This window comes from Podarcis raffonei, chromosome 6 (assembly GCF_027172205.1).
Source record: "Podarcis raffonei isolate rPodRaf1 chromosome 6, rPodRaf1.pri, whole genome shotgun sequence".
NCBI classification, from domain to species: Eukaryota; Metazoa; Chordata; class Lepidosauria; order Squamata; family Lacertidae; genus Podarcis; species Podarcis raffonei.
The window spans coordinates 30,010,757-30,296,804 of NC_070607.1; the positions used below are offsets into that span (position 1 = coordinate 30,010,757).

General features: G+C 42.1%; 2 protein-coding genes and 1 long non-coding RNA gene across 6 annotated transcripts; 2 read left to right on the forward strand and 1 right to left on the reverse strand.

The window, feature by feature from the left end:
• Positions 1-62,116: 62,116 nt before the first annotated feature.
• On the reverse strand, positions 62,117-62,635 carry LOC128415551 (uncharacterized). Its single transcript, XR_008330987.1, has 2 exons — positions 62,539-62,635; positions 62,117-62,154 (listed from the first exon to the last, which is right to left on the reverse strand). It is a non-coding gene; the product is annotated as an uncharacterized LOC128415551 (long non-coding RNA).
• On the forward strand, positions 62,616-227,315 carry COL24A1 (collagen type XXIV alpha 1 chain). Of its 4 annotated transcripts, none has more exons than XM_053391866.1 (60): positions 62,616-62,713; positions 78,545-78,609; positions 86,238-87,532; positions 91,175-91,228; positions 95,725-95,778; positions 100,050-100,103; positions 100,935-100,988; positions 105,329-105,373; positions 107,615-107,668; positions 111,796-111,840; positions 113,731-113,784; positions 116,746-116,790; positions 120,676-120,729; positions 124,492-124,536; positions 128,539-128,592; positions 128,699-128,743; positions 129,226-129,279; positions 130,417-130,470; positions 131,793-131,846; positions 136,363-136,416; positions 145,326-145,379; positions 146,168-146,212; positions 147,842-147,895; positions 149,541-149,585; positions 165,667-165,720; positions 168,588-168,641; positions 169,412-169,465; positions 171,950-172,003; positions 176,817-176,870; positions 177,549-177,593; positions 177,709-177,753; positions 180,256-180,309; positions 185,375-185,428; positions 186,220-186,273; positions 187,183-187,236; positions 190,235-190,288; positions 190,935-191,042; positions 194,737-194,790; positions 194,996-195,103; positions 196,099-196,152; positions 197,022-197,075; positions 200,021-200,077; positions 201,206-201,259; positions 202,631-202,684; positions 202,839-202,892; positions 206,113-206,166; positions 207,380-207,487; positions 209,529-209,636; positions 212,038-212,145; positions 212,234-212,287; positions 212,749-212,811; positions 213,722-213,775; positions 214,290-214,325; positions 218,536-218,571; positions 218,663-218,689; positions 220,445-220,510; positions 221,364-221,532; positions 222,291-222,400; positions 223,746-223,961; positions 226,186-227,315. In XM_053391866.1, exons 1-60 carry the CDS (start codon positions 62,658-62,660, stop codon positions 226,330-226,332), a joined length of 5,070 nt encoding a protein of 1,689 aa, XP_053247841.1. In that variant the 5' UTR covers positions 62,616-62,657; the 3' UTR covers positions 226,333-227,315. The 4 variants fall into 4 exon arrangements, with proteins under 4 accessions (XP_053247841.1, XP_053247839.1, XP_053247840.1 ...); XM_053391864.1 differs by lacking the exon at positions 62,616-62,713 and adding an exon at positions 73,780-74,036; XM_053391865.1 differs by lacking the exons at positions 62,616-62,713; positions 194,996-195,103 and adding an exon at positions 73,780-74,036.
• A 4,291-nt stretch (positions 227,316-231,606) lies between these two features.
• Positions 231,607-269,469, forward strand: ZNHIT6 (zinc finger HIT-type containing 6). Its single transcript, XM_053391868.1, has 10 exons — positions 231,607-231,735; positions 233,851-233,916; positions 234,012-234,118; positions 235,722-235,807; positions 239,609-239,712; positions 245,775-245,843; positions 246,623-246,703; positions 246,897-246,977; positions 264,151-264,275; positions 269,062-269,469. The coding sequence occupies exons 1-10, from the start codon at positions 231,668-231,670 to the stop codon at positions 269,124-269,126; spliced, it is 852 nt and encodes a 283-aa protein (XP_053247843.1). The 5' UTR covers positions 231,607-231,667; the 3' UTR covers positions 269,127-269,469.
• Positions 269,470-286,048: the final 16,579 nt, after the last annotated feature.

The following is a 286,048-nucleotide window of genomic DNA, read 5'->3' on the forward strand; positions in this document are numbered from 1 at the left end:
TGTTTTATACTTCTAGAGCTGGGATGAGGGACCTGTGATCTCTCCAGCTGTTGCTGGACTTCTGCTCTCATCAACGCCAGCCAACATGGCCAATGGTATAAGCTGGGCCAGTATTTTGCCCATCTTGTTCTAACTGATGATTTCAGGGACCTTTTGTATATGTAACATGTTCTGCCATCCAACTATGGCAAACCCTTTAAGTGTTCCTATTTTCCAGGGACAGTCCCAGATTTACAGATTCTCTCCCAGTTTCTGATCTGATCCCAGAATGTCCTGCTTTTTCTTAGGACGTCCCTATTTCCACTGGAGAAATGCTGGAGGGTATGGAATTATGTGACCCTCGAGCCAAGGAGATAACTGTACAACCCTTAGAAGACATCTGAAGGCAGCCCTGCACAGTTTCATTATGTTTTTATGTATGTTGGAAGCTGCCCAGAGTGACTGGGGCAATGCAGTCAGATGGGAGGGGTATAAATAATAATGATAATGTTGTTGAATAGGACGTCCCTATTTTCATAGGAGACATGGAGTGTATTCTGTGGCCCCTCCACTAAATTTGTAGCTGAAAGAATATATTTCAGTGTGTTCATCTGCCACCATGAGGGCTACAACTTTTTTCAAAATATGTACAGTGGACACTCTGGTTGCAAACGTAATCCGTGCGGGAGGCGTGTTCGCAACCTGCAGCGCTGTGTCTGCGCACACACGGGTTGTGATTCAGCGCATGTGCAATTTAGCACTTCTGCGCATGTGTGACCGCCAAAACCCGAAGTAACCAGTTCCGGTACTTCTGGGTTTTGGCAGGTCCGTAACCCAAAAAAAACGCAACCTGAAGTGTCTGTAACCCGAGGTATGACTGTACTAAGATTGGGATTATGGGGTTGCTAACATTCTGCAAAGCGATGACAGTCTGTTGTCCACCAATTGGTTGCAAATACCCTTCTACAAAAGGATTTGCTTAGATGCATAGTAATAGAGTTTCCAAAGGCAAATTTCAGATTTTCTATAAAATTATGGAGTTCTGTCTCTATAGTCTAGCAAACAAAAACAAAAAAAGGAAAGAAAGATAGTGATTGAAATATTTTGATTGGAAGAAGAGAAGTCAGCTCATTATCACATTGCTTCACCCTCTGCTTGGGAAGAAGGGAGTTTGAAGCTGAAGAATGCTCATATGATCATATGCTTTTGATTTGTTCAGTGTCTGGGAAAACGGAATTTAAAGCAGAAGCCCAAGTCTCTTACGGCAACTGGGGGCCCCTGTCCTCTTTAATCCTGCCTGCCAAATAGACTATTACTAGTGTTTCAGGATTGATACGGAACTTTTATCTCTATTTCCTATCCATGGCATGAAGCTGCTATAAATCTTATTGTAAGAGTGACTCCAGCCAGATAATAGAAACTTAATGGCTTCTCTCTGTAAATGTGCTGCCTCAAGGAATTTCTTACAAGGCATACTAATCCACACTTGAGTTCCTTGCATTGAGATCATCTTGCGTAGACGATTAGCTCAAGGCTGCCAGGTTTTCCTTGAATAATCCGCTAAAGATTCTGAACATTGTCTGGAACAAAGCTCTGGATATTCAGTCAGATTTAAAGAGGACCTGTCCTAGGAGTAATTCTGTTACAGACTACTGCAATGCATCGTATGCGGGACTGTGTGTATATGATCCAGAAACTTCAGTTGGTACAAAATGTGGTTTCTAGATTAGTAACTTGGGCAAGGCAGTATGAACACATTGTAATAATCCTTTATCACCTCTGCAGCTTCTTGGTCTGTTTCCAGGAGTAATTCAAAGTTACGGTCCTATTCACTGCAGTTTTTCTAGAAAAAGAGGTGCCAGAACTCACCACGAACCCCTCCCTTGTTCTCTTATAACGGCAATGGTGCCTATCTGAGAGGTGCCAGAACTGAAAAAAGGCCTAGTTTTGACCTTAAAAGTCTTTCACAGTTTGGGTCCTTGATATCCGAAGGTTTCCATCGCCCCATATTTTATTTGTTCGTTTGTTTTCTTGCATTTATATCTGTCAGGGAACTGCCATCGCAGCCAGGAGTGGAGGAAAGGCTCCCAAGCGATGCCGGAGAAGGGCCCAGCAGGGAGAGAGGGGACTCATCGGCCGGGGAAGGAAATCAGCGTTACACCAGGGAGAAAGGCGGGCAGAGGCGGGCTTCGGAGAGATGGCTCCAGGACTCTTCGCCAGAGACCAGAATAAATATTTGAATGAACGGGTGCTTTTTAAAAAGGAAAACGGCTTCTTGAAGTACAAGGGAAGAGAAAATAAAGCATGCAGTTCATTGATATATACATGTCATTGTTTTTGAAACAGGAGGAAACAATTTGTCCCGTTGGAGAAAACTCTTGGTTTTAATTTTGCATCTAAATGTACCCTGCGTTGAAGCCACAACTTCATGAGGTTTTGGATCATTTGTTTTCAGGGCACAATGATGCAGAAAAGAGATTGAACTATAGCAAAGGAGGCTAGCTATTCTCTGTTATCTTAGTTATCTTAGTTGAAAACAAGAGCTCCTAGCCATCTCCCAAAGACATGTTTCTTAGCTTATTTGTGCCCTGTATTGTTTTACGTGTGGCTTTTCACTCCCAAATGATTACTGCTGCCTTCTGTTATCGGGCGACTTTTTCTGTTGTATGGAGTGTTTGTTTCTTCACTGATGTCCTGAGTGACTGGGGCTGTGAGGATACTCTCTAGGTAGGGAAGAGACATATGGTTAACAGAGCTAAAATTTTCACCAGGAGGCTGGAAAGTCACTGAGTACAGATAACATAATAGCCCCACTACTGAGTTCCACCTCATAAGCCATACTGACTTTTGGAAATATCTGGCTGTGATTGATGCCTTTCTCCTACATCAAGATTAATTTAGTGACGTTAACTTGACATCACTTGAAACTTATTTATTATGGGCTAGGAGATCAAAGCCCATTAATCTAAGTTTAAAACATCCCATTCTTGTCCTAGAAACCAGAGCCTTTTGTATGGTCTAGAGGCAAATCCACATATAAGCTTCTAGTTATCCCTGTGACACGGGTGGCACTGTGGTCTAAACCACTAAGCCTCTTGGGCTTGCCGATCAGAAGGTCGGCCATTCGAATCCTCCCAACGGGGTGAGCTCCCGTTGCTCTGTCCCAGCTCCTGCCAACCTAGCAGTTCGAAAGCAGACCAGTACAAGTAGATAAATAGATACTGCTGTGGCAGGAAGGTAAACGGTGTTTCTGTACACTGGCACTCGTCACGGTGTTCTGTTGCACCAGAAGCTGTTTAGTCATGCTGGCCACATGACCCTAAACGTGGGCAAACACCAGCTCCCTCGGTTTGAAAGCCTTTGACTGGACTTAACCATCCAGGGGTCATTTACCTTTACCTTTTTTTATCTCTGTGTATGTATGTATGTATGTATGTTTGTATGTATGTATATATCATGCTTTTCCCTGGTAGAGGTTGGCTGTAATGTATGGAAGGAACTAAGAGGGCTTCCCTTCTAGGTTCTAACTAGGCCTAAATATATTTTAGCTTCAGAAATGAAATTGCATCAGGTGTCATTTTCTGGACCCCAAACTGGAGGTAGCCAACAAATACTGCTGACCCTTTGATTCCAAGTCTGCCATATAGAACATCAAGGACAATATGTGTTCTACATGGACTTTGAATTGCAGAGTTCAGTTATACTAAATCTGAACACTGAAATCCCATGAGAAGCTGTTGGACGTACCTTTAGTGCAACATGTGGAGTACAAGCAACTGGTTCCATGTATTGATTTAGAAGGCCTTGAGGAACCTTCTGGTAAGAATAATATAATTCTATCTTCTCAAGGTGAAGGACAAAAGCAAGTCTCATTTTTTAAAAAAGGATGTGTGTATGTAATTTTAATAGCTCGGGGGGGGGGGGAAACCTAGAAACTCATGTGGAACTACATTTAGTGCACACTCTTAGTTTTTAAGGAAATCTCTGGAATCCTTCATGGCTCATCCATACCATCTAATTTATGAGTAGTTTTTAGACACCCAGCAGCCACCTGCATGACTTAAGGCCTTCTCCACCAAAACAGTCATGCCAATTCCCCTTTTTAATTATCACCGCGACCGCATGATTATTCTTGGTCAAGGCACTTCCTTACAGACTTGGAGTATGCTTATCTGTGGTAACAATCCACTCACCAATTTACCAACCCCACCCTGAAAAGCGGGGTGGGGGTGGGGAGGAAGCCATTGTGAATTATAAACTACAAAAAGTAAACATGTATTTTTAGCAGCTTTAATTTACAGTCCTGGTTTTAAAGGAGGGGAATGTGTGTGTTTTTTCGACAGAAGCTAAATGCTAGGTTGGCAACTTTTAGGTTATTCTGAGAAGGCCGAATGTGGTTGCAGGATATTTTGTAAAGATCCAAACACAAGGGTATGCTGGGAAATGGTGCACTATTTCTTCCCTCTTGAAAATAGGTGTAAATAAACTGTAGAAGTCAAGAGAAAAACTAGGCAGGGGTACCTATGTATGTGTGTATGAGAAAGAGAGAGAGAGAGAGATCAAAGTCGGTAATACTGTAATAATAATGCACTTTCTGCAGACTATTATTTGCAGTGCACATAAATCTAGGGTTAAAATTGGGTAAATATTAGGCATTCATGTAGAGGCATTTGACACCTGCGCAGTCCACTGTTTCTATTGATAAGAAGTACTTTTTGCACCTGCCCTCTCTGTGGCGTAAAGAGGGTTTACTGTTTTGCATACCAGTGGAAATCTTTTCTAAGTAGGACACAGCCCTAAGACTTAGAAGAGCTATGTGCGTCATTACCTGTCCCGATGGACATGAGTGATGGATGCAGGCACACCTTAATACCGGCCTGCTTACCTGAAGAGAAACAGCAGGGATGCAAGAGCTTGCGTGGTGCAGTAGCTATTAAGTCATCTTTCCTCCCACTGCAATAGCTGAGCAAATAATTAGAGTAAGGAGAGAAACAGTAGGCTATAATATTTCATTTCATTTCACTTTTAATTTGTATACCGCCTTCCTATCTTACAAAACACAAGGCGGTTTACCGCAACAACATGCACACGCATTATAATCCAAAACAAAGTCATAATAGAACATAACTTTAAAATGGAACGACTTAGATCAATTAAAGTAATGTTCGATAATCTAGTATATAATAAAATCTAGTGCAGTGGTACCTTGGGTTAAGTACTTAATTTGTTCCAGACGTCCATTCTTAACCTGAAACTGTTCTTAACCGGAAGCACCACTTTAGCTAATGGGGCCTTCTGCCGCGCCGCTGCCGCACGATTTCTGTTATCATCCTGAAGCAAAGTTCTTAACCTGAAGCACTATTTCTAGGTTAGCGGAGTCTGTAACCTGAAGCGTCTGTAACCTGAAGCACCTGTAACCCGAAGTACCACTGTACAATCTAGAACACAATAAAATGAACTCTCAAACCATCAGAGAATAATAAACTAAAATTCACTCTTAAGAATTACAATAAATAATTACTAAACTATTATCAATAAAAGTTAACTGCAAGTCACAAATGCATAAAATACCACAATAGATACAAAACCATGTAAAAGGATCAAATTAATATGTAGCCTGTTGGACTATTTCTGTGAAAGCTTGCTGAACATGGGCTAGTCACACACCCTCACCCACATGTCCCTCACAAGGTGGCTGGGAGGATAAAAGGGGGAAACTCCTCTGAAGTTTTTGAAAGCAGGGTGATATAAAAACCTAGTTGTGTACTTGAAAGACAGGGATTTTACCAGTTTGGAAATCTGTTACAGTCCAGGTCAGTAACTTATTTTTTATTTTTGGAGCTGACTAAAGGCCAAAGGGCTAGCCCATTGACTCTTCATCAGGAATCAAGACACAGGAAAAGGTCTTTTTTATTTTATGGTGCTCCTTTCCTGTGAATAAAAACAGAAGCATTGGGCAAGTTCTCCATTTACACACCTCCAGGGTTCATTCAGAGGCACCTGTGTCTTGGCACATGGCTGTGAGTGTCACAAACTGGTGGGAAGAAGGAAGAGGATCCCAGCAAGGAGGACTTCCGGAGGCAGCGCCATCGGCAATGGCGGAATCCCTCTGAATAGGAGGGAGAAGCTCCGCAGAAATCGGGTCTTCCTGCTACAGCGAAGCGGGGACCCTTTCGAAAACCGCAGGCGAATGAAGCTTGCAACCGTGGGACTCGGCGGGCACCTTTTGCGCCCCCCCGTCTTGTAAAGGAACTTGGCAAAGAGCTCCAGAAGCGCCTGAGTCGTGGAAAGAAGCTTATATCACACTTATACCGAAAACTGAGTCTGAAAAGACACAACTCAAGAATTACCGCCCCATATCCCTACTTAACGTGGATTACAAAATTTTTGCAGATATTTTGGCTAGAAGATTGAAAAAGGTATTGGCAGAGGTGATACATAAAGACCAAGCTGGCTTTCTCCCTGGAAGACATCTATCGGACAATATGAGGAATATAATTAATATTTTAGAAAAGCTGCAGGTGAACATCAATACAAAAGCAGTTTTGATATTTGTAGATGCGGAGAAAGCCTTTGACAATATTTCTTGGAGTTTTATGAAGAAAAATCTTCAGGGGGTGGGGGTTGGACAAAACTTTGAAAACGGTATAGGTGCGATTTACTCTGAACAAAAGGCCAAACTGATAGTTAATAATGTGGTGACAGAAGAATTTAAAATAGAGAAAGGGACACGACAAGGCTGCCCAATTTCCCCATTGCTATTTATTTCGGTTCTGGAGGTTTTATTAAACATGATTAGAAGGGACCACTTGATCCAAGGTATTCAGGTCGGAGTTAAACAATACAAACTTAAGGCATTTGCAGATGACCTAGTTTTGACATTACAGGAGCCAGTATCTAGTACCAAGAGGGCCATAGAAGTAATCCAGGAATTTGGTCAAGAGGCAGGTTTTAAACTGAATAAGTTAAAAACCAAGGTTTTGGAGATAAATTTGACGCCGATAGAGAGGGAGAGGTTTCAGAAAGAGACAGACTTAACATTAGCAAAGAAGGTAAAATACCTAGGGGTGAATATGACTTCTAAGAATGTGAATTTATTTAAAGATAACTATGAGAAATGTTGGTCAGAAGTGAAAAAAGATTTAGAAATTTGGTCAAACTTGAAGCTTTCCTTGCTAGGCCGAATTGCTGTTATTAAGATGAATGTATTGCCGAGAATGCTATTTCTATTTTAATCACTGCAAATTATTGATAAGATGGATTGCTTCAAGAAGTGGCAAAAGACATATCCAGATTTGTCTGGCAGGGCAAAAAGCCCAGAATAAAATTTAAGATACTTACTGATGTTAAAGATGGGGGGGGGTTGCCCTGCCAGATTTTAAACTCAATTATGAATCAGCAGCTTTTTGCTGGCTGAAGGAATGGCTGCTTCTTGAAAATACAGATGTTTTAGATCTTGAAGGTTATGACAATGTATTCGGGTGGCATGCATATTTGTGGTATGGCAAGGTAAAAGCACATAAGGCATTTAAAAACCATATTGTCAGGAAAGCTTTGTTTAATGTCTGGATAAGATACAAAGACTTTCTGGAGAGTAAAACCCCAAGGTGGCTATCACCTATGGAAGCGAAAGCTTTTGTCAGGGAACTGCCATCGGAGAAACAGGAGGTGAAAGGGCTCACAGAGGCTGAGAGAGACTTATCAGCTGAGGAGGGAACCAGCAGGGGGAGAGGAGGAGCTCCAAGGGAAAGTGAGTCGGAGGGAGGGCTCAGAGACACTTCAAGCGAAAACAGTGGGGAGGTTTCAGGACCTCCCATAGGGACACCCATTCCTCGCCGGAAACTGTCACGCCGAGAGTCCAGAAGACGCGTTTCCGTTAAGGAACTTTTATGCTGGAAGAAGTTCCGTAAACGCCCACTGTCTGATTCTACAAGCAACTGACGGAGCCATGCTTAAGGAGCTCCGTCACAGACAGAGGTTTGTGGACTTAGCCAAACTCTGAGGGACTAGGAATTTTACGCACAAGCAGCTCATCATCCCATCACAGCTTTGAAAAAACTTAACATGGAGGCCAAATGGCCAAAATACTGGGAAATTTTAGAACAGGAAGGTGACAAATTGAAATTACAGAGCTATGAGAAGCTTAAAGAGAAGGTGCGAGACTGGTTATATTATTTTCAAATAAGAGAGGTTTACAACTTGGATAAAAAAATTGGTTTCCAGGTGGAAAAATCAAAGTTAGAAACAGAACTGTTAGAACCCAATGCTAAGATATTATCAAGAATGTACAATCTGCTGTTGAAATGGAATACAGAGGAAGAAACGGTTAATTCTGCAATGATAAAATGGGCACAAGATATAGGATATAATATTATGTTTGCGGACTGGGAGAAGTTGTGGACCACCGGGATTAAGTTCACGGCATGTAATGCCCTAAGAGAGAATATTATGAAAATGATGTACAGGTGGTACATGACCCCAGTCAAACTTGCAAAAATATATCACTTGCCCGATAATAAATGTTGGAAATGTAAAGAAATTGAAGGCACATTCTTTCATCTTTGGTGGACGTGCCCAAGAATTAAGACCTTCTGGGAGATGATCTATAATGAAATGATAAAAGTATTTAAATACACTTTTTTGAAGAAACCAGAGGCTTTTCTCCTGGGCATAGTTGGCCAAACGGTGTCAAAGAAGGACAGAACTTTTTTTATGTATGCTACAGCAGCAGCGAGAATCCTCATCGCAAAGCATTGGAAGACACAAGATCTACCCACTCTGTAAGAATGGCAGATGCAACTAATAGATTATATGGAAATGGCGGAAATGACTGGCAGAATCCGAGACCAGGGAGAAGAGTCGGTGAAAGAAGATTGGAGGAAATTTAAAATTTATTTACAGAAACATTGTAAAATTCTTGAATGTTGATGGCATCGAATTGAATTGAAGGGGTTCTAGCAACAAGGTTAAGATTGGATTGATAATAGACAATAGATAAGCTAAATAGGATTGATGAATTTGCTGAATTAAATCTTAAAAGGGATACAAAAAAGGGAGGCGTGAGGAAGTCAGGAAAATTAGTTAACCAAAGATGAGAAATTAAAAAAGAGGGTTTTTTGTTTTCTTCTGTATGTGTTCTTTTTCTCTTTTTCTCTTTTTCTTTTTTTATGTTTAATGTCTGTATTTTTGTATTTTGTAATTTTGTATTTTTGTGACTTTATATTTTTCTTAATTTCTTTATTGTTAAAACCTAATAAAATATTATTTTTTTTAAAAAAGAGGATCCCAGCAAGGAGTGTAGACAGGACTGGGGCACACTGGGGCAAGCAGCAGATGGGGAAGGAAGTACTCGCAGGGTGATGGGGGATGGCGAGGGCATGGAGGTCAGTGCACATGAACTACAGCAGCAGGAATCATCACCAGAGCCAGAGGGGTCTCCACAAACACTGAGGCTCTGAGGCAGGCATAGGCAAACTCGGCCCTCCAGATATTTTGGGACTAGAACTCCCATGATCCCTAGCTAACAGGACTAGTGGTCAGGGATGATGGGAGTTGTCCCAAAACAGCTGGAGGGCCGAGTTTGCCTATGCCTGCTCTGAGGCATAAAAGAGCAGCAGGAGTGGTGCTCTAGGAGGCTGAGGCAGGCAAGGGCCCACAGCTCAGGCCAGGTGGGACTCGCTAGCTCTGGGAGGAAGTGTGTGATTCTTCAGCTGGAGTAGGCTCAGCACAGGTGAGGGTCACCTGCCTCGTCAAGCCCAGATGCTGCAGTCAGCAGGCAAAGTACAAAGGGGAAGCAGAGATGAAGTGCTGTGTCTGCTCAACTGGTCATGTTGATGGACCTTGGCTTGGATGTTCTTGAACCTCTACGGGACTGTGCTCTGGGTTTGACTCTGGACTGTGTTTCCTGACCTTTGGACTTACCCCGAACTGTGTTTCCTGTCAGTGGAACTTGGAACTTGACATACTGCCTTGCTGACAGGTAAGCCCCAGGGGTTCAGGACATTGGGAGTAACCAAGAGGGTAATTTGGTTGTGATTTGAGGAGGAAGGGGTGGGGTTAATGGGAGGCATTGAGGCACAGAATGGATGGGCAGAGTGCCAACCCACTGCCCTGACGTCCCTACATGCCACTAGCTGCACCAGATACCCGAAGCCAGCCTAATCCTCTGTTCTCAAAGCACTTTGCTGCTCTGTGCACTGTGCTATCTAGGACACTGCTTGAATTGGTGCCCACTCCAGTTTCCCCAAGCCAAAACTGTGGAGAGGGAGGAAAATCCCTATGACTCCTCCACCCAAATCCACATTAAAGACTCCTAGCACAAAAGCCTCTTGTCCAGGGGCACCTCTCTCATGTCTTACTTAGTTGCCAACACAAAAGGATGTAAATTGATGCTTGTTTTACCAACCTCCTTGCCCTTGCTACAGAACCACCATGGCTATCATTCTGAAATTTGGCAGTGTTCACCGTCTGCAAATGTTAACCAGTTTTGCTCCAAATAAAATAAAAGTAATTGACATTTCCTTGGGGGGGGGGTGTCAAAATGTAAAACTGTCTAACACAACTTTCACTCGGTGTTTGTCTGCAATTTGGCTGGCTTCATCCAATCTGAAGGGGCAGTATGCATGAGATTATATCAATTTCCGTCAAAAGTGGGAGGAGGGGAGTTAGTTTGCTTTGACTCCCCACTTTAATGGTTTCATTTTTCATGAAGTGAATTTGAATCCTGCCCTTGACTTGACTCAAACATATTACAGTGCGCTTCAAATTAAGGTGGGCAGCTTCCTAAATCTGGATTCAAACAATATTGTGACTAGTGTACAGAAGGGTAGAGTTTTGCCAGCTTCCTGCTGCTGTGGTCGGCAGTTCAAATCTGCACAACGGGGTGAGCTCCCGTTGCTCTGCCCCAGCTTCTGCCAACCTAGCTGTTCAAAAGAACACTAGTGCAAGTCAGGAAAAAGGTATCGCTGTGGGAGGAAGGTAAACAGGGTTTCTGTGCACTCTGGTTTCCGTCACGGTGTCCCGTTGTACCATAAGCGGATTAGTCATGCTGGCCGCATGACCCAGAAAGCTGTCTGTGGACAAACGCCAGCTCCCTCGGCCTACAAAGTGAGATGAGCTCCACACCTCATAGTCGCCTTTGACTGGACTTAACCGTCCAGGGGTCTTACCTTTTTTTTTTACCTGTGCACGTAAGCACAGGATTGTTTTGTTCAGGCATAACACATTGTCGTTTTTCAGCCTTTTTTGCGATAGCTGAATCTTCTTTAACTGTTGGGTGGGGATTCTACTCAGTCAGTAGAGTAGACTCTTTTTATCTCGGGGTCGTGGGTTCAAGCGCCACATTGGGCAAAACATTTCTGCTTTGCAGGAGGCTGGACCACATGCTCCTCGTGGTCCCTTCCAACTCCACAATTTGATGATTCTCTGGTTATGCAGAAAATTGTAATGTGGTCTGTGAGAGCATATAGATGGCAGAGATGCTTAAAATTAGACAAAAGGCAGCTTTAAAAAAATACACGGACTCACATTCTTCATTTGCTAACTGGAGTAAGTGGAACTGCAGTTAATACATTTAATGATGCTGTCAAGCTGTTATCCAAATGGTAAGATTCCTTGCTGCGCAGTTGAGGCCTATGACATCTTATTGTGAGCAGTGAACCCTATTGTACTAGCATGAATTTCCTGAGTTTTCCCTGTACAGTATGTAGTTTGTTAGCCTTGCAGAAGCGCAAGGCTTTGGTTTCGGGATCCAGAAGTCTGGAATACATCATTTTTGTTTAGCATTTCTTGCACTGGAGCTGATTAATCATTCTTTGAACTAGATTGTTCCCATAGCCACACGCTGCTTATAATTAATTTTCACATAACTGATCGAAATGCTGTTTAATGCAAACTTGTGCGCTACTTAGCAAGCCTTTGGGTGGAATTTTGCTATACAAACCATTTCTCTTCTGGAATGCTTCAAACACTAGGAAATATTTATATATGTAAATGTTTTATTGCGAAGGGTGTCTGACATGGGAAGATGGATTTAGAAAAAATTCCTCTATATGCATAGATTTTTTGTTTATTGGTGAATATCCATGTACAGTTGTTGATTCTCTTGTAACTGTGCAAGATTTTCTTTTAACCATTGTAGTGGTGGTTTTGTGGTCATTCCTCTGGCAAATATTTATGGTTGAGATAACTGGCAGTGCAATTTGCTACCATTTGCCACACACTGTTGCTCCTACAAGTGCTCCACTTGTGTGCTATGAAACACTACTGCTTTGGGGACGATAACAGTATATCTTAATCAGAAATGTTCATATTCTAGAAGCAAACTCGAATTCTTTAAATGTCGCATATTTAAAAAGCTTTTAAAAAAATATTAGGTGAAACAAATCAGTGCTACAGCTGAGCTGATGATGCTTCTGGCAATTTAGTATTAAGTTATCCCATCAGTGTTGAGAATTTTCTACGAACTTTAGAAGGGGATGTGGCTGCTGATGCATACTGGAGAGAACATAGTCCCTTGGACTTCACATCCATCAAAAGATATTACACCATGATGGTCATCCTAACAGGACTCATGTCATCAGAATCTCCAGTAACACATAATAATAATAATAATAATAATAATAATAATAATAATAATAATTTATTTATACCCCGCCCATCTGGCTGGGCCTCCCCAGCCACTCTGGGCGGCTTCCATAAAAACCAAAAATACAGTAAAATATCACACGTTAAAAACTTCCCTGAACAGGGCTGCCTTAAGATGTCTTCTGAATGTCAGGTAGTTGTTTATCTCTTTGACATCTGCTGGAAGGGCATTCCAGATGTCTTCTGAATGTCAGGTAGTTGTTTATCTCTTTGACATCTGCTGGAAGGGCATTCCACAGGGCGGGCGCCACTACCGAGAAGGCCCTCTGCCTGGTTCCCTGTAGCTTTGCTTCTCGCAATGAGGGAACCGCCAGAAGGCCCTCGGCGCTGGACCTCAGCGTCCGGGCAGAATGATGGGGGTGGAGACGCTCCTTCAGGTATACTGGATACTATTTAAAAGATTATTTGGTCAAAGCACATTGTGACCATCTGGAAGAAGACCTCTTGTGATTTCCCTCTTGCGCAAGGTGACCAGATAATGAACATACATAGTGGCACGTCCAAAATTAGGTTTGAACTACACACCTGCCCTTGCCCCAACTACCAATTATGGCCATACTTTTGAAATTAGGAACAACATATGTACAGTGTTAGGTGAATCCCTTTGAGAAGAACATATGGCTGGCAGCTTTGTTATTACTGAGGCACGGAAACATTAAAAGCTACTATATTTGGATCACTCCTTTTTTAAAAAAAGTATGCATGGTTTTTTTTTAATCTTAAGGCAATTTTTAATCCATATGAGGTAAAATTGATATCTCCTCAGCATCTGTAGTTGGGCGTACAGTGGCCTTTTTTGTTCACACAAGGGAGGTTGTGTGTGGCTTATTTTCCCCACAGAGGAATTTGAATTTGATATCCCGCTTTATCACTACCCTAAGGAGTCTCGAAGCAGTTCACAATCTCCTTTCCCTTCCTCCCCCACAATAAACACTCTGTGAGGTGAATGAGGCTGAGAGACTTCAGAGATGTGTGACTGGCCCAAGGTCACCCAGCAGCTGCAGGTGGAGGAGCGGGGATGCGAACCCAGTTCACCAGATTACAAGTCCACCGCTCTTAACTGCTACACCACACTCTCTCTCTTGGAGAGAGCTTGGAGACATGACCGTGTGAAGAAACTAGTGTGAGCTAGCCCCTTACAGGGACAGCAGCAGTCCTTTCCACGATAGCAAGTGCCCTTTTAAAAAAAAATTCTCCACAGAAATGGAAACTAAGCAGCAGGACAAAACTGATTATTGCATGGTTGGGCAGAGTGGCTGCAGTGAAGATGACTGAGTGAATATGGACTGAGAAGAAAACTCTTCAGCGTCAGCAAAAAAACCAAAACCAACCCTGGTGAATGGTTTTATCAAGTCTCAGTTGAGGAAATCAACCCGCTATAGCAGGTATGGCCAAACTCGGCCCTCCAGATGTTTTTGGCCTACAACTCCCATGATCCCTAGCTAGCAGGACCAGTGGTCAGGGATGATAGGAACTGTAGTCTCAAAACATCTGGAGGGCCAAGTTTGAGGAAGCCTGGTTTAGGAATGCTGACTCTCTCATGCCAACTTCAACAGCTAATACCATCATAACCCAGATGTGGATTGGGTGTCCATTGAATTAGGTAAAGAGGGACAACCTTACAGAACGTTTCCTTTTTGTAAAAGTAACACTGGGGGAGATAGGAAACACATTTATGCAGGCAGCCTTAAAAATTGGGAGGAAATGCGTGCACATTTTGGCACCACAAAAGTTGCTGCTTTGACCCTTTCTGGACCACCTGCAATTTAAGGTATACTGACAAATATGCTCAGTGGAGAGATTGGGAGGCCAGGGGCTTACTTACACAGCATTTTGGATTTATTTTAAAATGGTTGCTTGCTTGACAGGGAGCAAATGAAGGCGAGGTGTGAACTAACTGGCTACAGCTGGTGCAGATACAGACATTTAGCCAGGCAAGGAAGAAGCCCTACAATGTCTAACACTCTTTGAATGCCTTTCACAGGATAGGCCATCAAGGCTATCATGGCATAATAACATGATTCACTTGTCTTAATATAAAATAGATTCAACATTTCTTCCCTTAAAAAATACCCAAAGGGCTTCATTTTTCATAATTTGGAGCATCTCTGGAGCTAAAATGAGAGGAATTAAAGGAACATTTTGTATTTTATGCAATCAGCAAGTATATATCTTAATGCATCAACCAACAGTCTGAGAGGCAATACTAAGAAGCACCGTGCTATTTTATTGATATAGATATAGTGTAATACTTTACGGAACACCATCTTATTGCTTATCTACACCTTTTTATCAGCGTTCCTAACTACAGATGATGCAGGATTTGGTTGGATTCACATTTTAATATGAACCTCATCTGCACTTCCCAAAATACTGTACGACCTGAAACTTGGCTATCCTCCTTTGGATTTTGCTGCACTTTGAATTTTGCAGTGCAGTCCAGCAACAGCAAAGTGTGCAGAAAGGTGTATATTAGGGGGAAGTGTATATAAGAATGCATATGATAATGAATATAGCATACAAACATGCATTGTACCATTAAAAATTTTCACTAAAATTTTGATAAATTTTCATGAGGGCTAAGGAAAAAAATCACAAATTGATGCAGAAATGTGGAAAATTTAAGACGGGGGAACGGGGACTAGAAACCAAAATAAACCAAAACTGACAGATTGTCTATCATTATTCCTAACCCTACACTTGCATTCTACATACATGAAAAGAATGACCTTTCCAAATGCATGCAATTTCCAGGGAAAGAAAGTGAAAGGAGGGGCATTTTTATGTGGTCTCTATTCTGCAAATAAATAAACAAACACACAACATATTTCCATAGTGTGCTGCTTATTGCCTAGCTGCAATTTGCATGGTCTTCATTGGGACCAGATGCCTTTAAAGAAATTCCTCGTTTGATTATTATCAACACCCAATTCCTCCAGACTTCAGGCAGCCATTATGCACAATTAGAAACACTGATTTGTGTCTTGTCCTGAAACTCATTTATGTGCTTCCCAAACTTGAACAATGGTTGCGGTGATTGCCAGAAGGCAAGCCTGAAGTGATCCGTAATATCTAAACATACTCATCAGCACAGGATGAAATTGCAGACTCTCCCTATACATCTGTTTTTGAAAATAAGTGATCTCACACATGTTATTTTGGAGAGTCTAAAATGGGCTGACAATTTCACATTAGGATTTTTTTAAAAGTACAAAATAGGAGACCAGCTCCTAAGAATTAGATTCTGCCTCAACACACAAACGGCTATTTCTCCAACATGAGCAAAGTTTTTCCCTACCATCAAGACTAGTCCCTCCCCTCCTTATCATGTGGGGGCCAGGGATACAGTTGCATCCATGGGTTTGTCCACACTTCCGCTGATCTCTATCTAGAAAATACGGGGCCGAGCAGCAAACCTAATTGCTGTTTGTTCCGATTCAGCACTAAAGATTAGCTTTTATTGAAGAGTGTGCTCTCTCTATGTGTAGATGAATGGACATACCTAGTCTTAGATGCTGAAACTTCATTCATGTAAATCTTCACGATGCCAGTTGAGCCATATTTTAAGGAAGCGCTCTCAGGACCCAGGTTTCATAGCTCTCCAGGAACTACTGTACCCAATAATAGCAGCATTTTAATCTGGTGGCTAGTGCCAATTTCTGCCTTCTCTGAGCTTTCAACTTCTTCCAGTCAATAAAGCATAATGAAGAGGTTGTGATCTCATACTACTGGGAAGAACTCCAGATCAAAGAAAGCCTTTTCATGTTCCCTTCATTTTGTTATCCAAGCTTTTCATTCTATGTTCTGGGAGCCATAGACTGAAAAGCTTAAATTAACAGTTAAGTGAGTTACTTTGACAGCACCAAAATCCTTACGGCGCTTGCTTCAAAGGGATGAGCTGTCCGATGGGCTGTGTTTAAAAGTAAGCCTAGCATCCTCATCAACCTTTTAAGTGAGGTGCATTAAAATGTATATTATATACACAATGTGCTTTAGGAAGTTAGAGATATTCCTCTTGGAAATTACACTCTTGTTACAGAGTGTAACAAGTTACAGGGTTGGGGAAAATAAAATCTCGCATCCTGCTCAAAGCTGCAGCCACCTGTATATTATTCATACTAATTTATGTTTACTGAATTGAAACTTATTGACTTTTTGTTAACCTGCTGTAGCAGTAAATAAATGTCTACTGGAAATATATTTCCCTCTTCAAGGGCCTTAATTGACAAGTGGCAAGGCATAGGGCACACCCTGGGTTGATCTTTCCTGTGTAGAGGAGTCAGGCCAATGAGGAACTGCTGCTGTTAAAAACACATGGCTTGCTTAGTTACAGATTTGATAATCATTTACCACCTTCTGCTCTATAGTATAATACTACTGGACCTCTCTCTCAGACCTTCCAAGTGTCCCTATTTTCCAGGGGTGCCCCTGATTTAGAGAAGTCCCGGTTCCTGATTTGATCCTGGAATGTCCCACTTTCCCTTAGGATGTCTCTATTTTCATTGGTGACATGTTGGAGGGTATGGAGTTATCTGAGCCATCTGAAGGCAATCCCGTATGTGGAAGTTTTTAAAAATGTTTAATGTTTTATTATGTTTCTAAATATGTTGGAAGCCACACAGAGAGGCTGGGACAACCTAGTAAGACGTGTGGGGTATAAATAGTAAAATGATCATTATGGAATGGGAAATTTTGGAGGGTATTCTTTTTTCTCTCGGATTTTGCACCTGTAACCATATTGTTCCCTCCATTTCTGGTGGTCAGGATTAGGGTGCTGCTGCTAACATCACCCATTTTCAAAACAGAAGTATCATAAAGTTTGGGGGACGCCTAAAGGTTGCAGAACTGCAATTATTTAGAAGGAAGAAGTAGAAGAGGAGTTTGGATTTGATATCCCGCCTTTCACTCCCTTTAAGGAGTCTCAAAGCAGCTAACATTCTCCTTTCCCTTCCTCCCCCACAACAAACACTCTGTGAGGTGAGTGGGGCTGAGAGACTTCAAAGAAGTGTGACTAGCCCAAGGTCACCCAGCAGCTGCATGTGGAGGAGCGGAGACGCAAACCCGGTTCCCCAGGTTACGAGACTACTGCTCTTAACCACTACACCACACTGGAAGGAAAAGACAACCTTAAATGGGGAAGAACTGCAACAGCCCAATGAGGACTGTGCATGTTCAGAGGCCACAGCTACCTGACTCCGGTTGGTGGCAGGACAAAACCAGGAAAATGAGGGGGAAAGGAATGAAGTGGCTGGAATCCTAGGCAGAAAATCCCTCAGCACTGCAGCATTTTGTTTCAGATCCAGGTTGTATTGTCTCGTCTTTCCCAGGATCGTAGATGCATATTTTTGTGTGTTAAGTTCACTCTTATTGGTGAACTTAACTCGGTTTCTATAGTGGAGTAGTTTTTTTCTGAGCAAAATTGTGCACTTAAAAATGTTGCATTGTTCTAAATTGAAACAATTCAGTTTTGAATTTCCATAGATCTTTAAATGTATTGTTCCAACTTTGGAAAGCAAGACTTGGAGGAAAAGAGAACTTGCAAAGCCCCAAATGAATATTTCTTCCCTTCACATTTAAGCTGAAAATCATGCTGGTAGATAAAGGGTACACACACACACACGCACACACACACACACACACAAACAAACAAACAAACCGACGATGCAGCAGCAGTATATGCAAGATATAAACATCAGTGTAGCTCCTGCAGCTGGAGATAATTTTCTCAGTTTGGCAAAGTACCCATTTTCAAACTAAAGCTCTTCATTCGTGATCTTCCTTTATTACTCAGTGGAAAGTCCCCAAGGATGGATGGAGCTATGAAGAACATCAGGTGAATTATAAAACACTGAGCATACTTGGTCACCCGAGCGAACAATATTTGGTTGTTGTGTGTCAACAACTAAAAACATCTGGAGAACCACCAAGGATGGGTATTACAGGACTAGGGCAGGCCCTTACCTTAGGTAGAATGAGGCAACTGCCTCAGGCAGCAGATGCTGCTGGGTAGTAAGCAGCAGTAAGGAACTGGAGAGCAGACTTGCGTGTGGCATGTGGCTTGCCCTGTACCACCAAACTAGCCTGCTTCCCTCAGGTGCAATCCAGGATGCTGTCCTGTTTGCAGTACTGAAGAAATATTCTATCATTTTTGCTGAAGCACAACCACCACAGCTTTTGCGAGTGTGAGCCCTGTCTCACTAACCTGTGAAGGTTGTTTAAGGGTAGGGTCATAGCTCAGTGGCTAGAGCACCTTTGGCATGTGGAAGGTCACAGGTTCAGTCCTTGGTATCTCCAGATAGCCTCCCCGCCGACTCACATGGGGGCCGGGAATGGAACTTGTTCTTCATTTCTGTGGTGTATTACTTCCTTATCTTCACTATTTTTACTGGGGGGTGGGGTGTTCTCCTTGCTGTTCCTCAACAGTACATTTTAAAGGGAGTGGTACAAAAAGCAGAGCAAGCAATACATGACCCTCTTGCCTCGGAGTAGTGGCTGCTGGCCTAAAATGGCTTTTGTGTGGTTCTGATTCTCTTCAGTTTCCACCTGATTATTATTTTTTAATTGTTTATGCATGTTTATGCCACATACATCATGCAATATTCATCATTTACCCCTTATCCTCAGACTTCCCAGTCCAGCTCTCCTTGGCATTCTAGGTAGTCTTTTGAGGGCTGCATATTCTATTCTTCCACACATTTTGGTCTCAAATCTTACTTTATTCAGTGCTCATATGTTCATGCCTACTTGTAGGTTAAATTGACTTATTCCACCCTCTAAGATACTCTCCAAAACACTTCCACTCATCTCTTATCCGTGACTGATCTTTATTTCTTAATTCTGTGGTTGTTGTTACTAATTCTGTGTATTCTATCAATTTCTACAGAATATAGTTTCCACCTGATTTTATCCCCCTAACAACAACCCTGTGAGATAAGTTAGGTTGTGACTGATCTAGTGTAATCCTTTCTGCTTACCCAGGTCCAAGGCTGAGGGAAAATATGGGCCCTGGTCTCCCCAGTCCTGAATATGAAAAACTAATTTTGAATGGAAGACGAACAATTTAGCTTTGTAAATATATGAGTTTAGGAGTTTCCTTCTCTTGGCCCTATCCCTTAAAATGATGTGTGCCTTTGTGAGTCTATATAACTTTTTCCACACATAGCAAGGTGGAATAATTATAGCCCAAAGACTGACATATGAAATTGGAATTGGAACTGTTCCATATTTATTACATTTGAGTGAATAAAGGAGGACTGCCATGTTTGAGGTTGCAATCCCATTTCCCATCAATCTTGGGAAAATACCTTTCCTTTTAGAAATAAATTTGAATGTCACAAGCAATGCCTCTGTTTGAAGAAATGTGCATAACAGAAAATGAATTCTAACAACTTACTCGCCTTTCAAACCTGGAGTTGCATGCTGCGTTATCCTTTCTACTCCCTGCCTCTTAGCTGGATAATTCCAAGCTATGGGTTCTCCAGTTATTAATCAAATCCCAGATGCAATAAAAGGGCATGTCTTACTGAAGGAGAGGGCAGGCCTGCTGCACTAGTGGATTGTTCCTGTGCAAAAGGTCTAATCACAGAAATTGTTTGGTCTGAAAATGGTACATTAGAGAACATATGGTATAAATTATACCACAAGCCCGAAACCACTCTTACATTTTAAAATCTACTGGGGTCAGACCTTCACTTTAGAGATGCTCTGATGTTTCTGCCTTAGTCTGATGTCTCCACTAAACACATTACTTTACAACGAGAGGAGCTATGCCTTCAAAAAGGTTTCTGTAAGAAGTGGCATTTTTACTAGCTCTGCGGAGACAAGGTTATGTTGCATAAATCATTGCACCTGTGACATGGATAAGATTCACTTGAAGTATTACATATTTCTAATCACTTATCTGTTGGTGGGGGTGGGGGGGAGGGATCACTCCATGTGCATTGTAACATGTGAAGACTGCATGCATATTAAGGTAAAGGTAAAGGGACCCCTGACCATTAGGTCCAGTCGCGGCCGACTCTGGGGTTGCGGCGCTCATCTCGCTTTCTTGGCTGTGGGAGCTGGTGTACAGCTTCCGGGTCACGTGGCCAGCATGACTAAGCCGCTTCTGGCGAACCAGAGCAGCGCACGGACACACCGTTTACCTTCCCACTGGAGTGGTGCCTATTTATCTACTTACACTTTGACGTGCTTTCGAACTGCTAGGTTGGCAGGAGCAGGGACCGAGCAACGGGAGCTCACCCTGTTGCGGGGATTCGAACCGCTGACCTTCTGATAGGCAAGTCCTAGGCTCTGTGGTTTAACCCACAGCGCCACCCGTGTCAAGCATGCATATTAGGGATGAGTGAAATGGTCAGTTTTGTTTTGTCTCAGTTTCTTACTTTTTCCGCTCGACTTCAGTTGTCTATATTTCCAAGGGCTTTTTAAGGCCTCATGATAATTTAGCACGATTTTGGTTCAAATTTATCCTCATATATATTTTGCCCAATATACACATTTTTGCAAAGCCATTAGCCTTATAGGTTACATTTTGTATGCTGTTTTCACCAATATATGCTTTTTTATGCACACTTTATGCTAGTATATGCACTTTTGTACCCATTACCTGCCTGGAGAACTGCATTGCAACATTTGGAGAAGTGTGGAAATATTGTGCTTTTGTTTGCATATTGTTTTGTAAAGTGTGATGTGATATTGATGTGTATGCATTAATGAAATGCTGTAATTGACTGAGGGGGAAATCCTGTGGCACTTAGAAGGGTAACAAATTTATAGTAGCATGAGCTTTCACATGCAAGACTCTCATTGATTGGATTCATGCATCCCCAATTGATGTATGTGTGAACCTACATGGAAAATGCAACCTAATCCGATTTTACCTTACTGTAAACTTGTGGTCTATAGCCTTACTCATCACTGTTCAGGAACTATCTGCAACAGAGCCCAGAATGAGCTGAAATATCTGTGAGTTCTGCTGTGTTTGCTTCACAAAGTATATTTTGCATTAGACAAAAAGCATTTACAAATCAGGTTTCACAACCTGGATATTTTCATTAGGCTTCTGTAAACAGAAAGTTGATATGTCCTATTGATCACTTCACCAGGTGGTAAAATGGCACATTTGAATGCTTTTGCAACATAAAAACTCCATGCACGAGAAAGCGTCTTGAGGAGAAAGCTCTTAGTATTGTTCACCTCAGTTTCACAGATCTACCTAGAAGCAAACCATTCACCAGTTATAATCTGTACATCCCAGTTTAAGAACTAGCGGTTTAGATAAATAGGTAGAATAACAGAAGCATCAAATATAAACCCAATTTCCCTAGTTTACATCTGTTCTACAGCCACAGCCTGAGGACCTACTTTTACAGAAATAATGGCATAAAATTATCAATTGAGAGAGAGTGTGTGTAAATATATAGAACAGCTCATTAATTCAGCAAGATGAATGTGCTGTTCTGGATAAAGGGCTGTTACTAGCTGATCCGAAAGTATGTCCCTGGGTTCTCTCCTATTTTTTCCGCCACAGTAGCAGCAGCAACAACAAAGGAATTAAGTAATTGCATCAATGTTCCCCAAGCAGAAGCAAAAAGAGAAAGCATCTGAAAAACCCAGGTCAAAACGAAATGTCATTTCCCCCCTATTCTGTTCAACAGCTTAAGTAAATCCACTTGTCCCTCACATCTGGTATATACAAATTCATAATATCTATATACACACACGTACATCCTATGGGACTTCCACATGTTACTTTGAAGATGTGAAAAGTGGGTGTTGGAGCATTTTCGGCTCTGCGACTGGCTTTTAATATTTACCACGTGTAAAGCAAGTAGATAACCTGATGGAGGGCTCTGTTGTCTGGGAGTTGGTTGGGTCAGGTGACAGTAAATGTAATCTATTCCTTCCCCAGCATTAGAAATCCACAGTGCTGAAGAAGAAGAAATGATATCTAGGGGTTGTTGTCCCTCCCGGAAGAAGCCCTAAAGACAAGCAAAAGTACATCTAGTTCCCATGGTGAAATAGGTTAATGACTTCTGAATGTGTAAGAAAGGAATGGAAAAAGAGTTAAGGAACAGCTGCTGGCAAGTTACTGTTTTAGAGTTCAGCCACTTTTAGCCAGATAACCACCAGCAAACGAAACTATGATAGTATTTCAGAAGGGGAAAGGGGCAATTAATCTACCAGTGACCGGAGCTCCCTTCACATCCACATGGGCTCTGGAGCAGCAACTACAGTGACTTTTGACTGTTTGTCAGAACCTGAAACTCAGTTCTAACAGGGCCAAACTACATGTTGACATTCAACACAATCCTCAATTTATCTGGTCTGCTTTAGTGTTTTTTTTAAAAAATAGTAGCTGGCTGCTTCCCTCCTGGAAAAATTAGCGGCTTTGAGGGGGGGGGGCAGTTTTAATTGGAACTGTAGCTTAGGAAAGGCTAAATCTTCCCTCCCCATTTGGCATTGTCCCAATTCTCATTCTATCCCCGCCCCTCTGCAACTTTTGTTAACACACCCGAACAAATACCGTATTTTTCTGGCTATAAGACGCCCCCATGTGTAAGATTTTTGGGGGACTCCAATTTAAGAAAATGGTGGGAGATTTATCCGTGTATAAGACATCCCCAAATTTTGGACATTATTTTTTAGGGAAGAAACCTAGTCTTATACACAGGAAAATACAGTACGTTACATGCGATCATACATTTAATGTTATGTTAAGTTTGGCCCTTGGTCAGATATGTGATCCAAGATGTAGATTTGTGGGGCCTAAATTAACTGCATCTCTTAAACGTCGGAATTAGAAGTTATATAATATACCACCATTAGTGAAAATTAGATCTTATGAACACATGCCAATGAAAATGTAGTTCTTTTAACTTATATCTAGATGGAGAACAGGCTAATGTCTCAGGTTATAATTATAAAGGTAAAGGTATCCCTGCCTGTCCGGGCCAATCTTGACCGACTCTAGGGTTGTGCGCTCATCTCACTCAAGAGGCTGGGAGCCGGCGCTGTCTGAAGACACTTCCGGGTCACGTGGCCAGCGTGATGAAGCTGCATCTGGCAAGCCAGCACCAGCACCGCACACGGAAACGCCGTTTACCTTCCCGCTAGAAAGCGGTCCCTATTTATCTACTTGCACTTAAGGGTGCTTTCGAACTGCTAGGTGGGCAGGAGCTGGGGCTGAACGACGGGAGCTCACCCCGCCGCAGGGATTCGAACCGCCGACCTTTCGTTCAGCAAGTCCTAGGCTCTGTGGTTTAACCCACAGCGCCACCCGCGTCCCTGTTATAATTATAGATGAAGCTAATTTGGTGGGGAAATATTTGGCTGATTCATGCACGCATTCAAAAAAATCATCTGAATTTCCCTCTTGCCCTCAGTTATGGATGGTGTTGGATTTAGGGCTTTTTGTGGGAAGCAGCTATAGTTTTATTGTACTTGGCTGTAATCTATCAGGCCGGTAAACACCTTCATTAATACTTTTCCTGGTGGCATCTTTTATCAGTTTATTATGAGCATTGAATTGGGGTAAAGAACCAAAACATTTGCAAAACAGTGCATAATAAAAGCAAATTAAATAGATTTCAAATGGTTTTAAAATGGGATATGAAGATAAATTGGCAGTGTGTCAAGTTCGTGGTCCTGAATCACCAGTGTTTTTCAGAAAGTGTGTAGCTATTCTGAAACAGCAGAAGCTTCTGAGAATCCTTCCACTCTATTTACTGCAGAATAGCCGCAGTTTCCTCACTCAGTTTTTACAGGGCATCTGCATGATGTCATAAGCAAGCCATTCATCTTTTGTGTCAGTGTTGTTGCGGAATCTGTCCTACTTGTAGGCCACAGTGGGATCCAATGGAATGAAGGACGGGGCTTTAGAAACACAATAAGTGATCATATTTTCTCTGTTCAGCTTCTTTTTCTCTTGCACACAACTTAAAAAAACAACCCAACTGGAATAGCTGCATGATTCCTCCAGGTGGACATAAGTTTAAACCAGCCATGTCCTCCCACATAGGGTACAAGTCTATCTTCACATAAATTTGGTGCTTGAATAAGCAAACGCCCAGTGTGGGATTCTAACTCTTCAGATGACTGTCTGGGGATGGAGTTGGAAAAGTAGGTATTTCTCAGTGTTCTTTCTCAAACGCTTCCTGTGCTACAAGGCTGCCATTGTGGATGGTGGGCTTTGGGAAACAGCTTTCCCGTTTTCAGAACCACAACAAAAATGTCCACCATAAACTTTGCAGTAGGAAAAAAAACAGGAGAGAGAAAACAGGAAAATGCTGGAGCTAGTTGTGTTTAGAAAAGAAATAAAGGATCTAGGCATTACTTTTGGTACCGTGGGTCCATATGGAATTTTCAGAAATGCCATAAGTGCCGGTCACAAAATGGCTGCCATTGGAGCATGGCATAATGCAAAATGGCTGCCATATGAGAGGCAGGACAACAGACAGGTGTGGCAACACAGCCCTCCCACACCAGCCACCCATTCATAAGGGGGGAAATGGACTTGCGTCAGCCACTGCTGTGCTCACTTACTGAGAGAAGCTCTTTGAACCGCCCCATTGCTCCCAACAGATGGGAGGGTGGGTGTCAAATCTTGGCACCCAGTGAAACGTGGGGGAAGTAAAAGGGGTGTATTCAATATACAGGAGGCTGAGGCAATCCAAGCGGGAACTGAGCAGGAAGAGCAAACAGCTGCTTGTGCATTGTTGATTTTTGAAGGGAATATTTACTGAGATGGTTATTTTGCGGGCATCACTGGAGCCACCAATGGGGAAACAGCTGACCTCTGGGGTATTGCCTTCATGCCTTGCTTGTAAGTTGCCCTGGACTGTCTGGCTGGGCACTGATGGCCCTTTGCTTTTGATGCAATAAGGCTCTGCATAATTTGGCTTTAAGGTAAAACTAAGAGAACAGATCTCCTCTGAAGGTCAAAGGTGCCCTTAGGGCAGATCCCTAAGTAAATGATCAGCAAGCAGTAGTCCTCTGTTAGCTTCAGAGGCCACTCATTTTTACCCAGACTAGGGCATTTATTGTTGAGCTATGGGGCAATAGATCGCACCTAGCTATAGTATGCTCAGTTGTTCAGGTGCTACATATTTCTCTGCTTTTGATTTTTATGCACCGGCACCTATGCCAACACACCACATTTGGACTCTTCACAAAATATCCAGAAATGGTACGTGGTGCTATCTATGTTAGCTAATGCTTGGACAGGGGCCAGGATAAAGATAAATGGGAGTATTATTTTCATAAATATGCCTTTAGCCTACTCAGGGAGCTAAAATGAACTGGGATAACCCCGCTCCATAACAGTCAGCAGCATTTTTTTATGATGGATGAATCCTATTCTGATTTATTGTTATGAGGTGCGTATGCCAGTAAAAGACACTGTAGGACATTCATATCAAATACGCTCAGATTAAGTGAAGTCCAATAAATCAACGCCACGCTACAACCCATGAGAGATTTATGCTCGGATTCTCCATTTCAGCCATGAATAGACTTCATTCATTGAAAAGATGATTAGATTGGGCTATTGGATTTATAGCCAAGGATGCCATAGACCTAGTATATCAGATGCATTAAAATATTCATTTATGGGGATTTTAGTTGGCTAATATTTACTTTCCTTGTCATTGACTGCTGCCAGTCATTCATAACCGCCCGTTCCTGAGCTCGCTCAGTCGCTAATAAAAACGCGCCCTGCTTGCCAGTAGAGAATCTTCTTACATCTGCAGAAAGTTAGCTGCTGTGAAATGGAGAATTGTCATAAGTGAGTAAGTTGTTAAGAAAATTGTGGGACAGATAAATTGGCAAGGCTCACACATTTCATATGGATGAGGCATTGCAAATCTATTTTGATGCTCTTCTGTTGTCAGCTTTTCAAGGCAAGGATACAAACCCCCTTCTGAATTCATATTCTGACTGTGTGGAGGAAGAGCAGGAGCCCTGCCCCCAGCTCCCACGTGTTCAGCCAGATGTGAGAAGGGGCTCTACGCATCTCCAGCTGTACACAGGAGGGGCTCTAAGCACAGAGTAAGCACACAGTAGGGCATGCCCCAAACAGCCACCCAGCTCAGCCACTCCGTTGACAAATGGCAGAGGGAACATGCCAATGGTTTGAGGTGGTGGTGGTGGAGGAGTATTGGAGCAAAACAGTATCTCATTTCAGGGTGGCAGAGGGAGGGAGGGGGGCAATTAAGGGGGCTTACTTAACATAGCATCTGCAGATCTTCTTATAATAACACCACTTTCAGAGTGGTAGTAGTAGCCAGAGCAGAACTTCAGCCACTATTCCCCACACCACATTTAGGGGAGAGCGACCGGTTCAGTCCCATTAGGCGTGGAGCCTTGGGGGCACTGTAACTATTATTTAGAATGGAGCATGAGAGGCAGGGGTGCTGAATTTTGAGACTTCAAGGTCCGCCGCTCCACAAGAACGCCTCAGTCCTCTGCAGAATGATGGTAAGGTAAAGGTAAAGGGACCCCTGACCATTATGTCCAGTCGTGACCGACTCTGGGGTTGCGGCGCTCATCTCGCTTTACTGGCCGAGGGAGCCGGTGTACAGCTTCCGGGTCATGTGGCCAGCATGACTAAGCCGCTTTGAGCAGCACACGGAAATGCTGTTTACCTTCCTGCCAGAGTGGTACCTATTTATCTACTTGCACTTTGATGTGCTTTCGAACTGCTAGGTTGGCAGGAGCAACGGGAGCTCACCCCGTCGTGGGGATTCAAACCGCCAACCTTCTGATCAGCAAGTCCTAGGCTCTGTGGTTTAACCCACAGTGCCACCCGCGTCCCAGAATGATGGTAGCATCGGCAAAATGAGACGGCCTGTTTCCCTCCAGCCTCTGCCACTGAAAATTGCACCTGTTTTAGGCAAGACAGTGGTTTGGAATGGACTTACCCCAGCCCTAATACAGATCCTTTGTGTGTACAGTTGTATGCATATAGAGTTTGGGCTCACCTGCAGCTGAATGTGAATTGGGGGGGGGGGATAGCGAGCAAGTGCAATCTCCACTCATTATGTGCACACATGGAAATGACAGCAAGAAATAGACTTGTATCTGATCAATATTGAACTGTGCTTAATAAGAGCTATATTTATGAATCCCCCCCTGAATAGGTTATAATTGACTTTTATTACATGGAGACGTTGGCTGTATTGCAATTTTATTAGAAAAGTTAATGATGTTTCCCACTTGCTGCTTATGGTGCAGTAGTTTTCACACTTTATTCCCAGGATGGCCTGGGATTCCTTGGAAGCTTATCTCAAGATCTTCAATTAAGAGATCAACCACAACAGTGGGGAAGCATCCCTGAAAGACGACTTGCACACCACTATGGGGCTTCTCATACAAACATGCATTGATGGGTAGTTGCTGGGTGTGTTCTAGGCCAGGTGTGGGAAACCTTTGGCCCTGAACTACAACTCCCATCAGCTCCAGCAAGCATGGCCAGTGGTGATGGGATTTGTAGTTCAGCAGCATCTGGAGGTTTCCTACTCCTGTTCTAGGCACAATTTCAGCTCAGTAGAATTTCAGACAATGCAGAAAAGGTTCTCTGTAGGTGCAACATTTGAAAACCTTAAAAATAAAACCAAACATCTAGTAGGACACAGAAGTAGCATGAATATCATACCTCTTTTGAATCCAAAGTACTGTCTTATTTCAGCCATGAAAAATAAAACAAAGGCTTGTTTATACGTTATAATCAACCAACCCCCAGACTCGGTAACATATTGTATTACCAAGGTCTGTTTATATATTATAATCAACCAACACAATACACAGCAAGATATTTTATTTCGTGAGCCAATCTCCACAGTTTTGGCATACAAATTTGGCATGACCACCCACAACGAGGCAGGAAAGGAGTTTGATTGTTTTGAAAGAGAGACTGAAAAGTATATAGAATATACTCATACCTGCATGATGCTCTGCTTTATGTAAAGTCTTATGGTCACCTTCTTAGTGGCAGACCCGTACCCAGTAACTAACTGTTCATGTTTTCAAGCTGTGATTCCACTTTCTGTTTATTGGAAATGTGTTCTACTTCAGTCACTGAGATCTACTTTGAAGTTTGCCTATCTATGGGTGTTCAAAGTGTGCCGTATCATTTTCATCAATAGCACACATAAGGCATTACTCTGCTGAAGTGAAAACACTGAAGGCTGCTTATTTGTGAATATGTTATATTGAACTCAGTGAAATTCATGAATGTCAGAATGACCGCATTGTTCTGTGTTTGTGGGAGTGCTGACGCTACTGATAATTTTTTAAAAATGTATATATAGTACTTGGCTAGATTGTGTGCATATTCCTCCCCCCCCCCAGGGTAAATGCTTTAGCTCAAGTTATTAATTAGTTTTATAGTATTTAACCCGATTCAATGCAAAAAAAAATTCCACACTTTCATGGTCCCTTCCAACGCTACAGTTCCATGAATCTATGTTATGTATTTTTTGTTTCTTTGTTTCTATATTGTAAATTGCCCTGTGATCCTCGCATAAAGGGTGCTATAGAAATTTAATAAATAACCACTGCCACCGCCACCAGAATCTAGTCTCTCCCAGCTGTCTTTCCTTCTTATTTGGGGCTTATTTCAGGCAAGGCCTTCCATTGGGCAGAGAGGTGACCACTAAAAACAGCAGGTGCTGAAGGTTGGGGAATAGTGTGGAGGAGAGAGCCTTGCGCATTTAAGAGCTTGTCCTGCTAGCCTGCTGTTGTCAGGTATGGCAGACACTCTGTACATGGAATTGCAGGCGGGTGTTGCCATCCTGTCCACCTCAAGGAGCCAGGCCGGTCCACTCACGAGGCAAGGTGAGGCAACTGCCTTGAGCAGCGGCATCCTTAGGGGCAGTGGGTCCAGCCACTGAGGAATGCATCACCCACAGCTACTGCAGCAGTGGCAGCTGTGCACTCCCAATGCTGCCTCTACTGCGGCCTCTTGGCGGATAGGAGGAGCTGCTGGTCTCCTTCCACCCCTAAGGCGGAAATTGCCAGGGGCTGCCCTATGGGGACTTCTGGGATCTGCACCCACCCTGCATGATTCAGAGTGGGGGCCCCCGCCCTTGATGGCCTTTGATTCTCACTTCAGCTCAACTGGTAAATTTGATTTCCCACCTTTTTCCTGATGTAGATCTTCACACACCACACCGCTTTTTCCCTGGCAGGGGGTGCGCACCATTTTGTGGTTTGCTTCAGGTGCCCAAATGTCTTGGGTTGGCCCTGCAAGCAGCAAAACATCAAGAAAGTCGGCTTACCATTATCCCCATCACTGTGCTTTGAGGCAGCCGGACTACTAGATTTATTATGTAGTATGAGAAACTATCATGGGACGCGGGTGGCGCTGTGGGTTAAACCACAGAGCCTAGGACTTGCTGATCAGAAGGTCTGCGGTTTGAATCCCTGCAACAGGGTGAGCTCCTGTTGCTCGGTCCCTGCTCCTGCCAACCTAGCAGCTCAAAGTACGTCAAAGTGCCAGTAGATAAATAGGTACCTCTCCGGCAGGAAGGTAAATGGCGTTTCCATGCTGCTCTGGTTCGCCAGAAGCGGCTTAGTTATGCTGGCCACATGACCCGGAAGCTGTACGCCAGCTCCCTCGGCCAGTAAAGCGAGATAAGAGCCACAACCCCAGAGTCGGTCACAACTGGACCTAATGGTCAGGGGTCCCTTTACCTTTATGAGAAACTATCATAGTCTGCTGCATTTATCTACAGCAGAGGTAGGAATCTTTTTTTCAAACCCAAATCTGCATTCTCATTTGGGCTGGTTTCTAGACACACTCCTGCACCGTCCTCTGCCCAGGTAATCGAAAGACATTATCAGAATTATGGACATATTCCAGCCAGGCAAAAACACTCAAGGAGGACATAAAAGTAAGTCTGGTGAAGGGTGTAGTCTGAGTAAAGTCCCAACAGCTGGATAGTGAGGCCTGCGGGATGTATTTGCCACATGCTGAGCCTGAGGTTCCCCACCAATGAGCTACATTCATGACTTTGCTTCTCTTTGAGGCAAAAGTCACGGATGCCACCTGTTGCTTCAGTTTGTTTGGCCTGGGAACTGACCAGTACCCTGGAGAAGGGAACATATGGTATATGCCTCCTGAGCTGTTCCAGGTCAAAATGCAGGTTGAGGAGTCATCTGTATGTCCAAATGCTCACTCACATGTTTAAAAAATCAACCCTCTCTACACAGAAATCTTGATGTCAAAGAGAAAGCGATGTCAGAGAACCCTTCTCTTTGAGCTGCTAGCTTTCCCACAGTTTTTGACATGGAGATTTCTCCCACCTTGCGGTCTTCAACCCGTGTTCTGTCATGGTGCGTTCCTGAGAAGTGTGTATGACATGCTTCTTCTTCCCACCCCACTCCACGTGCCAAACGACAAAAACACGAGGGACGGAAGTCAAGGATTTCTGCATTTTGAAATGTACGAGAGATAAAAGTTGGTCACCACTTTAACACTGAAGTCTGTGTTGTAGTGTTCCAAAAGAATCAATTGGCCCAAATTATTTGTTTCATGGTGTGTGTGTGTGTGTGTGTGTGTGTGTGTGTGTGTAAATGTTCACCTTTTGGACGGTGGTAGAAAAATTCTTCCCCAAAGAGCTGCCTGGCAAGAGGCAGAGTTTACTTGGACAGCATTTTAAAAAAATATATGTGAGAGAAAAACAGAAGCTGCCTTGTTGTTTCTTTTGTTTCAATGGACGAACCGCAGTCTTTTCCATTTCCTCTTTTAAGCGAAAGCTGGAAAATACATCAGGAAGATAAATTCATTCGTTTTAGAAGTGTTGTTCAAGCGGGGAAATAAGATGGAAAAGTAATTTTGCCGAGTGTATGAAAGACGTTGTGCGGGCAGTTCTGCAGTTGAACATTCCAGTGGACTATTGTTTTGTATGTTTTATTGGTTTTGCAGCCTTGTTTCACTTGTGAAACTCCAGCAAGCGTATATAGTTGGAAATGTTTTGTGCTGCATTGGTAATTTGCTGTTACAAATACAGTAGGTCAGTTTTGGGTTGAAGTTCCAGGTGTATATAAGTTCCATATGCAGGAGCCTCAAGGTCAGCCAGTTGAGTTCCTGGCATTTGGGAAAGATACGGCATTTTAGACCTTGGTTATGCACATCATAATGCATTAGGTACACTATGCCAGATATGTTTTTAGGTTGAATTACACATATGGAGAAGCAAAATGGGATGCTTCAAGTAAGTGAGCTATATTTGCATTTTATAAAACAGCCTACCCCATCTTTGGAGTACAACTCCCATCTTCCCTGATCATTGGCCAGGTTGACCAAGGCATATGGGAGTTTGAGACAAATCCCCTGTCCCATGATGTTGCCAGCCAGCCTAATCTGGAGAAAAGAAATCCCTTCTTAACACTGGATGCTTTCCTTAGCAAAATCAGTTGTGAAAGCATGATTTGTCCATCAAATACTAATAGAGAATTTTCACAGTGTGTAAGCACACCCTTTCTGCTGTTTGTTCTCTCTCTCTGTGTATCTCTCTTTCTCTGTGTGTGTCAAATAATAAATAAATAACATATTGAATACAAATGTAGCATTTCAGTTTCAGCAAGGCTTTTCAGACACCAGATTTAGTGACATGTGTATTAAATGTTTTAAAATCAGGTGCCTGAATAGGCTTGCTGAAACAAACGTTTCCAAGCAGGCATGTAAAACAGTATTGTTTATATGTATCACTAGTGCTTAGGAAGAAAACAGAAGCAGGTTTTATGTGGCATCCATTATCCACATGGATTACAATACAAGCCACTGTAAAATGCATTAAGTAAGAACTACAATTTGGAAATGTAATCCCAACCCACTGAAGAAAGATTTGTGCATCGCTGGAAAGGGAACATTGCATTTTATTTTATTTTTACTGATAGTGTCTGTCAAAATAATTGTTGGGGAAATGTTCTGAATACCTGTAAAGTTACGCACAAAATGCTATATCTGTATATTTTCTAACTATGTTATATTATACATATATGTGAAATTAACTAGAATATCAAATAACATGTTTTAAAATTAAGGACGATATTTTCTTCTTGGGACTTTTCTAGAGAAGGGTATTCTAGGCTTTGATTTCAAACTCCTGATTTAACAACTATGCTTACTGTTGGAGAGGAGGCCAGCCCCTGCTTTCTTATCTCCATGTTTATACTTAACCCACGAAACTCTCTTTTTATTTAACAGTCCTCACTTGTAAATCTATAAGGTCAACAACACCTTTAATGTAGGGCCAAGCAGGCTTTTCTTAAGAGACCACCCCTCCATTTTGTTACTGTGTTTGAGATAGTGTGAATATGTGCATTTTGAATGTGTGTTCCAAATGAATTTTAGTAAATATTTGTGGCATAGGACTGAATCAGACCTTGTGCTAATAGTGTAATCCTATGCCAGACCCTCCAAGTGTCCCTGTTTTCCATGGACAGTCCTGGATTTACAGAATCCGCCTGGTTTCTGATTTGATCCTAATGTTGGAGGGTATGTTACTCACATTTAATTTGAAGTAAATCTTGTACATATTATCAGCTTGCATGAAACTCCTTTAAAAGAAACAGCTATGACTCAGGAGGCCAGGCTTTGGAGAACCAAATCAGAGGTGTGGCCTGGCTGGAGGAGTTAATTACGACTCTGAGCAGCCTCCCAGGTCTCATCAAGATCAAGAATAACATTTGATTTACCCTTAACTCAGCTGCTTGTGAGTTCATGCATAAACTGCAGAAGACAATACAGTGGTACCTCGGGTTAAGTACTTAATTCGTTCCAGAGGTCCGTTCTTAACCTGAAACTGTTCTTAACCTGAAGCACCACTTTAGCTAATGGGGCCTCCTGCTGCCACCGCGCTGCCCAAGCACGATTTCTGTTCTCATCCTGAAGCAAAGTTATTAACCCGAGGTACTATTTCTGGGTTAGCGGAGTCTGTAACCTAAAGTGTCTGTAACCTGAAGCGTATGTAACCCGAGATACCACTGTACAAGCCTCATTAATTTCATTGAGTTTACTCCCAAGTAAGTGTGTACGGGACTGCAGCATAAGGACATTGTAGAGTACATTCCTGTCACTGCATCCTTTGTCATTTAATTATGGTTCTCTCATACTCATATAGTTTTATTTAACTGAATGTCTTGCTTGTACATAAAGGCCTGCTATATTTTGTCTTGGTTGTAAGTAAATTACTCAGTTATTTTCCATTCGCAAGGGCTTTCAAAAAGAAAAAGGATGCTCAGTGAAGAAAACCTAGCGCTAGAACCTGCTCTGAGTCCAGAAGAAGGTGTCAAAAACAACAAGGAAGTATGTGCGTGTCAGCATACATATACTAATTTTTCTCACCACCTGCATAAGGCAGATTTGCTGCTCCTGTCAACTTTGAAACCAACAAGTAGGAAAACCATGTGCAAGTGTTATGCTTTCCCTAGGATTCTCATGACAATAGGGCTCAGCCCAGCAATGAGTTAATGTCCTATTGAAATGCAGTTGAAGCTAATAAAATGAGAAATGTACAAGATGTGCACAACCCATCCTTTCCCCATTTACTCATCCCTCCTTTGTTTCCAGCGACTTAAGGCAACAACCCCCAGGAGACATGTAGAGCAAAATTAGCCTTTGAAAAGAAGGCTCTGAACTCTGTACTGTGGTACCTCGGGTTAAGTACTTAATTCATTCCGGAGGTCCGTTCTTAACCTGAAACTGTTCTTAACCTGAGGTACCACTTTAGCTAATGGGGCCTCCCGCTGCTGCCGCGCTACCGCCACACAATTTCTGTTCTCATCCTGAAGCAAAGTTCTTAACCCGAGGTACTATTTCTGGGTTAGCGGAGTCTGTAACCTGAAGCGTCTGTAACCTGAAGCATATGTAACCTGAGGCACCACTGTATTTGCTTTCACCTCCTTCTTTTCAAGTACGAAAGAAACCCCAGTTCCTTTCTAGAAGATCAGCTGGTTTGGGGTGATGGCCAACAAAACATACTCAAAGTAGAGCCAATGAAATCAACATGCTAGTCAATGGGTCTACTCTGAGTACATGGAGACACACAAGTCAATGCACACATGTACCCAGAGCACTAGTTCAACTGTCCCAAGGGGAAAGCACATCCAGATGTTGGCTGAGAAGGTCTGGAACGTGATGCTCCTGAGGTCTTGCTGGATGTTGAAGAGGAGCCAGCACTGCACCAAGGTCCAGAATCTGTGTGGCATCATGGTCCAGAAATGTATCAGCAGGGATCTCTCTCTCCTGGAGAAGCAAACTGGTTCCCGTCCTGTGCCAGTTAGGGATCCATGCCAGAGGCAGGGGTCAAGACATTTGCAGACAGGGGCCACACTGGAGACATCTCCAAGACATCACGGGGCGAGTTCTTGTTGTGAAACGACTGGCTGTACTGAAAATGGCAGCCCATGAAAACCTGCCACACTGCAATGCTCGGGGCATGGCAACAGCTACCACATACCTCCAGATAGTCTAAGAGGGCATGGTCAAGCGCACTATTCTGGGTGTACCCTGATTATGTCATCGCCCAAGATGGCCTCAGGATGTGATTGGAGATGGCTGTAGCCAGAGGACATTGCCGGTGGTTTTCTGACATGTCTCTGATGGCAAAAGTGTACCTGATATTCTGCTGGCATAACAGCAGAAGAATCCTAATGTTTAATGTTTTACATTTTATTATTTGTTATATTTTGCTGGAATCTGCCCAGAGTGGCTGGGGAAACCCAGCCAGATTCTTCTCCTCCTCCTCCTCCTCCTCCTCCTCCTCCTCCTCCTCCTTTTCAGGAAGCAGATCTCAAGTATAGGGCTACATACTTAACCATCTTGTAATAAAGTGTTGTTTAAACTGTGTTTATATTGTTACCGTTGTGGACTTAAAAAAAACCCAAACTTGTAGCAAACCTGGGAGGAAACATTATTTTTGATGGGTTGGATCATTTCAAATAAATAACTTAAGGGCTGCAGTAGGATAGAATCTGGACCCAGTAGGGCATAAAATGGGGCCACAGGGTTTTGGGGGTCAACTTCCTTTTCTGCCATTTGGCTAGAATTCTCCAGGCAATCTGGTGAAGCTCTGTGTGATTCCTCATTGGTTCTTTCTTTTGAAGGAGGAATCCGAAACCAAACTGTATGCAAAATCAGCTACTGATTTTGAACTATGCAAAAATATATCACAACGGAAAACAAGATTTCAGCAACCCATGAGTCTTTGTAGTCTCCGGACCTACAAAAAATTGTTATGCTGTGACCCATTCACTTCCCACTGTAGGAGTCCATCAGTTTTTAGTTTAGTTTAGTTTAGTTTGTGAACGCTGAGCAGTCCAGATGCAAACAGATATGACACGCCTGTGCAGAAAATCTTGAAACGTCAGCCTCTTTTAAAATATACATATAAATAAATGCCGTAGGCTTTGAAAGATCTTCTATGCATCAAAGCACAGGACAGGTTATTGCAGGTTGAAATACCTGCGGAAAGTGGATGTGCTTATTCAGTTCACTTAGATTTAGCTTCAAGTATGATGGAAGAGTGAAAGGGAAGAAAAGTGAACTCCAAAAGCACTTTATAACGTCAAGGGGAAATTATTTCAAATTCGGTAATAATTTGGGCTATTACAATAATTCATTCTGCCTTTGTTTATTGCTGCAATATATTATTTCTCAATTATTCAGCCAGCTTAGCCATTTGTTTATATCGTCTGTAACTATATATGTGTGTGTACCTTGCTAAGCAACTTTGATATCAGTACCTGGGTTCTGAATGTTTGTCCTCTGTGACACAGTTCTAAAACATGGCCAAACTCATTAACTCATGGTTTTGGATGATCTTCACCAGCTTTGTAAACCATGGTTTATGAAGCCAGGACTGAGCGAGGGCTCCTTCCCTCACATGTCAACTTTGGGACTTCTTTCCTGGCAAGTGTAAAACCAGTCCCCCATCATGTCTGAATTGGGCTACTTCAGCTTAATGTCACTTAACCATGTGTGAAGCCCTAAGCTTCGGCTCTCTCCTTCATCACTGCAGTTAGAAGTGCAGGTCAGCAGGGCTGGGAGAAACTCCTGCCTAAGAGCAGGAGAGGTACGAAACTTACCGTATTTTTTGCTGTATAGGACGCACCCGACCATAGGACACACCTTGTTATAGAGGCGGAGAACAAGAAAAAAAATTATCCCCTTCTCTGCTCAGCGCCCCTTCAGCGAAGCCGCAAGAGAAATGGAGCCCCTTCCATTTCTCCTCCCGCTTCGCTGAAGGGGCGCTGCGCAGCTCTCCCTCTCTGCTGAAGCCAGGAGAGTCTTGCTCTCCTGGCTTCAGCAAAAGGAACTCAAAGCCTCCGGAGCACAGCAGGACCTCCTGCTGCACTCTGGAGGCTTCAGGCGGCTATCCCTGAAGCCTGGAGAGCGAGAGGGGTCGGTGCGCACTGACCCCTCTCGCTCTCCAGGCTTCAGCGAAAGCAACGCAAAGCCTCCGGATCGCGGAGGGAGTGCTCCCTCTGCGCTTTGGAGGCTTCGCTTTGCTATCGCTGAAGCCAAGGAGCCTGCATTCGCTCCATAGGACACACACACATTTCCCCTTAATGTTTGGAGGGGGAAAAGTGTGTCCTATAGAGCGAAAATACGGTAGTTCACTCTGGTTCAACACTTTTGGAACCAGATATACAAATCAATGGTCTAAAATCATCTTGTGCATCTTGTGGACTTCTTTAGACAAGCTTATCCTTGGGAAATGATCATGAAAATTAGTGGCATGCTTTCCATTTATAACTGAATCCTGGAGATATGCAGCCCAATCATATCATCGGGCATATTATTCAGAGGTAAAACCAACTCTGTCCAATAGGTCTTATTTCAGTAGCTGTGCCTAGGTAGGATTTTTGCCTTTGTTTCACCAGTGCACATTATTGAGACATTATAAGATGTTAACATTACTTCCTAATTATTTGTAGTCCTGTACTATGGGGGCATTCAACATTAATAATCCTTTCTCACCTTAATTTTATATTTCAGGGCTTATTTATTAAGACCATTTTTATACCACTTGATAAATAGAATGATGTCTAAAGCGGTGTGCAGAAACATTAAAAAGCTGTGTGGAACAAAACCCGCAAATATTACAGACGCATACAGCAAAACAATCAATGCAAACTACTAAGAACAGCAGTGAAAATTAAAGTGGTGGTGAATACAGCACATGACATCATGGGCTGTCCCCTGAGTTCGCTAGATGACATTGAGGGAGACCGCTGCCTCAGGAGAGTGAGGGAAATTCTTAGGGACGACTCATACCCCGGCCAGCACCTCTTTTCACAGTATAGTCAGCCGCACCAACAGGTTAAAGAACAGTTTTTATCCATGGGCTGTTGGGCTGCTGAATGAAAAAAAAAATAGTGGTGCAATTGACTTCCGACAAGCACACAGAGTGCAAACAAGACTGAGTGTATGGGAGGGGGGCTTGTTTAATTTCGTTTAATTTCACTGCACGCAGGTGCTGTAGTGACAATAAAGGTTTGTTTGTTTGTTTGTTTGTTTGTTTGTTTGTTTGTTTAAAGAAATGCAGTAAAGCATTGTAACATACAGAAAGCAGTGCCCAGTTCTAAGGACCGTCTTGGCTGTGAGTCCTGGAAGACCTGCTCCCTGCCTTGTAGGCCGTTTTCCACCTGGCCTCGAAGGTGGGTGGCTGACTGACTCCAGCTATAAAAGGTGAGGCTGCTGAAGAGGCCAGAGACCACCTTGGCTGTCTCTTAGCGCAGACCCAGGTTATCCAGCCTGAGCTTCCACAACCACCAGCCACCATGAACCACCATTGGCAGAACTGGCAGCAACAGCAGCAGGTGTGTTCATTGTGTATGGTAATATCTTTTCCGCTTGTTACTTGTGCTGTTTTAAATGTGTATTCTGTAGTTGACCTCAAGTGTAATGTTTTATACTGAAATCTTTAAGATAAAAATTTAGTTTCCTGTTAAATATGTTGCTTTGAATGTTTACTTTGACTTTCTTCTGTAAAGTTGTATGCTAGATTGTTTTATTTGATGTTTTAGTGTGTTACAAACTGCTTTTGAGATTTTTTTCTTAAAACAAAGCGGTATAGAAATGAAATTAATAATAATAATCGGGTAACCTCACAAGATTAAAGTTCTTGTAGCTCCGCAATTCTAATAAGCACATTTTGGGTTGAAATGCCAAAGGACCAGTGCTTCATAACACAGGCATGGAAAAAATGATTTTGGTTTCGGAGCTAAGTGGCAAAGTTAGCTCCTCATATTTTTGGGAGAAGAACATGATGCAGTATTCTCGTTGGCTGCAGCATAACCAGAGTTTCTCATTCAAAGTTCAACTTTGTAAATCAGTTAATCAGTATATAAGAAGCAGAATATGAACCATTAATTTCAAGTCAAAAACTTCCCACATCAGTTGTGTTTCGCTTCAAATACAGCAATGGCATGGAAAATATGTAAAGAGAAAACAGCTTTTGGGAAAGCCAAAAAATACATCACTTGCAAGAAAGCCAGCCTGTCCATTCTGCTATGTTCACAAACTAATTTTTAAATTGTGAAGTGAAGAATATTGATTCTGAACACTGCAAGGTAATTGTTACTGTAAACTCTTTTTTTGGCTTTAAATAGAGGAAACCAGAATGCCACTAAGTTCCACATGACAAAAGGAAACCCTTATATCAGGTATAACCTGTGGCCCTCAGGATATTGTTAGACTACAGATGCTGTTACCTCGTGGGCTGTGCTTGATGGGAGTTCAACCTTGCCTGATATTGACAACCTTCAGTCTATGCTTGTGCATTTCAAAGTATATCCCAGCGAGTTTAATGAGAGTAAGTTCTATCTGAGCATACTTGGCTTCACAGCCAGAGCGTGCCAAACGGAACACTCTGAAAGAGCTTCCTGTTTGATGCAAAGACCCGCCATAGCTTAAGAGCAAAGTAAGATTGCCAACTGACAAGAAAAAAATTAATAAATTGGTTTGGTCCTTTATTAGCACCTTGATCTACAGCCACCAACCACTGGTGCTTCGTACAGCAGGGTGATGAAAAGGATTGCCCGATAATGACTCCAGAAGAAGCTGCTGTTTTAAAGACATAGGCGGGGGAGCCAGCTAAAAAGTTGGCAGCCTTGGAGCAGAGGCAGTTCCAAGTGTCAAGGAACATGGAATGGGTATAAGATGCCTGAATGAATGTAGAAGAATTGCCTCTTAAAAACTGCTGCTTAGCTCAGCTGTTAAGACATTCAGTAGCAACGTCCTAATATGCTTCAAGAGCCGCTTGCTTACCAAAAGCTTCCAGATGAGTTCATAACGAAGAGATATACCACCCACAATTCACAAGTGGCCCCTTTGTTGTAGCTTCCTTTGATAGATCGGTCCAGCCACATCAGCATTCCGAACGCTTGCGCTGTACTAATGACCAAGTTGAAAAACACAGTAGTGGGAGCCAAGAAAATAACTTGAACAAAACAGTAAGGCAAGCAAAGGCCAAGAAACCTAAGACGGGCTCTGTGAAAAGAATATGGCACACCTAGTCAGGCATTGCTAGGGTTGCCTCTTCCAAAGCCCATAATCTATCTTGTACGCTCTACAGCAGCTATTTGCAGAGGTACTTTTAATGGAGCAAACCAAAGAGACGCGGAAATGAGGACATGTGCGGCAAGCTTGTGGTTAAAATATCTGCCTGTGTCATAAATGTGAAAGCGATCTTAAGAGACCAGCCCACATATGATGGGAAAGTGGGCATTTTAACAAGCAAACACCCTATCTTCAGAATATTATGAACACTTAATAACAGAAGTACTGTAGGCAAGACTGTGGTATACGGTATTCTGCGCAGAAATCTGAAGACTGTGGTATTGGGGGGAACTTCAGCTTCATGAGAATCTTGATTTCCAGTTTGTTTGTTTTCAAAAGTCTGTTTCAAGTCTTTTGGTTGTAAAGAGGGGTTTAAAAATGTGTGCATGGCAGTGCCTAGCGAAAGCTTAGAAACAAGAGATTCAGCTTGCCAGTGTCAGCATGGAACTGCTCTCCACAGCTTACGAGTATTATCTCTCCCGCAATGCTATGGAGCTAAAGAAGCCAATGAGAGCAGAAACGTGAAAAACAAATGCTTGATTGACATCGGACATTCACGTCTCAAAAACGAGCATTTCAAGGGCAGCACTTCCGCTATTTGGTGCAAAGTTTTGTGTAGCAAACACAGCCTTGGATTATAGAAAAAGTATATGAATGCCCAGGCAGGAGGCACTAGGCGCATGAAACTTTCAGATCACCTTTCCGGATTGAGTCTTGGTGCTGAGCAAGAAACCAAGCAACTGATAGATAGATGTGGGTGGGGTTTTCCTGTTCCATACTGTGGCTCGTAAGAATATAAGGGGGGGGGGGACAGCATCTAAACTCGATCCTTGTAATTTTCACCCAAGGCATTCCCCCTAAACACCAGCTATTTCCCATCTTTTGGCCAGAAGTTCTTGGGTTTTTTTTATGCTGAATGATTACTTGAAGCCATATTTATCCATTCTTATGAACCCGCCATATGGAATTCATTTGAAGCCGTGGCTGTATTTTGCACTGGCGAATGAAAGCTCTTTTGCTTAAATTATGGCATTTTATCTGCAAAGTAAATGTTAGGAGCGAACGCTGTGCTATTTTGGGGCTCTTCCTTGATAACAGGTTCTCCGTCTTACAGCGATGGTGGTAAGCAGATGTGGCAACCCAAGGGCTCAGCAGCAGCCTGATCCTATATGTGTTTATTCCCAAGGAAGTCCTGAGCACAATGGACTGAATCTCCCATGTAAGTGTGCATAGGACTGAATGATAAATGTTTGGGAGTAGGACTATATTGTGTTGAGAACAAGTGCAATGAAAGTATTTGCATTTCTTGGTAACGATGCCTCTTACCTTCTTAAAGGTAAAGGGACCCCTGACCATTAGGTCCAGTCATGACCGACTCTGGGGTTGCGGCACTCATCTCGCTTTATTGGCCAAGGGAGCTGGCGTACAGCTTCTGGGTCATGTGGCCACCACGACTAAGCCGCTTCTGGCGAACCAGAGCAGCGCACGGAAACGCCGTTTACCTTCCCAGCAGAGCAGTACCTATTTATCTACTTGCACTTTGAGGTGCTTTCGAACTGCTAAGTTGGCAGGAGCAGGGACCGAGCAACGGGAGTTCACCCCGTCATGGGGATTCGAACTGCCAACCTTCTGATCGGCAAGTCCTAGGCTCTGTGGTTTAACTCACAGCGCCACCCGCGTCCCTTCCCTTCTTACCCCGTCCTATTTTGTAAATCAGCTAATAAAGGTCCAGACCATTACTCCACATCAGCTACAAGCCCAGATGTCCCCTGATCTTAGATGCTGGAGTTACCATGGTGAGGGAGCAAGTTTATCCCCCATCTCAGCTGTGTTCCTCAGGGTATCACCCTTTACTTTCTTCCATATAAGTGAATGGTTTCTATATTTCTAGAAAAAGAGGTGCTGCAAACCACACACACCCCTTATAATAGAGGTGCCGGAACTGAGTTCTGGTGAGTTCCCAATGGAAAAAAAAGCCCTGGTTGCTTTCTGTTCTGCAAGGGAAAGTAATGGGGGGAAGGTGGGGAACTGCTACCGTAAGGACAAAATCTGCCTCCCCTCTCCTCGAACCAGATGTTCCTTTACTGATAGAAATCCCACAGAGGCATACACTCAATGTGCCACTCTTCAAATGCCTGCCACAGATGAGAAGCCAATAAGTTTCTCTCTGCTGTTCCAGAGGGCAGGACTAGATCTAATGGGAATGATTGACAGGGCACGAGACTTTGGTTGAGGATTAGGATAAATGCCTTGATGGTCAGAACAATTTGATGACAGAACCAGTTGTCTAGAGGGGGTGGTTGTGGTCTTTTCTGTCTCTCACTGGAGATCTTCAAGCAGAGCCTGGGCAGCCGTCTCTTGGGAGGAATGGTCTAGCTCTGGATTTCCTGCATGAAGCTGAGGGGGCAGGGTCAGACTAGCTGGCCCATAAGGTCCTCCAGCTCTATGGTTCTAGGATACCATCCATAACGTCTGAGGGACCTCACGCTATTCGGGCCCTCCTCTCGCACACTTTCTGTCTATCACAATGAAAACCCAATGCTGTTGCTGGTGATGTTGAAAGCTACAGAAAGTTCTGTAGCTGTGCATCCTGATGCTGATTTCTGGGTTTACTCTGCATGCCAGCTTGTGCTACATGACCTTGCCTTAAATGAGCAGTTATAATAACTTTGACTTACGACAGCAATTTAAAAACAAAAAACCAAGATGATGCCAAAGGACCATTTTTCTGCGCAGCTGCTTCGTTCTTAGCATTTATTTAAATCTCATGAATACAACCGGGATTTTTAAAGATAGTGCAAGTTTAGAACAAAAGCATTCTAACTAATAATATAAGAGAGGTAAAAATAGCAATCATCTGTTGGAGCTGTCTGCGGTCTGCTGCCTTCAAATCTAATAGTGAGTTGCCTGGGTTGTCAGCTTTAAAACAACAACAACAAAGCCTGCTTGTGCTCCTGTGTCCTTAACAGTAGCTGGACAAGAAGAAAGAAAACAGCCTAATCTTTTCCCATCCCTTACATCTAGGTGTCAGGGACTTCTTCGACTACAGTATTAGATTTCTGTGCCACACGGCTATTTTTAAGGCCCGTAAAAGGGCAAGAAGTTAGTTACATGCAGGATAGCTGCATTAGAAAGCCTGAAAACTATCCTGACCTGTTGCATATGCCCAGAACCACAATAGAGATGGTTGGGTCTATGTGGGCTTATCCGCATTCCTCTTATGCCTCTGCTTTCCCCCAGAGAAAACAGCTCTTTAGCACTCAGTTGGAACAAACAGCAATTTGGGTTTTCTCCAGATTGATGTTTTCTCTGATTAAGCACTAAAGAGTGGGTTTTCCCTGGGAAAGGAGCAGGGAAGGGGGAAACTACCTGGACCTGTGCTGAGAAAACAGGGGCAAGTGGAAAACTGCACAAACTCATGTTTTCTAGGCACAGGGAAAATGGAAGTGTAAACCAATCCTCAGTTTCAGTTTTGGCTCACCCACACTTCCACAATCCCGCTCCTAGAAAACATGGGTCTGAGCAGTTTTCTGCTTGTCCCACCACTTCCTGATTTAATGCTAAATTTGAGCAAACATCAGTCTATGGAAAACCCAGTTGACATTTGGTTCATTTCAGCAGGAAAGAGACAGTTTTCCCAGAGGAAAGTGGCAGGACGTGTGGACGTTTGGATGAGCCCTTTCTCCATTTCTCATTTCCTAGTCTTCAGTTCTCCACATTTCCACATCAAGTTTGCAATTTTTATTTTTTATTTCAAAAGTCGCATGAAAATTCATCAGTAGATTACTCATAGTATGCATATATGTGTGCAATTTTGCCCAATACACACATTTTTGCAAATAGGTTCCTCCTACTATGATGCATTTTTAAATGCTATTTCACCCAACTACGTATTTTAATTGCACACTTTACTTTTGTATATGCATTTTTTGTACATGTTACTTGGCTGGAGCACTATGTTGCAAAATTCGGAAAAGTGTGGCTTTTGAAAGGTGGCTGTGTTACTGATCACACACATTGTTTCAGAAAGCATGAATTAAGTAGATATTCCTTTAAATGCAAACAGAATTGAATTTTATTCCCCATCCCAAATGCATTTGTAAGTTATATGGGCTAATAGTGAGCATGTGGGCTATATGATCCCAGAATCAGGGCCATTGTATGGAACAGAAATTGCTGCTTCTGCTAAATCTAGGGGGCGCATCGGAAGATGGCTGACAATAACATCTCTCCGACCCACACGAGGTAATTTGGAGGCTATGATGGGGGTAATTAGCTAAATCTAGGGGGCGCATCGGAAGATGGCTGACAATAACATCTCTCTGACCCACACAAGGTAATTTGGAGGCTCATGGGGTAATTAGCCTCCTTAACCCCCCTAGGATTGTGGGGGGGGACGGCCCTTGCCTGCTGTGCCCTATACCACCCCCGAATTTGTGGGGATGGGGCACTAGGCACAAAGCCCTCCTGTGGGATTTCGGCACTCCTGGACGCCGTCTCTGATTCGCGCCACTAGCTGCAAGAACTTCAAAAGAAACAATTTGGACGAGATGAATTGCACATACTTCAAGGAAGGAGGGGGAGTAAAGACTGCTGACAGAAGAGATCTCTGATAAAACAAGACAAGAATAAAACATGAGAAGATACGTCAAGATACGGTACGGCAAATGACTGAGGGGGGAGGGGGGGAAAAGCTTTCCTTTCTTTTTATGTGATTAAACAAGAATCCCCTCCCCGAATGAGTCAGAAATGTCGTTTTAAGGACTTAAGCTGTGGATTTAAGGCTGTGTGGAGATAAACTTTCGAACCAAAGCAATGTTTCAAGACGAATCTGGAAGGCATAAGAGTTTTGGAATGACGCAGTTAAAAATGCCGTCGCCATTTTGGGAAGCTCTGTCGGAGGTCTTGAGTCTGGGAGGAGAAAGAGAAACAAAGCTGTTTATATATCATGGATTAAACTCCTCAGTGGGACTTAAGAGCGACAACTTCATAAAATTATGATGGAAAGAGTGATGTTATCTATGAAGGAGATGATATATGGAAACCATCTGGACTTGGATTGGAAGAACGGGAAATTCACACAGGATTATTATATTTGTGTTTATTGGCTTAAGGAGACTATCAGAAGAGATCATAAAGAAAAAAGAGAAATTATATGAACAAGATATGATGTGGAAACAGCAAGATAAGATTGGATAGAATTATGAACTTTGTTTGGACTGATTGGGACTGATTTGGACATTAACGCAGTAGCAAGAAGATGATTAGAATCCCCCTTTGGATCTTGAAGTATGGGTCCCCCCAACAAAATTCAAAATTTGGCTTTGTAATTCGGAATTTATGTGATGTGATTTAATTTGATGTGATTGGCCAGTTAATAAAAAATATTTAATTAAAAAAAGAATTTTATTCCCCATCCCAAATGCATTTGTAAGTGATATGGGCTAATAGTGAGCATGTGGGCTATATGATCCCAGAATCAGGGCCATTGTATGTTGTTAACTGCATATAGGAATGGATGGAGTTCATCTGCCTGTGAGTCCTCAAAATGTAGTCTTATATCTGGCCCATTTCCACCTGGCTTGGGGAAGATGGAGTCCTGGCCGACCAAATTTTTGTTATTTTGCTAATGTTAATATAACTACTATATTTACGAAGCGTAATACATTGCATTTAGATGGCTTTTGGTCCAACTCAGTAGAGATCTTCTTACATTTTTGGTATTCACTGAAGATTACTTCCACGTAAACTTGAATATTTACTAGGGAGTAAATCCTACTGAAGACTATGGCATTTGCTTTGAAGGAAACACACATGGGATTGTGGTGTTGCACTGTGAGTCTTTTTGGAACAGAAATTGCTGCTTCTGCTAAATCTGAAGAATGGATTCTATTAGCAACATACTTCCAACAATTTGCAGGAATCCTGTTGGGAATGACATCAGCCAGTGACTGTAAACACCACGAGGACATGAGCCCTCTTCAGGCGGAGTGTCCGTATTAATTTAACTCACAAACAGATTGCTGGAGGTGGGGGTTGAGCACACCAGCTCTGCTCCCTGTTGCTATTCTTGACTTTCTGGAATAGGCAGCCTCTGATGCACATGAAGGCTGCCAATGTGTTTAGAATCCTGTTTTGCCTATGTTCTCAAATGCATAGGGGTCCTTTGTGAATACAAGGTGCTCCCCATTTAAAGATTATTGTCTCACACCAAGCCATGAAGAGCCATTGGGATGACAATGGTGGGCAGAGCTAGCATGCTCATTCCTGTGGTTCCTTTTACTTGTTAAGTTAATTTGAAGACTGAATCCCTGAAGAGATCTGTGGGGTGGGGGAACCTGAGCCACAGCACATGTTTATTCTTCCATGTGAAAAAAAAGCATGCTCCGCGAATAGTTTTGAATAGTAGGGAAGGGCATATCTCGGTGGAAAAGGACAAGCTTGGCATGCAAATGGTTTGAGGAACAACCCCTGACATCTCCAAGTGGGGTTCAGGAGACTCCTGCTAAAGCTATGGTGAGCTGCGAATGGCCAGGATAGATGATAGTGAGCTAGATGGACTTCGGTACATGGTATCTTCCTACGTGCTGCAAGTGTTTGTTTTTGCTGTTAAGAGCACAGACTGGAAAAACCCAATGCTTGCAATGTCTTTGTAAGCTGCTCTAGTGCTGGAGGCATAATTTCTATAAATTACGGTGAACTTAGGAAGAAATCATATTACAAGACAGAAGATAAATTGACTAATGGATAGTAGTAGCATCTAGGAAAATTATGTGATGATTTACAGATTGTTATGATTAAACATTTCCCCCTCGGCATGCCTTACATTACATATTTACCTAAAGAGCACTGAAGTGCAAACTCTTTGCTTGCTTTCGACTATAGGAGTGAGAAGCCCTCTCCTTATCTCCTTGGTATCTCAAAAGCTTCCTAGTTTTCTAAATATAAGGTTTAAAACATTTTCCTTTTGCTTCCTGGCAGCAACAAGCTTTGTAAAAGATGGAAAACTCATTAAGCATTACAATGTGTGGCTAGAGTTTCCTCTCCTTTGAGGTCAGTGAATGGGCAAATCCTCTATTGGAGTTTATGAATATACCTACCTGAAATGCATAATGCAGAAACTTGTTTTCGGGATCAGTTCCACCAGCCTTAAAACTAAGAGGCTCTGCAATGCTTAGAATTGAAGATAATTGTTCAGTGGCTTTAAATACAGCCAATGTTAAAACCATGCTTAATTGGAAGTGCATGTCATTGGTGTTCTAAGCCACTTATTGCCAAGTAAACATGCTTAGAAATGCTGTGCCTTATCCCCATATTTGTTAGCGCTCTCTTTCTCTCTCTGAGCTGCTTCAGTTGGCTTTTCTGCAGAAAGAAGTGAGGCAGACCTAAGACCCATCTCCTCTGTTCTCTCAGTGGCCAACCGGATACCAATGGGAAGAAGCACACAACCAGCACAGAAGTCCATTCCCTAACATCTGTTGTCTAGAGGCACATTGCCTGTGATACTGGAAGAAACACAGCCATCACGACTAGTATCCACAGGTAGCCTTATGCTCTATGAAAGTGGTGCATTTAATGGCCTTATGTTCTCAACCAACGAATAAATTACTTTTGCTAAAAGCAAGACAAGCCATGTCCAAGTGTAGGGCTTCCCTCAGGAATTTCCAGAGTACAATCGTACTAAGTGTTATGTACTGAAGTTCTCACCCTGGGACAGCAGGGGGATACTGTAGATAGTTATGCAAATGAAGGATTGAAAGTGAAGTTCAGTGATTGGATGGATACTGTAGATAGTTATGCAAATGAAGGATCGAAAGTGACGTTCAGTGATTGGATAGTTTTAGAAAGTTGTTACAGTAACGTGGTACTGGAGCTCTATATAAGCAGGCTGACTGAGCCCTTCAGTTCAGTACTGTTCTGACCTCTGAATAAAGAAGAGCTGTTTGAAGAATCGCTGTGTCGTCTGATATGTTCACCCACAACTTAACGCTAAGTCTCAGTCGCATGGCCTTCTGAAAAGGTTGGTTCCTTTTCCTCTGCTCAGCAAACTGACTCACAAAGACAGAAATTCAGCAAATTGTCTGTGATAATGCAAACTAACTCAACTCCATACAGTAAGCCAGTGGAGTCATTTGTCTGTTGTAGACATCATACTGAACAGTTGTTTCGGGACAACTCCCAGATCCTCTTCACATGTCTGCAAGAAGTTCGGCTTCCCCTTCTGTTTTAGATTAACCACAGCTGGCTGTGTGATCTGAACCTGGAGGAACAGTGGTTAATCTCAGCTATGGTTTGTTGGAAAAAGCCAACTTCAAACCATAGTTTAAGAACCTGAGTGGCTTTTAACAAAACCACTATTTGTCCGTGCTTTGATGAAACAGCAGACTGAGGGTAATCTAAAACAGAAAGGAAAGCTTCTGAATATTTCCATGTGGCTGCACCAAAAAAGGGGAGGGGGAGTGTGGGAGTCTAAAGCTCAGCTTGCCCATGTAATGCTAAACCATGGTTTAGTGATAAGTGTAAATGGGACCATTGTGTAGCAACTGACTCTGAGCCCTAGTTTTCAATCTGCCAAATGGAAATAACAGAGGCAAACCCTGTGGAGCTGATATTTGAGCATGGCTAATCAACTGTAACAACTTTACAGCCTATATTGTTGTCCTGTTGTTTTGCAATTTTAAAAAGTTATGCAAAATTTAAATTTGCAAGTTCCTCAGGGCAAGGACACAATTTTATTTTATTTTTGCTTACTATCTGTCATACACTCTATAGGGTCATGGTGCTAAAGCAGAATGCTCTTAAAATTATAGTACTGGAGTTGGCCACCCATATTTTCACAGTATGATTTCATTCTTTGTGTGAGCCGGGAATTGTTTCTGGATTTCCTAGTATGGCTACCACGACAACACCCTGGCACAAAAAGTGAATGCCACGCAGTCACAGCCAGGAAGAAATTCAGACCCACTAATAGAACATACTTGCCTTGCCTAAATTTGGCATCACACCTACGCAAAGACTTTGTTTCAACAATGCCACACTTTGCTTGAACCTATAGTTTGTGACTATTAAAAGGTCACATTTTTTGAAAAGGGGGGTTTTAAAATTTCAGTCCCTCAGTTTGTGTATGTGCTCCAAAGTTACTTAACACTTGCTTACTCCTATTTGCTTAGCATGAAAATGCTCATCAAAACTTTTTGAAGTGTACTTTTGGACAGAATCGGTATCACTGGTGCAGACGAGTAGGGCTTGCAGCAAAATGTTCCAGTGTATCCTACGCTAAAAGGAGTGTTTCTGTTCGCAGTTCCAGCCAACTATTCCACTGAAAATCCCCTTGTTTCCCCAATTTTTGTTTTCTTACTCACAGTCAACATTCCATGAGTACTCAGCAAGCTCAGTTTGCCCCTTGGGTTTCTTAAAAAAAGTTTTATTATTATCATTATTCATGTAAACCTCAAAGTTACTATTGAACATGCCAATATGTCTATTTTGTTTCTCGGTGGCCCTGTTTTGATCCATTTCTGCTGCCACTCACCATCTGAGCTTGCTGTTAGGGGGTGTGATGCAAAGGCAGAATGTCAACATATTTGGCTTCCACCTTGAGGCTTCAAAGGCTGGTTAGAGCTTTTCCTTTGCAAAGTGAGGCTGGAATAGCATGATTTCCAACAAAGAGGGGGAAGGCCAATTTTCCTCTATAGCTCCCCACAGCTGGAGTTCCAGAACCACCCTTCTGTTGCAAACATGGCTTGGGATATGAGCTAGGAACAACCCAGTTGACAGTTGTTGGGGGGGGCAAGTGCCCTCCTCCCACTTACGCCTTTTCAACTGGCAGTTGTGCCCCCCTCAGCCCCACTTTTTAAATGTCTGGACTGTCACTGAGGACACAGAGTGAAGTGGAATGTGTATTTCTGCCCTTAGAAATGTGTTGGCTTTTCAGACTTTTTATTAAAAGAGCTGCCTAGGAAGTCTAGGATTTGAGATGATTATTATTATTCACAAACTTCCAATTGTCTGTCTGGTATTATGCTTAAAAAAAGGGGGGAGGGGAGGACCTTTGTCCCAGAAAAATCCCAAAAGCAATTAATTGATAATGGGAAACACATGGAAAGGGAACTTAAAAATAAAACATGACATCCATAAAAACAGAATGTTTGCTGTATTTACTCACTGCAGTTGTAATGTGGGTTGTTGTTATTATTATTATTATTATTACTATTACTATTATTATTATTTGCATTATTAGCAACTGTAATCAGGCCTAATTGTCCTAAATGGTGAGACTAAGGCACAGAGAAACACTGGCTAAAAAAAAAAAAGATTTTGATTTTTTTAAAAAAGCATGTGCACCACATTAGTTCCTTAATTATCTTTTCACAGTACCCCTCTTCACAACCTGCTCCAATGTGGCAACCACGAGCGCCCCTCATAGTGAGCTGCCAGTTGAGCAAGCAAATGTGGTTACATGATGGATGCCTTCATTTGTGGTACCCAGCCTTGTCGTAAAAAGGTCTGTCACTTCAATTAGTTGTGGTTCCCAAACCTGCCTCCATCCATGTGTCTCCTCAGGAACCTTGCGAGATATCTTGACAGTAATCTTTGTGCTGTAGGTGATTTGTGAGGCCCTAATCAGGCCTGTTAGACTTTACCACTGTCCCCAGCACTCTTTGCTGGCTCCGTAAGAGAAGGGATATCGAACGCTGGTCAGGATGTCTTTCGGAGTAGCTGGCCTGCCATTGCTGATTTGATTGAGGAACCCTCAGCAGGTTTGCAAAGAATGGCCAGAGCTCCTAGGTGCATTCTCATATATGTTCTTTGAATTTTTACCATGTATGCTCTTTGAACAGAGTCTGCAAACTTGTTTCTTGATAGTAATATTTTTTTGGATGGAAAATCTACAGTGGCATATAATGGAGTCACAGTCATCTTAAGGATGAGTTGGCATTATAAATGAAAAACCGGGGAGTAGCCTCTATGGCTTATAGCTGGGAAATGGTTTAGCAGACTAATTTGAAACTTGGCAGTGTATGTGAGGTAAGTTCACACCAAACTGGGGGTAGAAAAGATAACAAATGACTTGTTTTGAATGAGTAAAATGTTTCATGAAAGACTTTGGTATATGGAAAAGCAGTGTCTCTTTCAACTCTCTGTGGATGAGCCCTAAGTCTAACATAACCACACAATGTTTGTTGTAAGGATAATAGGGAAAAACAATACCTTGGGTTCACTGAAGAGAAGGCAGGATATAAATCTAATAGGCTGGTTATTCAGTTCTTTCTAGAAATCTATATTTGGGTGGTGTTGGTGTTTTGCCAGCTGCATTCCCTCTCCATTAGATGTTAACTTGATATCATGCTGTTGCCTCTGAAAAATTCAATGGGTATTTCTATGAAAGGACTGAAATGTGATTGGGATATGAATTGGCTAGATAAATCCTTGCTCTCCTGCCTCATCAGCATTCATCAGTTTATCATCTGGCAAATACCCTTGACCGACTTTCTTCTTCTGCGTAACTTGTTGGGTGTTTGCCTAGGTTTCTCATGGTTCCTCGTAAGGCACATACTATGTCATCTCTCTAATGAGATCTGACAGGTTTCCCACTCAAGCGCAGAGCTGCTTCCATGGGATGGTTTGCATTAAGGGCACCTCAGTCTTCCAGCAAAGATTTTGCTTGTAGCTTTGTCATGGACTTCTCCTCCTTCAGGAGCAGCTTTCTGAATGCGTTTTGTGGGCAGCACATTCTGGCTTCCTGAAACACAGCACTTCTTCTTTCTCAGCCTGAGAAGCCTTGTGGCATAAAGCCTTCATTCCACCTCATGGTTTACTTACCCATCTCCCCCCTACGCTTTCCCATTTCGCTCCCTGTCTACATTCCTTCGCTTTCTGTAGCTGCTCATCTTACAACATTTCAAGACTGCATAGTTATTTGTGGCTTGGCCTTTTTCTTGCGAGCTATACGCCACCTCAAGTTCAGGCCTATAGACGACTTCTATATTTGGGTTTTCAAGATGTTCTACTGCCCTGGCGGGTTGGCCATGCAAGTTATCGGGCAACTAGGTGATTGGTTGAATGGTTGGAGCTTAATTGAGGCAACAGCTTTTTGCCTTACTGCAGCCACTTACGGTATGTTCCCCCAGGGGCTGGCTGCTCTCCAAATTGAAGCCAAGGCTCACTTGATCTCTAAATTAGAGCCACACCCACATGCCACTTGATCCCTAAATAATAACCATACACACAGAGACCAGCAAAGGCAGGTCAGAGGGAGAAGTTGTTGGAAGTCTTGAGATGCCGCTGTAGGCTGCTATAGCTGCAAGGGAAGCATAGCTAGTGAGGAACCACCAACCTTCCTAGATGCTGCTTCTTTTGCCAAGCTATTGGTCTTCTTTCAGTATTAGACTGATAACGTTCAATTTATCTGACCTCATTTCCTACTTCCTTCATCTTACCTGGGGAAAACTGACATCTTTGTGTGTGCCTCCTGCTGAGATGAAAGATGGCTCTTTGTATCTTCTCCTTAGTTATATAGAACTAGGATATTTCCTATGAAGGATGTGCTGCTGTAATAAACATAGTTTTCTTATTTCCCTAAATTCAAGAGCCACAGTGCAATTATATAGAGAGCAAAGTGGACTTCTTCCACTGGGATCTGGTATTCTGTTCGGCTTCTGTAAGCATGTTAACAAGTCAACACCAACAGAAGTAGCTATGGCTGTCAATGCATTAAGTGTTAAAATATCTACTGATTGTTTTTCATCTGAACTGATAATGGTGCAAAAGTCTGCTTAAAAAACGGTAAGGCAGAAAGCTAAGAAGGCTGATAAAATCAGTGATCACTTGCAGCATTAAACCTAGCACCCCAGAAAGGAGTTAGGAGTGCAAAAAATAGGATAAAATATGAGACCAATTTGTACATGTTAGCTGATCTTTAAAGATGGGAATCTAGAAATAACCACTATACATTAAATAGAAATACAGTATGTCTGCACCATTGTTGGGAAGACTGTGACTGCTCAGTCTGCTCTATAGATGGTCACTGTTGCTAGGCAACACCACATCCTCTGCTCTCCTCTTCTGATGGTTCTCCATCTTATTGGACTTGGACCAGACAGCCTTTTAAATAAAACAGCTATTTCAAACTGAGAACTGTCCTTTGTAAAGTAGGATATGCAGTCACCCTAACTTGCAACCTTTCTGGATTTAGGAATAATAGGAAATGCAACTGTTTGAAAGCACTGCATTTCCCTTCATTCTATGAAATACTAATACTAATATGAGCTAATGTAATCCATCAGAGCTGGTCTAACCCATTTGGACTGATACAGTGCAGTCATGTTAGGGCTGCACTACAGCAGAATCAAATGATGGATTCTGTGGCTCTTGCAAAACATCCATCCTGCAGTTCATAACTAGCAAACCAGAGAGAATTGGTCTAGCTCAAGCACTCTCCCTGATGTATTGGTTTCCTGTGTTTTGTTTATGCACCCCAGAGGAAGTCTCAACCGTGGCAGTGTAAGGAACACTGGAACAGCTGCCATGACAGGATGAAGTGGAAGTTCTGCGAAATTTGGGTTGGGTGGGGGGAGAGATAAATGCATAGCTGTGCGACGTATATGAAAATTTAGCTGAAAGAGGCCAAAGGCAAGTTGATAGGGTTTTTTTTTAATGCCGATAGGCCTTTGCAACTGTTTAATTAGCCAGTCACTTTTAAAATTCTATTTTTATTGGGGAGGGTTTGTACACTGCCCTTATATTTTACGATATGGTAGTATAGAAATACTTTCATAAATAAATGAATAAAATAAATCTGTCCCAATGGCACTTCCTTGACTGTAGGGAAAACATTATCTTCCTCCAGCTAAGGTTTTGCTAATCATTTCCTTTTGCAGTTGGCTCAATTCAACCCCCAATATAAAGTTTTTTTTGTTTTTTTGGTAAAAGTGAAAACATTCAGATCCATTAAACAGCAGCCTGACATGGTACAGTCCCACTAAAGGTGTCCGGCCAGATTATTCTGAATGTGCAGACCACTTTGTTGCAGTTTTCTTATTTCCACAAAGCAATAAGTATGAGAAATATTTTAGGAACCCATATAAGCTTAGCGAGTTGTCATAAAAGACATGGTGTAAAGCTTTCCATTTCTTGGATTTCCTCAATCCATATTTGATAGACTGGTAATATTTTCTTTAACCAAAGCAATCAAATATAATTTCTGGCTTTCCCTTACATAACTTAAAATAAATATTGTGCTGCGTTACATTCCATAAATCTTGGTATATGGCCTAGCCCTGTATATTGCGGTATTCAGAGGAAATACTTTTTTTGAAGTAGCCTCAGTTTCCTTAGGATTCTTCTGCCAGACACAGGAACTACAGCAAAAAGAACCCCCATACATGTCTTTATAGAAGTCAAATATTTATTACATGCTTCTTGGACTGATGGGCTCTACCATTCCATTCCCAAAGGCGTGCTATATTTTTGCCTTATTTTAGGAACTTGCAATGATTCTGACTATAATTTCTTACTGTAGTTTCTCATCTCAGTGATAATACCGGTACTTTTCCACGAACCATCGCACCTTAAAAATCTAATTACAATGCTGCTTGTTTGTTCATTTGAAGAGAATATTGGTACTGCCTTGGCTGCTTTGCAATCCCAGGTAGATAGCTCGTGTTTCCACAACTCTTCAAAAACATATGATATATGTATATCCAAATTCAGCATTCTTTCTTTTCCATTGAAAGAAAAAATTGCAATCCCAAGAAAAGGGATCATTTCTCATAAAGAAGAAGTACTAAGAATGGCACAATGATACTGGTGGCAGAAAGGAAATCAACCAAACAAATGAAACTAAAATATACGAGACACAAGATGCTTGTAGAGGCATATCTTAAATTCCTTTATGTGGAAATGGGCAATAATATTGAATATTATTATTGAATTTCTGACTTGGTTGTTGCTCTTTTCTACGGGAACATCCACAGCAAATTTCACCAGGGCAAGCCACAATGGAACTTCTGGGTGCTACCATGCTTTCAGTGGCAGCTAGCAAGGTAAGTGGTAGTGCCCGGAACTGTTAAATGGCTGCCCTAGTTGTGGGGCCTCTAGACCCTTTTTTCTGTGCTTTTTTCCTGGGGGAGACGCAGGGGTACATATACCCCTAAATTCTGTGAATCTAAAATATTTTTTCTCTAGCACGGTGAATCGTCAGTTCCGTTGCTACCCCCAATGGCAGCCTCATTTCCTGCCATGGTGTTTCCTGAGTTTCAGACGGAAGCGAGCGTTTAATGTGTGAAGTAGGAGTTGAAATCTAGCACGATGATTGGTCAGTTTTGTTGTTACCACCCCTGATGGCGGCTTAATTTTCTTTCCCGGTGTTTCCTGAGTCCCAGACGGAAGCGAGCATTTAATATGTGAAGCAATGTGGAATGTGGATGTGTGGAGTTTTACTGATGAAAGTTTGGCCTCATTGAGAGGCAGTATTTCAGTATGAGTAGGAAAATTACTAACTGTTTTTCATCATCACAGCCAGCAAAGAAGTATAAAGTTAATGATGACTCCGTAAAAACAAAAGATGGGATAACGGTGTTATGCATGTTCTCTCTACTTTTGTCCATTTACTGTATTTATTTCCCCCAATTTGAACTATAAAATGGTGATTTTCTTGAGTCAAAATGAGAGTACCCCTAAACGTTTTATTGTTTTAGAAAAAAAAGCACGGCTGATAGTCACTGCAAATCAGGGTGTGCTTGGAACTAGTACAGTGCAGATGCACACCTAAACTAAATCCTGTAAGTACTTGTGTTTTTACAGCATGCCGACTCAGTAATGTCCACCAGCAAGGGCTTCATGGGGCTTCCTTAGCTGCTTTTTTACATCCTCATTGTCACTGCTGCTGTTGCATATAACTAGGGTGCGTATAGGAGGTCTTCCTAGTAGACCTTGCTCTAAACCATGACCTGCCATGCTAAGCACTTTTAAACCATACTGATTTCAAGATGTACAGCTCAATCCTATGCCCATTCAGCAGGAAGCATGTCAAACCAGGAAGTATATTTATGATTTCAACCTTCAGGATGTATTTAATTCTCTCCCATAAAAACTAGTGGGGATTAAACTTGGGTGCACCAAATCCATTTTTTTCTTTTCCTTCCTGTGTTTCAACGGCTTTGAGAAATAGCTGTTCTCATAACTCCTGTAACGTTATTAGTATTGGAGGTTCTGTTTACATAGATAAAGAATTTAGTATGTATGTGGTAGAAATATTTCGCAGTGGGAAAAATAACTGCGTTGCATGCAGAGGACATTTTTTAATGTTCACCATGCACATAAAATCCCTCATGCAGGAAAATATGCTGAAGTCAGTGGGAGTATTGTATTAATAAGGGTTTGTTATTAATATAATGTCTGTGGATTTGGCAATCTTTTTGTCACTACTCCTTTTATAATGTACACAGGGCCCTCGCTTGTATTGTTTAACTTTTTCCTGTGCATGTTTCAGGGGACAGCTTGGATGAAGCCTCTGAGACAGAATTATACAGAGCTTCACAGTAAAGATAGAAGCACTGGAAAAATCAATTGAAGTTAAAGCAGCAGAAAGGGAGAGAAGAGTATTGTGTTTCTTTTGGCACAGTGTTACTCCCAAATTACATCTGTTCTTCGAACATTTTCCAGAAGGAAGGTTCTTAGATCGTGCCCTAATTGTATTCAGTAAAAAACCTCCATTCCATCATCTTTTAAATTCTTCTCTACATTTTAGCACCAAGCTTTGCTGGCATACCCCAGAAAGAATAGAAGCTGCCAGTCCTTTGGAATCACACTAAATAAAGAAGCCCACATTTTTAGGCCTCTTGTCTCTGTTTCTTGGCTGAGTACAGCATCACTGATCGAGATCAGCAACTTACAAACAGAATGTTCTATTTATGGAGAGCGGAAAATGCTGCTGGTGCTGGTACACTGAAAACTGAAAAAAGGAATAAGGGTAAAATAACAAATATTAAAACACTGATTTAAAATGCAGAAAGGTGAAACCTGCATAGCCGTCAAGTGTCCCTTATTTGAAGGGACAGTCCCTTATTCCAGCACCATGTCCCGCTGGTGTCCCTTATTGATGGATGTCCCTTAAATGTCCCTTAAATTTCAAAGGAAGCAGCTCCTCTCCCTCCCTCCCTGTTGGCCAACTGTGTTGCTTGGCTGTGTTGCTCACCCAATAAGAAGTCTAAGAACAACTGGGGGTGGAGCTTGCATGCCTTGTGTGTAGCTAGTTAATGCAAGCTGAGGGGGGTTTTGAATGCTGGACGCCATTTTGTTGCACGTGCTGCTGCAAACTTTGCAGTGCAAAGCCAGGCCGGGGAGCCATCTTAAGTTGAGGCTGCATAGGCTTTGTGGTGCATGTGATTCAGATTCTATTCAGTTGAACCTCTGGTTACAAAGTTGGTTGGACAGTGTTCTCGAAGCTACCAGCATGAGTTTGACCAGACTGCAGGAGGACAGGAAGACTGGAGTGCCTGGAACAGGCGAGGCTGCAGGTCCCTTATTTTGGCTGCTGGTCCCTTATTTTCAAGGCTGCCAGTCCCTTATTTTCAAATCTGTAGGTTGACAGCTATGAACCTGCAAAAAATAAATAATTTTTGGGCCAATCCTGGGAAGTGAGCACATAGAGATACTAAGTGACTGTAGAGCAGGGATGGATAACTTGTGGCCTTCAAGACTCCAATTCCTATCAACCCCTGCCCATATGGCCAATGGTTAGGGATAATGTAGTTATAGCCTGACAACATCCGAAAGGCCACAGGTTCCCTGCTCCGGCTATAGAGATTTTAAGTACCTATTTTGCTCCTTCCAGTTCCCTTGGGATCTCAAATTTCAGCAACACCCTGTGCAAGGCCAAAAGTTGGTCGTCCCCATCCCCCGCCTTTTGTCTTCCATTCTACATCATAGTTGAGTCACCCCTGAGACTCCGCACCCAGTGCGAACGAACTGGTTGCGCTCCCCTAAATCTGCCTCAGCAGTTCCTTGGAGGAAAAGGGCTCCCTTTCAGATTTGCAAAACTTGGGAGCAAGAGCAGTGCTATTTCTTGTCCTTTAATGCTGGCAGTATCAGGGTATGTTCGAACCCATGTGAATATGGTAAGGGGCTGGCAGATGTTTGGGAATGGATGAGGTGTATGTTTCTCTTTAAATTTCTGTGGTAAAGCATTCTGACAGCACTCACGCCTTGGTCATTATCTTCATGAATGTCTGAAAGTGTTGCGAATGCAAGCAAGGTGGAAGGAACTTGTCATGTTTAGCTTTGGGGGAAAGATGGACCTGTGTGGACATTGACAACCCAGACTTTCCGCAAGGGGTGATCTAGCTACGTTGATGTATGATCTACTGATCTGTGATGCATTTTGTACTTGTTTTATGAGTATGAACTTGTTGTTGAACTTACGCTGCTCACTGCTGTGGTATTTTGTTTTCTTCGTGTTGGTGGGACAATACGTTTTGCACATAAACTGTTTTCGAAAATCTAAAAACTATCAGAGGCTGAGCCAAGTACCAATGGGTCACAACAAAACATAGGTTGGATATACATTTTCTAATTTTAGCAAAAGCTGAACTGTATAGTAGGAGCCTGTCCATATGATTCTTTTAGTGTGTTACATGAGCAAGTTGAAGAGGTCTTGGTTGCCACTTTGCTTGAAGTGAGGTAGTCATGATTGTAATTTGTTGGTCTGAATGCCAGTTAAAAACTTCTGAAAGTATCTTGAATGATGCTATGTTGACATGTGATATAGTTTTATGGCGAATTGCTCAAACCAAAATTACCCCTGCAATAATGTCAGTCCACTTCTTGGCATACCAGAAAATTGGCTCCGAATTATGTCAAGAGCAACTGAATCTCCCGTTCTGCAGCTTTTAAAGAGGCAACAAAATGATTACCTGTCAAAAAAAGGGGTTTAAATCTGGGAAACCTTCACAGAGACCATCAAGCTTCACCCCAAAGTGCCAATTCTGTGAAGTTCGCTTCTGTGACTATTTTTCAACTCTAGTTTTATTTTTGGACTTCTGAGAATATTTTAATAGGCAAAGAAAGAAAGAAAGAAAGAAAGAAAGAAAGAAAGAGCAATAAACTACTTTCAGGAACTTTTTGCCCCTCTAAAAACCTTTCTGGTAATTCTGTACAAATGGGCAACACTAGACAGGAAAAAAAAATGCTCCGTGAGTTTCAAAAAATTAACTATTTGCTTTTAACAACTCTATAAACAGGTAAAGGTAAAGTACCCCCTGACAGTTAAGTCCAGTTGCGAATGACTCTAGGGTTGCGGCGCTCATCTTGCTTTACTGGCTGAGGGAGCCAACATTTGTCCGCAGACAGTTTTTCCAGGTCATGTGGCCAACATGACTAAGCTGCTTCTGTCAAAACCAGAGCAGCACATAGAAACGCCGTTTACCTTCCCGCCGAAACGGTACCCTATTCATCTACTTGCACTGGTGCGTTTTCGAACTGCTAGGTTGGCAGGAGCTGGGACCGAGCAACGGGAGCTCACCCTGTCATGGGAATTGGAACTGCCAACCTTCCAATCAGCAAACCCAAGGCTCAGTGGTTTAGACCACAGCACCACCCCCGCCCCTAACAACTCTATATGTGGGTTCAAATAAGAATTAAGGAATATGACCTTCAGACTTCTTTTTTTACAACACTGAAAAAAGGCCTAGTTTGCATATTGTACAAGTTATGCTTGTAAATTAACCAGAACATAAAGTTGGTTCCCTAGGCTTACAACAGCATGTCCTGGCCACTGATGAGGGCCAGAGGACCCTGAGAGTGTATTAGGCTGCTTTTTACCTAAAGCCGCTACTAGGCTACTAGGGTGCTGAAATGGGATTGTAATGCCCAGAGTGGACAGAATGTGCAAACCGCTTCTTGTATGGGAGCCATTTTTGGATTTGGCCAAAGATTATCATTAGTCCCAGAACATCATCAGCATCATCAATCCCTATGTGCTTGCTTATCCATCTCTGCAATGCTTGCTCAAACTTCTAGATTTGCAAGTAAAAAGATTGGTACAGAGCTATCATTAATTTCTAGCACTGTCTTCTTCAAAAGGAGATTGCATTTGTAAAGGCTGCCTTGAATTTCTCAGGAGTGGTAGAAAGCAGGGATATTTCATTAGCTCTGTGGGAATACCTCTTCTATGTGGTTCCTTCTATCCCTAAATGACTTCAGTTCAAGATGGTCATTTTAAGAACTGTATAATTTTAAAACCAATGCCTCAGTTTGCATGTTGTCCTCTTTCTCGCTCTTCCCTCTTTCCTTTTGTGCCCTGCTTTTAGATCATAGATCTGAAGGCAAGCACTGTAAGTAAACCACTCTGGGGGGCTTTTCAGCTTCAGAGTGGGGTAAAAACAATGGAAACAAAAATGTTGAACCTTATTGCGAGCTCCTTCACAATATTTCGTTTATTCATTGCAGATGACGCAGAAATCCAAGAAGTTTCTTCTACAACATTTAATGATAAATTTTACAACCCAGTATATAGCTCATATTTTTAACCATCCCACTTTTGCGTGAATCGGAACGTTTCAGAGGTGTTGCAGTGAGTGCACTGAACCTTTTAAAATCTCTGACTCAAAACACATCAAGAAGAACCATCTTCTCATCTCCCTCTCTGCTGGAGATCCAACAGCTGCAATGCAAATTCTTGTTAGATTTGCTGACACCTTTATAGTATTGTGGCATTTTGCAAACACCACACTCTAAGGTAGAAGTACCCCTTGTATACATTGAAAGTGAATACAGTACAGTATACCGTAATTTTTGTCTTTGTCTTTTAGAGATGAAAAATCTTAACATGCTGAGTCTGACTTGAAATATGGATGGTTTATGTGCATATTTACCTCAACCACCCAAGCTGGGGGGGGGGGGGGACGCTGTGTTGACACACAGTGCTGTGAGGAGAGCCCTCAAATGGACATTTTTCCTTAAAGAGGGTGGCCTTTAAAAAGTCCTTTTCAGTAAAAAACAAACAAACGTGAGGTACAAAATGTAAGGTGGAAGGGAGGCTAGAAAGAGAACAAACTAATTAATGGTAATTGCACCCAGGCAATAAAAGTGCAACCATGGTCATACATATTCAGGGCTGTATTTAGGTTTGATGAGGCCCTAAGCTACTGAAGGTAATGGGGCTTTTTATGTGTCCAGCTGTCCTTTGTCAACAACAAATTGTCACTGTTTTTTGGGTTGAATATATGCTATATGGTGATTTATGGACCTAATGGGTATCTAAAGCCATTTGCACATGTTTCTGTATGTAGATTTTAATTTGTTTTTCATCTTATATTTTGGAAATGTACATCCACGGGTTTTTCCCCTTTAATTTGTTTGGGGGGCCCCCAAAAGAGTGGGGCCCTAAGCTACAGCTTGTTTAGCTTATAGGAAAATCAGGCACTGGATTCCTTAGTTAAGAACCACTGACTGAACTCGGTGAAAAAGCGCTTTGGGGGATTGCGGCCTTAATAAGGGGGCGCGAGCCATATCAAGGCAGCAGAAGCAGCAGCAGGCCTGGGCTGCTTCGCTTGCAAAAGCGCTTTCCCTCCAAAGCGGGACACAAAACCGCCGCCTTGAGAGCGCGCGCGTCCAACCCTCTTCGGGCGCTGCAATGGGGGAGCCCAAAGTAAGCAGCAGCAGCAGCAGCTCCCGGGCTCCCCTCAGCGGCGGCGGCGGGCCGCCCACCCAAGCCATCCCGAGTCCGGCTCTTGTCTCTCGCTCTGCCTCCTCTGCTTGGCGGCTGCCGGGAGGCCGGGGGAAGAAAAGAGAGATGCGTTTGATGATGTAATCGCCAGTCAGTGAGCGGTGAAATTTAACACCGAGCGGCGGTGGGGAGGATTCGCTTTGCTTTGGGGTTGGCTGCTCGCTCTGCTCTGCTCCGCAGCCAGAGGCAGAGTCTCCTTTTCAGCTCCGGATGCCTGCGCTGTTGCCACTAGAAGCTGCAGAGAGAGCAATTTAAAAAGTTTGGTGGGGGGTTTTTTGCCTGCGCGTTGCAGAGCTCCCCCCTCCTTTTTTTCTTTGCCAGTCTGGACCTTTGCTGCAGCTGTTCCCCCCCTTCCGTTGGCCCAGAACTCGTGCAAAAACCCACCCCGCCGAAGCCCCTCACGCCAACCACCACGCGACACCCAAACAACAGCGCCCGGGCGGCCGCCGGCGAGGCACGCGCGAGGCGCCCCCTCTCGCGCCTTTGCCGAGCTGGCGCTTCCCCGCCATGCGGAGCGAGACCCGCTAGGGCGACCTTCGCGCAAGCAGCAGCAGCAGCAGCAGCTCCTCTCTGGGCGGAGCGGAACCGAGGAGCGGCGTCGGCGTTTCATGGACAGTACCTGAAGCCCCTGGCTGTGAGGAAGCGCTTGAGGAGGAGAGGGGGCGCCCCGAGGAGAAGAAGAAGACAGCCGCCTTCTGTTTTCGGTTAGAACTTCGCTGCCCGGACAAATGCATACAAATGCCTTTAGGAGCTCAAAGGACAAGGAGTGGAAGCATCTCTCCCACCGCGAAAACGTGAGTTTCAGGCAGGGGGGAGCGGGGGGGGCGGCCGGGGAGGCGAGAGCGCGGGATGGAGGAGCCCGCTTGTCAACGCGGTGGCCGAGCGGCGGGTCCCGGCTGTTGCAGCGACGAGGGGGTGGGGGGGTGCCTGCTTATGATGCTGGGGGACACACACAGAGGAACCAAGTTCCCCCAATGAAATATTTTGAGGGCCCTCCCCCCAAATGTTGATGGCTATTGGCATGGCCATTCACACGGTGTGCGTGCGCCCTGACTTGCGATGATTGTGTGGGGCGGGGCTTTCTTTTATTTAAGTTGGCACGAATGAGTTGACAATGGTCAACAGCAAAGATGCTCGTTTGTTGGAAGATCTCCGTTCTCCTTGCCCGGCGAGGCTGTTTCTGGACTTGATGTTTGAAAGCCCTCGCGGGGGAAGGCTGTTGGCGCGTTCCCCATTCCTGGGAGGAACAGGATGCCGGGACTCCCAGGTTTCCCCCAGCTGTCCCTGGGAGTTACCAGGTCCGCTCATCTACAAGGAGACTCTAGCTTTCTCGGTTGACCTTTTCCCTCGTTAAACCAGAAGGAAACATGGGTCCTTTTTTTGCATTTTATTTTTTAAAAAATATTAATTCTGTTTTATTTCCAGCACCAGATGACAAGTTTGAGTGGGTTGGCCTGAGTTGGGAAGCAGTTGATTGATTAATGATGAACTGGCAAGTTTGTTTGGGTTTGCTGAGAGCAGACTTAGGGAGGAAGCATCTCTTTTAACCAGAGATGTCTCTGGTTGCCCTAACCACAGCATTCTTCTCCACAGTTTGCCAGCTCTCCTGGATAGTCTGCAAGGACATGCCAGCTCTGCAGAGCAGCAGCTCCCAGAATTAATATTATTCCTATTGGAACTGGGGACGGACTTCTGTGTGTGGATTCCAGCTCCACAACCAAGATTGAAACGCCACCTCCCCCCCCCCCTCAACATCTACCACTCTGGCAAGAACTTGCTTACATTGATCCTGTGAACCATTAGATTAGCAGATCTGTCCCAGTCACTACAATGGAGCATAATGATTGTCCCCTGATTTCTGAACATTGATGCTCCCTAGAGCCAACACATGGTTTTTTTTAAATAAAAAATATTTTTATCTTTGGACTTCCTACTTTTACCTAGGAGCAAAATTGCCCTTTCTTGCCCAGTCTGATGAGGAAGGGCATATCAGGGTATAAGGACAACATGCAACCCATGTGGGGAGGCCTCACATCCCTGTGCATGTGTGAGATGTTCATGGTATGAGACATAATGAGGGTGAAGTTGTGCCTTTCCGTCCATCCTCCCTGGAAGGGCACAGTTCATGTGTGTTATTTTTAGAGAAGGAACCATTTGGGTTCCAAGCAGATTTGGCTGCATTCTAGAGGAGGGAGCTGCTGCAATGACTTAGCTGCCTGCAGACACCCGTCTTTCTTTCTTTTAAGAAAGAAACAAAACCCTTGTTTTAAACCAATCATTATTTTTATTTTTTTACTGGTGATCTGGGGCTATTTAAAGTTCCTGCGTTCATGAAGCATGACAGAAAAGCACTTGCTTTCCCATCTGTGCAGCCCGGTTTTGGGAAGGAAGCAAAAGGGCACCCAAGATGACTGTTATTGGGAGAGGAAGGAGAGGTTTGGAGAAGGGTTGCTTGTTTGTACATGTGTGTGAGAGAGAGGGGAAGAGAGGAGGGGGTAGGGAGGCAGCTGACTGGAAAACCTCTCTCCCACCCTCTTTTGCTCAATTCACAGGCAAGTGCTGCATTGAGAGGTCAGGTTGCCAAAACGTAGCTTCATTCCGCTTCCCTCTAGTTCATCTTTAGTAATAATCTTTCTCTTTCCCTGAAGGCAACCAGGAGCAAAGAGGCATTTGTTGTTACTTGTGATGGATAGGACTACTTAGTTAGGTTTGACTTACAGGCATGAGAAATCAAGGTGATCTTCCTGGATGCAGTTTGATTTGCCCTGGGCTTTTGCTCATTTTCTGCTTAGAAAATCAACAGGCTCTGCCAAGCAGCCAATTCTTTTAATTTAATACAGCAGAGTCTCTTGGGGCAGCTCTCTGTAAACAAATCCCTTGGCGTGCGAGGTAGTCTTTCCACAGAAGAGCTGGAGAGCAATTTGCTTTGTTGAGATTTGCAAGGCTGACTCCTTTTGTTTTATGCTTCGCTGGTCTGAATTTATTCTTCGTCAGATGTGTCTGTTCTTTAAGGCCCAGTTCTCATTGAGGTAGTTAAACATGGATCTGGAGAGGAGCACTTCAAATGATTGAATGTCCTTTCAACCAGAAAAATAAAAAATTATGGGAGCAATAATTTTAGCAGAGAGCTCTGGCAATCATTCCATAAGCATAAGCATTTCAGCCCAAATAAGTACCTGCCCCTTAGGGACGCAGGTGGCGCTGTGGGTTAAACCATAGAGCCTAGGACTTGCCGATCAGAAGGTTGGTGGTTCGAATCCCCGCAACGGGGTGAGCTCTGGTTGCTCGGTCCCTGCTCCTGCCAACCTAGCAGTTCGAAAGCATGTCAAAGTGCAAGTAGATAAATAGGTACCGCTCTGACGGGAAGGTAAACTGCATTTCCGTGCGCTGCTCTGGTTTGCCAGAAGCGGCTTAGTCATGCTGGCCACATGACCCAGAAGCTGTCTGCGGACAAATGCTGGCTCCCTCGGCCAATAAAGCGAGATGAGCGCCGCAACCCCAGTGTCGGTCATGACTGGACCTAATGGTCAGGTGTACCTTTACCTTTACCTTTAGACTTACGTGGGGCTTAGTCATGCGGCCACATGACCTGGAAGCTGTACGCTGACTCCCTTGGCCAATAAAGCGAGATGAGCGCCACAACCCCAGGGTTGGTCATGACTGGACCTAATGGTCAGGGGTCCCTTTACCTTTACCTGAGTACCTTCCCCTTAGGAGCTAGATGTCTAATTTTCTACGAGCCAGTCTTCCAAAATGAACTTTAGATTGAATACTTGACTAGCCTAACCCGGTGTTAGGCTAAGAGATGGTGACTGGCCCATGGTCACCCGATGAGCTTCATGGCTGAGTGCAGAATCAAATCTTGGTCTCCCAAGTCATAGTCCCACACTCTAACCATTATGCCACACTGGCTCATTGCCTGCAGATAGTGCATGGGCCCAGCAGATGATGGTTATGATAGGATTTGGATGCAGTGTTATCCCACAAAGGCTAGTGACAGCAGGGCAGGGATTTCAGATGATGAGTAAATGCGAGGGGATCGTGTTAGCCCCAGCTGATGCACGTGCAGGGCGCAGGTTCAGCTGCCATGAGAGGGAGTCATACATGTGTATGCATGTATGTATGTATGTATGCATGCACGTAGGGCTCCTCTGCCTGAGAGAGGGGTTCCCTGGTTGGTCAGTATCCTGCATGCATGGGGCAACATCAGTATGCACTTAGATCTTGTTCTCATGGCCATGTGGTGGTCTGTCTGAACCCTCCCAAGGGTTCAGCTATACAGCTGCAAATATAATGTTTTAAGTATGTTATAAGTGCATTATACAAATGGGACACCAGATGGCGCTGATGAGCTAACGACAAATTCCACAGGTTTTTAAGAATGGTTATTTAAAAAAACATTTGCACAGTGTTTTTTATATGTGTGTTGTTTCAGCCCTTGTGAATTTCACCAATGATGGTAAAATTTACCCCCACTTAAAAAAACCTGTATGTATCCACACAATACAGGAGGGATAGCTAACATGGTGCCCTCCAGATGTTTTGGTCTACAACTGCCATTATCCCTGACCTTTGACCTTGCTGCCTGAGGCTGATGGGAATTGTAGCCCAAAACACCTAGAGGGCACAACGTCGGCTAACCCTCTATAAGTGCTTGTCAGGGCCGGCCTTACCATTAGGGAGTTGGACAGCCATCCGGGGCAGCAACAGTCCTTGGCAGATCCTTCTGCACCTCCAGCTGTTCTGCTACATGGCTTTGTCTGGGCTCCCTAAGCTGGTCTGCTGCCCCAGATGTGGTGGTGGAGCTGTCCTGTCACTAGTGTTGAAGTAAGATTCAGCTGCTAATTTATTTGGCTTCTGCATGTGGAACTAGGAGGAGTTGCTATCTTGTCCTTTGCCTCAGGTCACAAAATGTGTCTGTCCTGATGGTTGTGATTAATGGATGCTTCCAGATAGGTCTTTATTATGGGATGGGAGCTCATCATGCTTACCTTTTTTCTATAACATCAACATAATGTCATTGGCATCAAAATGCCAACCCCTACTTTGCCTTTAAGGGACGCGGGTGGCGCTGAGGGTTAAACCACAGAGCCTAGGACTTGCCGATCAGAAGGTCGGCGGTTCGAATCCCCGCAACAGGGTGAGCTCCCGTTGTTCGGTCCCAGCTCCTGCCAACCTAGCAGTTCGAAAGCACGTGAAAGAGCAAGTAGATAAATAGGTACCACTCCGGCGGGAAGGTAAATGGCGTTTCTGTGCGCTGCTCTGGTTCGCCAGAAGCGGCTTAGTCATGCTGGCCACATGACCTGGAAGCTGTACGCTGGCTCCCTCGGCCAATAAAGCGAGATGAGCACCGCAACCCCAGAGTCGGCCATGACTGGACCTAATGGTCAGGGGTCCCTTTACCTTTACTTTACATCCCCAGAGTTGGTCAAGACTGGACCTAATGGTCAGGGGTCCCTTTACCTTTACCTCACTTTGCCCTTATTTAATCTGGATTTAACATTTCTGGGGGAAAGCTGATTGGTTAACAAAAAAGCTTTTGCCATTGACCTGCTTGTGATATCTGTCCAACTTTTTGCAGTATTAAGCTTCCATCTGGAAACACCCCCAAATCTATGGGGCAGGGTGTATTGTCAGCAGATACCAAGAAAATCTGTTTCTCACGCTTTCTGCAGTATATATTGCCAGCCCTGAGAATTACTGAAGGATTTGGTCATGTAAATGACTGTTTACGTTTTTGGCAGTGGCTAAAAATATTGGCACTGCTATAAAAATAGTAAAATACTGTTTATGTTATAACTTTCTATATGCAGGATGTTGTTTAGACAGTAACAGTCCTAAAACCTAGGAGCCATTGTGGACTGAAGACTGAATATATGAATGCGATGGCTGGAGCAAAAAAAAATGGCAATGCAGTAAGCCCCTGCAATCTGCGTGCATTTAACTTGTGCACATTCAGCTTTAGGCACTTGGCCCCCCAAAATGGGGGGGGGGGAATTAAAAGGTGGCAAGGTATTAGGGAAAATGAATGTGGCAATCCATGCCCCCCCCCCAAGAACCCAGTGAGTTTTGACTATACAGTGGTACCTCAGGTTACAGACTCGGCTAACCCAGAAATAGTACCTCGGGTTAAGAACTTTGCTTCAGGATGAGAAAAGAAATTGCGAGGCGGTGGCAGCGGGAGGTCCCGTTAGCTAAAGTGGTACCTCAGGTTAAGAACAGTTTCAGGTTAAGAACGGACCTCCAGAACAAATTAAGTTCTTAACCCAAGGTACCACTGTACATGCTTTTGGCTTTAGGTGCAATCCCTGGAACGTAACCCCAACATAAGTTGCTGGCCTTCTGTACTGTTTTGGGTTACATTAACAAATGCATTATTTAAAAAACAAAACAAGAGCTAACAGAAACTTGGGTAATTGGTGGCTTGGGAGCTCTCAAAGTTTTCCATCACACTGCCAATACTGGACCCACCCCACTGCAGTGCAAGCTGACAGCTTTACAACAAAACAAAAGAAGCAATCTCCTTGCCTTGTGAATAACATAGCCCTATGTGAGGAGTGAGGGTGTTAAAAAATCATTGACTTACTGCTTAGCTTGTGCAGGAGTGAGTCAATGAGTAAAACCATCTCAGCAAGCACTAGCTCAGTTTCTACTTTTTGTTCCCATGTCATCCTCTTAGGACGTGGGTGGCGCTGTGGGTTAAACCACAGAGCCTAGGACTTGCTGATCAGAAGGTCAGTGGTTGGAAACCCTGCAACGGGGTGAGCTCCTGTTGCTCCGTCCCAGCTCCTGCCCACCTAGCAGTTTGAAAGCACGTCCAAGTGCAAGTAGATAAATAGGTACCGCTCCGGCGGGAAGGTAAACAGCGTTTCTGTGAGCTGCTCTGATTCACCAGAAGTGGCTTAGTCATGCTGGCCACATGACCTGGAAGCTGTACGCTGGCTCCCTCGGCAAATAAAGCGAGATGAGCGCCGCAACCCCAGAGTCAGCCCCGACTGGACCTAATGGTCAGGGGTCCCTTTTACCCTTTACATCCTCTTAGTAAGGTGCACATATGATAAGCCCCTGGCTTAGGGTCATAATAGGGAGCATGCAGTCACAGCCTGCAGTCATTAAAGGCATCAGGGTCTGGACAGTCTGCTTCAGACACCTGCTTATCCTTTCCTGTCCCATGTCCTATGTAGGGTTTCCACATGCAACACATGCTGCTAGCCTTCTGCTAAATGCTCACTGCAGAAGCTCTTCATTACTCCTTCTGACTTGCTACCTGTCCTCTGAGCACCCTGTTCCTGCCAGAATGAGCACTGTTTCATGATGGCAGGAGATCACAGAGGTGCAGCAATGGAAGGTAGAGATTTTTATTTATTTTTTACCAGGAGCATGGAGAAAGCCAGGAGTAGGCAAGTGCTGAAGCAGGCTCTCTTGTCTGCAATATTTATTAGGGGGAGGGGGCCTCCTCCCTTATAGAGTCACAAAGAGGCAAAATATACGCAGTTCTCATCCAGGGGATTTTTCATATGTACATCTATCATCTAAGTTGACACCATGCAGTTCAGTATCTCATAACTTGCAGCTGAAATGTGCACACTACCTCCATTATTAAAAAAAAAAAGAGGTGGCTTTTTGAAATTTGCTATCTCTCTATGGTCTTTGATCCATGATTATTGTTTCGTACATACAGCTTGTGATTTGATGTTGCAGTGATGACTGTGCATACACTTATCAGAACGAGTATGTTCATCCAGTGGCATAGCCTGGGAGTGCCCACAGGTTGGCCCAGGCATAAAATTTGTTAGGGGCGCAAAATTTCAAACACCCGTTGCTGCCTCCATACAGCTACACACTTCCATCGCTGGGCTCTGTTGAAAACAGCTTCTCCATTTAAACCAGGAAGTGACCTCTCCAAACAACGGAACAACTCTTCTTAGCTCTGCGGCTGCGATCTCCTGGGTGACGTGGATGCCGTAGGCAGTTGAATGTGCGTACGTACTCTGTCTGTTTCCCTCCCCCCTCTTTCCACGGCCCCGGACACTGGCAACCCACGCTACGCCCCTGTCCATCTGAGGGTTGAATAAACACCTCAGAGTCACCTCAGAGTCATATCGTAAGTCCAAACAAAGAGTGAAAGCATATAAAGCTTGGTTCGATAACGTTTCCGTATAGCTTCATGAACATGGCATATGACCAGCTACCGTTTGTGGCAGTGTTGCTTTTAAGCTTTTCATTGAGAAATAATGTGGCTAGATGCACAAGAGGACAGGGCTTCTAAACTCCTAGCAGCTGAATTCCGTTTTTCTGCATGACTATTAATGGCACAGGAGCCTTACCTACTTTCACAAAGAGAAAGCATTTGGAAATCACAGTGAATTGGCAGCACAGTACTAGAAAAGGTTGGGTTTGATATCCCGCTTTATCACTACCCTAAGGAGTCTCAAAGCGGCTAACAATCTCCTTTTCCCTTCCTCCCCCACAACAAACACTCTGTGAGGTGAGTGAGGCTGAGAGACTTCAGAGAAGTGTGACTAGCCCAAGATCACCCAGCAGCTGCATGTGGAGGAGCGGGGATGCGAACCCGGTTCACCAGATTACGAGTCCACCGCTCTTAACCACTACACCATATTACTATGCATGTTTGCTCCTAAGCAAGTTGTGCTGTATTCATTCGGGCTTGTTTCCAAATGTCATTGCAGCCATTCTGTGCCAGCTTGTTCGTGCTTACTCAGAAATAGATTTCATCCACTGTGTTCACTGGAGCTTTCTCTCAAGTAACTGAGAACATACAGTGGTACCTCGCAAGACGAAATTAATTCGTTCCGCGAGTTTTTTCTTCTTGCGAGTTTTTTGTCTTGCGAAGCACGGTTTCCCATAGGAATGCATTGAAAATCAATTAATGCGTTCCTATGGAAACCGCTTGCCGGGCTGGCGGTGCGGAGAAGGGCTTTTCTCCCCACCGCAAGCCTTCAGGACAGGTCCGGGAACAGAGGGGAAGGCGCGCTGTGCTTCTCCTCTGTTCCCGGAGCTTGCGGGGCTTGCGGTGAGGAGAAGGGCTTTCCTCCCCACCGCCAACATTCAGAACAGCATTCTGAATGTTGGCGGTGGGAAGGAAAACCCTCCTCCCACCGCAAGTCTTCAGGACAGGTCTGGGAACAGAGGGGAAGGCATGCAGCGCTTCTCCTCTGTTCCCGGGGCTTGCGGTGGGAGGAGGGTTTTTCCTCCCCACCGCCAACATTAAGAACAGCATTCTGAATGTTGGCGGTGGGAAGGAAAACCCTCCTCCCACCGCAAGTCTTCAGGACAGGTCCAGGAACAGAGGCGAAGGCGCGTTGCGCTTCTCCTCTGTCCCCAGACCTGTTCTGAAGGCTGGCGGTCCACCGCCAGCCTTCAGAACAGCCATCCAAAGGCTGGCGCGGGGAGAAGGGCTCTCCGCCCCACCGCCAGCCTTCGGAGCAGCCTTCCGAAGGCTGGCGGCGGGAGGAGGTCTCTCCGCCCCACCGCCAGCCTTCGGAGGAGGTCCGAGGACAGTGGGGAAGACACGCTGCGCTTCCCCGCTGTCCCTGGAGATTTCCCTATGGGCTTTCGTCTTGCAAAGGAAGCCCGTAGGGAAATTCGTCTGGCGAAGCACCTCGAAAAACGGAAAATTCTTTCTTCTTGCGAGTTTTCCGTCTTGCGAGGCATTCGTCTTGCGAGGTACCACTGTAGGAAGAGCCCTGCTGAATCAGAGCATCCCGTTATCACAGTGGCCAACCAAGTACCTAAGGGAAGCCAAAAAGCAGGACACGAGTGCAACATCACTCCTCCTACTTCTGCTTCCTAGTGACTGCGTTGTAGCCTTGTTTTACCTGCATTCTTGTTTTCTAGTTTTGGCATTTAGGCTAAAGCATTTTAAAGCGCATATCTGCAGCAATAACCGATTAAAACCAAAACCCAGACTCTTAGGTTGCTACCAAAAAACTATGCGCTGCACAGGAGGGTTTCTAGGGCTGCATACTACCCACCTGTGTTTTGCACACGAATGTTGACAGCTAACCATGTGGGGGGAAATAAGAGCCTGTATGGAATATTAGGGAAATGCTCTCTACAACTTTTCCAGCCCATTCCGGGGGGAAATATTAAGAGTTTATCACTTTAAGCAAAAACGCAAAGAGGCTAAACTGCAAATGCATATGAAGTGAAAGATGAAGTGAGGATCCTTTCCTATACAATCTTGCTTCAAATTGCATTCCCCTCCCCCTGTGCTTTAGAGCCCGATGGAAAAAAATGTTCTGTAGGTAGTGGGGTTTGAGCAACTGCTCACTACTTGAGTAGCTGTGATGGGATTTGCTCGTCATTTGTCTTTCTGCGTACATCTTTCTCCAGAGACCCTCTGATAGTTTCCTGGCTGGTTTTGGGGCCTTGCAAATTGGGTCCAGATGAGGAAAAGATTTTGAATTTGGTGAGCAAAAGGATGTGTGTGTGTTTGTGTGTGTGTGGTGCTGGTGCTGGTGGTGGGAGAGGAATAAGCACAAGCGTGTTTATCGGAACTGTGAAAGAAATGGCCAGGATGAAGTTTGGCTTTCGGGTAAGCGGGTGAGGTGGGCTTCTGAGAGGCTGCAAACAATTTGCAGATTCCAGGCAGGGAAACCATGAAGCCGAGTTTGTGAAAGGTTAATCTGGACCACCCTAAGCATATTATCCCATTGTTGATGTGTGGTCGTCATCCCCTGCTTCCCAGTTTTTTTCTGGGCTCAGTTCAAAGTGCTTGTCTTGACCTTGAAGATTTAAAGATCCTGAGACCTTAGTGTCGAAGTCTGATCTAAACTAGGACCACTTTCCACACATGGATATGGCCATCAGCTGAAATTATCTCTGAAATTACCCTCTGAAATCAGGTGGCAGGCCATCAGACAAATCTGCACAGATACAAGACTATAGAAAATGAAGGAACTGTTTTGCAATGTGTCACAGCAATTGCGTTCAAGTTTCATTCAAGCTATCAACATGAAAGGGACTTGGACTTATTTTTTCCTTCTCTTCATTCCCAACTTACAACTGTGGAAAAAGAAATAATACATGTATTCATGGGAAGAGATCAGTTTTCTAAATTGATTCACCTTCTGTAGCTTAAGGAATGGATTGCCAATCTTTAGAAATCCCTGAACTGGCTACCTTTTGTTTGTGGTTTCTTGTAAGTTCTACCTCTGTTCTTTATATTAGGCAGAAAGAACTGCAGACCTCGAACAGCCATTTCCCTATCTTCTTTTAGGCTAGAGTTGAATAACTCATGGCCAAGTGAATTTTCAGAAACCTTACGAGGGATAGATAGATAGATAGATAGATAGATAGATAGATATAGATATAGAAAATCATTTTTTTCTGAAAAAGATAACCCTGACAACAGGAAACAGATCAATATATCAGTTGCAATAGGACATTAGGATTTTGTGGGGTTTTGTTTATCAGATCTCTTTGATTGGTTTATTTTGTAATGCAAAATGTAGCATTACTAATATTCAATCATTCTTAAATCTGGCATGGGCTTTTGGGATTGTTTGATTTAGACTGCCAAGCAAAGTATGAGTTATTAACCAGGACTGAATCTTAATTATAGGGTAATCAGTATTATGCTTGTTTGTTTTTAAGAGGCACATTTTAGCGGGTGCCGTTGCCAATTTTGAAGTACTGTACCAGATTTCATAATTTCCTTACTGTAGTCTTGTTCTTTAGAAGTTCTGATGTTACGGTCTATCATTATACAAGGATAATAAATTTTTCCTTCCCTGCCATATCTTGATAACTTATTTTTTAATAGCTGCTTCTCCACTGGCCCACCTTCTTTATTTCCGGAAAAATACGTTGATTACAGTAGCTTCTGACCCTGGGCTTTATTCTAAATCACATGCCATTTATTAATATTTCACCTAGTAAGGACAAGCAAAGTTCATACAACAGTTTGCAAGAGAGAAGCAAAGGATTCTGGGAGTTGAGTCAAGCATCCTGTCAGGCTAATGCATCCTTCTCTAGCCAGGGCCCCACAGATTGGCCAACAGACACCAGTTGCCATTTGAGAAGGAAGAAAAGAGTGAGGGAGGGAGGCAGGCAAAAACAACATCAGTCTGCTCCCGTCAGACTGGTTTTCAGGTATAAAACATTCTTATTATATTCAGTTTTGGAAGGCTCAGAAATATATCTATCTAGTGCCATTTTTAGCATAAAATGAACAGTTCCTTTTCTTCCTGTTTTCTGAATTGAGAATTGGCCGCTGAGCATAAAATATAATTATCAGTGTTGCTTTCTCTCCTGGATTTTAGTAGGACGACTTTTGCAGCCAAAAGAGGAGCTACACACTTGGTGCTGCACAGTTTCTTTCTTTTCTTTTTTAAAAAAAACCTTTTAATGTTGACTAGAGACAAAACAATGTCGAAGGAAACATTATTCAGAGCCTATGCCTTGGTGATTTGTAAAAAGTTCCCTCTGAAGTATAACATCTGCAGCAGGTGTGTTTTCTCATATCAGATGTCGAAGGGAAACCAGACAGAATGAAGTCAGCAGGAGCAGCCTCTCAGGAAGAACTTGTATAGTAAAAGTGAATTATTTACAGTACAAGAATGGTTTTTTTATATTTCAAGTTGCCAACAGTTTTTCGGAAAGTTTTTTTTTTTAAAAAGCTGTGTGAGAAATAGAAAGGTGAACTTGCATTAACAGGGATAACTAGCAGAGCCCTCAACTTGAAAAATTTGCTAATACTTCTTGTATTTAGACAGAGGTGGTGGTGGTGAATATTGTGTAGAAGCAAACAACAAAACTTTTTCTGGGGAAGCCTCAAATTGTTATTTGTTTGGGGTAAACACTTGTAAAATTATGTTGGCAAAAGATTAGAAGGTGAATCTTGCCTTGGCATGGACCCTGTTTGAATGGAATGCTAAACTATGGTTTATTGCAGAGTGGCTAACCTGTGGCCCTCCAGGTTGCTGCCGGACTCCCAACTGCAATCAGCCCAAGCTGTGAATAGGAATGATGGGAGTTGTAGTTCAGCAACATCTGTGGGGCCACAGCTTAGCCACTTGTCATTCAGAATTACGTGCACAAGTCAGCAGGAGCTTCACTCATAGACTGCTCCTCTTTTCAGGATTGGGCACTTTTGCTTTTGCTTGTTGTTACTTTAAAATGTGATTTCTTCAAGCCAGCCGCTAACAAGTTGTTGTTTATGATCCCGACTTGTTCTCAAACTGAAGTTTCAAGTAACCAGAGTTTCCCAGGTTTGGCTGTAACGAGGAACTGTTGTTAGCTTCACAGTGGAAGCGGATACTTCCTGTCTCCCCACCTTCTTGGGAGTGGGGAGGGAAAGCTGTCATGCAAGCCCATGCCTCGTGCATTTAATGCATTTGAACCGAACCATCTGCATTCTTGCTGCTGTTAAAGATGTAGGGGCAGAGCCAGTTTAAAAGTTGTTTTTATTCAGAATGGAAGCAAAGATAAATACAAAATGCAATATATGTGCAGCCTGATTTCATGCAGAGTTAGGTAGGTAAGTCTATAGTTTTCAGTTAACTATTTTTCTCTTCACTCAGGGCTGATTCATGTATTACATTTCACCTTCCTTGACTATTAACACTAGTATAAGATGTGGAATAGCCTCTCTCTTGTGAACAGCTGGATGCATTTTTGTTTGATGTCAATTTCACTCCCCCTCACAGGTGTTCATTTTTGGAGAGTGCGTTTCTTTCACTCGAGTCAATCTGAAAGACAAATAATACGAAATTAATAGTGACTTGGTCATGCAAAAATAACGTAGATACATATCTTAGGACAAGGGGATTAGAATCCGCACTGATTGAAAAATAACAGGATAGATAAATTCAGAGCCTGTTCACTATTCAGGTAACCATATGCGCAGGCAATAGCTACAGGAATTTTTTTACTCTGTAGACCTTTTGTTCATGGATTTTTATGGGACATAAACCCTCTTCTGAAATGCCCCCCCCCACTCCCTGCTTCACTCCCAACATTATAATCCTTGCTGGCTCCACCCCTTGACTTCTATATGATTGGTGTGAGGTGTGAACAAGGAGCTTATTTACATTATACCTGAAGGTCCTGTATACCTGAAGGATTATTCGGTTCAGGTCCTATATACCTGAAGGAGCGTCTCCACCCCCATCATCCAGCCCAGACACTGAGGTCCAGCGCCGAGGGCCTTCTGGCGGTTCCCTCACTGCGAGAAGTGAGGTTACTGGGAACCAGGTAGAGGGCCTTTTCGGTAGTGGTGCCTGCCCTGTGGAATGGCCTCCCAGCAGATGTCAAGGCAATAAACAACTATTTTACTTTTAAAAGACAACTGGAGGCGGCCGTGTTTAGGGACGTTTTTAATTTCTGATGCTGTATTGTTTTTAATAGTCAGTTGGAAGCCGCCCATCTGGCTGGGGAATAAATTATTATTATTATTATTATTATTATTATTATTATTATTATTATACAGCTGTTGTTATTTATTAATTTGATTTATATACTGCCTTTCATCCAAAGATCCTAGGGCGGTGTACAACATTAAGAACACGTTTTACAGAGCATCAAGAATAAAAACCTAATAAAAAAGCATAGCAGACAATGTAAATAACAAATTAATCATAACAGTACCCCCCCATTTTTATTTGTCTTCTGCAAGACCCAGAACAAACGGGGCAGGGGGGCTGGATTCTGCCTTGGAGCAGCCTACTTGGGCTGTGGGCACATTGCTGTCTTAAAAACGCAGGTCGTTGTTCTTCTTCTCCATTTGGATCAAAATCAGTTTGACGGGGGCGGGTGGTGGTGGTGGAGACAGTTGAAAAGGCAGCATTCCCAGGGATAGCGCCAGACTGTGGTTGGCAGCCAGTGGGTGCAGAGTAAAGGGGCTCTTGGGAAGGGTCCACAGCAACATGGAGCAAATGGGTCAGTGCATCTGGCTGTTAACTGGTAGGTTGGTGCTTCAAGCCCACCCATGGATGGCTGTAGGCAAAAGGTTGCATTGCAGGGGGTTGGACTAGTTCAACCTGTGGTTCCCCAGATGTATGTTGGACTACAGCTCCCATCATGCCTAGTCAGCATGACCAGTGGTCAGGGATGATGGGAGTTGTAGTCCAACAACATCTGGGGACCCACAGGTTGAGAACCGAACCTTGGGTACCTTCCAACTCTGCAATCCTATGATTCTATGAAATGCTTTGTGCAAATTCTTTCTCACAGATCTCCATGCTGTGTGTGTGGCAGACCATGTGTGTTCATTATAGTTTGCTTTACACTTTCCATGGTATCAGTTGCCTTGGGTGATGTTAATCGACCAGGCTGGAAAATGCTCAGGGTATTTTGCCTTGCTGATGCTCATCTACACGGAACATACCACAAGCAAGTGCTGGTCTCTTTCTTCTCCTTCTTGGCTCATTATATGAAAGTGTTTGCACATCTAGCTGCCACCATCTCCTTCTTCCTTATAGGCACATTAAAAGAATAGTAATCCTATGAAGGGACAGGGTAAATTAAGGTTTTGAAATGAAATAATAATAATAATAATAATAATAATAATAATAATAATAATAATAATAATAATTTGTTGACTGAAAGGCTGCCACACAGAAGAGGAGGGCAAAGACTTGTTCTCTGCAGCTACAGGGGTCAGGGATAAACCTGATGGCATCAAGTGACTGGAGGATAGATTTCAGTTGAACATTAGAGGAAACCTGTTTCCAATCCAGTGGAACCAATTAACGTCAATGGGTAGTGGTCTCTCCCTCCCTGGAGGCCTTCAGTCAGAGGCCAGACACCCATCTGTTGGGGATACTCTAATATTGGATTTCTAGAAGGTGGAATAATGGCCTTTTTGACCCCTTCTACCTCTGACTCTTTGGCTAAACGTTAACATTTTGTGTAACACAAACATTAATGCATATCACAGCTGGGGTCCCCAATGTGCTCTGCCTCAGACAAACACCTTCTTTGGCATCCACTAAGGCCTCTGTCCCTGACAATTTTATGCTGTATATCTCTTTAAAGAGATTGAAGGTTTGGGGGCTTATTTGTTTGTGGTGCGTACTGCTTTATCATTATGGTTCGTCTTGCGGCGCCACCTAGGTCTTTTGCCTGTTATCTGAGTGGACTTCTGAGCTTCGCCCATGTTTCTTCTATGAAATGGGCATTGTGTGACACTCAGAACTGTTTCTTAGATTTCCAAATGTGTCCCGGGCCCAGAAAGATTGGGGGCCCTTGTATTGAACAGTATGATGGCTGCGGGATTGAAAAAAGCCCTGACACAGTGTGTAACTATATATATAGCACACAACCTCACAATTCTACTGTTCACTGTGCTTGTGCCAAATAAGGAATTCCAAAGAGAAGAAATATAAGAATAAGAGATGCAGGTGGTGACGGATAAAATGACACCTGTGAGAGTGGGGACAGCCAGGAATGGTGGTGGAGACTTAACATGTTTACCCATCACTAAACCAACATGTAGTCTTCTGGCAAAACTGGATACTGACCTGGAAAAGCCTAACAGAATCTGAGAATTGGGTGGTGAATAAATTGTTTCATACCTGAGGATTGTGCATCACTTATTAGGGATAAAACATATATTTTTCTGTGTATTTAACTTGATATTATTTTCTTTTTTCTTTTAGGAAAACCCTCCTCCTTTTTTTTGCAACATGTATAGCTGTGGGTGCTACACAAATACAAGAAGAAGGTGAGACATGTTCCTAATTTTATTACAGAATATTTGAATGATCTTCCTTTAAAAAAGAGAGAGAGAAATTATATGAAGAATTCTGGTAGTAATGACGTGAAATTCAGTTTTTCAAAGGCCTCTAATGCCAGATAGTTACAATAGGAGCAAAAGTTTAAAGAAACCAGTTTAGGAAGGCTGACCTTTTCAAAATTACTCAGATTTTCTGTCTGTGAAATTGCTTACATATTTAGGCAGACTCCTTGCAAAAAGGAAGTTTTGTACATTGTAAAGGCTTTGATTGTGACTTCATTGCACGTGGGTGTTTTTGGGGGTGGCAAACCGAAGCTAGATTACCTTTGCACTTCTTGGGACTCTCCAAAACAAACTAGTTCACATAATAAGTACTTAGTCTGAACTTGCATTTTTAAGGCCAAAAAAGTAAACTTGCTTTTTTGGCTTATTCCCTCCACCCACAAATTTTCAGACGCAGATGTTGGCTAAAAAGCAACTGATTGTGCTTTTGTTGTTGTTTGTGTTTATTCAGAGGACAGATGGCTGGGCACTTGTTCTGAGATGCTAACATCTGAAGTTAGCATCTGTATCTATTTTAGCAGCAGTTAAAACCTGTGCTGGGGTTGTCATCTTTGAAACAAATGAGCTGGTTTGCATGGAACACTAAGCCAAGGATGAGGAACCTGTGACCATCCAGATGTTCATGAATTCCAACTTGCATCAGCCCTAGTCAGCAGGGACAATGGGTTGGAATTATGGGACTTGTAATCTAGCAACCTCTGGAGGACCACAGGTTCCCCAAATCTATACTAAGCCAAGCTGTAATTTAGTTTGAATGTTTGAGTGTGAGACTTCTAGGAATGAGGATTGTGGCTGCTGCATTCCTCCTCTAGTCTAGCTGCAGCTGCCCTGCCATGGTTTGTCTTATCATGTTGTCTAAACCCAGACTCGTGGTTTGTCTCATTCCAGATAAACCACAAGAAGTAATTCATGTTTATCTGGAGGAAACAAACCATAAGCCCAGATTCTGACACTGTAAAGCCAAACCATGGCTTCATTCAACAGCAGGACCCAGAGGAGGAGAAAAGTGGCTGCAATCTCCTCTCTCTCAGAGCTTACAAATTTGCAATATCCTAGTTTGACTTAGTGTTTCATCCAAACCAGCTCACTATGAGACTTCTGCTATTTTGTGGTATCTACTCAGGTTATAGTTGCATGAAGAAATATGAAGAATTTTAGAGGTGATTGAGAAAGACTACAGTTCACATGATAAAACTGTTCCTGGCCTTTACCACATTGGTCTTCTAGTACAGTGGTACCTTGGGTTAAGAACTTAATTCGTTCTGGAGGTCCGTTCTTAATCTGAAACTGTTCTTAACCTGAAGCACCACTTTAGCTAATGGGGCCTCCTGCTGCTGCCGCATCGCTGTTGCGCGATTTCTGTTCTCATCCTGAAGCAAAGTTCTTAACCCGAGGTACTATTTCTGGGTTAGTGGAGTCTGTAACCTGAAGCGTCTGTAACCTGAAGCATCTGTAACCCGAGGTACCACTGTAGTTTTGTTGTATGGAGGACAAACATCCTGCTCACTGAAAAGTTTCATGTCAGGGAGACACAACAACTAAGCTAGAAGCTTTCTCCCTGACGGTTAGCTTTCTACGTTTAGGAAGTTCCTTTCCCCCAACCATCCCTACTAATCTCATTTCCTTTTGTGTCATAGCTTCTGGATTTTAAACTTGAGGACAGGGACTGTCTTGTTGATACCTTGAAGCTGCTCTGGGAGACCATTCAACTGCAAATTTTGTCATCACTTTTTGCAGCTTGGCAGCTCCAGGTTTTTTAAGTCAGGGCACCTAAGAAAGGTAGTTGTTTTGGATATTCACACTCCAGCAAGCATTACAGATTTAAAAGTTTTAAGTATTGGGAAGTGTGTGTGCGTTCGTGTTTATATCTATGTCTATAGCTCAGAGTGACAGAGAATTGGCTCAAGGTGCCATCTTAGGGCGATGATGTCACCACCTTCCCATCTCTTGCTTCTTCTCAAGACTTACAAAAAGTTTGTGAAACTTTCTGCTCCTGGGAATCTGACCCCTATCAAGATTGATCATTCATTGGCAATATTAGCCAATGAGATCCTGAGCTAGTTTACAGTCATCTGACACACACTGCAAGTAGTTTTCTGACATAACCCGTGCCTCTTGTCTTTCATTTTTCCGATGTTTTCATGGGAAACACTTAAATTCTTTGTTTTTGTCATATGACAAAGATATTATGTCATATCTTTTCATCATGCCCTTCCTCCAATGCCCCCTTCCATTTTATCCTCACAATAACCCTGTTGAGGTAGACCAACCTGAGAAATTGTGAGTGGTTCAGGCTCACCTGGTGGGCTTCATGACCTAATAGGTATTTCAACTCACTAACTCTTAAGTTACGTTCTTCTGAAGATTTTACCCATCATATCTGCTGGCAATGGCTGTAGTTCTTATTTGGCCAAGATGCAAAAAGCTGGTTTAGGAACACCAAGGATTTGGGATTATGCAATTTGTTGTTTTTCTAAAATTGAGCAGTAGACTTCTTTGTGTTTCAAAAGTGACTTCCATTGTGGTGATGGTAGGGATGCCATTTAAGAAGCCTAAAGAAACAGCGAAGTAGCTTCATAGTTCTTTGTATTCCTTCCTTCGTGTTCTGCTGCTCTTGAATTTATCACACGCACCTGTGTTGTTCAAAGCATTATTCCTTACCTCAAGCCCTTTAGATGTGATGGGCTGAAAACCTGTTCTGTCATTTGGCATCTGGATTTCTTAGGTTATTTAGAATAGAAAACTTTCAAAATACAGGAAAAACTGGAGATATGTGGCACATATAGGGAGAAAAAGAGTTTGATGGCTTCCCTGACTGTGCTTCCTTGACAATGCACGGGGTGTTTGAGGGATAAGATGCAGTCCTGTTACCCTTATCCCCCTATGATTTAGGGGAATGATTAATGGGAGTCTGCAGGCAAGCATAGAAGAAAGTCTCTCCTGGACTTGAAACACGCCATTTTCAAGATGACAAATCATAAATATATGTTGCAAGGAGATTGCCTATCCTTTGATTTCTTTCTTCTTTTTTTTAATTTAGAGAGTAAATGAAATCAGATGCCGACATCTGTGTGCGGGAAGGAATAACTGATCATTAATGGGGGGCGGGAATGGCCGCTGGAATGAGGAGAAAGCAAGTGGATTACATGTGCTCCAAAAGAATGCATTCTGTTAAGTGTCTTTGAACACTGTTATATTTAGAAAGAGCTTTTGAGCAGTGCGGATGACGTGGTTATAGCTTTCCGCACATTTGCCTCAGGCTCAAAGGTCTGCCTGAAGCGGTGTGGGTCGTTGCTTTGAGGTGATTGCCCTCACATCCCAAAGCTTGCTTGCACATTCATAGCTGGCCATGTGGAGGAATACTCTGCTTTCTGCATTTGGGGGATCGACGCATTGTGCTCTTAATCAGAAATATATACCTGTAGTGGGATGTATGGGGTGTTAGGGGAGGGGTAGTACCTCTGGTGGGGGGCACATCATGCTCCGCCAGCATTTTAAAATCTCCCCGGGACAGCGGAGAAGTCTCCGCTGTCCTGGGGGCTTTTAAAATGCTGGCAGTCGGGAGGAAAGCCCTCCTGTCCCCGGAGCTTGCGGGGTGGGAGGTGGGGAGAAGGGCTTTTCTTCCCACCACCAGCCTTCAGAACAGCCTTCTGAAGGCTGGCGGTGGGAAGAAAAGCCCTTGTCCCCCCCCCCAGCCTTCAGAAGAGGTCGGGGGACAGATTGTCCCCGGACCTGGTCTGAAGGCGGTTTCCATAGGAACGCATTGATTGATTTTCAATGCATTCCTATGGGAAACCGTGCTTCGCAAGACGAAAAACTCACAAGAAGAAAAAACTTGCGGAACGAATTAATTTCGTCTTGCGAGGCACCACTGTATTCCTGACTCTTTTGAAAATCACACTTTGAGTTTAAAAGTTAAATTTAACCATATGTAATTGTTTACATAATAATTTTAATTATTTTGTTTATTATGTTTTTGGTTTACCTTATTATTATTTTTTGTAAACTGTCCTCTGACTAGTTGTGGTACAGAGTAGTATGAAAAGATCTTAGTAAGTATCTAGTCAATATCTTTATTGGATTTAAAATTGGTTTTTATGTATGTAATTGGGTTTTTATTAAATAGATAAAAGGAAAATGCAGTTGTTTAATATCATGTTGTGAAATCACTTTGAATGTCATAATAAGTGATTCAAAAATGAAATACATAATAAATAAAAATATATGAGGGGGACCTGCAACAAAATGTGGGACACTCTCATGATGCCAGCCAGCTACTAACCAGCGATGTCCCTTTTTTGTACTTATTTTTGCAAAGTTTGGTCCCCTCATCCCAACACATTTCTCATTCTGTTTGGTCTTGAATCCTGTCAGCACTTACTAGTACAATTTGCTATTTGGAAGAGGGAGAGATTGATATGTTAAACTTAGCATTTATTAGGGTTACCCACACCCCACAGAGCGGAAAATACCATATTAGACTTGGAACAAAACTTCTACTGTGCCCCAGAAAAACCCAATCTATGCTTGATTTGGCCTCTGTAAAACAAAACGAAAACAATTTTTTTAAAAAAAGTATCAAAAAAATAAATAAATTTGCAGCTAAGCCATGATCATGCATGGAAGATTTTGGCCTTCAACTTATAACATTGATTTCTCACTGTACCATAACCAAGCCTACAATTACTGCAGATTAGACTATAGCTTAAATAAATGAATTGTTTTGCAGCTGGACATCCAAAAGCGTTGACAGATGTGTAACCCCCCCACCCCCACCCCAAATGATAGGACTTCCTGTGCCTCAGGCCATGCTGGCTGCTTGCCATTTGTAAACTTGGCACCATTGTGCACTCCCTAACATGACTAGAACCACTGCAAGGTGTGTAACTAATTTTCAAGATGTATAGCACAGTCAAACGTATGCATTCTATGCCAATTTTTAAAAACCTTTCCAGAAATGTCTTCGATATTTGTGTGCATATGTGCACATTTTTGCTGGAACTGGAGCCAAGATGTGTCTGCTCTTAACATTTGCTAGTAATATCTTTGGTAAACAGAGGGAAGGCAGGTTGGGAAATGAAACCAAATTTCTTGGTAAAGTCTGTGGAAATCCTTATGTTTCAAGGACTCTCTTGACTTAGCTTTGGCTTCGACTTGCTTTCATGCTGACAGAGACTTGACCGTTCATCAGCACTTTAATCCTGAGGTAACATCCTGCTGTTCTCAGAACTCAAAGAGGAATTGATCATGTAAATACCCTTCCTGCTTTGATACTATGAGATGGCCTAGCAGCTTTTAGGATTAGGCACCAGGTGTATGAGGATGTGATGCCATTTTTGGGACTTAAACACAGAGTTGCTACTCTGCTAACATTAGTCCAAGCAACATTTAATATGTCAGGTCCAATCTAGTTGTGAGAATGGCAGATCCATGTGTCAGAAGCAGGTGGCCATTTCTTTCCTATGAACTAGGTTGGAGATAGAAGATGTCAAGCACAAGATCAGTGAGCAAGAGGTGAGGGAGCTGGATTAGTGTTGGAAGCAACCCCCCCCCCGGGCCATCTAGTCCAACCCCCTGCAATGCAGGAATCTCAACTAAAGCATGACAGATGGTCATTCAACCTCTGCCTAAAAACCTCCAGTGGAGACTCCCCAACCTCCCAAGGGCATGTTCCGCTGTCCAGCAGCTCTTATCTGTCAGAAAGTTCTTCCTGATGTTTAGTCAGAATCTCTTTTCTCCAGAGCAGAAGCAATCAAGTTTGCTCCACCTTCCATGTGACAGCTCTTCAGATATTTGAAGACGGCTATCGTATCACCTCTTAGTTTCCTCTTTGCCAGGCTGTACACCCCAAGATCCTTCAACCATTCTTCCTAAGTCTTGGTTTCCAGACCCTTGATCATCTTGGTTGCCCTCCTCTGTACACGTTCCCCAACCTATGCTTTCTCCCCAAAAATAATTTCTCCCCAGCCATGAAGTGGCTCTGTGTCCAGAAGGACCTGCTGGTAGAAAAACAACTGGGGGAAGAAAAGTGTAGATAGGAATGAGTTCAGCAGGTTTTTCTCTCATAACCATAGAACTCATGGGAATCTAAGGAAGCGCAAGGTTGGAAGATTCAGGACAGTCAAAAGCAGGGGGTCAGCAAACTTTTTCAGCAGGGGGCCGGTCCACTGTCCCTCAGACCTTGTGGGGGGCCGGACTATATTTTGGAGGGGGGGGGAATGAACAAATTCCTATGCCCCACAAATAACCCAGAGATGGGTTTTAAATAAAAGCACACATTCTACTCATGTAAAAACACCAGGCAGGCCCCACAAATAACCCAGAGGTGCATTTAAAATAAAAGGACACATTGTACTCATGTAAAAACACGCTGATTCCTGGACCATCTGCGGGCCAGATTTAGAAGGCGACTGGGCGGGATCCGGCCCCCGGGCCTTAGTTTGTCTACCCATGGTCAAAAGGAAGTACTTATTCACACAGTGCTTAGTTGTAGTAAGAAATGGGCTCCTGCTGGGGGCAGTTATGACCACCAACTTAGATGGGTTTAAAAGAGGAAAAGACAAATTCTCGGAGGACAAGATTATCAATAGTTACCCAGACACAATGGCTATACTCGGAGACGGTATGCTTCTTAATAGTAGTTGCTGGAAACCACAGGAGGGGGGAGTGCAGTTGTGCTGACATCCTGCTTGTGAGCTCTCCATGGGCATCTGGTTGGCTGCTGTGAGCCCAAGATGCTGGACTAGGTGGGCTACCAGCCTGATCCAGCAAAGCCAGGCATCCCCAAACTCGGCTCTCCAGCTGTTTTTGGACTACAGTTCCCATCATCCCTCATCACTGGTCCTGTTAGCTAGGGATGATGGGAGCTGTTGTCCTATAACAGCTGGAGGGCCGAATTTGGGGATGCCTGGTCAAAGCTATTCTTACGTTTGTTTGTTTTTTTCTCTAGGGTTTAGAATCCAAAATTGCACCTCAGTTTAATATTCACCAAATGCAGGCCTTTCTAGTTATGAAGTCAGATGAAAAATGTTGTCGAAAGACCAGCAGAATTCTGACATTTTGAGGGCGGGTTGCCCCGTTTAAAACAAAAACAAAATTGACTTAGATGAAATTTTAATGTATGAAACTAGTTGGGAAGTAGAATTGTTAGCCTTGTGTAAGGGTCAAGGTTATGGTCAACCATGTGGAAATAACATATTGTGGTGGCATCCACAGAACCAGGAGAGATGCCTTCGTTATATGTATGAAATATTGTTATGAAATACTGTTAGGCATACATTATTCATATGAATTCATACCATACCTTCTGCCATTCTCCTATCCTGTGTTTGAGCTGGAAAACCCTCTCTTTGCTACTCACTTGGAACAAATGGTAATTCTGTTTGCTCCAATTCAGCTTTAAAGAGTGGGTTTTTGTGGCGCTTCAGGTGTGGACCATGCCTGGAAAGTGTGGAGGAAAAGAAGGTGTGGATAAGCGCAGAGTTAATATAAAGCATTTGAATAAAATTAAGAATGAAGTTGTCTCACCCCTTCCTTTCTCTTTCCTCCCCTAGGCATAGATATTCTTCATCATTTAGGCCTAAGTGGGCAAGCTCTTCATCAACCATCAACAGGGACTGCACAGCCTTTGTCACGTACTTCATTACCTCAGGGGGTTCACCTAAGTGCCTCAGGAGTTGTTTTGTCCACAAATGCAGCCATTGAGGTGCCTGTCTCTCAAGTGATAGCATCACACATAGGCTCCCAGTTCACCCTTTTGGTTAGCTTACGTTCTTACGCAGTAAACAATGCCTTTCTTTTCAGTGTTAGAAATAAAAATAGACTGCAGTTTGGTGTCCAGTTGCTCCCAAGGAAGATAATGGTGCATACTGGAGGGAAGCAGTCTGTATATTTTGATTACACTGTTCATGATGAGCAGTGGCACACATTTGCTATTGACGTTACGGAAAAAGCCGTGTCCCTGTATACTCAATGTGGAAGAAAGCACTTCAGCAGGGAGACTATTTCTAAAGTACAGGCGTTCGATTCGCAGAGTTTGTTTACTTTAGGAAGGATGAACTCCCATTCAGTCAACTTTGAAGGAATAATTTGTCAGCTGGACATTATCCCCTCTGCACAAGCCTTGGCAAACTATTGTAAATATGTGAAACAACAGTGTCGTCAAGCTGACACATACCGGTCTCAAACGATTCCTCCAGACACATCCCTTGGGGTGCCGCCAAGCAAACAGTTGGATGAAGAAACCCAACCAGTTTCCATGCCATTGAGTACAAGGAAAGGAGAATCAAACCTTCGTAGCAGCAACGGTGCATCAGTCCACATGCCACCAGAACCCCTAGAGACAACCTCTCCCCTGACACCTCGTTTATTAGGAAATGGTACTGCATTGGAAATTATACTGGAACCAGATGACCAGGGAATTGTGAAAGCATCGAAAATTCCTCAGCAAGATGCCAGCAAAAAGAAAGATGGCTTCCAGGCTCTCACAAAATTGCCTCCAAACCTTACAGATAATGCCACGGGTGATATAAGCAGGAAAACCTACCCCGATCTGCTGTTTTCCATAAAGCAGACTAAAACCAAAACTGGCACATCAAAGCAGTATCCGTATGAACCCGTGGAGCTGCAGCAAGTCTTAAATACAACATCATATAGAGCTTCTGATTCCACATCTTTCGATAACCAGCTTGGTTCAAGGGACGAAGGGACATTTCCGATTGATGACACTTACAACGCAGAAACCAGTTATGAACTTGATATTGACGGTTACGATTACGACTATGAAGAATTGGAAAGGATGTTTGAACTCGAGAATCTGAGAGGGCCTAAAGGAGACCCCGGGCCACCGGTAAGTTGTCTTGTTTATGTTCCTTAATAAAATGCAGCGGGAGTTCACAGGTTATACACCATAGTGACTCAACAAATTGACGCATAGCGACTCAACAAATTGACGCAGGAATTTCCTGTGGTTTCAGTTTGGTACTTTAAGCTGGAGGTATGAGAAATAACCTTGAACTTGTGGTTCCTGATAAAAGTAGGGTTTGTTGCTGTGGATGCAGAAAAAACATGTTGAGGCAGAGAACTAAACCGAAGGTTAGAGGAAGAGGCTAGAACCTTTTCTCATTTATGACATTCTACTGTTTGAATGCTAGAAGCCTTACGGTCAATGCCAAATAAGACACTTACTTGGCACTGGGAATCTGCCAACTTAATCTTGATAATGTTGTTAAATCTATAACATGGTTTAATACGTGGAGGGTACCTGCTCTAAGGGCTGGTTCATTACATTCTTAATGAAGTAACACCTATAATGAGGTTACTCCACTCTTCTTTGAGTAGTCTTTTCTTCTTCCAACTGATGAAGTTGCTTCATCCTAATGAAGTTGTCCCATGCAAGGAGGTGCAAGGAGCTATCACTACAGGGAACAAGGGAGGAAAATAAGCAGGGAACCCATTTTTGTTATTTTCTGTGGAAGATGAAAGTGCTGCTGTAAAGGTGAGTTTATAGTGGCAGCAGAATGTGCTTGCCCAAAGTTAGACGCAAGGTGAGAGCCGAAACAGGGCACAGAGACATGGTTGTCTAATTTGCCTGTAGTTGGTGTCGGGAATGAAAATAATTTTAGGCATAGGGACAATTCAGTACACATGATCCCTCTTTATTGGATCATTTCTGAGATAGATATGTAACTTCCAGGCGTCTGCTAGATCATGTATAGGGAGTCTTTGCCCCCCCCCATGTTGAACTACAGATCTCAACATCCCTATCACATTGGCAATGCTGGCTGGGGCTGGGAGTTGTAGTTTGGTGAAGGCCAAGATACCCCACACGTATTCTAGGTTTCTGATTCTCTAGTTTTGAGTTCAGGTACTTTGTGCGGCTTTTGAGCCACTTGTCAGAAGTCTGCATTGTTTGATATCAGGACAGTTGCTAAATATATTTAGTTCCATGGCCTACTGGCCTACAATAAATTGCTTCCCATTCTACAATTGCCAATAAATGAGTCCTTCTGTTTTCACTCCTTTTTGCTGATTCATGTGGTTTCTAGACTGCTAACAGTGTATCAACCTTTGACAAACTGGACTCTAGTTCTTGAAAGCTTATGCCAAAATACATTTGTTAGGCTTTAAGTGTTACACAATACACTTTTTGTTATTGTCAGCAATGTAGTCCATCTCTGTCTTACGAAAATACAACTCTGTCGCTCCCAAGTCACTGAGTGCTCCTTCCTGTGTACCAGTTTCCTATTAATACCTGTGTCAGAAGAGCACACCTTATAATGTGCAGTGCAAGATGATGTGTGCGTTTATGGTACTGGGAAAAGTACAGAAAGTGGATATCCCCAATGGTTTCCCTGTGTTTTTATGCATGCAGACTGAATAAATTTAAGGGACAGAAGCTGCTTTTCAGTTAAGTCTTTTTAGCATCATATCACTTTACAACCACAGGATGAAATCTCTAATTTGATCCACAGGCAACCAGAAAAGTGACTATTTAAAAGTCAATGTTAAATTAACAGCAGCTATTTAAATAATAATTTTCAGAATGCTTTTGTGATATATTCTACATGTAATTATGTTTTTGTGTTGTTTGAATTTCTCGACAGAATCATTTTAAAGTGTAGCAATGTATCTCTAAATATGAAGAGAGAGAGATGTGAAGAATGTTTCAGCTCTAGGGCTTTAGTTTATTCAGGAACACTGAAAACAGAAACATTTTAAGGCAGCTTGCAACTATAGCTTTTGTTTTGTATGTGATGTGCATTTGCTAGAAATCCAGACTGCGGAATTCTGCATAGCAGTGTTACTTCTTGCAGCCACGTGCAGAAAGCATCATCAGAGATGTTCGAAAAATTAAAAGCAAACAAACTAATGGAGAAACCAGATGCTTCACTGAGATTTATAGTGTACATAGCAATAGTACGTGATTGCTGATGGCCAAAAATGAATTTCAGCTCCCTTGCTGTTCCGCTATTGAGTTAAAGTAGCATAGCTAATTCAGTTCACCTTCCTCCTACTCTGTCAACATATTTACCAAACGTTTGCAACACTAGTCTTTGCCTAAAATCTGTTGCCTGGGCATCCCACTGAGGAAGATTCAAGCTGGCTTTGTAGAGAGGCCTGTTACTGGTACATGCATTCTAGCAGAAACCACCAAGGCTGCCCTAGTACCTGAAGCTAGTTGTGCAGACATGTAGCCATGCCAGGAGCAGCAATTGGGGGTGGGGGTGGGAGTGGGAGAAAGAAGCAGTTTGCCTGGTATTGTTATAGGCTCTTGTCCTCTGCTCTAAACCAAATCACACATGTACTAGAATGCAAGGGATGGAGCTGGAGAGTGGAAGCCCACTCTCTGCTTCTGCAGGGTAGATTCCTGCAGGATCAAGCAGGTGTTTCAACTAGGAGGAAGCTGCCCTAGAGCAAGTCAAACCATTTGGTCCATCTAACCCACTACTGATGGGCTTGTTTTGCTGCTGAAACCCTGAACCACCAGGGACCTTGCAGACACCCCTCCCTGGCAATTCATAAGACCTTCTGAGAAGACTTTGTGGTCATTTGATGACCACTGGATTGTCACTTGATGACAGCACAGAAACGCATCTTCTTGATGGAGTGCCCTCCCTTGGGTAGTTCCAGCTACCTAATCCTTTTTGTTGAAGATGTCAGTACACCGCTGTACTGTTGAGTTGCCACTTGCTCCTCATTCCCAGCTGGGGCCCTCAATCTCTGCTTCATCTTGCAGAGAGCTGCTGCTGCTGCTGCTCAGGGATAGATCTCCACAAGAGTAAGAGGTGACCAAGAGTCCTGGGCAGAAAATGGCAATATCCCTCTTAAAGAAGGGACACAAAGACTGATAATGCAGATGTATATGCACGGTTGTTCTTGGGCAGCTTCCAGTCATAGGTCCTTGTTTTGCAAGAGTGGAATTTGGGTCGGGATGAGAGTGGAATGTGATCTTCATTCTGTGGTTCTGTATTAACTTTCACAATTCAGAAATTTGATTTTTCTTATCCCTGTGGCATCTTTAAAAGGGGGGTAGATGTTCACAGATTTAAAACCTGCAAATGGACCTTTTAAGCAGAGGTTGAATAGCCACCTGCCATGTATAATCTAGTTGAGTTTCCTGCATTGCAGGGGTTGGACTAGATGACACTCGGGATCCCTTCCAACTCAGTTCTGTGATTCTATGATTAAACATTTCACAATCTTAATCTCCATATGGTGGCCTCCAGATGTTTTGGGCTACAACTCTCATTAGTCCCAGCCAGCATGGCCAATAGTTAGGGATGGTGAGAATCACTGCAGTGGTTATTTCCAGCAATGCCGTTTCCTCTTTCAAAGAACACACAGTAAAAATAATCTCATGCAATTCAATGTGTCTAAATGTTGTCGAAATAGGATGTGTTGAGTTACACTTGTCGCCAGAGTTCATTCATTTGTTTGATGTTAGCTTTAACCTGTTTGTTTGTTTGTTTGTTTGTTTGTTTACCTCTAGGGACCCCAAGGTTCTCCAGGATTACCTGGTCCAGCAGGGAAAAGAGGTCCAAGGGTAAGTAAAGGCTGATCTGTTGTTCCTAAAACATGATCATTAATGATCAAATGGGACGCTATAACTCTGACTCTTCTCATACGCTCAAAACAAATTAAGTGCAGAAAGCTTTGTTGTTAATTATCATGATATGGCATGTGTTGAAATAAGAAATAGACAAAGCAGTACTTTTTGCTTTGCACTTCCACTGAACGTTGGTTTGCTGCTACACTAATCCTTATTTTTTTCAGTCTTCTCATCATCTGTGACTCTGCAACCTAAAGGTCATGTTCATTTGGTTGTTGGAATGAAGGGGAGTGGGCTTCCTAGATCACTGCATTCCAGAGCTAGAGAGTAAAAAACAATGAAGGAGGAATTATCCACAGCTGGAGAGAGGAAAAGCAGCCTTAGGAATATATAGTGTACCTTCTTAGCAGGATAATGCAGTCATACTTTGAACGACTGCAAGGAAATTCTACACCTTCTAAATACCCCTTTAAATACCCAGGATTGCACCCTTTCGAAAGAAAAGCCTAAATTTTGTTTCAACGCAGCTCGTTTTGCAATTATAGAAATTAAGCAAAGTTGCATTAAAGCACATAATGTGGCTTATCTGACTTAATGCAATATTTGGTAGATTTTGTCTCTGAGAGCTTTGAATATTTGGGCAACTCTTGGGGCAGTGGTCAAATTATTAGAGGAAGTAGGCTCTTAATGAAATACACTTTCCACGGGCATCTGGTTTGCTACTTTGAGAAAAGGATACTGGATTGGAAGCGCCCTCTTATAAACTTATGCTCTTAAGTGGAGAAGGAGGGAATGAGCGCCTAAAATTTGGGGAAAGGAGATCCATTAAATAAGTATCCTGCTTATCCATTAAACATTAATCTTTGATTTGTATCCTTTGCCCAGTTGGGTCAATATGCAGCCACTTTAGTAGTCCAGTCAATGTGGAGATGCCTTTAGTTAAAGTTACATATTTCTGTCCATTTCTAACCTAAAATAAAACCTCACCGGTTTATGGAATTTCTCACATGAAAATGAAGTTAAAGGACACTTTGATGATTTCACACAAAACAAGACAAGTAAAAAAATTCTGAAGCATTTGACAGCTGTTTACTTGATCTTGTTTTTTGCCTATTCAAGCGTGGCTGTTTTTAACAGTGCAATTCTGAGTATGTTACAAACTCCAAGCTTATTTTATTTTAGAGTAACACTTCCCACTTCTGAAACTGCAAGTTATAGCACTTTATGAATTTTTTTATAGCACTTTATGAAGTGCTTTTTCTCTTGTACATCCCTGGGTTATTCCTGAAATTTCCTTTAAAAATCCCTAAAATTTACCTGAATATGTCACAAGTGGTGTAACCAACATTTCGACGTTCCAATGGCAAGACCGTTAGTTGCAAATGAGTTGACATATTTAAGAAGTACCTTTCAGCATGTTATAATTATCAAAAACTAACTCATCAAGTAAACAATGGCACTGATGCAGAGATTCCCACGTGTATTGGCAAGCTGCATGTGAAGATCTCCTTGCCAAATGACTGAAGGTGTCAATTTTGGCAGCCCTTATTAACTGCTGTAAGGAGAGGGAAGAGAAAAAAGATTCCAACAATGATCAGCAGTATCAGAGTTGGCTGCACTGACTGATTATTTGGGCTGAGCATATGTGGTGCAGAAACGCACATGGCGCAGAGCTCCACAGCACTCTCATTGCATTTGGACCCATTCCTAACAGGTGGCCTCTACTATACAAAGGAGCATGTTTCTGCACATGGATTAATTAATCTTTCTGGATTAGCATAATGATCTGGAATTTGGTGTTGCTGAAATCACTGGGACTTGATTATTTCATCTCATTTTCATCAGTCAAGACTTGCATGAGTTTGTGGAAAGTTACTTGAACTAGCATACGTGAAACATACCCAGAAATTGAACTGAATATGTTTGAATAGCATCTCTGTTCAAACATATACTTATATTTATATACATCACAAATAGAACTATGGGGTTCTACTTTTCATCCACGCACTTCTATTTGGGTAGGAGCAGAACACTTCCTGCTGACCCCTCTCTCTATATTTATATTTTATTTTTACTGGGGGGAAATACACACATCTTACATTTGGCTTCCCTTAGTATGGTTTTCTCTGAAATGTTAAAAGATATTTTTTGTTAACTTGTGTTGCTTTGTGTTTGACTTTCTTCATTGATGTTTTATTCTGGCTTCTTTCATTTGATATTTTAATGTAGATTGTAAGCCCCTTTGAGGTTTTTCCCCCCTTAAAAAATATAAAGCGGTATGATAATGATAATATATTACTATTACAGTGGTACCTCAGGTTAAGTATTTAATTGGTTCCGGAAGTCTGTACTTAACCTGAAGCGGACTTTCCCATTGAAAGTAATGGAAAGGGGATTGATCCGTTCCAAACGATGAAAAAACACCCCCTAAAACAGCAATTTAACACGAATTTTACTGTTTCACGAGACCATTGATCCATAAAATGAAGGCAATAATCAATGTACTGTACTATAAAATAAATAAGACAGTATTTTAGATGAAAAAAATTAAAATTTATTTCCAAACTGACTGTTTGGAGGGGGCTCAGGGTCCTCTTCCATAATCACAATTGGCTTGGCTCCCTGAATTCGTGGAGGCCTCAGAGAGCTCCTGTGGCTGGACCCCGGTCGCAGAGCCTCTGCAGGCGCCATGGATGCCAGGGCTTGGCTCCCAACACCCGCGGAGCCCTGCAGCCACCGTTGATGCCGGGGCTTGGCTCCCAACATCCACAGAGCCGCTCTAGGCACCGCAGATGCCGGGGCTTGGCTCCCAGCATTCGCGGAGCCCTGCAGGCACCGCGGGTGTTGGGGCTAAGCTCCCGGCATTTGCGGAGCCGCTCTAGGCACTGCGGATGTCGGGGCTTGGTTCCTGGCATTTGCGGAGGCCTCAGAGAGCTCTGTAGGCCCCGCCGATGTCCAGGTTTGCCTCCAGACAGCGTGGAGGCCTCTGAGCGCTTGGACAACTTACTTCCGGGTTACAATTGTTCATAACCCAAAAAAAGTAAGTTGAAGCGTTCGTAACGCGAGGTACCACTGTACTCAGTCCCGGGCAGTGTGGTGGGGCTGTGCCATTCATCTGACCTCTCTCTGACTGACTTGGTACTACTTGGGCAGAGAAGGGGAGGGGGTGTCTCAGTGCCACCGTGCCAGTAGGAATGCTAGGTTGGCTCCTCAGGCACTTTTGCACTTCACTGTTGCCCCCTTTTCTATCCAGCTTTCAGCGGCGACTTAGCAATCCTACCCTCCCACCCATTACTGCTGCTTCTTCATTATCTATTACTTAACGTGGTGGGGGCCAATTTGAAAGTTAAATAAATCACTAGGATCTTGCTGAGCAGGGTGATGATACAGGGCCACATAAACCAGCCACTTGTGTATTGGAAGAGAATATGTAGAAATAGCCGAGGGTAGACTGAGAGACTGAAACAAGGGCTGAGCAAGAGGTTGGCCCCTCTACTGACTTGACAGTTGAGGGTGCCATAAACATGGCGGCCTCACTTAGGCCCTACTTTGTTAGTCAAGGAGGGCCAATTGTGTGAATGGAATAACCCTGCGTTGCCTGTTTTTCTTTTATTTATTGTACAACTCTATTTACCAGTTAAACAAAGAATAGCTAAACAGTGGAAAGCAACAATCTAAAACAAACAAACAAAGTTCATTGTATAAAAATCCAACCCAATCAGGCAGCGGTAAAGAAATCATATATTCTTGAATCATACTCCAGAGAAGAGCTCTGTGGATATGCTGCTATATATTTCTTTATTCTCTTCATCTATTTGTATTACTTTAATACATGAAATATTGCAAATATTGAGCGTGTCCATTTTACTATGCTTATCAACCGAGGCCCTGAACCAGTTGCTCGTGCTGTAAGAGGCTCTGTGAATGGTGTGTAGGAACAACTATTTCTCAGTGGTAGCTCTCAGGCTTCCGTCTCCAGAGACATTTGCTAGATGTCCTATGTTCTTTCAACGCTTAACTAGTTTTGAGTTGGCATTCAGTCTGAGAGGGGAGAAGGGAGAAACTTTTGATAACTATTCTTTTGCTGCAGTTCACCCGATGTGTTTTATTAGGATTTTTCTTTTTAAATTTTTTATTATTACTGCATTTTTATTTGGGTACGTTTCATTGGCTGGCTTGGGTATTTCAGGTAGAAAGGTAAAGCAGAGATAGTTGAAATGAACTTTTTTTTATTGAGAACTGTTTTATTGTTCAATCGAGAAAGGGAGGATAATCATAACCATAATAATCACAGTAATAGCAACTAAATAATATAGGGAATAAGGCAGTTAGCGGGTTATTAACTTGTTTGGGGCTTTTTTTGGAGAAACCCCCCATACACTATTGACTATTGAACTAATGATCTTTCAGAACGGCTGTTTGTTATTTTTTACACAAAGCACTCCTTTACTCTTACTATTTTGTGTAACCTTTCCTCTCGCTTTCTGTAGGGTATTCCAGGTCCACACGGGAACCCAGGGCTACCGGGGCTGCCTGGTCCCAAGGTATGCTAACACATAAACAAAACTACTGTGTGAATCCAATGCTCTTCTGATATGTCCATGTTTGGAATGGTTAAAACCTGCTTGCACAGAAATTAATGAGAGTCATGTATTTGGTTTATAAATGAAGTCCTGACTATAAATGGTTCTCAGCAAATATAGCTAGTAAACAGAAGTGCAATAATAATAATAATAATAATAATAATAATAATAATAATAATAATAATAATAATTTAGTATTTATACCCCGACCATCTGGCTGAGTTACCCCAGCCACTCTGGGCGGCTCCCAATCAAGTGTTAAAAACAATACAGCGTTAAATATTAAAAACTTCCCTGAACAAGTGCAAGACTGAGCGCAAACAGACAGTACTGTAGAATTCAAAAAAATGCCCAAAGAATTAAATATTGATATGGATTTTGCTCCTTTAAGTCATCATTAATTTTTGTAAGAGGGAACCGTTTCAGATGGAAAACGTCACCAAACTGCGCCAAAAGTTCAGTGGTGGTTAAACTGGAAAGACAGTGTTAAGCTTTGATAGATTAAGGCCTAGTAAGCGACTCCGAACTCAAACCAGAGGAGCGCAAGCTATGTAAATAGTTTTGGACAGATTTGTGCCGTTGTGGAATGCCTTCAGCTCATATTTAGTTATAACAGTTTGATAGATACGTTGGAGGGGGTGGGGTGGGGGGAAACGCAGCCCCAACCATGATTTGTTTTAGTGTGATTCCTCATGGCAGGAATCTGACCTGTAGTGACAGGTGTTAAAAATTGCCCCGGGCCAAGAAAATATATCAAATAAGGCTCTCACAGTTTGACATTGTAAAACAAAGTAGCCCATGATTGTTGGGGCGCCCTCTTATTAGCATCTGGTGTTTTAAGAGCAGGTAAGTGGAATATGCAAAGTTCACTAGTTCTATCTGTGTGGGTTTTACGGTGAGTTAAAATATAGACAGACCAATCGGAAGCCGTTGCAAGCTGCTTGTTGGACATATTCTATGACGTTCTTCTTCAGTGACCAGGTCGCTCGTATTTTGAGGTGAAATGTTGCCTTCACCAAAACCAGTGTTTCTAACATTACTGGTTCTAACATTACCGGGTGTTTGTTTGTTTTTTTGTACTTAATTAGTTCAGAAAGCAAGAATTGCTTTGTACTTGCTCCATGGTTTTTTTTTGTCTTTTGTAATCCCAATTCCTGCTGAATTCTTAGTCGAAGAGTAGTTATTTATTAATCAGCCACACATCAATTATTTAACACATCAATATTCAGTGGCTATATATTTTATATGCATGGCAAATCTTTCGATAAGGGTCAGTATACAAATCTAATAAATAAATAAATAATGGCAAAATAGCAGCTGGGTGGTAGATTACATGGATGATACATTAGCAAAGTATTGGAAGAAGAACCTACATACTGGGCCTTTCTGCACTTACCAATAATAAATATTATAATAATTTATAATGGTATAGTTGCTGGTTGTTGATTTTGGGGAGTTTATTGGCATGGTGCCACACAACATCATCATCATTCAGCTTCTATTAATGTGCTAAAAAAAACCAACCACCCCTGTTTTTTCTTCTACTGCAAAAAACCCAACATTTGTGAAAGCTCAATATTTTCATTTAATTTGTACAAGCATCGCCCCCCCCCCCCGTGTGAAGGCTATGAGAGGTGATAGCTATTGTTTTAGAGACATCTGTTTAATGCCACTTCCTTTTGACTGGAGCAAGCTGTCAGTTTGCAAGCTATTTAGTTCAGAGAAGAGATACAGCAAATCGTGAATGGAGTTCAGAGACTAGCTGTTGCTCAGGCAGACACACATAGTTCCTCTCATCTGAACAAACCATTCTAGGGCAAACTAAATGCACAAAGAGCCAAGTCCCACTACCTTCCACTTCATTGCTGCCCCCTGTTTATTGACAGCTGACTGAGGTTAAAACTTTCAGGGGTTATTTAGGTCATTTGCTATCATGCGTGTAAGATTATGGTGCATTGTATAGTTTTATTTTTGGTCTTATTTCTGGTCTGTTGCCTAAAATAAATAAACTGGTTAATGTGAGGTTGAAACCTGGATGTTGGCACTTTGCCTGCTGTAGGAGGGAGCAGGAAGCAAGTTGTGATGTTCCTTCTCATCCTTTACTGTTTTTTTGATTGACATTATTACTATATCCTTCAGGGGTTTTTGTTCCTCTTTAGTACTGACAAAATCCATCAGCTGCCTTTTTTCAGGATTTGGACGTATACAAAATGGAACATGTCATGGCATATATATATTATTAGAATGCAAAACAAAGCAACATATACTCCTCCTTCTATGACCCAAACCCAGGAAATAACAGAAAAGTGAAGAATGGTGATTGAGTTAGTGAATGAGAGAAGGAATTGGGGGGGAAACCACCAGAGACATCCAGAATAGGCAGTAGTCACTGTCAGCACCTCTAATTTGGTTGCCCCATGGCAGCCATTTTGGACTGGTACCCACAGCAGTTTTATCAATATATGAGTAGTGGCATCTTTAAAAAAAAAAAAAAATCCCCGATGAGAATTAGAATTTGGACCAAACACCATTGAATGTAGTGCAGGCATTGTGCCTGTTGTTTATCAGATGTTGCTTCTGCCTGGCAACTGGTGACTGTATCACCAAAACTCACATTGAGGAAGTTGCTGCTCAAATTACTACTAAGAATTTGTAGGTCTCGACATACTGATTCAGAGTGCCGAACACTTTTTAATCACCCCTGTTCTTCCAATTGTAATAATATGTAGAGACTTAATGGTGTAGTCTTATTCAGATTTACTTATTGTGTTCAATGGAGCCTACCTTCTTGCAACTGTGTTTGGGATTGCAGCCACAGAACCATTTTGCATGTTCATTTTCCATGTTGCCTCTTCAACAACTATGACGAAATGTGTGTTTCAGATAATTTCTGGTACTATATTGGTTAAGTTTAAACTAGTTTGCAGAGGCCAGAAATATACAGTGGTGCCTCGCAAGACAAAATTAATTCGTTCCGCGAGTTTTGTCGTCTTGCGATTTTTTTCGTCTTGCGAAGCACGGTGTCGGGAAAGTTTTGGAAAAGCTTCAAAAATCACCAAAGTCTTTAAAAACCTCAAAAAAGGCTACCACACCGCGTTCTATGAGTTGCTCCTCGAAGTCAAGTCGCAACTGTATTAACTGTATTAACGTTTCCGTCTTGCGAAGCAAGCCCATAGGGAAAATCGTCTTGCGAAGCAGCTCAAAAAACAAAAAACCCTTTCATCTAGCGAGTTTTTTGTCTTGCGAGGCATTCGTCTTGCGAGGTACCACTGTATACCGTATTTTTCGCTCTATAAGACGCACCAGACCACAAGACGCACCTAGTTTTTGGAGGAGGAAAACAAGAAAAAAAAATATTCTGAATCTCAGAAGCCAGAACAGCAAGAGGGATCGCTGCGCAGTGAAAGCAGCAATCCCTCTTGCTGTTCTGGCTTCTGGGATAGCTGCGCAACCTGCATTTGCTCCATAAGACGCACACACATTTTCCCTTACTTTTTAGGAGGGAAAAAGTGAGTCTTATAGAGCAAAAAATACGGTACTTTGCTGCATTCTTGTAGATGTGAAACCCAAGTCATCCATTTTAAAAAAAACTCCAGAGGTTCTGACATGGTAAATGCAGGTATTTTGGGACACAATGGCCTACTTAATTAGTTGATTTCCATTATACCATTTTTTTAAAAAAATCGTAATTTTATTAATCTAGATTTTCAAGGTATCTTACAAAAGAGAACATGAAACAAATATAAAACAGATCAAAAACATCAGAAACAAAAACAATTATCGTAGCAACAGTAAACATACAAAAAAAGTAGATATAAATTCAGTTAAAATCCTGGGCACGTTTTAGACATTATACCATGTTGAAGCAAATTATCTGTATCTCCTAAGTAATGATAGCAATCATATGTTGTTGTGGTGATGTAGTGGTTAAGAGCGGTAGTCTCGTAATCTGGGGAACCGGGTTCACGTCTCCGCTCCTCCACATGCAGCTGCTGGGTGACCTTGGGCTAGTCACACTTCTCTGAAGTCTCTCAGCCCCACTCACCTCACAAAGTGTTTGTTGTGGGGCAGGAAGGGAAAGGAGAATGTTAGCCGCTTTGAGACTCCTTAAAGGGAGTGAAAGGCAGGATATCAAATCCAAACTCTTCTTCTTCTTCTTCTTCTTCTTCTTCTTCTTCTTCTTCTTCTTCTTCTTCTTGTTTTTAACTCTTTATTTAATCTCTCAACCACAGGGTCCCAAAGGTGATCCAGGATTCTCCCCAGGACAAGCAAAACGTGGGGAAAAGGTAACTAGTTTAATTTTTTGAGAGCCATCTCCACAAACATTTGAAATCTTGCCGATATTCTTGTACTCATGACATAAAATTTAAGTCTCTCCTGAATGTTTTCAGTAATAAACTACAGGTAGCTTGTTTATACTGGGGGATTTGCAGATTGGAGGAAAACATTTATATTTTATTGTTAGATACAAATCAGAACTAGTGCCAAAGTCAGAGTTGTGTTAAAGCAGACATCAAAAGCAAGTGTGGAAATACCCTTTCTTGCCTTGAAGCTCCATCTGAATCTGTATCTGGAAAACCTAATGACCCTAGCTACATTGTTCAGAAAATGGTGCTAGATCAACACAAATCTCGTTTCAATATGTTCAACGGTGCTCGTGTAAATCAGAGTTCTGGGAAAATAAGATGGGATGGTGGGCAACCTAGCTAAGTCATAGAATGCTCCAGGTTCAATTGGTAGTCTCTTGCTTGAAAAAGTATCCAGGTGGCAATAGAAAAGAATTTTTCCTCACTGGGAATGCCAAGGATTGAACCCTGAACCTTCTGCATGCAAGGCATGTACTGTGCCATGGAGATATGGCTCCTGTATTTTTGTCTTTTGGAGATATTGCTGATGATTTACTCCGGTTCTGTGCATTCTGAATGGTGTTGTGTGGGTTTGCTTGTGTTGAACAGGCTGGAGAGGTGGGAGGCTCCTGTGATGACTCATTGGCTCTATCTTTAGGGAGGGGAACATAGTGGCCTTTATCATGTCTTCCAGCCTTAGACATGCTATGATTTCATCCCTCCCCAATATTGTGACAGGTTACAACAATTGTTTGAATTCTGAAATTACAGGGCGATACAGGACTAATAGGCTTGCCAGGCCTTGTAGGCATCAAAGGTGAAAAGGTAAGGTGTTTTGTTGTTGTTGTTGTTGTTGTTGTTATTATTATTATTATTATTATTATTATTATTATTATTATTATTAACTTTCAGTGCTATTACTGGAAGTCTGCAAACAGAATGCTTGAGGCTTATGTACACACAGAGTTTCAGTGTGTGGAAGGGTTTCCTTACAGACCGGTGCAAAGCTGCCCGTGAATAAGATTGCTAGTGAGCAAACAGAGCTTTGGATCAGAGCTCTAGTTACAGGTAGGTCTGCCATAGCTGAAGCAAAATTTAAAAATTCCTTCCAGTAGCACCTTAGAGACCAACTAAGTTTGTTATTAGTGTGTATCTGAAGAAGTGTGCATGCACACGAAAGCTCATACCAATAACAAACTTAGTTGGTCTCTAAGGTGCTACTGGAAGGAATTTTTTTATTTTTATTTTTTTGGATCAGAGCGTAATTGTTCAGTGACGATTGTGGCTCTCAAGTCTTGATCGATATCTTTTTCCAGAAGCCTTTAAAAAAATAATTTTCCACAAAACCCAATCTACAGAAATGTCAATTTTTTGAATGCGCCAACTTCGGAAATCATAAGATTGTGGGAATTCAGCAAGTGGAATTTTGTTCTAATATTTGATTTTGCAGGGATCTAATGTCCCTTCTGTGACTGATTGCCATGGGAAACTCAAGCTTGTTCTGTTTTAGCTCTTGTCACAGAGGTTAGCTAAATGAACGCTTATGAAAGGCAGTTTCTCCACTGTACGCGGCAGCAAACAAGAAATGGAATCGCAGTTGTTTTAATTTCTCGGCGCTGAAATTTAGTGCTATGGTCATTCGCTTTGTGCCACAGTTGACATGCTTTCTAGGCTGGCAGCATAGAGATCTTTGCCACATCTGTGTGCTAATTTAGCAAATGATATCTACTAACCTTGCTATCAGGAGCTGCTTGTAAAAAGTGAAGCATTTTGAACTGAACAAACTACAGATCTGTCCTTTCCCATTTCCTCTACCATCTGAGTAGAAAATAGCAGGGCCGCCTGTAGATTTACTGGAAGTACGTGCTGCAGTGGTCCTTTAAAAGTTCCAATGTAAGTTATGTTCTAAAACCACAGGGGTGATGCATGTTTATCCATCGAAATAGCTTTCATACATCACAAGAACCAAAATCTTTTAAATGTGCTTTTATTCACTTTACCATAGAGTTTGAGCAGTAATTTCTGTAGTAAATTTTTTTCATGGTGCCTTGGCTACTGTAGAAAAAAAATTTATGAAGTTCAAATATGAGGGGTGATGGGAAGATGAGGGAAAAGTTATTGGCTAAACCAAGCATGTCCAAAGTCCATTTCAGGGGCGTAATCTGACTGGTTTTATCCGGGTCTTGTGGCAGTTTATTTATTGGTGTCAAATCCTAAAAAAGCTCACAAACTTTGGTCAGCCCTCACACATGTTCACTTCTGGCCCTCTTTGAAAAAAGTTTGGGCACCCCTGGGCTAAACAAAAATAACGTGCCGTACAAGGAAATATGTTCTTATTGTTAGGCTTAATGAATCCAATTAAAACATGTTGGTGACCATGTTTTTGTCTCAAGATCTGTTAGTCTGCTATTTATTTTGAGACATAATTTCAAAACTTCCTCACTTCCAAAAACGACGCATGTAGATTATCCCAAAATGGTGTGCGCTGACCAAGACTCTTTAAGTGATCTTAAAGCGAAATTTCATATCATCTCTGCCAGATTGAGGTACAGACTGCAATAGTCACAAATGTGATTTTATGTGAACACTTCTCTATAGTGTCGTCCTATCCTTCAGTCAGTTTCAGAACCTAAAAATGTACTCCACATGGACAGATTTTTTCCCCCTCCAAAATCCTAACATGCCCATTTCTAGTTGCAAATGGAAAATGTGGATGAGCTGTTGATGACATGTTGATGAAGTGTATATACATAAATAGAGTTCATTTTCCATTCAGAGTAATGCAAGAAAACACACACAGACAAAAGTACCCTTCAATGCTTCTTTATATTGCTTAAGCCAATACATCTGGTCTATATTTTGGCAAAAACCGACCTACTTTTTCATGATTACAGCTGCAGTAAACTGTGAAATTAATTAACCATGTTGCAATTAGTTTGTTTTAAAGGTTGCAGACATAATGCAAATTGATATGATCATATTTGTCAGCACGTGCTCCTTTCTTTGCTGACCAAAATAGTTCTCTTAAAGAACCTAAAGTAAATTTAAAATCTGCCTCCTCAAAGCAGCTTTCCCTTGCCTCTCCAAAAGCTAGCTGTGAGAGTCATAGAGGAGACGTTCCCAGAGAGGAATTCAATGCTGCGTTAAGGGCTGCAGCTGAAGTTCTACAGTATATGTGGAAGGCATGCATTTGGGGTTCTTTGGATGTAATTTGGGTGCACTTTTCCTCATGCTGGATGTGAAGTCTGGACTCTATAGACAAAGTTGGGCTGGTTTGACTGTAAAAAGCACCTGAATCAATTTTTTGGAAGCAGCAATTCAAACGTACTGCTCCTCACTGTTGCTTCTAGAATCTATTCCAGACACAGAACAAATATAATATGCTTAATTAAGCAGAACTGTAAGCAAGAGATGAGTTAGCAACTTGAAATATTACAAGACGGAAGCTTAATGTGCAATTGTTACATGGTGGGGGAAATGTTCAATTTGTACATTATCTTGTAAGTAAAACGTTTTAATGTAATTTAGATTTTTTTACATAAAATAATCATGAAATAGAAATAAAATGTTCACTATCAGTTGCATGCGTAGAGGTGTTTTGTTGTGTGTGTGTTTTTAAAGTCCAGAAAATTACAGCCCAGATTATCGAGTTTCAGGGACACTTCTGTGCCTGAATAGAATAGAAAAGTTCAGCGGATGTGCAAAATATACCTCATTTTACGTAATTCGCTTTGCAGTTCACACTTATTTGCATGTGTTTCCTGGTTTTGTTTCCTTGGGGGGGACTCCAATGAGAAGGAGCTGAAACCTAGACCACTCACATTTTTATTTTTTATTTTTACCTATTGCGCTAAAAAAGAAACTAGCCTTTTTTATATTGTGGCTGGCTTCATGTGTGTATGTAAGAACTGGTTGTCAGCACCTGGAATCCTTGGGTGTCTGTCAGGGCACCAGTACCCTGGCAGGTCCCACTCCTGATGCCTGCCCTGGGCCCCTTGCTACATTTTTTCAAGGAGCACTGGGCAGCTGCCATTTTGATTTTCCACAGTGTCTCCCAATGTAGCATGTAGCTCCAGGGTATCATGAGACATGAAAGTGGCCCAGCCCCAGTGAGATGGTGCTGTTTCTGCTGCCTACCAGTGCTGCCAGGTATGCTTGCTAGGGTCACCAGTAGAGGGGAGAGGGGTACATCCAACAGCCATTTTGCCCACCATCCCAAAGCTACCCGTGTGTGTGCGTGCACATGTGTGCGCGCATAACACAAGGTCATTTTTCTACCCACGGTTTGAAAGGTGCTTACAAACAGAATGCCAAGGATTTTGTGCTTTTTGGGGTACAACTGCCGCAACATACCTTGGGCTCTTTTGTATGGAAGAAGAGGGAAATTGGTGAGATGAGCAGGTGGACCCTACAATGGACTGAATTCCTCGCCTCTTATAAGAATAGAAATAGCAAAGTATTGATCAGAGTGTAATTTTGGTTTTTGGGTGATCATAAACTTTCTCAACTCGCATTATTTTCCCAAAGCCAGACAGTAAAATTTGCAGGTTTAGTTCACTTTCTTAAACAGCAGTAATTCTCTATAATACAGTTTAGGACAATGCTGTTTAAGTAGTGAGACAACAGCTTGCATAAGCTGGCTTGTTGAATATTCCAAATTTATTGGAATATTGATGTTTTCTTTTATGTGTGTAAAATTATCTTAATTAATCTTTTTTCCTAGATAGCTTCTTGGAGCTGTCTGTGAAAAACTTCTTTATAGCTACCTCACAGTATTACTCAGAGTGTTGCGAAAAGGATTTGGAATGGGGGGGAAACTGCCTGGACCGGATCCAGCATTCAGTACTTACAAGCAGATTGCTCCTGGAGGTCTTTTTCATCTACATGCTACTTAATGCAAACCTCTGCTTGATTTCAGGTTGGCATATCAAGAAGTTGATAAAGAGTATGGAGATACAAGTCTCTCCCCATTTCTCACCAGTAGACTTGTCTTTTCAGATGCCAGCTGTTAAAACTAAGCTATATTGATATCAGATGAAAATAGGCTTGGCAAAATTTTCTTTGCTTAAGGGTGCGGAGGGGAGGAGGAAGCAGAGTGCCGATACCTGATGTGTGTGTATGATCATTTCAGCATTCATTGAAACATTTATCTTTCATACCTGTAGGGTCCCATGGGGTATCCAGGACCACCGGGGCCACGTGGGGAGCAAGTAAGTAGTCCAGTCGCAATCTGATGCATCTCTTATAATGCATCTCTCATTTAATAAGCACTTTGTGCCAGAGTTTGGGAAAGTGAGGCTGATACCTTAGACAATTTTTGGAGGAACCAAAGTTCAGTGGTAGAGCATCCTTTGCATGAGTAAGGGACTAGTTTCAATCTCTGACAATGCCAGCTAGAAGGATTTCAGAAAAATGGGACTGGGGAAGATTCTGGCATCTGAGCACCACTGCTAGTCACAGTAGATAATTTTGAGCTAGTTGGACCAACCTTCAGATACTTCAGAGACATTTTAGGAATACATGATGTAGCATAGTGGTGGCCAAACTTGGCCCTCCAGCTCTTTTTGGACTACAACTCCCATCATCCCTAGCTAACAGGACCAGTGGTCAGGGATGATGGGAACTGTAGTCCCAAAACAGCTGGAGGGCCAAGTTTGGCCACCATTGATGTAGCAGATGATGTATTGTTGGGTGGTAACTGGAATACCATGAAATGCCACTCAGTGTGAAAGGCTGTACCAGTGAAAAGTAAGGCCTTACTTGGATTGGAGACAGGGATTAGTTATGGTGTTGTTTATTTGTTGCTGTTTTGTCCTCAATTGGGGGGTGGGGAACATTTTTTTTGGCCGTCAGGCCAAATAGGACAGTTGGGCAGGGCTGCCCACCTGTCACATATCTGATGTGACTGGGTGCTTTGAAATCCCAAATTTGGGATATGCACTCAGTCCATCAGGTTTTGTCTCTGCTGCCCATCAGATGGTTTTCCTAGCCACTGCTCCATTGGGAGCACACTTTAAGCCTCCCAAGTTTGCCTTGTCAGACATGCCTCTTCCTGTGCCAGATCTGATGTCATGTACGATGGCAAGTGTGGTTAGTTGGGGAAAAGCCGCCTAGTGGGCCAAGTTTGCCTGCGGACCAGAGATTAATTAGCCCTGCCCTGGATGGAGGTGGTGAATGAGCTGGTTGTAAATTATGCTTAATTCTGCCAGGGTGGGCTATTATTATTATTATTATTTGCAGACCAGGCATTCTTTTTGCAACAAATGGTTGCCTGAGAATCAGCTGTGTTATCTGTATGAGAATAAGGTTCATATGTGGAAAATTGGTAAGGATGTATCTGGGAGACGTCACTGTGTGTGAAACAGGCGAGATCACCTGCAACTATTACATATTACCTAGGTTCCCTTCGCAGTGCTAGACTGGATGCAGGGAGCATCTATCTAGCAGGCAGCTTCTATCCCCAGTTAGTCAAGTTAGAATATTTTCCTGTCTTTAAGCATTTTACAATCTTCTGAAACAGCATTTTCATCAGCGGCAGACAGTGTGATGTGGCTGCATCACTCACATGATCTCTGTTCAGCTGAGTCACTGCAGTATAGCAGGACAGAGGAAAGGGCCTCAGCAAAGTCAGCAAACTATTATGGTGTAACCGCTGTGTCTCTCCCGCTCTTGGTCCCAGGATGCTGCAGTGACTCACTTGGATGCAGGCCAGGTGAATGGTGCAGCCAAGCCATGTTCCCCCCCCCGGCCGATTTTCATTTATTCCAAATTTACATAATCTGCACTCTGTGTATTTTAGAATGATTTGAAAAAATGCAGACTGTGAACTGTGACAGGCGGTGGTGGTACTTTTGCCAGAATTTATTGCAGGTTCAATTCCCTACTTCCCTGACATCCTTGTCCGCTTAGCTGCTCCCATGCAGAAATCTTCTCAGATCACCTCAAATCCTACCACCTAGTGGGGTTTTGAGCCGCAAAAAAGCCATTTAACTTGGCTTCTGAACTATTGCACCGGGGTACCTGACAGCAGACAGCGTTGAGTAAATACTTATGTAGATATTGAAAACCTTCTCACATGGTTCCCCCCACCCCAGTGTAAATAGCAATCGTATGACCAAGCTCAGGCTCATTTTCTGTAATCTGCATTATAAATCACTGTCCCCCGAGGGAATCTTCCATGTTTCACTTTTTCCGAAAAGTGGTCTAACAGTTTCCCTCATGAATCAGCCTGTGTCTCGCATTTCACCACTGAATGTCACGGCCCTCCTCTCTCGCCCACTAACTGTTGAGATACATGTTCCATTGCTTGGTTGAGTTATCATGTTGATGCACAGGATTGACATTTTCTGTAAGTTACGTGAAAGGCAGTCTTGAATTGAACGTTTAGGCCTTACCTACAAGTGAGAAAATGCATTAATTCTTCTTTCCCCCACCCCTTTTCTTCAATTCAGGGAATTCTAGGAATGGCTGGCAACCCTGGGGCTCCAGGTTACCCTGGCAGGCAGGTGCAGTAACTATACTTCAAACCTAAATTATCACATTATTTTTTTACTACATACCCAAATAATCAGATTTTCTTCTTTTGTTAAAAAAATAATAATACAGTCGTGAATACAATCCCACAATAATTTGTCTATTGCTCTATTCTGTTTAAGTTTGTTGGTTTCTTTGCACAGTTTATTCACAGAGCAGTTATAAAAGAATGGACGGTGGTTGCGGCCCATCACCCCCTAGCTCCCTGGGGTGAAAAACTCCCAACATGGCGGCCAGCTGTTGGGGAATTTTCCTGGCTGTCTGCAAGGGATTGTGGGAAATCCTGCCCCTCTCGAATTTAAACTGCCCAATTATGGGCAGGTATGTGTGTGTGTGGAGTCTGGGCGGTAGACTCGACTGGAGAAGTCTTTGTTCTGGTTTGCCACCTAGAGATATAAGCCGTCTGCACCTGAGTATGGTCTAAGTTTGTTCCATAAGTGGAGATTAAAGGCAACATGCAATATAGGAATTAAGACTCCACCAAAGTATGACTGGTGTGTCATTTGTTCACTATGATGGCAGGGACACGTCATGGTAAAATCACAGTTAATGGTTTAATCATGCACAAGGTGATTGCACTCGCTTTCACTTAGTCCAGCTTGCCCCTGGTAGAAACAAACCATGATCCTTGGATTAGCAATATGCCCAAACCAGGGATCACAAGACAAATCTTGGCATATCACCATGTTTTGTAAGTAGCAAAGCAAAGTATGATTCTGGCTTTGGTGTATTGCAAAGATCCTTGAAAGAGATATTATACTAGGTAAAGTGCATATTGAAGAGATGTGGTGTTTTGTGTCAGGATATAGTGTGTGCATTTGTCCTTACACATCTAGAAGTTTTGTGTTCTGGTAAAGTTTATTGATATAAATTAGGCTGGTCACTCTGTTTTTTGTTTTAATTTTTTGGTTTGTCCTATGCAACATTTGTCTTAAACTTCTATGCATAAAGAGATACGTAGATGATAGGCTTTGGTATATTTCCCCCATTGGAGCAACAACCATGTTAATATTTCTTTCCTGCTCTCCTTTTCTTTTGTTTACAGCTCTTTCTCATGCTCCTTTTATGTTTTTGTTTCTCTATGATTCTGAGACACACCTGCCTTCCATCAGAAATGTTAGAAACCAAATAACCAGCTCAGTAGACACTCAGAAGTTACAAAAACTCCTTCTCCCCCACTTTCCCCAACATCTGTCTTGATTCTTGTGGAGGAATAATTATGTGATAAGCCACTTTAGGACAGTAAGAAGCACCTGCTGGTTTTCAACCCCAGTTCTGATGGGAGTATATTTATCAGTACCAGAGTCTATCCAGAATCTGAATCTGGGAGTATGATATTAACAGCTGCCACTAGCGTAGTTTTATTTATATAAAAGCAAAGAGGCAAAACTTGAGTCAGATTCTCAATTCTGGCCAAGCTGAAAGCCTGAAACAAGCATGAACCAAAAACTTTTTTGTTAGGTTCTGTGCCACCCCTGTCAACTTCTTCCCCCAGGCTCTGTGGGTTTAATTCCAAGAAAGCATAAAAGCCTATTTTTAAACTGTAAGGGAGTCTTGGTTCTCACTGACTGAATCTTCTCTCAAAAAGGAGTTTCATGATTAAAAGAGAGCAAAAGACATTACATGGCAAGAACATCTGGCAAAATAACGGCTTACTTTTTTAAGCTGGCCTGTTGCGCTGCCGACTTAAAATCGGCTCCAGGCCTTCTTTGGCAAATCCAGTTATTGTGTGTACACTGAAGGTGTACCAAATATGTAACATGTGCAGAAAATAAGTGCCCTGTGGATGACATACCCAAATCCTTAAGCACATCTGAGAATACTGACGTCCAAGCCCATGAACACCCTTTGTAAAACACGAAATTAAGGCATCGACAGTGTCGGTGTTTCCTGTGGGAAACATCAGTTGTGTTTGTCATGCGAAGTGCCCAGATTGGAGAAAATAAGCAAAGTAGTTACAGCATACAGTTATGTTATCTGTCTTCAGTTCAAGCCATGGTCCAAAATATCCAAGATGGATGCTTCTGCATTACACTTTCCACAACTCTTTGCTTGGGGCCAGTTCCTATAAAAGACAAACAGGTCCTGCTGATTCTTAAAACCTAAACCACCTCAACAACCAGCTCAGTCCTCCACACGCCACTGCTATTGGCCAGCTGAAATCCAGTGACTCGTTATCAGGTGTTAGAGCCAGCTAACCATGCATCCTCCATGTTGTTAACATCTTAATTACAGGTGTCAACAGGAAGAACCAAGATTGGGGCTGTACTTTTCAGAAGCACAGTCATTAACTGCAAAGGAAGCTGAATTAAATGAATAATATGATAGAGCATATCAGTTGCAACTGTCTTTGCAGGCTCATGGGGTGTGTCCAGGAAATAGATCTGGATCCACTTGTAGATCTCTGGGTAGTTTTCAATGAATCCACAAGGCTCTCTGACTTCCAATAAGAAAAAGGCTTTCCTTGCCACAAAAATAATAATGAATAAGAGACTGCTGAGATGAAGAAAGCTTTGGGGGATGGTGTGGTTCAGGACTGGGTTTTTGTGCGAACTTTGTTCTGGTATCGAAAACAAATTCCTAGGCTGAGGGTATAAAAGTTAAAGGGACCCCTGACCATTAGGTCCAGTTGTGGCCGACTCTGGGGTTGCGGCGCTCATCTCGCTTTATTGGCCGAGGGAGCTGGCGTACAGCTTCCGGGTCATGTGGCCAGCATGACTAAGCCGCTTCTGGTGAATCAGAGCAGCGCACGGAAACGCTGTTTACCTTCCCACCGGAGCGGTACCTATTTATCTACTTGCACTTTGACATGCTTTTGAACTGCTAGTTTGGCAGGAGCAGGGACCGAGCAACGGGAGCTCACCCCATCGCGGGGATTCAAACCGCCGACCTTCTGATCGGCAAGTCCTAGGCTCTGTGGTTTAACCCACAGCGCCACCCGCGTCCTACCAGGCTGAGGGTATGTGCCCACCCTCTTGAGTCGCTACTTTGCTCCTGGTTTCTTTTGGTGAATCTCAGAATTCGATCAGAAAACAAAAGTTCACCCAACGAGCTTGAATTCTGTCCACCTAAGAAGGTGGTACAGTATGTACTTTTTCAAGTGTTGGTCATTCAGGTCAAGGAGGTTAAATATTAATCACCATGAATAGCACAGACTGAGGTCCCTCACGGTGGTCCTCAGAGTTTAGGAGAGAGGCACAAAGTGGCTCGCCAACAAGATATGAAGAGTTATGGTTGGTGATGGTTGGTATCCTCACAGTTGGGCTACTGCCAAAAGTTAGCAGTAGGGAACAAAGGGTTATAAATATGGAACAAGTCAAGAACTGAAGAGCCTGCTGAGAACCAGCCCTGGAACAAGAAGAAAAAATACTACTTCAAATGCACTGTACTTTCCCTTCAATATTTGTGTTGGTTTCTTAATTGTTTTTAACCACTGGAACTTTCATAAGCTCGTTAATATGTTAAACGACTCTTTCCATTAAGTCAGTACATACAGAGAGAGACCCAACTAAAACATCCATCGTCATAGACACAGGATTTCCTTAAGACACTTAATATCAGGAACAAAGTTCAATTCCAATGTACACATACAAAGGGGTCAGTTTTATCCCTTAATTTTGGCTTTTGCAGTGATTCTGTGTCTGCTAATTTGTTTCTAATAACTCACAGTCATGAATAGGGGTTATAGCAACAGGATAATAGCCTGCCAGCTCTTCCCAACTATCAAGCACTTTGAATGACTGAAATCAGCATGTTGTTCTGGGAAATGTCTGGAATTGCATCCGAGCTTAAAAGTTTATTAAAAAATGGTTGTGAAGTCATATTAAGCCAAGTCTCTAATTGAAAGGGGGTGAGGTGCAATCCCTGCAAATAATTAACTGAAAGAAAAAGAAAGAAAGTTGCACCCATACCAAGGGAACTATATGTTGTTGTTTTAAAAAAACCCTTTGCAAATTTGATCACATATAGAGAGTTCTGACACAGTCATAATTATTGAAAAAGCATTTTGCCAGTTTTGCAAATGGATAGCTATGGCATTTTAAAATATAGTTTCTCTGTGTATTAAAAATGAAGTAAAAGGCATTTCTTCTTGTGCTAGGGTTTAGCAGGACCAGAAGGTAACCCAGGCCCTAAAGGTGTAAGAGTAAGTAAGCATTTTTAAAGGATTATGACATGCATGACTTTATTTTATTTTTTGCCCATTCACAATGTAGCATGGAACTGCAGATACTTCATCCAGATTTACTATTTTTTCCGCTCACGGGGTCACTCTGTGAGTTATTCACAAACTGTGTTTCATTGACGTTCATGGAAGGGTTTGTTTCATTGTGCTCACAGTCTATCCATGCAAGTGCTCCATCTTTGATTGGAATACAAAGAGAAAGAGACAGACCCTGGAGGGAAATAGCATTGTGTGGATGTGCATGTATGGATGCTGGGCATTTTGTGCCTGAAACAATAGATTTTGTGTTGTTAAGAAGACAGAATGGAAGAATAAAACAGACTTTCCCCACAGTTATCAGGTTTGCAAAACTAAAGGTGTGTTTGGACGATACTTTCCTGATTCCTCCTCTGAACGCAGTAAGGTTGTGAGGAGGTCTTGGGCTTGTGTGCTTCCACCCAGTCCCTCAGTAACTGACCCAGAAGAATGTGAAATCTCCTTTGACCTTGGGTATTAAACTTGCTAAGCAGAAAAGGTCTAAAAGAGTTACGTGTGTGCCATCGAAAAGCGAAGCAATCCATTGTTCTATTTAGAATAGCAATTTTAGCAGAAAGGTGTAACAGTGCAGGGACATGATCAGCGTCCAGTCTCTTACCATAAGGCAATGGTGGCTAATCTGTGTCCCTCAAGCATTGCTGAACCACAACTCCCATTGGGCTCAGCCAGCATGGCTGGTGATGAGGGATGATGGGAGCTGTAGTTCAGTATCTTAAGGGCCATGGGTTAGCTACGCCTGCCACTTGATCTAGGAACTAGTTTGCTCATTTCTTTTACATGGAAGAGGTTACTTCAGATTCTAACGAGTCACTACTGAACTAGTTGAACAGCTAGTCAAGCCAGGACAACAAGCTCTGTAAAGTTAAAGGACTTAAGTGCTGTTTTACACTAAATTTAAGTCAGTGGCCCAACTTACTCAGCATTATCCATCCTGTATTTTGGGTTCCCAGCATCGTTTTCTGGTGTGCATGAAGTTTATTTTTAACTGGAGATGCTGGGAATAGAACGTGGGATCCTTCTACCACTAAGTCTATTCATTTTAATTGCCGATTAGTGGAATATTTTGTGGCAACATCTGAGAAATACGACTCTTTTTCTCAATAAACATTTGCTTGTCACCTTGGTTACTACTGCACAGATTTTGTTTTCCTTTGTGGGTTTTCTTTGTGTGTGTATGTATCATGTGCACAATTGAGAACAGTTGTCTTTAGTTAGAGTTTTCTGTACTGTATTTTGACACTATAAGTATAGACTACTTGGACATACAGATTCAGTTCCTGTTCTGATGCCCTGTTTGAAAAATGCATCAGAATTGATACAATTGGCTGTTAAATTGGTGGGGGAAATTTGGTTATCTTTAAAAGACAATAGGCTGATTGGAAAAAAATAGTTTGGAAGAACAATTCACAAAGTTAAAATTATGCAATTAAAGCTAGGTGTTTCTTCAATATTTGAATTAAAATAACTTTATTCGATCATTCAGCCTTGGAAATAAGTATACAAAAGTTACTAGCCAATGGCAGATTTTAAGATCAATCTCTCCTCATATTAGTCACTCAGTTGTGTCTTAATTTTCTTTTTTAAACAACCCCAGTTCTTGAATCTTTCTTGCCATGGGTAACCAGACAAGTGACTGTTTATTCTTTTGATCAGTTCATTTAATTGCAACAATAGGGTTTTCTCTGCAACATGTTTTCCTCCTTAGTTAAATTGCATGTAGCATTTGGTGCTGGTCATCTATGAGCGTAGCAAATCGTAAGTGACTTTGTGCTGGAAAAACAATTTCTGACCTGCTTATTTCTTTTGTTTATCAAGGGTTTCATTGGGCCCCCTGGTGTAGCAGGACTGCCTGGACCCGAGGGAGAAAGAGTAGGTTTTATGGAATTTTCGCGCATTTATGATAAGAAAGTGCCATGAAATCTAAATGTGACATGCATTTCATAGGACTCTGCCTCACATACACCAAACAGAGGGCCAAACTAGACATGGCATTAAATGGGTCATTTCTCTTAATGTGCACATTTCATAAAATGTAAACAGCTGCTGCAAGGGAGCTCAGTTCTCCAGGAAGTGTAATTTGCCATGCCCTCTCCTTCCTTAATTTAACAACAACAACAACAACAAAATCAATGTGTTTATTCTTATGGCTTTTGGGGTCTATTCTAACCCTATTGACCGAAACAACTGAGAAATGAATGTGAGGTGCTTTGGTTCAAGTAATCCCTTTGGATGCTGTTTAAATTTATTACTGCCTGCCCACTGCCCACGCTTGTGCCCCAGAAAGGTCACTTCAGTGCTGCTAATGCAGCAAAAACAACGACACAGGAGGCAGCACTTATGAGTTACCAGTCTCTGTAGCCATAGTGGGTGCTGTGATTCTCCAGCAGTTTGACTCCACCTCTGGAGGCGAACTCCATCGTCTTTCGGGACAGACAGATGCCAACATTTCTACATATACTTAGATATCTGGTCTTTCATTGTCCCTTGAGCACAGAGGCAAGAATTTGTCTATTTTTGCAATAGACAAATTACTCAAATTTTTTTTGACGTCAATACAAATGGAGCCAATTAGGAGCCAATAGTACCCACAGGTGTATATCTCCACCCCTACGCCACCCCACCCCCCAAAAGATAGCTATTATTTTGTGCACAGTTTACTAATTTGGCTTTTGGGATCAGTATTTGCCAGCAGCCTCATGTTCTAAATCTGTGTGGAGTCATTCTTTCAGTGAGTCAGCACCTATGCTTTGAAACTGCTTGCCTATTAGGTAGGCCCCTTTTAATATAATGTTTTAGATGTCTACTAAAAAAACTTTATTTCAGCAGGACGTATAGTTTAGTTACTCATACTTGTTTTTAAATTTTGCTAATTTTAGCTGCATATTATTGAAAATTATTATGCTGTTTCATATACCGTATTTTTCCCTCTATTACACGCAGATTTTTTCTCCTAAAAAGTAAGGGAAAATGTCTGTGCGTGTTATTGAGCGAATGTGTGGTCCCTGGAGCTGACAAGCGCGAGTGAAGGCATAAATCAGGCAAATATCAAATTGTCCGGAGAAGGGAGGAAAGGAGGAAGTTGCTGCTTTCCTGCATTCTGCCTCAGGGTCTTACTGCCCACCCGCTTCTGTTTCCTTACTGTGTTTGCTCAAACGGAACAAAGAGCAGAGAAAACCCCTCCCCTCCAGGCAATTCCTTTCCGTGCGTCTGGGACTCGAAGGCAACATGCAGGTTGGGGGGGGGAGAGAGAGAGAGCTGGCTGGCTTGTGGGGGGGGGACTTTTGCCTTCCTTTCCTCCCTCCGGTAAAACCCCTCTCCTGCATTCTTAGCCAGCTGCTTCTCTGCACACCCTTCTCCTTGTCGCTTCTATGTTTTTCCTTCCCTCCCTACTTAAAACGTGGTTCCAATCACGGATCCACATGGATCCTCAGGATCTTTGCATTGAGTCACCCCAAATTCACCATCAGATCACATAGCAATGATCTGATGCAAAAACAGGGCTGCAATGGTGCAAAAACATGGTTACAAAGCACGGATCCACATGGATCCTCAGGATCTTTGCATTGGGTCACCCCAAATTCACCATCAGATCACATAGCATGTCCATGGCTACAGCCTGCACCAAAAAAATCACGCACCCACTGTTGCCTGGGGCTGCAATGGTACAAAAACGTGGTTACAAAGCATGGATCCACATGGATCCTCAGGATCTTTGCATTGGGTCACCCCAAATTCACCATCAGATCACATAGCATGTCCATGGCTACAGCCTGCACCAAGAAAATCACGCACCCACTGTTGCCTGGGGCTGCAATGGTACAAAAACGTGGTTACAAAACATGGATCCACATGGATCCTCAGGATCTTTGCATTGGGTCACCCCAAATTCACCATCAGATCACATAGCATGTCCATGGCTACAGCCTGCACCAAAAAAATCACGCACCCACTGTTGCCTGGGGCTGCAATGGTGCAAAAACGTGGTTACAAAGCACAGATCCACATGGATCCTCAGGATCTTTGCATTGGGTCACCCCAAATTCACCATCAGATCACATAGCATGTCCATGGCTACAGCCTGCACCAAAAAAATCACGCACCCACTGTTGCCTGGGGCTGCAATGGTGCAAAAACGTGGTTACAAAGCACAGATCCACATGGATCCTCAGGATCTTTGCATTGGGTCACCCCAAATTCACCATCAGATCACATAGCATGTCCATGGCTACAGCCTGCACCAAGAAAATCACGCACCCACTGTTGCCTGGGGCTGCAATGGTACAAAAACGTGGTTACAAAGCATGGATCCACATGGATCCTCAGGATCTTTGCATTGGGTCACCCCAAATTCACCATCAGATCACATAGCATGTCCATGGCTACAGCCTGCACCAAAAAAATCACGCACCCACTGTTGCCTGGGGCTGCAATGGTGCAAAAACGTGGTTACAAAGCATGGATCCACATGGATCCTCAGGATCTTTGCATTGGGCTACCCCAAACTCACCGTCAAATCACATGTCTGTGGCCGCAGCATGAAGCACAAAAATGATACATCCACTGTTTCATTCAGAATTTTTTTTTCTTGTTTTCCTCCTCTAAAAACTATGTGCGTGTTATGGTCAGGTGCGTGTTATCGAGCGAAAAATACGGTATGCCACTTAGATTTTGTTAAAAAATAAATAAGCAGGCTATAAACGTTATGGAATTAATTGATTTATTAATTAAAGATTGTAAACAAATAACAAGAACAGTAATAGAAACAAACTGCATTAACAAGAGCCTGCAACTTTAATTCAAGGATTCTATTCTGTGACTTTTTTGTTTCAGGGCACCCCTGGTTTACCTGGAAAAAGAGGTCCTAAAGGGAGACAGGTAAAGTGCCTCAATGTTTCATTAATTAATTAATTCAGTCTTTATTGGCATAACGGGCCAATGTTTTATTCACTTAGTTTGCTGCTTGTTTAGTTTGATTGGTTGTTCCCTTTTATATTCTGTCTTAAGAATGTTAAAATGCTGCTTTCCTCAGCTTTTTTTTTAAAAAAAAATTAGTTTTGTCCTGGAGGAAAGGTTTCTTATTAAAAGGATGTTCTGTACAAAGGCCAGAAAAAGAAAAATAAAGGGGGGGGGAGTAGAGGACTGTAACAAAGAGCAGAAGGGTGCAGACAGAATGGAGGAGACCTCAGGATTTTGGAAAGAGCAAATAACATTTTAACCTCCCCACTTTAGTTGTAAAACCTTGCTTCGAGAACAACTTAGCTTTATCAAAGTAGTGCTTCTTGCTGTCTCAAAGACCTATGCAGTGAGAGACAGCACGAGAGGTAGCGCTCTGTGAAATAACAATAATAATAATAATAATAATAATAATAATAATAGTAGTAGTAGTAGTAGTAGTAGTAGTAATAGTAATTTTTTTATACCCCAGCCACTCTGGGCGGCTTCCAACAAAATATTAAAATACAGTAATGCATCAAACATTAAAAGCTTCCCTAAACAGGACTGCCTTTAGATGTCTTCTAAAACTCTGGTAGTTGTTGTTCTCTTTGACATCTGGTGGGAGGGCGTTCCACAGGGTGGGTGCCACTACCGAGAAGGCCCTCTGCCTGGTTTCCTGTAACTTGGCTTCTCGCAGTGAGGGAACTGCCAGAAGGCCCTCGGCACTGGACCGAGGCCGTAGGGTTGCTCCTAAAGAAAGATTCGGCATTTGAAATGCATCAGGCTAGTTTAAATGATGAGGAGAGCCATTCCCATGCACCTTTCTCCATGTGTGAATTACACTCCTTGAAATCCAAAAAGCAGCTGTAGTAGTTTTGTGGTGCCTGGCTTGCCCACCTGGGCCGTAATAGCTCCTGAGATAGATCTGATTTCCACTCCCCGCCATTATACAGGTTGATGTACTGCTTTCAAAATCGTCTTGGCTCCATCTTGGTTACTCTTTTGCTACCGTTTCATAGGCAGTAGCATTAGAACGTCAGACTTTAGGAGTGAAAAAGGGGATTCTGCTAAGAGAGCAGTTGTGATTAGTACTTCAAATATTCTTGGCATACGTGAAGTGGAACAAAATATTAAACTGGTTAGCTTTATTATTAAGAAAATTATAGGGTCTGAGCTACAAGCGTTTTTAATATTCTGAATGTATAGTATGTTTAAATAAGAAACACTCTGTTATTCAAAACATATGTATCAAGTTTCTTTTCCACATTATGTATATTATATGAAAACTGGCATGTTTTACTGTATTTGAAAGTTATTGCCAATCGTATTATATTTGATACACAGAATTTTTGCAAACGTTATATTTGGTCGGGAGAATAAATTATATGAGGGCTTTCTTATATGTGGAATTATTCTATACAGCTAGAAGTCAATCTGATGTAGGACACTTCATAAATTGAATTTATAGTTTTCCAGTTTAACTCACTGTAGCTGCAAGAACAATCAATCATAGTTCCTAGTAAAATATTAATAGACTTCCTCCTAGGGATGTTCTACAGAAGCCCAGCAACTGGTACTATTTAATGCTAAAGAACAGTGTACCACCTGAATTGTTACAGGGATGTTTAAAATGTAATGGGAGATAACACTTTTAAAAAAGACAAATCCTGACAGTGGCTCATGGGAGATTTAGGCTGGCATCTGAAGAGTTATTTTTGTATCTCCAAAAGTTTTTGGACTGTTATTGTAATAATTTTTTAGCAGAGGACTGTCTCTTTGCTGCCATGCCTTATCAGATACTGCTTTTGAAAGCAGCCTCAGGTGTCAAAAGAGAATGGCTATAGTAGAGTATCGTTCAAGGAACACAACTTGAAAGCACCCCTGGGAACGCAGAGCTAGCAATGTAATTCTTTGGATCCTGATTTTTAGGACTTCTCAGTTTTCTGAACAGTGTTGGATTTAAAACAACACCGACCGATATTTGAGAATTAAAGAATTGCCTTGCTGTAGCAGTTCATAGCAGTATGAATAGAATCGTGCTCTGTTCTGGTCTTAGCTTTGTTTTGTCTTGCTTTTTTATATATAATGCTGACTTGTTTTAAATTGGCATGGCGTGGAGTTGCAGTGGTTGACTGATTGCTGTCACGGTAAAAGTTGATTCCCAGGGGGTCATTAACACAATAAGGATACAGATATTTATCCAGAGAAACACTCAAAAAGGAGTTCCTACTTCCCCACTTGCTTCCAGTAGCAAATGCTGTGGTTTGGCAGTCACCTGACCTCTAGTTGGTTGTGTCACTACTGGTTACCAGGAGGTAGAGGGGAAGGGGTGAGGCAGTGGTGAGGTCAGTGTGGCACAAATGGATATAATATGCATGGGTTGCTTGTTCATGCATGTGTGTGGGTTGTTTGATTACTCTTGAAGACTATACACTTGAGGAGGATTCATGCAACCCCCTCAATGCACCGAAATAAGGTTTGTGCATTCAAGTTACATCAGAAGGAGAACCACTCATGTAGTGCTCCTCCACATGAGGAGGAACCCCATTCCAATTTTGAACATGTGGATGTGGGGGCACTGGCGGAGGAAGAGGGGTGCAGGGGGAGCGCACCGCCCCCGGCAGCATGATCCTGGTAGGGTGCCATCGGGGCTGCCCCCCGCCCACGCTGGGTGCCACGCCCTTGCGGGCAGTGCACCACACCCCCAGGACACGCGCCATGCCTCTGCGGGCGGTGCGCCATGCCCCCAGAATGCGTGTCACACCCCTGCAGGTGGCACGCCACACCCCCAGGACTCGTGCCAGCCCCGTCCCCACCTGCTCTCCACACCCCCAGTGCCGGAGCATGAAGCTCCACCACTGTGAGGCAGAAAATGTGGTAGCAGTCCATGCAAGTCATCACTGGAAGCTGCCAGCCTGATGTTGTTGACTCAGTGTGCAGCAGCTGTGAAAAAAGATTAATTCGACATTGGGGGTCGTTAGGAAAAGGTTTTTTGTGGGGGGAAATGCCTATATCATAATGCTGTTGTTCAAATCTGTGGTGCAACCCTACTTGCGTATAGTTCTTGTTTTCCTCACCTCAAAAATGATACGGCAGAGCTGAAAAAAGTTTGTCAAAGGGCAACCCAAACGATCAAACAGTTGTAGAACTCCCCTGTGAGGAAAGGTGGCAATGTTTAGGGGTTTAAAGTCTAGAAAAACGGTGAGCACGAGGGAGCAGAGGGATATAAAATTATGCTTCATGTGTAAGAAGTGGCTAGGGAGAAACTTCTCTGTCTTGAAATGCTAACATCAAGCTGAATGTTGAAAGGTTCAAGCCAGATGGCAGAAAGTACTTATTCACATAGTGCATAGTTAAAACTATGGCATTTACTCTCACAAAAAGTGGTGGTAGCCACAAATCTGTACAGCTTTAGAAGAGTGTTAGCCAAACTCATGGGGGATAAGGCAATCAGAGGCGTCGTAGGCTGCATGCTTCTGAATAGCAGTGGCTGGAAACTACAGGAGAGAAGAGTCCTGTTGTGTTCAGGTCTTGCTCGCAGGTCTACCACAGGCATCTGATTGGCTACTGTGAGAACAGGATTTAGACAAGATGGCCTGATATGCTGGGGCTCTTACGTTCTTTATGTGGGAATCAGGCTGTTAGAGCTGGAAAGCCGATAAGAGACTAAATTAGTAAATCAATAAATAACCCCCAAACACTATTTGGTTTGAAGATTCCTAAGAGCAAGTCCCCCCCCCCAAGCTTACTCTCAACATATAATGTTAAATATGCACTCATATATGCTGTGACTCCTAACAAAACTATTGGTGATGTTTTAACCAGGGATTACCAGGTGATATTGGAAATAGAGGCCCCCCTGGTCCTGATGGAAGTCCTGTAAGTATGATATCATGCGACAGAAAACAATAATGGAATTTTCGAGGTTATTCAGTCTCTGACAACCTGTAAGAGGCGTTGCTCCAGGATTATAACACATTCCTATCTATAAGAGGTTCCATTTACCTAATATGAGGTTAACCTCTCTCAGTATCTGGGTTGGAGAGATTGAGCATCCTAGGTCCTTATGTTTTCAGAGCGACATTTTAAGGTCAAGCTAAATGCCAAGTTGAATGCATGATTGTGTTTCTGTATCTTTAACCTAATAACAGCCTTGGAGCGATTGGCATGCAATATGGGAGGAGAAAGGGAACTTCACCTCACTCCTCATGCTATTCTTATTCTTTTTTTTCTTTTTTTTTGCCTTGTGCCTTGTGACAGGGACACGGGTGAGCTACTGGGGATGCAAATAGCAGAATCCCCCCCCCCAAATGCCAGGGGCATTGTTCAGGAATGGTCCAGAAGGCCCAAGGTGTTTTGTTTTGTGCCCCACATCTCATGTCTTTCCCCCTGCTCAATAACAACAACAACAACAACAACAACAACAACAACAACAACTTTGCATACATGCACACTGCAAAGAGCAGTGCTAGTGTGATCCCAGCCACCCATCATCTTAATTTACCCAGAGGCACTTATTTCCGCTTTAATATGTACGTGAGCAGCAGTTCTTAGGGGTCCAGAAATTACTAGGAAGGTCCAATTCACAAACAGTGTACCAGGCTTAGAAAATCCTGCTAGCATTGCATAGCTCGGAGATAGCCCTGGTAGCCAGAGTTCATCCTAAATTTCCACATATGTGCATATATATATATATATATATATATATATATATATGTATGCAAATTTGTGTCATGAGTCTGTGTGCAGAGTGTTTTAAGCATCTGAAAGCTACACAACTGCTGAAGGTGAATGGCAGTGTTTTTCTTCAGGAGAAGAATATTATGTGGATGTATTCGTCCCTTTTCTCTTATGTTGCAGTCCCACTCCAAATCAGGGCCTCCCATGACTGTTGCATTATTATTATTATTATTATTATTATTATTATTATTATTATTAATACAGATAGACAGATTAGGTCAAACATTTTACTTCTTAGGGATGTCATCAGAAAGAAGGCAAGTGATTCCTTGGTTGTATTCATGATAGACCCTTATAACAGTAGCTGCTGTTGTGGAGCTGTGGACCCACGCTCCTGATCGCGGCATCATTGCAGAGCCAATCCACCACTCCTGCCACTGCCTGACCTCAGTGTTGCCCCACTTCGGTCCCACCCAGGGAAGGTGCAGCAGTGCTGATATTGGGAGGGCATCTCTGTCACTCAGCTCCACCAAGCCAGCCACTGCAGCTCTGTAGCAGCTGAACACTTGAACTAGGACTTATGAAGAATGTCGTCCTGGATGGCTAGGAATTCACAGCAATCTGAGTTTGTAGTCTGGGATGCTGCAAGCACTGGACACCGTCAGAGCATTTTATGGGGGCTTCTTAATAATTGCTTATATCAGAATTAGTTTGTTGTGGGGTTCGTTTTGATAAGTAAAGAAAATACCTTGGACCTTTGGCCCTGTAAGAAGCCTGAGCTAACTGCTAGCAGCTGCTTCTTTATAAATGCTCAGATAAAATATTTTGCAAATGCTGCTGCAGAATAAACAGTTTAATTAAAGAATCAAACTTGGCAGAACCTGGATTCCAAGAAAGAGAGAGAGACACACAAAAACTATTCAGTGCAACTGAGAACGTTTATATAGAAGAAGAAGAAGAAAAGTCAATAAATCCGTTTGCAAAGGAGTTCCTTCTAATTGTCTGTGACAGCTGCTGCTATCGAACAACCAGTCAAGCCTGCCCCGCAGGGTTGGTTCAGGCAAGCTGCCAAACCTGCAGCTGCTGCGGTGGGGAGGGTTGCAGATGCTATTGCACCTACTGTAGGAAAAATGTGGGATGGCTCAGAAGCTAATGCAGGCTTCCTCCAAACTCTGACATTAGAACTTGAGCAGCTGGTAATGAAGAGAAACCTATGTTTAAAACATACCTAGATGTCATAGGTATAACCAGCACTTTGGATAAGACACAGATAAAGGCAACTACAGATCTCTCCTTGTACAGTGGTACCTCGGGTTACAGACGCTTCAGGTTATGGACTCTGTTAACCCAGAAATAGTGCCTCAGGTTAAGAACTTTGCTTCAGGATGTGAACAGAAATCGTGCTCTGGCAGCGCGGCGGCAGCAGGAGGCCCCATTAGCGAAAGTGGTGCTTCAGGTTAAGAACAGTTTCAGGTTAAGAATGGACCTCCAGAACGAATTAAGTACTTAACCCAAGGTACCACTGTACCATTTGCAAATGTGCCCACAGGCCCCAAACATTGGCAACCCTTGCCATATGCTCTCCTCTGCCCCACGTGTTCTGCTATAATAGAGCAAATGCTTGTCTAAAGAATAGTTTTAGGTATAGTTGCCTTTCTACATCACCATTTTAAAAATAGGAACTGGAAAGAGGGTATACCAACTCCATGATACAGATTTGGCCACCTGAGTAGTTGTTTAAAGTGCCAATGAATGGAGGAAACAAACAAAACAAAACAAAAACCCTCTCTGTGGTTCTTTGTGGCTTAATAGCACATGAGACTGCAAATCAAGAAGTCCCTGGTTCGAATCACGCTTCAACTTTTGATGTCACTTAATCCTTTTGGATCTTATTAAGTCCCCCTCTAAAACACGCCCCCACGTCAATCATCTGCCATATGGGAATAATACTATTGGTTTTTCCTGCAGGGTGGTGGAAGGGTGTGTGTGGAATGCTTTGAACACTTACAGTGAATGTGAACTATCATCATTATTTGAAAAATAATGTTGATTGTGAGGTAGAAATTATTGTAACTGTGCAGCAGAATTGTCAGCCCCCCTACAGGTAAACCTCCACCACCATCACAGATCCTTGAGTGCAGCAGTGTGGTCTGCATGACAATAAATAGAAAAAAATGTATATTTCACACATTGAGGGGTGTTGCAATCAACAGCGAATCCTCAGAGCTGCAAAATGGAAATGTGTGAATCAATAACCTCGATTCCGTTGCATACTGAACAGATAAAGCAGCATATAAATGGAAAGACCGAGCAAAGCACCTTTTTGCGCAGAGTGTGGAATTTGCTGCCACAAAAATCACATGCCCAGATCCATGAAAGGTGGGGTGTCAGAGCAAGAAATGGCACAGAGACAAGGCCACAATTTTTATTTTGGGTTACAGCAACCTGGGTGGCTGTATGGTACAAGGCAGGTCCCATTCATGCAGCTCACTTGTAGTCCAAGGCCCTTGCCCATGTGCTGGGGTCTGTCCACAGGGTGTTGGAGCCTACTTACAAGCATGGATAAGTCCCAGTGGGCTCCTTAGGAAACCTATGAGCGTTGCCAAGCAGCAGCCCCCCGAAGTTGGGTCGGCTGTTAGAAGACAGACTCTCTTATTATGGGAGATCCCCATTGGGGGCTGGGAGCCAACCCTCTGCTTTGCATGGTAATTACACAGATTCATGGAGAATCAGCTGCTTGTGATCATGAGTGCTCTCTGTCACCTGCAGGAACAGAGGCAACATGTCTCTGGATGTTGTGAGCATCTTGTAGCCATCTGGCCACAGTTCTGATCCAATGGGGCTCTTTTTCCCTATGCCGATCTCATATCCTGCAACCTGTGCCCTGTATTTGTCACCATCTGAACTTTTGCTTGGAAACATGCAATTCTAATTGTTTTACGCCCATTTTTCCCCCCAAAGGGAATTGTTGGTGGTGTTGGTCCTCCTGGATTTCCTGGACTTCGAGTGAGTAGATATGCTTCATCCCATAGACCTTTTTTCAAAAGTTCAATTAATTACTCATGGGTGCTGTGTCGTGCATTCACAGAAGTTTCTGCTAAATATTGAGGGGATTTTAGGGATAGTGATTTGCACAAACCTTCTGTAGTTCACTAATGTACATGCAATTTGTACATGGCTGCCCTGATCTGTGGTCATTTTAACTTGGTTGTGATCTTAGGACTGTTGTGATTGAATTGTGGCAACCTGTGCTGTAACACCAGGGCTTGTGCTTGAGTGTTAGTGCTTCCTGCTGAAACCGTACACAATGGCAGATTTGGCTGAATGGGAGCTGGGGCAAGACGGAAATGGAACAGAAAGCAAAAGGTTGTGGGGTGGGGGAGGTTTGCAGCCAGGATGAATGAACTTGAAATAAAGAGCAAAGTAGGTCATGCTGCAACACAAACTCTGCATGTTTATTAGAGAAGCTTTATTTATTTTTTAATTCCGGGGGGAAAGTGCTTAAATGGGTTGGAATAGAGAAAACACGGCTTGGAGATATATGCCCATATGCTATTTACTGAATAGGAAGACGTGAGCTGCAGTCTTTTAGCATGTAACTGAAAACATGAACCACCTACACAGATGCATGGCAACGCTAATTTTCTCCAGAGGAAACATGCATCAAGGAATCATTAAGGAGGGAGGGGATTGTGTTGGCATTTTGTGGCCAACCACCCCGTCCTCTGTGCCACAACCACCCAGGCAGATGCATGATAGGAGTATGTGCTTATCAGAGTGCAAAGCTATAGCACATGTGTAGCATCTGGCAGTGCTGGTTCACTGCCAAACTTATGTGCTCTGTCTCTGGCCCCCGGACAAAATTAACTGCTCTCCCATTAGAAGCAGCTTTTAAAATTTGATTCTTGATCGCAAAAGTCTTTGTGCATCTAAATGCATTTGAGAAAGACAGTGGAAAGCTCCACTGCATGTTTAGTTATGTGAAAAGATGCTCTCTCAGCCAGAAACTCTTTTGTGCACGAGATCCGTAGCCATTTCACATCAGTGGCAAAAGTAGCTGCACATTTGTTGCAAATTTGTTCATGTATGCTATTTGGTCATCCATCCTGAAACATACGCGGCGACACAAAAATGATAGGATTCAAGTATATTGTTTACGTTTGAGTTCGTAAAGCCTGCTCAGACTTTTGACAAAGCTCCTTACAAATTAAAAGTAGTCTCTTTTCTTACTTTCTAGGTAGCAAAATGATTTCTTATGCACAGCCATGCTTGTATTCTTTAGTCATCATGTTACATGATCTGCCTTTCAGTGCCATAATTTTGATTCTTCACAGCATTCTTTTATTTTGCTTCCTAAAACAGATTTTTTAAAATGTGTTTTTCTTGGATGTTGCTAAGGAGCAAGTAGCACAAGTATTTCTTCCCTTCATTGGAAACATATTCCCATTCTGTGCTTGTAGAAAGCCTTCGTTTCCATCCAAGCTCACATGTGAGTCTACTCTAGATCAACACACCGGGCCTAAGTTATTTTCTCTTTCTTATAGCTGGAATAGTTTCAGCTGGCTTTCAAGTCGGCGCAAGACTTTGCCATATGGATATTTCCATAACATCAACATTGGCTTGGCTGTTTCTAGACAAAAGTACATTTAGCCATTGCCAGATCAAGGCTTCCAGTTTATGGCTGAGATCCTAAGCACACTTGCTTGGAAGCAAGTCCCAGTGAAATCAGTGATGAAATCAGTTCCAAGTTGTGGTTAAAATAAGGTCCCAATATTCTACTGTTTAAAAAAAGACCCAAACAAACTCCAAAAAAAAAAAAAAAAAAAACTATAACTGGAAACGAAACCAAGGTGGACTTTGCCAGAAAATACTAAGACTAATGGTATGGTGGCTGCTTTTGATTTCTAGGAATAAATGATGTGACAGAACATGTATGCACATTTAAATGAAAGGGTCAATTACACATCAGAGCAATCTAGTCCAAATGTCTGCTTCAAAACCTGAAGTAAAAAAGGCTTTTAAAAAAAGTTATCTACATTCATTTTCAGGGGAATATTTACTTACTTTACTGTTAGTTTACTTAGTCCATTTCTATTTTGAAAAATACACAATCCATTTAAGTGGCATTCTTCCCTTTGCCTGTGCTGAGACACAACCCACTCTTAAGAGGAGTTTTGGCCCGGGTGATTACTCAGAGTTGATCTACACCCTCATAATAATCACGAGGTATGAGTTATTCAGAAGTGACCCGCTTTAAATTGTTCTAAAAGTTCTATATGTTCCCAGTGTTCCCTATGAATGCCTTGTGTTTAGAAAGCTAGCCCTCCAAAACATCCAGATCCTGAACTGATGTATGAAATCAGATGTAGGAGAGCAAGCTGAGTCTGAGACAAGACAGAAATGCTCTTGTTGGTAGGATGGTTGATGTAGCATAGAGATATAGCCTATTTTGGACAGGGTTGCAGTGCCATTGAAGAATCAGGTTCATAACCTATGAGTACCTCTGGAAAAACCGTATTTTGGCTGTGCTAGGAGAGCTTTGTATAACATAAGCTTGTGTCCCAGCGGCCACTGCAGAAAGAGGACACGGCCCGGGTCACTCATACTTTAATTTTATCAAGGCTAGTTTGCTGTTACAGGCTGTACTTGGGGCTCTCTTTGAAGTGTGTTCAGAAATTTCAGCTAGTACATTTAAAAAAAAAAGAAACGAAATGAAAACATTCAACTGTGGGGTTTTTTTTACCAACTTCACTAACTCCATGTCATATTTTGAGCTTAGTTCAAAGTGTTGGTCATTATTTATTTATTTTGTAATTGTTTTCACTTTCTGATACACAAAAAGCAAAAATAACAACAATAAAGAGAAACTTCCAAACAAGATGAGGGAAAGAAAGGAAGGCTGAGAGAAAAGAGGAGGGAGTGGTACTATTCTAAAAAGCAGCGTTATAGTTCCAGACAATTGTCCTTTATTGGCATATTATCCCAGAATGTTTTTTTTTTCATGAGAAGAAGGCTTTCCCTTTACTTTAATACATTCAATAAATGGATGCCAAACTTTAGAAAAGTTGTCTTTCGTTTTCGGATGCCGTACCAATAGTCTTACATGTCCCCTGTAGCTGACTTCCATTGTCTGGCCACTATAAGCCCGGCAGCTACGAACCAAAGGAATCAAAGTAGTTCTTTATTGGAAAACTCTGCTTCTGAATTATCAAATAAGGGGGGGGGAAGGACCATCACTGGGTCCATAGATTATGTTTGGAATGTAAGATAGGCTTATTTAATAAAGCCTTGAAAGACTGAATAACAGGGCAAGGCCACTGCATATGGTTGTATGTACCCATCCCCTCCCACTCCTCCAGCAAACTGAGCTGCTTGTTTTAGTAATTCTTCTCAGGGCATGGGGGGGGATAGGTACCACCTGCAGATAACCTTATGTGCATTCTCCCAAATGCACCCTAATAGGGTGTGAAATCGGTTAACATGACCTTCCACACTTGCGAGCAAATGAGTGGCGCTTCCTGATACTTCATTTTTCATCCCGTCATTCAGCATAGACATTTCCCCATCTGGAAAGAGCAGGAAAGTTCTACCTGGCTGTATTGTTCAGCCCTTTCCCAGTCTATCAGGCAGGCAGGATATCCTTGCAATGTATTTTCCAGCTGAGGAAAGAGAACGGTAATATCGTGATTACACGCACATCTTGGATGTTTTATTGTTGTTTAATTAGCTCTCAGACAGGTTAGCTTGGATGGGTCAGAAGAAAACCAGCACTCAAGCAGCAAATACACTATATTGTCTTATGACAGGGGTGGCCAACATGTTGTTTTCCAGGTGCTGTTGGACTACAACCCACATCTTCCCTGGTTATTAGCCGTGCTGACTGGGGCTGACAGGATTTGTAGGCCAAATGCATATGTTGGATACTCCTATTATACAGGCTCTCTGTATGACTTAGTTCCCTTTTAAGAGTAAACACACAGAGCAGTCATGTTCTTTATTGTCTTTTAGGGTGTTGTAGGACCAGCCGGACCATCTGGCGCACCTGGGATTCCTGGACCTCTGGTACAGTGTTTCATAGCTCATACCCAAGTGTTTTGCTGAAAGCCCTTTTCTGCCAGACAGTTGAACAATTGTGTTTTGTAATTTCTTTTATCTTTCTTCTGCATAGGGTCTTCCGGGGAGTATGGGGCAACCTGGATTGAAAGGTGATAAGGTGATCTAAATAGTTTCATTATCGGTGCTCTTTTAACTTTGAACCTTATCTACACCTCCTAATGTGATTCTACAAAGAACCCTTTCTTACTTTTCTTTTTTTGGGGGGGAAAAGCACCTGCAATAAGGTTCTACATTTTACCCGCCGCTTTGTTTTGTACAAGCTACTCGGGGCTAAGAATCTCTGCCAACACACACTTCCTGCTGCTGTAGCTATTACTACTGTGAATAATCTCATCAAATGCTGAGACCTGTTTTAGCCATTAGAGGCTCTGAAATCATACTCATTTGTGCAGCAGTGCAATGCACTTGGGCTGTGAATAACAAGCCATACTGACACATTTCTATGTCTGTTGGACTTCATAAAACTTTCTATTAAAGTGTCCCTTCTCTCTCTCTCTCTCTCTCTCTCTCTCTCTCTCTCTCTCTCTCTCTCTTTCTCCCCCCCCCCAATGTTTCTGAATATACTAATACATTGTTTAGGGCGAACAAGGCATTTCAGGAGAGATGGGGGAGCTGGGATACCCAGGAGACAAGGTAACTCATAACAGCTCTGTTTTGACCAACTTCTATAAGTCTTAGTCTTCTTGGAAATGTGCTACACTTTATACAGAGTGGTCTTATGTTCTGCACTGTTGTGTTTATCAGTCATGGGTGGTATCCAAATAACTCATTCTCAGCTCTGCTGATGTCACTTCCTCTTCCTCTGGCTCCTCTGGCTGCACTGACTGCTGGGGCTCGCTCATGGTTTCATTCAATCGTAGGCGAGCTTGGGGGCATGACCTGGGGGGCAGACCAGAGGGAAGACTTCATCTCTGACTTCCCTCTGATCCTCTCCCTGGCTGTATAAGCCACCCACGCCCAGGCACTGGTCTAAATTGGTGTTTGGTATCCCCACCCACTCGGCACTCTGTGTTCAGGACTGCCCGTGGACATGCCATGCATAAGACCTCGCTACGGATGCCTTCAATCACTGTATTCAGGACCAGGGAGAATTTTGCCTGTGATATTTTTTGAGGCAGATTGATTCCAAAGGGTATATTGCTGCCTTCCGGAAAACAACATCCTCAGCGGAATTCAACATAGTGCTAAGGCTAACATTGCATTAGTGCAAGGATTTTTCCTTGCTCAACAGAACGTTCTCCCCTTTCCCTATGTCCTCTAGATAAGCACCCTGTAAACTTTGTGCAAACGAATCAGGATGGTTGCTCAATTAACAGGTTGTCTGGAAGCAACCTATGTTTCTCTGACAGAATGGGGAAGGATAAGCACAGGAGGGAAGCAAGAGGTTTTGTTTTGCTTTAAAAGCCATCTAGGTGGATTGGTTTTCAAAGATAAATGTTTCGTAGCAGTGGCAAAAAGAAAGAAAGAAAAAGAATTAAATGTAAATGTCTGTCTTTTATTCTTGTCAGCCCCCACGTAGCTTTGTAATGCAAAATATCTATGGGCGCAGGCAAAATAATCATTATTTTAGCTGAGCTGCAGAGTTAAGCTGTATATGGATAGGATTTTTCTATATTTCTATTGGAATGCTTTATCCCCAAAATGGAAGCATAACAAGTCCTGTGACAGATAATTTATAAAACCATCTCCTCCCTCCTTCTATTTTTAATGGGAATGTGCTGCCATAATTTTCACTTAAATTCTAGCCACTCTTAACTGTATTTCTCAAAGGGTACAGCTGGTTTGCCGGGACCACCAGGAATCAGAGGAAAACCAGGACCCCCGGTATGCCTTAACATTTAACTTCATTTGCACTTCGACAGTAGCAGCATTTATTTGAGTTTGGTATCCAATAATATCTAAAAGGGTTGCTGACCAAATCTTATCCGGCACATTGCCATACAATGCATGTTATTTATAAGAAGTAAGGAACTAAATCATTGGGCAATATATCTGGGGTGTGTATGTGGTTGGGGAGCATTTTCAGATGTTCAGCTTTCATAATCTAAAGTCCTGATACTGGTTATGCGTGTTTCTTATTTCAAGCAAACAAGGATTGTTTATAAATTTGAAGAATGTAAATGGGTCAAAAAATTCTTTCCGACCAAATTAATAACAACAAGAAACCAGGGAGAAAGAGAAACACCTACAGAATCTGATTATTTGAGCAAAATAAGAACCCATTGGATATGAAACCATTAACCTATTTGATTCATATAAGAGAAAGGACAGTCCAAAAGTGGGGTGGTGGTGGTGGTCATGTGACAGGAACTGAACTGTTTTTCGAATTGCAGGGATACAATGCATCCTAGTTGTATTTTCCAATATGCATGCATTGACATTATTTTAAACACAAAAAATAAATTAATAACCAGTACAGAGTGAACATTGGTAATATCCAAATTGATAATAGGAAACTTTATATTCCTTGGACTGTCTGTTGGTGAAAATATAACAAATGGTGTATTAAAAATCACTCCAGATAGATAATAGATAAAGGGGTTGTATCCAAGACTAGTCATACGTGGAGTAGAACCTTTAGGTAAAGGTAAAGGGACCCCTGACCGTTGGGTCCAGTCGCAAACGACTCTGGGGTTGCAGCGCTCATCTCGCTTTATTGGCCAAGGGAGCTGGCGTACAGCTTCCAGGTCATGTGGCCAGCATGACTAAGCCGCTTCTGCCAAACCAGAGCAGCGCATGGAAACGCCATTTACCTTCCCTCCGGAGCAGTACCTATTTATCTACTTGTACTTTGACGCGCTTTCGAACTGCTAGGTTGGCAGGAGCAGGGACCGAGCAACGGGAGCTCACCCCGTTGTGGGGATTCGAACCGCCGACGTTCTGATCGGCAAGTCCTAGGCTCTGTGGTTTAACCCACTGCGCCACCCACGTCCCTCAGTAGAGCCTTTAATACACCCCTATTTTGGAATTAAAAATTTACCAAAAACGGGAGCCATTTCACCATGAAACCCTTAAAATCAAGATAGATAGAAATAAACTTTTCTTTTGGTAATTGTTCAGATGTACGTTTTTGTGAAGGAATAGGAAACGTCTTATGCAGAACTAATCAGAAAAACCTGAATTTATAATGGATGCTCTAATTTTAGGGTAAAACAGGAGATCCAGGACCCCGGGGACCACTGGGACCTCTTGGACCTGAGGTAAGGAACTATTTAAAGAAGTAAATAATGCATCCTACTTTGCACTGAAAACAGCACAATTAGGCCAAGCTTTCGCTGCTCATGCATGAAGGGTGGCTGATTTGGCTCATGATGCAGTAACCGTACTGAATTTGGTCAGTGCCTGAATGGGAGACCACTTGGGAACTTTGGATGCCCCAGAAGAAAGGAGGTGTATACATGTAATAAATAAATAGCCATTTCTGATTCTTCGTTTAATGCAGATGTTATTCAGTACTTGCTTGGAAAGCAGGATATACAGTTTGCACTGATCCGGTTAGCTGGGATCCTTTTAAGATCCTCAATAAGAATCTACATTCATGTTTTGCAATACATAAATATATTTAAGTTAGGAACGTAATTGCTTAAGAGCCAATAAGTTGTTTAGAAGAAGAAAACCCTTTAAAACTGGTTTATTTGCCTTAACCAGGTGTCATATTTGGTTAATACATTGCTGCATTACAACCTCAGTTCTCAAACGTCTCTGTTGACGAATGATTCGGAACCCAAACGCCAAAAACCCAGAAGTACCGTTTTTCCCCGTGTATAAGACTATATATTTTTCCTAAATTTTTGAACTTTAAAATAAGGGGTCATCTTATACACGTATAGTGTATAGTGCATTTTCTTAGTTTTGAGTCCCCCAAAATAGGGGGCGTCTTATACATGAGGGTGTCTTATACACAGAAAAAGACGGTAATTGCTTCCATTTTTGAACAAGCCTCAAAAGTTGAATGGCTTCCACTGCATGTTTTTCCATTTTTTCAATGGATTTTGCCGACTGCCCATTGCTCCTTGGTTTTTGAACGTTTCAGAAGTCGAACCGTCTTCCAGAACGGATTACATTTGAAAACTGAGCTTCCACTGTATTGCAGAAATACGTTCAAAAGTTCATAACTATAATCTAAGGCTCATAAATATAATCTAAGGCTTGTGTTGCATGGCAAACTGCAGTGTGCTTCAACAAGCATTTTCTCATGTAGCTTGTGTTTGGTGGTGGGTAATGAGGGTCAGCAGGGAGAGGGAGAAGTAAAAATAATAATCCCAACAGGCGCACCCATTCTCTTGGGCCTAGCTACAGTATATTTTTGAATCTGAGTTTAAAGACTTTATTCTTATTTCTGCTGTGAAAATGGAATTTCATGAGAACAGGAACATTGTTACTATTATCTGCATTGGAAAGCCATCTGATTAAAACCACTATCCTGTGTATGGAAAAAGGATTCCTTGCCAACTCCGGCAGACTGAACTTCTCTGTGTCTTCGTGGGGTTCTTCCCCCTTTGGTGGGGAAGTCCCTGCATTGCATCCCACAAACTTCTTTCAAAGCAGAATTTATTGTTTCCTCAAGGGGCTTTACTCCAGACTGCATCTGGAGTAAAGAAAACATAAGTCATTTCTTTCAATAGATACTTCATTGTATCCATAAATTGTTTTGATCTGAAATTGCGCACTTAATTTTTTTCAGGACGGTCAGCCATATGGGAGTCGACTGCCATATGTTTTGTGCACAGAGCTTGGGAATTACAAAGGAAAAGGGGCACGTTTGATTTGAATCATGCTTTGGTGGCAGCAAAATGCAAGTTTCTTAACGCACGAATCCCTGATCGTGCTCCCAAAAGTCTACTTTCAAGCCATGTTTCATCTCAAACTGTGACGTTTTGAGGTTCTGCAGACAATGCTGTAAGCACTGGGGTATCCAATAACTTCTGTTTACTATTACTTATATTTTTAAAAAACCCAACCTCATAACAGCTGGTAGTTAGCTATCAGTGCTTCTGCATAATTTCCTGCAACATGAGAGTGCTTTGAATCTCTTGATTCTCAAGTGCCTTTGGCCAAGAGTAATTTAATTAATTAAGGTGCTTCGACCTATATTTCCAAAGCAAGGCTTGTTATTTCAGGGTTGCCAGGTGGAAATTCCAATCACAAGAGACACCAAGGGAACTATGGAGCAATTATCTGAAATTAGACACATACTCTTAAAATAAGAGACATCTGGCCACTATACAGTCATACCTCAGGTTGCGAACTCTGCGGGTTGCGCATTTTCAGGCTGTGGACTGCGCCGAACCCGGAAGTACCGGAACGGGTTACTTCCGGTTTTCAGCGCATGCGCAGAAGCGCAAAATGATATCACGCACATGCGCAGAAGCACAAAATCGCGTCATGTGCAGATGCAGTGCTGCGGGTTGCGAACGCTGCGGGTTGAGAATGTGTGTGATAATATACCACTGTATATTATTTCCTCCATGCAGCTACAGTGACAGAACTGCACAGTATGGGGGATTTTAAATATATGAACCATTATTGGATATACAGTGGTACCTCGGGTTACATACGCTTCAAGTTACATATGCTTCAGGTTACAGACTCCGCTAACCCAGAAATAGTACCTCGGGTTAAGAAGTTTGCTTCAGGATGAGAACAGAAATCATGCTCCGGCGGCTTGGCAGCAGTGGGAGGCCCCATTAGCTAAAGTGGTACTTCAGGTTAAGAACAGCCCTCCGGAACGAATTAAGTTCTTAACCCGAGGTACCAGACCTGGTCACAAGAAACACGACGTGTTCCGGGGCTTTCATATTTCCAACAGAAATGTGCTAGCTTCGCTTAACTTTTGTGTTTGACATTCAGAACACCTGAAGATTTTCTTTTGCAGAGCAGCTCTAGTAAAATTAATGACATGTACGTTAATGGAATATTTTAATGTTGACTTGCAGAAGTGAAAATAAAGACTTGCAGAAAAGCAGTGACTGAAGTGTGAAATTAGGATTATAACAATTATACACATATACTTGGAGGCTTTAGATTTGTTTTTCCTCAAACAGTACCTTCCTCTGTCCTTTTAAATGCCACAGTACGAACCACTTTTAAAACTGAGGGAAGTTTTTAAAGCATCTTGTTATGACATAAGAGGCCTGCTGTTCAAAGAAAAGCAAACACTCAGCTAGGCTAACATGTGAGCCTAAACAGCTCTTTGGATTATTTCAAATAATGGTTTTTAGGCTGTGTGTGTGTGAAGCTTTATTTAGTTAATGGGGAAATTAGCTGATGTTTGTTTAGACACAAAGCAGTTGCGTTACCATTCTGAAATTTCACGGATTCTTCTGTGGTTTGGAACTCCTAGAATGTTGAGATATTTTGTATTTATACAAAATGGCCATAGCACTGTATTAGAGCACATCCTCTTGGTTTTGCTTCAGAATGTATAAATCTGTCACCTTTTACTAAAGTAACAGGGCACGTGATTTGCCTGCAGAAGTTCCTAGGTTCAATCCAAGTAGAACGAAGAAAAATATCCATCTGAAACGTTTGTTGCCAGTCACTGCTGCTGACCTATAGAACACCAGTGGTCTCACCCAAGGTCGAAGGAGGCATCCCATGTTTTCTATAACAGAGCTGTTGATTCTGCAGAGGAAGATAGTTGATGATGAACTTGAGGTAGCTTGTGAACAAAAAAGGAAAGGGTGGAGATAACCAGGGCCTTTTTTTCAGTCGGAACTCGCCAGAACTCAGTTCCGGCACCTCTCAGGTGGGCGTCATTGCCATTTTCAGAGAACAAGAGGGGTGTTCATGGTGAGTTCTGGCACCTCTTTTTCTAGAAAAATAGCATTGGAGATAACTTTGTTCCTCAAAGTAGTTCCTTCCTTATACTTGTGCCTAACCTCCACAGGGGACGTGGGTGGCGCTGTGGGTTAAACCACAGAGTCTAGGACTTGCTGAAGGTTGGTGGTTTGAATCCCCGCGACAGGGTGAGCTCCTGTTGTTCGGTCCCTGCTCCTACCAACTTAGCAGTTCGAAAGCACGTCAAAGTGCAAGTAGATAAATAGGTACCGCTCCGGCAGGAAGGTAAATGGCGTTTCCGTGCACTGCTCTGGTTTGCCAGAAGCGGCTTAGTCATGCTGGCCACATGACCTGGAAGCTGTACGCCGGCTCCCTCGGCCAATAAAGCGAGATGAGCGCCGCAACCCCAGAGTCGGCCACGACTGGACCTAATGGTCAGGGGTCCCTTTACCTTTAACCTGCCACAGAAATTTACAAACTACTAAAAATGCAAAATCTACAAATTCTTTGAAGGAATATTTTCATTTCTGAAATTGTTATTTTCAATAGCTTTTCACATGGCTCGCATAATGTGGCAGAGCAGTTAAGTGTTTAACATCATTTTGAGTCTTTTGAGGTAGGTTGGTTTCTCTCTTGTAGCAAAATAGAAGAAACCATTACAATATGGGCTGGGGAACAGAATGTGAAAAGATTTGCAGGGTGACTTTTACATTTCTTAGGTATTTATGTCCAAGAGTGAATGGTTTGATATAAATTAAGTTATCATCAGATAAATAAATAATATAATAAATTATTGTATTAACTTGATCTAGAAAATGTGAAATTAGTAAAGTCTTTCTCAAATGCATCACCCACACCAACATTTTCTCCATACACCTGTTGGATTTTATAACTGAATAAGCAGAATAAAAGCGTTATTTATTTCTTGATTTCTAGGGTTTTCCAGGGGATATTGGTGTTCCTGGTTTGAATGGCCCTGAAGGCCCAAAGGTAAGCATATGTGAAGTTCTGTTGTAAGCTCTTTCAGAGTGAAGGATAATATCAGTATTCCTTGCTTAGAAAAAGTGTAACTTTTTTTTTTTTACTTTGAAGTCACTATCCATTTGCTTCAAATAACTTTTATTCAGAGCTCGGTCTGTGAAAAATCTTTTAGATCTTGACGTAGGTAAACTTGCTGCTCTTTAAAATTCAATTGACTAGTTCTCTCTCAAAAGCACAGTAGGAGAAGAAAATGGAAGAAAAATAGGCACAGCTGTTGGATCCTTCCAGTTGGATATATGAAGGAAGCAAGGGTAAAAAAAATAGGCAGGAGTTTGTAGGAACAGATCCTGCCTCATTTGTTTTCACACTTCCCTTACCAAGGGATCCCTGAAGCCAGAAGGGAGACTCCGTAGACTTCGTGATGCTGTTCTAGTCATTGTCAATGTTCAGCTTACAACTGAGACTGTGAGTCTTTGGCTACCTAGTCATAGGCAGGGCTAGATCTCTTCATCATTCATGGATGATGAAGACAGCAGTAAGATGATTGTGCAAGGGAGCTATAAGCCTGAATCCTAAATTCTCTGATGCAGCTATTAGCATTTCCTAATCCACTGTTACCAATAATTTTGGACTCTAATTAAAACAGGCTGTCTAGAACAAGGGCAAGAATTTGGTTTCCCCAGCCATGATCTAGTATCCTTGCTTTGTGGCTGAATGACTTAACACATTGAATCATAAACAGCGCTATCAGAACTGTGACAGAGTTGGGTTCAGGTGACAAAATGCCTTGTTCTCAGCAGCTTCTTCCTATTTCTTCTTGGATAGGCTTTTGAAACACTGGATCCAGTGGGATAGGGAAACCAAGGTAATGATAGTTGTAACTTGATAAAGGTCAGTTGGGGGGTGACCCTGGCACAGAATCCACTGTATTTTGAGGGTACTCTCTGAAGCTGCCTCAAAGGGACTTTGAATTTTCAAGTGGTTGCAATCAAATGCCCAAAGACGAACTGAATGTATGGTGTCAGCATGCATGTGACCACCTAGGCTATGGTGAAGAACAAGCTTTGCTGAAACAGAGTCAGCATGGATTATACAAGGGCAAGTCCTGTCTCACGAACTCATGAGAGTTCTTCAAGAGCGTCAGCAAGCATATAGAGAAAGCTGATCCGGTTGACATAGTGTACTTGGAGTTTCAGGTACTTCACCAAAGACACCTGAGTAAGCTTAGCAGTCATGTAGTAAGAGGACAGGTCCTCTTGTGGATCGGGAATTGCTTAAGTAGCAGGAAGCAAACCGTAGAAATACTGTAAATGGACAGTTCTCTGAATGGAAGGATGTAGAAAGTGGAGTCCCCAAAGACCAGTGCTGTGGCCTGTATTTTTTAACGAACTAGAGTTAGGGATGAGCAGTGACATGGCTACCTTTGTTCATCATACTAAATTGTTGAGGGTCATTCAGACAAAAAGAGATTGTGAAGAGGTCCAAAAAGACCACTCCAAACTGAGTGGGCGGTCAAATAGCAAATGCAGTTCAGTATAAACAAGTGTGTAGTGATGTATGTTGGAGCAAAAATTTATTAACTTCACATATATGCTAATAGGGTCTGAACTGGTGGTGACTTACCAGGAACAAGACTTTGGGGTCAAAGTGGACAGCTCAATGAAGATGTCGACTTAGTGTGCAGCAGCTGTGAAAAATGCAAATTTCATGCTGGGGATCATTAGGAAAGGAATCAAAAATAAAACTGCCAATATCATAATGCTGTTAGGCAAAGCTATTGGTGTGACTGCATTTGGAATACTGTGTAGAGTTCTTCTCACTTCACGTCCAAACTGATACTGTAGAGCTGGAGAATATTCAGAAAAGGGCAACCCAAATGATTAAGAGGTTGGAGTGACTCAATCCATGAGGAAAGGTTGCAGCATTTGGGACTTTTTTTACTTTTCACTAAAGCTCATTGATATCCAATAAAGCTGAATGTTGGAAGATTTCATGACAGATTTTAAAAAAGGGACTTCTTCATGCAGTGCATAGTTAAACTATGGAGCTTGCTCCGACAGAAGGCAGTGATGTCCATCAACTTGGATGGCTTTAAAAGAGGTTTAGACAAAATCCATGGAGGAGAAGACTATCAGTGGCTATTACTTATGACAGCTATGGTCTGCCTCCATGATTTGCAGCTGTATGCTTCTGAATACCATTTGCTGGAGAGAAGAGTGCTGCTCTTGTGCTGAGGTCTTGCTTGCAGGTTTCCCACAGGCATCTAGTTGGCCACTGTGAGAACAAGATGCTGGACTAGATGGGTCATTGGCCTGTTCCAACAGGCTGGTCCTTATGACTTGTTTAGAAGTTGGCAGATGCTGCTTTAAAACATGGTCGCCATTGGTTGAAATTTTTGTATGACTACGTCCCAAGATTCTGCTAGAACGGCTATCAACTCTAAATACACCTTGTGTGGACTATGACTTTCTCCCAAGCCTGAGACCTAGAAAAAGCACCTCTCCTGCAGCAACAACTTTGATTGCAATCATTGTCCAAGTCCAATGACACATGTTGATATTAATGTTGATGTTATGTCAACATTTCAGCCATTTATTTGGGTACAAATATCTGCGATCGGGAAGTATGTTCACATTTCTCCCTAGTAAAATATACTGTCACAACCCTCACTGCTCTAGTTTATTGCTATTCACTCAGATCCCTGCCAAAATGCTGATTAGTTAGTTGGAAACTTCAAATGTTGTTTGCTATAATAATAACTTTTACGAAGAGACTTTATGGTCTCCATAGATTTTTTTGGCTCTCGTGCATGGAGAGCTCAAACAGCCATCTCTAATCAGAGAAAATTGGTGTCTTACATTTGAGATGAGCGTTAGACAAAATGGAAAAGCTTTTACACAGTCTATAAGACCAAGAGTCGAGGCCTACATGACACTGGAAATGTTCAGCTTTAGCACTCCCAGCTGCTTTGTGCTGACTGCGGTTTTGAGGAGTTCCCTCTCTCTCTTATTTTTGGAAGAAAGCTTTGCTAAGCCTCTCTTTTCCTCATTCTTCTGTTTTTATGCTTCCACAGAAGTTAAATGTATGCTAGCTGCCAAGAAAGCATTACAGAACTTTTGTGTTAACACTAGTTTAAGATATCCGCGTTTCATACTGTCTGCAAACACTAGACTGGCTGGTTCGTTATTATTTTTTCTATTTCTTTTTCCAAATCCCTACAGTAATCAACAAATGTATTTCCCTGGTATATTTTAATTGTATTATTATGGACCATGATCTGAACATACAGTTCAGCTTGTAAACAACATTTTTCTTTTGACCTTTGGATGTGATCAACATCCAAACATCGTTGGAAGTATTTTCATTTCATTAGTTTTAGAAGAACCTATCGGTGGTTGCTTTTGGTATGTGTGCTGTCCCTTGAGTTGTGTTTGCTGATGATAACTCTGGCCTCTCCATCACAAGAGCAGCTGACGTAAGGATCCTAATTGGTTAGATGAATCAATTAAAAACATTTTGAATATAAAGGTGCCTCCACAATTAACAGATTTAAGCAGATTTTATCTCAAGTGATTTTTTCGATAATTAATATTAATTACCATACTTAAAAAAACCTGCAGGTAGCAAATGCTATCTTCGAAGAGGCATTTCGCCCTATGTGTAGTAAAAGTGGCAATGTGTCGTCTAAGGATCAAAGTATGTGCAACTTTAGCTGCATCCTCATCACAGCTAGTTTGGCCTTGGATGATGCAACCCTCAGAACAAAGAGAGAATGTTTTTCCCCCTGGCTGAAGATTTATGCAAATTTGATAGACTGATAAATCAATTACAGTGGTGCCTCGCAAGACGAAAAGAATCCGTTCCGCGAGTCTCTTCGTCTTGCGGTTTTTTCATCTTGCGAAGCAAGCCTATTAGCGGATTAGCGGATCAGCTGATAAGCGGCTTAGCGGATCAGCTGATAAGCGGCTTAGCGATTAGCTGTTAAACGGCTTAGCAGATCAGCTGTTAAGCGGTTTAGCGGATCAGCTGTTAAGCGGCTTAGCGGATCAGATGTTAAGCGGCTTAGCGGATCAGATGTTAAGCGGCTTAGCGGATCAGCTGATAAGCGGCTTAGCGGCTTGGGAAAAAGGGGGAGGAGGAAAAAAAACCTGCAGGAACTCGCAAGACATTTTCGTCTTGCGAAGCAAGCCCATAGGAAATTCGTTTTGCGAAGCTCCTCCAAAACGGAAAACCCTTTCGTCTAGCGGGTTTTCCGTCTTGCAAGGCATTCGTCTTGTGGGGTACCACTGTAATCGGCTCATATTGATATGATTAATGGACTACAAATTGTCTATTCCCATATGAACCTGCACAATAACTTGGCTCAGGTTCTGAAGCCCTTCCATACACCCAAAATCAGAGTTTGTGATGGGGCAGAGCACCAGAGCACCCTTTCTGATGTTGGCATCTCTGTCGCCAACCTGGACCAAAATGGGCAAGGCCATGGTGAGCTTGGGGCCACGTAGCTGTGCCAACAGCAGTAGCAGATCGTTAGTCCTACTGGTGCAATTGTATGCCCCTGACCTTGCTGCCATCCTACTCCTGTCCCGTAAAGCAGTGTTGGGAGGGCAACTCCATGGCTGTGCCCACTGCATGCATTGCCACTGCGCTTTGCACAAGCTGCTGAAAGGCAAGGCTGTCTTATTTCCAATGTAAACCTGGAAAGATGCTTTTCTTTTCCACCCGAAAAGTGTATTGTAAGAGTAAGAACCGCCTGTCCTCAGAGGAGGCTGCCACTCAGGTTTCTACATGTCAGCAATCTGGACATAATAATAATATTATTATAATTTATTATTTATACCCCGCCCATCTGGCTGGGTTTCCCCAGCCACTCGGGGCGGCTTCCAACAGAATATTAAAATACAGTAATGCATCAAACATTAGAAGCTTCCCTAAACAGGGCTGCCTTCAGATGTCTTCTAAAAGATTGGTAGTTGCTTTTCTCTTTGACATCTGGTGGGAGGGCATTCTACAGGGCAGGTGCCACTACTTAGAAGGCCCTCTGCCTGGTTCCCTGTAACATGGCTTCTCAAAGCGAGGGAACTGCCAGGAGGCCCTTGGCACTGGACCTCAGCGTCCAGGCAGAACGATGGGGTTGGAGACGCTCCTTCAGGTATACTGGACCGAGGCCGTTTAGGACATGGCTCCTGAATGAAAATGGTCAGGCCCAGAGCACTGACTCAGGCCAATGATGCAACATGCAGCCCCCTCTGGAGATATGTTATTTTATGATTGAATGATCCAGGTATGCCCAATGCAGTGGTATCTACCTTCTAGCAGAGTTGGATTTAGAAGGGAGCAAGCCTATATCAAGTATACATTCAGATAATCAGAGCAGGGCCTTTCATCCGTGGCTCATGGGAACCTTTAATTATTTAATTCATTTATGTCTTTCAGCGCACTTATTTGAGAATTAACTGCCACGCATGCTGTAAAATGGAAATAGCTGGTAGCTTCTTTCCATTACTTTCTGGTGTTTTGTTTGGACTGCTTACATGATAGTAAGAACTTCACTAATCCTGTAAGAGAAAGCTAATGGGGAAGTTACATAGCAATGTGAAGTATATATGACTCTTTGTAGACTCTCTAGATTCTTTCCTGGCATGTTTGATAAATCTCTGAAAGACCTTCACTTTCTCTTTTTTAGTTGAAACTCCTGTAAGGAATGGAAACTTCAGTTAATTATCCTGATAGTGTCTGGAAACACTTTTTGCAAACTGGACAAGTCATGTCTAAAGATCCGCAGTAGCAAAGAAAGTTGCTGCCCATCTGCATCACATTAATTAATTAATAGTGAAAAGTATATCGTGTTCGTTGACAGGCATGCGGGAAAGAAAACCAACAGCCGTTTAGTAATATTTATATTTCCCCGGTACAACGTCAATGTTTGAATGTGTTCTTTGGCCCTTTCCAAGAATTTTGGATCCGGTATGTGCCATTTCTGGCCCTCTTCAAGCCATTCAGAAATTATTTTAAAATTATGCTGAATGTAGAAGCAGAGGCTGCATTGTACAAACCACAGTCTAGCAGATCTCATTGGCAATGCCATTCATTAACTCAAAGGGTCATGTAGGACCTGAGGATCTGTTTATCCTATGCATGATTGGGTTTAATGTATGTTTGCAGGATCAATTTGTCCAAGAGGAATAAACTGGTAATCCACTAGACGGGTGGTTTAGCTGGGTCAGCAGGATAAAACATAGTCCAAGACCAGGAAGTGTGGAAGCTTGGCTTGAGAGTGGTTCCAAGGAGAAAGGATGAAGTGGCAACAGAGGCAGGGTAGCCAAACTCCACTAGGCTGGAAACTGGAGATGTGTTCAATTAGTAAAAGAAGAAGTACCGGTATATGCTGGCACCCATCTGTCTCAACAGACAGTTGAGGGCGCCTCCGGGAGAGAAGTTCACACTGCTGTAGAAGCACAGCACTGTGGGCTGCAGAGACTGGTAACTTGTGACTGCTGCATCCCCTGTTGTTTTGGCTGCGTTAGCAACACTGAATAGACCTCTCTGGGGCGCAAGCCTGGGTGTGTCTGGAAGTCTTGTGCTGCCCAGACAATAAGCCCTCCCTCTGGGCCTAGCTGATGTGATCCAAAGGAAAGTAGAGCAATACATTTTGCACCAAATTGGCTGCAGGAGTTGCCAGAAGGAGACGCCATCCAGCTGTCTTAGGGACTCGACTCGGGATTCATGTAGGGTTTACTCCTTAGCCTTTTCTCTGCAAGGGAGTGAGTATGGATTCCTCAGGGTTTACTCCTGAAGCCTTTCTTATGATTGAGTATAGGTGCAAGGCAGTTTAGGATCAGAATTTTCACAGCTGTTATAACAGTGGTTGTTGATCCTAGATAATAGCCCTGCCTATGAAGAGAAGGACTGTGTCTCAGTGGCAGAGCAGCTGCTTTGCATGCAGAAGGACTCTGGTTCTATCTGTGGCATCTCCATGTAGGGATGGGGATGTTCTCTGTCTGAAACTCTGGAGAGCCTCTGCCAATCAAGGTAGACAATACAGAACTAGACGGGCCAGCTCATGCCATCGTTGTGTTTCTCAGTGAACATTCCTGGGTTTTGGGTGGTTCACACAACCTACTTTGCACAAGGGAGCAAGCAACGTGGCGAGCTAATGATTGGTTGAATTCAGTTCTAGCCTCATAAACGCTTCTTGAAATCACACGATTTCCTATTGTGAGAAATTTTTGGAAATGTAGCTTGATGAAGGAGGTTGTAAGCCAGTTACCATACTGAAAAATCACATAAAAAACTGGTTGTAGTAATTACTGTTAGTGGTTTTAAAGTAGACTTCTCCTGTGGTGAATGCAGTCGACCACTTACTGAGTAGTAACTTAGTACAGTTATAGTTGTGCGTGTAATTATTTGAGCAGTTTTGTAGCACCTGAACCCAATCAGAAATGTGTGAGGGTGGGACTTACCTCTGAATATATCCCTGAATATTAGGGTAGCCCTGCAGAACAGTGGTGAAAGTGGCCAAGCTAAACATCTGGCCTCCATCTACAGCTTGGTCATGGTGTAATATGAAATGGCAAAGCTGTTGCCATTTACTGTACAAGCAGTAGTGCTTCACTAGATCCAAACATCCTCACAGCGCTGAACTTGTTCCTCAACCCTTGTTTTCTACCCTGAAGTATCCCAGAACAATATAACAATTTCCCCTTAAGTAGTCACATTATTGGCTATGCTATATTGCAGTGCTGGATTATATAAAATAGCAGTTTCCAAATTGTACACAGGGGCACACTGGTCTACTCTGAGAGAACTGATATGTTATAAGAAGAACATTAATTAAGTAAGGCACCTGCAAGTACCCATCCCTGGAGGAGGAGGAGATTTGCATTTTTGCACAATTCAGTGCTCAGGGCTTTCCTGCTTCCTGTCAGCCAAAGCTGGGGCTGGCAGACGTGCCACATATCTACGTTTGGTGAGATCAGGCATCTAACTCAGTTATTTCTAATGCATCAAAAGAGGTTTCTCCTTGTGTCTGTGTATGATTAACTGCTCCAGCCTTGCCTCATCCCTATACGTTTCTGCTGTAGCAGTACTTCTATGTCTCCAGCAAGTATTACTGGATCATTCAGCAGTTTGCAATGCACAAATGCAGCGTAATTATCCAGCTCTAGAGGTAGCTGTCTCTTGCATCTCTGCATCTCTGGACTTGTCTCCTTTTGATCAGGACTTATGCTCAGAGCAGTTGCTTGGAGAAAACAACATGGAACAGGGTTTCTCTGGTGGTGGGTAACCCTAGAGGGTGGGTTGTTTGTGTATTATTTAAGTAGCGTTTTAATAACTGAATGCATACAGAATATATAGCAAAGGCTATTTTATGATTCTTAAATCAGACACACAACTGGATAGTTTATGGATGAGTTATGGTTGAGTAAGGCCAACTTTAAATAAATTGTGCAATGTACTCCTCTCATTCCAGTCTGTTAGTGAATTGATACTGCAGTCTTGCGGAGTTATCAATTTGATTGTTACAGCAAAACTGTTGGAGACCCTTACCATGGAGCTATGTTTGTGTCCGAAACTCCTTTCCCTAGTTTCTTTCTCACCTAAAATAGGAAAATATGGATTCATTCAGATCAGTGCCATTAGCAGGAAATGGTTATCAGCTTTCCCTCGCTATAACCAGTTAGTTTCCCATTGTAAGCTTCCTTGTTCTGCGCAACTGAAATGCATATGCAGATAATTGTATACATATTGTAGTTTTACTAAGAAATTCAAATGGTCACAAGTGTGCTTCCTAAGGAAACACTTAAAAGAATAAAATAGAGTGAAGTGTCTTAACTTTTATAGCATCACTCTTTCTAGGTTGTCTAGACTAACATGCTCATTCATTAATCTAAATATTTTGTGTGTGTGTTACTTAGGGATTTCTAGGTGACAGAGGACCTCCAGGACCACCAGGCCCCAAAGGTGTTGAGGTAAGAAAGCTACATTGTTCCCTTAATTTCACACCATTTTTTCCTTGAAATTTGACTCCATTTTCACTAACGTGGTTGCTTTTGTTTGCAAAGATATCGACCTTCTGTTTTGGCAGGTGTTGAATAGAAATGGTTACACATCGCTGTGCTATTTATTTCTTTTGATTCCTATGCACTGTTTAAATGAGCTGAATCTGGCAGCTTGCAGATATACTGAAGAATTAAGTTTCACATTCTGAAGAAGAATGATCTGAATGCCTAAATAAATTGAATGAAGTTGTTGAGCGCATATATTTTTTTCCTTTGTAAGGTTAGTTTTAAGAGGTATTAACGTTAAAAGATATTTCACTTGCTGTGGAGACAGTGGAGATATCTTAACATTGTGACCATCAGAAACATAAGTAGCATCAACATAGGGTTTAATGAATATCTGTTTACCTGGGGAATTTCAGTAAATACAGCCAATCAAATACTTGGTATGTGAATTCTAGATGGTGGGTGAGATAGAGATGGAGAACCTATTGCCTTCTAAATGTTGTTTGACTACAACTTCCATCAACCCTAACAATCGGCCACTCTGGCTGGGAATAATGGGAGTTGTAGTCCAACAACAATTGGAAGGCCACAGGCTTCCATCCATTCTGTTTCTAGATCTCTGACTACTGGTTATTAATTATTATTTTTAACTCTTTCATGTTTAACTGCACACAGACCATAGTACACCATGTGCTTAAAATAAACACAGCATTCAAGAATGGAGAAGAATGGCTAACCTGTTTTTATTTCAGGGAGAAGAAGGACCTGCTGGACCTATTGGGGGAGCTGGACCAAGGGTAAGTAACTTCATATTTTAGAACTGCAGTAGAAGACCTGTTGAAAGTGAAATTCTCCAACTGTTTGCCATTGTGGACATGGACACGAGTTGGGTTTGTATTTCTGTCACTGACTTTTTAGAGAGTTCACCCTGTGGCTAAGTGAATCAGTAGGGCATAGGAAAGCCGCCTTCAGATCCCTGTTTGGTAGTCTTGGGCATGAAACTATCTCTTGACGTCCCTGCCTCCTAGGGCTCTGAGAGGTTCAGATGAAAGCTGGGATGGAAACGTAGTCAGTGTTGTCCAGTTTTCTGCTTCCATCAGTGACCTGCCAGGTGCCTCAGGGTCAAACTGCGTGATGCACTTACTGCACCACATGCAGCTGTCTCTTTGTCTTTCTTAGATTAGTTACAGCCATGTCCCCCATTGTTACTGGATTGCAGTGTGCAGGGAGGTGAGGGTTATCCCTTTGCTGCTCAGCTGCGATCCTTCTGAAAACTACCCCGTCACACACCCTGTTTTATTTATCTACTTCCATCTCATGAAACATCAGGGTGCCGTTCAACAACAGGCAAACAGTAAAACATGAAAAAGCTTTTAAAACAATATTACGCCAAGAGGCCTAGAGAAGAGAAGAGGAAAAGAAAAGAAAGAGAAGAGAAGCTCTTATTGGCATCAAAGGTTACTTCCTTTTCTTCTTTTTTATAAAGACTCATCACCACTTTGGAGAGGCAATTTTAGGAGGTTGCAGTTGGGAAGAAGGGATAATCGTACCTTCTCTGTGTGTTTTGATCCCAACACATCAAGCATGACATGTAGTTTGACCCTCAGAGAAGCTCAGAGAAGTTGGGGATAATGGAAGCAGCCATCACTTGATGTTTGTTGCCACCATCTGGTCATCAAAGGTGTACTGCATCTGGATATGAAATCTGCACTGAAATGGGAATGGTTATTATTGCAAGCAGCAGTGGTTCATGTTTTCTGCTGTTCGCTTTCATGCCTCTTATCTGAGGGCCAAAGTTGACAGGACAGTGTTCACATAACTTATCAATTGGTAGGTCTGCGACATGGGTAGGGCTTTATTCCTTTTCACCTCTCTGTTCACCTTCTCTTAAAATTTGTCTGTGCACTTTTGATGGCAACAGATTTCCCATATTCCATTTCTTGTCTTTCACTGTAAGAACATCCCAAAATTCAGTATGATTTTAAGAAATAAATTCAATGAATTTTAAGGAATAAATTCAAGTTTTTATTATGTTTATTAATTTTTAATCCATTAAAATACTCTGCTAATACGACCTTTTTGTAAAAGTAATATTTGAGGTCCTTCTGCACATTATTTGTTCTGTTCCCAAACCTGGCACACATCAAATTGCCCAGGTTGTTACTGTGTGTAATACAGCATATTCTGTGTTAGTTTAAGCTTCTTTTGTTCATATAAATACAACAGCCTCTATATGTTCAATTTTCAATTCTAGCTAATCAGCAGTGGCAAAGTTTAGCTAAGCATTGCTTTTGCTGTGTCAGCGTAACTCAGCTCAGTCTATTGAAGCATGGACAGGTATTTTGTGTCAGGCATGATGCAACTCTGGTGCATTTCATGATTCCAAAGCCATTCAAAAGCAGAGGTTTTTCTTTATTTGAATGCAGGGAAAGCCTGGTCGAAAAGGTTATGCAGGTGAACCAGGACCAGAAGGCCTGAAGGTAGGGTTGACTTTTTCTGAATTTACTGTTGTAAATATATATATGTATATAAAGTATTTATTGTATAGCTAATACTAGGTTCACAGATGAAAACTGAAAGCTAGTAAAAATATATCAATTTTTATTTTAATTTATTGTTCCTTTTTTCAAAAAAAGCGACTTACAAAAATGAGCATTCAGAACACAAGGATAAATCAACCAAAAATTATTTCTCTCTCTTCCCGCTCTCTCTGATTCAACTTCACCCCAACATACCCAAGGATGAGCAGAAGATCCCCACCTTCTCTTCTCCAGCAGCCTTTCCTATTTCCACCAACATTTTCAGTATGTCCCTTGATCCACCCGAGAGGCTTTTTGGAATGTTATGGGCACCTGAGGGAGAAGGTGATAGGAAATTTCCCTTCTGTGGCTCCAAGCCATAATCTCCAAGTGTGTAGGACTTTGTGCACATGTTGGCCACCCCTTCCCTGCCCATAAAACACACAGCAGTGTCCACTCTTATAAAGAAAGTCCAAATGGTGAAGCCACCCATAATTAAGAGACCATAGTCAGCAGGAACAAATCATATAATGGTAGAATTGTTGAGCTGGAAGGGACCCCAAGGGTCATCACCCATGGCAATGCAGGAATCCTGCCCACGGGTGTCCTTTTGTGTCACTCTAGCCCAGCCCAGGAAGCTTTGGGTTGAGGGTTAATATGATGAAATGTTTAAGGCAGGGGATTGCTTGTATTGCTTTGGCTGTCCCCAACCCAGGACTTCAAGGCAGGCAACCATTTGCCAATTATTCTACCCTATCCAGACCAGCAAACCACTATCTAGACCACTTTGAGTAAAAAGAACTTACACTGCTTCTCAAAAATATACAGGCTTGGGCTGTGACAGGTGTCTAGGAGAAGAACATATCGATGCCCACAAGAGATGCCATTGTAAAAGGTGTCCCTAGACATGGTGGAACATAGGAGTAGGGGAAAATCTGCCCAATACGCTTGTTTTTTTAGTGGTTTATGGGTCATCAAAATTACCTCTGCTTGAACCTGGAATGTCGTCGGGAGTCAGGTTGGGAACGATGGTGCAGTCTGCTCCTTATGACCCACTCCTTCAGGAGGCAAGTCATTTTGCACCAGCTGAAGCCTCTGAATGTCTCTGAAAGCTCCCCCACCTTACAGTTTTACCTGGAATAGGTATATTGAAAGTGCACATAGGCCTGTTTGTGAGTAGCATCTGGTGTGGTGCAGTGTGCATTCGTTCACCTGTGGGCCATGGAAGATGGAGTGAAAAGGCCTCCTGCCTCCTGCCAAGTGCACAATTGCATCAGTTTATGAGTAACGCGTATGCATTACTTCTTCCTGAACTAATCAGCCTCATCCAACAAATAATCAATGCATATATTGTGCTTTTAAAAAGGGGCTCTGGCCAAGTAACATTATTACAAAATGCAAAATATAGCCAATTTATTTTAGCATGGCAAACTTGTAAAGATGAGTAGTACTGGAAAAGCAAAAAAAAAATTATTCTGTGCATTGATAAACTGCCTTAAGGAGAGGAAATGCACTAAGCTGTTTGAGGTAAGTAAGGATTGAAAACTTCCTCTCTGTTAAAATGAAATTGTGTGCTAAATTACTAAATCAATTTTTAAATTCACAGGGAGAAACAGGAGATCAAGGAATTATTGGGAAAACTGGTGAAACAGTAAGGATAAATTTATGTTTTATTCACAGTATGGTACATTTTGTAATGATAGCCAGTGATTTGGAATGGGAAAACTTACAACTTATGGTAAATAGTGGTGCTGGGGGCGGGGGAAGAACTTGGCATGGGTCTGCAGTTTTCAGTGGCATCCCATGCCAAGTATATTGTTCCACCCTCAGAAAAAATTAAACTTTATCCATAGATTAATATTAATAATTTTATTATTTATACCCCGCCCATCTAGCTGGATTTCCCCAGCCACTCTGGGCAGCTTACAGCCTATATAATAATGTAATAAAACATCAAACATTAAAAACTTCCTGATACAGGGCTGCCTTCAGATGTCTTCTAAATAATAAATTCAACCTTCAGCACAACTGCTTCTGTTGAGATCCTCATTTATCTTTGGGCTGCTCCAAAGTTTGAGCAGGCTGGGTTCCAAATGAAGAAGAAAAAAGGAATTAACTTGTGTCTAGATTTTAGCATATAATATCTAATTAACTATCTCAAATAGGTTTGCATATAGCCTATCAGATAAGCATTCACTTACATTGGTTGCTTTGATTGTAATGCAAATAGCAGCTTGGGAAGAGCAATTTTCTTCTGTTTTCTTCAGAAGTGTTACACTCCTGCTCCCAATCTGCTGTAGTCTCAGTAGTTATCTGTCCCACTCAGGAGCTGCTATTTGCGTTTTTAAAAACCTGCATGTTACATGCAAAGATGCATGCAATATCACATTAATTTGGTTTGTATAAAATGCTACAAAGGTGCTCACTGTTGTTATTAAGACCCCCTTGACATCTTTTCACAGAATCTATAGGATCACTTTCTTTCAATAGTTGACCTACAAACCTAACTTTGTTGTAGGCATGCTTTAATTCTCCTTTATGGTGTCCATAAACAGTATCAGTTTTCTTGTTCCCAACAACTCCTACTAAGGGCCCTCAGATCCCCGTAACGGTTTCTTACTTCAGATTCTTCCTGGTTCAGCCAAGGGCTGAAGTTTGAAAGGAACCAGGGACGTCTTAGCCATAGGCACTAGGGGTGCGGGGCGCCTGGCTCTCAGGGACACCAGGCTGAGAGTTGATTCCGGGGAAGAGCCTGCCCATCGGTTGGAGAGCCCCAACAGGCTCTTCTGCTGCGGGCGGCTGCACCGCTAGTTCAGGGGCGGCCAAGCCAGTGAGACGTTGAGGCAGCCGGCTGGCTCCGCCCTTCATGCCTGTGACTGGGTAACCGAGGGGGGGCGCAGGGCGGATCTTTGCACCCCTGTGCCGCATATTCCCTGGAAGGAACACAAAACAGCATAATTAGTACTGACTATGTGTAATGTGCCTCTGCTCCACTGAGGGGGAAGGAGCTTGTATTTCTCTGGGGACACAAAAAGAAAACAAAAGAAAGAAAGAAAGTCTTGATTAATTTAAGATTGGGTGGGTATGCTGATTATAGATGCTATTCTGCATTAGCTTTGGTATGGGGGTTTGGAAATAATTAGATCATATTGCATCTTGCTACTCAAGATGAATATCATTATTTGCTCACATTCACTCTATTTCTTCCTTTGTCCACCATGGTGGGCTCTACTGCTATAACTCAGAGAAAAGCAAAATCAAATACATGGATGCTAGACATGCACAGAGTTTCAGCTAAACCAAGCTTCTCGATAACAGTGTGGAAATGTAGCTTCAAGTGTGGCACAAAGGAATTCCATATATATATATATATATATATATATATATATATATATATATATAACAATAGGGATGCGGGTGGCGCTGTGGGTTAAAGCCTCAGCGCCTAGGACTTGCCGATCGAAAGGTCGGCGGTTCGAATCCCCGCGGCGGGGTGCGCTCCTGTCGCTCGGTCCCAATGCCTGCCAACCTAGCAGTTCAAAAGCACCCCCGGGTGCAAGTAGATAAATAGGGACCGCTTACTAGCGGGAAGGTAAACGGCGTTCCATGTGCTGCGCTGGCTCACCAGATGCAGCTTGTCACGCTGGCCACGTGACCCGGAAGTGTCTGCGGACAGCGCTGGCCCCCGGCCTATAGAGTGAGATGGGCGCACAACCCTAGAGTCTGTCAAGACTGGCCCGTATGGGCAGGGGTACCTTTACCTTTATAAAACAAAAACTTAAGCTCATGGCCATGTGCACACAATGAAGTTTACTGGAATTTGGATTTTTTTTCAAGTTGCTGTTGGTGCTTATGTTTTTCCATAAATAATTTTTAGGGCAATGCCTACCGGTATATTTCATATGCAATAAAGAGGAGATCTAGTTATAAACTCCAAAAATATTAACACAAGACACTACTAAACATGTTCATCTGCTGGGGCACAAATTCTGCATTGGAGCTAATAAAATATGGAGAAAAGTATTTTAGATGGCATTCCTTGCAATACTTTGAAACAGATGTTGGAGAATATCACCACAAGTGAAATAAATTTTGGAATAGTGGTTACACACACACACACACACACACACACACACACACTTACTTTATCATTTCATTCTTCAAAATATTGGCATACATCCCTGCTTCTTGTAAAGACATAGGTAAATATTATTGCCCCTCATTTTACAAATCAAGAATCTGAGGTAGACATTAACCAAGATGAACAGGGGAGGTCCAATCCAAAATACCAGTGTGGCATACTATCTGGAAAGAATTAGGGAGAAATGTTCATGGATTCATTGGTATTCTTTTGTAAGAAACTGTATGCCTTGCAATATAAAGCAAAACGGGGTTAAAGTTTAGCATCTGGTCTGAGCCTTTTTATTGAATCCACTGTAATTAAATTTTACGGATATTTTGTATAGGTAATCCCAGAGTTGTCTCTTGGCCTAGTGGAACTACTGAGCATTTTTTAAAAAAACAGCTGTCTCTGTGTTGCATCTCACTCAGTTTGTGGCATTTCGGTGTTTCCTTGAACTATGTTGTGTAGCCTCTGTCGGTGACTGCAGTTTCCTGGAGCTTTAAAAATAATTCTATGGTGGTTGTTCACAAGGTTCTTAAACTGTGATTCCATATATGACTCAGGGACAATCTGCGACCCCGTCTTCCGGGGCTGAACTCCCATGTGAGTCACATGACCCATGCGAGATTGTGACCCTCCAAAAACACTTGGGGGGCCACAGTGGCCAAAAGCATTTGTTTTGGGGCACCGTGTGAGATCACAGCCCTGAAAAAGTGCGGGGGGGGGGGGGAGATTGTGGCCAGAAATTGTGTGAGAGCACAGTGCCCAAAATGGCTGCCATGCTCTCACAATAAAAAATGGAATCAGGACAGCTGAGGCATATGATTCATGTGCATGAACTGATTGACAGCTATCTCTCAGGTGCTGGTGACAAGATTAATCTTGCTAAAATTTGAGAATTTTTCAACAGAATTGAATGTGAAATTATAACTAAATGAATTGTTTGTTGTTGTTTAGTCGTTTAGTTGTGTCCGACTCTTTGTGACCCCATGGACCAGAGCATGCCAGGCACTTCTGTCTTCCACTGCCTCCCGCAGTTTTGTCAATCTCATGCTGGTAGCTTTGAGAACACTATCCAACCATCTCGTCCTCTGTCGTCCCCTTCTCCTTGTGCCCTCCATCTTTCCCAACATCAGGGTCTTTTCCAGGGAGTCTTCTCTTCTCATGAGGTGGCCAAAGTATTGGAGCCTCAGCTTCAGGATCTGTCCTTCCAGTGAGCACTCAGGGCTGATTTTCTTCAGAATGGATGCGTTTGATCTTCTTGCAGTCCATGGGACTCTCAAGAGTCTCCTCCAGCACCATAATTCAAAAGCATCAATTCTTCGGCGATCAGCCTTCTTTATGGTCCAGCTTTTACTTCCATACATCACTACTGGGAAAACCATAGCTTTTACTATACGGACTTTTGTTGGCAAGGTGATGTCTCTACTTTTGAATTGCTTAGTTGAGTCTTAAATGTTTGTGCTCTCCTACTAGAGACAAAATAATAGTCATCCCCTTAGGAACACATAGACACTAATACAGAATATTGGAACAGTGGTCCGAAGGATGAAATACAAGAGAGAGGGATAACTCACTTTAAAATAGAATCCCTGGTTATTTGGTTCCAAACCACAGATATATTTGTGTAACCTTTGGCCCTACTTGCAAATAAGTATTATGTACAGAAGCGGCCTTAATTACCTCTAAAAATATTATCGATATTGTATACACTGTATGTCAAATGTATTGTTTGTTTGGTTTCTTTTCATGAAACAAAGCTGTATTTACACAATATATAACCAGACGTATATTTATTGTAAAAACTCATCTTGCAACTTTACTTCATTAGAAATGATCAAATAAATAAACAGCACATTTGGCCTATATGGTGCAGTAGCCAAAAAAGAAAAATGCTTTTAAAAAATAAAAGTAGGAGTAGTGGACTATGGTGAGTTGTGTACATAGCACTTAATTGTAAATTTGGACCAAATGTTGCAATTACTGAATTTAAGGAATATTTTTTGAGGTAGATGATAACATAGAATAGTAATGGAAAGAACTTTTTGGCTTTGGTTCAGTATTATCATAAGTGCATAAACTTGACAAATCCATGGACCTGAACAACTGAGCCTCCTCATTCTGTTTACAGCCCTCCTGGCCAAAATCTGTACCAGGTGCAGCTTCCAGACCAAGGGTAGACTGAAATAGTATATTTGGATTTTGAAATACTTTCTTGGCTTTTATAAGTGATGCATGCATAAATGTGGATGGTATCTATAGTCCCATTGATAATTAGAGATTATTAGGTTATAATTTTTCACAGTCTGAACATTTTTATCCTACATTCATGTATTGTTGGAAACACAGAGTTCCAAACTGCCCTCCTCTTTATGCAGAAAATACCACTGCTGGTGGTACCCTAAATAATAATAATAATAATAATAATAATAATAAATCATTATTATTATTTCTATCCCGCCCATCTGGCTGGATTTCCCCAGCCACTCCGGGCTGGGTTAAAAATACATTAAAACATCAGTCATTAGAAACTTCCCTAAACAGGGATGCAGATGTCTTCTAAATGTCATATAGTTGTTTATTTCTTTGAGATTTGATGGGAGGGTGTTCCACAGGGTGGGTGCCACTACCCCAAGAAGGGCCTCTGCCTGGTTCCCTGTAACTTCGCTTCTTGCAGTGATGGACCCGCCAGAAGGCCCTCGGCGCTGGACCTCAGAGTCCAGGTTGGACGATGGGGTGGAGACGCTCCTTCAGGTATACAGAAATAGTTATACATTTAATTAGAAGATAAATGTATTTAATGCTCCTTATTTGGATTTATGAGTATGGGCAATACTCACAAAAGTGATAAAAACTTGATAACAATCTCAATCAGTTTATTACGGTCATAGACCAGTTTAAATCTGATAAGAGTTTCGCCTGTTAAATTATATCTGAGTTCTAGATGGTCCATTGTTGATGACACTTTTTAAACAAGCTATATCCATCTCCCTGGACTTGTTTAGAAGTTCTAGCAGGGATGTGTAGAAACACACATATATGGTAATAAAAATTCCTGAAGCAATCTAGACAATATGCTCTAAAGCTGTCCAACAATGTCCTCATTACAGGTGAGGAGAATGATTAGATTGATAGCTCCTAATGTCTGGGGTTTTCCCCCTGTTACTTGTACAATTCTTTGTTATGCAAGATCTCCATGTGCCCTTGGCAAACATCAGTTTATTTATACTCTACATTTCCACAATGGTGGCTTACAACATACCAAATGAACAATAATGAACAAAAAAAATACACACATTAAGAACAATTAGAAATAATCATAATGTCAATGAATACAGAAAATCCACACAGAAACAATGGAAACAAGCTAACCAAATTTAACATCTTAAAACTCAACAAGAGAGAGAACAGTAGCCAACAAGGAAATAAAATTAGCATATACAATGCGGGATATAAATAAATAATAATTATTATTATTACTCCTAAAGGAATAGCATTAAATGTGTGCACACTTAGCTCTCTCTGGTTTTTCCAGAGTGAAAGGGCATCAAGGAAGCTTTATAAAATGGGTATCTGATGTGCTGAAAATCATGACACTTTTGAAGCAGCAGAGAAAAGTTGCGGAAAATTCTACAGGAATAATGGGAATGCCTTGCTATAATGGGATTTTAACAGGCACAGCTGGCCATAGTTCTTTCCTTTTTGAAGGCTACCCATGTAAGTTGTGTTTGCCACAGTTATTGCTTACAATGAGTCTGCACACACTTCCAAGCAAGCCAGTATCTTGGTTCCTCCCTCCCTTCGTTGTTGTTGTGAGCCTTGGAATGCAACAGGCTTTTTTTATATAAGGGGAAGCTAATTTGTTTAAGATCCTTATTAGATCCATGACTTTGACAGAATAGAATTTAAAACCTGAAGTGGAATTCTGCAGCTTTCCCTGGCTGGTAAGATTAGCCACCTCTTACAGAATCAGCAGATCCCTTTAGACAGCATTTGATTAATTTAATGAGAACTAAAGGAGTTCAGCCAGAGCAGATTTACAATGCTGATGAGACAAAGTGTTTTTGGGTTGGTTTTTTTGTGTGTGTTTTTTTTGGAAAGCGATGCCAAGAAAAACATTGGCTTCAGCTACTGAGAAAATTGCCCCTGGATTAGAGGGAGAAAAGTCTCAACTGTGTTGGCATGCACAGTTGAGTTTCAGATTTTTAAATTACTAGCTGGCAGAACTTTGAAACCACATTGTATTACGCACAGATGCATGTAACCTGTCTTGTCCATCGCTGAGCATAATCCACTGCATGAATGGCTTTAGACGTTTGAAAAAGATGATTGAAAGATGACATTCTTTCACACATGAAAACTAATGTGACCTACAAAAGCGTTATGTTTCTTGGCTGCCATTATTACTTGGAAACATAACTCATTGCCAAGGGTCGGAGGAAACACCCTCTGAAAATTTGATTTATATGGATGTGGATTCCTTGTCGAGAAGCCCAATATAAAATTCAGTCTGTAGACAGTCAGACCAAGATAGAAAATGTCAGCAGCAGACCAAAGGACCATAAACAGTGCCAGAATGTTGAGTTGTTGTCAGAAGGGCAAATAAGAATGTCATGTGAGCATATGAAGCTTCCTATTGGTCTATCCAGCCCAGTACTGCCTGTTCTGATTTGCTCTTTCAAGCCTGAAGCAGTGGCCCTTGCTAACCCAGTGAGTTCTTTAAACTGGAGATAAAACCCAGGATCAACCCTGGGATCTTTTGCTTCAAAGCATGTGATCCAATGTTATAGTATGGGATACCACCAATCAAATGCCTGCAAAACTGTATTTAAATACACATGTCTGTTGGTAGACAGGTATTCATTACAAGTATATGTATTCTGTTCTAGCAACAAACACACAGAGGGTAACTAAAACAATGTATGGGAGTTCTGCTAGAAGTGATATGCCTGGTTGAACTATTACAGGCTCACATTTAAGAAAAAGCATAGCCAATATTTTTTGTATAGACCTGCCTGCTTGGAAGCTTTGCACTTAACTGCCTCGTTGCTAAACTTGTTTTAGGCCTTGAGGATACCTAATTTATCTAGGAGAGGAAATCATAATTGCCTATGCCCAAAATTAAAGGGAAAATTGAAATTGCTTTAAATGATTGAGGACTTGAAGATGCTGAGTAGAACAAATTCTTCAAACTTTGTAGAAATGCCTCAGGTTTGGAGATAAGGAGCCAAAAAATAGAAGACAAGGCAATAAATCTGCAATATGATCGCAGAAGAACTGGACTGCTAATGTTTCATTAGCATACGATGTAACTATCTCAGCCAGTTTTCAAAATTAACATCTGTGTTGCAAGAGCTGTGAGTTTGTAGCATCACAAGAGTCATAAGTCTCTGAGCCATGCTTTCCAAGGTAACTCACAACAGGAAAAAAGAATTGCAACAAAACACATAGGTGCAGTTCAAATGTGCTGCCTTGTGGTTGAGCACATACCCGTCTATTTGCATCATCTGGAGAAGGAGACAGGAAGCATCTGTTTCCTGGTTTAAACTAACCACAGTTTGTTATGTCTGAACCGGGATCTGTGGTTAGTTTAAACTACAGTTTATTCGAACTAGCCAGTGTCACAGACCACAGTGTATCTTGATTTGTTTAAAGAACCAGGTTAAACCCAGAAGCGAATGCTGGTGATGTCTACCAGAGAAATGGGGTGATTGCTTGACCTAAAGCTTGATCCTGTCCATTTGTCATATTTCAGTGTTCCGTCCAAACGACATTACATCAGAAACAGGCCTCAACAAATTAAATTTACAATTAAAGCAGCAGGAGCAAATCCAATTTAAAACAGAAGGCATTTTTTAAAATTTTTTAATCTCATTAAATGGCTGGAAAAGCAACTGCATTTTTAGCTGACCTTTAAATGCCATCAAAGAGCGTTCTAATGACGCAGACAAGAGAAAGGCGTTCCTCAGACTTGGAGCAACTAAGTAGGCCTTGGCTTCACCGTCACCTCACCTCAGAACACCAACAAAGAACTGGTCAAGTTTGGATGAGAACAGGCAGTCCTTCAGGTGCCCTGAGCCCAGACCATTTAAGATTTATAGGTAAAAATCAGCACTTTGATCCGTGCCTGAAAAGTAAGTGGTAGTCTGTGATGATTTATTTCAATACTGAAGGTGACAGGAGAAGCTGGAGGAAATGACACTGAGGGAATTAAGCCTAGAGAGCTATATAATTTCTATGTATTAAGTGCCATGTGTTAATTCTTATCGTTGTTCCAGAAATTCAACGACTCCTCACTTGGAGTGCCTTTCAGAGCTCCTAAAACACTTCCTTGCAAGCTTTTATGAACTCCCCTGAGCAACTCATAGCCTTATTTGGATCAGAGCAATACCTGGATTAGAGATGGGTGCATTGCTTCCACAAACCCCTTTCTTCTCTCTGCCAGCCCCCAAAGCACCCTTTCCTTCTTTTCCCTTCCTTTAGATGTTTCCAGGGATTGTGGCAGCAACAGCAGAAAAGGAGACAAAGAAGTTATTTTTTCCTTCCTCCTCCCAGCTCTCAACTATTGCTACTACCAAACAAGAACAAAATAAACCAGGAACCCCCACTCTTCCCCCCCCAAAAAAAACTTAGTTGTTTGCGTTTGGGGAGACTTGAACCATCTTTTCATTTGCTTAGGTTGGCTCTGGAACAAAATGAGAATCCCTGCTTAAGAATCCTTGGCTAATCCTATATTATTTCAAATGCACATTTGAAATGTGGACGCCGCGTGGTTCATCTTGCAAAATGTACTTAACCCAGCGGTGGGTTAACGACACAGGTTTTTACCCTGACTCACGCACCTTTGATTTGCTACCCGGTTAAGATTTCACAAGTCAGAAATGTTAACACAAACATCAACCAGACTCAGTTCTTTGGGAACTTTTAGAAGGAAAACACACCTTTATAATCATATTCCCAACGTGAGTGAGTTTCTGCGGATCCTGGTGCTCCTGCCATAACATTCTTAGTACTTCAGCTAAGTGGCAGGAAATTGAGTTTGAAGTATGAAGGTGAGGCATCAACCCAAAGACCACACACAAAAATTCCGGCTTGCTAGTCTGATGGAGTGAAGCAGCTCTTACTCTGTGAATTGAGTATGGGTTTTGGCTATAACTCAGTGCCAGATGAACTGTGTTCCATCCTGGTTTTGTTAGGTCTGGAAAACTCTACTATCTTAAGATGAAATGCTTGTGGCAAATAGCTACTGTGGCAAATACTACAGAAGTACGACCTGTAGTTTGCTTACTCTCTAGAAATTCTGTATATGACTGCTACCATAATGGGGTTTGTTGGGGTGGGCACTCACATGCATGTGCATTCTTGTGTATTTAAATTTAAAGCAGCCCAGTGAGGACTGAGCATGACCAGGAGCCATGAAATGTACCATGGAGTGTTGGAAAAGGAAAAACGGAATGGGGCAACAGCATGAGATGATTGGAATGCCCTACTTGGAGAGAATGGGTGACCAGAATAGGACCTGAATAGGAGGAAAGATATACTGCAGTATTTTGTTACAGGCCTCACTAGCCGTTTCATAGGTAGCGATTACAAAAGACTTCAGCTCTTCTTTTGAAAACAATAGGCTGGACAACAGATAAGGAGACTCAAATTATATCCAAATAGTACTGTACTACTGTGAGTTTTTATCCATATAGGAAAATCATGGTACATACTACGAATCACCTGTGAAACATCAGTTTCAACAACAACAACAACAACAACAACAAATTAAAGATCTTATAAACGAACAGTTGTTCCTGATTCATTGATTCCATCTGGAATGATGAAATGCACTAGTCTCTCCAGAATAGTTGTGTGTTGCAATTCTTCAAATTTGATAGATCTCCTTTTATAGGAAAATTACGTCTTGTGCTTCAGTATACAGAACAAGCTGTCTGAAATACTTTTATAACTCCGCTGCCTCAAGGAAATCTGTGTTTCTTTTTCTTTTACCAAAAAAAGGAAAAGAAAAGAAAGTTATCAGGGTTCTGTTACATATGTCCTTAATTCCATGCTAGTCGTTTTCTCTGGAATTACCATCTGTTCACTTAATTTTTTGCAGAGGATCCATGTAATGTCAAATTGTTGCAGTCTGGTGTTTCATGTGTTGTCCTCTCCCCCCTCCAGGCCTGGTGTGTGATGATCCCCACCCCTCCCCACGTTTTGGCAATAAAACACTGTCCAGTGTGGACACGCAAAGTACTATCAAGGCTTTTCGTGGCCCCTGTGTGTTTAATTAAAGTTTCTTACTTGCAGATCCCATCCATTTAATTGTTTCCTGTTGATAATGTTTCGTCTTAATTGTATGCCGCCTTTACAACAAGAAGAATAGTGATACATCTTAGTTGGGGGATTAGTGATTAATAGCTTTACTTGATATATAATAATTTCGTTATTTATATCCCACTCATCTGGCTGGGTTTCCCTAGCCACTCTGAGCGGCTTACAACATATCTAAAAACATTATAAAAACATCAATCTTTAAAAACTTCCCAAAACAGGGCTGTTTAGCCCTGATAGCCCCATCATTACTTTCTATTCATGCTGCGGGGTAATGGAAGGGTTTACCTTCTCATATATATATTTTTCTTTTTTATATAGTGAAACATTGACATAAAAATGGAAAGAAAACCAATAATTAAAGCTCCTCACCCTTGCAGGAGCAGAAACCAACAATGGTGCCATTAGCAGGCTGATGATTAGTAATCCCCAGCTGTAATAAACATAAATAAGGAAGGAAAAAGCTGAATCGGGAAAGTATTAATTGACTTTGTGAAGGACCTTTGCCCAACAAGCTGTGATTGTAAATAAGCAGTATATAGAAAAATGTTGGCCACAGGGAAGGGCATTTCGGGGGACCATGGCGGTTCTCTCTCTGGCTGTATGGACTCCCTTGTTTAATTCCACTTCCATCTAGTTACAGAAAAGTAATGCCTCAGCAACACTAAGACTTGTTTGGATGCAACATTAGCATAGCAAGATGATGCAACTGAAACACAGCCTTTATTAATTTGGGGATGAAATAGCTAACTACCAGTATGGCTTTCCACCAAAGAGGCAACACTGTCCATCTGCTAGTTCCTAACTCTTCCTATTTTTAGTGCTCCACCCCTGAATTTGAGGTATTTTGTGCCTGTAGGCATTTTCTTCCATTGCTAATCTGTTGGAAGCAACCGTATGTGAAAACTGCACTTTTCTAAACATATCATGCCAGAAAGGAAGGCACAAACTTCAGCCAATGAAGCAGCTTTCTCAAATGAGAAGTGTGCATAGCAGTAGTGGGGAAATGATAAGATAAATGTAGATGAGGTGATTGTTTTGAGCATCCCTTCAGAAACCTGGTTGGAGGTACAGGAAGAAGTAAAGTGTATATAAATATATGTGATAAGTACCTGCTTGTGCAGGGAATTCATGGAGCTACCTAGTTATAATCTTCTTTCTAAAAGGGTCTACTGAAGTATTATTATCGTTGCTATTACATGCTCAAGTGTCCCCCCCCCCAACACTAAGCACATCATGTTTCCAATTATTTTACTGTAGTCCAACTTTTTAACACACAGCAGATGCCCTGGCAGAAGCTTTGCCTGCCTTAAGCATGTGTTAGATGTGGGATCTACCCTCTGATTAATTTTCCAGAAGAACGCATGTGTCAAGGAGGCTTCCAAAAAGTCATCTTTGCCGTTAGAGAGAGACAAACAGAAACCACGGCACAATATTTTCTGTAGTTGTTTTAAAAGCGCATTCAACTTCAGTTTGAGATTGCCATTCGTTTTCGTTTGCATGTACAGTGGTACCTCAGGTTACAGACGCTTCAGGTTACAGACTCCGCTAACCCAGAAATAGTACCTCAGGTTAAGAACTTTGCTTCGGGATGAGAACAGAAATCGTGCTCCAGCGGCGCGGCGGCAGCAGGAGGCCCCATTAGCTAAAGTGGTGCCTCAGGTTATGAACAGTTTCAGGTTAAGAATGGACCTCCAGAACAAATTAAGTTCTTAACCCAAGGTACCACTGTATGCTGTTTAGTGTATTGATGGTGTGACATTTTCTTTAGTATGATATCACACAGAAAATCAGTTGTTTCAGGAGACAGTGACTTTACCAGCATCCAGTAGCTTCTGGTTTTCATCCTGTGCTTAAATTGTGATAGCCTTTGGGAGTGCTGAAATGATCCCTTTTATCTTTAGGTAGCCCATTGTTTCTGACTCAGATGCTGGCTTGTATATTTTTGTGTTCAAACCCTACAGTTTTGCCTTTTTGTGCTTGTTACTTCTCAGCTTTGTTCCTGGCTCTCTGATCCGTCTGTGCTCCAGTCTTGATTCTATTAAAAAGCCTAATTTCTAGCTTCAAACCTACCTGATCTGAATCTCTGCTTGTCCTGGATGGGGTTTCATTAGGGTATTTTGTCAACTGCCTTTTAATTACACATTTTCTGGATACATTTCAGCCTGAACTTTTTAATTCCTTTTCACCCCCTAGTTTAATTTATAGCTTGTCACTTGCCCTGGGGGCTGGACCATGCCAGTCAGTCTTTGGCACTCATGGGCCTTGGGAATATTTTTTCAAGCAGAGGAAAACAACTTGGCTTTTAGCCTTTATAAATATAGAGTGCATAATGCAGTACCAATCTCCAACTTCTCCACTATGGAAGAAAAAAAACCCCTCACCCTCTAATTAAAATGTTCTCAGGAAAACATCTGAGAGTAGTACTTTTTAGAAGTCCAGATGATGAATAAAAAGATTAGGCTTGCTGCGCGTGTTAAGATGGATGTGAAAATATACCTCAATTGGTTTTGTGATGTCTATTAAATGGGCATTAAATGTGCTGAGGCAGGATGGTGCTGCAGGCGTTTATGCCTCCCTGGTTGCCAGGACATGTGTGCAACCAATGCCTTTTCAGCCTGCAAGCCACACCCCCTCCACCCCCCAGAAGAGGCCATTCATTGGCCAATTTGAAATGCAGCAGCTGGTGGGAACTCAACGCTAGCTACCCAGGCGGCCAATGAGAATTCCCCCTGTGGCCGCCTGGCCATGTGCATTCCTTTCTCACTGCCCGGGGATGGCGACTGAGCTCGAGGGTCCGCAACAACTGCCCACCCGGAGGAAGGGATAAGTGTCCATTATGTGCCTTTGATGATAAGCAGGCAGTTGACTGGTTCACCACATGCACACCCTGGCTGTGAGCACGGAGAATCTGTGGTTACCCCCTTCTCCATCCATGGAAATGCCATTTGCCTTCCTGCTACAGCAGTGCCTATTTATCTACTTGCGCTGGCGTGCTTTCGAACTGCTAGGTTGGCAGAAGCTGGGACAGAGCAACAGGAGCTCACCCTGTCGCGCTGACTTGAACCACCAACCTTCCAATCAGCAAGCCCAAGAGACTCAGTGGTTTAGACCACAGTGTCACCCGCTCCCGATAAATATATATCCCAATATATTGGCACCCTGATAATAAAAATCAGTGCCACTACCAACAAAGCTGTGTCTTTTCCATGATTCTGAGATCACCCAAGCATGGTCTTTGACTCCCCAAAATTTCTAATTAGTGAAACTAGAAGATACTTGACTTCCCAAATGTCATACATAGCTAATCTCAAATACCAAAACAGCGAAGGGCTTTCACCTTGGCCCGTTGTCAGGCCCTCCCTTCAGCAATTCAGGAAGGCCGTTATAGGAAGATACTATACGAGGAGAGGAAAGCCCATGTGGCTCTGGGCAGCAGGAAACAATGGAACATGCCCTTCTTCATTGCCAGTCTTATATAGACATTAGAGCCAGGTTTATGCAGCCCATCCTATAAAAATTCCCAGGGCATTCAGAACAACACAACATCTCCCTATTACTGCAGGACGAAAGCCCAGAAGTCACATATTCCGTTGCCAGATTCTGCGCTGCCATGATAGATACTTGTTGAAGGATGGTCTATGCTACAAATCAGTCCTAAAATGAAGGCCTATATTGTTAGATCTGTATCATTGAAGCCCCACCCCATATAGCTGTTTTAACTGGTCTTTTTAATTCTTCTTATTGCCTGGGGATTCATAGTTTGATGGCCAGTGCTTCAATAGTTTGATACTGATGAATCAATAAAGCTAATTTGATACGAGGTGAAATTGGTTTGTTCCTATTTTCCAATATACAGAGCCAATAGCCAAGTTATGAGTTTTTAAAAATTAAATATCAGCAGTGCTACTTTTCCAGAAAAAGAGGTGCTGGAACTCACCATGAATGCCTCCCTTTTTCTCTTATCATGGCAATGGTGCCCATCTGAGAGGTGCCAGAACTGAGTTCCAGTGAGTTCTGGGTGAAAAAAAGCCCTGCATATCAGTCTGCTACATTGCACTTCTAATACCTTGTTTTAATCTTTTGAAGATTGTCAGCTTCTGTTAGCGGTATTTGTGATCCCGGGCTCTTAACGCTGTTTCATCAAACACCAATTTTAGAAGCTCTTAGAAAAACTGGATGTTTCCAATAATACTTGCTTTACAATTACAGCATCTTGAGTCTCCTAAAGTTTGTGTACTGCTATTGTTTGAAGTCTCGAAGGTATTTTCCCAGGGAGGAAAATCTTGCAGCTGAGAGCCATTTATACACAGAAACACATCTGTATCGCAACTACCCTTTATTCTTGGATGAGACTCCCAGTGCCTAAGCAAGAAGCTTCAGAACTTGCACTCTTTTTTGCTCTTGTCCTTTCCTTCTGCTCTGAAGATAGCCAGAATTATGACCTCCAGAATACTTATTTGGCAGTTGCTAAACTTCCTCTGTAGAAATATATCATGCAAACAGTTTATGGGGCAGGCAGAAAGCTCTGTGCTTTCGTTAGCCAAATTAGTCTTGGGTGAGGCTTATAAATAGTTACTTGTGGTTCATAAGGATTGCCTTAAAGGCACCATGCAAATAAGCTTTTTGTAATCTTGAGAGTTTGAGACATTTGTGTTCTCCCCTTCCAAAGTCTTGAGGCACCTTCCAACAAAATAAACAATAATACAATAATAAGAAAGCACAGTTTAAGGTAGTAAACAGTCTTCACTCACCAAGCTGAATAATTGTCCAGACTGATTGGAGTTATTAGTTATATTAATATAGTGTTGGCAGCCCTAAGTTCCCCACTACTAGGCCAGAAAATCGGATAATGTGTGACAGTTCGGCAAAATGAATTTGGACTAAGCTCCCCCCACCCCCCACAGGGAACACTAATGAGTTCCATGAGCTCGTTTAAAATAAAGATTGGACCCATTCATTGTAGCGTCATTCCAGTGACACACTTGTGATGAATTTATGGTAGTTTGACTGGGGCTAGGATTAAAGTGATATTAAAACAGCTGTGCCATTAGGATTCATGCTCTTCCAATATTAATCTCAAAGTTGAAATGTATACAGATGAAATCACTAGAAGACATGAGAAAATAATAATTAGCTCCCACTAAACCCCAGTGGACCAAACCGTATCTTTGGGTGTAGGGAAAAGCACTTACATTGATGATTCTGGTAACACCATTAGCATGAGTTGATGCTCAAATATGAAGATACGAAATTAGAAACCCATCTACTTTTGTTTTCCCTGTAGGGTCCCATCGGCTTACCTGGTGAAACTGGATCATCCGGAGGACCCGGCGAGAAGGTGTATAATGAGATGCTAGTACTGATAATGTAATAATCACTCTGGCACACGTAATGTTCCAAATACAGTAAAATTGCAAAAGCTGCATGTGAGGGTTTTGATCTTGGTTAATCTTGCCAAACTTGACAAGATGATGAAGACCTGTGCTTGGACCTCCCACCTCTTTCTCTTTTTCTCTAAAATCAGCTGCTGCCTCCTTCCAGTATGGAGAATAGGAGTTCCCCTTGTGCCATTTCCCCAATTATAAAGAACCCTTCCCCTGGAGCAGTTAATTTTCTTGTTAGGGGAAGCTTACATTTATTTGAAAGTTTTCCTTAATGGGGCAAATAGCACCTTTGAGAGTTGGCTTGCATCAAAAATGTGCAGGAGGGAGGGTGGGTTTTGGAGGGCATTGTCCAATGCCCGTGTGACTCCAGTTGAGATTAAAAGGCTACAGCAGCTGCTTTCTGCTAACAATTGAAAAATGGAAATCTACACCCTTGATCTTTGCTGTCTTGTCAAGTTTGGTCCTAAGTTACAAACTAGACACCTTTCGAACATGCACACATATTAGTGGTGTTTGCCTATGGTGTCTGTTGAATTGTAAAGTTGTTGTTGTTGTTGTTGTTGTTATTATTATTATTATTATTATTATTATTATTATTATTATTATATTTTATTAAAGATTTTTATTTGGTTACAAGAGTACATACATCATCTCAATTTTCATAAATTCTTTTCTGTAGAACAGTCATACTCAATGTGAGACTTTAATGTTGTATACAGTATAAGGTTGGGAAAGAAGAGAACTGCATGGAAATCAAAGACTGGCAAAGCAAGAAGTTTTATTCAAGAGCATTCAGAACGTCTGAAAGATTAATAGCCTTATCTAATTTTAGAATACACAGTAGGGTTAAGTTACATTTCCAAATGTCCTTATTACTACAGCCCTTTAATGTTCTGAAGAATTCTCCATTATTCCTTTTCTTAAAATTGAAAACAGGAAACTATTATTTAAATGGATGTCAGGTTTCATTATGCTAGAAACCTAAATATTTTTCAGTGTGATCTAGCATATTTGTTATTTCTACCCTGAAGGGAAAAATTATTTCAGCCAGTTTAATGGCAGGAATTCAAAAGGAAATTCTAGAGAAAGAGAGGGATTCAGCATAGCGCTTAGTGGGCAATGTATGCAGGGAACGAGGTTTCCTCACGCATTGGGGCTGACCCCTATCTCTCCTCCCACCACTCACCCCCTAAATCAGAGCAGATTTGGGAGGAAGAGCAGGGGGGGGAGTCCTGTTGCGCAAGTGGACCTTGATTTGTGCACACAACAACTTAGTGGCATCCCACCCCAAAATTTTATTCTATGATGGTATTGTATCTGACATGAAAAATGTGAAAAGTCACTTTCGTTATACGTTAACATCAAAGTAAAATAACTGAAAAATAAACTTATTTCCTCTGTTCAGGATATAACTAAGAGATGGATTTTAATAATGCCAAGCAGTATGACACAGTAATTGCAATTGGTTGCTATTTAAGGATAAACTGACAAGTTTATTTTCAGATAAAACAAAAGTTTTGACTCAAGAGAATAAAGTATTGGGGTAATTAATCGGTTTTCAAATGGAATGAAACCCTTAAGAGGCACTTATCATTTGCTTATTTCTCTGTAACATATCATTTTACATAGAGTGCTGAAATATTTTTCGCATAAAACCATTTTACACACATGAAAGTAATATTGTAAGGTGTATTTTAATAGTGTAACACTTTTTTTTGGGTCTGTTGTTGATAATTGTGCTATTTTAATACACATTCCATTAGGGCTACACAAAGTGTTTGTATGCCAATGTTGTTGTTGTTGTTATTTAGATTGGTGCACCACCCTATACCTGTAGATCTAACGATGTTTCACCACATAAGAGTTTTTCAATACTTGGGGGGCAGTGGTCAGCCAGAAGTATGAAACCATTCCCAAAGACTGAGAGCAGGGTCAGAGGTTTCTTGCCAAGGCAGGGAAATCAGATGATGCAAGGTTATAGTACTTTACTAACCATCCAAGGGCTGTGTTTTTAATTTTGTTTCCCCCCCCCTCCTAACTTCTAAATTAAAATTATTGGTTCGGCAGCAGAGTACACAGCAACAGAGCTGCAGTGCCCTTGGGAAATAGACCTACTAATGATCCGGGAACGATGATACATAATACATAATAATACGGCATCATTAGCAGGAGCAATTTATGGAAAATATGGCTGCCCCATGCTATGTTATCCTTCATAATATTGCCATGTAGATAAATTTGATTGGCGCCTTGTTCCATAAAATCATCACTTCTCTCTTCAAGTAGAGGAAGACAGTTAGTAGGAAAAGGATCCCTCATCCAGGGCCAAGAAGACAGTTTCCAGTTTGCCTATTTTGGAGGAGGGAACCCCAGATTCCTTCTTCTCTTCATTGGAGGCAGGCAGAGCTCAGTTTAAGCCAAAAGAAAAGAGAAAAGCAGTAGCAGGAAGAGAACTTCCGCTAGCCAGAAGACCATGCAGCAATAAAGATGTCCCCTCATAGTGGCATTTTCCTTCCAGCCAACAAGCAGGTGGTTCTTTCTTCCAACCAGTTTTCTGAGCCACACAGGAACCAACTCAGGAATACGTTGACAAACTGAACGCTTCAGCTTCAGGACCTATAACTTTTCGTAAGCAAAATTTTCCAGAAAACTAGCAGGAGTCCAACAACATCTGGAGGACCATATGTTCTCCACCCTGGCAGAAGAATTATATGACCAGGCCCCATTCTCCCACAACTAACCTTGTATTTTCTCACAGAGAAAGAAAAATGCAATGACAACCTATCAGAAATTTTCATTTTTGTTGTTCTTTACCTTTTAGGGAGAGAGGGGTAGTCCGGGCCCAATGGGCCCTCCTGGGGAAAAAGGTATCATGGTAAGTAATTAATGGGAAGCAACTTTATATGCATATTTATTTTATGTTTTTAATGGCATGAACAGTGAGAAACCTAGTACTTAGTAACTTAACTGGAAATTTTCTGCTTTGGAAAGAACTCTTGCAAGAAAAAGAAGGAAAAGCAGTGTTAGTTAATCCTTTTTTAAGAAGCGTTTTAGGACCAAGTCACATGTTAACTTCAAGGTGTTAAAGTCATGATTGCTTGGAGAGGCATTTGTGTGAAATAGCCTCTACCTAATACAAAATGAGAAGCTGTCATATCAAAGAAAATAGTAGACACATGTATTTTTGTAAAAACAAAACCTGTTGTGGCCTGATTTTTCAAGAAGCAATTTACAACTTGCCACTTTCACTGGGACAGAGTGTGTTTCTGGAGATAATCGACAGGGCAACACATGAAGTCTCAGAAATGATAAATTAGCCAGGCGTATGAATAAAAATCTAAAGTATCTGAAGCTCTGGGAAAGCCAACTCTCCTACTTCAAAAATAAGCATCTGGCCAGAGCAATTGGCAATAATTGTTTCTGATAATAGCCATTCTTCTCCCTCATGTGAATATTCTCGTGTGTTTGTGAAGACCCGAAGGTTAAAGCCTTGAGTCTGTTGGGTTTTCCTGACCTGCAGAATGAACATGGTGCTGGTAAGATGCGAGCAGTCGCAGGTGTTGAATTGTGAGCAGTGGGAGAAAACACATGAGAGCATTTCGGTGGCTGCCATTCAACCAGACTAACCATTTCCTTCCATTTCAGGGATATCCAGGTCCTCCAGGTGGCTCTGGGGGTATAGGGCCACAAGGATTGCCTGTAAGTGAAACTTATTTTTGTTTGTTGGGTGCAGTGTATTACACATACAAATCGCCCCACAATTACATATTAACCCTAGCTTTGTTAGTATACTGTGTATCCTTGCAGAAGGCTGATGAAAATTCACCAGCTGCGATGTGGGGTGGGATGCAGACACAGTGAGATAAAACCAGCCATACTATTCAACCAAAATTAATAATCAGCAAGTGTCAGTTCAGAAGAAGACATTTAAGCACATGTTTAACAGAAGGGGCTTTGATTTAATAATAATAATAATTAAATAATGGGCTGTGCTCAGGGCGGCTGACACCAGATATGAATGAATTACAATAAAACATAATAGGGGAAGGAAAAAAACATACACACAACAACAAATAAACAGTTAATTAAAATACGGCTTAAAATACAGCTTAAAATTCAGCCTCGTTTTAGTAGTAGCCCACAAATCAAGACCATAAAGGGAGGAAACATCAGATATTCACACAAGCCAGCTATCCATGCTGGCCCTACATGGGCCAGCAAAAAAGCCAAGGGAAAATTTGTATACCAAATCCCATATGAGGGGTCAGAGTGAGTCTAAGCCGAAGGCCAGGTGGAACAGCTCCATCTTGCAGGCCCTGCGGAAAGATGTCAAATACTGCAGGGCCCTAGTCTCTTGTGACAGAGCATTCCACCACGTTGGGGCCAGTGCTGAAAAGGCCCTGGCCCTAGTTGAAACCAATCTAACCTCCTTGAGGCTTGGGACCTCCAAAGTGTTGTTATTAGGCCCTCCTTGGGGCATACCAGGAGAGGCGGTCCCATAGGTACGAGGATCCTAAGCTACATAGGGCTTTAAAGGTCAAAACCAGCACCTTTAACCTGACCCTGTACTCCACCGGGAGCCAGTACAGCTGGTAAAGCACTGGATGAATGTGATCCCACGGCAAGGACCCTGTAAGGAGCCTCACCGCGGCATTCTGCACCCGCTGGAGTTTCTGGGTCAGCTTCAAGGGCAGCCCTGTGTAGAGCAAGTTACAATAATCAAGCCTGGAGTTGATTGTTGCATGGATCACTGTGGCCAGATCAGGGCGAGAAAGGTAAGGGACCAACTGCTTAATACGGCAGGAATGGAAAAATGCCACCTTTGCTGTGGCTGCAACCTGTGCCTCCATAGAAAGGGAGGCATCAAAGATTACACCCAAACTCTTGACAGAAGGCGCTGGCACTAATTGAGCCCCCACAAGAGATGGGAGTTGGCCCCCCAACTCCATGTCATCCCAAACCAGCCAGAGGACCTCTGTCTTCGAAGGATTCAACTTCAAATGGCTCCCAGGCAGCCATCCAGCCACAGCTTCCAAGCATCTGGTCAGTGTGTTCGGGGCCAAGTCAGGGTGGCCGTCCATCAACAGATAAAGCTGGGTGTCATCAGCATATTTATCAGCGGGAACAGTGATATTTTATTATTCTCCCTGCGCTTTTCCTCTCAAGCACTGGGGGATGCCCTGGAACAGTGTGAGAGGTTTGTGGGATGGGCTGAAGGGGGAATTGGCCAAAATCACTTCCCCCATTTCTGTTATATGAAAGTTTCATTTGAATTGGAGCTTCTTCCATGAAATGAAGGGCACCATTACATCCAGCCCGACAGGTTTTATCCTTTGCCATGATGACCTGATAGCGACTTGGAAATGTATGTACCTGTTAGTAACTCATTTAAAATTCTTGACCTTTCAGTCAAGTGGGAACAGCACGACTGATACGTTATTGTATTGTGCTTCTTTAAAAAAATGTTAAAGAAAATTCACAGAACATATTAAAATAATAACAACTTGACTCTCATACAAGAAGTTTTCCATAATCTGCTTGCTCAACCAACATCAACAAATCTTTAGAAGGTGATGGAACTTACATCACTAAAAAGCTGTGTGGTGGATAGATGATTTTCCTTGGGAAATCCGGGGGTGTGTGTATATTTGTTCAGCCATTAAAAAAATGGGTAGCTTTACATAAGTCTTAACCTAACCTAGAGAGAACCCTCATATCAGGGCTGCTATAAAGTGAGTTTTTTTATAGGAAAGGTTGGAAGAAAATATAATAATAAATGAAGTCTCCTACTCAGTTAACAAGAAATGACTTTGTCCTTAAGTGACCTAAAGGCAATCTAATCAAATTTCTTTTGTTCAGCAACGTGGTTCTTAAGAACCTGCTGCTTACAATGCTATTTGGATAAAGTTATAAACAACATATTAATGTGTTTACATCATCATCACTTCCCATCTAGGGAAAAATATATATATAAAATTAATTGGTTAAGCAACTTGGAATAGGCATGGGAGGATTATTGTTTGTTTGTTTGTTTGTTTGGTTGGTTGGTTGGTTGCCATTGGCTGGTATTGAAGCACTTTGGAATGCACTTATCTATGCTAAAAATTAAATTGCATTCACTAGCTGCCTCAACTGGCCTTCTGAAATTATTAACGTTGAAAATCTTTTTTTTATTATTTCTAGGGTCCTCCAGGGGCAAGAGGACCTCCTGGACTACAGGGCCCCAAAGGTCAAAGAGTGAGTAGTAGGATTTTATTTGTTGTAAGATAGATTTGTAGCCTGTGTGTGTGTGTGTGTGTGTGTGTGTATCAGATCATCTGAAGATATAGTCAGCTGATCATCTGTCAAGGTAAAGGAGAAGAGCTCTGGAATATGATTCCAGTCCCTACAGCTGTAATTGGTGTTTCGAAAGGAGCTCAGGCCAGTAATCTAGGTAGGATAAACACACTGGATACTCCTGGGTTCTGAATCCACATTTTTTTCTATTACACATGGAATATACTATGCAGGCCAAATCACAGGTGAAGGTCTGTTTCCACATGCAGATTTCCTTCCTGGGTATGGATAAAGGACCAGTAATACAGCTGTGTGAGCTTTTTAAAGAGTATTTAAGGGATTTTAAAGCTTTTATGAGCAAGCCCAAGATAGGTGACACTTCCTCAAGCTGCCCCACCCATAGCCGTGTTCCATTAAGCTGTACTCTGCGCATCCAGTTGTCATATGTTCTGAGATTTTGGTGGGCTGCTCAATGGTTAGATGGGCTATCTGGCTTTGAGAAAATGAAAATGCAAGAAGCTGCCTGAACACAGTTTTCCAAAACTAGAAAAAACTGCAAGAAAGAGGAATTGTTCTTTCCCTTATAAAGAATGATACACTAGCACGTTATCTTTATCTTTGCATGTTCATGCTAAGCCATGACTTGGCTTTGCATTACATGCAAACTAGTTAATACTATCCTCCATATGAGAAAGCCGTGGAGAACGGAACTCATGCAGTCGTTGAGAACTTTTGAAAACAGTAGGAATTTGAGTGAGCCGAAAGATTGTACTATCAAATCCAGTTTTGCAATTCATGTCGGAAATGTAGCGGAAAAGCTTACATCTGGATGTTGGTTACTCTGAAGTTAAGTAATCTGAACAGGATCAGAAGGAAATAATTTATTATGTAAGTTTCATTTATTTTACAGTGCTATTGCTTCCAAGTCACCGATACTAGTATAGTGCATTCTAATAAGCTTTTGCACACATAGGAGCTGGTGTTAACATTCAGAACTCTTTTGCCAAACTTTAAGAACCACTTGACCTCATTTAGTATAAAGAAAAGATAGAGAGATGATACAAAGAGGATACTGTTAACCTAATATTCTGTATTTCAGTTGTTGTCATCCATGGAACCATGGTTTGCCTGATTTCTGGTTCCCTTAGACCAGGACTCCTTTGCCATCAGCCTGAGCCATCATGGCCAGGAGTCAAGGATGGTGGAAGTTGCAGTCCAGAAACATCTGGAGCACTAGAAATATACCTATTCCTTCTTTAGACCCCTGCCGCCCCACTTGACTTTCAGTATTCTCAATTGCCACCAAGAGTATAAGCTCACAAGTGTTTGTCGGGCCATCCTGAAGTGGGGTTTTATGTTTTAATTTACAATTCTATATATTCATTTAGTATACTGAATGTAGACAAAAATAATAGATTTGGTGTAAATATGCATAGATGGGGCTTGCACAAAGATACAGCTGTTAATTCAAATGATTTGTTTTTCTGCAAAAAGCATAAATAAATGAAATAGCCGTCATTGTGCTTCAGGTATATGTTTCCGCGTACCTTGAGGGTCCTCTGAGCACGTAGAAAACACAGTCTTGTTTTTAGTGGCTCTGTTTCCCTTTTAAACTCAAAGGCATTCGGACGTCCTAGTTCTCTTTATTAGAGTGGGCTACCCTTAGTGGCCAAAATACATTGAGCAACTGTTTGGTGGAGGTGGGGAGGGAATGGAAAAATGGGACGGGGGGAAGGTGGTGTTGGACTCACTAAGTCAACTTTAGGTAGCGTGGTATCTCTCAGCCCCTCACTTGCAATATGGGAACAGTGAAGTCAATCTACCCTAGAAGATTGTTGCAACATTTCTGGATATTAGATATGTGAATTCTTCTTACAACTCCATATAAACACTACATTTAAGTGTGTGATATCCTGTTAACTTCGAAACAAAGCTGACTCAATGGCACTGGGCGGGGCAGGCAGTAGCTGCCGTTTGGCAAAGTTACGCTTTTGACTTCTTTGTTTATATGGAATCGTACAGCAGACAGCCCAGCAGAAGTGACCACAGCCAAGTAGCTTAGTGCATCCATTGTGCACTCCCTCAAAATGCAGGATGCCAGCAGTGAGTCACACTGTGCTATTTATAGAAATACTACAACTCTGCTTTTTGCTTTCTTTTTTTAGGGAAGTCCAAGAGTCCACTCCAAATATAGGCCTATTATTATTTTGGTCTGTTATAGCAAAGGAGTTTATACTACGTTTCAAACTCCTGGTATCTCCTGGTGTGCATATCCAGCGTGTTTGTTTTAGAACGAATATGTGGGGCCTCTTCCCATTGCACCTGAAAGGTTCAGAAATACTATCCGTGATTGTGGCTCCTGAGAACTGATTTGGAGTGACTCTCCTCACTCTCCATAGACAATTCCCAGGCAGCGATGATGGCTGATGGCTTATCTCTTCAGGATGTTTCCTCTATAATGTTATGGAAGAGCATCATTGGTTGTTCCTGACTTGGCAAGACTCGCTTGATAACAGCAAGAAACAGCCTTTAGCATTATCATCCCAGTGCAGTCATACCTTAGAAGTCGAACAGAATCCGTTCTGGAAGTCCGTTCGACTTCCAAAACATTGGGAAACCAAAGTGCGGCTTCCAGTTGGCTGCAGGAAGCTCCCGCAGCCAATTGGAAGCCGCGCCAGACATTCAGCTTCCGAAAACCATTCGAAAACCTTAACACTCACATCCGGGTTTTGATAGTTCGGGAGCTGATTTGTTTGGGAGCCAAGGCATTCAAGAACCAAGGTACAACTGTATTGTGGAACACTTTGTCTACAGAGATTCAGCAGGCTCCTTCTATTTCAACTTTTAAACGCTTGCTGAAAACCTTTCCATTCTGCCAAGCTTATGCAGGCAATTAAGAATACATTTTTTCCAATACAATAGTTAATTGATATCTGATTTTAACTATTTGTATGGTGTTTATTTTATGGTTTCTCTATACTGTTGTAAACCACTTTGATATTTTGAAATGAAATAGCGATATATAAATATTTTTAGGAGTAAATATCTCTTTGGTACCTTTCTTTTTTAATATGGATATTTTACAGAACCTCTGGGAGAACGTATGCAGAGGTGCAGCCAGTGTGTTGCTGCCATCTTGCATTTTCTCTCTACCCTTTTCATCTACCCAAGAATCTCCTATCCTTGGGGCTTTCCAAATAAACAGGTTTTTGTTTTTCTCACAATACATGTTTCTGATCTAGTATAACGCATTGTCCGCGTGTTCCCTGAAGGCTGTATCACTTCCCCCACCCCACCCCCCAATTATATAAAAAATAATGTTTTGGACCAGGGAAAATACTGTGCTTACTACATAGTGCAATCATTACAGTTATGGCTACTGTTTTTAATGTGGTTACAGAAGTATTTCTGACCCATGATGGAATTTGTGTTTTTTGTTAATTTTTTGTTTTCGGAGGATGTGCACTTCATTGCTATACAGCTCCTGTACAGAAGCGCTTCGCTTTTTTAAAAGTGAAAAGCAGCTGTGCCATGCCATTTTGTGAGCCTTTTATTTATATTAAATTCTTCGTGAGTGTGTGGATGTAGTTTTAGCCACATTGCAGTTGCTTTGAATGGGGGGGGGGGGCCAGAAGGATGCTATCCATCTGCATGTACAAAAAATGGTACTGTGGCATTGATTGTTCTTGTTTTCTTTAGTCCATATACATTGTATAATTAATTGCATTATCTTCTGCCTTGCTTTTGACATTTCCCTTCAATGTAAAGGAATTGAAATTTGGGCCATAGCAAATAACAAGAGGGATAATGTAATTGCAATGGAGCTCCTTACCCGTTGCTGCATATTCCTTTCCACATTTCCACATTAATTTGCTATTTTTTTTATTTTAAAAAAGTCATTATGAAAACTCATCAGCCTATTAGTGTTGATTTGTTGTCTGATATACACATTTTTGAGGGACGCGGGTGGCGCTGTGGGGTAAACCACAGAGCCTAGGACTTGCTGATCAGAAGGTTGGCAGTTCGAATCCCCGCAACGGGGTGAGCTCCTGTTGCTCGGTCCCTGCTCCTGCCCACCTAGCAGTTCGAAAGCACATCAAAGTGCAAGTAGATAAAGAGGTACCACTCCAGTGGGAAGGTAAACGGCGTTTCCGTGTGCTGCTCTGGTTCGCCAGAAGCGGCTTAGTCATGCTGGCCACATGACCCCGAAACTGTACGCCGGCTCCCTTGGCCAATAAAGCGAGATGAGCGCCGCAACCCCAGTCGGTCACGACTGGACCTAATGGTCCAGTCCCACTATACACATTTTTACAAAACGCTTTCCCCCAATATAATGCATTTTTATAAGTTATTTTCACGAATATATGCATTTTATGCATACTTTCCCTACTATATAATTTTTGTACGAATTACTCGGTTGCAGAACTGCATTGCAAAATTCAAAGATGTGTGAATTTCAGTTCACGTATTGTTTCAGAAAGTGCACATTAGGCAGGTTCGTTTTCAGTTTCTCACCCCTCTCTATTCAGGACCACTTCCTCTGATTTCAGTGGGCCTTGCATAGGAGTAAGCCTTTGGGTTATTCTTAAAATGCCAGCAGTCATACAACTTGTTTTCATGAAAACAATAAGAGAGCTATTGCTGGAAATGCTGCCAACTTGAGAGAAGCTTTTCTCCCTAACACACACACACACACACACACACACACACACACTATTGCACGAGTACTGAAATGCCCCTTTTATATACCAGAAATTTGTTTCTTAATTTGTAGGGACCAAGAGGCCAGGATGGTCCTCTGGGAGAGCAAGGGACACAAGGTATTAAGGTAATACTAACTTGTTCTTTCTTGCACTTCAGAAAGTTTGTCATCATGCTGGTAGAAGGTGGATGAAAGCAAAGGCTGTTGAGATGTTGTTGCTTTCAGCTCTGTGTGGTTCCTGTGATAAGCATTCTTGTCAGCTGCTCGTGTGAACTGGCGTGGAAGTGATGTATACATTTTGAAATAAATAATGGGGTACTTGGTGGAATTCAGCATAGCACTAAGGTGAACATTTCACCAGTGCAAGGATTTTTCTTTGTGCACAAGAACGTTTTCCCATTACCTCCCCCTCCCCACTCACCTAAATCTGTTCTGGGGTTCCCACATACAAAAGCAGGAGAGGGAATGTCCGATGGCTCAAGCAGAATTCCTTGTGCTGATGGCACTTATTAGTAGAATATTGATCTCTGCATTTCTCTGTCTATGTACATGGTGACAAAAGGCCCATGGTTTGCGACATGCATAGGCAAATTTCCGGCACTCCAGATGTTTGGGACTACAATTCCCATCATCCCTAGCTAACAGGACCAGTGGTCAGGGATGAAGGGAATTGTAGTCCCAAACATTGGCGGGCTGGAGTTTGCCTGTGCCTGGTTTGGGATTTAAAAGACGAACTGAAGAAACTGTCAACTTCTGATTGTAAATTTACAATAAATTGGCTTTCTATTGCCTTTTTCCCCCCAGGGAGAGAGTGGTGACACAGGGAAGAAAGGCATCCCTGGACTCATTGTACGTGCCAGAGAAGTAGTGTTCTTTCAGCATTTATATTTACAGTTGCAATTGTAGCAAGATGCTTTTTAGAATTTTTTTTTACATTACCATTCTCTTAATTGTGTCTGAGCAGGGCAAAGCTGGAAACCCTGGAGAAAGAGGTAGCCCAGGAACAGCAGTAAGTTCTTCATACTTAGGCAGAAGAATTCTTTATATTGCCATTGTGCCCAAAACCTAATTATGTGTGCCTGTATTATTTTGCATTTTTCATCTGAAGGACTTCAGTTGATCAGTTATGATCTAACTAAGCTTCCCTTCTATATTACTACTGCTACTGAGGACAGAATAATTGTTCCTTTTTGGGATGTGTGTGTGGCTGGTGGCTTCAGATTGAGCAGAGACTTGACAGGAGGGTAGGGGACTATTTAACGCTTTCATTGACATCAGTTAATCCCCTTCAGACTTCCAGCAACACTTTCCCCAATACAGTGGTACCTCGGGTTAAGAACTTAATTCGTTCTGGAGGTCCGTTCTTAACCTGAAACTGTTCTTAACCTGAGGTACCACTTTACCCAATGGGGCCTCCCGCTGCTGCTGCACGGTTTCTGTTCTCATCCTGAAGCAAAGTTCTTAACCCGAGGTACTGTTTCTGGGTTATGTAACCCGAAGTGTCCATAACCTGAAGTGTCTGTAACCCGAGATACCACTGTATGGCAAGAGCATTGGAGCAGCATATTCTTGTCCCGTCCCCCCCACTGCCGGGGGGCGGCAGGTTTGAGCAAATAAGCATTTGGCAAAGAAAGAGTTGAACAACCTCTTCCCCTCTCCTGCCAATCCTCTGCTCACACTGAAGCCATCAAATTCTGCTTTGCACTGTGAAACAAAACCTTGGGAACAGAAGGGGACAGTTGTGACGTTGCACTTTAACAGAGTTCAAGTGGTTTGCTCAAAATAATAATAAAAAGGCATATAAATTTATTTTCCCAAGAGATTTGATTTTGAAATGTTATAAAAGTGGCAGAAGGAGCAGACAGGGGAAATAATTTGTTGCTGATTGAAAGGGTGACAGAATGGCAAACAAGAGGCAAAGTTAGCAGAAGCAGCTGTTATTCCGGCAGGGGGGGGGGCCACTGTTGCTGACTGGAAGGAGAGCTGCAGGGAGGTAGGCATGGTGCAAACACCCAGATGCAGCCAATCTTGCACTCCTTCCAGCGCGTTTGCACTGTACTGACCTCCTCCTGGTCAGCAACAGGGGCCCACCAGCAGAGAAGCTTGTGTAGCAAATCCACCCTATCTGAAGAGCCAGTTCTGCAGTGTAGGATCTAAACTGGCTGTTGAGTACCCTATGGATAGGAACTCCACCGTTCTACGCTTGTGAATATCTGTGGCTGATTATCGTTGTACGGAGAATGCTGGACCTTGGCTTGATCGAGCAACGTAGCTTGTATTTTTTTTGACCAATTGTCTTTCTTAAGAGAGTATGGCAAAGTCACACATGGAAACATGGGTTTTCTTGGAGAATCATTTTAAAAAGATGAGAGAACTTCCAGAGAATATAGGTTTTTTTAAAAGGGGGAAATAAAAATCTAGAGAAACCCAAAATTTATTGGGGAAAGCCTGTGTGTTTGCAATGCACTGTGATACTTCAGTCATCCTGATTAACATTGCCATTGATCTACTTGACATGTTTGCCTGCTGTTTTGTTGTTGTTGTTTAATTTGGAAATCTGCTGCCCCCTTCCTGCTGCTTTCTAAAGTGCCACAAGCGTGGTCTTTATTGTATTCATTTGAAGAACATTTGAAATACACAGTTTACTAGAAAGTAAGAAAACCTACAGAGAAGAAACACTTCATCAGGATAAAAGAGGTGCATTGTTTTGCCTTCTAAACTCGTTGCTGTGCCCACCTGCTTTAGGATATTATTGCTTTGATTTTGAACTTTTAATGCGATGTAAAATCAAACAAGGGACGCGGGTGGCGCTGTGGGTTAAACCACAGAGCCTAGGGCTTGCCGATCAGAAGGTTGGCAATTCGAATCCCCGCGACGGGTGAGCTCCCGTTGCTCGGTCCCTGCTCTTGCCAACCTAGCAGTTCGAAAGCACATCAAAGTGCAAGTAGATAAAAAGGTACCGCTCCGGCGGGAAAGTAAACGGCGTTTCCGTGCGCTGCTCTGGTTCACCAGAAGCGGCTTAGTCATGCTGGCCACATGACCCGGAAGATGTACGCCGGCTCCCTCAGCCAATAAAACGAGATGAGTGCCGCAACCCCAGAGTCGGCCGCGACTGGACCTAATGGTCAGGAGTCCCTTTACCTTTTTAAAATCAAGCTACAGCAGGCATAACCAGGTTTGATTTGGCAAAAAATGTCATTTTATTATCAGTTATCATGGATAGTATTTGACTCAGAATAGACCCGTTGAACTTAACGGACCAACTTAGTTTTTGTGTACATTCATTTCTCCAAATACTATTAAGGATCCAGCTTTTTTCTGTTTTTAATTGGCAAAGCAGCTAACCAATTAACCACAAGAGTTAATTTGGTAAGAGCTGGGAAGAAAACCATAAATGTCACTGAAGGGATTTTGTGAGCAGTGTTTTGATTGTGTAGGCCAAGGAATGTAATGCCTTTTAAATGGAATTTGAAACAACCTTTTTTTTTTTCTGTTGGCTTTCTGCTTTTAGGGTTTGCCTGGTCCTCCAGGAAACACAGGAGACAGTGGTCCTATGGGTGAACCAGTAAGTTGATTTCTATGATTTCTCCTATAACATTTTCCCATGCCATGCCGAATTCCTTGGAAAACAGATGTTGCATTTTGCACTGTAATTAAGTAGACCTTGTAAAAGGAGCTATACTAAGCCCTTTAGAGTAAGTCTCATTGTATTCAATAGGACTTGCTTCTGAGTAAGCATGTATAGGCTTGTGCTGCTAAACTAATTACTAATTTGTACTTGCAGTCTGTTTACATGATTATTTTAGCCTGTGGTAGTGCATGAGAAAAATCTGCTCATGTTGGTGCTTAGCTACTTGAGCTTGTAGTAGTCTAATCATTTGCACCCACCACCAGATGAAGCAGTCTGCTTTTTCTGGCACTCCCACATATAACTTTGCAGTGCCTGCAGTAATGTTACAGACACCTAATGTTGCTTGTGGTTGGAAGATGCAGACAACTCAGGCAAATGGAAGAGCAATACACGCTTCCCAAATTCCATGGTATCCTTAAATGACTGCATCTCTATTCCAGGAGTGCCCCTTATGGGAACTCTCTCCTAGAACACTTAGATCACCGATAGGGAAACTGTGACCTTCCATATATGGCTGAACTGCAGATCCCATAATCTCTGGCAATTGGCCATATTGGCTGGGGATGATGGGAATTTGAGGGCTACAGCTTCCTTCTCCCTGAAGTAGGCGATATCAGTGTTCTCTCCTCCTCCCTTCCTCCCCGCTCACCTGTCATATGTTTGTGCGCATTGATGCTGCTGTATAAAATACTGTTTGTGTTATTATGCTGTTCACCCACATTGTTGTGTGAAGTTGTCAGCATGCATAAGCAGTTGTTCTGAGTTTAAGAGCATCGCTTTGGCAAAACATATCCAACAATAGTTAGGTTGGTATAATCGTATTTCTTATGCAGCTCCGTGTTGCTTGGAGGTAGACAAATCTACATTACATGTTCATATAAATAGTTTTTAAATACTAATGTTAGTGGCTTCTGTGTTGCTCTCTGCCTCTAGACATTCTGTAATGTTACAGCTGCATGCAATTGCCCTGTTGGTACTTTATCAAAAAGTACCGTGCTGTAAACACCAGACATTCTTTTGCTGGATAATGTCTTCTTGTTCTCATCTCTATACGGATCTTATTTATGTTTAAAACCACTGAAAATGCAATATAATGTAGAATCAATTGAAAGGTGTAAACACAATGAAATTCAGAAAAAAACGAACATATGTCATGCAGTAATATGTTGCTTCTTGATTGAAGCAGCACTGGAGCTATTATTTCACATGTCAAAAAGTCAACATTACTTCTGGGATTTCATTGTTATGAAAAAGTACTCTTCCCAGTAAGTGATGTAAAAATATACTGCAATGTTCCTTTACATCAGCAATATAGTTCTAAGATTTACACCACTGTCAATTTTTCAAGGTCTGGCTTTGCGCCTACTTATCTCAGAAGTGTGCCTGCAGGCATTTGTTGCATAACCTTTTTTTGGCTAGAAATACAATATAAATCTAGCAGGCAGAGGGTGAGAAAAATCATATCTCACAGCATAGTGTGTGAGATAAATGTGTGTGAGTGAGTGTGTTATCTATATATCATGTGGGACAATCCCTCACACATATTTTTCACTGCATGAGCTCAGGAGGAAAATGTGAGCAGCTAAAGGGATGAGGACTGTGAAGCCTTCCAGATGAATGTTGGACTCCCAACTCCCATCATCCCTGACCATTGGCTATGCTGGCCTGGGGCTGATGGGAATTGCAGTCCAGCAGCATCTGGGGAGCTACAGGTTCCCTATCCCAGTGTCAGAAGGTTGAAATGGCTTTGCTAGGGAAATTGCATGTTGCAGATGGACACAAAAAGCAAAGAGGTGCTTGTTCTGTGTTCTTAAAAACTTGGGCAAGATGCTCTAAGCCAGGGTTCTAGACTTAGCTCTTTACCTGTTATTGGACTGCAGCTCCCATCATCCCTAGCTAGCAGCACCAGTGACCAGGGATGATGGGAACTGTAGTCCAACAACAATTGGAGACCCAAGTTAGAGAAACCCAGCGTCTAAGCAACCAATCATCGAATCATAGAATTGTGGAGTTGGAAGGGACCCTGAGGATCATCTAGTCAAACTCCTTGCAATGCTGGAATCTCAACTAGATCATACGATGGGCGTTTGCTTTGGAATTCTCTGCTTTGCTTTGGAATTCTCTTTTTAGTGCATAACAAAGATCCTTCCATTGAGGTTGCAAGGTAGTACTGGCTATACTTTGAAAAGGATTTCATCTCAGTGTCACACCGCCTCATTAAAATCTGTGCTGGTGACCACTTGTGTTCTTGGTTGCACCTGAGCTTTCCAGTATTGTTCACTTACATGCTTTGACTTCTGGTTTTCCACTGGAGTCATGAGAAAAAGGTGTCTGTGCCAAGTCTGTCTGAGCTCCGTGGGAATAGTATGGAAAAAAACATTCGCCTGTTCGATCAAACCCTAATCTTCATGACACCCGAAGCAGCAGAATACAGCGGAGGTGCTCAAAGCGCTTAGGTTGCCATATGGATTTCTGCCTAATGGTGAAATTCCAGTTCCTTGAAGTAATTTGGACCTTGTTTTAAAATTCAGGAAGGCACCTGTTGATAAGTTCTCAGCAGTATCCTGTTTACTGTGGTGCTGGGGGAGAGGAATTTCCTCCCCCACCACTTCAACTTTGTCTGTGATTGCTGCCCTGCCTGTCTCTCTGCCTTCTGTCAGCTTTTCCATGGGTTCATTTGCTTTCCCCACATTGCAACATAGGCTTTCCTTCTCCTCCTGCTCCAATGTGGCCTAGTGGTTAGACTAGAACAGGCGTGCCAACTCCTAGGGGCCAAAGCAGTTTCGGAGTTTCAGAGGGCGTTCGGCTCTGCCCTCTGGCTCCTTGTGACATCGGGATATAGTGTTGGGCCCCCTCAATAGTCTTGAGACAATGGCACCTCTGGACTAGAATCTGGGAGACCACAGTTCACATCAATCAGGATGCTCACTAGGTAATCTTGGGGTAGTCACAGCCTGTCAGGGAACTGCCATCGGCTAAGGGGTGAGAGGGGAAAAGCCGGATGGATTACAGAGAGCCCCCAAAGATTGTGGGAAGCAGCACCTCCTCAGCGGAGGAGAGTAACCACGCCTCCAGTGGAGAGGAGCTTCAGGGCTCGGAGGAGGCGAGGTGGTGCCAGGACACCTTGCCTGGGCAAAGTGGGGAGGAGAGAGGTCCTCCGTTACCCATGCCCTCCCTGCGCAGTAGGCTTCTGCGCAGAGAGGGTAGGCGCAGACTGGGCGTCAAGAAACTACTCTGTTGGGGAAGGTTTAAGGACCGCCCACTCACAGATTCTGCCAGTGAATGAGCCAGCCATGGGAGAGTGGCGCTCTGCACAGAGAAAGTTTATTTTGGCATCAAAAGCAAGGCTTCACAGCTGAGCGGGGAGGCATTTGCCTACTTGCTCTCAAGCAACCCCTTGGTAACCTAACATAGCCTTTTAAGCTAACTTACTTCACAGGGTTATTATGGAGATAAAATGAGAGGAGGGGAGAACCATAAAATGCCACCCTGATCCTTTGGGAGGAAAGGTGGGGTAAAATTGTAAATAACAATTAATAAATAAGATACAGGGTTTCATTCACCCTTGGTGGTTTGCATCATTTTTGTTTTTTGTAAATATGCAGATAAAACTGATAAGGGTCCCCTTCCCCATCTTGAATGTTTTACTGGGAATCAGAGAGGAAGGATGGTGAAGAGAATAATGGGGGGAAGTATGCAGATGACAGGGAAAGGTAGGGGTTCTTCCACAAAATCACCCTCCCATGTTATTAAAAAAAAAAAAAAACCTTCCGAACTCAGGTGAAAGACTAGCACTAGTCAATTCGCATGTAAAAGTTTCCAAACTCCCACTAGGCTAACATGTATTTGTTTTGCAGCATAAAGGGAGCCCCACTTTTTTTTGTAAACTGCTTTGAGGTTTGTTTGTTTTTACAGTCAGCAGTATATAAAATAATAATAATAATAATAATAATAATAATAATAATAATAATAATAGCCAGTGTGGTGTAGTGGTTAAGAGCGGTCGACTCGTAATCTGGTGAACCGGGTTCGTGTCTCCGCTCCTCCACATGCAGCTGCTGGGTGACCTTGGGCTAGTCACACTTCTCTAAAGTCTCTCAGCCTCACTCACCTCACAGAGTGTTTGTTGTGGGGGAGGAAGGGAAAGGAGAATGTTAGCTGATTTGAGATTCCTTCAGGTAGTGATAAAGCGGGATATCAAATCCAAACTCTTCTTCTTCTAATAATAATAATAATACAATAATAAATGCTCACTCTTTTCTTTGAACTAACAACTAACAAGGCTGTTATTCGTAGTTAGGTAAAGGTAAAGGGACCCCTGACTGTTAGGTCCAGTCGTGACCGACTCTGGGGTTGCGGCGCTCATCTCGCTCTATGGGCCGAGGGAGCCAGTGTTTGTCCGCAGACAGCTTCCGGGTCATGTGGCCAGCATGACTAAGATGCTTCTGGCGAACCAGAGCAGCACACGGAAACGCCGTTTACCTTCCCGCCGGAGCGGTTCCTATTTATCTACTTGCACTTTGATGTTCTTTCAAACTGCTAGGTTGGCAGGAGCAGGGACTGAGCAACGGAAGCTCACCCCGTCGCAGGGTTTCTTACTGCCTACCTTCTGATCGGCAAGTCCTAGGCTCTGTGGTTTAACCCACAGCGCCACCTGCGTAGTTACTTTCACTTAATTAAATTCCAGGCTGCCTTAACAAAACAAAGCAGAAAACAAATTACATCCTATCTAAACAAAGTCTATATTAGTCAAAAGGAGGATAGTGTAACAGAGACAGAAAGCTTATTTCTGGTCCAAGTTGGAAGAGAATAATCCTTAGACGGAGCAGACTGAATCTCGTATATATTCTGACATGCGCTAATACTACAGGTATAGGTCTATAAAAGCAATCCTTCCATTCATTTCTTATGAGAAGAGCTGCTGTAGTAAATAATTGTACTAGTTTCTACAAAAAGATAACTGAATGGCATTCATACATAAACTTTTGTTTAATACTAGGGACCAAGGGGACAACAAGGTGATGCTGGTCCTGTAGGAGAACCAGGCTTTGAAGTGAGTATTGCACAGGAACACCTTGTTTTATTGCACTTCGAGTAATTGCGCTCTGCAGATATTGCTCCTTACAAAGACATGGGTGTGGCTGGCTGCAAGCAGCCCAGTCACTCGCTGCGCCTCTTCTGGCCCTGGGAGGGGAGCTGGCTAGCGTTATCGTACACTTCATAATGTGTGCATTCTGTATATGTGTTTAAAAATAAAGAAAAAAGGCTGGGTCGAATTTGCCCCAACGGTCTAAGGACAAAGTCCTAGAAGTCTGGCGTGAGTTTATTGGGGGAAAGGGAGGGGATGCATACAATTTTAGGATAGCCACCTTCAGCAAAACTGAGCGTTCCAAGGTGACCGGTGTGTGAATTAGGATGATGCCGATTAAGTGTGCCCATTGGCTATCACACAGGGAAATAGTTTTTCTTGGAAATAGGTTGGAAGTGTGTTATCAGATGTTCAGCTATGCAGCCCAAGCAGGATGCAACACATAGGGAAGGATGTTGGGATGTGAACAGGACACATGTCTGGAAGGAAAGCAGGTGCAAGGGGTCATCAGTGGCCATTGTTGACCTGGACAAGGTAAGAAGCACCAAGACCTGTAGAAGAGATGGCATTCAAGCACCTTAGAAAGGGTTTTATGGGACCCTGTTAACGCACAAACCTGTTGGGAGAAGTGTACCTTCTATTTTAATCCCTCCCCCTCTAGCTGTGTGATCCTCTTTGTGTGCTCCATCTTGCTTTTATGGTGGGAAGCATTTAGTGGTGGAAAGTGAATAAGCTTGCTTATGTTTTCAATTCAGGGACCACCTGGCCCAGAGGGGGACCCAGGGCCACAAGGAGAACCAGGCACAAAGGTAATAGTTTGCACGCTGTTTCAGGGAGACCTTCTGGGATATGGGGAGAAAGAGGTGGGGAGTTGCCTCTCAGGCCACATTTGATTAGATCTCAGGCACACCTGAGTATCGCATGTTCTTGCTGAGCTGAATGGCTGTTGTTAAAAATAAAATGGGCCTGTGTGCTTGGTATGCATGCCAGGAGCCCAAATCCCTGTGGTTCAAAGAAAGATGAAAGGCTGCCAACTTCTCTATTGATATAATTGATTGAGTGAGTTATAAATAAGACAAACAAATAGAGATGCTTGCAAAATTCTAAAGTACTTGTTGCAAATCTACCTGCTTGTCTTGCTGCAAAATAATTTTTCTTTATTTATCACCTTTCCTCAGTAAGAGCCCAGGGCAATGTAAATCAAACATACGAACAAAATGCAATAAACCAGTACTAAACACACACACACACACAGAGAGAGAGAGAGAGAGAGAGAGAGAGAGAGAGAGAGCATTTGTAATAGTTTAATTTAAAAAGAAATATGTACATTATTGATGTACCCATTATTAATTTGTGAAAGCCTGGGCAAATTTAAAACATTTTGAATTGATGTCTGAAGCCCAGCAATGTGGGAAACAGATGCACTTCTAAGTAAGGATGAAGGATAAAATTGATTTGTTACCATTTTAATAAAATGCTGCCTGATTTTCACTTCTTGAACCAACAAACTGAAACACTTCAAAGTTCAGTTCTCCAGTTTTTGCAATTTAGTTCTCCAACCAAACAATATACGTTTACTGTTTGCATGCAAAACAAAATGTTGTTGCTGCTTGAGTTTATTTTGTTACAAGACTTCTGCCATGTTAGATATAATGTTTTGTTCTGTTGCTCCTGTTATGTAGTCCGTAGGCTTCATGTATTTGTGTTGTATGTCACAGGGAGATGCTGGACCTGTTGGCAATGCTGGAGAATCAGGAGAACAAGGTTTAAGAGTAAGTGGTAAATATGAAATATATTTTGGAACTAAAGAGAGTCCTGAATTTTAGAAATGCAGAGCGGCATGCAAATTATGAAACCAGAGAAGGGATGAATGAGACTCTTGGATTCCTATGCCTGGAAAATTCTCAGCATCATCAGAAGCAGAGGCTTAAATATGACTAGTTATGACTAGTGTAGATATCTTATTTTTGAAAAAGACAATAAACTTATGTTAACAGGACTACAGTAGGTATAAGAAGGCTTTAGGTCAGCCTTATCTAAACTTCTCATAACGGAGACATGTTTCTTTCCGGAATGAAAAATGGAAACACACTTCATTCTTACATCTGAATAGGATTACTTTTTAGAGCATTCTTGAGTAAGATTTGCCTCCTTCCCCCATCAGTTTCTACATCAGTGATCTGGGTGTGCCTCCTTATTGGAAGAAGGTAAGCCCATAGCAATGGATGGCAAGATCCAGTCACACCTGGTGATATAAGAATAACTTGTTCCCAGTAGAGATGCATTGGAAGCAAGGAAGGCTAGAGCAGTAAATCCTGCAGAGAAACAGGTTCACAAGAAACCTGAATTAATCGTATTTCTTTTTCCTTGTAGCATACTTATGCCATTGCGGCCTTGAACACAGTTTTGGGAATAACTGCAATAGGCATTGTAATTAATATCAGAGTTTGTTTTATTTTCAGTCTTGGCTAATGTGAGTCAAAGAGCACAGTTGGGCCTTGTTCCTCATTGAAAAAAATATTAATATTGGTCCAAGAAACCTGAACACAATGGTTCACTTGTCAAACTTAGTGTTACATGAATTAGATTTGCATGTTCGTTTCCTCCCCTCCCTCCTATCCTTGTGTACTGTAATTCCATTCACATCTGCCTGTTTAGGGCAAACCATAGTTCATAATTACAGCAAACTATTGTTCGTGCTTGCCTCCAAACCAGAATTGGAAATCACAGTCAAAATATTGGCTTTCACTTATGGTTTGGAGGTCAAGTGCAAAACATAGTTTGATGATTTGTATGCAATGGAAACTGTGGATTAGATAAAGTTGGATTGTGTAAGAGGAAGAGACATAAATCTAAGGCAACAGTGGCTAACCTTTTTCTGTATAAGGACCCCTTTGGTTAACCCTTCAAGGGCTGCATGTAAAAATGAGTGCGGTCAAAGTATCAAAGTTCACATTTGGATGGGTTTTGATGGGGTTACAAAGACATTTTGTCATTAAAAATAGCTTTTAAAAGAATGTAAATATTTTGTGGGGCACAAAAACTTTTTGGAATCATGACATCACAGCAAGAGAACCATAGATAGAGTATAAAAAGGACAAAGACGAGGGAAACCTAATGGCCAGATGTGATGACGATCGCTGCCTTGTGGTGTGGCGTGGTACAGTGGTGCCCCGCAAGACGAATGCCTCGCAAGACAAAAAACTCGCTAGACGAAAGGGTTTTCCGTTTTTCGAGCTGCTTCGCAAGACGAATTTCCCTATGGGCTTGCTTCGCAAGACGAAAAAAATTCTGGGTTTGAATTTCTGTGTGCAGGGTGGCTGGGGGAACAGTTGGGGAGGGGTTTGCAAGAGTCTGGAAGCTTGTGTGGTTTTTTTCTGCATTTTTATGATTTTCTGTGACCATTGGGCCACTCTGCTTTTTTTAAAAAAAATTCTGGGTTTGAATTTTGAAATGCTCTTTACAGTATGTGTGACTTTAAAGAGCACTTAATAAATTAAATTTGTTGTACCAAATTTGGCTTTGTTTGGACTTTTTTTGACCATAGGAACGCATTAATTGATTTTCAATGCATTCCTATGGGAAACCGTGCTTCGCAAGACGAAAAATTCGCTAGACGAAAAAACTCACGGAACGAATTAATTTCGTCTTGCAAGGCACCACTGTATGTTTATTATAGCCCATTTTCAACTATGTAGGCATTTCACAGTTTTGCTGCATTCTAGACTTCTATAATTCTGATTTCTCTTCAATATGAAGGCAACAAAAATCCATTGTCATCAGTGGAGACACTAAAATAATGTTGTTATTCAATCCAAGCAAAAACAATGAACTCATCTTCAGGCTAGAAAAAGACATTTCTGGTAGAAGACATGATAGAATAAAGAACTATTTTACTTTTAAAAGACAACTGAAGGCGGCCCTGTTTAGGGAAGTTTTTAATGTCTGTCGCTATATTGTTTTTAATATTCGGTTGGAAGCCGCCTAGAGTGGCTGCGGAAACCCAGCCAGATGGGCGGGGCATAAATAATAAATTATTATTATTACTGCTACTACTACTATTATTATTATTATTGAAACCCAACTACAATCTTAGAATGATAATGAAAGCATTGCTTTGCTGATTAATGGGCCCGCCCGATTTTATATATATCTTAACAATCTCAGGTTGCACCAGGGCATTCTGTGAAAAACAGGCAAATACCAATCGCGCTTTCAAAAATACGAAAGCCAGCAGTCTGTTGTCATCAACCTAAAACCATTTCTTCCAGAATGTTAAGTTGTTTTGAATAAGTGAAAGGAATATGCTGCTTGCCAATAAACACATTAGCCCTTTCGGTTCAGGCGTATTTCAAATTATGATGTAAGCCCATAGAAATTTCCCATTTTGCGGAGGGGTGCTAAGCCTTCCTTTAAAAGTTCAGACCCCTGTAACCCCCTCCTTCCCTCCTGCTCACTTCCTCCAGCTACACACATCTCAGGTATAGGGAGCTGAAATCCCTATTGAACTGTCATTCACAACTCACTCTGCCAAGATATGCTCAGGACGTTTGTCCCTGTTTATCCCCTCTCCTTTTCAGGCAGGTCTTGTTGTTGTGGGAAGACAAGACAAGACAGTGGCAACCCGCCTCAATATGTTGTTTGTCCCAACCCCTCACATGGTGTTCCTTCTACTGTTGTTCCCCGGGGTAACGTACCTCGATTTTAGGTATTTGTACACCACAGTTTTTGGAAGTAACAACATTTGGATTTATTTCTTCTGAAAAATAGGGTGTACCAGGACCACCGGGGGAAGATGGTGTCCAAGGGAAAGATGGACCAAAGGTACATTTTAACAACTGAACAGCCCCAGCGTTGTCTTTGTACCGTGTTTCTTTAAACAAAATATATAACAAAATACAGCATTGCCGCATTTGTGTACATAGAAGTTGTCCAGCAATGTCACCCTGATGCTGCATCCTCATTAAGAAATCACAGAGACAAAAGGCACAGAGAATTTGCATCTTCGCACAATGCCTGTCCAAAAGAGCTGTATTTACTGTGTTGTGGAATGTATTTCAAGCTGGTTTCTTGTGATTGGCAAAGCAGGCTTCATGCAGACATTGCAACAAAACGGAAGGATTAAGATGGTGATTTAGAGGGGTAGGAGAGTTGAAAAAAATAATTCACATCTGGCAACTGATTCGACCCTTTGGTTTCAGATAGTACATGGGTAGACGAGTCTGAAAAGCCTGGGGCAGAAATTTTCATGGCCCTCTAGCAGCTATGGTGGCTCATGTAGCAGAAGTAGTGTAGTTAGCGTTAGCTCTGGAGGTGTATACTCGATTCTGACCAAACTAAGCCTCCTATGTATATTTTGCTTTAGGGGGCTTAGTTTGGTCAGAATCATGTATACATTTCCAAGGCGGTTGAACTTGATAAACAGATTCCATCTCCTCTTGACCTTTGCTTATGCATGTGGCTGTTTTAGGGCAGTGTAGGAGACCGAGGGCTTCCTGGAGAAGATGGTGAAAAAGGAGAGACCGGAATCCCAGGAATCCCAGGCCCTTCAGGTGCACCCGGCATAAGGGGCATTCCAGTAAGTAATCTCAGAATTATAGTGCAAATAACAGCAATGTGACCTATTCACTCCAAGGGAACTTGGCAGATAAGCATGCTATATGACTGGTCTCTTGTGCAAGTGGTATATTAGGCGAATAAAGAGTTAAATACAAAATCCATGAAACAGGTTGGGGGGGGGAGTTATATATTGTTTATCGCCTTTGATCCCACTAGGTGCCTCCCATGACACTGGGGATGGTGGATTGCATTTTCCCAGGAAGAAAATGTTGTGGTTTGAGTGCTAGAAAATATGACTTCCTACACATCAGAAACACTGCCTTAGGGGGAAATGTTGGGATCCTCTCCAATAACTACCCCATCAGAACTACACATTTAGTGTACAGAAATTGTCGCTATATGCCTTGGAAGCTATGGCCAAAGTTGCAACAGCTGAGTGGCTCATATTGGGGGGGGGGGAGTTGTTGATTCCAGTCCAGCTCAATTTGGATAGGTTTCTGTCTCACAGCTAGCACTAATTATCACTTCTGCTGGCAAGCACAGTAATGGGACCACCACTGTGGATGGTTGTGGAGAATTAACTGTGTCTCAGATTGACTTCACGTAATAAGCAGTGGCACTTATCCTCCCAGTTTTCGTTTCTACACATCTGTGCTCCCGCTTCAGACATTACACAGAAGCATGAAAACAGAAAGCTCGTGTTCACTTCTGCTTCCTGTTTCCATTGCTTGTTGAATGCTTGTTCAAAGCCCCACCTAGTCCTATGGGAAGACTCTGGTCTCAAAACAGACTTTCATCCCAATGGTTTAATCCAGCAGAACATTACTCATTGCACAGAGTTGTTTGTCTTAGAATGAAATGAAGTGTGGAAATCCTGCTCAGAATCAGAGCTTTCCACATGTTGACATCTTTAAAAAAATATATGCTTCAGAGATGTAGATCTTTAAGAGACAACGCATAAAATCAGAAGATTTGGGACTGCAATTCTATACATATTTACTTGGGATTAAGTCTCACTTAATTAAGTCATGTTCACTTCTGAGTAAGACGTGTAGCTTACATTATAAGCGTCTCTTCCTTGCGGTATGATTATTGTTTTGCTGTAAAATGTTCTGGTGCTATTTCTCCCTGATTTAACTCTTCCTTTTATTATGTAGCATGTATCTTCAAGGTTTGTTAAAAACAAATGTTTGATGTTGGTGTCAGCCCCGCTATTCATTCTTTGCATATATCTAGGTAAAATGTAGTAAATCATATCTACTTCCTTCACATTATTATTATTCACACATTATCACATAGTAACGTCATACTTGAATAGTAGGTTTAGAGACCCTGCTGATAGCTACCCTGGACATTACCAGAATTTTCCGGTTCATATGGCAACCCTATCCTGGTTACTCAGAGTTTCATTTTAAGTAGATCCTAACAGATATTGATGCCAGTATTTTTCATTGGACCATGAGATAGATTTAGCATGTCACATACCATTTCACTGTATATTTTTATATAATAAGAAGGCACAATGTATTCCAAAGATGCTCCATGCAGCCCCTATTCTGTCTCAAATATTGCAGGACATTTCAATAACATGATATAATCAGAACACTTGTTTGCTACTATCCATTTAAGATGCAATTTATAATATAGATTTCCCCTAAGCACTGGAACATATGCACGGGCCATTTTGTCTAGGGACCAAACTAAATGAGATTGTTGCTGTTGTTAAATTTCTGTTCCGTCCTTCCTCCTGAAGGAAACCTGGCTGATAAAAACGAGGTGCATGCTGTTCATTCAGCTAGCAATTATTGCATGAGCAGCTTTTGAAAAGTAAATAGTGGGCACAGGGAGGGAGGAGCAATCTTAATTGGGACTCTGGCATGGTCTGTGAGGTCACAGATGTTATTCAGGAGCTGCTAATTGCATGATTGGCATCTCGTCTAGCTTGGCCTTCAATGCTGCTGATCTTTCAAGATAACCACACGGTTTGGAACAAACCAGAAATGCTTTTGCTTTGCATAATGCATTAGCTAGAAAAGCCAAGAATGAGACAAACAAAATCTGGTCAACTGCAACACGTTGTCCTCTAGTTATTTTTCTTAGTCACCAAGCATATACAAAGTTTTATCAGTTAATGAGTCTAATCCAGAAGTCAGCTGTTGATGAAAATGCCTGCTGAAATCTTCATACTTTGGATGTGTTGTTTGTTTTTTTGTAGTGTGGCAATCAACAGCTTTCCTCCATTCCTAAATTACTGTTTCTTGTAGCCATAAAAACATTGATGATGGGGCTGGGAAATTAAACAGAGTGATGAAACATCCACTTAATGTATGCGAAGAAAATCAATGAGACAAAACAATAACAAAATTGTTAGAAACACAGGAAAGAAAACTGTCTTCTACTGAGTCAGACACAATGGTCTTTCTTGCTCAATAATATCAACACTGTGTAGCAGTGACTTCCTTGGATTTTAGAAGCAAAGCAGCTACTCTGCTGCTGAGCTATGGCTCCTCCACCAAGTCCTGCTGTGCAGTTGAGAACAGGTACACAATACTGTTCACGCCTAGGCCAGGAACTGTGGCTTCCAGTTTAAAGGTGTAGTTTGTCAGTGATAACTGAGCTATAATTTCCAGGATGAGAGAACAATCTTGCTAGAACTGTTTTAGGGCTGTCATACGTCTAGCATTTCCTGGGCATATCTGGGATTTTTTAGGCAAATTTCCTAAGAGAACTTCATTTTTTCCAGAGATTTTGCAAAAAAAAGCTGAACAACTTGCTCCCCCCTCCAAAAATACCTCAACAACTTCTTGAAATATGGCAACCCTAATTTCCTCCTACATTTAATATAGGTGCATATTGGTGCCATGGAAGGTGTTTGAAAGCGCTGGGTAGGACAAAGAGAAGGAGAGTTTTCAGGACCAGAGGGGAAAGTTCTCTTTCCATTGTGCCAAATGGTAGTTGGGCCTTCTATCCCTGACTGCCACATAAAAGGGGAGCACTAACTTGCTCAATGAGAGGACACTTGTTGACCTCTGTGCTCTTCCAAAACACTGGGAATATGGGGACGGTGGCTACATAATAAATTTAGTATTAGTGGACTACATATTGCTTCAGTTGTGGTGGTTCCTGAGCCTTTGATTTGCACCATGCCAATGCAAATCCAGAATATCTTGTTGTTTCCCAAAAGCTTTCCCAATCAAGTACATGTAGGGATGATTGAACATGTCCTGTACTGCTTAAGAGGAAAACTTGAAGCCTGGACATGTGTCTGCCCCAGTGGGCTTGATCCCTAGCTTAGTGAGTAACTGGCTACTATCTCCTTTGTAGAAGCCTAGTCAGGAACCGTAGTAATGCAAATACATCTACTTTCACTGGAGATACTTCTCTGGCCTGAATCTGACATTCTTTAGTCCTTCCCTGACTGAATATAGATCCCTACTAAATGAAGTGTTTGGCTTGAGCACAAAATTTATTTTAGTCTCCAGCTGTTGTTTTCTGTTCAGACATGTTAGATTTTTGTGGCATTTTCACTGGCTTGATAAAAATCACCAGCATTATATCACTCTTCTCCAAAACAGAACAGTCATACTAATGTTTAATAAGAGTTTCCCATAACCCTCATGCTGAATGTTATAAGACCTTGCTAAGATTATGCAGTTCACACCAAAGTTTAAACATGTTCTCAAAGCTCTCTTCCTTCATAACAAATATTTCAGGGGCCCGAAGGAGCTCCAGGAACTCTAGGTCAAAGGGGCCGCCCAGGAAAAAAGGTAATTCATCTTGGTTCTTCTGTCATGTATTTTTATTAATTGAGGGCCTAGCATTTATTTATTAATAATGGACAGGTGGTAAACAAACGGTTTTGAAACAGAACGTTAACAGGATGTTGGGACTCTTGTTTGGCTCTCCAGTGCAGTTTGCATTTGGAATAACATCTTGTATTGTCTTATCTTTGACTCTTAACCACCCCAAAAGGGGGCAAAGGGACAGCATGGCCCCCCAGGAGAGATTGGCGCCACAGGTGACCGCGGGCAGCCTGGAGAAATTGGTCCAAAGGGTTCAAGAGGAACTAGAGGCCCAATGGTTGGTATACAGTTGTTTTCCCTATTACCTTCACAACAACCCTGTAAAATAGGTTAGACTGAGAGAGAGAGAGACAGAGAATGTGACTGGCTGAAGCACCCCCAGTCGGTTTAACGGCTGAGTGGGAATTTGAACCTTGATCTTCCTGCTCCACGATGCCACACTGACTCTCTGTTCATTTGTCTATAGAACTTGTTTGCCTATATTTTTAGTTCATTAGGGTATAGGTTTTGAGTGGGTGTTTTTTTTTAATGCATGTGCCTTTTTTAAACAACAACAACATTGTGCTATACCTATTTGCAGAGATATATTCTGAAATGGTGTATTCAAAGAAGCAATTTACATTTAGTTTCACCAATTACTTATACCTGCATTATATTTTTATTAAAGATTTTGTCATTTACAAAAATACATGCATTGCCTCTTTTTTCAAGTTGTGTTTTCTACAGATGAGTTTCATTTGTCGTGAGACATTAGTGTTCCTTACAGCATTATTTTTATGTAAAAGATCTATTTCTGGTTCAAATATGCTGAAGGTAGACTTTTTAATCTAAGCTGCGTTTATTCTGGTTCCCTTTTAGGCTGTTGTTGTTTCCTTTAAAAAAGTAGTTAGGATAATCTGCATGCTTATACCTTTTTAGGTGCTTTTCAGGAGAGAACACCATCAAACCTCATACTTGCACTTTTTTAATCGTATAATTTATTAACTTCTTAAATGTATATCCTACACCTTCAAACACATGGGTCCCCAGGGCATTTGGTTATATAAATATTACTACATTAAAAGAAAAGAAAAAATCCCTGGGCATGAGCCAGCCACTATGAACATATGTTATGTTGACAGTATCTGTTTGACTCTCACAATTTGAAATCAACAGGATTTATATTTGCTTAACTTGGGTGAGGGTTATGCCCTTTTTGTTTTTCTGATCAGAAGGATTGAGAGCTTAACTAATTAGAAATTAAAATGTCTTTACTGCTGTTTATACATACAGGGACATTTAGGGTCAATGGGATCTGCAGGAGAGCCAGGAATTCCAGGTTACGGGGTAGGATGCACTTCCTGAATGTCTGTCTGTCCTTTCTGTTGAGTTTGTTGACTGTGTACCGTCTTTGTACATTGCGCTACATTTGTTATGGCCCATTGACCTGTGCAAAAAATTCTTATACACCCTCACCCCCCCATTTGGGTGCTTTGATGTCTCCCGCTGGTGGGGGCCACTTGCCCACCCATTCATTAGTCAGAAAGGGGAGGTTGGTTACCATTGGCAGGAGGCCAGCTTAGCCAGGAGAGCTGGACAGAACTACACCGCCACATAATTCGCACATGCAGCCTGGCATCAAGGCATGTATGTGGATTGCTCTGCCTATTTGTCCCTTGTCTGCTTCATGATGGCCATTCTGAACGAAGCCTATTGAAAGCTGCCATTTTCCCCACAGCTATACTCAACTCTCTCTTTTTAAAAAATAAATAAGTTATGCAGTTTGAATTAACCATCAAATTTCCATTTTTCAAGAAAATTATATTTTAAAAAATCAAACTGATACACACACATTAGATAGCTCCATTTTATTTATTTATTGTTGGGAAACTTTCATTTTTCAAGAAAATTATCAAAAAGGCAAACTGCCAAACACATGTTAGATTTTATTTAGTTCTTGTTGGGATTTTTTTTTTTAACATATATATCTTACCTTTCTTCCATCACGGATCAAAGGGCATCCTCCATCAATCCCAACAAGACCAGAAAACACATGTTGTAACTAAAACTGAATCTGGGCCTGTTGAAAACTGGTGGTTTCTGTTCCCAAATGTTGTGGTCTATTGTCTTCAATTGTCCAGCATATTGACTACATAACAACGCAAACAGATTGCACACATGGCATGGCATTTATGTTTAATTGTTTCTTTTCCTAGGGTCACCAGGGTCAGCCAGGCGCTCCTGGCCCACCAGGAGCCAAAGGAGAGAAGGTATGAAGAGTGGTATCAAATACTGTAGTTGACAGAAGTTGTTGCTGTTGGCTAGAAGTCTCGGAGGCTCACAAAATAAGCATATATTTTACACATCCCCCTCCATCCACTTAGAATTGTAGAGTTGGAAAGCACCATGAGAGTCGTCTTGTCCAACCTTCTGCAATGCAGAAATCTTTTGCCCAACGTGGAGCTCGAACCCACAGCCCTGAGATAAGAGTTTCATGCTCTACCGACTGAGCTATCCCTGATTTTTACAGATTCTTATTTTATTTTTATTTTATTCTTATTTTAAAGCTCTGAGGGAACAATATTGTGTGAGGAGAAACCTCTGAATATTATTAATGAAATGACTTGGCCTAGGTTGCACACATTTATGCCAAAGCATAAATCCTCAGGTTCGGTTTATAGCATAGATGCTATAAAGCCAGTGACTGATGACATTGTGCTGGGAGCAGGGCATGTGCTGATTTTTCTAATCCGTGTTGTCTCTTGTTATATACTGAGTTGAATAGGATCCAAAATGCAGCAGTCTGATTGGTCCTAGAAAAGTAGGACCCAGAATGCAGCAGTCTAATTGGTCCACAGGAGCCACCCAATCCAGCTCCAGGTGGAAATGAATCTGCAACCTGATTGGCCTACAGGAGAATCCTGGAATTAGCCAATCATGTGGGGCCCATTGTGAAAATAATGTATATAAAGCAGACATTCTAGGGGAGCTTCCATTCCTCCTCACCACTATGAGCGGAATAAAGAGCATGAAATCCACTCTCGAGACTGAGTATATTTCATCCCTGATGTAGCATATGCTGTGTGAGGTTTGATTCTTCCTGTCACATCATACTGTTAAAAGAAAAACTGCTCCCTTTCCCTTTTGGGGTGTTCCAGAGTCCTTAAGTGGCTTCCCTATCGGTAGGAGAAAACAGAGGCCAAGCAGAGTATATTGAGAAGCTAAGCGACTAGTAAGCCTGATCTTTATTAAAGGAAATGTTGCAACATGGTCCCCACTCACTACACACAGGAGGGAGAACGCTGAACAATGGTGTGCAAGCCCTTACATAGACTTTTGAAAATGCCCAATCTGTAGCCCAAGACCACCCCTCAAATCATCATACATACATCGCAGAAGGAGGTGGTCTACAGCAGAAATCCTGTCTGCCAGGATAGCTGATGATTCTCACTGGTTGCACTACCTGGGCAGTCTGGCCATTCTTTTGTGATGGATAATACTTTAGTTCCTGAATTCAGGTCACAGGCTCACCCTATTCATACACAAATATGCCCTTAAGACAGGATTTGCAAGTAAAAAGGCAATGGGAAGGCTTTCCCCATTTGTCTCCCTTACTGCAAAGGAATATTTGAAGTCATTGGGATAGTTAAAATGGCTTCAGGATTGCTCTCCCATACTATTTCAGACACATAATTCATATATTTAGATATGTGTGCATTTATGAATATTCTGTATTTGAGACCTTAAAATTCTTATAAGAATACCTTTGGCTCCCAGCAGTGCAGATACTTCTTAAGAGTTCATCATATAAGATTCCATGCTTCTTGTTAGGCACTTCCACTGTTCTAATTTGTCCTTAGGGTACATGAGTATCTCTTTGTTCACTGTGAAAGGGGGCAGGGCTTTACACAAAATAGGGGATTTCCCCCATGGTTTGTAGCAACTGCAGCTTGTCTTCTCCTTCCTTGTCCCTGGCAGAAAAAGGGGGAAGCAGGCGCGGTAACAGCCAGAGGTTGCTTGCAGGCATGCGATTTCCAGTATGCACAACACATACAGCTCTCCAGTATTCAACAGCTTTTCCATTAATTTTGGTGGATACTGATGACACTTGCAAATAAAATGTAAAATACCGGTACATCTTTCAATAAGTGGGCAGCTTATTAGGTCCAAAGGGATGTACTTTCAGACCTGTCTCTCTACACTGCAGTTGGTGGGAAAGTCTTAATTCTGAAACTCCCAGGTGTTCCATTTGTGCATTGGAGAGCACATGGAGCTGTGGCTCAAATAGATGGTTTTCTGTGTGCAATTCTACTTCTTCTTTTTTGTACACTCACAGGATAGCATCCAACTGATGCTGAACATATCTAATTTCACATGTTTGTGTTTGGTGATTGTGCCCTTACAAAATATGCTTAAACTTTTAATTTTAATAAATTATTGTTCTATGCAATGTAGCTTGCGTAATGGCAACTGATTTTATTATTAAATTGTGCTTCAGATATTAGCTGTTTTACTTTGCTGTGCCTATATAATTAGATTGCATGTCTGTTTGTAACAGTAGTAATTTGTACATTTTGGTTTATATCTGTTTATGGAAAGAGAAAGAATGGAAAAACAATTTATACAATACTAAGAATGGACACACAATCTCATACTCATCTACCTGGGAGCAGTACTTATTTCTGGGGGGCTGTCTGTTTGGAAACTGAACTTACTACTGGTCAGCCAATAGATTTGCTGTGAAGCAGCAAGTACATTTATACCTTAGATCTCAAACGCCTTGGATCCTGAACAAATCACGTTCGAAACCCGGAAGTGAGCGTTCCAGTTTTCAAACGCTTTTTGGAAGCTGAATGTCCGATTCGGCTTCTGTGGCTTCTGATTGGCTGCAGGAGCTTCCTGCAGCCAATCAGAAGCTGCGCTTTGGTTTCCGAACATTTTAGAAGTCGAACGGACTTCCGGAACGGATTCCGTCCGACTTCCAAGGTACGACTGTATATGGTTCTTCAGAATAATAAGTTATAAAATCTGTTTGCTGAGGGGATGCTACAAGTATAACTATCAAAAACTACTAAGTCTTTTATGTAAATGGCTCAGTACCTCTTTGCGTACGTATGGCCTGCATAGGGACTATATTTCGATTTTTCATGCATAGTTTACTAACAATATCCTGAGGCTTCATGGCCAATAAACCATTGATTTGTCTCTATTTCAGGGTTACCCGGGGGAAGACAGCACAGTGCTGGGACCACCTGGGCCCATAGGTGAACCAGTAGGTCTTTCTTTATCCAGAAAACTATATACGTGATTCAGAATTGAAAGTGTTCCCAAAAATTATATAGTTGCCTCCAGAGACTACACTCATGTTGTGCAAAGATGTGTGGAATTGGTATAGTTGCTTTGAAATACGTTATGTTTAGATTTGTACAGGTTCCAGCTTTTTCATTGCTACCAGCAATTGCATGTGTGTGTTTTTTGGAAAGCAGCAAACATAAGGGGTATCAAGGGGCTAAACTAGAAGTGGCACTAAATGTGTAATTAGAAAGTGTGTCAGGGTTTGTAAGACATTTAATAATAGGGGTGTGAGGGCAGGGGTAGGCGTAGAGATAGCAGGACACAGGGAGATGAGGTTTAATGTTTTCCTCCCCAGTCACAGTTCTGATAAAAATCAGACCTATTTTCAAAGTAAAACAAACAAACAAACAAACAAACCCAAAACTCTGTCATAGTTTTTAACACTTTTAGTATCTCATCTAGTTTGACCCAAAGGTCAAATGTAAGGTTAAATGTAACATTTTAGAGCGTTCAAACTTCTGTATAAATGCTAATTCCGACAAAGATTTTTAGTGTCAGTAGCACCAGTAATTTAAAACATTGTTACTATAGAAATCAGGCAGGTACCTACAATTCTGTTTCATCACTTGCTCAAAACGATTTTGTTTTGCCTTTGTTTTTAGACAATTAATCTGGTTCCATGATGATAATCGGTTTTGCATTTTGTTATTTCCTAATTTTGTGGCATTTTGATAATTTATTGTACACAGAATGTTATTTTTTTAATGAGTTTGCAGTTTTAAAATATTCTTATCAATAACTAAAGTATGATTAGTCCTAATTTCTTGAAATTACATTTTCAGTTTGTTTGTTTTTGGTTTAAAATATATGTGATTCAAAACCTCAACTAGCCATAATAAAAATAATTTTAGACATCATTTATTGTATTGACTATGTTTGCTTTGCTTTCTTTTTCCTTTCTTTTTTTCTCTTCTCTCTCTTCCTGCTCCCCCGGCCTGCTCAGAGTTACTTTTGAATATAAGTTCCCCTTTCTTTTTTTATTCTAAAGCAGCCAAATTTCAAAGAAATTTTAAACCATCTGGACTTCTTGTGGTTATTTCTCTAGGGCCCTATTGGTGAACGTGGAGAGAGAGGAGAACCTGGTGATTTTGGTTACAAGGTAGAATTCTGCTTCCATTTGTATTGATATGGGCCGTACGCTGTAGTTTATTCTAAAACAGCAATAGAAAAAATCACTCTTTCATACATGTGAATGCATGTTAAGTACAATATCACTAACATTATACTAACTTACCGGGGAGTAAATTCCGTTAAACTCAATGAATCTTTGTTCTGTCTAGACAGGGCTGTAGCTAGGGGGGGTGAGGTGGGCCCTCGCCAGGGGCGCAGGCTATTGGGGGGCGCAAAATCGGCTAAAAAATATGTCCATAAATATTTATTATTGCCTCATAAGAAATTGTTTTAAATAGAGGGTGAATTGAGTGGGTCGAGGGGTGGGTTGGAGGAGAGGCGGAAAGAAGAGCTAATTTGTCTGTGGCTAGGGGGTGCAATCTGGATAGTTTTGCCAGGGGTGCAAGATCACCTAGCTATGGCTCTGTGTCTAGATATGAATAGAATTTCAGTGTCAGTGATATTGCAAAAGACAGGGCTAGAGTTGACTACTGCCAAAGAAATTATGGACAGGATCTGATACTAGAAGCTAATCAGAATTCAGGTTCAACTGTATCAGGGTCACCACTGGAAAACTGGGTAAAGATTTGGGAACTGGCTGGATGAATAGGGTTAAAACTTGTTGGGACATCTGTGTCATTTCTAACTGCCTTGACCTGATCCTGAACCGCTTTGTTTGCTCCTGACCCTATACTGCTACTTGTCTGAATAGAGATCCCTTTCTTTCAGGTTAGAGCCTCTGCCTGTATGCGTTGGGCAGGAGCCAATAGGATGAACAGGATCAAAGCCCAGGCCAAATGCTATCTGACAACAACGCCTCGAGATTGCGGGCAGGAGCATGGCTTTAAGACTTGGATACAGTGTAGGGGTAGTGCAGATACAGACCAGAAATAAGGACGCATAAAGGCATGTGAGGATTTTTCCACTGGCAAAAGCCAGATGGATGAACAGGTGGTTGTACAGAAGGCAAGGGCAAGATTTACCAGGCTATGAGCCAATAGGTGGAGCAAAGGATTAACAGATTAATGCAATATGTTGCAATAGATGCTTTAGGACAAAACAGGTTGAATGGAGTGTATCTGGGGTACCTAATTTGGGGTATCTAATGCTATGGGCAACAGCTCACATCATCCCCAGCCAGCATGGCCAGTGGTCAGGGATTATGGGAGTAGTAGTCCACAACACCTGGGGAGATGGAATATATCTTGAAGACTAAGCTCCAATAAGGTGATAAATATATTGAAATATATTGAAACAAACATGTTGGAATACACCTTGGCTCCTCTCAGGCTTGTCCTCTCACCAGAAACTGATAGTATTAGTTGTCTGTCCAATAATATATTGCATTTCCTATTTCTAGGGTCACATGGGGCTTCCAGGACTTAGAGGTGCTGTTGGACAACAAGGGCCACCAGTAAGTCTCTTGTGAAGGAGGTTGACTTTGTGCTTTGATAAATATAATAAAACAAATGGTACTTCTATATTTGTTACCAGGTGGGAAATCCCTGTTCCTTTGCCTTGATGTCTTCTAGGCTTTATTCATATTACTTTTCTTGCTTTTTCCAAAGGGTGAGCCAGGTGAACGTGGTGAACCAGGACTAAAAGGAGAGAAAGGATCTCAAGTAGGTAGAAAAGAGCAAGACACATTTTTTTGTCATATTTGAAATTAGAGTTCTGTAACACTAGACAGACCAGCAGTTTCATTTATAAGCTTGCTTCTTTTGTTAACTTGTTTCTGTCTCCAGGACCCATTAACTCTAAAAGGAATATAATATGTTGCTGAAGCTGCTCAGAAAGTGGGATATGTATTCATAAGGAGGGTGTCATTTGCTGGAAAGCCCTTCTCCTTAACCCCATCTATCTAATTTTACATAAAAGGGCATTTTGAAAGCAGTACCTGTGAGTTTTCAGAGGCAACTCTTTGGCCACTGTTGGTGAAAAAGCCTTGGGCAAGATGATGCAACAAGGCAGTTCTTATTAACCCCATTAGCTTTGCATATCTCATTATGTCTTGGATGAGGAACCTGTGGTCATCAAGACTCCAGCTTTTCCCATTAGGTGGTACCTGCTGCACATTTCAGCAAACAGTGGCAACCTGCAGAGGTCTAGGGTTGGGTGCTGGGACAAGAACTCCAGGTGTTGATCTCAAGTGCAGCGAGCTTAATTTTCATTGTGCTGTGATATCTTGAGAGGCAGTTCCTAAAACGAAGCTGTTAGAAAATAAGCAGATGAAGATCTTAAGTGCCGACATCAATGATACAAAGGGCAGCAGCATTTATGAACAGTTGCCTTTCTGGCTTCATCTCTGATGATATTTTTAACCATTCTTTATATTTTTTGTTGTGAAAATATGCTTCTTCCTTTGGGAGGGGGGGAATCCTTTTATTTTGTGACTTTAAAAGTAAACTCAGGAAGCCAGATCTGAATGAGCATTTGGGCTGATAAAGGCCATCATCAAAAGAACCACACAACAAACTCTGCATACCTTGCAGAACTTTTGCCTTGTCTAGTTTTTACCAGCAGTTCCCCCCTCCTCTGCCCTCCAGCACATTTGGAAATAAGGTTAATTTCAAGAGCAGTGATGTGGCATTTGGGGGCTGCTACTCTTGGGCACGGAGAGTTTGCTATCCCACTGAGCATGCACGAGATCCATAGGAGCTCTTTGGATTCTGGCCATGGTACAAATCCATTTGAACTCACTTGTAAAGAAGATACAGCAGATACATGTTTGGCGTAATGTGTATTGGGCAAGTCCCAGAGCGCCAAGTATAAATGTTCCACTTCTGAATAATACTTTGAATTGAGGCTACAGTGAAAGCTGCCAAAGAAATGCTATGTTCTGCCACAGAGTGACTTTTAATATGTTTTTAAAGGATTACATAAGGAACGGCTTTTAATATCCCCATTGCACCTTCATACTTCCACTTTCCACCAAGTCTTGCTGCAATAAAGTTGTTTTCTGAAGGGTATGTGATAATCTGTGACTCAAAGCAAAACCACATTTTATTAACTTGCATATCTCAGTAGTTCTGTAAAGCCTACACTGTGATCACAAGCCGCTTTGGCAGGGTGTGCGTAATATAGAACCCCAAATCCACAGCCTCTTTGGGCTTCTTTCAAACTTTCCTTGATGTCCCTTAGGCTGAAATTTTATATCAGAGTTTTATTCCTAAAAATAGTTTTAACAACCAGAAGCCTAGTGAAAAATGCACATCTTAAGACTGCAGTTAAACCTGTGTCCATAACTTCAACCATACTGTGCTGCTAAGTTCTGCAAAATGCATCACGTAGAACAGGAATCCAAATAATAAATGAACTGCTTTTCTTTCACATGGACTCCAAATTGGTAACAAATGTAAAATTGTGTAGGAGGGTTCATATCCAGTGTTCATAAGAGCCTACTTGATCTGGTTAATAGTCCATCTAGTCCAGCACCCTGTTCTCCCAGTGGCCTATGGAAAACCTGCAAGCGAGACCCAAGCACAAGAGCACTCTCCAGTGACTGCTATTCAGAAACATTAGTTCCTCCAACTATGGCTCATAGCCATGGATAGACTTCTCCTTCATTAATTTGTCTAATCCTTTTTTTAAAGCCGTCTAGGTTGGTTGACATCCCTGCCTCCTGTGAGAGCAAGTTCCATGGTTTATAAACTTGGTTCAGCAAACCTTGCAAATTCCTTCTTCCTCTTATCACTGCAGCCAGGAAGAAGAGATAGGAGCATTTGCTTCTTTTTTAAAAAAAACAAAAAACTGCAGATTTGCATTTAACCCAAAGTTAACCATTGCAGTGTTTTATTGAAACAAATCATTTTCTTAATCTCTGGTTTTAAAGTTGGCTTGTTCCATCAAACCCTAGTTAATAATAACCACAGTTTGTTGGGTTCAGATGACCCAGCAAACTGTGGCCAGTCAAAAATGGAAGCAGAAGCTTGCAAACTCACAGCCATGAGGCTCACCTAGGTTTGTCCTTAGAATGCACTGGGGTTTAGCATTACCTCCAAAGCAGAGAGGGACATGTGTATAATTCTGTTTCCCCCTCTATAAACATACACACACATTTAGAAATGAGATTGTGTGAAACAGCCCAGCACGCTTTATCTTCTGTTTATGGATATTGCATTTTTAACGTTGGGCGGGCAGCAGCTGTGGTTCAAAAGACAATGATGCATAATAATATAGCTTACATTTATAACAAAGAAGCTGCTGTAGAAATTAATGATCGTTAAGTAAAATGATATTGTCCTGGTTCAGACTGAATGAGCCATGATTTCAGCCCTGGTTAGTAAGCAGATATTAAACCAGTTTTCCTGACTTGGATCTCTTATCTCTTAAAATAAGAACTGTTATTTTACGCAGTCTTAAGCACTACTGAAGCAGTATGTATTCTGGCGGGGGCTCAATCTGTTCTTGGGCTAATATAGAGCAGTTAAAAGCTGAAAGTACTCCAGTGATGTTTCATTTATTAATAGGAAATACCATAAATCCTATAAATAGGAGACATTTTTTAAAAACAAAAACAAAATCCATTCTAACTGACCTGTGAGCGACGTGGATGCAATTCTGTCCAGCCCATTCATTCTTTCTCATAAATGACATGTTGCTGAAACAGAAAAACCTCGGGGAAATGATAATGTGCTTTTGTGAATGAATGTGGTGCTTTGGCAGATTTTGTACTCAAGTAGAAAGAATATCCAGCCGGTTTATGATCTTAGATTCCCCTGAAACTGAAGTGATTCTTGTGTTCTTTGACCCCAGTGCTAGATAATAAATATGCTCCTAGCTTCTATTCTGCTTTTATGTTTCATTGGCTTTGTCAGTGAACACATGTTTTGAAATTTCTAGGGTCCCATTGGGAAAAAAGGAATGAGTGGTCAAGCTGGGAAACCTGGGATGTCTGTAAGTAAGCAAAATGTTTTATTAATCACACACTAGATTTCAGGTATCAGGTACCCACCACAAATGCAAGTATCCCTGTATTGGGAAGTTTTAAACGTTTGACATTTTATTATGTTTTTATATGTGCTGGAAGTCGCCCAGAGTGGCTGGGGAAACTCAGTCAGATAGGTGGGGTATAAGAAGAAGAAGAAGAAGAAGAAGAAGAAGAAGAAGAAGAAGAAGAAGAAGAAGAAAGCAGTGACATGTAGCGATGAAAAACAGCTTATCAGATGGAATTATATTCACTAACATGCAAAGTAGAAAAATTGGTTTAAATTGTACCATGTGCATATTTCACCTTTATATCTCAGTTCTATGCATGTTTACTTGGACTGTGCTTAATGGGGATTTCTGTCTAGTTAGTGTTTTTGGGATTGCAGTCTAATAGAGCATTAGAAAGCCACAGTTCATAAAGTCTCTGTTGTAGTCCTAGACATGCCTACAAAGGGCTGGTCGCTTTTTTACCTGCCCCTGCAATTTTTCCTGCGAAAGCCCACTCTTTATCACTGATTCGGAACAAATGGCAGTTAGGGTTTTCCGCAAATTGCCGTTTGCTCTGATTCAGTGGTAAAGTGCAGGGAAAACACTAGGGCCCAAAAATTTTTTAGCATATTTTGACACAGTGCTTTAAAGCATGAACCTGTTCCTAGATACAAAAGGAAGTCCTAAGATTTCAGTGGTAATTTGTAATGAAACCCACAAGTGGGGCTGGGGGGGGGGAATCTCCCTGGCACATTTTCAAGTATAACCCCCCCCCTGAAAAGTCCTCTAATATAGATATTTCCTCTTTTCTGATTTTTCCCATAGTTGCATAGTTGTGTACAACATGTTTGTTCTTCTGCTACAGAAGCTGAATGGCCTGGACAGAAAGAATGTTTGTAGTTTATGTTGCTAGGTGTTGCACTTTAGCAGTCCTACTGATTAAAAAAAAAAGGCATTAGCCAGTATTATTTCCCTAAAACAAAAGAAGGAAAATCCAGAATATAAAGTGTCTCCATCCAGAGAGGAAGCATATCTAAAAATAAATTAAATGTTGTCTGCTCTCAGACTTAAGTAACTTTCTCGAGGTATATAACTGTACTTTTTTTAATTGTGTAAAATCATGTTTAGCAGAGCTTAGTTGCAAATAGTGTGCTGTTCAGGGCTGTCTTAATACATCTCAAATTTATTTCAGGGTATACCTGGTCCTTTGGGTCAGAAGGGTGTACAAGGCTATCCTGGACCAGAGGGCATTCTTGGGAATCCTGGAAAGGCTGGCTTACCTGGACAACAGGGCCTTCCTGTGAGTAGTACTTGCATGGTTGTTTTCCACTTGAAAAAGTCTTTAAATATTCTCAGTGCATCATAAACACCTGTAAGCAAGAACTATATGGAAGAAGGGGATTCCATAATTTCCTCCTGCCCTGTTGCCACCTCTCCCTGAGGGCCAGCAGCACTTGTTTGAGAAGTAGCTACATCATTTGTTTGCCAGTATGGTTCTTGTTCCATGCCATTGTGGTGTAGGCCCAACTATGTCTCCACCCCCATTGTTCTGCCCAGACACTGAGGTCCAGTGCCGAAGGCCTTCTGGCGGTTCCCTCACTACGAGAAGCCAAGTTACAGGGAACCAGGCAGAGGGCCTTCTCGGTAGTGGCACCCGCCCTGTGGAACGCCCTCCCACCAGATGTCAAAGAGAAAACAACTAACAGACTTTTAGAATACATCTGAAGGCAGCCTTGTTAATAATAATAATAATAATAATAATAATAATAATAATAATAATAATAATTTATTTATACCCCGCCCATTTGGCTGAGTTTCCCCAGCCACTCTGGGCGGCTTCCAATCGAGTGTTAAAAACAATACAGCATTAAATATTAAAAAACCTCCCTAAACAGGGCTGCCTTGAGATGTCTTTTAAAGATGAGATAGCTACTTATTTCCTTCACATCTGAAGGGAGGGCGTTCCACAGGGCGGGTGCCACTACCGAGAAGGCCCTCTGTCTGGTTCCCTGTAACCTCACTTCTCGCAGTGAGGGAACCGCCAGAAGGCCCTCGGTGCTGGATCTCAGTGTCCGGGCAGAATGATGGGGGTGGAGACGCTCCTACAGGTATACCGGGAAGCTTTTAATGTTTAATAGGTTATTGTATTTTAATATTCTATTGGAAGCCTCCCAGAGTGGCTGGGGAAACCCAGCCAGATGGGTGGGGTATAAATAATAAATTATTATTATATTATATTATTATGCAGAAGCATCTCACATCCTGCAATGGGAACATATTAATCAGATTCGGCCACCTTTCTGCACAACCTTAGTGGTTTTTTTTCCTGCAATAGCAAATCAGTTCCAGGAGCCCCAGTCTGTTTTAGGTGCAAAAGACACAGAGCTTCTGTAGCTTCACAACACTTGGATAGCTCAGCTGGTTAGAGCATGCTGGTGATAATGTCAGGCTTGCAGGTTTAATCCCCGTACGGGACAGTTGCATATTCCTGCATATTTGCAACCCACTTTTCATCAACAGAGATACCAGGATGGGATACAACTGCTGAAACACCACTTTCTATGTATGCAGGAACTCTGGCCAATTTTATACCCGATCACCCTAGTCTGCTTTGATTTAGGGCCTTATTTCTCTAAGTCATTGGGGGTTGCGAACTTAGTGCTTATTTATGAAATGTTAAAAGTTAATTTCTAAGTAACAATGTTTTTCAATAGACAGCATGTTCTCATTTTAAATAGTATTGTTAATATCACCATCATTTAATCACGTTTCCGAGGACAATTCAAAGTGTTGGTGCTGATGGAGCATCTCCACCCCCATTGTTCAGCCCAGACACTGAGGCCCAGCTCCGGGGGCCTTGTGGTGGTACCCTCCCTGCGAGAAATGAGGTTACAGGGAACCAGGCAGAGGGCCTTTTTGATAGTGGCACCCGCCCTGTGGATGCCCTCCCATTAGGTGTCAAAGAAATATCTGACTTTTAGAAGACATCTGAAGGCACCCCTGTTTAGGGAAGTTTTTAATGTTTGATGTTTTATTATGTTTTTAATAGTCTGTTGGGAGCTGCCCAGAGTGGCTGGAGAAACCCAGCCAGATGGGCAGGGTATAATAATAATAATAATAATAATAATAATAATAATAATAATACCATAATTATTTAGATAACAATTTATAGGATGCCATCATTGTACTGATGTTGTGTAAGAGTGTGCATGCAGATAGATGTACATAGGTGTGTGTAACGAGCATGGCTACTTTGAAGAAACAAAAGCATGTGTTTGGCATATTGCTTAAGAAAAATGGAACCAGTGGTTGATGTGACTATGTATAACTTGCTTGTCAAGGGTAACAGAGGAAGCGTGGGACTAGCTGGACTGGCAGGATATCCTGGAACTCAGGGACCAAAGGGGTTACCAGGTATGCCAGGAAACACTGGACCACCAGGACTAAAGGTACTTCGAATGGGGAGCTTCTCAAGCCGGCTGGCACTGTGTTCGAAATATTTCTACCCGCTCATTCGGAAGTAATATCAAAGGCAGAACTGCAGCTTCTACCAAAGCTTATGCACCTGGTATTGTGGAAGTATGCTCCTTCCCTCTCTGAAAATGCATGTATGTAAGCTGCCTTAAATAGGGACGTGGGTGGCGCTGTGGGTAAAAGCCTCAGCGCCTAGGGCTTGCCGATCGAAAGGTCGGCGGTTCGAATCCCCGCGGCGGGGTGCGCTCCCGTTGTTCGGTCCCAGCGCCCGCCAACCTAGCAGTTCGAAAGCACCCCCGGGTGCAAGTAGATAAATAGGGACCGCTTACTGGCGGGAAGGTAAACGGCGTTTCTGTGTGCGGCTCTGGCTCGCCAGAGCAGCGATGTCACGCTGGCCACGTGACCCGGAAGTGTCTCCGGACAGCGCTGGCCCTCGGCCTCTTAAGTGAGATGGGCGCACAACCCCAGAGTCTGTCAAGACTGGCCCGTACGGGCAAGGGTACCTTTACCTTTACCTTTTAAGCTGCCTTAAAACAAAAGGGTTTTTCTTATAGGGCTTCCCATTTATTTATTTTTAGGCTCTTTACAAACTTTCGCAGTTCACACTAGCATTTTATAGGATCACAAGGGCGACCTGTGAAATTTGAAAGCCCTAATTAGTCTAGGAGTGGTACAGGCATTTCTTCAGCCCCAGTGCAAATTGAGCTATCTCTCTGAATTTACTTCAGGAGCAAGACAAGGCTTTTTGAAAGGGTGAAAAAAAAAGAGGGGGGGGGAAAGAGCATTTAATTTCCCAGCGGTTTGGAAAGAAAGATAGGCACAGCCTGCTCTCTGTACCGAAGGGAAGGCCAATTAGTTTGTACTAATTGCCTTGAAAGGGACTGCTTTCTGTTTTTATGATAAGTGAATCAAGCTTAAAGCGAACTACTGGAGAGGGTAGGGGGTAATTATAACTGTCATTATAATTGCATTTGTTAATACTGTGGAGGAATGTGGGGTTGTCAGTTTATTGGTTGCTATATTGCCAGCTAGGAGCACATTAAAACAGCAGAGTAACCCTAACTGCCTGCTTAGGGGATTCATGGAACTTTGGATCCTTTGGACTGAATGGCACCACTGCTCCCCACCCTGAAACGCCCCATATCAGGGTTCTTTGCTGGCTTCCATCAGTGGCAGAAAACCCAACAGTGTTTGCTTCCCATATAAGGGTCTCTGCAGCAGTGAAGCCCACCCAGTTCCCCAGGCCAGAGGCATGTCAATTCCACCACATCCCAACCCCCTCCAGCAGTAAAGATCAAGCTGGGGTTGATGGGAAGGGATTTTCTACTGAGTTTACATGCCTGGTAGACTGGGTATTAGGGTGTTCTTCTTCCAGGTTTGAAAGAAGGAGTTTTTATTTTATTTCAGCAGCATTGGCTTTGCTTCTATGAACACGCAATGCAAGAAGTCTCACCATTCAGTCGAAATTAGCTGATTTTTTTTGCTTTTTTTCAAAATTCACCAACAGAAAACGAGGGGCCAAAATTAATGACATCACATAAGCAACAACAGTTGTCCACCAACATTACCAAGGATCAGGCTGATAAGCTGATAACTTATTCAAATCCTAAGCACAGTTTTGAAATATTTCTTTAATCGCTGAACCTCAGAATCAGGGTGAATTCCTGTCAGGAGTAAGCATGGACCAATGGTACCAAATAGTATGGGAAACAGCCTTACTAGAAAAATTAACCAATAAACTGAAACTGACACGGGGACAAATAGAAGACAACGCCTTCACCCCGGTATGGCTCCCCTTTATCACATACACAGCCCAACAAGACAATGACAAAAATCCACCAACAGCATACAAATCAATATGTTTAACCTGATCCAAAACACCCACCCACCCCACTCACACATGAAAATAAAGATCACCACAGCCAACCACAAATGAACAGCCGCACCCTAGGCCAACTCCAACCTCTCTCACCACCAAAGGAACACAAGTGAACAGCAGAGAACCTGCACAAGCAACGCTGACACAAAACCCCACATATATTAAGTAAAATAGAAACATCACCACCTGGCCCCACCCCCACTCATCTTTCCCCCCCTCCACCTCTTTCCGCCTATTCTTCCTAATGTCTCAACAAATGAAACCGATTTGTTGTTTTGGTTTTTTTTTAAGTGTTACGTGGAAAAAAATACGAGAGACAGACATTGCACATACCTTTGTAAAGAAAATCTTTAATAAAAATACATTAAAAAAAGAATCAGGGTGAATTCTGCATCAGCAATCATTATCTATGATTTCTTCATGAAGAAATTCCAAGGCACCGTATGCTTCTCCTGTATAAGAATAATAATGAGTGCGTACTTTCCCTCTTGTTGCAGGGTGAACAAGGGCTTCGGGGTCATCCAGGGAAGCAAGGTAAAAGAGGTCACCCTGGGACCCAAGGCGATCAAGGCCCCCCGGGAGATCCTGGCCTCAAGGGTCATGCTGTATGTACCACCTGTTGTATGTAAACAGTTCTCAGTACCATTCAGGTGCAGTTTCATATATTAATCTTCCTATCTGCTAATATTCCAGGGACAATCTGGAGATCATGGCTTGATGGGATTTCAGGGATTCCCAGGTCCCAAGGTATGTGCTCACTTTGAGCCCAGTCCCAAAGCTAAGCATCTTTACATCCCATTAAATGGGAAATAGTTAAACATGTCCTTAACCCTCGCATTGGAGTGAATGGAACTAACACGTTCTTAAACTTTGTGTGGCTGGATCATGTCCTTTTTTAAAAGCTGAACTGTAAGCCATCTGTCATGCATGAAAGATCTTCAGCGAGCACTTCTTAATTGCCCTGAGATTGGAGAGCAAAAGAAATAATATTTCACTTTATGAAACAGCTACAGTAATTTGACTGGAAGTGCATTGTCTGTTGAGGCTTGTTCACTGTATCAGAGATCTAAAGAAGAAGATTGCAGTACTTAACATTTCATATTTTATACTAGTTTCACTTTCATTTACTTTAGAGTTTTCTTTTTTTTAGACAAACACTTTTTTTTAAGTGTATCAGTCGTACTAAGCTTTTACTTTTCATTTTTCAGGGTCCTGAAGGTGACCTTGGTTTAATTGGAATTTTGGGACCTAAAGGCCCGGTAGGACAAATAGTAAGTGATTCTGTCTGTTAATAAACTTACTGTTCACTGTACAATCTAACTGACATCTCTGCAGTTCCCATGGGTTTATAGTGAAAACTCAGACCACTTTCCTCCTATGCCAGCAGATAAGCAGGAACAACTGAATTTGAGGACAGGTGGCCCAGAGCAGAATTTGAGAGAGTTGTACTTACACCTTGGTTGACCCTGGTTGAGGCAGGGTCAGGTGACCTGCTTCTGACAGCAAATTCAGGGGTTACCAAGGGAGGGTAGCACATTGTCAGTTATATACTTTAATTCTAATCACCATGGAGGCAAAATTTGCTTTTCTGCAAGATTTAATGAATTAATCAGCACCATTGAAGCTTTAACCATAGAGAATCATGTTCCCCCACACAATCCCCAGCAATTAACTAGCCATAACATTTCAGAACTTGCCGAATGGATCGCTGTGCAATCTGCACAAGCATACCAGTTAAGGATCACTTTCTCTTATTACTTACTACAAGTAATGGTATTGTTTGTCTGTTAAGCTGAAAATTACGTCACATATAAATAGGGCTCTTAGATAAACAGCAGAGGTCAAGTTCCTTTCAGTATTCAGGTGTTCATAAATGCATGTTCAGAAATACAATCGATTTGGTAGGGGGTTGGACTCGATGGCCCTTGTGGTCTCTTCCAACTCTATGATTCTATGGTGTGCAAATGAAAGGGATGCAAACTTATCTTGTCTTATTTGCCCTTCTTATATCCAGAAACAGAACTGGCCTTCTTTGAACATGAATTTCATCTCATATCATTTCACTATTGTTTAATTTTCACCAGGCACACAATTGTATGTTCTTTAAGTAGTCAAATGTCACACAGCAGAGTACTGTCATTCATTTATTGCTCCAAACATTTATTTGCATTTTGTTTTTAGGGAAACATTGGCCCTGTTGGTAATGAAGGCATCATAGGTCCAGCAGGCAAACCTGTAAGTGCTTGGTCTTTCCCAGCATTGCTTTTCATCGCATGAAGGTTTCCACACTTTGAACAACAAATAAACAAGAACTCTTTTGCACTGTAACATGCATGCAAGATAAAAGACTTGTTTTGTAGACAAGAACACGAGAGCACTGATTTCCCTTAATAATCCAACCTTTGCCAACCTGATGTCCTCTGGACATCCATCAGCCCCAGCCTAAATGGGCAATAGCAAGGGGTGATGGGAGTTGTAGTCCAAAACATCTGGAGGGTGCACCAGGTTGGCAAGGGCTGCTGTAATCCATAAGTATTGCAGCTCGGTTCGTTCAGGTGGTATTGAGCCATTCCAATATATCTGCACAAATGTTATGCATAAGTGAAATAAAGTTAGATATCCTTCTGTTCTGTAGAAATGAATGGTTTGTTCACAGTGTAAAACACATTGAAATAAATGGTTTCTGGAGTGACTATAATTCACTGTCTTTGGGGGGTTTTAAGATGACATGTATTTCTTTTAATTTCAGGGACCCAGGGGTGAAAAGGGATCCAGAGGCGAAATGGTACGTGAAAATAAATTTTGTAATGTTAAAAATAGGGTGGGATGCACAATATATGGGACACGGCATGTTTGAGGTGATTTCTACTCCATCCACATCCTGCAAAAGTACCAAGTTGGGGGGAGGGATCATAACTTCCTTACTAATTCCTTGTTTTCAAGAAGTTGTGGGCTGTGTTTATTTGCATCATTCCAGCTGCTCAGGTGAAAGAAATCTATGCACTTACAGTGGGTCAGATCTCTAGCCTGTCTGGTTCAGTATTCTCCACACTGATCAGCCACAGCTTTCTAGGGTTTTAGGCAGGGCTCTTACCTGGATGCCAGGAATTGAACCTGGGAATTTTGCATGCAAAGGATATACAGTGGTACCTCTGGTTGTGAACGGGATCCGTTCTGGAGCCCCGTTCGCAACATGAGCAGAACGCAACCCACGTCTGTGCATGTGCGGGTTGCGATTCGCTGCTTCTGCGCATGCATGTGACGTCATTTTGAGCGTCTGTGCATGCGCAAGCAGCGAAACCCGGAAGTAACTCTTTCCGGTACTTCCGGGTCGCCGCGGGACACAACCTGAAAAGGCGTAACCTGAACCGAACGTAACAAGAGGTTTGACTGTACTCTACCACTCACCTACAGTGCTTCCTGCAACATCATGATTACATAGCTTCTGGGGACAGAAGTGCAAGTGGTAGATAGATGTGCCTCTGCGTAACTAGGAATTGTAGAATGTCACCAGAAACATTAGTTATGCTTGCAGCTGCAGTGTAGTAATATGGGCTTTTTGTTGAGAGCGTCTTTAGGTGACGCCTGTTAATACATTCACAGAATGGTAGCTAAGTCCAGCAGCCAGCAGCACTCGGACTAATCCTGAACTCTGTTGTCACTGCAGTGACTTGAGTGAAGATCAGGACCAGCCCAACTTTAAAAGCAACCCGCTTGAGACACTTATCTCGGATCATAGCATAGATGACTAGAACAGCAAAATGTCTTGGGCCAACCCTGGTCAAGTGACCTTATTGAGATTTATTTTAGTACTAAGGGATGGAGCAACATAGGCCAGAGAGTACAGACTTTTTCCTTTCTCAGAAATGTCATCTTCAACGCCAAATCCTTGCAGCTCAATCTTACTTAAGAGCAAAGGAATTATCAGAGACCTTTTGGAACCATGGTACATCCCAATGTCTTTCCCATATAAGAACCCGCAGTAGTCTGGTCCTAATAACTTTCAAGTTCATGGCTAACCTTCAAAACAATCACTGGTTTCTGTGATCGTTATTGTTTGCGTTTTCGGCAGCAGACATGTTCCATGCATGGTTACCAGAAGTAAATTCTTCTGTGTTCTTGATATTTTTATGGATGTTCAGTGTCCGAAGATGCTCCTCCTCCTCCTCTTCTTGTTTTTTGCCTGATAGTCTACTTTGCTGTCACATAAACACATCTTCCTGTTAATGGATCTTTCCAGGGCGTTTCAGTGGAAAATAGGCGTCTCTGTGTCATTTAAGTACTCTTTTTGCCTTTGAAATTGCGCACTGCTGGCAATTAGCAATTTCCTTCCATCACGAATTCATTGCATGAGCCACTTGTCAGAAAAGGGGAATGCGACTGTTGGCAGCACAAAGCAATTAGCTTTGCCTTTACAGCCAGGGTGAAAGTTCTATTTCCATGTATTTTCACAGACATCAAATAATTTTCATTCAGCTGTGTACTGAGTCTGAACACATTCCTTTGAAGCACAGGAAACTGTTGGCATCCTTCCTAGATGCCCGATTACTTTTAACACAGAATAGTATTAGGATTTCTGAGCAGAGCAATTAAAAACAATAAATAAGAAAGGGGTAGCCTTCTTTTTCTATGAATAAACAAGAAGTCAAAAGTATACTGTGTTTCCTGGAAACAATATTTTTTGTCAGTTCAGTACTGACAAGGAGAGTGTACAGCAAAAAAATATGCAGTGCAGAAACAGCAAGATCATGCTTCTCTGAGTTTCAGGATTATAGTCTTCTGCTCACATTGGCGGGCAAACCAAGTACATCAATAGTCAGAAAATGGTAACTGATTCTGAAAAGGCTGGATACAAGGATGAGGGGGACAAACTATAATGGAGGTCCCAAGAGTTCTATAAGAGGTATAATATATCTCAAACCTATCTCTCTTCTTCTCAGAAAGTCAGGCTGCATACACAATATACATTTAAAACATACATTTGACTTCCTCCAAATAATCTTGGGAACTATAGTTAACCTCCTTGCAGAGCTACAGTTCCCAGCACCCCTAACAAGCTACAATTCCCATGATTCTTTAGGGGAAAGTCATGTTCTTTACATTTATGCTGCTTACTCAGCATCACATAGCTATCCTGTTCTGGACCTGTGGAAGAGCCTGCAAAGCAAAGCTATGGCAGTTATTCTTCTCTTGAGTTCAGTGGCATTGCAAGGCCAGAGGAAAGGCCCTATTGCTGCCACCTACTGACCTGCAGTATTGTGGTTTTATTGTTTTAATTTTATTAAATATTCTCTGTGGTTTTTGTTTTATGGTTTGTATCTATGTCTGGAGAGCACAGAGACTGCAGCCAACTGTTGTGCTGCATCCTGGGTGGTCCTACCCAATAATAGGGTTGGACAGACCAGAAATGAGACCACAGAGTGACACTGAGGCTTCTGAAGCCTTGCGATGCTTGTACAGACAATCATTTTTGGGTTTCTGCAGCGTAAACAGTGAGGCAGAGCAGATAAGGGAAACTGGTGTAGCAGGGAAGGCGATAGATAAACAGAGAAAATAAGACTGAGGAGGAAGAGAAAAGGGAGAGACTTGAGGGGAAGTATCAAAGAACTGTAGAATTGGAAGGGACCCCAAGAGTCATCTAGTTTAACCCCCTGCTATGCAAGAATTTCAGCTAAAGTATCTAGGGGTCTTAGTATGGACCACAAGTTTAACATTAAAGTGTGGTGCTGATGACGCCAAGGTTTCAGGTTTGGGACAGGTATGGAACAGCTGCATATTTCTGCATTGCAGGAGATTGAATTAGATGATTCTCAGGGTCCCTTCCAACTCTACAATTCTATGGTTTTATGAGCCAACAGTGTGATACAGCAGCAAAAAACAACTAATGCTATTCCAGGCTCCATCAACTGACATATAGTGTCCCAAACAAGGGAAGTCATAGTCCTGCTCTATTCTGTGTTGGTCTGGCCACACTTGAAATACTGTGTCCAATTCTGGGCACCACAGTCTAAGAAGGATATTGACAAGCTGGAACGTGTGCAGAGGAGGGCAACCAAGATGATCAAGGGTCTGGAAACCAAGCCTTAGGAGGAACAGTTGGAGGGATTGGGTATGTTTAGCCTGGAAAACTGGTTGGACAGTGTTCTCGACGCTACCAGCATGAGTTTGACCAAACTGCGGGAGGCAGTGGAAGACAGGAGTGCCTGGCGTGCTCTGGTCCATGGGTCCACGAAGAGTCGGACACGACTAAACAACAGTGGCCTGGAAAACAGGAGAGTGAGATGAGATATGACAGCCACCTTCCAATATCTGTCTCCCGGAAGATGGAGCAAGCTGGTTTTCTCCTGCACTGGAGGCTAGGACCCAAACCAATGGATTCAACCCATCCCATGGCACAGCATGTAGACATTATATGGGGAGGTGTTGCTTCTCTATATGACATGCTTGTTTAATTTTCTGAAAAACACACACAGTGTACATTATACATGACTAATAAATTAATAATACAAATTTTAATAAATGATATTTTTTTAGCTAATGGGTTGGCTGGCCGAAAAATACGCAGAATTGCTTGCTCGTGAGATGCTTTAAATCCTTTATTAAACCATTTTAAAATGCTAAATGCACCCACAGTATTCACAGGGGGGTAGGACTGGATAAACAGAGAACTTCAGTAATTGAGTCGTGTTGGGCTGACACCTTTGACAGAAAGCTTACTCAGTTTTTTAAAAGTACACAAACTCGCTTTAAAAAGTACACAGCAACTCAGGCAAATGGTCTACAGTGCACTAAGAAATCTTTGTGTAGATCATAACTAGTAGAGAATAGCCTTTGTCGTCCTGGTGCATTTTACAGCTTGTTTAATATATGCATTAAACATGTCAGTCTTCTTTGTAAACTGCATTTCATTCCAAGGTGGTATATAGAGATTTATTTTACTTTTTTAAAAAAGAAAAACTATATTTCATGCATTTTTATCATCTCTTTTTACTCAGGGACCTCAAGGATCACGAGGCCATCCAGGTCCACCTGTAAGTGAATATACATTATTTTAAAGTTTGCATAACTGCATAATTGTATGAACCACTCTTAAATGGTGTTCCCTTCTCTCCTACCTTTTAGGGTCCACCAGGGCCACCTGGTCCAAGAGTAAGTTGGATATGTTTTCTATGATGGTTTCAGCATTGAATTGTAAAAGAGTTGGGGCACTATCCTCTAGAACTTTTGTAGTCACTATTAAGAAGGGGTGGTGGTATTAGTTGGTTGTTGTTGTAAGATTTATATACCGTCCTTCATTAAAAGATCTCGGGGTGGTTGACAAGATAAAAATACAGACAAAACACAAATAAATAGGTTTTTTTTAAAAAAAAACCAATAGCCCCCCCTCCCACAAACACATTTAAAAGGCTGTAGAATATTAATCACCCAAAGGATGGTACTGAAAATGCCCGACAAACTTTCCCTGGGGAGAGGGATGTATTTCGTGTTCTCAGTTTTGTATTTTTATGTTGCAAACCACCCTGTGATCTTTGGATGAAGGGCTGTATACAAATTTAATAAATAATAAGAACAATGAATGGGAGGTGGACAAGAGTAACCATGCCCAGCCGCCATCCTTTTCAATGGAGCATGCCTAGGAGGAGATTCTGGAAGACTCTGCCCACTGAGCAGGGGCAATGCGGTGTAGTTGGCGGTTCGAATCCCTGCAACAGGGTGAGCTCCTGTTTCTCTGTCCCAGCTCCTGCCAACCTAGCAGTTCAAAAGCATGTCAGTGTGAGTAGATAAATAGGTACCGCTGTGGCGGAAAGGTAAACGGCGTTTCTGTGTGCTCTGGTTTCCATCATAGTGTTCCATTGTGCCAGAAGTGGTTTAGTCACACTGGCCACATGACCCAGAAAGCTGTCTGTGGACAAACGCCGGCTCCCTCAGCCTGAAAGCAGAGATGAGCGCCACAACCCCATAGTTGCCTTTAACTGAACTTTTTTTTTACCTTTCTCCTCCTAGGCATGTTTACTTTCATGGGGCTGCATTTAGGATTGCAGCCTCAAGCTGCATCAGGGCTTAGAAAGGTTTGCCTTTCACTTGATTCATGTTCTGTGTATAAGCAATATATTGAGTCTTTATAAAATATTACACATCATGCTGTTCCTAGGGATCCTTCCTCAAAGGCAATATCTGACTAAGCCATGCTAAGGATAGATCCATTGAAGCCAATGGATTTAAGTGAATCATGGTTGACTTAAGGCCATTGCATCTACTCCGAGTATTGTGGAAGTGTGTCCACCTAAAGTATTTCATGCTTTTAAAAAAACCTTTCTCCCTTCTTTGCCACATTTTGCTCATTTTAACCAGTATCCACCAGTCCTCAGTCACAACTTCACCACAAGCCTTAATGTGTGATTTATGGCAGTTCCCTGCATTGCAAGGCGCAAACTACCTTGAAGCATAGAAATGGCAATTGTAGGAATTGCAAGCAAGCCTGGAAGATTATAGTAAAATTAGCACACTCTCTGCACTCCCTCCCCCAAAGAGCCATCTATTTTTTTTATAATATTTTTAAATTAGTTTTCAATTACAGTCAAATGATAGCCTCATTATAACAATTTCTAATACAATTATTAATACCAATCGTTCAAATACCGAATTATATAATTTAGATAAAGTGGCATGCTAGATTTGCTGGTTTGATGATTTTCTTTATTCCTGCATTCCAAAATCTTTTTAATTTGAATTGCATTCCGGTCATAATAATAATCCCTTTTATAACAACAGCAATATTAATACTCTTTGGCAATAAGTATTTTAATTATGTGGCAGGAGCCAAAGAATGTGCGTAATTAATTTCTGATGTTCTGATGGTTTGTTTGTTATGCTGCTGATATTAAAATGTTTGATTATATACAGAAGCAGATTGACATCAGTGTTGCTATTCAAGCCTTGATTGATTCCAATACTGCATTACAGATGGAGGTAAAAATATTTGCATGTTTAGCTTGTCACATGTATACATGTTATAAAAGTCGCTTCACTGATAAGCTGTATGTCTTCACAAATATTTAATTCATCACACATTTACAAATATCATACTACTTGGCAGGGGTGTGAATAATGAGGGGGAAACTGTACGTATAAACACCGCAGGATATAGAGAATAAGTTTTGTAGCTGAGTCTTTGAGACCTCTGGCCTAAATGCTCAGAACGTTATGCAATAGCAGTCTGCTTAATTGGAAACACATTATATGAATGAAGTATTGTGTTTTTGTGTGGCTGCAACTTGAGAGAGGTACGCACAGAGCGCAAAGCGTAATTTATAAAATGTACTGGTGGCTTTTGTTCGGACCTTAACCACTCCATCAGAAGTTGTTTCGTCGCTGCCGTTCAAGTAATAAATGTGCTTGTGGGGTCAGTCATCGTTGTAGGGGGCTGAAATTTACTGCAGCAGCAGCATCCAGTCTCTTGTTTCCTTGCATGCACCATTATGTATGGGAAGGGTCTTATGCTATTGCCTTAGAATAGTGATTAGCTATTTTGTCTTTCAAAGACAAAAATGTCATTGGGGTATACTTGTTTGGATTTGGGGGGGTTAGCATGTGTAGATTTTCTGCATATATGAATCACTTTCACTTAAAAAATTAAATTCCCTCTTTATTACGTATCTTATACCTCAGTGTAACTTTCAGTATCTCTCGTGAATACGTTGCCCTTTCAGTTGAAAATCCAGCTTTATGATCCAGTTTGCCATTTGGCCATGTCTCGGTACTAAGGCATTTTTTTGGTGATGCCATAAAATGTCAATTGTTGTTGTTTTTTCCCCCTTGGCAGAGCTACCAAAACACTGAAGTAACATTACTGGATCACAGTGCCGAGATATTCAAAACATTACATTACCTTAGCAATTTACTGCACAGTATTAAGAACCCTCTGGGAACTCGAGATAACCCAGCACGTATCTGCAGGGATTTGCTTAACTGTGAACGTAAGGTGTCTGATGGTAAGTCCCCCCCATTGTTATTAATTGCTCTGAAATGAATCCTAATCATATCTGTAGCGTCCATACACAATCTAGAGTGCATTTGGTTTTGGGTTTAATTCAGCTATCTGGGCATTTTTGGCCAGTTTGAGGTACTGTTTCTAGGTTGGATGGTGACTATGGTTGGAGAGCCAGTGTGGTGTAGTGGTTTAGAGCGGTGGACTCTGGTGAACTGGGTTCGATTGCCCGCTCCTCCACATGCAGCTGCTGAGTGACCTTGGGCTAGTCATACTTCTCTGAAGTCTCTCAGCCTCACTCACCTCACAGTGTTTGTTGGGGGGGGGGAAGGAGATTGTTAGCTGCTTTGAGACTCCTTAGGGTAGTGATAAAGCTGAATATCAAATCCAAACTCCTCCTCCTCCTCTTCTTCTTCTTCACTGCCTCTGCAGCATGGCTCTCACACTACTTGAGTGTTCTCTTGAGTCTCCTATCACTGCTGTAGGATTCAGCTAGCATAAACATATCACCAAAAGAAAAGTAACTCTCGCTGCTTTCACAAGATGATTGTACAACTCTTTGGCTGTTGTTACTGTGGAGCCAATTTTTAAAAGGAGTAAAAAGTGTAAAACACTTTGTTACACCTTTTCCCACTTCTGGATTTCTCCGTTGAACATATTTGAGCCTAAACTCGCACCTATTTCCCCCCCTCCCTCTCCATCTTGGAAACTGGAAACATAAGGAAAATTCTATTTTCTTTCCTAATTTTCCTCAACTGGTAGGAAAATACTGGATTGATCCGAATATTGGATGTCCTTCTGATGCCATTGAGGTTTTCTGCAACTTCAGCGCTGGTGGCCAGACATGCTTATCACCTGTCTCTGTAACTAAGGTATATTGTTCTCTTCTGAAAGACCCACAGTACAGTCTTCTGGATTCCACTTATGCCTTTTTTTTAACGTAACCTCACTGTACGCACCTAAGAACAGGAAAATACCCTGATAGTCTTTGTTAGCACTGGATGAGATAGTTTTCTGAAAATCAGTAAACTTCAACTCCACATTAGGGCCAATGAATATTTGCAATATATACTTAGGAAGCTGCCGTGCAGAGTCAGACCATCGGTTCCACTTGCTCAGTATCGTTATTGTCTGCACTGACCGGCAGGCGGCTTTCCAGGGTTTCAGGCAGTACGTCTCCCTCACCCCTATCGAGAGATCCTAGGAATTGAACTTGGGCTCTTCTGCATTCAAGGCAGATGCTGTACCACTGAGCTACAGCCCGTCCCCAAAAGAGGGTGCTTTGCAGCTGAGAAGGGGCAGGAGAAATGTGTGCTTAACCTTCCCCCATCAGCTGCTTTTCTCCATGCAGGGTTGCAGGCTCATGTTTGCAAGATTAATCAGGTTCGGAACCCTAGCAAAGGGAGGAGGGAGAAGTTGGTTCAATCAGCAGTGAACTCTTAGGCTAATGTTATACATAGCTGCAGTGAAGTGTTAGTTCAGTCATCAGTTATGGGCTTGTTCCTTAGGCTGGATGTCCAAAAATAAAAGGGGGGAAAAATAGGTATTTCTGAGTGACTGCATGATAGTAAGCTCCACTTACCGTCATATCCAGCAGTCGTAACATTGAAATGCAAGTGGTTAATTTGAGTTCTCAAGTTACACAGAAGACAAAACTCTTTTCTTACTGATAAAATGACAGTTATCACTCAGTAATTTCTGTTGTTCGATGTGGCACTGTACCCTGGCTCCCGGAACATTTGGTGGATTTAATGGAAAATTTGAAAAAACAAGAACGGGCGTGTCTTAAAATGCTGTTACACCCTGGGATGTAGACTAATGTAAAAGACCATGTTGTACACAGCTGAAGAAACATTGGAAAACACTAGCAAAGTGTCATATGGGAGTGACATATGGAAGAGCAGGCATTGCTTCAAAGAATGTCGTCTTCTTTTTCCCCCATTAACATTATGAACTGCACACTGTCATCTTCCTCCTCATATTTATGTAGTGCAAGTTTTCTGTAAGGAGGACATATTTCTGTGGAGAGCGGTATGCATGTTTTGTCTAAATAGTTTACATTAGCAGATTAAATGGCAATAGTTTGTTATACCAGTGGAAAGAAATGTTTATGAAGCCTTTGTAAAGGTATGCCTAAATTGCATGGGATCACTGTGCTTTTGTGGCTATAAAGTGCAATCTGACTTTCTGCACTAATGTGTGTTTTTGTTAAAACAGTTGGAGTTTGGCACTGGAAAAGTGCAGATGAACTTCCTTCATTTACTGAGTTCAGAAGCAATCCATACCATCACAGTCCACTGTCTAAACACCCCGGTGTGGGGAACCAATGACCTACGTGCTCAGAGGCCCTCCGTCAGCTTCAAAGGATGGAATGGCCAAATGTTTGAAGCAAATGCTCCACTTGAACCAAAAGTGCTTCTAGATGAATGCAAGGTAAGCCATCTGCTTGCATTGTTAAAATTTGCAGTGAAAGTATTTAGTTTGAATTAATACAGATGAGAGTTGAAATTCTGGACATTTACTTTACCCGCTACTGTTAATATTTAAGATTTTACTTCAGTGATTCTTATTTCTTAAGGATACCAACACAGAGACACACCTAGCACTCATGCAAAATCCAAACGTACCTCTGTCCAAAAGTTGCAAGCAGCTGTAGTGCTTTCTTTCCCCGTCACTTAGCATCAGACTCCATGTAACCACAGAGTTGCTAGCCTTGGTGTTCTTAATTACTCACTGGGCAGGTTACAACATTTCTATCAAACTGTATTTAGAAGCCTCTGCTTGGGAGAAAGTAATAGTGCTTCATAAGATGATAAGGAGGGATGTGGACGCCGTGAGCCCTTCTGCAACAGTGCACAAGTGCCACAAATCCCTCTGTCTGCACTACTGGTACCCATGCCAAAGATGGGTCACCCATCAGAGTTTCCCACACTTGGGTCTCCAGCTGTTTTTGGACTACAATTCCCATCATCCCTGACCACTGGTCCTGCTCACTAGGGATGATGTAGTCCAAACAGTTGGGAGACTCAATTTTGGGAAACACTGTCCTAAACGAATGACAGAACTCAAAATGTCAGAATGTTTCGGACTATTTGATGAAAACTTGAAAGAGCTCCTTTCCCCTCCCAATCGCTATTGAATTGCCTCTGGTTTATGAACAAGATGTTGCAATCCAAATACTTCATGTTTTTTTATTTGAGAAAGCCAAGAAGTATCCTTTTACACATGATCTGGTCTTGTCATCATTTGCTCTCCCTGACCTCAAAGAGCAGAATAAATGTCAGCATGACAAGCCCTTAAAGAACTGGAAGCTGTGCAAAGTAGGTGCTAAAATGCTATCAAATCAGCATTTTCCATTTGGATAGTTTTCTAGCTCTTTCCACTCACAGCTATTAAACATATTATGTACTATATTTATATCCTGCCCTTCCGCCAAACAGCTCAGGTTAGTTTACACAAGGACACCCCATTTTATTCTCATAATAGTCCTGTGAGGTGGGATTGAATGATAATGTCTTAGTCCAGTGTCAATAAATTTAGTAAGCACAAAGGAATCTGAAAACAGATTTCTGCAGTTCCCCAAACTATCCACTAAAACACTAAAATCCACTAAAACACACTGGCTCTTTATGAAACTGTGGTGAATGCAGGCTGAAAATATAATATATGATAAAGGTAGTGCTGTGAAGTTACTGAAAAGTGCAGTTTTTCTGTGAGATTCTCTGAGATCTTTATCTCTTTCTGCAGGAAAGAGATTCCTACAGAATCTCACAGATGCCTGTCTGCAGGGACTGCACTTTTCAATGGCTTTCACTGAGCTCACATCTTTGAGTGATTGGGCAAAAACAAAAATTGCAAACTTCCAAAGCCCTCTTCAACCCAATACACTGGTGTGTGTGTGTGTGTGTGTGTGTGTGTGTGTGTGTGTAGATAGATAGATAGATAGATAGATAGATGATAGATTGCACAAGGTTTTGATTCAAACGTTATCAATCCTGAAGTGTGTACTAAGATGTAGCTTTTAATTTATTCATAACCTTTTTTAAAAAGAGCATTTTTAGAACAGAGCATGTTACACAAAAAGCTCACTTTCCAAATCCTTCCTGGATTTTCTCCATGGTGCTGTTTTCCACACAACATTAAGAAAGGATAAAACAGGGGTCAGCAAACTTTTTCAGCAGGGGGCCGGTCCACTGTCCCTCAGACCTTGGGGGGGGGGGCGGACTATATTTTGAAGAACAAAAAAATGAACGAATTCCTATGCCCCACAAATAACCCAGAGATGTATTTTAAATAAAAGCACACATTCTACTCATGTAAAAACACCAGGCAGGCCCCACAAGTAACCCAGAGATGCATTTTAAATAAAAGGACATTCTACTCATGTAAAAGTACGCTGATTCCCGGACCATCCGCGGGCCAGATTTAGAAGGCGATTGGGCCAGATCCGGCCCCCCGGGCCTTAGTTTGCCTACCCATGGCATAAAATAATGTACCAAATCCTGAACACATTAATATACAAGACCAAGTGTAATGAATAAATAATTGTCCTTCGTTATTGTTTTTCTCTCAAAGGCCTAGGAATATTAAAATAAAAAAAGCATAGGGGATGATTGTTAATGTGTGTTAATTAACACTCTTGTTATATGCATTGCAGATTCAAGATGGCAGCTGGCATAAAACCCAGTTCCTTTTTCACACTCAAGACACCACTCAGCTTCCAGTTGTTCAAGTGCAGAAATTTCCTCATCTCAAACAAGGACAACAGCGTTACATAGAAAGTGGCCCGGTGTGTTTTCTCTAGACTTCTGAATGGAGTGGAGTTTATCACATGGAATTGCTGCAAGTAGTGGTTTAAAAAAAAACTGCAGAAGAAATATAAAGAAAAACGTTGGTGCTTTCTAAATGAATCTCAGGAAGAAAAAGACTTCCTCCTAAGAAGGAGATATTGCTCTTAAATAAAGAAGAAGAAGACGAGAGAGACCTTGACAACCTTAATAAAGTATTTAATTTTCCATTGGTGCTTTTTATATTATTCGCTGGAACTGAAAACACTACATATATCTGGAAATTCTTCAGAAAACCCAGTGTTTTTTAACCTTCATAACAGCATTGTCCCGGGACACCTTAAGGAAAGATAGAGGCATGCAGTACTTGGAGCAACTCCGGCTAACGCTCCCAAATGTGCAATAGCTTGTATTATAATTGTATGACAATGAGTTATGCCACCGTAAAACAAATGGTTCCCTTAAACACTTAAGTTGTATTACAGTCCTTTGTGGACACAGACATCTTAACAGATGATACACTACCTCTTATGTGTTTCCTGTTTGTGTTGCCTGGTGCTCTCTGTACAACTCAAAAGTCTTTGTGGCCTTGGTCAAGATTATTTGGATCATTTTTTTATTACTTTTTTTTTAGACTGTATGTGCTGGTTGCATTCATTGTAAAATTGTGTCTTTAAAAAAATATTTGGTCACATACTTCATTATGAGTGAAAACATTATTTATGTGAAAACCTTGTTTAAAATGTTTAAAATGTCTGTAGACATGGAAATGGTACATGAGGCAGAACAGTATCTGGTGCTTATAAGAAGAACAGGATTTTGTAGTTGTAGGACGACTACACACAGTAGTCTTTTAAGAAGTTTTTGGACTGCAGTTAAAGATTTTATCTATCAAAGGCCATCTACAATGATGTATTGTGTAAATATTTTGTAACTTGTTGAAAATGTTAATACAGCATATATTTAAATGGCTGCTATTAAATTATAATAATCTTAATTACTTCAGCATCAGGGGCATTCTATCCCAGTAATAATATACTGTTTCACATATATATTTATTTCAGCCCAAATATTTTGCGGCTCAGGACCGCAATACCTCAAGGACCACCTCTTCCGATATGAACCAACCTAGACTTTGGGGTCATCATCTGAGGCCCCCCTTCGTGTGCCTCCTCCTCGAGAGGTCTGGAGGGTGGCAACACGAGAACGGGCCTTCTCTGCAGTGACTCCCTGTCTGGGGAATGCTCTCCCCAGAGAAGATCACCAGGCGCCTTCATTATACACCTTTACACGCCAGGCAAAAATGTTCCTTTTTAACCAGGCCTTTGGGTGATCTGATTTACATCCTATGCCCTTTTTTAAATATTTTTTTTTGGGGAGGGAGACTGTTGGGTTGTTGTTTTTATATTTATTAGGTATTTTGTGGTTTTATATCTTGATTTTATTCTGTGAACCGCCCTGAGACCCCCGGGTACAGGGTGGTATATAAATTCTAATCATAATATATTTTATCCATCAGACTGTCAGAAACAGTCTGGCAACTTACCCTTTAAAAGTTCCTCTCTGTTGTCAACAAGGTTTAATCCAATATTATCTGCACCTCCTTGTATTTGGGGAGGGAAAGTAGTTGTTTTTAAACAGTCAGTTCCAGTCCTTCCCTCTGGAGCAAAGAGAACAAGTCTGTGCCATCTTTTGCATAATAGGCTTATGCAAGCCTTCTCCAGGCTGAAATGTACCATTCTCTTTCAACCATTCCTCATAGATCTTACTTTATTGACTACTCACCATCTGGTTTTTCTCCACTAGGTGCACACATTTGTCAATTACCTTCTTAAAAATCTCAACATGACCATTAAAACCTGATGGATGCTTTTTGGACAGGCATTAAACAATTTATGCAGTTCTTCCAGATTACAAGATGTCCTGCCCTGCAACTGTTAGATCCTATGAAGTATAAGATTTGACGTCTAGTTTCATGAATCAGAATGGTAAAACTTACGAAGCATATACCTCGAGTATGCTCACCAGCAGCAGAAAGCCTTTGCTTGGTGTTCTGTAAGTTTGTCAACTCATTAATGTAGCCCTACTCCCATAGCTTCAATTGTAAGATCTTACATCTATAAAAGGAGATGTAAAGGTTTGGCTACAGAAAAAGTCATACACATAGGGCTTTGTGGCTTAAATGTTCAGAAGCAAAAAAAACCCCACAGATGTTTAAAATCATTCTTATTTGTTGTGATTTAAGCGGTAAAGATGGAGTTTGGGACTTGGTTCATATTTTTTTATGCATCTGGATCTGAAAATACAGCTACTGCATTTGTTTAAAGAAATCTACACCCTTCCTGGATTTAATGCTTCATCCATTGGTTAGTAACATCGTTATTGCAGATGTTTCTGCTAGGAAATATACCAGGGTTAGGAAGCAAACAAGTAAAGTGTCACTGTTTCACAGATCCACCCAAACCAACGCCTCATAAATTTGTCAGTTGCTGTCCAAAAAAAAAAGAGGATTGCATTGTAAACAACCCTAACTCTAGGGTCAAGTCTGTTACTTGAGAGTCTCATCAAAGGGATCATTCTAGCGTAAAATGACTTGGAAAATGTAGTTTGCTGATACTGCATTGTAATTTCTATCTGAAGAGTTTAAGGATTTCTACTGGAGTGCTTAGTGCTCTGTTTCAACAGATCCTAAAAATTTACTACCATTATATATATACAGTGGTACCTTGGTTTAAGAACAGTCCTGTTTACGAACGATTCGGTTTACGCACAAACCAGAAGCAGTGTCCTGGTTTGCGAACTTTACCTCGGTCTAAGAACAGAATCCGAACAGTGGAAGAGCACCAGTGGCAGGAGGCCTCATTAGGGAAAACACACCTCGGTTTAAGAATGGTTTCAGTTTAAGAATGGTTTCGGTTTAAGAACAGACTTCCAAAACGGATTAAGTTTGTAACCGAGGTACCACAGTATAATGTTATGCTGGCGATAGCTGGACTACTGGATTGCTCTGGCCTGCTACACAGATGTGATAATTGAGGTTAATCCGAGACAAGCTCATGAGAATTCAGCTCTAAAACCTGTTGTCAACACCAGGCCTCCACAATGTAACATAGGGAAAAAGGAAATACATTTGCACAGGTGCAGAGTGCCTTTCCTGGGCAAGAAACAGTATAGTTTTTTTTAATTTCTGAGACTAGAAGGGTGTCTATGGCAGAGGAGGTGGCTTATAAATTCTAGACAGTGGCTGCCATCTTGTGCTACATGTTATGAACCATCCTGGGTATAATGAGAAAGCAGAAAAAGAAAGAAGGGTTTCCTTTCATATCCTAAGCTTCTCCAGGTACTCTGCACATTTGTATGTGTGGATGTGTGAGTGTATACATGGTGGAAGCATCAGGAATATTATAAACACATGTACGCACATAGTCTTGCATCAGGAATATTAAAAACATATGTACACACATAGTCACCCCTTGATTCGCCTAGAAACAATTGTTTTTCATGGTTGTAGGATGTGTTTTTAGGATTTTTGAGAGTAGATCTGGAAGAAGCTACAGCAAATTAATACAACCCTATACTTGTTTGCTCAGAAATAAGTCCCAGTATCTTCAACGGGGCTTATTCACTAGAAAGCGCATTTAGGCTTGCAGCCCAGGACAGGTTATTCAGAATACACTGGGAGCACTACTCAGAGAGATCATTGTCTCAAAACAATTTTGTGTAGCTAGCAACACTTCCTTCTTTCAGGCTGCAAAGGACATCTCAGATATCTTACATAGCCATAGTTAGGGTTACCACTTATAAGGAACAGTCCCAAGTGTACACTTATGGTGAGGAGTTCAGAATATGTCTCCCTGAAGGCCACAGCTCATCTGTTGCACCTTTACACGTGGTTGCCCCTTTAATCTCTACATTATTTCCCAGACTGGAATTGTGTAACACGTGAAGCAGCCTTAGCAGGTGTGGGTTATAGACAAAGGCCAGGGAAAGGGGAAGTCCCTTCAAGCCACTATATAGTGGGGTCTACATTACCACACAGACAGTATCTGATGAGAGGCTCCTTCCTTCTGCTGCCATTAACTGGAAGAGCTCCTGAGAAGTGGAATGGGACTTCCTGCCCAGTTGAAGGAATAGGATCTATTTTACCTGTCAGAGGAAAAGGCAGAATATACATAAAAACAACAACAACGAAGAAGAAGATGGTGATGATGATGAAGAAGATGCTTAGGGTTGCCATATTTCAAAAAGTAAAATTCCTGAGCTTTTTTTGGGAACAAACCCAAATTGTTGGGGAAGCCTTACGCTTTTGGAGAAAAAAATCGGCAAAATGGATGCCATTTTTACACCCAGAAACCAGAACATGTCAGGAATTTTCCTGACGTAGGGCAAGCCTAAGGATGCTGGAGTCCCATACGTCGGCTCAGAAGAATGAAGTTCCATTAGGTCCAACAGGACTTACTCCCAGATAAGGCCCCCAGATAGTGGTCCATGGATCATAGAATTGTAGATCTGTAGAGTTTAAAGGGACCCTAAGGATCATCTAGTCCAACCCCCTACAATGAAGAAATTTGTAGCTACGGGAATCGAACCTGCAACCTTGGCTTTCTCAGCACCACCCTCTTAACCAACCAACTGAACAATCTGCCGGAGGTCCACGAGCTTCATTCAGGTGGCCTGTGCGGTGTATCCGCATTACTGATTATATCGTTTTATTTATTAAACTTGTACACCGCCCTTCCTCCAAAGATGGAACCTAAAAACACAACATGAAAACACAAAATGCCTAACAAAATGCATAATAAAACACTTCCATTCCCACCCATATTTTAACGCTGAGCTTTAACTGCTTTCCTTCTGTTGCATTTTTTGTACCGTCTATGGAATTCGAAGTGTGACAGAAATAAATGAAAGGAGGCGCCATGGGAAAATTTTAAAACAACAAAAAACACAATTTTAAAACAACCAAAACCCAAACCAGGCACAGCCTAGGAAGGGCAGGGAGGGGGGAAGAAACCACCAAAACACCAATTCAAATGGGTCAGCCAAGCTCCCCTCAGCCGTTTTCAAACGGGGAAAGTTTGGGGATCCGCCTGCGCGCGGGACTGCGCTCCTCCAAACTGCGCACAGCGTTCCCAAGGCTGGCGCTTTAGCCCCGCGGAACGAGGATGCTCCCTGCCTCCTCCTCCCACCACTGCCCAACCTCGAAGGCATCCTTTTCGCTGCACTTCCCCGAGCTCCCGCCAGGGGTCAGCAGCCTCCCTTTCCCCCGCGCGCCGCCGAGGCGAGGCGACTGTCTAGGACTTCGAAAAAGAGGAAGGGGAGCCACCTCGACGGGCAAGCCGTTTGCTGAGCATGGCGGCGGCGGCGGCGGCGGCGGCAGAGACCGAAGGGAGCGCGAGGCGGAAGATGTCGCTGCGAAGGTGTGTGTGTGCGAGGCGGGGAGGAATGTCTCCTTGGCCTCTTTCCCCACTGCCCTCCTGCCCCAGAGTTATTAATATTAGGTTGGCTTGGGAGGCGGGAGGAAAGGGGGGGGGGAGTCCGACACACGCGTCCACACATTCACACGCGCACCCTGGAGGCGACGCGGGGCGCGCGCGCAAAGCCAGAGGGTTCCTCGCGGCGTTGAGAGAAACGTGTCTGGAAGGACCGGAAGGCGAGCAAAGTTAACAGCATAATATTTAAGGAGCGGCGTTATTGTTATTATTATTATTATTAGTAGTAGTAGTAGTGTGTGTATAATAAAATAAAATTTATCATTTACTATTATTATTATTATTATTATTATTATTATTATTATTATTATTATGTGGGGGCGGGGGCAATATGTTGTGATGTCCTTGCAGGCAGCGGATTGTAGTTTTCCAGAAGTTTTCTTCTGTGGAAGATAATCTGGGGCTAAATTAGCCTTCCTCTTAACTTTGGGGCAGGGCAACTTATTTTAAAAGGGATACCAGATAGCCCACGCCTTTCTCAATATGGATTTAAAAAACAACAACACCTTATTTGTTACATATTTATTAAATTTGTACATAGGCCTGGGCAATGTAACAATACATCGCCCAGGACAGTCAGAGCGTGATGGCATTTTCACCTGGCGGTAAGTATATCGCGTGTATAGGGCTTGCCTGTGCCTGGCTCTCTCTGCCACCAGTGCCTGGCATGTGGAGGGAAGACCCAAGCTGTATTGCCCTGGTCCCGCAAGGCCCTGGGGTGAAACCGCCGCTGTTTCTGAGGTGGTCTATGCTTAAACAATGTGTGATCTACGCTCAAACAATGCGTGATTTTTGTGTATTTTGACTTGTTCCATATCGAGTACAATAAAGTAGACAGCACTAACTAAGACACTTAAGTGATTAGCTGTGTAGGGCATAGAAACCCTGTCAGGAGAGAAAAAAAATGGCAGCCCCAAACCAAAGTCCCAGAGTTATTAGCTCACTGTTTCCTTTTGGCTGATCTGTAAACCATTTCCTCAAATTTACCGTGTTAAACTATAGCCTGGGTCAGTCTGACCTAGCTTTCAAATTTAATTTCTAAAAATGTTTTTGCGAGAAAAAGAGGGACAGCAGTTAAACCAGAAGTTGAGATGACTGTTCGTAAATAAGGTCATTGTGCTCTGCTGGGAGTATGTGAAGAACTTTGTGGATCATAGATACTTCTTGTGATCGGGCACATTCTCTCCCCAAAGGATTCATTTCAGAGCACACATGCTCCGATCAGACTTTCCCCCCACTAAAATAGGAACTCTGATATAAAATCACTGACTTTGCTATTAAGATGTTACCATCATCCATCATAGGGCAGGAAGATCACTTGCTAATGAATAGAAGAGGAGAAGTAAAAAGCAAGTGCAAGCTTGGTGTTGGGGAAATACTTGTCCAACCTTTTCAGAATAGTGGCAGCTCATTAGAGGAGCGTTAGTTCATGTTTTGTTGTTTCTGACTGAAGGCTCTGAGCTACTCATATTACTTGTGTCTGAATCCCAGAGCCTTTTGCTAGAAGCATATTGATACTACTTAATCCTTGTTATTGAGAGATGTTCTAGGCCACTAATATAAGATGGGTTCTTAAATACTATTTGTATGCAACAAAAACATTCTGGAGATATAGATAGATTAGATAGATAGATAGATAGATAGATAGATAGATATACACACACAGTGGTACCTTGGGTTAAGAACTTAATTCGTTCTGGAGGTCAATTCGTAACCTGAAACTGTTCTTAACCTGAGGTACCACTTTAGATAATGGGGCCTCCTGCTGCTGTCACCCAATTTCTGTTCTCATCCTGAAGCAAAGTTCTTAACCCAAGGTACTATTTCTGGGTTAGCGGAGTCTGTAACCTGAAGCGTCTGTAACCCAAGGTACCACTGTGTGTACACACACACACACACACACACACACACACACACTTACCAAATACATCTATTGCTTTTACTGCTTATTAGCATGAAGGGACGCTTTCTCAAAATGGTGTTTTAGCACTCACCCATGTTGTTCCAATGTAAAGATGTCCCTTCATTTTTCTCTCCTTTCAGTTGTGAAATCTGCAATACAGAAGAAGCAAAATACCGATGCCCCCGTTGTATGAAATACTCATGCAGGTAGATATAAACTGATGGGCATCCCTTGCTTATATTTTTCTTGTGTACTGAAAAGAGAGTGACAAGATTGCTTTGCTTTCTCTGTGTGCTTTCAGTTTGGCTTGTGTGAAGCAACATAAGACTGCATTCAGTTGTAATGGAGTAAGAGAAAAGACAGCATTCGTTTCCATAAATGAGTTCAGTGATTTAAATCTTCTAAGTGGTAAGAGAGTCTCTAAAAATCTCAATTGTTCTAAAGCTCCAGGGTGTTATTGCGATGGGTGGGTATGGAGGAGGCAGTGTTCTACACCTACAATGTTCTATACCTACCATTGCTGTATTTTTCGCTCCATAAGACACACTTTTTTCTTCCTAAAAAGTAAGGGGAAATCTCTGAGCGAATGTGTGGTCCCTGGAGCTGAATTGCCCAGGGGCAAAAAGCAGTGCATGCCTTCCCCCCCCTTTTTTTTGAAAGAGGGAAGTGGGTGTTGAAACAAAGCCGCTGATTGTTTGCCGGGGAGAGAGATAAGGGACGCTAGAGATAAAGGAGGCTGCCTGGGAGGGGGGAGGTAAAGACAGCAAACTTGCAAAGGGGGGAAACAGGAAAACTAAAGCAATAAGGAGAGAAATTAGAAGAAAAGGAGGAGCAAAAAACTTCTCCAGCTAAGGAAAAGACACTAAGGCAAACAAGAGGGAAGGGAGTGTTGAAAGGAAACAGCTGATCGGTGGGATCGGAAGAGAGATAAGGGACGCTAGCGGAGGCTGCCTGGGAGTAGGGAGGTAAAAGCCCGTGGATTCTCAGGATTTTTACATTGGGTTGCCCCAAATACACCATCAGATCACATGTCTGTGGCCACAGCATGAACCACAAAAATCATACATCCACTGTTTCGTTCAGAATATTTTTTTTCTTGTTTTCCTCCTCTAAAAACTAGGTGCGTCTTATGGAGCAAAAATACGGTATATAGTGTTGGAGTTTCCTATCTGCATTGCCAGCAGGCACAAGGCCTTGGGTGGCACTACTGAAGTAATAATGCAATCCTTAGTGTGTTTACATATAAATAAGTTGCTTTGAACTCAGGGTTTAGGACTGCAGCCTAAGTATAGCCACCATCAGCAAATGTATAGTTGCACAAAGCTGTTAAATGGCACATTAAATACAGCTTGTGGGGTGAATGAAAGAAAACAGGTCCTTCTGCTCCTTGCTACCCTACAAACTTTGTCCACCTTAGAGAAATCTGGCGCTGTATGAAGCAAGTGAGTAATGCACAGTAGGTAAGTACCGTATTTTTCGCTCTATAAGACGCACCAGACCACAAGACGCACCTAGTTTTTGGAGGAGGAAAACAAGAAAAAAAATATTCTGAATCTCAGAAGCCAGAACAGCAAGAGGGATCGCTGCGCAGTGAAAGCAGAAATCCCTCTTGCTGTTCTGGCTTTTGGGATAGCTGCGCAGGCTGCATTCGCTCCATAAGACACACACACATTTCCCCTTACTTTTTAGGAGGGAAAAAGTGAGTCTTATAGAGCAAAAAATATGGTAGTTACAGCACAGGCATTTATTTCATTTAAAACATTTTTGTCCTGCCTTGCTGCTTCAGATATGGTGGTTCACATTTTTAAAACCCCATCAATAATATCACATATTTAAGCTTTAGAAAGCACAGCAACCAAACGACAAATTTTTGATGCACACCCTCTCTTATTTGCTGTGAACTTATGCTAAAACCCATCACTTTCGTACGATCCCTTAAGAATCACATTGTAAAGGGTTTTGGGAGCTAATTTCATTTGAGCCTTTTCCCCGCTGCCCTTCTCAATTTCAGATTACCGGTTTCTGGAAGATGTGGGAAGAACAGCTGATGGCGCGGCTCGAGATGACACTTCACATAGACCAAAAAGCAATAAATTTGTAAGTCTTTCTAGCTACCTTGAGCATACTACAGAAAACAAATGTTCATTGCCTTTTTTAAAAACAAAAGGGTGGTATTAGAAACTTAAATGACAAATACCAGATGGGGGTGGAAGGAAGAATTTGATTCAGTCACAGTAGTTGCTTATTATCATTCAATCTGAGAAACATACTGAACCAGATTCAAAAAGTGATCCCTCTAATTGAAGGTTAATGTTTTAAAGAAATTTGTCAAAGAAAATCACTTAAGTACAAATTATACACAAATGTGTGTATTTAACACACACACACACCTCTGATGTGTGCAAAGGTTTGTGTTCATTTAAAAACCCACAAGAACAACAAAAATGATATCCAGCTGTTTTGAGCAGAGAAATGAGTGGGGAAAAGATTTAAGTGCCCCTTTCCCCCATTGCTTCTTCACTTTCAGTCACCCCTATTGGTGGCAGATTTTCCAAAAGCAAAGTAAAGAAACAAAACCTCATTAGCTCAGAGGATGCGTTTTTTAAAAACCCATCTCTTCTGAATTTTGTCATTTGTAAACGTAGCAATATTAATTGGTGACAGGGCTTAATTTTGTTTGTAGTCAGACAGTTTGGCTGCTTTTCTGTGTGTCAACATGCCCCCCCCCCCCGTAGTAGCCAAGGTGTTGTCCTCCAGATGTTACTGTATTTTAAGTGGTTGGAGAGATTGGCCAGATAGAATGGCATCTCAAGCCAGCTTTTGTAGAACATTGGCTTCTTCCATTCCGCCCCCTCCCCTGTCCACCTTGGTAAGTTACATTAACTTTAGTAGGGGTTTGGGAGACTGTTCACTTTCCATCTCTTGCCAAGCCTGCCTCCCCATCTGGATCTCTGCAGCTGCAAAGTAGCCCCAATGAAACCTCCTCTGGAGACTGGTCCAAAATGAGCTGTGCACCTGGGTTGGCCAAATATAGATGACCTGCGTCAGGGTTGACAAGGACAATTGTGCAGGTTTGGGGAGTGTGATACATACGGTACATCCATATACCCTCAAAGTGGAGGGCAGCCTTTGGGCATTATAATGTAATCTAATGGCATTATTCATTTAGTTCCTCTTGACACTTAAAGGTTGCAGTGTATGATACAATGATAGATTAAGTGTTGTTCACACTTAGTTTTCCTCCAGAGATAACACATTTAGTGAGTAATGGCACGCTAACAGCACTATCAAGATCATCTCAGTCTTGTGCTTTCAAAAACAGCACTAATAACTCTTTTTAATAGCAGTTTTAAAATATTTGTCCTTCAAGTCAGATTGAAAAGAATGCGAGGAACAAAACTACAGCATTTGCCTGTATTAGCGGGAACAAGATCCAATCCAGCTTATTACATTATGTCCTGACAGCTTGATAATGTCCAAATTTTATGGGTTGGATCAGGGAACTGAGTTTCATGGGTCTAAAAGAGCGCAGGAACAATTTTTGTAAAAACTTTCTTTACTCATTTAGAAGGAATGTGCCCACGTTTCTATCCCGTGAAACTGCAACGTGAAAGAATCTCATCTCAGCCTCTTGGTTGCTAGAGGGTTGGAACATTTTTATTTGTTTATTTTTATTTAACAGAACTTATATACCACTAGATTGGTATATGTGGCTTACATAAATATGAAACATTAAAATTATTGCTAAAGACAAGTCTTTAAAAATATGCAGAAGGTGATTAAAATATACAGTATCTGAAAAGAAATAGAACACATGTAACACATAAGCTTAGGTGTGTTCCTGGGTGCTTGTTTTTGCTTTAGCAAAATCACATTACTACTTAGCATTGTATTTGCAGTACATGATTTGCAGTACCATATCAGTATTGTAGCTGTTATAGAGTGCATATACTGTGCATTGTGGGATAGAGTTTTAGTTATTAATGGGCCCAAGTGTTGAATATAGTGAGTAATATTCAGGAACATTGCAGAACGTCTGCAACCTTTGACACCACAGAAAAGTGCTTTACTGTGCTTCCTGTAACCGTTTACTAATAAACATGGGCATATAAATTTCTGTTCCTCACATGAGAAATATGGGAGTGGGATTCAAAGGTGATGCCAGCGGAAAACATTTGCCCAGTTTAGAAATTGCCTATCTTCTCTGCCCACTCATCTGTGAGAGGGTGTCCCTGAGCCAAGGGGAGAAAAAGTATTTCCTCTCTCTCCCTCTCTCCATTTGGTCACACAGGTAGATTACTTTTTAGCACAAATACGCCTTGATGGGAAATGCCACTTGTTGAATTACTTCCTGCTGGGTTACTGTTAAGGAAGAGGAACCCTGCAAAGGAGGGAAATTGGCAACTCGCCACTCTCAACCTGGCTGAGAAGCATTTTGTACACCAATATACACTATAGAATTGTTGCTGGTAATAAAATCATAGCATATAGAATGTATATATGCATGCACACCTTAGCAAATGTCTTCAGAGTTGTGATGAGACCTGGAGGCTGTAATATGTGGTTGTTGGTATCTGAATTTAAAGCAGGAGGATCTCATATCATGGTCTGGATTATTAATGCAGAAGTAATAGTTTTTATTTTAGTTGTGTATAAAACCAATCAAACATCTTCTGAATCTTAAGGGGACAGCATGGGTGAAATTTGTTTTAGAGTTCTGATGTGTTATTTATACAGTAATACATAAATAGTTCTTCATCAAGTAATGACATTTATATGCTACGAAAAATGTACATTGATGGGCCTTTAAACTACAGCTTTAAGTATAATTATACTTTTAGTTACATCTTACCGAGACATAAATCCAAATGAAATTGATGGGATTTACTTCCAGCTATATATGTTTTATATTAAGCCATTAATGAGAGCAGCTACTTGTATAGCTTGTGAATTGCACTTTTGGTTATTTATCTGATCTCTGTAAAGAGTACTATACTAAAATAGTATAAATCAATAATAATGTTAACTCCTGGAAATTAAGCCCAATACCTATCTGAGCCAGGGGGGTTTAGGTCCTCATGTAAAAATTGTACTTGCCTCTCAATCAGCTCTTTAGCCACTGCTCTGTTTCATTGGCTGTGTTTGGATGTAATGCTAAACCACAGTTTATTATTTCAAGAACAAGCTGCATTGGGCCTTGGACTCAAACATTCCACCCTCTCTTCCTTTGGTATATCTGTAAGGAGGAGATCAGAAGTTTCCACTTCTGTTTTAAATTAACTACAAATATGCAAACCTAGATAAACAGTGGTTAATCTTAACTATGCTTTGTTGAAACAAGCCAGCTTTATAAACTGATTTGCATTTGGGTTGTTTCAGTAAACAATCATTACAGTAAGCTATGTTTCATCCATGTTCAGTTATCTCAACAAGCAACGGTAAATCAGAAACCAAAGCAGCAGTTTCCAAACTTCTCCTTATGGTCACAGCATGCAAGTGCAAAGGTTACTGCAGCTCATTCTTGTAACATTTAGTAAACCAGGGCTTAGGTAAAGGTAAAGGGACCCCTGACCATTAGGTCTGGTCGTGGCCGACTCTGGGGTTGCGGCGCTCATCTCGCTTTATTGGCCGAGGGAGCCAGCGTACAGCTTCCGGGTCATGTGGCCAGCATGACTAAGCCGCTTCTGGCGAACCAGAGCAGCGCACGGAAACGCCATTTACCTTCCCGCCGGAGCGGTACCTATTTATCTACTTGCACTTTGTGCTTTTGAACTGCTAGGTTGGCAGGAGCAGGGACCGAGCAACGGGAGCTCACCCCGTCATTGCATAAAAACAAGACCATTAGCCTGGACTTTGAAATTGTCAGTAATTATTTTTTCTGTCTTTTGAAACAATCAGGTGAATTTTTTGAGAAACCGAGCTCGAAGGTATGACATCTGCCTACGAACTTTGCCAATTGGATTCACAAAGAGACGAGAGAATTCTACGTTCTTTAACAACAAGTAAGTTTCTAGTTAATATTACTTCGGGATAATGTTATCAAAAATTGTCATTCTGAATAACTTGTGGCCCACCAAGATAAAGCTAGCCCGTCAGCCAGAAAGGGTGACTTGACCAGAAACTCAATGATACCTGTTTTTTGGTCAGGGTTTGCTAGGACTGCAAAAATAGGTTTGAACTGTGCTAAGTTGAAAAGTCCCAAGTTATACAGACCTGTTCTAAATGTCATTCTCATGCATTAAATTTAAGGCTATATGTCACAATTTAGTATTAAGCCCACTGAAATAAAAAGGCTTGTGTATGCTTAACTTTGTGCTTGATTTTAGCCCATGGTATTTTAAAGATTTTTTTCTTTAATTAATTCCTTTACTGTGTGCTAAACTTATGCCATGGCGATAGTTGGACAATAGGAACAATCCCTTGATGGATATTTAGGTTATATAAACAATATAGTTGACATTAATGCAATGTCTTCACCAAACAGTTTCCGTACATTCTAATGAATATTTGATGAAGCAAAATTTTGACGGAGGGAGTAGAAAATAACTTGCATTTCTTCTTTTTGGGAGAATATAGGGTAGGATTCACCTAAGTAACCCCATCAACCTAAGCCCGGGACAAAGACTTCTGCTTGCACAATGGGATTCCCCACCTTCTTTTTCTACTCCCTTGCAGTTGGCTCAGGGGGATGTCTGAAGAACCCTGCACTAACAGTGTGCCTGAGGAGGGGAGAGGGGGATCATTCCATCTGGCAAGCTGAAGTTCAACATTGAATTCCATCCCATAGTATTTCTGAACTACAATGCACATTTTAGGAAATACTGGGATTTTTCGAAAGGATGTGAATTGGGCAGCATGTTAATTGTCAAGTGAAATTAGAAATATACTTTCAGTAACCTAATTCACCTACAGTCCGTAGAGCATGAGACACTTAATCTCAGGGACGTGGGTTCAGATGTCCCTTACTTTGCAATATTTTTGTTTTGTTCTGTATGGGGCAGTCAAGACTTTTGGGACCTTTTAATGAATCCACTTGTGTTTCTGTTAGTGGTAGGTAGAGGCTTTTTGTTTACTAGTGACCAGGTACTTATGGGTCACTTGTTTATGTGTGTGGTTTATGCCAGAGGAATTGTTTTTTTTTCCTGGCAAACAGAAAGTCATCAGAAAACAATGATGGAAGGTGAGAAACCCTAGAGTAATACCTTTGAAGGAACACTAGAAAATCATATCTCATTGACAGATAGTGATGGAGGGGAAATGTGACGTTTCACTATAAACCAGTAGATGTCTCTCTTGCAGCATATTAGCAAACAGATTCTCCAACACTGATGTGCTTGCAAGGGGTAATTATGAAACCAGCCCAAATAGTTCTCTATTGAGCATGTATTTTCTGAACTAAGCAGCAAAGTATCACAGGAATTTGCAAAAAAGTTACCTAACACTTACGTCTAGGATATAAAAGGTAGTGCCTGTATTCAGCTTTGCAAAGCAAATGCAATTTTTCTTTCTTCCAAAAAATACAATGCTGCATCTTTTCTTCCTAGCAACGGGACTCAAATAATTATTAAGTCTGACAACCTTTTAGCTTGCAGCAATTTTACCCTAAGTAAATCCAGAAAGCCATTTGGCCAGTAATAATTTACAATGATGTGCATGTAACCACTTGGTATGTGCAGTTTTGTTGTTTTTTAATAAGCTACCCGCCCTTCCTGCAAGGAGTTCCCTGTTTCCTCCATCCCATTTTATCCTCACATCAACTCAGTGAGGTAGGTTAAGCTAAGAGATAATGACAGGCACAAGGTCACCTAATGAACTTCATGGATGAGGGGGGATTTGAACCTGGGTTTCTTTAACATTTTTTCCAGTGCTCTGCACTATAACACTCTACTATGTATGGTTCTGTTTGGGTCACCATTCCAAGGCGGGGGAAAATTGCAGGTGCCTGGCTGGTATTTGGGTAGCAAAAAACCCGGGAATATTCTTTCAGATGCAGAATGAGGTTCCAAAAACTGATGTTGACCCCTTAACATAAGACTGCCAAAAATATAAAATATTTCCAAGCCTTAGTTCGCGGTGGAGAACTGGAACCTGCCAGCATGCTAGATCCTTATGTTTCCAACCAGAGTGGGCCAATGTTGACAGGTGCGTAGGACTGCCAGCATGTCACCCACCCGGCATCATAATGTGATCAGGTAACTGACACCTGACACAGATCAAAGGAGCTAGTTGTAACCCCCAATCAGTTGACTGTCAATTAGACCAGCCTCCTTTGAAGATGCATTTTCAACTGCAGTCAGCTGATTGGCACTGGGAACAGGCTTTCAAAAAGGCTTACTTTAAATTTCATCCCTTGAACTGATTGTTGGTTAGGGGAAACTGCTTTGAAGTCCCTGCAGAGGGGGAAATGCTTCTTTTAAAAACTGCATTCCCCCTGTCCTGAAAGCTTGCAAAACACCTAGTGCAGTACGTCCAAAGCACCAAGTTCAGCTGATTGTCAGATGCTTGCAAGAACCTCTGGTGAGCTGGTTGGTAGTGCCTGCAAAGCCCCTTTGCATCCAAGACCTGCCCCTTCAGCTGTAGTGCACGTTGCCATGGCTTGGTCAAAATGGCATTGTGGGACAAGTGTGAAGGCCTGGTGGTCCTAGTTTGGCATGTGGGCCAGAGCCTCCCTGCCTTTTAGATTATATCACTCCCCAGCTGTATGGCATATAGACTAGGCAGATCAGATCAAGTTTTTGTCTAGAATTAAGCTTTGGGTACATTGAGATTTCTTGCATACACTTTGACCCATTTTTGTTCCGCCCCTTAACAAAAATAGATTTAGCTTGGCCACAAGCTGTAAACCAATATAATCATGGTCTCTGTTCATTTGGGTTTGTCCTCCAGTCAGCAGAATGCAGACAAAATACTATCAACAGCAGCCATTTAAAAACACACTCATTATGCTAACAGACCCATGTAGTGCAAATCAAGCAGTACAGGTGCAAAGCAGTCAGGGGAAACAAAACCATGTAAAGTGTAGCTTTAAAATGCATTATTCAGTGGTTGTCAAGCTATGATGTCTTGACACAGTGATGGTTGAACTCATGTTTCAGAATCCACATTAAGCTCCAAGGCCCGACGTGTAAAATTCATGTTGATGTAGATACATGTTAACAATACAGTTAAGACAGACTGTCAGAATTGTGTACTGCAATGCTATTTGTCTTCCATGTATTGAGAACAGTAATGTAGCTTTTCCATTCTGATCATAAAAATGAACTGAAAGAACAATAGCAGTCGCATGTCATGGTAAGCTGTAAACATTGGCTTACCATGCACAAGAAAATTGTGCTCGCTTCGTTCCTTTGAGCTTGTGCTGGGAGAAAGCAACCATGATCCCTAGCTTAATGTTATGTCCGAACAAGGGGTTTGTGATGTTTTCCATGGTCAGTAAGCCAAGACCAAACTTTATTGTGTCGTTGTTTGTTGAGAGTAATGGGAGCAAAGCAGCCCGTGATTAGTCCTTCAGATGCAACACTAAAGCAGATGGATTGAAGCAGGGAGCAGTTTGCTTGTGTGTAGTAGTAAGCCAAGGTTTATGTGCAAATGTAGCCAATATAGCAGACATTGTTTTCAATCAATGCAGAATCTTGAGAATTTTAAAATTGTTACATGTTTAGTCACCTTGGAATTATCCTTCTTGCAAATTTTAAATCTGCTGCATCATGCTTCAGCAAGAGGGCCTTCTGGCAGTTCCCTCAATGCAAGAAGCGAAGTTACAGGGAACTAGGCAGAGGGCCTTTTCGGTAGTGGCACCCGTCCTGTGGAACACCCTCCCATCAGATCTCAAAGAAATAAACAACTATTGGACTTTTAGAAGACATCTGAAGACAATGAAGGCAGCCCTGTTTAGGGAAGCTTTTAATATTTGATTAATTATTGTATTTTAATATTTTGTTGGAAGCAGCCCAGAGTGGCTGGCGAAACCCAGCCAGATGGGCAGGGTATAAGTAATAAATTATTAGTATTATTATTATTATGCACCTAGCAAGGTAGTTTTCCTGCTCTTGTGAGGCCTTTCTGGTAAGCCATTTGTGTACCATGAAAATGGACTTCAGTCAGTTCTAGGTGAATTGTCTTGTTATACAAATTATAGGGATCAAAAAATAGTTGAGCTTGCAGTAAAGTTAGCACAACTTTCTTGCTTATATATCAAATCTCTACTGGGTTGTTACTGATGCTTAGCTAAGCTTCAGTAAAACAGAGGCTCCTCTGGTGCCTTACGTGGTTTAGGACCTCAACTATGTCACACTGGCGCTTCAGTGGTTGGTGTGTCATAAAAGGCTCAGCATTCATGTACTTTAATGAGATTTCTAGGTGGGGGCGGGGGTTCACAGGAGACTATAATCACTTAATTAGTCTGGATCTGTGTTGTTTACAGAAGCTTATGAGACATATATAACACTGCAGGGACCTCATTTACTGAAAAGTGAATTAAGCCTGGCTGTACATGCATTAAGGTTCAGCAATGAATGCTGCTTCACCTTTGCAGACCTCCTCTAGTCCCCCCCCCCCATTTTACTGGTGCAGGACAAGCCATCTTGGAGGCTCTGTGAGAAAGGTGGGATATAAATTTCTTTAAGTTTAAGGTCTGTATTAAAGCAGCAATTGGGTCGTTTGAAAATGCTATTGCATATCCCGTTTCTCATTTCCCCTCCTTAATGTCTAGTTCTGAACAGAATGAAGTAATGCACTTACGTATAATTATGTTTGGGTAGTAGCTATTGCCCTCCCATGCCTGTGGCTCCACCGTTGCTCTTAACATACCTCAGCGTTATTTTTTTGCAGCCTTGTGGACAGACCCCCTCAAGGACTCATGATTAGACTGGCTAAAAAACAGAAGCTTAGCATGTGGTGGCCCCTATCCAGTGGACAAACAAGTAACCACTAGTTAAAGAAGAATAAACCTTTTCATAATTACTTTGGCTTAATTTTGTCCCACTTGACATCCATGTCAATGCAACAAGTGGTTTATATAACTTGTGGTTAATGTTTCCAAAACCTTAGCCCATTTTTCTTTCTCATAACTTGCCTTTTGATTACTCTTACCTTAAAAAAAAAAGGAAAGAGCTACAGCTAAGCGTGTTATGTGATCTTGTGAATTCTAGTAAACTAATTCAGATTAAATTTCCTACATTCATGGCAGTGAGATTTCTCAGGGGTAAGGGAGAATGGGGCATTGGACATGAAAACAAATAGCCTCAGGAAATCCACTTTCAGCTGCCATTTATTCTGTAATCGAGTGGATCCCTTGTACAGCAAGGGTGGCTATCCTGTGGACCTCAAAATCCCATCGTTGGACTGCAAATCCCATCCAGAATATGTTTTACAGCATACTCGTTTTTTGCCTGGTCACCTTCTAAAACATGGCATCTTCACGCTAGCGAAACTTGCATCTTGCTTTCTGTGTAAATATCACAAAGTGCTTTGCTCGTTACTAGACTGATCAATCCAACAATATCTCAAGTGAATATTTAATTGTACATAGCAACAGATTTGTCTACTGTTTTGCTACTGTGCATGTTTCTGTAGCAAGTTGGACTCAGCTGAATGTTTTATCTGCCCAATAGACAAAGTAACTTTGCTATGGCAACAGTGCATTGTTTCCAGTCACTGATATCAGAGTCTCTTAAACTTGATACTTGTATTTATATATATATATAGCCTTGTATAATAAAAGAAGTATTATCACATCTTAAATATCAGGGAAGCAGCAGTTCATACATTTTAAGCTATACAGAATGTAAAGGCACCATTGTGCTTTGAATGAAGCAGTAGTCATTAGTTCTGTTCAGTGTTGGGTTGAATTGATTTGTATAAACAACCCAAGGTGGAAGTGATTTTAAGAAGTTTGTTACCTGCATAAGTGATCATGTGATCAATCCTTTCGTGATGATATTGATCTGCCTTTTCCTACCACCTTGTTTATTTTGGACTCTCTGCCACAGAGCTCAGGCAATTGCATTTGTGATTAATAGTTTACATAATGAAGTGTTAATAGTTCTCGCTGGTTTCGTTTCAGGGAACAAAAGTTCTACTGGCACTTGAAGCTTCTATTTCCTCATAGTCATGCTAAATTCACAGAAAAAAGGTATCCAAATGTTTTTGTTAGCCTTTGCTTACCATGAAATGTAAACAACTACCGTTGTATTGTATCACAGCTTGTTCTGCTTTTTGTTTCATAAAAATGATTATTGCAGCCTTCTTGGCTAAACAATAAACTGAATTCATAGCATAAAATTTAAATCTTGTTTTTAAAATACTGTTTCTGTGGTTTGGTTTAAAACCTATTGTTTTAAAATGTCCATCTTTACCACTGAGAGGTGTAACTGATCTGTTATAAAACTGAATGTGTTCCATAGTTTTTAGGTTTTATTTATCCATTCACCATGCAGTCAAGGGCGGGTCCGATCATTATATTTTGCTGACCCTGTTGCAACACATAGATGTTTCTTGAATTATTACCATCCGTTTTGTATCTTGCTTGGTGACTACCATTGCTCAGTTAGGCACTCTCCCAGCTATAGTTTCTTATCTAGAAAAGGTGGGAGAAAGCTTGTCTTCCCATAGAACAGATTGAAAGATGTGGAAGATTTCTTTAAAATTAAAGCACCAGCTCATCTCTGTGTTATGGAAATGAGACATTTAGAACAGGAAAACCTTTCCCCAAAGGCCCTTGGTATTCTTGGACCAGTGTCAGAGAAGTCAGGTACTCTTTTCTTCTTGAATGTGCTCTTGTGCTATAGCCTTTTCCACAGCTCTGACACTGGGGCTTATATAACTACAGTTTCACACATGTTAACCTGATTATTCTAGTTCTTGCCAGTATTAAGCTTCGTGATTGATACACTTTTGTCTTTTTGTGTAAAGGGTCGCAGATGATAAGCCACTGTATGACATTCTAAAGCGGTATGTTGATCCTCAAGAGTCTGATCCTGTCATTCATCAAAGGTACGTGCTTCTAAATATTTAGCATTCTAACGTTCTGTTGAGATACAAATCAGTCATTAAAGCATATTGGGCAGTCTTGTGATGCATTGTGGCTTACACTCAACAAGCACATTACTTGGTCTGGTTTGTTTTGAATGAAACAGATTTCTTGTTACGTGGCAAGGTTTATCTAATGTTACGCCTTTCATTTCAGATTAAAAACCTATGCAATGTCCCCTCAGTCAGACATACGAATTTTAATGAAAGTGGAAAACAGACCACAAAACTCCATCAGGTAAGAGATTTAGTTTTGTTTTACAAAGCAGCAAACTCTGTATCTCCATATACCTTTTGAGTAGTAAGGCAGCTATAAAATGGCCAGCTTAGAAGAATGTGGAGCGAAATGTTGTCCCTTAGGTCCAAAACACAAGACATGCATGGAAGAACGCAGTTACTTTCTTTTCACTTGTGGTACTTTATGGACGCGAGTGGCACTGTGGGTTAAACCACAGAGCCTAGGGCTTGCTGATCAGAAGGTCGGCGGTTCGAATCCCCGTGACAGGGTGAGCTCCCGTTGCTCGGTCCCAGCTCTTGCCAACATAGCAGTTCGAAAGCACATCAAAGTGCAAGTAGATAAATAGGTACCGCTCCGGCGGGAAGGTAAACAGCGTTTCTGTGCGCTGCTCTGGTTCGCCAGAAGCAGCTTAGTCATGCTGGCCACATGACCTGGAAGCTGTACGCCGGCTCCCTCAGCCAATAAAACGAGATGAACGCCGCAACCCCAGAGTCGGCCACGACTGGACCTGATGGTCAGGGGTCCCTTTACCTTTACCTTTACTTTAGGGGAGAGCTGCTGCTCAGTGATGCAGCACATGTTTTGTGTGTGAAAGAGCCCACATTCCTTCCTTAGCATCTCCAGGTAGGACTGGGGGTAAGACCACTGTCCGAACCCAAGGAGAGCCACTGTGGTAGATGTAGACCGAGAATGGGGAGTCTGCACCGCAATCCTGTATCACCCACTACAGCACCAGCCCACTCAGTGGCTTTTAGTCCTTTTCAGTCCAAGCAGGTTTCCAGTCCTACCTTTCTTTCTTGCTCTGGGTTTGGCGACAAAGAGAAATCCACAGATCTACCTGCTTAACAGCATCCACAAAGGAAGTCCATAAATAGACTCGTCCACCTCAGAAACAACAGATGCAGCACGGGAGCTGAACTAATTAAGCCCCAGGCAAAAGAGAGGGTGGAATGTGAAAAGGAGAAGAAAGACTGGGATTGTAAATTGCTCAGAGAGGTTAGGAAATGGTTATATAGTCTTGCCCTTACTTTAGAGTAAGTTCCATTGAAAGCATTAGGATCTGCTTCTGCGTAATCATGACTGGCTCCAGTTCTGTGAGGGTATCTGAATTGTGTGTTACTCAGAATTCCAAAAAATATAATATCTGAAATGCCAATAATACAATCATATTCTACAAATCAGATATAGGTGTTCAGGGTGATAACAGCTAGGTATCAGTAAAGAAATACTATGGCGTAAAAAAATGACAACAGGCTTGCTAAATATTCTAAATTCTAGACTCTGAGTAGGATGCAAAAGCCAATGATCAAAATCTGGATAAATCTCTAAAACAAATTTGCCATCTGGTAATGCAGTAGGTGATTTTATTCTTTTATTCTTTTTTCTGTTGTTTTGGGGGGCAGTCAGTTCCAAGTGAGGCTTAGCTGATGCATACTGAATGGGTTTTTTTGCAGTTCATTGCGTTCCTTTTAGAAATATCTGTTTGTCCTCTTCAGAATAAATTAATAACTTTGTCTAGTGCTTTATGTTTGGGATGCCTTCAGAATGACTTCATGCAGTAGGGGATATTGCTTTTTCCAGTAAAGGAAGGAAAGAAACTGCTGCCAAATTATACAATCTGGTTAGGGAAGTTCACCTTCTCCTTTTCCCAGGAGAGTGGTCAGACAAGTCTTTGTAATCAAAGAAGTTGATATTAATTAACAAAATGAGTGTTTGAGATACTTAATTAATTATTTTAATTCAAAGTATAACACTACCCTGGTGATAATTCATGAATGACTGGTATGGCTTTCTGGCACTTAACTGTGACAAAGTTTTATTGCAGGACAACTTTTCTCTCGAGCTATTTCTCATAGAAAGCCAGCATTACCTGGTTAGGTGTGTCTCGAGAGTACAGTTAAGTCTGGTTAATATCAGTGCAGATGTTAAACCATGTGGCCTGTGCTAGATCTTTAAACAGTTGACTAGCATGACACCTGCGCTAGCCATTAATGATATATATTTTTTCTTTTGTGAAGAGTCTCTGCTTTATGTTCTTAGGACCTAAACATTGTTCTAGGGTTTTGCTCCTTGTATGGTGGGGACCCCATCAATTGACTGCTGGTTTAGTGCTGTAATTCTGCGGATCCCATTGTAGTAGACTCCAGCCTGAAAGCTAGTATTGGAGCATATGGGAATTCAGTGGGTGTAACTTCACTGGTAGAAGGCATACATCAGCAGAATAGGGAAGGAAGCAATTTTCAGCCATTCATCTTCTCTTCTGCAGCCTTCCTCAGGACGGTTCCCTAACCCTTCAGTGCAGAGGCTCCATGGAGGAAGAGAGGTTGCTGAAAAGTGTCTCTTTGTCCATTCTGCTGATAGATGTTTTTCATCAGCAGAGCAACACCCATTAAATTCCACCTTACATATTTTTCTTTTGCTACAGAATCTACTTCGATGGTTGCATATCGAAAGCACTAATTTGCCTGGATCACACATAATGCTAAACCATGTTTTTAGCACTGTTTTAGCAGGCTTGAACAAGTCTGGCCCAAGTGAAGCTGTGGGCTTATGCATATCCTCCTCCTGCTCCTATTGCACTGAATTTAATTTTTATGAATCTGGTCTTAACATTATACAGTGGTACCTCGGTTTAAGAACAGTCCTGTTTACGAACGATTCAGTTTACGAACTCCACAAAATCCGAAGTAGTGTCCCAGTTTGCGAACTTTACCTCGGTCTAAGAATGGAATCCGAACGGTGGAAAGGCACTGGTGGCGGGAGGCCTCATTAGGGAAAGCGTGGCTCGGTTTAAGAATTGTTTCAGTTTAAGAACAGACTTCTGGAACGGATTAAGTTCGTAAACCGAGGTACCACTGTATTTGAACCAAGGTTTCATAACCCATGTCTGATGTTGACTTGTTACAAAATATACTAGAATTTGTTTTAAACTTGGATCCCAGGCTTAGATGTAATGCTAAGGGTGCAGTAAAACTGAAACTGAACAAAGCATCAGTCAGCCTCTCAGCTGCAGGGGAGCAGCAAGTGCAATGCTTCATTTGGGCTTATCAAGGCATATGGTGCTAAAGCAATAAACCATGGTTTATGCACGAACCAGGCCATTGTGTACCAATAATGATATCTCAAGATGACCTTACTTTCTTTAAAGCTAATGGTAGAACAGATGTATTTGGCGACTTGTTTCAAGCATAGTGTGGGAAAGAGACAGACTGCTAGTGAGTCTTGTAAGACTTTTGTGCTTAATGCTCTCTGTTTGAAGTCTTTGTTCTTTGTTGAGGTAGTATAGTCTTTCTCCTTATGGGAAATCTGCAATAAAACATCAGTCTTAAGTTTTACTTTCAGAACGGATACTTATTTCAGCTGTGTGATGTCCGTTTTTGTGCCCAAATAGACATTTTCTAGTTCAGTTTAAGGATATGTAAAGATGATGGTTACCTTTCGGTTTTGTCAGTGCCTTAAGTTCTATCAGTGCTATTTTCCTATATAACTTAAAAGTTGCTAACTATTTTTATGGCATTGGTGGGGATCTTCCAGACTGTGGGCCAAATTTAGGCCCATGAGGCCATGGAGGTAGGCCTGTCAGGCCGTTTTGGGTGAGCCACGCCCACATTTCCCTGGCTTGGTGCCATAAGAAGTTAGGCATGGGAAAGTTAAAGCCATGGCTCAAAACTTGAAGCGGCTGCTGTAAAGGAGAAAGAATCGGGTACACTGAAGAGCACACTTCCAGTTCCTTTGCAGCTGGAGAAACCAGGGATGGAAGGCAAGTATTTTAAGGATTGCAACTTGCTACCATTCCTTTTAGCACTTGCATGGATTATAGACCCAGTAGCTGCAATCAAGTGGACAGTCCTCAACAAAATAAATTTGCTTTTAAAAATGTAACCATGATCTGTTGAACTTCATCCAAGCATAACAGCTTAGTTTATAGCTGTGGCTTAGAAAACTTGTGGTCTATGAGGAGAGTTCTTGAGAAGCTTTCTACCTCCTGTTCCCTCACCACAGTTCCAAGGGAAAGTAAACTTTTGGTGAAACGAATTACTCTTTAAGTACGTCATATTTGTGTGATCTTGACAAAGCTTTGCATACCTAAAAGTCGAAAAGGGTTTAAGAGTCATTGCTGTAAAATCAGCTTTTGTTTCTCATGTTATGTTGGTTTCCTGTGGGTATTTACATTCTGCTGAAAAACAAGCTGGCTTTGTCTCATATGCTTAGTAAGAAAGTAAGAAAACTCCTGCTTACATTAAATACACTTTGAAATAACCATGAATACAGTCGTACCTCGGGTTAAGAACTTAATTCGTTCTGGAGGTCTGTTCTTGACCTGAAACTGTTCTTAACCTGAGACACCACTTTAGCTAATGGGGCCTCCTGCTGCCGCTGCACTGCCGGAGCACGATTTCTGTTCTCATCCTGAAGCAAAGTTCTTAACCCGAGGTACTATTTCTGGGTTAGCGGAGTCCGTAACCTGAAGCGTATGTTACCCAAGGTACCACTGTAGTATGTTAGCAAGGATAACTTGTGTCATTGTATCGAAAACCTGGCCAACCTTTAGCGAATTGGTTAGTAGATCAACACTGGCTCTGTTCCAGGTCTAGTTGCATATTTAAGAAGTATCTACCTGTGACTAATAGGGGTGCCTTTTTGTATGCCCATGCACTCCATCAAAAGCGAATGGATGCAAATAGGCAACACTTACCTTCAGATATAAATCGGATTTGCCTCTGAAGTTCCTGATCCAGCAAATAATATGTGTGTGGACATCTCCTCCTGTGGCTGCAGCTTAGTGCCATTCAGTGCATCTGCTATTCATTCAGAAAGTCCCAGGTTCAATCACTTTCTCCTAGTGCCCAGATTGGGGGCACGGGAAGAGGAGAGGGTGGGAAGCCCTGTTATATTATTAAGGACTCCTTGTGCTGGTGTTGATAGTGCAGCAATTTAGTTGCCATTATGATGATGATGATGATGATCATCATCATCATCATCATTGCTTTATTAATCACTTTCCAAAACAACCATCCCAGTTTAATTTGCCCCTTATGGACTAGAAATGAATCAAAAAGTTTGCCAAGTTATTTCTTGTAGTATAGAAGCAGTCAATTAGGGAGCAATCAAAATGTTGCTAAATGCAATAGATCCTCAAATAAATATGGGGGACCTTAATATCGAAACGTGTCCCACTTTGAATGTTCGCATTCCACCATTGTAACGTTTTCATTAGTTCACTGATTATCTCCATTTACTTGTGATTCAGTCTGCCAGCACCACCTTAAAGGAATTAGCCTGTGTCTAGTCAGTTCTTATCTCTGGTTAACAGCTCCAGAATTTTCAAAAGTATAAAGAAAAATGCTGTATATCTGAAGAGTTGCACAGAGCAAACAGTGCGTTTATAGGGTGTTGATAGTGCCTTAACTCAAGGGTCTATTCTGTAACCATCTTGTTGAAATCACTTTAACCGTTGTGACCTGTAACTGTTTTGTAAAAGTTCATACAACCCACAGACATTCTAGAAACTTTAGAATGGAGCAATAAATACATATGTCATAGTATACGGATGTAGCTGAATATGGGCTGGTGTTTTGAGGTGAAAAGGGGATGAAGGCATAGCTGGGAATAGTATTCTTAGGATTGTTTCTTTCACTGGTTTTGAGACGGGAATCTTACATGTTGCTGTCGAAAAGAATCCCCAGAATGATTTTCCATTTTATGTTGCCAAAAGGGAATCCCTCTGTTTATCTCTTTCCGACAGTAATGAACTAGAACTGTTCCTCTGACCTTGTCAGGAGAGGTTTGACCTTCCTTCCTTGGCAGAGAAGAAGGAACATGTTTGTTTTGCAAGGGTTAGTGAATTTTTGGCAGGCAGCAAATACAACCTTTGTAAGAATGTGAAGACCTGTGATGGGAATGTTAAAAGTACGGAGATTAAGATACTTGTGTTTTATAACTCAGTGTGTGTTAATTGGGAGAATAACCTCAACTTTCTCTTATTCATGGAAGAAAACATGCCAAATAAAATGAATACAGTACATAGAAGTAACTTCCTTTTCGTAAAGTTTCAGTCTCTCCACAGTAGATTAAAGAGTCCGTGTTTCTGTTCCCAATGGCCTTGTCCAGAACCACAAATGACTACATAGAGTTATGTAATGCTTGTTGCATCAGCTATTTATTCCCACTAGGTTTTGTCATAATATAGTTAGGCAAGAAGAGCACTATTGTGTGTCTGTGTGTGTATATATACATATACACACATAAGCGTGCGCACACACACACAGGACCTTATTTTGGGGGGTTTGGAGGACATAGTGGTGGGTCAAGTGGAGCTTATATGGCATTTGCAGATCTGAAATCCATGACCTGGATCCAAATCTCATGGGAGGCTCATGGTTGCTCAGAATTGGCCAGCTGCAGAAACCAACAAGGGTCATTATGTCAGCCAGTGCTCAAATAGAACTCTATATAATTGCACCATCAGTGTCTTCAACTGTCCCTGAAGCTACTCATTGATCTTCACATACCCCTAAAAAAAGAGGTAATATGATTCCAGACCAGTGGTTCCCAACTTTTTTTGGCCATGCGCCACCTAAGCATCTCTAAAATCCTGATGCCCCACTCCACCCCGGTTACATATAATTCTTATTATTCAAAAAGTGAACTCCTATTCACGTGGAGGAAGCCTAAAATGCCATTCACTGTTAATAACTCATTCTCTAATTGCCCCCCTTAAAAATCAAATTGCCCCCCTCCCGTGGGGCGTGTGCCCCATGTTGGGAAACATGGTTCTAGACTATCATTGACTAAGGTATAGTGCTCAATCAATATAGCTTTCGCATTCAAGGTTTTTCTGTGTCTTTCATCTATTGGCCAGATGATCCCATTGGGATATTTTGCAGCAGGCATCCCATACTGGTGTGATTTAGTTTGGGCAAAGTTGTACATTATGTAGCACAACAGAATCTATTTGTTCGCATCACAGAAATGTCCCAATTATATCAAGATCATGGACTGGCCAGTTATCAATAATATACCGCGTACATCTGATGTTGGACCTGATGGAATGAATCTGCATGGGAATTGGTATAAGTAACAAGGACAACTCTTCAACAATAAGCTGTGCTTAATCGATACTTATTTTTGTTTATATATGTGAGATTTGTACTATGTGCCTTCAGGGCCACATTCGCATTTCCAGGGCAGCTTACAATTTCATAATATGAATCCAGAAGTGGCGTGGACTCTGTTTAAAAGACATCATTGTGTAAGCAAGGTGAGAATTTGTATGCTGTGGTTTGAAACGGTGCCCTAGTTTGCTCTGTAACAAGCTTCATCAAAATCTCTGGACAAAATTCTAAGGCAGAGCTTTCCATGTTATATTGTGACACGTTCGTGTGTTGGCTGCAGTGTGTAGGTGTGCTGTGTGAACACTCCCCGCGCTCCGCCCAGGGCTGGAAAGGGGTTAGTTTAACCTCCGGTTTGCTAGTAAAACTGAATTACTGTGTTGCAAAATGATGCATGTCTAAAAAGTGTGTCACCAACACGAAAAGTTTGGAAAGCTTCGTTCTAAGGTATAAGAGAAAAACTGCTGGGGCTGCACTGTTTGAAGCAAAACAGTTACTAGGTATTTCATAGATGGAACATCTTTGCCCAAATCAAAATTTAATAATTTTGACCCATTTTCCTGAACTCCTGTTTAGGAAATTGGCAGATATAGGGTTTGTGGCAAATACTTTTGATTAAGTAATTTGGTGGAGACTTCCATTGACCAGCAGCCCTACTGCTCCCAATCAATTTTCCATCAGTAGTGATGATTAGCTGCCAGAGTTTAAGCTCCTGAGTGTATGCTTCAAACATTTTTTGGTTGATATAAATCCAGATAACATTTGTGGCACATGTGTCATCTTTCCTGCGCATAAATTACCAGTGCATAGCAAAACAATTATGTCAAAGTTTTGAATGTATCTTTTGCCATGGTAATTCGTTTGTACAACATGCAACTTCATCAGCATGTAACACCATTATACAGCAACAAGATATGTTTTGAACTTCCATTTTAAAACTAAAGTTCTCGTATAGTGCAGGAGAGAATATTTAACATGATGATTCTGTGTGTGCTACACGGTTCCCGCTTCATAGTTAAGTTCTGCGTTTGTACTCTTTGAACATCTGTGTATTAAATTAGATCTCTTAGCTACAAAATTAACAGATATTTATGAATTTCATTTATGTTTAAGTTAATATCTTAAATTCCCTCAATGTTGGTGTTTTGTAATAGACCAGGAATCACCAACTTTTGGGGGGACATTTTGAGTTCTGGAGGCTGCGGTAACTTTAACCACCTATCTTTTCCCCTTTTAAGTTCTAGACTAGCTTTTCAAGCCTTTTCCTTTGGATTATTGCACTATGGAGCGTCACTTAACAGTGTTACACTTGGAAACTGTAGGGGGGGTGCGCTTGTTTTTGGGGATTCCCAAACTACCTTTCATATTTCCTCCTATTGTGCCTCACTTGTTGCATATTTTCCTACCATCTGCTTTCCTGAGATTTGACTGCCATTGTGCTGCTGCCTTCTGTAAACTTACAGAGACGCAATGCGGCTGCACTTGCAGGACAAACACTGATTGTTGCTAAGTGAATGGCTGTTTGTTGGATTAGGCTCCGAAATGTTTGCACTGGGCACTGTACCTTTACATCCAGGGAGTCCTTTCAGTAGAAATCAGGGCCCTTGCTTTGTGGCCTGTAGCCCCTATACATCTATCCCTCCTAGTTCCTAGTTTGGGTTGTTCTTATTTTTATTATGTATTTTGTGGCTTGTATATTGTAATGCTGTGTTGTGAGCTGCCTTGAAATCTACAGATGTAGGACATAAGAATAATAAGAATAAGAATAATGTCTTAACGTTTGCCGGAGTCTGTAGTCTGTTCCTACATCAAGCTAGCAAACAACCACCGGCTCATTGGTTTCCGTTCCAGGCTTGTCACTAAAACCTGGGTCTTGATACATAACTTAACCCCATGAGCCTCAGTGGGCTAATATCTACTTCTTGCCTGCAGTCCTTTTTCCTGTGTTACATGAGTACGGCAGAAAAGAGAAGAGTCCGGGGAAGGGAAAGTGGCTTCTGTCTACTGCTGCATCAAAAGTGCTCTCCTGCTTTGAGTGTCATACCTTCTTTTTATCATCCGCATCATTCTCTTGGCTGTTTCTCCTTGATCAGTGCAGGATTCAGGCAGTCATGATTTCTACATATCAGGTGATTTAATCACCTCAGTTTTTGATTCCTCAGTTGCCTGGACATGATGAGGGTGGGGGGTGGGGGGAGGACTTTTGTGATCTGTCATGGGTTCTGTTTCCCTTTCAGGATAAGCTGCCCCAAAGCCATATAATTTTGAGAGTGTGCTCCTAGCACTGGGTTCTTGAGACAGAATCGGTGTTCCTTTGATGTAATTCCAACTCCACAGTCAGCTCAAGCACTTAGCTGTGTAAGGGGCAGCCATCATTTAACATTGATACCAAGATCTCTTTCTCGGGTGTGGCTTAGAATTTCATGATTTCTACAGCAATTGTGGATCAGTCATATTTGTGGCAGGGCATGCTCTTGATCTGGTATTTTATCCAGGATACGAAGATGATCAGGAATGATTGGCAGCTTTGTGCGGCTCCTTTATCATGGACAGATCTTTATGTGGCAGGACTTACAGAGAATCTAAAACTGTATAGGCATGGGGGAATCTATTAAGATAGTCCATCGCCAGGTGGATCCCGGTGGTTTCCTGAAAGGTCTTGGGGTTTTCCTACTGCAAGCTAGAAGCTAGGGAAATCCTTGGCCTATTAAGAGCTTGTGTAATGAAGTGACAGGAATGATGACTAGAACAAAGATGCTAGGCTAGACCAGACCTGACCAGTTAATCACAGATGAGATCTGATCTTTGACCCTACTGCATAGCAGTGATTGTGGTGAAGGTACTTCTTTCCAGTTGTTGCATCTGCCATGTGGCGGAGCTGTCCTAAGTGACTACAAGTGGCATGTTTTTAAGACAAAAATGTTCTTCAGATGTCAGACACAGACTCTAGGGACTTTCTCTGCATATATTGTCATGTCCCCCATTTTGGTTTACATAGGCAAAGATATACAATGCCAGTTTACAATTCAAATGATTATAGTTATATATCCTGGCCTCTAAATAGTGGAACTTATCCCCCACAGAGGTATGTGTGGCCTCCATGCCACTTATTTTTGAGTAGACCTTAAAAACCCATCTTTTTCAGAATCCTTTCTCCTAAACAACACCCATTCTCTTGTGCAGCTAGTGCTTCCATTGCTAGTTTTAGGCTGAAATTGTAAGCCACTTTGGGTCAGCCATATTCCAAAAGGTGGAAGGTGGCTGCCTATAAGTAAACAAACGTTTATGTAATGGAGCATTAAATGTAAAGGATATATCCTATTAAAAGTCAGGCTTTCATGGTGAAATATGCTTCATGAGGCAAACAATTGAAACCAATTATTTTTTGTTAGCTGGGCAAAATGTCTTAATTGGAGCTAAGTAGCAGTGAAGGGAAGATAATTGCTATCCTTCCTAAAAATGCATCTGAAGCAGCATCTTGATCTTCAGCTGGCAAATACACAAGTGACTGGTACGCACAGACACTTTTGGTTAGCTGAGGTGGAATATTTGATAATTTCAGTGTGCAAAGCATATCTATTTTCAGGAAGTTGCATTTTATTGCAGTGTTGTAATCCTTTTTATGGGGACTTAAACCAAGTTCTAGTTCAAGTGCCAAAGCTCTTTATAAATCCTTTCGGAAAACATTAGCTCCCTTAATACTTCACAAATCTGAATGATCACATTAGTAACGAGACAAACATAAGTGCAAAGTTTAAGGTATGCTACAGTTGTAGGTGGAACTGAATTTTATAATCCAGAATGTAGTTTTCCTCCTTGCTGTATAACTGAGAAGAGCATTTCACTATTTTCCCGTTCACAAATCATAACCACAAGGAAGAGTTATTCACCACTTAGGAATGAATGTCCATCTGTTAGTTATTATCTCTGCAGCACTGCAGCCCCTCAAAACTTAGTACTTGAAAGGATTCTTAAGTGCAGTGGACATCTCCTCTGTTCTAACTCCCCCTCCTGAAATGGGGTTAAACCTTCTGCATTATTAGTAGCAGTAGTACCAAAATTCATTTATATTTTGTGTTTTGGCAGTAATATTTCTGTCAAGGAATGCTTCAATAAAATGGGATGGTGCCCATAGCTGCTTCAGGAAGTACTTCCATTTTTCATTGTATGCTGATGTCAGCATGTTTTGTGGGGGGATTTCAAAGCCTGTGTTAAAAGAGTTTTTTTCCTCACGAAGTACGAATACATTGTTCCAGTGAAGATGCTTCAATGGAGCAGTCATGCTTTATCATAGGAGAGTAGACTCAACGGGATTTTCGTTTTTATCTTTAATCACAGACTACAAAAATGCCATTATTAAAACGAAAGGCTGTGCAGATGACATGCAGGAAGGACTGATCTTAGCAGGGAATTTCCTGCTGTCTGAGCTGGCAGGGATGACTGAGTTCACCACTAAGATAATAGCTGGAGGCTCCATTGGAGAGGTATACATTTATGATGGAGGGTTCTGTAGAATGCAGCAGTTTTCAGAAGGATTAGTTGGCTGCCTTTTTGGCCTTCTTGCAAGCCAGTAGGCTCTTTCGGAGCTTATGCGGCTTCTGGTCAGTCATAATGGACAAAATTAAAGCATTAAAATGCAGGCGCAAAGCTCTTGCCAATATTGTCTCTCTTCAGCATCATCGTTTTTCTTGGGGCACAACAGGTAAATCCATTCCATCATGTTGCACTGATGATACTTGTTCAGATGCTGTTTGAAATCCTTTAATATGGTAGTCATCCCAGGATAATTCTAAAAAATGCAATCCTTTTACACACACACACATAAATTGCAGGTGTGTACATCGTGATCGTATTTGTATGGCACTAGAACCATGCTGGAAAAGAGTGGCTCACAACAACGCACAGAATAAATGCAATATTTCGTGATGATGCCTTAACAGTTACAAAGCAGAACACAAAGTCACGCTAATATCGATAAGGGCAAACATCTCATGTTAATAAACACTGAAATAATGCCTAACAATAAAGTACAAAACATCCAAATAGCAGCAAAAGCGATACCACCAACCCCAGTTGGCGGGAATGCTGAGCAGGGGAGAGCTTGCCCTTGATGACTCCAGCAGACTGTCCCCTGTATCAAGGCACTATAGCCTCATATTCCTTACAATGGTATTATTGCTTAATTGAGAGGGTAGTGCTGTGGTCTAAACTACTGAGCCTCTTGGGCTTACCAATCAGAAGGTCAGCTGTTCGAATCCCCGTGACAGTATGAGCTCCCATTGCTTGGTCCCAGCTCCTGCCAACCTAGCAGTTCAAAAGCATGCCAGTGCAAGTAGATAAATAGGTACCGCTCCAGCGGGAAGGTAAGCAGCATTTCCGTGTGCTCTGGCTTCCGTCACCGTGTTCCATTGTGCCAGAAGTGGTTTAGTCCTGCTAAGCACATGACCCGGAAGGCTGTCTGTGGACAAACGCTGGCTCCCTCGTTCTGAAAGTTAGATGAGCGCCGCAACCCCATAGTCGCGTTTGACTGGACCACAAATTCCACTAAAAGAAGAGCTCCTGAACGTGTCGCTAAGGAGACCACAGCCTCAGACTTGTGAGAAGCTATCTTCACAATTGATCTATCTTAAAACCTCCCACCCTCAAGGATAAAAAGAACGCCAATTACAATTGCACCCTCTTAATCGCAAGCCCTGATGGACCACAGACCAAGGGCCCATTTTGACAAGCACAGGTGCCTGTAGGAATCCCACAAGCAATGACAGGAGCACAACTGCCTTCTCCCACTGTTCTCCCCCAGTGACTGCCATTGAGAGGTGTGTTGCCTCTGATTCTGGAGCCAGTACATGGCCATCATTAACAGTAACCATTGGTGGGTTACGCTGAGAGAGTGCAACTTGTTCCAAGGACAGGTCCAAAAATGGACTTAAGATGGGGTGGGATTTGTTCCTTGAAATACATACTTTGGGTGAGGGAACAAGTTTGTTTTCTCCTGCTCTGGGGGGTAGGGCTTGAGCCAGTGGCTTCAAGTTACAAGAAAGGAGATTCTGACTAAACATACGGGGGGAAAATTCTGACAGTAAGAGGCTTTTGATAGTCTTCCATGGAAGGTTGTGGGCTCTGCTTCCCCTTGGAGGTTTTTAAGCAGAGGTTGGATGGTCATCTGTCATGGATGCTTTAGCTGAGATTTCTGCATTGCAGGGGGTAGATGGCCCTTGGGTCCCTTCCAACTCTACGATTCTATGAGTCTTTTTGTTTTTGTTTATTGCTGGTTTTTATATGCGGTTTGTTTATATGGGATTTTTTAAAATATTAAGTTGCTTTGTGCAAAAATGTGATCGATAGAAGTAATAACAAAAATAATATTAATGGTAAAATATTGGTCTAACATTGTCATTTACTTTTAAACACTTAATATTTGCAACAGTTTTTTGGGGAGGGGTGTTTGAAGTGCAGTGAAATGTGTTGATAGATTTTATAAATGGGACACTTTTTAATTTATGAAAGCAAAGCAAATCAAAGCTGTATTTGAGAGAGAGCAGAATATAGTTAACAGTTTGGTTTTTTTATGGGGAGAGGGAAGCCAAGAAGGTAAAAGCAAAATAGAATAGTAAGTTCCAGAGATTTAATTAGATCACTACAGGAAAAAACTGTTCTCTAAAGATTCTTTTGCTCTTCGTACTGCACCAAAGTCTTGGCTGTTTGCCAAAAGCTGTCACTGTCTGTCAACCAATAAAGTTTACTTAAAGCTATGCCTTGGTGATCTAACACTTGAATAATTTACTATCATAAAATAGTTTAAAGTACAAATGTTTTATGCTATGCCAAGCTGGACGCTAAAGATGTTTTGTCTAAAACATGAGATAATGGAAAGTGTATTGTGGCATGTGAATGACTTTAGCCTTTTGGTGGTAGATGTTTGCTTAACCAGAAAAGAATGTGTTGAGACTCTTGCCAATAGAAAGGTATTGCCATATTTTGCATTAAAGTACTGTAAATAAATCAGTAAATATGGTTCTGTTCATGTGTTAATCCACAACTTATGAATGCATTCATTGAATAAGAAACGCAATATACTGTTATCCTTTTTAAAAGGTTTCAGAAAGAGCTGGTCATAATTACTCTGGGTTGAAAGAAACATGAAACCAAATATTTTCATGATGATTGAAGTTGGATTTGAGGGACATAACCATTGCTTAAAGTTGTTTCTTCCAGAACCAGAAAAAGCAAGTTGCAAATTTTTAACATCTTGACTTTTAAAAATCTGACTCCTGATACAGTGTTATGCAATAAGCAGTGAGGTATACCAGTAATATCAATTTAAAATATTGTGGTAACTGGTAAGGAATTCTACAGTAGATAATACAGTTGGTGGAAGTCAAGGCTAGGCAACATACTGGGGATCTATTTCAGGCAAATACTTTATATCTAAACTTTTTATTCACTGGATTTAGTACATTGGTGGCAATTGAGGAATTACAGCTCGCTTTGCTTTTTTTGTAATAATTGCTGAGATAGTGTTGGCTATTAATAGCCTTAGGAGTTGAAGTTTTCTCTGGTTTTTTTGCTCTTGAAATGTATAGGTCTGGAAGGACCGTAGCTTGCTTATGTAATAATTATTAGGAATAGGCACAGTTAAGTTCTTAGGATTACTTCAGTTATTTAGAAATGCTATGATGATGCCTGCTCCTGGCTTTGAATGCCTCCTCCTAAGAAGGAGAAAGTCTCCCTTATATGGAATTGGCCGGCTGATCCAAGTCACATGGATGAGCCAGAACACACAAATAAAATGAGGTTTTCTTTTGGGAGTTTAGTTTGGAGCTGCTGGTGTGAGTAGCTGTGGATTATACTATGAAGTTATGACATTTTAAATTCTATTTCCACAAACAAATAGTTCTTAATTTCGTCAACTAGATTTCTGGTTTTGTTTTGCTACATAATTCTGCCGTTCTGTGACTTTCAAAGTTTTGCACATGTATATTGATATAATTTTATCCTACCTTTGCCATCTAACTACGATAGTTCTTAATTAATGCCGTGTACACTAAAGTCAGATAGAAGGTACCCCGATTACTGGAATTATTTATTTTTTTTAAAGGAAGCATTTATATATCTCCCTCAAATGACTGAGCTATTTGTAAACATGTGTTCCCAACCTTTTTGAGCCCAGGACACATTTCTTCACAGAAGAAAAACTTGTAATGCCCAGATCACGCAAAATACCTGCATCCCACTAAAACAAATAAAATGGACGAAGAAGGCAGCATTCCCCAAAACTGGTAACACCCCCCCCCAATTTTTTAAAATAGAAAATGGGAGCCTTGGTGGGCATCAAAGGAAGGTGTATGGGTGCCATGGCTGAGAAGTTGCAATTTTATATAGGCTGCAACCATTTTGCACAGGGAATGTGATGGCCTGGGATTTGAACTTGGAGGCTGAACCTGAGGAATCCCAGCCTGCATAGGATTCTCCGCCTCCAGAACCAGCTGAGCCCAGGGCTGGGGCTTGACCCTCCATACTGCACCCTCGACCTAGGACTGGACTCGGACCATGCCTCACGATTATCCCACAGGACCAGCACAGGGAATCTGGTCCCTGTGCACATCAGTGCAGCATGCATTATCGCCCCCTGTTATACCCCGCCCCCAATATACCCCCATTTTTCAAGGTCCCAAAGGACTCTCAACGTTGCTTGGACGTGCCTAAAATGGTTGTATTATTTATTGAGTTTAATCAAGTCACTCTTGTTACTAGAGGAATATGAAAACGAAAGAATCATAAAGGGGTTGCAAGTGATATATATCCACATCACTTGCAAAACCAAAGTTTGATACATGCCTGCATCCCAAGTTATATCGAAGAGCCTAAAAATGAACCATTTTTTTCTGTTTGTGTCTCGAAGCAGAGGCCAGCAACCCAGCAGAGAACTGCACATTGGTACGGAATGTTGAGCTGTGGGCATGCAATTGCTGCTTCAAATACTTGAATGAGCTTTGGGGGATTTCCAGTGGCAGCCTGGAATGTGCCTCCATGTGTACAGCACAGCATACAAACTGAATTACTAGAGAGAGAGAGAGTATATATATATATATAAACAGTGGTTTCGGTTGACTGGCTCAACAGGTTATGAAATGTTTGCTTTATTTCCAGGAAGCTGAAATTTGGTTCACATCTATCCCAGAGTACACTGATAGCCTCCCTTTCAGATTTTTATTTTCTAACTCTGTCCCTTAAAATGGTGGACCTAATCCTCAATGGCCATGGTAAAAGGTAAAGATACCCCTGCCCATACCGGGCCAGTCTTGACAGACTCTAGGGTTGTGCGCTCATCTCACTCTAGAGGCCGGGAGCCGGCACTGTCCGAAGACACTTCCGGGTCACGTGGCCAGCGTGACGAAGCTGCTCGGGCGAACCAGCACCAGAGCAGCACACGGAAACGCCGTTTACCTTCCCGCTATAAAGCGGTACCTATTTATCTACTTGCACTTAAGGGTGCTTTCGAACTGCTAGGTGGGCAGGAGCTGGGACCGAACGACGGGAGCTCACCCTGCCACGGGGATTCGAACCGCCGACCATGCGATCGGCAAGTCCTAGGCGCTGAGGTTTTACCCACAGCGCCACCCGCGTCCCAATGGCCACGGTACTTCAGCACTATCAAGGGAAGGGAAGTCTGAAATGGGAGGTTTTTATGACGTAATCAACAAAACGAGACCTGGAATTACTTCTATAGGCTCGTATTCCAGCACAAACTAGCCACACTTTGGACACAATGTTAGATTGCAGAACTGCCCTTTCCTTTATTGGATTTGACTAGTGTAGAGCGCAGCACAGCGTGGGTGCCATAGTGAAGCCAATCCAGCACCTCTGTGCTTCTCACATCGTCCCTCTTGGTAAATAGCAGCAGTCATTCCCGCCGGCAAAACAGGTGTGCCACACCGCCTACCGGCCGCTACTGGATTTGGAGGAGGAGAGATTTGTCGTGATGCCTGTGAATAAGTTTGATTTGCTAACGCTTTCAAATATCTGCTTGCCGATAAACTTTTGCAATTACTTTTTCAAAGGTACGAAGAACTGGATGTCAGCAAAGGCCTTCGAGACAATTTGAAAGGGAAGGTTGTCATAGAATACCCAACTTTGCATATTGTTTTGAAGAAATTCCAGACGGATATGGTGATTCTTGGCCACGGTAAGAAACTATACATTACAATGCAATAACATTTTATGCCAACAAGAATTAAGGCTCTTTATCCTGTTAAAACCAGGAATGAGCATCAGCTTGTAAATAATAAAGCATTTTGCCCTGTTGCAATTACTTGGAACATATATATTATCAGTGTATATGTTGATCTTTTCTAGTTAGGTTTCAGGTAATTTAATCACTGTATTTTATTTTAGCATTTTATTTACCAGTTTATGATGATGTAAAATATATCTAAAATGCGTCAAAACCATAGTTCAGGGTTTTTGAGCCATCAAATTTGATAGGGTAGATAAACACATACCTGCTATATGAATAACCTTCCAGACAATTTTGCAGCGTAGCGTTTGTTAACATCTGCAGCTGATTTGTTTTACCAGATCAAATGCCTGCTTGGTAACTGAAGTTTGAAGGCACCAGGCAATGCTTGAATATATCTTACAAATTATGGTTGGTTACATAACTGAGAAAAGTTTGCTTCCTCTACTGTGAAACCTTCAAAATACCTTGGAACAGAATTATTCCATTTCTTTTTCCTGGTCATATCCTATATTCCAGAGTCAGTATGCTAGGAAGAAATAATATTTTAATATTCTGCCACATAAATATGTTAATGTTTATATTGGACATGATGGCTATATGCTACCTCCAGGCTCAGAGGACGCATGGTCCAGATATCAGTTGCTAAGGCATAAAAGGGCTATTTCATGCATATGCAGCTTGTGGATTTCCCATAGCATCTGGTTGGCCACTGTGAGAAACAGGATTCTGAACTTGATGGGCCTTAAGCCTGATCTAGCAAGGCTCTCTTACATTCTTCTGACAAATAAGGCATCTGCTTTACAAACTGCACAGATCTGAACATGCCAAAGTGTTTTCGAGTTTTATAGCCTATACATTTGGCCAATATTTCTGGGTAGAGTGGATGCGAAAGAAAAAAGAACGAATGCATCTCAAAATGCTACCTGCTTATCAAGTGCAGCTTTAAAGAACCCAGTGGCATCTGGGTGGCCAGCTGTTTTGCAGCCAGACATATTAGTAATTGGCACAGAAATGTTGCTTGGAGTCCAAATTGAATTAAGAATCAAGGGCGACGTGAAAAGTACCAAAAAGTTGTGGGGGGGGGGGCTCTACACAAGCTTACCTCTCTAGTTGCTGCAGTAACTTTCCAGTGTGCATAGTAACATATCTTCCTACCATAGACTGACTCCATGTTATACCTAGATACCACACAGAAAAGGCAGCATCATATGCTACCTGCAGACTCCCTTCCTCCTTTGGAAGGAAGTTTGCTATGTTTTCAGGAGTTGAGGGTGCTGTACTTAATGGAAGATGAGTTTTTAAATGCAGCTGGAACAATGTTTTAATCCCTTGCATTGTATTTTAGTTGTATATCGTGGTATTTTATTGTAGCTCTTTTCTGTGCGGCAGTTTTTTGTTCCTGGTTTTTAATTGTGTGTGGTACTTGCAATGGTAACGCTTTTGCAACCCACCCTGCAACTATTTGATGGAAGAGGAGGTTATAAATACAAATAATAATTAACAAATAACAAAGATCAAACACATCAGGGTAGGTTTCAGTGGTAAATGGCTACAGTGTTGCACTGGCAGTGCTGAGCAGACACAGTAACGGCATACATCTTAAAAAGGGAAGATGCCATTGTTGTCTTCTGGAATAAGTTTGGGGCTAAGGAAGTTTTTCTGATATCCCACTTCGCTTGCTTATGTTTCTATGTATACATATGCCTTGTATATATAACCAGGGTGCAAGGTGGTTTACATCAAAATAACCTTTTTCAAAAAGCTTGCTCTATAAGTGTGTTCAGTAGTTTGAACAAACAAACAAAAAATTTAATCTAGTTGCTAATAGCATAATGTGGATCACACTTTACCATTTGTAGAACATGTGAGCACTAGCTAATCTGAATGGGAAACTGAACCTTACAAAACCTTCTTGCTAAGAAGCTGCTGTGAATTGTGCCTGATTGGCCGTTTTTTAGCAAGCTTTTGCGTTCCCATGGTATTTTAGTTGCTGCCTATATAGAATTTTTCTATTTTATTTTACATAGATAGATAGTCAGTAGTAATGTGGATATAAGTGCAGGTCACAACCAAACACTTCTAGAATTGAAATATCTGGAATGTTTTTCCTTATGAGACCCAAAAACTTTGAAAACATTCATGAGCCTATTGAAACAGCAGATTCTTTCTGTTCTGGTCACCTTGGAAAGATCTTACAATGGGCCTTGCAATGAGATCACCAAAATTCTGGATTTATATTCTTGTCTTTGAATAAGATTGATATTTCATTAGTTACGTTTGTAACTAATATGTTACAATATGTTAGAAAGTATGTGTTTTTCTCTGCACAAATTGACAAAAGACACAACCTGAATTTATATATGCATACGCAATAAAATACAGTATTCCACTTAAAAAGCAGGCAGTGTTCTGCGATGAAAGCATAATAGAAAAAGGGCCCTAGCCTTCAAATTAAAAGTAATTTTAAATCAGATTGTTTACGCTGCTTTATGGGGTTAGTATGGTTGGTCTTGTTTAAAGAAAGTACAGGTGTTCGCCATTCTGTCTGCAAGCATAGTCACGGCTAGAATTACTAAAGGATTATAGAAGTTATTACAAGACTTAGGGACAAAAACATTTCTTTCTATCTCAGTACTCAGTACATATCTGGCATATAGATGTTAATTGATTATACACTAGATTTAATGTAGACAAAATGTGACCTCAGCCATTTCTGGGTGAAGTGCTTTTATTTTCTTGTCTAGATTCCATTGAAGTTATACAGGTGCACACTTGATCCCAGTGTTACCCCTGCTGACCATCTGCTCAGCATTTCATGATTACGTAGCAATTCCCCATTAACTCCATCTTAGTAATATTTCTCTAATAAGAAGCCTTTGGCCTCATATGTACAAAAAGGCACATTGGTGTTAAGCAATGTTAGTTAAGTGAAAATACCCATAAGAAAGATTATGTGTATTTCCTTTGCAAACATGCATTTTATATGTGTGTGTATATATATCTGTTGACCTCATCTGAGGAGGGGTTGGTAGGGCTGTGGCAGGAGAATTGGGGTGATCTGGAGGGTGGGAGAGGGAGGGGAAGGTTGACAAAGACTTCAGGAAATGATGACATCAGTCAGTCCTGGAACTCTGGACAGCTTGAATCTGTAACATCTTCGCTTTGGCTCAGACTTGCAAACGCTATGTTGAAATGTTGAACTATACAAAAAGGCAACATGTATGCGTCATGTCTTAGTTTCGTTGAAAGGGTTCCAACATGAAACAAGACCAATTCTCAGTAGTGCTCTGTGTAAATCAGAAGTTTGAACGAAATGCCAAATTCTGTTCTGCCTGACATTACAAATGATGGCTGTCATGTTGAGTCTTTCCACCTAGTGATACATCACCACACCCTGTGTTCCACGAATCCAGTTTTGCTTTATAAATACGGTTTCTTATGAGAGCCAGTATGCTGAGAGTGCCAGACTAAGATTGGGAATACCCGGGTTCAGCTTTAAAGCTCACCGGGTGACCTTGACCCAGTCGCTATCTCTCAGCCTCACTTTTCTCATGGGGGGGTGATATATGCTGCCTTTATTCCTTGAAGGAAAGGCTAGATAATAGACACTGTAGTATTGTTCCATCAGTTAGGTGTTATATTGAATATAGAAAAAATGCATCCTTTTGTCCTGCGAAAGAAATGTTTAATGAAATAGAAAAGAAACTCACTCAGGAAAATTCCCTCTCAGTGGTCTTCCTGGCCAACAAATTGCTAGAAGCACTCACTTGAAACTGCACCCATGGTCTCCGACAGCACATCAGAAAGGAACACTTTTATTATATTTTCAGATTGTGATTTGAATTGTTCTGGGCCGCCTTGTGCATTAGAAAGGAAGGTATACAATTTTTTTAAAAAGAAAAAAGTCTATTGCTGTGCAGTTTTTGTGGTAGATGTGAGGCAGCAGTCACAGGCATCCCGTTTTAAAGAAGGTAGCTCTCTGAGCACCACTTGGAAGCCATCCTCATTGGAACTAGGGGCAAGAAAAAAAGCCTGACTGCTCTGTCTAAGGGAGATGGAGAAGAAATCAGCCAAGCAATCTTTTACCCTTACAAAGCCCTCCTACACTTCCAAACGCTCCTCAGAAATTGCAAGCCTATGTGGCTGCACCTCCAGAACTATAAGCCCAGGTCCAGTCAATAAACACAATGCTCAGGCAAAAAGTCCACATGGCAATCCTTCTTGGATTCTGATTAGGGATTGGTTTGGGAGTAACTCCATGAACAATTGGTAGAACTTCCACCTATTAATGATGAACATCTTATAACCCTTTTAAATGTGTTTGGGGGGAGGAGGTTTATTGGTTCGTGGGATTATTATTTTTGTTCTTGTTTTTATTGTGTATTTTGTAGTTTTATATTGTGTTTTTATATTGTGAACCACCCCTGAGACCTACAGATGGGCAGTATACAATTTATAAATGAATGAATGAATGATAGTTACTTTGCAAGTAAATATGTACTGTGGAAATGTGCATTTATTATTCATTTATTCCACCTATTTTTATACCACTTAATCACCAAAGTTGTAAGTGGTATAAATAAAAATACAAAAAAGCATATACTGTAGTAGATAAGAATCCATTTAAACTGAAGAGAATAATAGGAAACATTTGTGGAGGGTGCAAAACCAGGGCTGGGGTTAGCTTAGTAAATATATAAATATTGTATTTCTTTCCCCTTCTCTCCTTTAGATGCCAGTAAATCCAATCAGGAAAACTCGTCTGAGGAAGAAGGGGAAATCCATGATAGCTCCTGACAAAGCAAAATCGGATGTGGAGTTGGAGCAACTTGCTTTGCACCTGACTTGTTGAACATATATTCAGAAAATTAGTTTTGAGCATTGCTTTTTATTAATAGCATCCAAAACCTACAGCTATTAAAAAGCACTGCAATCTGTTAATGTATGTTCTACATTATGTTCTAATCTATGTTTATAGATGAAGGTGCCTAGCTCTAGCTTTCTTTTGTGAAAATCACTGATGTAACAATTACAGTTTTACAGGACTCTGTTGCCAATCTTTGTACGCTTGGCTGTTTTTTCCACTTATTGAAGTAGAAAGCTATAAATACTTTTAATAAAACACCTAACTCTCCTTTCATCTGTACAAATATCTGGGTGTGGTAAAGAACATGAAACAGAAGCAACCAACTCATAAAAGAAACAAATATTTGTTGGAATAAATCCCTGCTTTAATATATTGATCTGGATTGCACATAAGCAACAGCTTGGGGTGAGTTTGTGGGCTCCTAGAGAGATCGCAGCCACTTGCTCCTTCCCAGTTGTTCTGCTGCTACGCTGTGCTTAGACATCATTAGGCTGCAGATCTGGGCTTCCAGTTTAGTTCTTTCCAAACCAATCATGAGCTGCAGCCAAGGTTTGGTCTATGTTCTACGGCTCATGGTTTGCAAAGGAGAGCTAAACCACAAACCTGGGTTTGGATAACGTACTGAGGCTTAGCGCAGTGCAGTAGCAGAATGATCAGGGAGAAACAGAGCTTCTCTGATCTCCTCGAGCATGCCTGCTCATTCTAAGCCAGTCTTTTTGTGATGCACGAACCAGGCCATTGTTAGAAGGAATTGTGCGAGGTTCAGCCCAGGGCATATCTTGGTAAAAGAATTTCAGGTAGCTTGGCACGGCGAGGCCACTGAGCCCTTGGAAAGTAGCTGTCAATCCATGTAGAAGTCATAGAACTAGATGAACCAGTGGTCTGACTCAGTGTTAAGCTACCTTAAAATGTGTGCACAATTGATTTAGCTTTTAAAAAAAACCAATGCAGGCAATGTAAATATTAAGGAGAGATTAGTGTTGAATTTCTCTTAGTGAGTTTATTGAAAACAAGAAAATGAGAAAAAGCCTGGGCATCCAGGACTCAGCTACATTCGCAAAGAAAAAACACTTTATATGCATTATTTATGCATATTTATGCATTCTAACACTATGACACAAGATGGTGCTGTGGAGTTCCATTTTTGCTAACCCAATTTCTCATACAAAGCTCGCAACCCATTTAATTGAAATGCTTCTTCAATGGGTCTAGATCCAGCCCTACTCTAACATACTATTGAAAGATTTTACCACATAGTGAGCCAAATCTGTTGCTCATGATGCAGCAGAAGTGGATGGAATCTAGAGAAATTTTGCCCCATCATGTGCTCAGAAGAGCACCTGTCTGGCAAGATGCTGTTATCAAGGACCAAACTGGCAAGAACTTACCTTAATGTAACTGATGGCGTGGAGTCGGGTTCATAGGTAATTCAAACAAGCTTTTGATATCGGGAAGACCCTATAGGTTGATTGCCCTTCTTTTTACATTGTAACTGGTCTCTTCCTGTGCTGTGTGTATATGTGGTAAGATCACAGCCCAACTAGCTTTTATAAGGTGGTGAACAGCAATCTTTTCGTTTCTCTCTTGATTTATACAAAGCACCTGAAGGATCAGCTGCTGTGTGCCCTCAAAATAACACTCCATAGTGGATTGGTGATGACAATTGAAACGTGAAGTGAGATCAGTATCTGAAGTCAGTCTTGCTTTGGCTGGGTTATGCCCATCAACAGCCGTAATGGTTCATTAAGACTTCAGTTTCTGCCCATGCTAATTTGTGGTTCTGAAATGAGCTAATTTATTAGATAGAAGCCAATCAGTATATGCATTTGAAGCTGTTCAGTATAATATTTGGCCATGGATAATCGCCTGAACTTGAATATTGTTAGCTACCTGATCCATTGGGCTGACGTTTTGCCTCCTTTTAAGCTATAAGGAAGCTGTAGACAGTGGTGTGCCATAACTGCATCAGCCAAATAGACCAGGTGGATCGGGATGGACTTCAGTTTAAATAAGAAAACACAACAAAATCAAGCAGTTGACAGATTTTGGATGAGTACCCTAAAAGTCTTGACAACTTGTTCAACTGCACTGCGCAATGATCTCCCTGAGGAAATGGTGAGCATCTCATTAACTGAGTCATTTAAAGCTAGATTGGACAAAGCACTGGAAAAAGTGCTGCGGCAATAGCAACTTCAGCTCATGTGTTGGTACATTTGCAGCTTCAAAGTACTAAATAAACATTAGCTCATTGTCCTCGCATGAAAGAGTGAGTAAGTATTTATTACAATGACTTTATTGTCTTTGTTTTACCAAAAAAAAAACACAACCCACAGGAGGTGGGGCGGTGTAGCAAACCTCATAATTGTTTCAGGGCACATAGAAAATTGGTGCAATACCAAAGCGACAGCCAAACAATTCATGTGGTCTGTTTACTAGATTAACTGCCTGTTCAGAGGACCCCAAGGAATAGTCTATGAGAAGCTGACTTATACTGAGAGAGACCAACAGCCTGGCTGGCCAAGTACTCTCTGCAACTGACTGCAGATAGCTGCCCAGGATTTAACTAGTAGTCTTTCCTAGTGGGGGGCGCTAGCAGGACAGGGAAGGAAGATTGAAATTGTTACTCTGTCTCAAGCCCACTTCCTGAACAAGCGAATAAATTGATACATCTGTTCCTGAAAACGACTTTTTTATTGGCAATGAGAAAAGAATTAATGGTCCGATATAAACTGGCTGAAAACTGGGTCACAAAATTCTCCTCATGTAACATCTGCCTTAACCTATAGCATGATCTGTTTTATACTTGGGAGCAAAATAATACAGTGGTACCTTGGTTCTCAAAATTAATCTGTTCCAGAAATCCGTTCCAAAACCAAAGCGTTCCGAAACCAAGGTGCGCTTTCCCATAGGAAGTAATGCAAAATGGATTAATCCATTCCAGACTTTTAAAAACAACCTCCAAAACAGCAATTTAACATGAATTTTACTATCTAACAAGAGCATTGAACCATAAAATGAAAACAATAAACAATTTACTGCAGTCACACAATCAATCAATCAATCAATCTATCAGTAGCTGAACTGGATTCCACACAGTCACAAAAACAAAACAAACAAAGAGCCACAAAAACGCAAAACAAATAGCAAAAACAGACAGACCTTAGCGTAACACTCAAAATGGAAGTGTGGCACGCAAATCAGAACCGTAACATTCAAAATGGAGCACGTTCGGCTTCCGAAAAAAGTTCGCAAACTGGAACACTTACTTCTGGGTTTGCATTGTTTGGGTTCCAAGTTGTTTGAGTACCAAGGCATTTGAGAACCAAGGTACCATTGTATGTTACATATCAATAAGGATTGGCACTGGGGCTGGATATAGATTCAATCATGTATGTTCACGACTGTAGTGATAAAAGCTCAGGAGGCATAGGCAGAGCCTGCAGAAGGGCTAGTAGGGGCTTAGTCATATTTTGCACATGCCCACCCAAACAAAATGTCTTACCAGGCTATGAAAAATCCTCATTTAAAGGGTGAGCCACACCTGGCAAGTTGCCAGGTGTGACTCAGCAACCTTTTAAAACAAAATGGATTCGCAACACCCTGTTTGCTTTTCCAGTTTCCTGAATGTGCACAAAGAGGCAATTCTAAAAACACTTCTACATGAATCTGTATTGCACCCTTCCAGGAAAAGGTGTGGCAGGTTGTTAGCAATGACAGCTGCGGCAGAACAGACGGGAATGTGGGAACTGATGAACAATTCCTGAAGTCTGCTCTATAGTGAACCACTAGAGCTTGAGATGGGACCAGCGTTTGTCCGTAGACAGCTTTTCAGAGTCATGTGGCCAACATGACTAAACCGCTTCTGGTGCAACGTAACACAGTGACGGAAACCAGAGCGCACGGAAACGTTTACCTTCCTGCCACAGTGGTACCTATTTATCTACTTGCACTGACATGCTTTTGAACTGCCGGATTGGCAGGCAGAGGCAGAGCAAGGTGGGTGCAGACTGCCCTGGTGTCATCTCCGAGGGGGGTAATGTCATCTCCAAGGGCGTGCCTACCCCAAGTTGTTGGGGGAAGGGGGAGCTGCGCCCTTCCCCCTTCGTTTTTGACAGGCCCGTGCTCCTGGGCTGCCCCCAAAAAAGCTCAACAACTGTGGCCAACCCTCCCCTAAAAAAAATGGATAGATCACAGGCAGTCTTTTTATACTGTGAGTAGATCACAGTCTCTTGGGAGGCCAAGCAGATTTTGATGGGGGGGGGGTATGACAAGAAATGTTCTGCACCGGGTACCACCTGACCTTGCTACACCACTGTTGGCAGGAGCTGGGACAGAGCAACGGGAGCTCACCCCGTCTTGTGGATTCAAACCGCCAACCTTCTGATCGGCAAGCCCAAGAGGCTCAGTGGTTTAGACCAGAGCGTCACCCGCATCCCTACATGACAATGGTACACAGTGCTGTCTGGTACAATATATTACTACCACCACCTTCTGAAAACAACCAACATGCCCTAGGTATTTGGCAAGCATAATTATTGGAAGCTAAATTTTCAAATGCAGTTGGGAATATGGATGAATAGGCATGGAAAGGATGCTTTAAAAGGCAATATACTCTTGAGTCTTTTTAAATGCTCCAGATAACCTTCAGGAATGTTTCAGGTGCTTCCTTGTCATAGGAAAGGTTTGTGAGATTTAACACTTGGTGCTGCTGCCTCTGACTGGTTTTGCCTCCTACTCTCAACTGCATATAAAGGCAAAAGTAAGGGAAGCTTTAGCATCCAAAGCATCTATTTTCAGTTCTTCAAGCCACATGCAAACTTAATAAATCCCACTAGTTGCATTGGGATTTGCAAGTAATTTCAGAAATAGAGCCTTATTTGTGTAGCATTTTCCTTCTGCCTCTGCTGCTTCTAATAACAAGTATAAGGTATATTAGTATAAGAGACACTCTTTTTCAACATATTTCTAGTTTATAGAAGTCCTCAACTTGCGAGAAGACAGACACAGAAAAAATTTATAGTCAGTAGTGCTACCCAATTCAAGCTGCGTTTGCTTACAAACATTGCATTCTGCCCTTTTAAGTTCCAAGCTATTTCCCGGAAAACTTTTTTTTAAAACCCCCAAAAAACATTAATTTGTATTTGTGTGGTTGCTATGGAATTTGGGTGAACTGTATGCAGATGCAGATTGTGTTAATAAGAAATAAAAACGAACTGTGTACTCTAGTGAACAAAGATTAGTCTGTGTTTGTATTAGAATGTTGCTATGGCAGAGCATATGGTTTTATTTCGTGGATGTTTGCAGTGAAATGGAAGGAAATCGGATGCATGCAAGACAAACAAACAAGAAATTGCAACAAATACAGCTCCACATACATGCACAAGTTGAATGGGTAGTCACAGATGAGAAAGGTAAGGTAATTGCTGGACGTGTTAGGTAGACTTCTTTCCTGTCCAGCTGTATTATTTGGTAGGAAGCCAACACTCCTACTCTCATAGAATCGTAGAGTTGGAAAGGATCCCAAGGATCATCTAGTCCAACCCCTTGCAATGAAGGAATCTATTAATGCCATAAACTTAATGCTATGTTCTTTTCTCTGTGGAGATGGTATTGCATAATCATTCTTTTTTTTAAAAAAAAAAAAAAGAATCTCAAGTAAATCTTGCATGACAGATGGCCATCCAATCTCTGCTTAAAAACCTCCAAGGAAAGAGTCCACCACCTCTCCTGGCAGTGGAAGGGGCTCAAATTTCAGCGGCGACCAGCATGTCTGATGCCAAAATTTGGTTCCCCACTGCCTCTAGTACTCCATTCTAAATAATAGTTGCAGCATCCTCTGTGGTGCCTCCAAGACCCAGCGTGACCAAAGTGGTCATGCTCCCCTAAATCCACCTCTGCTTGTGGGAGTCTCTTCCACTGTCGAACAATTCTTACTGTCAGAAAGTTCTTCCTGGTGTTTAGTGGAATGTCCTTTCTTATAACGTAAAACCATTGGTTCAAGTCCTACCCTCTGGAGCAGGAGAAAGCGAGCTTGCTCCATGCTCCCTGTAGAAGCCCTTAAGATATTTGGCTCTCATACTTCCTCTCGGTCTCCTCTTTTCCAGGCTAAACATACCCAATTTGTTCCTCATAAGGCTTGGTTTCCAGGCCCTTGATCATCCTGGCTGCCCTCCTCTGCACACGTTCCAGCTTGCCAATCTTAAATTGTGGCGCCCAGAACTGCACACGGGACTGCACGTGTGGACTGACTACTACATCCCTTGATTGGCACACCTTTTGTATATGGAAAGGATGACACAAATAAGATAGCTGTGGTGGTTCGTGGGGCCAGAGAGGAAGCAGGTATTTCTAGCTTGGAGGAAAAGCGGAGCACTCATGTATTGTTCTTAGGTGTGTTTTGAAAGATACTGAGATAAGGGGTTGCAGTTGCGGGGAGCTTGGTGGGATTTTGACAGGTTAGGGTACAGCCTGGGGTTTGCTTTTGGGGTTTTTTTGGTAGATAAGACTAGAGAGGGGGGGCTAGTCAGATCAAAGGGAGGTATAGGAAGTGGCCTAATGGTCCATCTAACTCAGGGCTATCTGCAGTCACTGGCAATGACTTTCCAGAGTTTCAGACGGGACATTCTTAGTCCTACTTGGAGATACCTGGGACTGATTCTGAGACCTTCAATATGCAAAGTAGATGCTCTATCACTGAGCTCTGGCGCTTCCCCTGAAGGTGGATGAGAGGGAATCACTTATTAAAATAAATATTAATTTTTTTCTTTAAAAATCTGAAGTTGAGGCAAAAGTCCCAACTGGGCAGATAAAATATCTTAACGGTTGCCAACCCTAACCGGCAGATAGCAGCCTTGTACAGTGTCCCCACTCCACCCCGGTATCAAGACAACTGCTTTCAGAGAATGCAAGCAATGAACTTGATGTTGCCTCTAATAATTTTCCACACATGTTATGTGCAATATCTTGAATGAGCATCTTTCCTGCCCTCCCCCCTCTGCTCAAGCCCTTTCTCCTATACTACAATACTGGGGGTTTTCTATGAGTTCTACCAAGTTGGGATGCTGGCCAGGAGCTTCCTGATGCTTCAGAAATGCAGGAAGGTGAAAGGCTTGGCTCAGGGACTTGTATGGCTTCCCAGCGTTGGCTAGCCTCCAAATTCCCATCTACCCTGCTGTGCAAATTCCACGGAACAATGTTCAGGGGCAGGCGGAGTTCCCCTGGCCTGCCTACCTATAACCTTGTCTGCCCTCTGTTTAGAAGGATGGCTGATTGACTGTCTGCTTTTGAGGCCTTGACGCAAAGAGGATTAGCAGCCAGCCAGGCCTTGATTTTAAAATATTTTTTAAAAATCAGATCACCGTGTTGCTTACTTTTTCTTTTACCAGTAAGCATGGTTGTGATTGTGCCTCTTTGCAGTCTTTTGGACTGTGCCTCTCTGTGGCGTTTATGATGAGAGCAGAAGATAAAACGAGCCCCGCCGCTAACTTGGACTCTTCTTGGCAATCCGGGTCTTCATAGAAATCCAGAGATTTATAACGCTGACAAACTGCATTAGCTGCCTCGTGAGCAAATTGGATGGGACTTTGCTTGGCCTTTCCGTGGGGTTTTTGTTTGTTTGTTTCATACCATCGTGGCTTCTTTGGTTCTGAGCAGCTCAGGACTCTCCTGTGTGTGCACAGTTACAAAACACTTGCTGGGGTTACGGAAGGGTGATTAAGCAAACCTTGTTGATTTGGGGGTTTGGAATGGGGATATCTTCTTGAAATGGAAATTGGCCTGAAGCGTTAAAAGAACAGGCTTTATTTCTGGTGGCGCCTATTTTGTAGAATGATACCCCTTATCCCAGAGATCAAGTGGGCACAGGTTGTTGGGTGCTTCCGCCAGAAATTGAAAGCATACCTCTTCATGCAGTCTTTGCCTGATTATTGTTACCTGCTCCTGGCATTTCTGGGTGTTACTGCAACTAATGTTATGCTGTTTTACAGATAGTGTTTTTATTGTTCGGTGTGGGTTTGTTGGTTATTCTATGTGGATTTTTTTTTTAATCAAAGGTAAGGTAAAGGTAAAGGGACCCCTAACCATTAGGTCTAGTCATGACCGACTCTGGGGTTGCGGCGTTCATCTGGCTTTATTGGCCGAGGGAGCCGGCGTACAGCTTCCAGACCATGTGGCCAGCATGACTAAGCCACTTCTGGCAAACCAGAGCAGCGCACGGAAATGCCGTTTACCTTCCCGCCAGAGCGGTACCTATTTATCTACTTGCACTTAGACGTGCTTTCAAACTGCTAGGTTGGCAGGAGCAGGGACCGAGCAACGGAAGCTCACCCCATCACGGGGATTCGAACTGCCGACCTTCTGGTCGGCAAGTCCTAGGCTCTGTGTTTTAACCCACAGCGCCACCCGCGTCCCTATCAAAGGTAGTGTACCAATAATTTTCATAAATATATTTTTATGATGGTGATGGGAGTACTGATTCAGGAGAGTGGAGGAAACAACTGCCTCTAGCAGCCATTCCCAACTTGCTGCCTCCAAGTCAATGCCTCAAATTTCAACTCCTTTCAGCTTCTGCTGGCACAGCTGTGCTAGCTGAAGCCAATGGGAGTTTGTAGCCTGAAACATCTGGAGGACACCAGCTTGGAGAAGGCTTCTCTACAGGAAATACATGTTCTCATCCAGGAGATGTTGATTTTCCTTGCACTCATTTCCATCACTTGGATTTGTGTTGTTGCTCTCTTTTGAGGGGAAGGCAGTCGGCAAGGCATAGCAGTTTGACTTCTGTATTCGGGGTCAAGAACAATCCAAAAGCACAAACTTTAAGGTTGGGAAATCCATTGCTACTGTCCATGCTAAATGCCTGCTTGCCTAACCCAAATAGAAAAGGAATTCAAAAGCCAGGCACTTAAGCTTCCCAGGTGGTTTCTGTGACTAATTCGATCAATGTACAAACACAAACACACACAAAATCCTATGCAGTCTGTTGCTGTACAGCCCCCTTATGTGTGATGCTTCTTTGGTCTCCTCTCACCTTGTCTCCAATGGAATGTGTGATGCAGGGGCTGTAGCACACACTTTGCACCAGTGATTCCTACATGGTGGGGCAAGACCCACTTTTGGCACAAATGACCTTTAGACTAGTCATTAAGCCAAACCTGGTTGTCCATGCAGAGTTCCACCAGATTCTGACTTCATCAACCCCTTGACAAGCCTATAAAGTTGTCAACGACTGGACTCAAAATGTCAGGAATGTAAATGTCATAAAGCTCAGAAATCCTAATACATACTCAGCATTTATTAATCATCAGTCACCATTACTAGGAATCGTACCTCCTTACTAGGTTCAACTGGCTTTGGTCCTCCACGTTGATTTCTTCCTACATCTGTATTGCAGATGCCATCAATCCTTGCCGTTCCCAGAAATCATCTGATTGTGTGGAGTACTGCCAGTTTTAATTCTGTTTCTCCAACACTTCCAATGAATTAGAGCATTTCTCATCTTTTTCATTCATTTCCGAAGCGGCTTCCCTACCATATGCCATTTGGTGAGAGTTCAATAGCCTGCATTTATAATTATCCTCATCGTTTTAAATTTCTTTTATAAATCCTCATCGTTTTAAATTTCTTGAAAGGTGTCTCAATTTCTTGAGACACCTTTCTCAGGACGTCTCAGAGCAACTATAAGATATACAAATATAAGATATACAGGATTTAAAACAAGGTGATAAAAACACCAGTCATCCATATAGTAATAAATTCACCCCAGCTCATAGAAAATGAATGCAGATAACATCAGCAGAAATAGCAACAGCATCATAGCTCATCAGATGCCTGAGAGTAGACTTCTCACCCATGATTTCTATAAACACGGGTGCCTTATGGCTTCCCCTACTGCCAGTAGAAATATGATGTTAGTATTTGCTCAAAGCAACACATAGTATATTGGGGAGCTAAGGCCTGGTAACCGCTCCCTAATATATTTTGGATGATGGCAATGTTGCCAGTTGGTGCCCTCATTCTGATGCATAATGTGCAGCTAGGTACACCAGATACAGACAACTCCTTTGTAGAAACTCCCTCAATTCTAGGCCTTCACCACCACAGCAGTCCCAGAGGTAGCAGGAAACAAGCCAGCCCTGCTCATCTAGACAACTTTATTCTATATTTCTAAGCTGACAGAAGGAACTGTGCAACATAGCTTTATTACGTATTTTTCGCTCTATAAGATGCACCAGACCACAAGACGCACCTAGTTTTTGGAGGAGAAAAACAAGGGAAAAAAATATTCTGAATCTCAGAAGCCAGAACAGCAAGAGGGATCGCTGTGCAGTGAAAGCAGCCATCCCTCTTGCTGTTCTGGCTTCTGGGATAGCTGTGCAGCCTGCATTCGCCCCATAAGACGCACACACATTTCCCCTTACTTTTTAGGAGGGAAAAAGTGAGTCTTATAGAGCAAAAAATACGGTAATTCCTTCAGCAGAGTATCAGCTAATTGAAAATAGATCTCCATGTGGAGACAACTGCTTTAACCAGCTTCCAAATTGGTGTCATCATGCCTCGTGGTGTTGCTGTGTTGCACCTAAAACCAGACCCTTGGCCCAAGGGTGAAATATTGAAGAATGGATTATATTTACCCTAATCAGGACAGTCTGAGCAATTACTTTTCCAAGAAGGGATGTATTGCCACTTTCTTTAAAACACTTGGAACATCACCTTCCCTCGGTGATGCATTAACAACCTCCGGCAACCCGTCGGTCCTTCCCAGCCTTGCCGTCCTAATCAGCTGGGATGAATAAGGGTCAAACACACACATAGTTGGCTGCACTCCAACAAGAATCTTGTCTGCATTCTCAGGCGAAACAAGCTGAAAGATATGAATAGAAACCTGATAACAGAGAGCAATAAATACCACCGGCACACTTTGTAAACAGCCAAAGCCGGAAGAGATGCAAGCCGTTATCTGGGAAGTGCTTTGCAGGCTGGTCATAGCAAACTTCCCAAGTTCTCTGTGTTCCTTAGTCTTCCTCCTTGGATTCTGTACCTGGGTTCAGTTGTGGAATTTAGAGTTGCGTGGAGCAGGGCAGCAAGGCTGTAATCCTCCCCATCCGCTAAAATAATGAATTGGGAGACTACAGCTCCCATCTTTCCTTGCCATTGGCCATACTCAATGGGAGTTGTAGTCTAAAGACTGAAAGGCACCACCATATTGACTACACTTGAGTTGGACCATCTAGTCAAACTCAGTAGTATCATCATCATCTATAAAACTGATAGAAACAGGAAGTGATGCCATATTGAGTGGGGCAGGGAATGGAGTGGGAGGGATAGAGCTAAGAAATGTGTTAGATCTGAACACACTGAAACACTGTCCCTTGGGAATTTGGGACTCTTTGTGACGATCCTGGTATTTTGGGGGCAGTTGGAGGGTATGTGAAATATTTCAGAGTGTGGAATATTACAAGTATTGCAAGGTTTAATATGTGCACACAGAGAGTTGTCATGTTTGTGAGCAAGACGTTTAAGACAATTACTGCATTGCCGAAACCAGGGTGGGCGAAGGCTGGGCTTCATGTTTTTTCCTGTTTATGACAACATAAAATTCTTCGTGTAATTTGTAATCTCGGAAGAAGGAAACTGCAGGGAGTGGGGAGCGTCCTTGTTATTTACTTATGGAGACCACATTGACACCCAGTAATAAATCATTGTGCTTCTTGAGCTGACATAATCTAGCATACTCTCTTGAGAATGTTTCCAGGCTTGCCTGTTTTGCTGTAGCACAAGGGTGGCTCCTTGTGACTTCCAGCCAATTCAGTAAAGGGAATAGAAGTTCACAAGAAAGATGGGTGAAGTAATGTTCATATTATTTTAATTCAGCCTTCGCCAACCCGGTGTCCTCCAGGCGGTTTTGGACTACAACTCCCATCATCACTTGATATTGGCCATTCTGGCGGGGGCTGGTGGAAGTTGTAGTCTTCTGCATCCTTTCTATCAACCATTTACAGAGTCATAGACTATGCCAAGTTAACTGACATGAAATCTGGGGATAACCTCTGAGCATGCAAATCTGAGCACTGTAAAGCATGCCAAGCAACCCAATATCAGATGTGATAATACTGTAGCTATTTTTTTTTAAAGGCATGAATCAGGTTGGAGGGAGGGAGGCTAAGGGACTTGGTGTATTGTAATACGGTAAATGTGAAAGGCCCTAATCAACCATGGATAAAAAGTAAAAAAATATACATGCTCACTTAATAACACACACAAACAAACCCGGGAAATTGTAGTTGGGCGAAGCTGCTGATATAATGTCAGGGACTGGGTGGACGAAGAGGAGTGAAGGGAGACACCAGTCGGGGAACCCCCAAGGGAAACCCTAGAGGAGGAAGGCTCAAAGCCAGGGGATTGGTGGTGGGACACTGAGGAGAAGTCGGAGGAAGAGGATTGGGAGAAGGTGCTGAAGGGGCAACAGGGTTTAGTGAGCAGGAAGAGCTGGTGAATGGGAGCAGTTCAGACTCCAAGGCTGAAGCAGAGGAGGGGGCTTAAGAGGCTGCTGAAGAAGCCAGGGACTCTCCCGCTCCTGCTGTGAAAAGCTCCCTCCCCTCTCCCCCAGTCTCTAAGAACACGCAGAATAATGAGGAGGGCAGAACAGAGACCAGAGGTGTGCAGACGCAGGTTGAAACTGCTTGGGAAACATCCAGGAGAGGAGGAGCCTTAGAAAGAATGGAAGGCGGGAGCCTTCAGTCCTGGCAACTGCTCCACAGGGGCAAGACTTGCTGGGAAGTGTTGCCGTTTCCTTGAATAAAGACAGAGATATCCCCCTGTGGCTGTGGAGGCAGATGTTTGGGGCTTCTATACTGCCTTTTATGGTGTACCCCGGCTGGGATGGAGGAGGTGCCTCTGTGGTGGCTAGAGGCGGGTGGGGAGAAACAAGTGATGGAAGGGGACTGCATATTTCACTGGAAAGTCCCTTAATTTTGGATGGTATTTTGAGCCCAGTGATGAATGTAAATGAAATGTCTCTCTGGGACTCCACAATGTTCTCTGCGTATTCACAGCTGACCTTGGAAGGGACAGAGCGCTAGTGGAGCTAAGGGATCATTTAGGCACCGTGAGAGCAGAAGTAGCATCATGTCTCTCATCTGTAAAATGGGAGTAATAATCTCCTACAACACAGGCTGTTGTGTGGGCCAGCACAGTTAAAAACTGTGAAGTGTTGTGCAATCTAAAACTGCTGTATAAATAATTAGCTACAGTCACAGTCCTAGCTCAGAATAGATTGCTTTTTCCTCTCTTTTTCTCCGTTCTCAGTTTTACCATTGAAAAGGGGACCTTGCAATTTGTCAGGCAACTGGAAGATTAATAGGATCTTCTGCCCACAGTTATGTTGCTTTCACTCCTTATCTCATGGGCCGGGGTTGCCCATGGTGTAGGGGGATATAAAAAGGCAGGGAATTTTTGATATCTGTAGCCCATCTGGAAGCCACTGAAGATATTGACACTGCTGGGTCTTTGGCTGCATAGAAGACTTCAGGAATGGCAATCGTGAGAATTTTCCCGACGAGAGGTTACGAAAGAGCTTAACAACCAAAGTTCGGCAAACTGCAATTTCTGTAAGCCATTGGATCGTCCTGAAACATTCTGCCTTTTCCAGTATAATGTCTTTGGACTTAGTAACCCCACGGAGGGAGGCATTCCAAGAATGCTTTGTTGGTGGGTGGGTGTCATCCACGTGGATTTTCCATGGGGCAACCTTTAAAGGGGAGAGGAGCCATAGTTCAGGGGCACTCGCCTTGGATGGAGAACAGCCCAGCCTCAGTCTCTTTCATCTCCAGTCCATCAGGTAGCAAGCGGGGCTTGGAAATGCTTCTACCTGAAACCTCCCAGAGTTACTTTCAATCTGTGCAAACAGTACTGTGCTTGAGATCAACCAGTTAGTCTAATAAACTAAGGCAGTTTTGCATGCCAAATTCCTGCTGGCATCAGCTTACAGGATTGTCCACATATTTCTACAGACTCCTTCCCCTCTGCAGTCTGCAGCGTTCTGTGGTGGCCCTCAAACTGTGAGAGAACAAGCCTCAACTCTGAGCACCCAACTGCAGAGTCCTACCGGTGTATAATAATTCTTTCTTATTTAAGAAACAGTCATGCTGCCTCTGTTAACATCCAGGAAAAGAGCAGAAGGACAAGGAGAAATACTGTCAGCTGCCCCTGAGCTGGAAGGGGCTTGATTCAATGTGATGCACTGCTCAGGTGAAACACCGAACAGAAATACCTGGTGAATTCCTGTAACTTTTCAAGGAACTGCTGGTTGCAAACTCGCCACTCATTTGAGCACAGGAACGTCTCCGCACAGTCACAGGAAATCAGCTGGCAGGTGTATCAAAAAAGCAGTTCATTGTCCATATACCCACCGCCCTGCTCCATGAGGAAAAACAACATTTAGTCCTCTTTTAACTAGTACATTGCTCCTTCCCGGGATTAAATAGGAGCCTGGCCAAACATGCTTCAGTTAGTTTCAAACCTCCCTTGTCAACAAAAATATTGTACAGACAAGTTCAGATGTAGCTGCGACTGGTGGCCAGGTGGTACTTAAATTCCAAACCAGCTCAAGATTCGAATGCCTTGCGGGGAGAGGAACATGACTGAGCAGAGATAAGGAGAGCTGCCATTAGAATAAAATAAAAAAGTGAAGTGGAAGCTATGCTTATCGAGACCCTTGGCTAGTCATTTGATTGTGATGTATTACATTTATTAGTCGAACGCACACCAGCAATTTGGTGGTCCGTTCTTGCCTGGGGACGCGGGTGGCGCTGTGGGTAAAAGCCTCAGCACCTAGGACTTGCCGATCGAAAGGTCGGAGGTTTGAATCCCCGCGGCGGGGTGCGCTCCCGTCGCTCGGTCCCAGCGCCTGCCAACCTAGCAGTTCGAAAGCACCCCCGGGTGCAAGTAGATAAATAGGGACCGCTTACTAGCGGGAAGGTAAACGGCGTTCCGTGTGCTGCGCTGGCTCGCCAGATGCAGCTTCGTCACGCTGGCCACGTGACCCGGAAGTGTCTTCGGACAGCGCTGGCTCCCGGCCTATAGAGTGAGATGAGCGCACAACCCTAGAGTCTGTCAAGACTGGCCCGTACGGGCAGGGGTACCTTTACCTTTTACCTTCTTGCCTTAGACCTTCGTAGAAAATGAATGTATGAATGAATGCATGCATGGTGCTGGAAACCATAGCTGATGTCTCCAGGACGGTTGCGAAACTGTAGCAACACAGCTCCCCCATGTGCATATGATGACAGATGTGAAGCTGTGACGAATGCTAGATTTGAAAGGGAATCCTGGGTTCAAATATCCGCTGAGCTTTTTTAACCACCTGTCTGCCTCTGTCGAAACTTCCTCACTGGACTGTTATTTTAAAAGAATAGCAACTCCACGTTGCCCAGGGATCAAATTAGACCTGCTTGATCAAGCTGCAGTGTTCAGCTGATGGCTTATCCATATAAGAAGTGCTTGCATGACCCACACCCCTTTTATTTTGGGGGCACCTTAGGGCAAGATGCTCTCGGTGGACCTCCCACTGATGTTCCCACCTGTTCCTTGTCACTACGGCCCATTTGATACATCTCCCTCTGGCCCCAGCCTGCCCCACCTTCCAGAGAAAAGAGGACAAAGGCAAGCAAATATTTATTTTCCTTCTCATCATTCCTCTCCCTGATTGTTCACTTAGAAAGTGCAGGTGAACAGGCAAGAGCAGGAGACTCCAGGGATTGGCAGTGGGCCTTCCCACTTCGCCATGGGCCTTGGCAGACGCCCAGCCGTGCCAAACTCTTGACACCAGCCTTGTGTTTAACAATTGCTCCACCTCAAGAGCCTCTTGTACATATAGACTCACAAGACCTGTCTTGGCAAATCAGGCCAGCCCATTTCCAAAAGAGAACAGTTAAATGCATCTGGAAGCTTTTAAGGAAGGTTGTGTACATCACCCAGAGAGCCCTGGCTCCGGGGAGACTCAGAAATGCCGCAAACAAACAAAAGTCTTTCCTTACTGTGCTTCCTGAATGCCTGGTGTTCACAGGTATGCTACCTCCGTACGGGAAGGTTTAATTTAGCTGCCATGGCTAATAATAACCATCGGTAGCTCTGTCGTCCATGAATTTGTCTCGTCTCCTCCCCCCCCCTCCCCCCGCTTTAAAGCCATCTAGGAGCTAACCAACCATTCAGGACCTCAAACCCCCAAGGCATTACCGTAGACCTACAAAATGGATGATTAGCAGTGGGTGTGTTGAGGCTGCACACGGTGCTCTTATAATCCCTTGGGAAAGTGTCTCCACCTGGCTGGATCTAAAAGCAGCCATTGAATCCCTTTTAGCAGAGTTTTCTATAACGTAGGTGCGAAGAGAAATATGAACAAGTGGGCCCTTCAGGAAAGTGTTAGTGTGGAATGCATTCCAGTTCAGCATTCCAGTCAGCCAGCTATGCCGTTCTTCAGAATGTTCTCTTCTATTTCCCCTCCTACCGGACATTTTTATACAACCCTGCCCCCAACAGCTGCTTTGGGGTTTCCCCACCTTCTAGTTTGTTTGTTTTTGAATACCTCTCTCTCTCTCTCTCTCTCTCTCTCTCTCTCTCTGTGTGTGTGTGTGTGTTTCTGTAAACTTCAAGGTTCACCCAAGCCTTCTATTCTACTTCCCACTTGTATGTGGGTGGTACCATTTGGCTGCACCGAGGCATCAGCACTCGTAGCTGAACATCAGAAACCGAAAGGATGATACAGCTTGAGCCAAAGGGTTTCCAAAGAATTGTAGAGTCGGAAGGGGCATGCAATGCAGGAATCTTTCACCCGGCGTGGGGCTTGAACCCTGAGATT

What these genes read in the sequence shown, in the direction of transcription:
- ZNHIT6 (XM_053391868.1), top strand. Translation starts at nt 231,668, where the DNA reads ATGGCGGCGGCGGCGGCGGCGGCGGCAGAGACCGAAGGGAGCGCGAGG. An exon ending in GACCAAAAAGCAATAAATTT is followed by an intron (nt 235,808 to 239,608) that starts GTAAGTCTTTCT and finishes TGAAACAATCAG; the next exon opens with GTGAATTTTTTGAGAAACCG. An exon ending in GATCCTGTCATTCATCAAAG is followed by an intron (nt 246,704 to 246,896) that starts GTACGTGCTTCT and finishes CTTTCATTTCAG; the next exon opens with ATTAAAAACCTATGCAATGT.
- COL24A1 (XM_053391864.1), top strand. Translation starts at nt 73,795, where the DNA reads ATGCCATTTATTAATATTTCACCTAGTAAGGACAAGCAAAGTTCATAC. An exon ending in CGGGGCTGCCTGGTCCCAAG is followed by an intron (nt 95,779 to 100,049) that starts GTATGCTAACAC and finishes TCTCAACCACAG; the next exon opens with GGTCCCAAAGGTGATCCAGG. An exon ending in TAGGAGAACCAGGCTTTGAA is followed by an intron (nt 185,429 to 186,219) that starts GTGAGTATTGCA and finishes TTTTCAATTCAG; the next exon opens with GGACCACCTGGCCCAGAGGG.